A 284,939-nucleotide genomic window follows, 5' to 3' on the forward strand; every position below is an offset into this window, starting at 1 on the left:
ATTTTCCCTATGACAGCCTGAGTTTGCTTCCTAAATCAAGACCTTTGTGTTTTGATACTTGTTACCTCTGAAATATCAACAATCTGTCCTAGCTAAAATGTGGTAATGATGTCAGAGGTGTTTAAACCAGAGCAACTCCATCTAAAATGGGGGATGGGTAAAATACGACTGAGACCTACTGGGCTGAATTCCCAGGAGGTTAGGCATTCTAAGTCACAGGATGATCTAGTAGGTCAGCACAAGATACAGGTTATAAAGTCTTCCTTTGCTGATAAAACAGGTTGCAGCAAAAAAAGCCGGCCAAAACCCACCAAAGCCAATTTGGGGATGAAAGTGACCTCTGGTTGTCCTCACTGCTCATTATATGCTAATTATAATACATTAGCATGCTAAAAGCCACGCCCAACAGCACCATGACAGTTTACCAATGTCATGACAATGTCAGGAAGTCACTCTATATGGTCTAAAAAGGGGAGGAACCCTCAGTTCCTAGAAGCACACATCCCTTTCCCAGAAAGCTCATGAATAATCCAGCCCACGTTTAACATATAATTGAGAAATAACTAGAAGTATCCTTAATGGAGCAGTGCAAGCCACTGCTCTGCCTATGGAGTAGCCATTCTTTTATTCCCTCACTTTCTTAATACATTTGTGTTTACTTTATGGACTTGCCTTGATTTCTTTCTTGTGTGAGATCCAAGAACCCTCCCTTGGGGTCTGGATTCAGACTCCTTTCTGGTAACATCTTTCTGGCAAACCACTAAGGGATTATACTGAAATGACCCCCGACCCAAAGGAAAATCTTCTGTGTGCAGCACCACTTGGCCAACTTTGGGTAAGTGAGGCGCATTTAACTCGGTAAAGAATGGAATTGGGTTAGAGACCCAACTTAGAAAAGTTAGAGTCTGCCCTAAGATAGAGAGGGTTAAAGACCCCCTCTTAATAAAAGGCAAGGGTGCTTGACTGAACCTGTTTGGGGCCCAACTTAGGAAGGTTAGAGCCCTTCCTAAGATTTATGGGGTTGGAGGCCCCTCTCAGTAAAGTTCCTCTCGGCTAAAAGTGGGTTTGGCACTACTGGATGTTAACTGCTATTTTCTTTGGACTTATCTGCCTTGCACTCTTTGCTGATGGCTACGGGAGACAGAATTAAACATATTCAGGATCAAAGGACATGGCGAGCTATTTTTCCCCAAAAGGGAGACACTCGAGAGCTGATGGGACTTCTGGGTAAGATCCGTTTGTGACTGAAAAGCAGCTGCTTGAACTTTTGATTAAGTCTAACTGCAGTGGGTGGGTCTTTCTCTGGCCTCCCTGAGTTCCTCACCTTCCCCACTCTGCTTCAGGCAATGCTTTTCTCTCTTTCTCTTCTTTCCCTGTCCTATCTTTTCTGTCATTCAGGGGAACCTTCTTGCCCAGAGATCGCATGTTGAAAAATGTCCTTGGGAGCTTTGTCTTGGTCTCTGCCATATCTTGTATACATGTGGTGGTACTTTCTCTTGGTCTCTGCCATCCAGGGAAGAGGAATTTGGGGGTACATGTCATAGTTATCTCTGAAAATTAAATTGAGCAGTTAAAAGCCAATGCAATCTCAAAATTGACTGCTCTAGTCTCCTGGGAAGAGCAATAAAATATTTCCAATTCTGCAGCTTAGCAGCTAAGGCTTTGTGTTTTTCCAGTGGTGGCACAGGTTCAGGGTTCAATTCCTGGCTTAGGGAATAAGCCCTTTCTGGTTTGATATCTGCATGACATTTACCATTTGTTGATTATCTTCCCCTCCACAAACCATGTTGAATTTTTCTTTCTTTGAGGACAGAAATATTGGCCATTTGGCCTGGCTAAATTTGGGTAATAAGAAATTTAAAAGGATCTTTTTAAAAAGAGTATTACATTTAAAAGTCAGCCTAATTAAAAGAGGATATTCAAGCTCTAAAAGCCTGGGACTCCTTGTGAACAACAAGTAGTGCCACAGACCTTGTTTTGGGAAAAAACTCTTTTTTTTTTTTTTTCTCATGAAACCCCAGGAACCAGAAGTGGAGAGATCCCTTCACAATCTAAGGCTCTTTTCTCTTTTGCATTGCATTATCAGGTGTTTTTAACCCTTGGGGGGATCAGAAATTGCTCCACATTATAATAGAACTTTGGTGTGTAATAACTGGGTAGGAAATATGCTTTGGGGAATAGCTAATGACAGTTAAAGGTGAATACTTGGCTTTTCACATGTTTGGATCAGAGGAGCATGCTCTTGGCCACCTAGAAGGTATGGCAATGTGCTCATCCCTGCCCCACACTGAGACCTAAGACTCCCATGGAAGATGGGGTAATCACAGAGTAGGTTGAGTGGCTTTGAATTGCTTTGCAGTGAAATGCACAGTAAAATCATTGCACTGTCTTGTTCTGTAGCATTTGTCTTTTTTGGGATTTAAGATATGATATAAAATGGGACCCTTAAATTTTGGGGGATCTTTTTTGCTTTCCAGCTCTGCCTATTTATTAAGCCATAGAAACTGCATGTTTTCCTGGCCCTGTTCCTCCAAGGGCTCCACCCTGAAGCAGTAATCTGATTAAGAACCTGGCAAATAAAAAATCTTAAAACTACTGGAACATTTCTGTCTATGTATTTATATGTGTTGTGTGTGTGTGATATGAAAGAGCTTTGATTGTTTTCAAAAATCATAAGAGCTTAAATCTAACATTCTATCAGAAAATAAAAACGAATGAATGCCTTTTAGTCCATGTGACTTTAGTAAAGTTTCAGAAATAAAAACAGTTTTGAAGATCATTGGTAAAATTCAAATGTCTTCAAAATTCAGACATTTGGTCTGAAGTAGGTTAAATATTAAGTTTGCTAGATGTGTTAGGGTCATAAACGGCTTCTTTGATTTTTGAAAATTGTTCAACCTACTTACTTTGAAGCAGATTCTAGGTAAAGCCTGGGGATATGTGGTGTTAGCCATGCCTCCTAGTTATGCTGGATAGTCAAACCTTATCTGCACTTCTTTCTGTGTCCTAGGCTCCAAAGGTAGTACATAGTTAAAATCACCTACAATCCAGGTTTTTCCACCAATGGTTCCTAAGAGTTCTTTCTTTAGGCTGTATTTGTGAATATATGTTTTTGGTAGGTGTTCCAAAATTATTAGAAACTTCTGTAACTCTGATATAACTTAGTGTATGCTATTAATAGTTATAATAATTGTTATGTAAAATTGTTGTATGCCACAGAAGTCACCAAAATTCTTAGTCAATTGTGGCTTTAATAGAGACTGCCCTAAAGTGTTTTGTCATCCAGGGACAATTGTTGCCTTGTTTTTTTTTTTTTTTTTTTTTTTTTTTCTTTAGAGGTGGTTTCATAATCAGCTACAGAACTCTAATAGGTGTTCTTAAATGCAGGTTTCTGATAAATTTGGAGATTTTGATGTTAGAATAGAAGAAAAAACTTTCAGGATCTCCTGGAGTGCTGAAATGTTCACGAATATCAGGCAGAACAGGAGTTAACAACATGGACTGGACTAATAGAAGACTAAAGTAATCTTTTTGACTTTTTGCTTAAAAGGATCCTCTGTTTTGTTTTTCAGAGCCAATAAAACTTTTCTTTTGAGTGATTTGCAGCTTTTAACAAGTAAGTAAAATATACTCCTGTGAACAAAATTTGGAGCATATTTGTTTCTCTCTACCTGATTTCTCCAGAATTTGGAAACTATTTGTGAGTATTCTTAACTTATGACAATATAGTTATTTGCATAAGTGCAATAAGAATGTTTTCTTTTGTAACAGGACAAAATAAAAGAAACCAGTTATTTTACCAAGGCTTTGACTGGAATGGCATGCTTTCCTTTAAGGAATCGAATTTGGCTTACAGGGCCAATAAAAGCCCCTTGGGAAAACTGGCCTCATACCCTGTCTACACTGTCCCGTACAGGGTTCCTGACCTGTAGTAAATAAAGAATGTCACTTTCTAACAGGCCCAGGAGCCCTAGGTTATCTTGGGACCTCGAAAAAAGAGGAATTTACCTAACTGATAAATATTTGATAGTACAAACCTATGGCTAGGCTTGGCTTTGGAAAAAAACCTTATCTGAGATTCCTTTTGTGGAACAAAGTCCAATCAAAGCCAATTTAAAAAGCCTATGTGAAAAATGATTATTTTTGCTGTACTTTACACAAATAATCAGGCTAAGTGTAAGACTATGGCGTATTTTTGCAAACAAATCAGCCCTGTTAGGATTTGTCTTTAGTAAAAATGGGAGAATGGAGAGATAGAAAAAACATATTTTAAAAACAATGGTACACTTGTTATAAAATTGTGATCTCATCAGTTATTTTTGAGTTTTCTTTCTACGATTTAGACTGAACCTGCTTATTTCTGTGAACCAACCAGTGATCTCTTATGGCTGTTCAAAAGTAACAAGAGAGGTGGGTAATGTAAAAAATCTGGATCAATATTCTAATTCTGAGCACATATTGGAATGTATAGCATGTATAGCAACTCCATATCACTTTGGTTCCAAAGTCTCCCAGTTCATGAAAAGCCTTCTTATTTAGTTTACTTGGGATAATTTTACTTATTTTGTTTTACTGTTGTGAAATATAGTGCTGTCGTACTCTTTGCGTAGGAATGCAGGATAAGCTTACTGAATGTATTCTTAAATTGAACACTTATTAATCTTCCAGATATCACCTTTTGTCATAACTCAAGTCTTATGAATGGCCCTCACCATAATGATGCTTTTTGACTGAGCTCTTCTCTAACCTGAATGCAAGAGGTTAGGCATGAATATCATCCCCCCTGTTCAGCCTGAAGAAGTTACAGAAGATGAATCTTCCACTCTCTACAGCCCTTAGGATTAAGGGTTCTCTTACTGAATGTATTCTTAAACTGAACACTTATTAATCTTCCAGATATCACCTTTTGTCATAACTCAAGACTTATGAATGGCCCTCACCATAATGATGCTTTTTGACTGAGCTCTTCTCTAACCTGAATGCAAGAGGTTAGGCATGAATATCATCCCCCCTGTTCAGCCTGAAGAAGTTACAGAAGATGAATCTTCCTCTCTCTACAGCCCTTAGGATTAAGGGTTCTCTTACTGAATGTATTCTTAAACTGAACACTTATTAATCTTCCAGATATCACCTTTTGTCATAACTCAAGACTTATGAATGGCCCTCACCATAATGATGCTTTTTGACTGAGCTCTTCTCTAACCTGAATGCAAGAGGTTAGGCATGAATATCATCCCCCCTGTTCAGCCTGAAGAAGTTACAGAAGATGAATCTTCCTCTCTCTACAGCCCTTAGGATTAAGGGTTCTCTTATAAAAGGGAGGGGGTAAATATGTCAGAGGCATTTGAACCAGAGAAACTCCATCTTGAATAGTCCCTGTGTAAAATAAGACTGAGACCTACTGGGATGCATTCCCAGGAGGTTAGGCATTCTAATTCACAGGATGAGATAAGAAGTCTCCACAAGATACAGATTATAAAGATTTGGCTGATAAAACTGTTTGTGATAAAGAAGCTGGCCAAAACACACCAAAACCAAGATGCCAACAAAAGTGTCCTCTGGTTGTCCTCACTGCTCATTATATGCTAATTATAATGCATTAGCATGTTAAAAGACACTCCCACCAGTGCAATGACAATGTACAAATGCCTTGGCAACATCAAGAAGTTACCCTATATGGTTTAAAAATGGTAGGAACCCTCAGTTCTGGGAATTGCCCACCCCTTTTCTGGAAAACTCATGAATAATCCACCCCTTATTTAGCATATAATCAAGAAATAACTGGAAGTATCCTTAGTGAAGCAGGCCAAGCCACTACTCTTCCTATGGAGTAGACATTCTTTCATTAGTTAACTTTATTAATAAACTTGCTTTCACTTTATGGATTCACCTCAAATTATTTCTTGCATGAGATCCAAGAACCCTTTCTTGGGGTCTGGATCTGGACTCCTTTACAGTAACAATGAGATTTAAAAATATTATTTTAAGGAGCTCAATGGTTAAAAGTCAGCTTAATTAAAAGCTAACATCCAAGATGTGTGCATGTGTGTGTGTGTGTGTACATGTGCACGTGTGTGTATGTTTGCATTAAAAGACTTTATGGTTTTTTTTCTCTCCTAAGACCTTGTCTCCTCTGAGCAGAAGTTTATTATTTTTTTCTCAGTTTATTGAATTTCATTGTCTTCATTTAGTTCTGCTGTCTCTGCTTTCTCTTGCCTCCGTCTGCTGCATGAGGGGCCTAAAACAGCTTATAATAGCCCAGGATTCACTGAAGAAAACAGACAAAGCACCAGACTCTTTTCTGGGGAGAAACTTGTTTTTCTTTATGGAACCCCGAGAGTGGGTAAAGAGAAAAGTTTGTCTCAGATCATAAAGTACTTGCTTTTGCATTGTGTTACCAGATTTTTTGACTAAAATAGTTATTGTAACGGAGGCTATTCTTGGGTACTTAAGAAAGAGGATAGTTTAGACATTTAGAACGGTCTTTGTTAATGTTTTTAAAAGTGCACTGTAAAAGCATCATGTGGTCTAGCCTCATAATAATTCTCCCTGTCTGGAGACCCAGGATTCAGTATGGGCCCTATCCAGAGCTCAGAGATACAGTTAAAAGATAGGTAGTCTCTATCTAAATACAACCGGTCTCCCCTTACAGTCCTATGACGGATTTCTATAATTTTTATTTGGCATCCATTTTTAATCTCCCTCTAGCACCAGACTACTTCTCTCTGTACTATGAGATGTAAATGTCATTACCATATTTTTTTTAACGTAAGATTTCCTTTAATATGCAAGCTTAGGACTATCTAGCAGACAATTGCCTAGGGTAATAAAATAGTTTATTAAGACTGTGTAACAGCTCCCCAGTTCCAGGCAGTGCAGCTCAGGGATAAAATTTTTCCACTTTAGAAAATGAGAGGGAAGAGTACAGAGAAATTCATCTTGCAACTCGGGTACCAGTTTAGTCACACTGAAATAAAGCACCAAGCAGATTACTGAAGCTCTAGATTCCAGGCCTTAGCTACTGGACAGCATTTCTAGACCCACTCTGGACCAAAAGAAAATCCACCGTTCTGAAAGAAATTAAAAAAAAAATAAAACTTAGTTCTGACAGAGTTCACCACATTCAGACATAAGAGCTTCTGGGCCTTGAATAACCATAAGCAGTAGCCAGGCAGTCATTGCCATGAGCCTTGGGTGCAATCCAACAGTGTACTGGCTTCAAGTGTCATCCAGTGCAGTGCTACCTGCGGTGGCCATGGGATGGCTTGTGGCACTCCTCCAAAAACTTCAGGCAGCCCAGCATGTAGAGAGAGAGAGAGAGAGAGAGAGAGAGAGGGAGAGGGAGAGAGAGAGAGAGAGAGAGAGAGAGAGGGAGAGAGAGAGAGAGAGAGAGAGAGAGAGAGACTCCTTTTGATTAGGACAAAGAGAGGGAAGAGAGTGAGATAATTTTTCTGGTAACCCGGGAAATTTTCCCTTAACTTAACCAACACCACCAACATGGTGCTTCAAGGAGTCAGCAAGAGCTGCGCTGTTACTGAATTTAGAACTTAGTGTGCCTTACAATCCTGATATGGCTGCAGTGACCACAAAGTTAAATTACCACTCTAAATACCCTTTGAATATGTAAACAGCCTTCTCGAGAAGTATGGGTAAAAATAAGTGCAGAATACTAAGATTAGAGTACATACCTAACTCTTCAATGAGCAGACACTGAAAAATATCCACAAGCATCAAGAACATACAGAAAAACATGACCTCACCAAATGAACTAAGTAAGGCACCAGTGACCAACTATGAAGTGTCAGATATATGTGACCATTCAGACAGAGAGTTCAAAATACCTGCCTTGATGAAGCTCAACAAACTTTAAGATAATACAGACAATAGAGTCACAATTTTATTAGATGAATTGTAAAAAGAGACTGAGAAACTATGAAAAATCTAGCAGAAATGCTGGAGCTGAAAAGTACAATTAACATACTGAAAAAAATGCATTAGACCCTAGCAACAGCAGAATTGATAAAGCAGAAAAAAAATAGTAAGCTTAGAGACAGGCTATATGAAAATACACAGAAGAGAAAAAATAATTTAAAAATTAAAGCATGACTATGAGATATAGAAAATACCTGCAAAGGGGCAAATCTAAGAGTTCTTAGCCTTGAACAAGACGTAGGGAGAAAGGGGATAAAGTTTATTCAAAGATATAGTAACAGACAATTATCCAAACCTAAAGAATCATAGGAATACCGAGGTACGAGAAGGTCCTAGAACACCAAGTGGATTAAAGCCAAATGAAACATCTCCAGGCATTTAATAAATTCTCAAAAGTCAAAGATAAAGAGAGGATACTAGAAGCACCAAGAGAAAAATAAACAAATAGCACATAAAGGAGCTCCAATATGTATGGCAGCAGACTTCTCAGCAGAATTCTTATAGACCAGGGGAGAGTGAGATAGCATATCCAAAATGCTGAAGAAAAACAAATCCCAACATGGAATATCGTATTCAGCAAAATTATCCTTCAACTATGAAGAAGAAATAAACACTTTCCCAGACAAACAAAAGCTGAGAGATCATGTCTACATCAGACCTGTCCTACAAGAAATGGTAAAGAGAGTGCTTCAATCAGAAAGAAAAGGCAGTTACAAAATGACAAAGAAATTATCTGAAGATATAAAACCTGTCAGTAATAGCAAGTACACAGAAAAGTACACAATACTATAACACTGCAATTGCAGTGTCTTAGCCACTCATATCTTTAGCAGGAAGACAAATAAACTGCCAAAACTGATAGTGACAAACATCTTTCAATAGATAGACAATATAAAAAGATACAGAGACAGACAAAGTCATAAATCAGAGGAAATGAAGTTAAAGTGTAGAATGTTTTCATAGTTTTCTCTTTGCTTATTTGTTTTGCTCTTTTTGGCAATCAGAGTTGTCATCAGTTTAAAAATGGGTTATAAGATGTTATTCATCAGCTTCATGGCAACCACAAACAAACCCCTATAACATAGATTTAAATATTGAAAATCAAGAAATCAAAACAAGCTACTAGATAAAATCCTTTTTTACACAAAGGAAGACAAGAAAAAAGAGAGCACCACCGACAACGGAAAAAAAAAAAAAAAGTAAAAAAGTGGCAGTACTACTCTTTACCAATGAATAATCAGGTTAAATTTACACTAAATTATTCAGTAAAAGTTAAGAACAGCTGAATGGATAAAAAACAAGATTCAGCTATATGCGGCCCACAAGAAAGTGGCTATACCTGTGAAGATATGCATAGATTAAAAATAAAGGAATAGAAATGGTTATTCCATGGAAATCAGAATCAAATAACACTAGGAGTAGTGCACTTATATCAGGTAAAATAGATTTCAAGACAAAAACTACACAAAGAGACAAAGAAGATCATTACATGATGATAAAGTGGTCAAATCAGGAAGAGAATATAACCGTTGTATGGAACCCCGATATATAAAGAAAATACTATTAAAAAAGAGAGAGACAATGGTAGCAGGTGACCTAAACACCTCATTTTAATCATTGCACAGATCAACCAGACAGAAACTCAACAAAGAAAGGTTCAACTTAATCGTCACTCTAGATCAGGTGAACCTAATATACATTTATAGAACATTTCATGCAACAGCTGCAGAATACACATACTTCTCATCAGCACATGGAATATTCTCCAGGATAGACCAAATATTACTCCACAAAGCAAGTCTCAAAAAATTCAAAAAAATTCTGAGCAAGCAGCCTGACTAGATGCAGCTGAGAAGTCCTGCTCCCACGGAAAGAAAATATGATTTCAACTACACCAACATAAATTGAACAGATCTTTGGACAGAAAATGCCAAATGTGGACGGAGAAGAGAAGCAGATGCTGAGGCTGTAAAGGGAGGAAACTGGGAACACGGCACGGAGTACCTGAACACCAAGTCTGGTTCCCAGCCCCGGACAGTGCCTGGGAAAGGGGACTTCCCCTTAAAGGAGCCCCCCCCCCATGGCCCAAAAGACCCGACAACAACATCAATAACAACAAAATTGTGGGCACAGTGCCAGTGATTGTAGGTGGCTCCTGAAAGGCCCAGGAGCAGGTCTGGCGAGAGGGTTAACTATCTTCCCCTCGCACCTCACAACAGAACTGCAAGCACAAGGATGCACAAAGAAACCACGCAACTAACAGCCTACCTACCGCCCATTGCTCTCAAGCGCCATCTACTGGAACACAGACAAAACTACAAGAGCAAAAAACTACTCGCTGTGAAACCGAAGGGGCAAGAATTCAACAACGAACACCCCGTGCAGAGACTTGGTCCTCTGAAAACTTCCAGAAACAAAGCCAACTAGCCATACTCAATTTACATCACAGTTAAAAATATGAGCCTCCCAAGATGAGGAAGAATAAATGCAAGAACTCTGAGAATGCAAAAAGCCAGAGTGTCGAGCATTCTTATACACGAATAACAGACAAACAGAGAGCCAAATCATGAGTGAACTCCCATTCACAATTGCTACAAAGAGAATAAAATACCTAGGAATCCAACTTACAAGGGATGTGAAGGACCTCTTCAAGGAGAACTACAAACCACTGCTCAATGAAATAAAAGAGGATAGAAACAAATGGAAGAACATTCCATGCTCATGGGTAGGAAGAATCAATATCGTGAAAATGGCCATACTGCCCAAGGTAATTTAATAGATTCAATACCGTCCCCATCAAGCTACCAATGACTTTCTTCACAAAATTGGAAAAAACTACTTTAAAGCTCATGTGGAACCAAACAAGAGCCCGCGTCGCCAAGTCAATCCTAAGCCAAAAGAACAAAGCTGGAGGCATCACGCTACCTGACTTCAAACTATACTACAAGGCTGCAGTAACCAAAACAGCATGGTACTGGTACCAAAACAGAGATACAGAACATATGGAACAGAACAGAGCCCTCAGAAATAAAGCCGCATATCTACAACCATCTGACCTTTGACAAACCTGACAAAAACAAGCAATGGGGAAAGGAGTCCCTATTTAGTAAATGGTGCTAGGAAAACTGGCTAGCCATATGTAGGAAGCTGAAACTGGATCCCTTCCTTACACGTTACACAAAAATTAATTCAAGATGAATTAAAGACATAAATGTTAGACCTGAAACCATAAAAACCCTAGAAGTAAACCTAGGCAACACCATTCAGGACATAGGCATGGGCAAGGACTTCATGTCTAAAACAGCAAAAGCAAAGGCAACGAAAGCCAAAATTGACAAATGGGATCTAATTAAACTAAAGAGCTTCTGCACAGCAAAAGAAACTACCATCAGAGTGAACAGGCAACCTACAGAACGGGAGAAAATGTTCGCAACCCACTCATCTGACAAAGGTCTAATATCCAGAATCTACAATGAACTCAAACAAATTTACAAGAAAAAAACAAACAACCCCATCAAAAAGTGGGCAAAGGATATGAACAGACACTTCTCCGAAGAAGACATTTATGCAGCCAAAAAACACATGAAAAAATGCTCATCATCACTGGCCATCAGAGAAATGCAAATCAAAACCACAATGAGATACCATCTCACACCAGTTAGAATGGCGATCATTAAAAAGTCAGGAAACAACAGGTGGTGGAGAGGATGTGGAGAAATAGGAACACTTTTACACTGTTGGTGGGACTGTAAACTAGTTCAACCATTGTGGAAGTCAGTGTGGCGATTCCTCAGGGATCTAGAACTAGAAATACCATTTGACCCAGCAATGCCATTACTGGGTATATAACCAAAGGATTATAAATCATGCTGCCATAAAGACACATGCACATGTATGTTTATTGCGGCACTATTCACAATAGCAAAGACTTGGAACCAACCCAAATGTCCAACAATGATAGACTGGATTAAGAATATGTGGCACATATACACCATGGAATACTATGCAGCCATAAAAAATGAAGAGTTCATGTCCTTTGTAGGGACATGGATGAAACTGGAAACCATCATTCTCAGCAAACTATCGCAAGGACAAAAAACCAAACACTGCATGTTCTCACTCATAGGAGGGAATTGAACAATGAGAACACATGGACACAGGAAGGGGAACATCACACTCCGGGGACTGTTGTGGGGTGGGGGCAGGGTGGAGGGATAGCATTAGGAGATATACCTAATGCTAAATGACGAGTTGATGGGTGCAGCACACCAACATGGCACATGTATACATATGTAACAAACCTGCACATTGTGCACATGTACCCTAAAACTTAAAGTATAATAATAATAAAATTAAAATGAGACCAGTAATGGCTCTTAACCAGTCTGAAATAAATGAAATGACAGACATGGAATTATCTGGATGGCAAGGCCGCTCTTCAAGATTCAGTATAAAGCTGAAACCCAATCTAAGAAAACCAAGTAATCCAGTGAAATGATTCAAGAGCTGAAAGACAAAATAGCCATTTTAAGCCAATCCCAGGCTAGACTTCTTGAGTTGAAAGGATTCACTGCAAGAATTTTATAACACAATCAGAAGTATTAATACCAGAATAAACCAAGCTGAGAAAGAAATCTCAGAGCTTGAAAACCAGTTCTTCAAATCAACTTAGTCAAAAACAAATAAATAATTAAAGAGAAAAAAACTAACAAAAATGAACAAAACCTCTGAGAAATATGGAATTATGTGAAGAGACTCAATCGATGATTAATCAGCATCCCTGAGATAGGAGAGAGAATAAACATCTTGGAAAATATATTTGAAGTTATAGTCTATGAAAATTATCTTCCTCTCACTAGAGAGGTTTACATGCAAATCCAAGAAATACAGAGAACTCCAGGCAGATACTATACAAGACAACCATCCCCAAGGCACATGGTAATCAGGTTCACCAAGGTCAATGCCAAAGAAAAAAATTAAAGGCAGCTAGAGAGAAGGGGCTGGTCACCTACAGAGGGAACCCCATCAGGCTAGCAGTAGACCTCTCAGTAGAAACCTTGCAATACAGAAGAGATTGGGCGCATATTTTGAACATCTCCAAGGAAAAAAAAAATCAACCAATGATTTTATATTTTGTCAAACTACACTTCCTAAGTGAAGGAGAAATAAAATCCTTTTCATTCAAGCAAATGTTGGGGGAATACATTTCAACCAGATCAGCATTACAAGAGGCCCTTAAGGGAGTGCAAAACGTGGATTCGAAAGAACAATACCTGTTACCACAAAAGCACACTTCAGCACATAGCACACAGACACTGTAAAGCAACTACGTCATCAAGTCTACATAACGGCCAGCTAAGAAAATGACGAGATGATCAAAATCACATATATCAACAGTAACCTTGAATGTAAAAGGGCCAGATATCCCACTTAAAAGACACAGCATGGAAGGCTGGATTAAAAAAAAAAAACAAAACTCAATCATTTGTTGTCCTCGTGAGACCTATCTCACATGTAGAAACACGTAAAGGCTCAATGTAAAAAGGGAGAGTAATATCTGCCATGCAAATGCAAAATTAAAAGAGCAGGAGTCGCTGTTCTTATATCAGATAAAACAGACTTTAAACCAATAAAAGATAAGAAGAGTAAAGAAGGACATTACATAATGATAAAGACTACAATCCAACAAGAAGCTTCAACTATCATCCTAAATATATACATACCCAACATTAGAGCACGCAGTTTCATATAACAAGTTCTTCTTGGCCTACAAAAAGACTTATACAACCACACAATAGTAGTGAAGGACTTCAACATCCCACTGACAGCAGTAGGCATATCATCAAGGTAGGAAATGGTAAACTCTGGACTTGAACCAGTCACCTGACTAATTGACCTAATAGACATCTGCAGAACATTCATCCAACAATAAAAAAAAAAATACATTCTTCCCATCTGCACATAAAATACTTTCTAAGATTGACCACATGTTCAGTCATAAAGAAAGCCTCAATAAATTCAAAAATTTTGAAATCATACCAAGCATACTTTCAGACCACAGTGCAATAAAAATAGAAATCAAAGTCAAGAAGACCTCTCAAAACTACATGCACACCTGAAAATAAAACAACTTACTCTTGAACAGCATCAAAATTATGGCAGAAATTTAACAAAAATTAAATTAATAAAAACAGGAACACAACTTATTGAAATCTCTGGGATGCAGCCAAATCAGTGTTTGTTAAGAGCAAAATGTATAGATCTAAACGTCTTCATCAAAATGTTAGAAATGTTTCAAGTTATCAATCTAACTTTTCACATAAAGGAACTAGAAAGGAAAGAACAAACCAACCCAAAATCCAGCAGAAAATTAAAAGAAAAAACTAAAATTAGAGAATAACAGAGCCAACGACAAAAACCACATGATTATCTCAATAGATGCAGAAAAGGCCTTTGACAAAATTCAACAACCTTCATGCTAAAAACTCTCAATAAATTAGGTATTGATGGGACTTATCTCAAAATAATAAGAGCTATCTATGACAAACGCACAGCCAATATCATACTGAATGGTCAAAAACTGGAAGCATTCCCTTTGAAAACTGGAACAAGACCGGGATGCCCTCTCTCACCACTCCTATTCAACACTGTGTTGGAATTTCTGGCCAGGGCAATCAGGCAGGAGAAGGAAATAAAGGGTATTCAATTAGGAAAAGAAGAAGTCAAATTGTCCCTGTTTGCAGATGACATGATTGTATATCTAGAAAACCCCATCATCTCAGCCCAAAATCTCCTTAAGCTGATAGGCAACTTCAGCAAACTCTCAGGATACAAAATCAATGTGCAAAAATCACAAGCATTCTTATACACAAATAACAGACAAACAGAGAGCCAAAACATGAGTGAACTCCCATTCACAATCGCTTCAAAGAGAATAAAATACCTAGGAATCCAACTTACAAGGGATGTGAAGGACCCCTTCAAGGAGAACTACAAACCACTGCTCAGTGAAATAAAAGAGGATACAAACAAATGGAAGAACATTCCATGCTCACGGGTAGGAAAAATCAATATCGTGAAAATGGCCATACTGCCCAAGGTAATTTATAGATTCAATGCCTTCCCCATCAAGCTACCAATGACTTTCTTCACAGAATTGGAAAAAAAAAAACTACTTTAAAGTTCATATGGAACCAAAAAAGAGCCCGCATCGCCAAGTCAATCCTAAGCCAAAAGAACAAAGCTGGAGGCATCACGCTACCTGACTTCAAACTCTACTGCAAGGCTACAGTAACCAAAACAGCATGGTACTGGTACCAAAACAGAGATATAGACGAATGGAACAGAACAGAGCCCTCATAAATAATGCCACATATCTGCAACCATCTGATCTTTGACAAACCTGACAAAAACAAGCAATGGGGAAAGGAGTCCCTATTTAATAAATGGTGCTGGGAAAACTGGCTAGCCATATGTAGAAAGCTGAAACTGGATCCCTTCCTTACACATTATGCAAAAATTAATTCAAGATGGATTAAAGACATAAATGTTAGACCTGAAACCATAAAAACCCTAGAAGTAAACCTAGGCAACACCATTCAGGACATAGGCATGGGCAAGGACTTCATGTCTAAAACAGCAAAAGCAATGGCAACGAAAGCCAAAATTGACAAATGGGATCTAATGAAACTAAAGAGCTTCTGCACAGCAAAAGAAACCACCATCAGAGTGAACAGGCAACCCACAGAATGGGAGAAAAGTTTTGCAATCTACTCATCTGACAAAGGGCTGATATCCAGAATCTACAATGAACTCAAACAAATTTACAAGAAAAAAACAAACAACCCCATCAAAAAGTGGGCGAAGGATATGAACAGACACTTCTCAAAAGAAGACATTTATGCAGCCAAAAGACACATGAAAAAATGCTCATCATCACTGGCCATCAGAGAAATGCAAATCAAAACCACAATGAGATACCATCTCACACCAGTTAGAATGGCGATCATTAAAAAGTCAGGAAACAACAGGTGCTGGAGAGGATGTGGAGAAATAGGAACACTTTTACACTGTTGGTGGGACTGTAAACTAGTTCAACCATGGTGGAAGACAGTGTGGCGATTCCTCAGGGATCTAGAACTAGAAATACCATTTGACCCAGCAATGCCATTACTGGGTATATACCCAAAGGATTATAAATCATGCTGCCATAAAGACACATGCACACGTATGTTTATTGCGGCCCTATTCACAACAGCAAAGACTTGGAACCAACCCAAATGTCCAACAATGATAGACTGGATTAAGAAAATGTGGCACATATACACCACACCGTGGAACACTATGCAGCCATAAAAAATGATGAGTTCCTTTCCTTTGTAGGGACATGGATGAAGCTGGAAACCATCATTCTCAGCAAACTATTGCAAGGACAAACTGCCACATGTTCTCACTCATAGGTGGGAATTGAACAGTGAGAACACATGGACACCCGAAGGGGAACATCACACACCAGAGCCTGTTGTGGGGAGGGGGGAGGGTGGAGGGACAGCATTAGGAGATATGCCTAATGTTAAATGACGAGTTAATGGGTGCAGCACACCAACATGGCACATGTATACGTATGTAACTAACCTGCACGTTGTGCACATGTACCCTAAAACTTAAAGTATAATAAAAAAAATAAAAAAGAATAACTTAATAAATTTGAATTGCAAAAATCTATACAAACTATCAGTGAAACCAAGAATTGGATCTTCAGAAAAATAGATACGATTGATAGACCCTTTCTTAGGTTAACAAAGAAAAAGAGGGATACCAGACATGCGAAGAAGAACTGGTACTAACCCTGCTGAAACTATCTCAAAAATTTGAGAAAGAAGGGCTCCTTTTTAACTTATTCTATGAAATGAGCATCAGACCTGTATCATAATCTGACAGAGACACGCACACACACAAAAGAAATCTCAGACCAATATTCATTGTGAACATAGATGTAAAAATGCTCAACAAAATAATACCAAACCAAATCCAGCAGCAGAGCAACACCTCAAAAAGTTAGTACACCATAATCAAGTAAGCATTATTCCTGGGATGAAAGGATGATTCAACTTATGCAAATTATAAATGTGCTTTAGCACATAAACAGAATTTAAAGCAAAGACAATGTGATCATTGAAATAGATGCAGTAAAAGCTTTCAATAAAATTCAATATCTGTTCATGATAAAAAAAAAAAACCTCAACAGACTAGGCATCAAGGGAATATACCTCAAAATAATAAAAGCTGTCTCTGACAAACCCATAGCCAACATTATATGAGTGAGAAAAGGCTGGAACAATTCTCCTTGAGAAGTGGAACAAGACAAAGATATCTACTCACACTACTCCTATTCAGTACTGGAAGCCCTAGCCAGAGCAATCAGAAAAGAGAAAGAAATAAAAGGCATCCAAATAGGAAAAGAAAAAGTCCAACCATCTCTCTTCCCTGACAATATGATTCCATACGTAGAAAATCCTAAAGGCTATGCCAAAAGGTTCCTAGAACTGATCAGCTACTTCTGTAAAGATTCAGGATACAAAACCAATGTACAAAAATATCAGTAGCATTTTTACCAACAACACGTAGGCTGAGAGTGAAATCAAAAACGGAAGTTCCCTTATAGTAGGCTCAGAGAAAACAGAGTACCTAGGAATACAGTTAACCAAGAAGGTGAAAGATTACCATAAGAATAACTACAAAACACTATTTTAAAAAATCAGAGATGACAGAAACAAAACAAAACAAAAATATATGCTCATGGACTGGAAGAATCAATATCATTAAAATGTCAACATGACACAGAGTAATTTACAAATTCAATGCTATTTCTATCAAATGACCAATGTCATTCTCCACAGAATTAGAAAAACTTTTTCTAACATTCAGACAGAACCAAAAAAGACCTTAAATAGCCAAAGACATCTTAAGCAAAAGAACAAAGCCGGATGCATCACACTACCTGACCTCAAATGATACTACAAAGTTACAGTAATGTAAACAGCATGGTTCTGGTACAAAATCAGACACATAGACTAATGGAAAGAAAAGAACAGAAAATTTAGAAATAAAATGAAACACCTACTGCCGTGTGATCTTCAAGAAGGATGATAAAAACAAGCAATGGGAAAACGACTCTTTATTCAGGAAATGGTGCTGAGATAACTGACTAGCCACAGGCAGGTAAAGCTGGACCCTTGCTTTTCACCATATACAAAAGTTAACTCAAGATGAGTTAAAGATTTAAATGTAGGACCTCAAACTACAGAAGTCCTAGGAGACAACCCAGGCAATACTCTTCTTGACATTGGCTTTGGCAAAGAATTTTTGGCCAAGTCCCCAAAAGCAGTTGCAACAATAACAGAAACAGATATATGAGACCTAATTAAAATAAAGAGCTTATACACAGCAAAAGAAACTATCAACACAGTAAACAGACAACATACAGAATGGGAGAAAACATCCACAAACTATGCATTCTACGATGGCCTAATATCTAGAATCTATAGAGAACTTTAAAAAAATCATTAAGAAGAAACAAATAACTCCATTAAAAATTGGCAATGACAGCGACACTATTCACAATAGCAAAGACTTGGAACCAACCCAAATGTCCATCAATGATAGACTGGATTAAGAAAATGTGGCACATATACACCATGGAATTCTATGCAGCCATAAAAAAGGATGAGTTCATGTCCTTTGTAGGGACATGGATGAAGCTGGAAACCATCATTCTCAGCAAACTATCACAAGGACAGAAAACTAAACACCACATGTTCTCACTCATAGGTGGGAATTGAACAATGAGAACACTTGGACACAGGAAGGGGAACATCACACACCGGGGCCTGTTGTGGGGTGGGGGGAGGGGAGAGGGATAGCATTAGGAGATATACCTAATGTAAATAACGAGTTAATGGGTGCAGCACACCAACATGGCATATGTATACATATGTAACAAACCTCCACGTTGTGCACGTGTACCCTAGAACTTAAAGTATAATAAAAAAAAATTGGCAATGACATTGAACAGACACTTCTCAGAAGAAGACATATAAGCAACAAAAACTCATGGAAAATGCTCAGCATCACTAATCATCAGAGAAATGCAAATGAAAACCAAATTGAGACAACATCTCACACGAGTCTGAATGGGTATTAAAAAGTCAAAAAACAATAGATGCTGGTGAGGCTGCAGAGAAAAGGGAACACTTATGCATTCCTGGTGGAAATGTAAGTTAGTAGAGCCACTGTGGAAAACACTCTGGAGATTTCTCAAACATCTCAATACGGAGTTACCCTTTGATGCAGCAGTTCAATTACTGGCTATGTACCCAAAGGAAAATAAATCATTCTACCAGAAAGGCATATGCACTCTTATGTTCATTGCTGTGCTATTCACAGTAGCAAAGACATGGAATCAACCCAGATGACAATCAACGGTAGATTGGATAAGGAAAATGTGGTACATATATATACCATGGAATACTATGCAGCCATAAAAATGTAATAAAATCTTTTTTCTTTTTCTTTTTAGCAGCAACATGGATGCAGGGGGAGGCCATAATCATAAGGGAGTTAACACAAGAAGAAACAACAAAATTCCACATGTTTTCATGGATAAGTGGGAGCTTAACACTGAGCATGGGAACATGAACATGAACACGAGAAATATAGACACTGTGGACTCCTAGAGGTAGGTGGTAGGGAATGGAATGTTGGTTGAAAAACTACTTATTGAACGTTAGGCTCACTACCTGGGTCCAAAATTGCCATGTAACAATCCTACACATGTAACCCCTGTATCTCCCTGTATCTTAAACAAAAGTTGAAATTCGGAAAAGAAACTGCCTTCACGGTATCCCTTATGTGTTGCTATATCGTGTTTTCAGTTTCATTTGTCTCAAGATATTTCATGATTTCCCTTTTTTGATCCATTGCTTATTCATGTGTGTGTTGTTTTGTTTCCACATATTTGTGTATTTTCCAATTGTCCTGTTGTTATTAATTTCTAGATCCATCTTATTCTGATTGAAAAAGAGGTTTGCTATTATTTCAATCTTCTTAAATTTGTTAAGACTTGGTTTGTGGTGTAACATGTAACTTGTCCTGGAGAATGTTCCAGGTGTGCTTGAAAAGGATGTCTATTCTGCAAAATGGATATGCAAAAATGGCTAGCATTCCTATACACCAACAATAGGCAAGCAGGGAGCCAAATCATGATTGAACTCCCATTCACAATTTCTACACAAAGACGGAAATACCTAGAAACACAGCTAACAAGGGAAATGAAGGACCTCTTTAAGGAGAACCACAAACCACTTCTCAAAGGAATCAGAGAGAACACAAAAAAAATAGAAAAGCATTCCATGCTCATGGCCAGGAAGAATCAATATCATAAAAACGGCCATACTGCCCAAAGTAATTTCTAGATTCAATGCTATTTCCATTAAACTACCATTGACAGACTTCACAGAAATAGAGAAAAAAAAAAAAAAAACGACTTTAAAATTCATAGGGAACCAAAAAAGAGCCCGAATAGCCAAGACAATCCTAAGCAAAAAGACCAAAGCTGCTACCTGACTTTAAACTATACTACAAGACTGCAGTAAACAAAACCACATGGTACTGGTACAAGGACAGACACACAGACCAATGGAACAGAATAGAGAATGCAGAAATAAGACCACACACCTACAACCAACTGATCTTCGACAAACCTGACAAAAATTAGCAATGGGGAAAGAATTCCTTATTTAATAAATGATGCTGAAAGAACTGGCTAGCCATAGGCAGAAAACTGAAACTGGACCCCTTCCCCACACCATATGCAAAAATTAACTCAAGACGGATTAAAGACTTAAACGTAAAACCCAGAACTATAAAAACCCTAGAAGAAAATCTAGATAATACCATCCAGGACATAGGCATGGGCAAAGATTTAATGATGAAAACACCCAAAGCAATTGCAACAAAAGCAAAAACTGACAAATGGGATCTAAATAAACTAAAGAGCTTCTGCACAGCAAAAGAAACTATCATCAGAGTGAACAGACAACCTACAGGATGGGAGAAATGCTTTTTCAATCTATCCATCTAGCAACGGTCTAACATCCAGAGTCTGCAAGGAACGTAAGCAAATTTACAAGAAAAGATATAACCATTAAAACGTGGGCAAAGGACATGAACAGACACTTCTCAAAAGAAGACATACATGCAGCCAACAAACATATGAAAAAATGCTGAACATCACTGATCATCAGAGAAATGCAAATAAAAACCACAATGAGATAGCACGTCACACCAGTCAGAATGGCTATTATTAAAAAGTCAAGAAACAACAGATGCTGTCAAGGTTGCAGAGAAAAAGGAACGCTTTTACACTGTTGGTAGGAGCGTAAAGTAGTTCAACCATCGTGGAAGACAGCATGGCGATTCCTCAAAAGACCTCCAGGGAGAAATACCATTTGACCCAGCAATCCCATTACTGAGTATATACCCAAAGGAATATAAATAATTTTATTATAAAGATACATGCAATGTGTGAGTTCATTACAGCTCTATTCAAAATAGCAAAGATATGGAATCTACCTAAATGCCCATCCGTGGTAGACTGGAGAAAGAAAATGTGGTACATATACACCATGGGATACTATGCAGCCATAAAAAGGAACAAGATCATGTCCTTTGCAAGGACATGGGTGGAGCTGGAAGCAATTAGGCTCAGCAAACTAATGCAGAAACAGAAAACCAAACAACGCATGTTCTCACTTACAAGGGGGAGCTGAATGATGAGAACACATTTACACATGGAGGGAACAACACACACTGTGGCCTGTCAGGACGGTGGGGTCAGGGAGAGCATCAGGAAGAATAGCTAATGGACACTGGGCTTAATACCTAGGTTATGAGGTGATCGGTGCAGCAAACCACCACGGCACACGTTTACCTACGTAACAAACCTGCACATCCTGCACACGTGAACTTAAAATAAAAGTTGAAGACAAAAACAAAAAAAAAGAAGAAGAAGAAGAAAAGAGTGTGTATTCTGGGACTGTTGGTTGCAGTGTTCTGCGTATATCTAAGTTCATCTGTTTATAATGTTGTTCAAGTTTGTTATTTCCTCATCAATTTTCTGTATGCATGTCCTATGCATTGTTAAAAGTGCAGTATTAAAATCTCCTATGATTATTAAATTGCTGTATATTTTTACCTCTCAGTTATTCACTGTATGCTTTATATATTTATGTTCTCTGATGTTTGGTATGTATGTGTTTATAATTATTATATCTCGTTGGTGAGTAGGTTCTTTAATTTTATACCATATACATAAATCAACTTAAAATAGATTAAAGATTTAAGTATAAGACCTGAAACTGTTCAACTCTTAAACAAGAGTATAGATAAAAACTCGCTGACATTAACCTGGGCAATGATTTTTTTGATATGTCACTAAAATCAAAGGCAACAAAAGCAAAAAGATACAAGTGGTATTACATCAAACTGGAGAGCCTCTACACAGCAGAGAAAACAATCAACAAAATAAAATACAGCCTATTGAAAGGGAGAAATGTTTATAAATGCTATATCTGTTACTGCGTTAGTATAAAAATATATAACAAATTCCTGCAACTCAATAGCACAAATCAAACAACACAATTTAAAAAATCATCAAAGGACTTGAATAGACACTTCTCCAATGAATACATACAAGCAGCCAACAAGTATATGAAAAGGTGTTCCACATCACTAACCTGAGAAATGCAAATCAAACCATGGTGAGATGTCACTTCACACTAGTTAGGATGGCTACTATGAAAAAGACGGGAGATAACAAGTTACGAAGAAAATGTTAAATAATGGGACCCCTTGTACTCTGTTGGTGGGAATGTAAAATGGTGCAGCTGCTATGGAAAATAGTATGGAGGTTCTGCAAAAGATTAAAAATAGGACTACTATATGACCCAGCAATTCCACTGCTGTGCATATACCCCGCAAAATAGAAATCAAAATCCTGAAGAGAAATTTGTACTCCCATGTTCATTACAACATCATTCACGGTAGCCAACATATAGAAACAATCCAAGTAGCCATTGACTGATGAATAGTGAAACAAATGTGGTATATACAAAATAGAATGTTATTCAGACTTCACAAAGGAGAGTATCATGCCGTAAACAACAACATAGATAATCATAAAGGATATTATGCTAAGGGAAATAAGCCAGTTAGAGAAAGATAAACACTGCATGACTGTCCTTGTATATCTGAAATATTAAAAATTAAAGAAGCAGAGAATAGAATGGTGATTTCAAGGGGCTAGTGGCATTAAAAATGGGAGGTTGTTGTTTACCAGGTTTAAAATTTTTGTTATGCAGGATAAATAACTCCTAGAGATTTGCTGTACAACCCAGTAACAGTAGTTACCAGTATTGTATTGTACAATTAAAAATTTGTTAAATGGAACTTCTTATGTTAAGTGGACTTACCACAATAAGAATATATGGTACAAATATTGAGCTCCGTGTAATAGATTTGTTCTGTATAGATTTATGGGTTAGAAATTTCAAAATTATTTAATGTGTATTGAAATTGTATTTTGTTGATAATTGAAACCAAATTTTCTATTCTTAGAGAAGTGAATTACAAATGTGGTAAAGGAAATGCGAAAATGAGCCCGGTGGTGTTGGACTAGAATTATAGATGTTAGTATGAACAAACAAACATGTAGCTTATGTTCTATCTCTATCTCTATCTATCATCTATCTATCTATATCTATCTATCTATCTATCTATCTATCTATCTATCTATCTATCTATCAATCTATCATCTATAGATATTATGCACACGCTTCTATGTGTTTTTGTGTGTATGTGTGTAAAAATTATCTAATTTTTATTTCTGTATCTATATTTCTCTATCTATACATTATTATATATAATCTTCTATGTTTGCATTCTTGCCCCCTGAGAGGAGTAAGTAGAAGCATGGACACCTCAACAGCAATAAGCACATCTAGCACAAAGATCTTGGCTTCCATTTACTGTTATCTACTCAATGGAACCAGAGCTCCTTGGAGAAATGGCTAACTCTATGTTTAGTACAGAGAAAATACAAGATGAACCAGACATATATTTTTGTGCCATTAATTAAGGAAGTTTCAAAGACTGATAAGTACACACAAAGAACACGGAAGACAGTTTGAACAGGATTTCCCTTACCAAATCAGGGACATATCCGTGTATTCATACTTAGATAGATAAATGAATAAATAAGTACTGGAAACATCAAAGGTCATTTTTACAATATAATTGCAAGTAAATGTAGAAGAAAATGTTGATATGAAAAAAAATCACAAGTTGGCCACCACCATAAAGCTATTTATTTCTGATGAAAATCATCAATAAATACTAGAATTATTGGGTGAAAGTATGGTGAGACTAGAGATATTTACATATTCTCACATTATATCTCCCTAAAAGTATTTATTAATTACAAAGGAAAACACAGTAACTTGGCAGTGGACAAATCTAGCAGATATCACCTTAGCCAAGCGATCAAATTTAATATCAAGATTTAATGGTGCAAATAGTTATTCTTTGCTTCCTGTTATGACGTACTGAGAATAACATAGTAACAATGGTGTGCTAATCCTTCCTAAACTGTACAATATCGAGTGAATTAATAGGAAAAAAACCAGCAAAAAGCACAAATTGAAGGACAGTCTACAAAATACTGGCCTTTATATTTTAAGTATTAAAGTAATAAAAAACAAATGTTAAACAACCAATCCACATCAAGAGAGACTAAAGAGACATTACAACTAAATGTGGTACCTGATAATGTATCAGATCCTGGACCAGAAAAAGGAATATATTTATTTGGCTTTAAATGACATTAGTGGGATAGATGGTGAAATTCAAATGAGGATTTTAGATTATCAGGGTAGGAGTACTTCTTCTTAAATTGCCAGAGAGTAAATATTTTAGACTTTCTGGGTCATGGGATCACTGTTGAAACCACTGAACTCTGTCCTTGTAAAACAAAAACAGCTGTAGACAAGAGGTAAGCCAGTAGGCTTGGCATTGCTCCAACACAATTTTATTTACAAAAACAGGCAGTTGTCCCACGGGTTTTAGTTTACTAACACCTAAATTAGATAACAGGACTACATTAATGTTAGCATACTCATTTTCAAAATTCTTATCCTGAGAGTGTGCATATCTTGCTTTTAAGATTATATATTAATGGTAAGAATATATGCACATATATATGTGTGAGTGTATTTCTGAAATATACATATATACATAACAAAACAGATGTACTATGTTATGTTTTAAAATGTAATGTATTAATAGAAAATTTCAGGTATAGTGAGTAAGTCGAACATACAAGGAGATGATTGCCATTAATAAGATAGTTTACTAGCTACAGTTCCCACAAGGAAGGGGCACACCGTGCCACGGGAGGCCAAATAAAAAAGCACTAGGGTCTGCCAGAAGGTAGAGGAAGAGGAGAGAATTGTGGTCAAGAACCTCTGTTGTTGTTCTTATGGGAAGAAATTGGTGAGCCTATTTAAGCTGGTTTACAAGTGTCTGGTTTTAATAATTTCAAGAATACCTTGCATTGGCAGTGATTAAGGCAGAGGGATAGTGGCCCAGAGATAAAAGACCAAAAAAGGAAGTGGTTAACCGTGTATCCTCTGTATTGATTGACTTGTATTTGAAAAGCACACTGTCAGATTAGTTATTTTCTTGCTCTAGGAAATGGCTAACCCTGGGATGAGCAGTCCCTCCAGGGTCAGCAGGGCCCCAGATCTCAATACATCAGAAAAGAGAAAATTAAAAAATATATATATTTTATATATATATGTATATATATATGTATATGTGTATATATATACATATATATACATATATATACATATATATGTATATACATATATATATACATATATATACATATATATGTATATACATATATATACATATATATACATATATATGTATATACATATATATACATATATATGTATATACATATATATACATAGATATGCATATATATACCCACATATATATGCATATATATATATACACACACACACACACATATATATATATATATATATATATATGCTTAATACAAGTAGCCCTATGTTGCTTTGACATAATATTATGGAACATTTGAAATGACAACAGGGGAGAAATTTAGTGAATAGTGCATACGTTTCTCTAAACAACGCAGAAAACATTTTATTATGAGAGTAAAAATGAGAAACTCAAGACAAAGTATAAAGAGTCTTAGGCTAGCTCATAGATAAGATTATTGTTTATATGGCATTAGCCAAGAAAATTGATCTAAATTTTTTGAAACAAAAGGGGGTTTCAAGATGACTGACTAGAAATATTTTATGCCTACCTCTTTCACTTGGATGAACCAGAGTAGTGCATAGACAGTAACACTTCCTAGAGAAAATGCTGGAATTCAACATAGAAGTGACAGGGGGCACTAAAAACAGGAAAGGAGAAGGAGGAGAGGCAGCCTCCCTGGCCAGGATTGGCCAAGAGCCAGTACTGACTCCCCAGTGCAGGGGAGGGATGAGTAAGAGACTGCCAGTGTCCCATGACCCCACCATAGAAGTGTGCAATCCTGGCCACTTGAAAAATGCTTAACCTTCTCGAACCTGGAAACTAACAGAGAAAGTTGCCAGGAGACTGTGGGGACAGAACTGCTCCAGGGAGGGAGTTCATGCTGACACCCTTTCTGAGATCTAAGTTGATAGAAAGGTGCCATTTTCAAAACTAGCCTCCAGCAAACTGCATGCTTTTCTGAGACCCAGAGGCACCAGGACTAGACGTTCCGGAAACTCAGGCTGCCACAGCTGGGACTGGGCAGGGAGCTAGCACTACCCCTTTAGCTGGGGCTAAGAAGTGCATGAGGCCTGGATGGTAGCAGCCAGTGCCATAAAATGAGTATTGCACTGCCAGGACCTAAAATGAAGTCATGAAGAGGGCATGAGTTGCCACTGGGACTTGATCATGAGCTGAGTGTGGGCTCCTGCAGTCTGGGCAAGAAGTTGAGTCTCACTGGGACTGAGCTGTGAAGGGGAGAACATGCATTCTCCACACCATGGCCCAGGCTGTGACTACCGAGGGTAGCCCATCATCTCTGGGCATTATCCCCAACACAGAGGCCACCACCCTCACCCAATGACTCTCCCTGGGGCATGAGAAATACCCTTACCCCCTGCCCACCGTGGCTGGTGAGTACTCTCAAAATAGGGGGCCTGAGCACAAGACTGTCCAGCCGAGTTTGCTCCCCATTCCAAGACAGATCACATAATCTAGAGACCTGAGTATTGCACAAGCCAAACCACCACCTTGGGCACGTGAGCATTCCTCCAAGGGTCCTGAGATTGGGCGTAAACTTCACGCTGCTACCACCTCACCTGGAAACTATCTGTAAGAACCACCCGCGGGCCTGGAGACTTGCCCACCCAGAACATTGCAGCCAGTGCCAACATCAATGCACACCACGTGAGACCCAGAGAATCTTCCTGCCATTGCTACTCCCATTCCCCATGCAACACCAGTTGCCCATAGGACGGAGAACTCACCCAACAATCTCGTCCACCACTGCCACGACAGGAATCCTAGCAAGCCATCTGGAGCTCCAAAAATCAACCCATTAGTAACTGCCAGCACAGGTGCCAGTGTGCACCACCCTGGGGCACAAGATAGGCATGCTAAGCCCACCACTGTCTACACTGGGGCCGGAAGACTGGCCCAACTGGCATTCAAGTCCCCAGCACAATACCATCACAGCCTCCATAAACAAACGTGCCCTAACCCACTGAGGAAATCACAGATACCACTAATGCTGTTTACGGCCAAATTGATCATAAAGAGACTACACTACTGTATGCCCCCAGGAGCAAAGCCAAAGTAGCCAATCCAGCCAAAAACCATAGATGCATCTTCAAAAATTCCTCCTCATCAAAAGTAAATTAAAAAAATAGAAAGGAGTGACTGTTACACCAGATGTACAGATGTCAATGGAAGGCCACAGAAAACATGAAAAAGCAAGAAAACATGGCATATTTAATAAACACAATAATGCTCCAGGGAAGGATTTTGATTAAAAAAGAATTTTTTGAACCCCAAAGTCAAGAAGTCAAAATATTAATTTTGAAGAAGTTCGGTGAGAGTCAAGAGAATTCTGAAAATAATATGAAGAAATCAAAAAAACCAATTTAGTATATGAATGAGAAACTTATAAAGAGAAAGGTATTTTTTAAGACCCTAATAAAAATTCTGAAACTGAATAACTCATTGAAGAAAAGACAAAATACATTTAAAAGCTTCAAGAGGCCGGGCGCGGTGGCTCACGCCTGTAATCCCAGCACTTTGGGAGGCCGAGGCTGGCAGATCACCTGAGGTCGGGAGTTCGAGACCAGCCTGAACAACATGGAGAAACCCCATCCCTACTAAAAATACAAAATTAGCCAGGCGTGGTGGCACATGCCTCTAATCCCAGCTACTCGGGAGGCTGAGGCAGGAGAATCGCTTGAACCCGGGAGGCGGAGGTTGCAGTGAGCCGGGATCGCACCATTGCACTCCAGCCTGGGCAACAGGAGCGAAACTCTGTCTCGAAAAATGAATGAATGAATGAATGAATGAATAAATAAATAAATAAAAAAGCTTCAAGAATAGACTAGATCAAGTAGAAAGAAGAATCACACAACTTGAAGACAGGTATTATAAAATATTCCAGTCAGGCAAACATTTTAAAAAGAATTAAAATGAATGGTCAAACCCTTGGTGACATTTAGGAAAACATACAGTGACCGAGTTTATAAAGTATTGGTATCCCTGAAGGTAAAAATCAAAGAAAGGATTAGAAAATCTACTAACAAAACAATAGATGAAAACTTTTCAAGTCTAGCAAGAGATTAGAGATTCAGATACAGGAGTCTTAATGATCCTTAGGTGGATACAATGCAAAACTATACACAGCCCATTATAATCAGACTGTCTCAAGTCATAGTTAAAGAGGAAATTCTAGTCTCCTATAAAGCAAGAGAATGACTCATTGAAGAAAATATAGAGATGTACAGACATCAATGGAAGGACACAGGAAACATGAAAAAGCAAGGGAAAAGCATCTAGTCCTCTATAAAGAAAATTTCAAAAAAATAAAGAGAAGAAAAATAAGCAGAAAATTTCTAAGCAGAAACCTCATAGACCAAGACAGAATAGGATAATATATCCAAAGTGCTGAAATAAAAAATAATCTCCCACTAAAGAATATGACACCCAAGAAAATTATCCTTCACAGATGAAGGATAAAGTCACTCCCACACAAAGAAATGCTGAGGGAATTAAGTACCATTAGACCAGCCCTAGAAAAAAGTGCTCAAGGGAGTCCTAAGCCTGGAGGTGAAAGCACAACATTTACCATTATAAAAACACAGGAAAGTACAAAACTCATTGGTAAAACTATCACACAAAAGAGAAAAGGCCCAAATCATACCACTGCCAAACTTCACCAATTCACAATGACAAACTATAAGAGAAAAAAGAAACAAATAATAGATAAGACAACCAGAAAGCAATGAATAATATAACAGAAATAAAGACTAACATATCAATAATAACCTTGAACGCAAATGGCTTAAATTATTTTCTTAAAAGATATAGCTTGGATAAATGGATAAAAACAAACATAATCTAACTACATGTTGGTTACGAGAAACTTACCTTACCAGTAAAGACACATCTAGGATGAAAGTAAAGAAATGGAAAAAAGATTCCACATAAAAGAAAACCAAAAGTAAGCAGTAGTGGCTATACTCATATCAGATAAAACACACTTTAAGTCAAGAACAATAAGAAACAGATGGTCATTATATAATAATAAAGAAATCAATCCAGCAAGAGTATACAAAAATTCTAAATATACATGTACCCAACACTGTAGCACCCAGATTTATAAAGCAATTATTACTAGACCCAAGGAGAGAGATGACTAAATTATAATAACAGCAGGGGACTTTGACACCCCATTCTCGGCATTAGACGGATCATCTAGACAGAAAATCAAAAAAGAAACATTAGATTTAAAGGGAATGTTAGACCAAGTAGACCTGAAAGACATTTACACAACATTCTATCCAACAACTGCAGAGCATACATTCTGTTTTTTTTTTTTTTCCTTTTTCTTTTTTCTTTTTTTTTTTTTCTTTTTTTTACCAAGTTTTCGCTCTTGTCCCCCAGGCTGGAGTACAATGGCGTGATCTTGGCTCACTGCAATCTCTGCCTTCAGGTCCAAGCGATTCTCTTGCCTCAGCCTCCCACGTAGCTGAGATTACAAGCACCCACCACCACGCCCGGCTAATTCTTGTATTTTTAGTAGAGACGGAGTTTCACCATGTTGGCGAGGCTGGTCTCAGACTCCTGACCTCGGGTGATCCACCTGGCTCGGCCTCCCAAAGCGCTGGGATTACAGGCATGAGCGACCGTGCCCGGCCCATACATTCTTTTTATCAGCACACAGAACATTCTTTATGATAGACCACATGTGAGGCCACCAAAAGAGTATGAACAATGTTTTAAATCATAGCAAGTGTATTTTAAGGTAACCATGAAACAAAACTAGAAATCAATACCCAGAGAAACCCTGGAGACTATACAAATACGTGAAAATTAAACAAGATGCTCCTAAATGACTGTTGGGTAGATAAAAACATTAAGATGGAAACAAGGAAGTTTAAGATGGCTGACTAGAGATGACAGATGCAAGTTCTCCCTAGAAAGAAGAACCTAAATTATGAATAGATAATCATACCTCTAATAGAATATCAAAGAGAGAATACTAGAATTCAAAATATAATTTATGAAAAACAAAACCCTAAGCCACAGAAGAAAAAAAAAAAGAAAGAAAAGGAAAGAAAAGAAAAGAAAAGAAAGCTAGAGGCCAATGCAGCTGACATTGGTTAGGAGTCCAGAGGAACTCAGTGTTCAGGGAAAGGGTAAGTTGAAGTATTTTGATAGTCCTCATTCTTGCTGTGAACTGCCAAGATCCTTACAGTGGGAAAGCTCCTCTGTCCTCCCAAATCCTGAAAATAGCATGGACCGCAATTTGGAGACCCCTGAGGGCAGTGCACTGGACTGTGGATTCACACTGGGTTATTATTTACCATTTCCCCAGACCCAAGCAGGTGCTATGCTGTGCTACTGTTGAAGGTGCATCCGTAAGGGAACTGTATCCTCTTCTGGGAACCACAGTCCTTGTGTATCCAAAACCCAGGAGCTCCTGCTCACATTCTCCAGTCCTGCTCAAAGGGCTGCAGTGGCAGAGTGCTGGCTGGACCCAAAGGAGCTGCAGGGTCCCCAGTAACCTAACCTTCAGGGAATGCTACTCCTAGGAGAAATAAGAGTGCAGTACACCAAAAAGGCAACCCCTGAGAGAAAGGAAACCAAAGTGCATGCTTTCCAGGGCCCAAAAGCTTCCTGACTGGGGCTGTGAAAAGTGACTTCATTTTTAGCAGTGGCACAAAATTTGTGCTTGGCTCTCCAAGCAAACAGTGAAATCCCCTTTCATCAGATGAGCAGCCTTAGTGTCATAACCAGGCCTAGAGGAGACCCTTCTTCCCCATGCACACTGTTGAAACCACAAGCACTGCTGCTGTCCCAGGAGGCTGGGGCAGATGTACTGTATGGCATTCCATCTGGGGCTGTGAGGGGCAACTGTGACCCCAATGGCCAGGCTTGTGTAAACAGTGGGTTCCCGCCCTCTCTCTGTGCAGAGATGCAGTACTGCTGCTACAGAGAGCAGGAGAGCCCAAGAGCTGTGTTTGGAGCCATGGAGGGAGACTTCACACTACATCCACTTCCAGCCACCACAGGGGTTTAGTGTGGAGCGGCTGGGCTGATTTCTCCTGTGTTCGCGGGCTACATTGGTGCTTAAAAGCAAACTGTAGTTCCTAACCTATATGAGTACCCCAAATTCTAAGACGGGCGTGAGGGGAAGGCTGATCCCTTTCCTTCCTGCCATGACTATGGCACTGGCACCTCTCCTACCTCCCCATACAGACACCTCAGTGATTGCTCATTGCTCAAGCATTTTACCAGGAGGCCGAAGACTCCCTTGCCACCCCTGTCAAAGCTGTTGCTTGTGCCTGTCATTGGAAAGACTTAGTGCAGGCTTTCTCATTCTGGCATCACTCAGCTTTGCCAATCCCCTCCATGACAGCGGGTGAAACCCAGGCTCTTGTTTGCTCCAGGGCCCAACTGACCAACTGGGACATGGGTGCACTTCTCAGGGCTTACAAAGGTCAAGCATAAAGCATACCACCTCCACTGAAGTTGGCTTTTACCTGCAAGTGACACCTGCTGGTCTGAAGGTCAACTTGCACATCCCATCACCACATCAGCTGACACCTGCGCACAGCACTTAGGAACAAGACGAGCTTCTCGCAACCTCTGCTACCATGATTGCTCATGCAATCCAAGCTACCCAAGAGGGCATGAGCCTGCTCACCATCCTGGTACACCACTATTACAACTGGCATTTGAGAAAACTCCACACTAAAACTATTTATAACCATGGAAAACATAGTGTCTTTGCCACTGAATGCACACAGAAACAAAGCCAAACAGACTTGTTCAGCATACATCATAGTCGCATCCTCAAAAGAAAACAACAACAACAACCACAACAACAACAAAAAACAGGTCCTACCACAACAAAAGTAAATTAAAAAATAAGATGTAACTGTTTATTCAGATGTGAATAAATCAGTGTAATAACAGGGGAGGGTGGATTTTCAAGATGGCTGACTGGGAACATTGAATGCCAGTTTTCCCCAGTAAGAAGACTACAGGTGCTGGAAAATGGACATGATCTGTATGAAAAACTGATGGAAGAGAGCCAGGACCTGTTGGAGCGCACATGGGCAGAAGCTGGAATACAGAAAAATAGAGCAGCAAGAGTTTGGCAGGGAATGACCCTTGAGGAACTTGGAGCCCCACGGAAAGAACGGGTGGGAGTGCTTGTCTAATCTCATCACCCCTTCAGCAACCTGCTGAATGCCAAACTGTTGGGAAGCCCCTCTGCCCTTGTGACCAAGGACAATTCTGTTTTGGGTGACTTGAGAACTTCCCAGGGACAGAAAACTGGATGGCCAGCTGGCACAGGTGTGCTTGCTCTTCCTTCAGGCCTTAAACGAGATGAAGGGCACCATATTGGTTGTGCACCCATGGTAGGCCACTTCCCTTCCTGGGAAATCTCTGCTCTTGATTCACCACACCACCAGATTTCCCACAAACACACCCCACAACCTTCTCTGGCTGGCCAGTCCCCAGGAAGCTGTGTGACCCCTGACAATCTATCCTGTGGAGTGAGCAGCCCCTGAGAGAAGGGGGACAGGGTCCATCATAGCCCACCTTGGGACAAAGGAAGTATGGGCATGGTGTCAATTACTGAAGGGGCATCACCAGCTGCCAGGAACCGTCATAGAGAGAAGGTCATCTTCCAATTCCCTGTCTACTGTTGTGGGTGCAGCACAGGTTCTCCCCACTAGGGGCCAGCATGTATGCACCAGGAGAAAGCACTTCTCATACTTTTAATAGCAGCTTCATTCTTGTTGGAAGGGAGCCTCTGCTGCTTGCACTTGCAAGAAGGTGGGGCCCAACTGCCCCTCACTACACAGAACTACAGCTTCCCAGCAACAGAGGCCAGACAAGCTGCAGAGCTGCCTGCTCAGGACTGGTGAGAGAGGCTCTGCCCTGAGCCCATTTTGGTGGCAGCTGCCACAGAAGCATGTCCTTCAGTCCACAGCCACACTGAGGCCAAGAATCAAAGGACAAAGTTTATACAAGTTGAAGGTCATGAGCCCTGTGACCGGGGTGTGATAGGAAAGCAGATAGCATTCCTTCCTTCTATTGATGAGAAGCTGGTGCACATCCCTTCCCCTAAGACTTCTGTACACCCCCACATGATCTCCCCCCACCACCACACTATCAGGACAGAAGCTTCCAGTCATCATCAGCCTACCTGAGGGTGAGTTAGCTTTTACTTTTAAGTGCCACCTAGCGGACTAGAGCCTAAACTGCACCACCAAATTAAAAGCTTGCTGTCAGAAGGGCTTAGTGCTAGTGCACGAGGCTTCCTGGGACCTCTGCACTCTCAGCCCTGCAAGAGATAATGTGTTGGCCCATATGTCTGATCTATCACGATAAGAAGTGACATCTAAGAAAACCATCCTGCAGAAGCTATACATAACCAAGAAACACACACAGACCGTTGGCCCCCTGAAAGCGCTCAGAATAAAGCCAAACTATTATACACAACATACACCAGTCATACACTCGAGGGAAAAAAGAATTAAGAAAAAAAAACAAAATTACCATCTAAATAATAGCAAATTCAAAAACAAGAAGTGGCAGTTCCCTCAGAAGAGAAGAAATTGGAACAAGAATGCTGGCAGTACCAAAAGACCGTGTCTTGACAAGTTCCAAAGGTCACGCTAGTTGTCTAATAATGAATCCTAACCAAAATGAAAAGTCTGAAATGACAGATAAAGTATTTAAAATATAGACTGCAAGAAAACTCAACAAGATCCAATAGAAAATTTAAATCCAACACAAAGAAATCAGAAAAACAACACAAAGTAAGAAAGACAAAATAGTTATATTTTTAAAAATAAAATGGAAATCCTAGAATTAAACATCTCACTATAGAAATTTCAAAATATATTCAGAATACATTTGGAAGCTTTAATAATAGACTACACACAGCAGAAAAAAATTATTTGACTTTGAAAAACGCCCTTTTGAATTAACTCAGTCAGATAAAAAAATAAAGAAAACATGTTTAAAACAATGAACAAAGTCTTCAAGTTTCAAATATGAAACTATGTAAAACGACCAAACCTATGACTTATTGGCATTACTGAGAGCAAAGGAGAAAAAGTAAGTAACTTGGAAAACACAGCTGAGGGAATAATTTAGGAAATTTTCTCTAATCTTGTTAAACAGGTTGACATCCAGATAGAAGGAACTGAAAGAACACCTGCAAGATACAATGCCAAGATGACTATCACCAAGGCATATAGTCATCAGACTTTACAAGGTCAATGTGGAAGAAAAAATCTTAAAGCAGCTAGAGAAAAAGGGTCAAATTACCTGTAAAGGGAATTCCATCGGATAAATAGTAGACTTCTCAGAGAAACCTTACAAGTAAGAAGAGATAGGGAGCCCAATTCTAGCCTTCTTAAAGGAAAAAAAAAAAGCCAGCCAATAATTTTATAACTTGACAAACTAAGCTTCATAAATGAAGGAGAAATAAAGTCTATCCTAGACAGGCAAATGCTAAGAACATTATTCAGCACCAGACTGGGATTACAAAAATGCTCCGAGGAGTTCTAAACATGGAAAGGACATTACTTGCTACCAGACAACAACACATAAGTACAAATTCACAGATCTCATAAAGCAATTACACAATTGAGAATACAAAGTGAATACTACTATGACAGGAACAGAACCTCGAATGTCAATATTAACCTTAAATGTAAATGAACTTAATGCTCTACATAAAATACATAGATTGACAAATATAATTTAAAAAAGAACACCCAACCATCTGCTTCCTTCAAGGGACCCATCTCTCATGTAACGACACCTACAGGCTCAAAGGAAAGAGATGGAGTAAGATTTACCTGCAAATGAAAAACAAGAAAGAGCAGGGGTCACTATTCTTGTGTCAGATAGAACAGAATTTAGGCCAGCAACATTAAAAAGGACAAAGAAAATCATTACTTAATAATAACGGGTTTGTTTAATACTACAAGAATAAATAACTAACTTAAATATATACGTATTCAATATTGGAGTACACAGATTTATAGAACAATTACGAATAGACCTATGAAATGATGTAGACAACCAAACAATGATAACCCCACTGACAGCAATAGATACGTCAGGGCAGAAAAGAAGCCAACAGTATTTCTAAACTTAAATTTGACATTTGACCAACTAGACCTAAAACATCTATAGAATACTCCACTCTACAATAATAGAATACACGTTTTTCTCATCTGCACAAGAAGGGTACTCATGCCTTCACCACATGCTTGGCCATAAGGCAAGTCTCAGTGAATCAAGAAAAATTGAAATCATACCAAGCATCTTATTAACCACAGTGAAATAAAAATAGAAATCAATTCCAAGAGGAACTCAAAACCATGCAAATACTTGGAAACTAAACAACTTGCTTCTGAAAGACTTTGGGGTAAATAAGGAAAGTAAACAAAAATCTAAAAATTATTTGAAATAAATGAAAATGGAGACACAACATACCATTTGCATTAGTCAGAAAAAAATAAAATACCTAGGAATACACCTAACCAAGGAGGTGAAAAATCTCTGCAAGGAGAACTAAAAAAACACTGTTGAAAGAAACCAGAGACAGCAAAAACAAATGGAAAAACCTTAAATGCACATGGATCGGAAGAATCAATATTGCTAAAATGTCCATTTTGCCCAATGCAACCTACAGAGTCGATGCTATTATTATCAAAGTTACCAAGGTCATTTTTTACAGAATTAGACAAGAACTATTCTAAAATTTATATGGAACAAAAAATGAGCATGATTACATAAGGTGAGGCTAAGCAACAAAACAAAACAAAACAAAGCCAGAGGCATCACACTGCCCAACTTTACACTGTACTACAAGGCTACACTAATCAAAGTAGCATGACACCGGTACAAAAACAGACACGTACACAAATGGAACAGAATAGAGAACCCAAAAATGAAGCTGCAAATGTACAACCAACTGATCTTTGAAAAAGTCAACAAAAATTAACAACGGAGAAAAGACACACTATTCCATGAATGATGCTGGAAAAACTGGCTAACCATATGCAGAAGAAAGAAACTGGATGCCTACCTCTCACTATATATAGAAATTAACTCAAGATGGATTAAAGACCTAAATGTAAGATATCAAATTATATATGAAAAAAAAAAAAAACCTAGGAAACACTGCTCTGGGCAGTGGTTTAGGCCAAGAATTTATAATTATGTTCTAAAAAGCCAAGGTAACAAAAGCAAAAAATGACAATTTGGACCTAATTAAACTAAAGAGCATATTCAGAGCAAAACAAACTATGACTAGATTTTTAAAATAACCTGCAGAATACAAGAAAATATTAAAAGACTATGGATCCCACAAAGGACTAATATCTAGAATCTATAAGGAAATTAATCAAACCAGTAAGAAAATAACACATGATCTCATAAAATGTGGGCAGCAGACATGAGCAGACACTTCTCAAAAAAGACATAAAAGCAGTCAACAGACATGAAAAAATGCTCAGCATCACTAATCATCAGAGAAATGAAAATCAAAACCATACTGAGACATCCTTTCAAACCAGTGAAAATGGCTATTACTGAAAAGTGAAAAAATAGCAGATGTTGGTGAGCCTATGAAGAAAAGGGAATGCTCATACACTGTTGGTGGGAATGTGAATTAGTTCAGTCACTGTGGAAAGCAGTTTTCATATTTCTCCAAGGGCTAAAAGTGGAACAACCCTTCAACCCAGCAATCCCACTACAGCATACATACTCAAAGGAAAATAAATCGTTCTACCAAACAGACACATGCACTCATATGTTTATTGCCAGACTACTCATATAGTGTTGACATAGCGAAGACATGAAATCAACTTATGTGTTCATCAGTGGTAGATTGGATAAAGAAAATGTGGTGTATATACACTGTGGAATACTACACAGCCATTGAAAAAATAAAATCATGTCCTTTGCTGCAACATGCCTGCAGCTGGAGGCCACTATCCTAAGTGAACTAATGCAGAAACAAAAAACCAAATACCACATATTCCCACTTATAAGGAGCATGTAAACACTGGGTACACATGGGCATAAAGATGGGAACAACAGACACTGGGGACTCCAAATGGGGGAAAGGAGAGAAGCGAGCAAGGGTTTAAAAACTACCTAGTGGGTATTATGGTCACTACTTGGGTGACGGGAGCAATAAAAACCCAAATCTCAGTATCATACAATATACCCATGTAGCAAACCTGCACATGACCCCCTGAACTTATTTTAAAAAATAAAAAGGTAGAAAGATCACAAGTAAACATAGCATTATAAATCAAGTGACTAAAACAAAACAAGGACAAACCCAAATCATAGTTAACAGAGGAAAAGAAATAACAAAGATCAAAGCACAACTGAATGAAATAGAGATCAGAAAACAATACAAAAGATTAATAAAACGAAAAGTCAAATCTTCAAAAAGATGAACCAAATGTGCCAACCACTAGCTAGACAAACCAAAATAGAAGATCCACATAAACCAAATCAGAAATAAAAAAGGAGACATTACAACTGATACCACAGAAATACAAAAGATCCTCAAAGACTACTGTGAACAACTATGTACTCATAAACTGGTGTTGTAGTCTCGCCAGTTCACCAAGATGTAACAGTCTCTCATTGTCTGAGATAATACCTGGAGTTCTTTGTCTCATGTCCAAGGTGACTAAGAAGCGGGGACACAAGGGTGAGGTTGGAATGAAAGTTTAATAAGTGAAAGAAGAAAGCTCTCTGCAGCAGAGAGGGGAGCCCGAATGGGTTGCCCACTATGAGGCTGGGGTCTGGGGATTTTATGGACTGGAAAGGGGAAAGAAATGTGCTTAGTCTGTGGGCTGTCTTGGAGAAAGCATGATTCAGCTTGGCCCAGGACCTTGGCCCGGGACCAATCAGGAGTTGATGATTCATAGAGGCTAGTCAGCTTGGCCTGGGACCTATCAGGAGCTGAAGTGAAAGTTTGGCCCGGGACCAATCAGGGGCTGAAGTGATGATTCATAGAGGCTGGGATCACAGTCCAAAAATGAAAGGAAAGTGCCCACTTGAACCCAACGAAGCACACCATGTTCATGCCCACAAAAGGAGAGGAAACTTTTTCCTTGGAGCCTGTTGATTATACATAGGACAAAGGCATTTCTATGTTGGGCCTTGTTCCCTTATCTGAGTGAGCCAGGGGTTTGTGCAAGTTTTTGTCTGAATGGGCTGGAGGTTCTCCTATCCATGCAGCCACGGGCATGTCTCCAGGCACAACCCCCTGTGCTAGTTCCCTTATCAGTGCCAGCAGCTTATTTTTTTTTCCCCCAGGCAGCTTTTTGTGTTATATGGGGATGAGGCACTGACCCGTGGGTCAGGGGCTCTCCAGGGACCCTTCCCTTGCTGTCTACCTAAGGCAAGCTAGTTAACTCCTCTCACTAGAAAACAGAGAAGAAATGTATAAATTCCTGGGGGAAAAAAATTGAACCTCTCAAGATTGAACCAAGGAGAACAAGAAATCCTGAACAGCCCAATATTGCGTAGTGAGACTGAACCAGTAATAATAATCTCCCAACAATAGCAACAAAAATGCCCAGAATCAGAATGATTCACAGCTCAATTCTAGCAAATGCACAAAGAACAGATACCAATCATTCTGTAACATGTCAAAAATAGAGAAGCATGGAATTCTTCCTAACTCATTCTGTGAAGCCGGTACTACCCTGATACTAAAGCCAGATAAGAACACTACCAAAATAAATGAGAAGTGCATACCATAATTCCTGATGAGCACTGATGCAAAAATCACCAGCAAAATACTAGCAAATAAAATGTAACAGCACATCAAAAAGATAAGACACCATGACCAAGTGAATTTTATTACTGGGATACAAGGATGTTTCAACATATGCAAGTCAATAAATGTGATACAGTACATAAATATATATCAAGGGCACAAACCATGTGATTATCTCAATAGATGGAGAAAAATTATTTGACAAATTTCAACATTTCTTCATGATAAAAACTCTCAGCAATCTAGGCATTGAAGAAACATACCTCAAAATAATAACGGACGTATATGACAAATCAACAGTTGACATCACCTTGAATAGGAAAATGTTGAAGGCATTTTCATTAGAAACTGGAACAATATAAGGATGTCCACTTTCACTACTCCTATTCAACATACTGGTGGAAGTCTTAGCCAGATCGGTCAGGCAAAATGAGGAAATAAAGGAGTTCCAAGTTGGAAAAGTGGAAGTCAAATTCTTTCTGTTTACTGATGATATGATTTTATACCAAAACACCCTAAAGATTCCCCAAAAAGACTCTAGATTTGTTAAATGAATTCTTCAGGGTCTCAGGACACAAATCAAAATACAAAAATCAGTAGCATTTCTAAGCACCAATAACAAGGAAGCTGAGGACGAAATCAATAAGGCAATCCCATTTACATCGATTACAAAATAAGTAAAGTAGCTAGAAATACATTTAACAAGGGAGGTGAAAGATCTCTACATAAAGAATCACAAGACACCCATGGAAAAACATCTCATGGTCATGGATTGGAAGAATCGATATAATTAAAAAGACCATACTTTTTTTTTTTTTTAACATGGTGGATTAGAGGCATTGCTAGCATATCTCTCCCTCTTGGAAGGACAAAATAGTGTGCAGAGGTTCACACTGTGAACTATTTTTCATGAAGCAATGCAGGAACTGAACAGGAAAATGGAAGGAATCCACAGACCCTTTGAAGGAAGTGGCAGGTTGCAGCCTACACCACGAGTCAAGTGTGGGTCCTCAGTGTGTGAGAGGGGAAGAAACTGCCTCTGGGATACACACCCCTCCCAGGGAGCCTGAAAATCCAGGCCGCAGTGGGAAGCCTTAACCCTACTCAGTGCAGGAACCAAATTGGAGAAGGTCATGGAATATAAAAGTAGGAGCAGCAGCAGGAAGACCCTGGCGTGCACTCCCAATCTCCAGAGCAGACTGAAAGAAGCCAGTCTTTATTGTTTCTCACAGGGGACCCTGCAAAGGTCAGCCAAATAGTTCAGGCAGTGGTTGTAGGCTGAAAGAAGCCCCTGACCGTGTTTCATGGTATATCCTTGGATGGAGACAAACTCCTTTGGCCAGCGCCAGGATGGGGGTAAGTGAAAAGTGAGCTGCAGCCAGAAGTGCAGGAATGAGGTGCCTGGCTTTGTGAGCAGACAGGGAGGGGCATGGCCTAAAAGCCATGGTTGTTATCCCCATGGGGAAAGCTTACAACCTGGGGCAGTTGTTAGTTCTGAGTGCAGGCTTCCTGGAACTTAGCTCACTGCTACCAGTGGAACACTGCAGGGGTGGATCTGCCTCACCAAGTGCGTGGGATCTGTGTGGGGCTTACTGCCACCTGCTACTCCCCACTTCCTGCATGAGCCCTTCTATGCGGCAGAGGCAACAACAATCCCCTCTGTAAAAACCAGGGGCTTGAGAATCACCCCCATTCCCTGACACCGACAGAGGTGCCTCCTTGCCCTGAACACGGTGAGTCAGAGAAAAGATCTGACTGACCAAGCTCCCACCTGCCCTTGCCCCACCACCTGCCCTGGTGGCTTAACACAAAGGACAGAAACATAGTCCAATAAGTGCTATATGAAAATTAATAAATACTATATGGTCCCGCCCATTGCCTGAGAAACCAGAGCACACCCTTTGGGCAACATAAGGCAAGCAGAAACCCCCACGGTTACTACCAGAGCTGATACTCCTTTGAAAGTGCCACTTTCTTGCTGGAGGCCAAGAAACACAGTCCATTAAGCATCTCCTGGTAGAATAACACTGCACCTAAGAAGAAGAAAATGGCTGCACAACCTCAACTATCACCACTGCCTGCACCACTATGCCTAAGCAGAAGGTCCTGAGTTTGTCCACATGACCAGTTCATTACTACTGTAAATGGCATTTGAGAAAGCCAACACACTAAGGGTATCGTTAACTAAAAAATCTCACATAGTCTACATCAGTCACCTGCCACTCCCATTAGAGCTGGTGCTGCTACCCACCGCTGGGAAACTTGAGGACAGATCACATCACCGAACCCCTCGCACACATGGCCCAGTAGCAGGCTGAAGTGTGGCAACTTCACTGGGTGGCTAGACCCAGAAGAGCAACAACACTCACAATAGTCTGGCTTTCAGTGACTCCCACTCCTACGGGAAGGGAAGGGAGAGTGCACCACATCAAGGGAACACCCCATGAGACAAAAGAATCTGGAGAGCAGGCCTTGAGTGGCAGGTCCTTCCACTGGTGGGAAGTTTCTTTCAGCAGAGGCGCAGTTTTAGTGCTGGGCTCAGAGAGGAAAGTCTGCAGCTACAACCCAACAGTCAAACAGCCCTGGTGCATATGAAGGTCTTGAAGAAGAGGACATGACATTCAGGGTGACTCCATTCCTGAAGAAGGAACACTTTACAGGTTCAGGCTTGCATGACAGACAGAGCCACAATTCCTCTCTACTTGAAATATCAACATTCCTGCATATGAAAAAAAATGGTGCCTCTCTAATTTGAATAACTTGAGCACTGGGACAGGAGAGTGACTGAGAGGTGGATAGCTTTTCTGCTGTCCTGGCAGGAGACTCAGGTGGCTCCAACTCCTCCCCATGTTAAGACCTCAGTGGAACTCTCTGAGAGCTTCTCTAGCCACTTCTGTCAAGGCTGAGACAACTGCCCAACATTGGGTGTTGCAAAATTACCCAACTGCTTTAGCCACAACCGGTTTCTACACAGGGACACTTTCCCTACTGTCCTGAAGCCTGAAACATCACACAATTCGCAAGTGCAAAAATATTGAACCAGCCCAAATGCCCATCAATAAATGAGTGGATAAAGAAAATATTACATATCTATATATGCGTATGCCATGGAATACTACTCAGCCATAAAAAGGAATGAAATAATTTCATTCACAGCAACCTGGATGGATTTGGAGATCATTATTCTAAGTGAAGTAACTCTGTGATGAAAAACTAAACATCTTATGTTCTCACTCATAAGTTGGAGCTAAGCTATGAGGACTCAAAGGCATAAACGTAATACTGTGAACTTTTGGGACTTGGGGAAAAGGGTGGGAGGGGGTGAATGATAAAAGACTACCCACTGGATACAGTGTACTCTGCTTAGGTGATGGTTGCACCAAAATCTCAGAAATCATCACTAAAGAGCTTATAGATGTACCCAAACACCACCTATTCCCCCAAAACCTATTGAAATAAAGAAAAAGATTCTTTCTCGTATAAAATTATTTTCTTTTAACCTTTCTTTTCAAAAATACCTTTTTGTATTTATTAATATACATATATAAATATATATATTCTTTACATTGCTCTTATTTACTGATTACCTTTACCTTGTTTTATAAATACCTTTTAAAATGACCTTTAGACAACATTTATTTTCTTTTAAATAAGAACACATTTATTTTTTTAATGTTTTTCTATAATATAACTTGTAAAATGGAAAGTAACCCAGACATTTAATAAACATGTATTATTTAAGTTAATATAACTTTAGATTTTAAATCATATGGCAAGATTATTTACAAGCATTTATTCCATTAAATTTACCCAGTTGATTAATTTTTTAATAGTTTACCTAGATTACTTATGAAAACTCTGATAGTTATTATTTTAAGTTATTTTTTTGTTTACACATTTTATAACTTGTGAATTTCAGGTTTTTCCAAGTATAAACCTTGAGGTTACATTAATAGGGTTGTTTTTTTGCCAATCACTCAGGATTTAGCTGTTTTCATTAAACAAAAAATATTAAATGCCTTATTTATCAAATTCTATATAAGCAACGATAATTCTTTTTTGAACTGCATTTACAGCTGTATAACCCTCATGACATATTTTGACATCAAGCAGAGATAAACATAAAACCACTTGAAAAGTAAATTTAAACGATTATGTATGTTGGCAATTCTAAAGCCATTTCTAATTCTATTTCACCAACATTGTACAAACCAGCTTATTTGTTAGAGATTTACTTAACTCACATGAACTTGAAAAAACATTTGTCTTAAAGTCTCTGTTTATCTGATAAAGCATTTGATTTTAGTGCTTTTTAAAGCCAATCAATCAGAGTTCTTTTAGTATTCTTAGTAGTGAAACATCATATACATGACACATAAATACACAGAAGTATTAGACACATTGATAGAAGTAGATCTTATAAATTCATAAGACCTCTTTTTTTTTCTCTTCCTTTAGACTTCCAATTTCTTGATAACCGATTTCATTACCCTAGGCAATTGTCAGCTAGATAGTCCTAAATTTGCGTATTAGAGGAACAACTCTTAGGAGAAAAACCAGATAGCAAAATGACGTACAACTCAAAGTACAGAGAGAAAGAGTTTGGTGGTACTAGAGAGAGATTAAAAATGAATGGCAAATCAAACACAAATTCATAGAAATCTATGATAAAATTGTATGAGAAGATCAATTTTATTCAGATACATCGTGTAAATTTGTTCTGTACCTTTTAACTGGATCTCTGATCATGAATCCTGGGTCTTCAAAAAGAGAAAATTATTATGAGGTTATACCACGTGACACTTTCACAGTGCACCTTTTCTTAAACAAAGACATTTCTGTAAGTGTCTAAACTGCATGCTTCCGTAATTTAAACCTCAAAATAGCCTCTGTTGTAGTAACTATTTTAGTCAAAGGTTAAAAAAAGTCAGGTAACAAAATACAAAATACAAAAGCAAGCAGTTTAAGATCTGACACAAACTTGTGTGTTTGCACTCTTGGAGTTTCATAAGGAAAAATAGAATTTTTTTTTTTTTTTTTTTTTTTTTTCCAAAAGGGAGTCTGGCACCTCCTCTGTTTTACTTAAGGATTCCCAGGGTGTTAGAAACTGTCAGAGGCTTTTGAACCAAAGGGACTCCAACTTGAGTAGGGGCTGAGTAAAATAAGTCTGAGACCTACTGGGCTGCATTGTCAGGAGATTAAGGCATTCTTAGTCACAGAATGAAATAGGAGGTCAGTACAAGATACGGGTCATAAAGACCCTGCTGATAAAACAGCATGCAATAAAGAAGCTGGCCAAAACCCGCCCAAACCAAGATGGTGATAAAAGTGACCTCTGGTCATCCTCACTGTTCATTATATGCAAATTATAATGCATTAGCATGCTAAAAGACACTCCCACCAGCACCATGGCAGTTTACAAATGCCATGGCAACATCAGGAAATTACCCTATATAGTCTAATAAGGGAAGGAACCCTCAGTTCCAGGAATTGCCCACCCCTTTCCTGGAAAACTCATGAATAATCCACCCCTTGTTTAGCATATAATCAAGAAATAACTAGAAGTATCCTTAGTGAAGCAGCCCAAGCCACTGCTCTGCCTTGGAGTAGTCACTCATTTACTCCTTTACTTTCTTAATAAACTTGGTTTCACTTTACTCTATGGATTCACCTCAAATTCTTTCTTGGGTGAGACCCAAGAACTGTCTCTTGGAGTCTGGATCAAGGCACCTTTTCAGTAACATCTTCCTGGCTACCATGAAGGGGTGATACTGAGGAGACCCCCCCGCCGACCCAAAAGAAATACACTGCAGTGCTGATTGGATGACGTTGAGTAAGTGGTGGGGTACCCAGGTAGAGGATGGAACTGGGTTAGAGGCCCAACTTAGGGGAGTTAGAGTCTCTTCTATGACTGAAGGGGTTAAAGGCTCCTCTCAATTACAGGCAAGGATGCTTGACCAAACTTGGGTTTGAGGCCCAATTTAAGAAAGTTAGAGTCCTTCCTAAGATTTAGGGCATTAGAGGCCCCCTCTTGGTAAAGTCCTTCTCGGCTAAGAATGGGTTTGGCACCATGGGCTGTTAACTGCCATTCTCTTTGGATTAATCTGCCTTACACTCTTTGCTGACAGCTATAGATGACAGGATTAGGCATGCACAGGATTATAAGTCATGGGTAGCTTTTTCCTCCCCAAAGGGGTAAAACTGAGAGCTGCTGGGACTGCTGGAAAAGATACCTTTGAGATTGACAAGCGGCTGCCTGAACTTTTGATTCAGTGTTACAGGGATGGATGGGTCTTTCTCTGGCCTCCTTGAGCACCTCACCTTCCCCACCCTACTGAAGACAACGATTTTCTCCCTTGTCTTTCCCCTCTCTGTGCAAACCAGTTGAAGGAATGGTAAAAATCACTGCTTATCGCCTCTGTAAAGTTGTTATTAGTTGGAAAAAGAATTAGTGAGGCTAGTCTTAAGCCGTAGCAAATCGGTTGTACTTTGTGCTATGAATTTCTCTTTCTGCATCTTTCTGTTAGAAAAAGGGGTATCTTAGGATAGAACACAGGCTTAAGATGGCTTGTGCCTTGAGCAAGATGGCCCAGCAAACTCGTCAGTTAGGCCCTTGGGAGCTTGACCTTGTAACCAAGTGCCAGTACTTTCTCTTGGTCTCTGCCATCCAAAAAACAGGAAATTGGGGGTTCATGTCATAGCCCTAAAAATTATCTCAAGCAGCTAAAAGCCATTACAAGCTCAAAATTGACTGCTCTAGGCTCCTTCAGGGAAGGGCAATGGAAACTGCCCAATGCTGTGGCTGAGCAATTTTACAATGACAGTCCGGGTTTAATCCTGGCTTAGGGTATGAGTCCTTTCTGGTTTGATATCTGTGTGACCTTTACCATTTGTTGACTCTCTTCCGCTCCATGTACGTCTTCTGGCTCACCTTCTTGAACCTTCCTTTCTCTGAGCCACCACTGGAAATTCTAGATCTTGTAAAAACTGCTTACCACCCCTTTGAAAATACCTTGTACACTCGTGGTTACATCATAACCTTTATTTAAGGCTTATTGGTTTCACCTGGGAAGTTACCTTTGGTGAAGTGCAAAAGCCAGAAATATTGGGGGTTTGGCATGGCTAAAGTTGGGTAATAAGAGATTTAAAGGTACTTTTAGAGAACTATGGTTAAAAGTCAGCTTAACTAAAAGCAGATATTCAAGTTCTAACAGCTTGGGACTCCTTGGGAAAAACAGGAGGTGCCATAGACCCCCGTTTTGGGAAAAACCTCTGTTTTCCTCATGAAACCTCAGGAATTGAAAGTGGATAGATTCATCTCAAAATCTAAGGCTCTGTTCTGTTTCACATTGCATTATCTGATGTTTTTAACTTTTGGGAGTATCAGAAATTGCTTGGCTTTATGAGAGAACTTTGGTGTGTGCTAACTATGTAGGAAATATACTTTTGGGGACAGACAACCAATGGCAGTTATGGGGGGCGGTATATTCGGTTCTTTGCGCACTTGGAGTTTGGATCAGAGAAGCATGCTGTTGGTCACCTGGAAGGTATGGCGATGTTCCCACTCTCCACCTCCACCGTGAGCTGACACCCCCATGGGGGATGGGCTAATCACAGAATGGGCTGATTGGCTTTGGGTTGCTTTGCAATTAAATGCACAGTAAATTTATTGCACTGTCTTGTTCCATAGCATTTCTTTTTTTGGGAATCCAAGACCTGGTATAGGATAGGATTCCTAATATGGGGGATCTGTCTTAGCCTTCCAGCTATGCCTGCTTATTAAGTCATAGAAACTGCATACTTTCCTGGCCCTGCTCCTCCAAGGGCTTCACCCTGAAACCAGTAATCCAATTTAAAAACTGGCAAATGGAAAACTTTACAACTACAGGATCTTGTGTCTGTGTATTTACATGTGTTGTGAGTGTGATGTCTATATATGCAAAAGTTTTATTAATTTGTTTAAAATAATAAGCACTTAAATATTTTGTCAGAAAAGTAAAAAGTGCAATGCCTTTTAGTTCACATGACTTAAGCAATCTTTGGGAAATAAAAACAGTTTTACATGCAAGGTTTATAAGGAAAGTAAAATGTGCTTCATGGGAATGTGAATTTTTGTTTGCCTAGTGTGGAGGGTTAAAGGATTATTTTAAGTTATATAGGAAAAAACTGGAGGTTTCTGCAAGTTGTGGAAAGTTTGTGAAAAATTAATCTGGTAAAAGAAATTGTGTGTGTGAACATTAACAAAATTAAAAGGGTATTATCTCATTGAAATTGAACATTAAAATAAAAGCACAACAAGTTTCTCAAAGAGCACTGACATGCTCTTTAACAAAAATTTGTAAAGGGTTACCAAATGTTAATGAAAATCTTACCTTATAGTCAGGCATTAAAACTGAATAAGGTTATATTAAGAATTGGAGTTGACATTAATAGTACACTAATGTAAAGAGTAAAAAAGCATATAGATGGGATGCATCTCAAAATAATGAGAGCTACTTATGACAAACCCACAGCCAATATCATACTGAATGGGCAAAAACTGGAAGCATTCCGTTTGAAAACTGGCACAAGACAGGGATGCCCTCTCTCACCACTCCTATTCAACATAGTGTTGGAAGTTCTGGCCAGGGCAATCACTCAGGAGAAAGAAATAAAGGGTATTCAATTAGGAAAAGAGAAAGTCAAATTGTCACTGTTTGCAGATGAGAAGGAGAACTACAAACCACTGCTCAACAAAATAAAAGAGGACAAAAACAGATGGAAGAACATTCCATGCTCATGGATAGGAAGAATCAATATCGTGAAAATGGCCATACTGCCCAAGGTAATTTATAGATTCAATGCCATCCCCATCAAGCTACCAATGACTTTCTTCACAGAACTGGAAAAAAACTACTTTAAACTTCATATGGAACCAAAAAAGAGCCCACATTGCCAAGACAATCCTAAGCCAAAAGAACAAAGCTGGAGGCATCACACTACCTGACTTCAAACTATACTACAAGGCTACAGTAACCAAAACAGCATGGTACTGGTACCAAAACAGAGATATAGACCAATGGAACAGAACAGAGCCCTCAGAAATAGTACCACACATCTACAACCATCTGATCTTTGACAAACCTGACAAAAACAAGCAATGGGGAAAGGAGTCCCTATTTAATAAATGGTGCTGGGAAAACTGGCTAGCCATATGTAGAAAGCAGAAACTGGATCCCTTCCTTACACCTTATACAAAAATTAATTCAAGATGGATTAAAGACTTAAATGTTAGACCTGAAACCATAAAAACCCTAGAAGAAAACCTAGGCAATACCATTCAGGACATAGGCATGGGCAAGGACTTCATGACTAAAACACCAAAGGCAATGGCAACAAAAGCCAAAATTGACAAATGGGATCTAATTAAACTAAAGAGCTTCTGCACGGCAAAAGAAGCCACCATCAGAGTGAGCAGGCAACCTACAGAATGGGAGAAAATTTTTGCAATCTACTCATCTGACAAAGGGCTAATATCCAGAATCTACAATGAACTCAAACAAATTTACAAGAAAAAAACAAACAACCCCATCAAAAAGTGGGCGAAGGATATGAACAGACACTTCTCAAAAGAAGACATTTATGCAGCCAAAAGACACATGAAAAAATGCTCATCATCACTGGCCATCAGAGAAATGCAAACCAAAACCACAATGAGATACCATCTCACACCAGTTAGAATGGCGATCATTGAAAAGTCAGGAAACAACAGGTGCTGGAGAGGATGTGGAGAAATAGGAACACTTTTACACTGTTGGTGGGACTGTAAACTAATTCAACCATTGTGAAAGACAGTGTTTTGATTCCTCAGCGATATAGAACTAGAAATACCATTTGACCCAGCCATCCCATTACTGGATATATACCCAAAGGATTATAAATCATGCTGCCATAAAGACACATGCACACGTATGTTTATTGAGGCACTATTCACAATAGCAAAGACTTGGAACCAACCCAAATGTCCATCAATAGTAGACTGGATTAAGAAATTGTGGCACATGTGCACCATGGAATACTATGCAGACATAAAAAAGGATGAGTTCATGTCCTTTGTAGGGACATGGATGAAGCTGGAAACCATCATTCTCAGCAAACTATCACAAGAACAAAAAACCAAACACCACATGTTCTCACTCACAGGTGGGAATTGAACAATGAGAACACTTGGACACAGGAAGGGGAGCATCACACACTGGGGCCTGTTGTGGGGTGGGGGGAGGGGGGAGGGAAAGCATTAGGAGATATACCCAATGTAAATGATGAGTTAATGGGTGCAGCACACCAACATGGCACATGTAGACACATGTAACTAACCTGCACGTTGTGCGCATGTACCTTTGAACGTAACGTGTAATAATGAAAATCTATTCTCTTAGCAATTTCCAAAAATATATTTATTAACCATAGTCAGTATGTTGTACAATAAACCACTTGAACAAAAAAAAAAAGAATAAGAATCAAGAAGAATTGTTATTTTAAAAATCTGAATCAATATTCTAATTTTTGGCACCTATTGGAATCTGCTAGTAATCCCACATCAGCTTGGTTCCAGCAATTTTCCAGTTCACAGAAAGCTTTCTAATTTAGTTTGCTTGTGATAATTTTACTTATTTTGCTTTGCTGTTGTAGAAGACTTTACTATTTTACTCTTTGTGTAAAAATATCAGATAAACTTACTGAATGTTCTCTTAAATTGAACACTTATTGATCTTCCACATATCACCTTTTGTCAGAACTCAGAGTTATGAATGACTCTCAGCATACTGATCCTTTTTGAGTGAGCTCCTTTCTACCCTTAATGCAAAAGATCCAATAGTTAGGCAAAAATATTATCACCCCTATTCAGCCTGAATAAGTTACAGAAGATGGATCTTTGTTCCTCAACAAAGCTTAAGATTATTGATTCTCTTTTAAATAGAAAGGGAGAAATATTTCAGAGGTGTTTGAAACAGAGTGACTCCATCTTGATTAGGGGCTGGGTAAAATAAGGCTTAGACCTATGGGGCTGCATTCCCAGGAGGTTAAGTCATTCTCAGTCACAGGATGAGATAGGAAGTTGGCACAAGATACAGGTCATAAAGACCTTGCTGATAAAGGTTGCAGTAAAGGAGCTGGCCAACAGGTTGCAGTAAAACATATTTGTGGTAAAGAAACCAGCCAAAACACACCAAAACCATTATGGCAATAAAAGTGACCTCTGGTTGTCTTCATTGCTCATTACACGCTAATTATAATGCACTAGCATAAGAAAACACACTCCTGCCAGCACCAGGACAGTTTACAAATGCCATGACAATGTTAAGAACTTAACCTCGATGGTTTAAAAATGGGAGGAACCCTCAGTTCCGGGAATTGCTCTTTCCTGAAAACTCATCCCGACCCTTTCCTGAAGAACTCATCAATAACCCAGTCCTTGTTTAGCATATAATCAAGTAATAACTAGAAGTATCCTTAGTGAAACAATCTAAGCTGCTGCTCTGTCTATGGAGTCAACAATTTTTAATTTCTTTACTTTCTTAATAAATTTTCTTTCACTTTACTCTGGACTTGTCTCAAATTCTTTCTTGGGTGAGATCCAAGAATGCTCTCTTGAGGTCTGAATCAGGACCGCTTTCAGGTAACAAAACTATTTTAGGTCTCTCATGCAGCAGAGGTTGACAAAAGAAAAGAGAGACAGCAGAAGTAAAAGAAGAAAACAGAATTTTGTCAATTGAGAAGAAAAAAATATATTTCTCAAAAAAAAAAAAAAAAGAAAACAAGAACCTAGGAGATGAAGGAAAAAATGTAAAAGCCTTTTAAATACGCACACACACACACACACACACACACATATCACATATCTTGGATATCAGCTTTTAATTAAGCTGACTTTTAATCATTAAGCTCCTTTAAAAAATCAATTTAAATAACATTACCATATTTTTGTTAGAAAAAATTGCCAACGTTTTAAAAGTAACACAATTATCTAACCAGAAAGGGGCTTGATTTAGTAATCAAACCCAGTCTGTCGGGGTGAAAAAAAAAATGGCAGAACTTTAGTTACTAAATGGCAGCATGGGGTGATGGCCACTGCTCTTTCAGTTTGACTTCGCTAGAAGAAAAAGTGGCGTTATCATGTAATAAGGTCCCTCAGGTAGTCAAAATAAAAATATATATATACATTTATTGGCTGGCCATTATTTTTGTTTTTCTGCTGTGGGAATTTAGAAAATTTATAGTCCTTGTTCCCCATAATTTGGAAATTTCCTTCGGATTTGATCAAGTCATATAGAGTTGGTCAAACTCAGTGGGGAATAAACCAAAACAATAATAAAAGCAGAACCAAACAAACAAATTAAGCAAAACAAACAATCACACAATTTATATGGTTACTGAATGATAGAAATTAAGACCAGCTCGTTGTCAATCTCAACTTTAGCCAAGCCAAAACCTCAATTCTGCTATTTACGTAGGCATGAGTCTCAGGCTGAAGATTGCTCTCTGCCATCCTAAAAGCAGGAAAAACTCAAACTCACTTTCCCTGTTGGAAGCTAGCTGAAACTCCATAAAGAAGTTATGTGCTTTCAATTGTCATGGAAGCAGGAAAACTTGCCTTTCTTTTTGGAAAAAGGTAAAACTCCAAAAAAGGAGTGGTACAGCAAAATAAACTTTAGACCTCAACCAAATTTTGTGAGATCAGGGATTCTCTGGAAGGGGGAGCTCCCAGGTCATAGCAAATTGTTCTGTTGGTTTGAGCCATAAAGATAGCTCAGGCTCTTACCAAGCACTGACAGAAGATGTTTCAAAGATTGGGCACACCTCCACTCAGAATACCTTTGTGTTTGCTAAATTGTGAATCCAAAATATCTGGGAAAGATCTCAACCAACGAATTTAGAAAGTTTATTTTGCCAAGATTAAGGATGCACCATGACACAGCCTCAGGATGGTCTGGTGACATGTGCTCAAGGTGGTCAGCACACAGCTTGGTTTCATACATTTTAGAGAGATGCAAGACATCAATCAATATGTGTAATATGTATTTTGGTTCAGTCCAAAAAGGAGGGATAGCTCGAGGTGGGGGAGGGGACTTCCAGGTCATAGATAAGAAACAAATGGTTGCATTTCTTTGAGTCTCTGATTAGCCTTTTATTGAATACACAATTTATATGTGAGAGAAGGGTAGAGGAATGGTCACTTATGCTATAGCCTGGCTTAGTAAAACAATAGGGGAGAGGAAGCAATCAGGCATGCATTTATGTCACGTGAGCCTCAGAGGGATGACTTTGAGTTCTGCCTGTCCTTTCTCCACAAGAAAATTTCTTGTGGACAAAGGACAAATTGTGACGGAGGTATATAGCTTTTTATTTTTTATTTTTTTTATTTATTTTTTCAATTTATTTTTTTATTGATAATTCTTGGGTGTTTCTCACAGAGGGGGATTTGGCAGGGTCATGGGACAATAGTGGAGGGAAGGTCAGCAGATAAACAAGTGAACAAAGGTCTCTGGTTTTCCTAGGCAGAGGACCCTGCGGCCTTCCGCAGTGTTTGTGTCCCTGATTACTTGAGATTAGGGATTGGTGATGACTCTTAACGAGCATGCTGCCTTCAAGCATCTGTTTAACAAAGCACATCTTGCACCGCCCTTAATCCATTTAACCCTGAGTGGACACAGCACATGTTTCAGAGAGCACAGGGTTGGGGGTAAGGTCACAGATCAACAGGATCCCAAGGCAGAGGAATTTTTCTTAGTGCAGAACAAAATGAAAAGTCTCCCATGTCTACTTCTTTCTACACAGACACGGCAACCATCCGATTTCTCAATCTTTTCCCCACCTTTCCCGCCTTTCTATTCCACAAAGCCGCCATTGTCATCCTGGCCCGTTCTCAATGAGCTGTTGGGCTCACCTCCCAGACGGGGTGGTGGCCGGGCAGAGGGGCTCCTCACTTCCCAGTAGGGGCGGCCGGGCAGAGGTGCCCCTCACCTCCCGGACGGGGCGGCTGGCCGGGCAGGGGGGCTGACCCCCCCCACCTCCCTCCCGGACGGGGCGGCTGGCCGGGCGGGGGACTGACACCCCCACCTCCCTCCCGGATGGGGCGGCTGGCCGGGCAGAGGGGCTCCTCACTTCCCAGTAGGGGCGGCCGGGCAGAGGCGCCCCTCACCTCCCGGACGGGGCGGCTGGCCGGGCGGGGGGGCTGACCCCCCCCACCTCCCTCCCGGACGGGGCGGCTGGCCGGGCAGGGGGGCTGACCCCCCCACCTCCCTCCCGGACGGGGGGGCTGGCCGGGCGGGGGGCTGACACCCCCACCTCCCTCCCGGACGGGGCGGCTGGCCGGGCAGAGGGGCTCCTCACTTCCCAGTAGGGGCGGCCGGGCAGAGGCGCCCCTCACCTCCCGGACGGGGCGGCTGGCCGGGCGGGGGGCTGTCCCCCCCACCTCCCTCCCGGACGGCACGGCTGGCCAGGCGGGGGGCTGACCCCCCCACCTCCCTCCCGGACGGCACGGCTGGCCAGGCGGGGGGCTGACCCCCCCACCTCCCTCCCGGATGGGGCGGCTGGCCGGGCGGGGGCTGACCACCCCCACCTCCCTCCCGGACGGGGTGGCTGCCGGGCGGAGACGCTCCTCACTTCCCAGATGGGGTGGCTGCCGGGCAGAGGGGCTCCTCACTTCTCAGACGGGGTGGTTGCCAGGCAGAGGGTCTCCTCACTTCTCAGACGGGGCGGCCGGGCAGAGACGCTCCTCACCTCCCAGACGGGGTCTCGGCCGGGCAGAGACGCTCCTCACATCCCAGATGGGGCGGCGGGGCAGAGGCGCTCCCCACATCTCAGACGATGGGCGGCCGGGCAGAGACGCTCCTCACTTCCTAGATGTGATGGCGGCTGGGAAGAGGCGCTCCTCACTTCCTAGATGGGATGGCGGCCGGGCGGAGACGCTCCTCACTTTCCAGACTGGGCAGCCAGGCAGAGGGGCTCCTCACATTCCAGACGATGGGCGGCCAGGCAGAGACACTCCTCACTTCCCAGACGGGGTGGCGGCCGGGCAGAGGCTGCAATCTCGGCACTTTGGGAGGCCAAGGCAGGCGGCTGCTCCTTGCCCTCGGGCCCCGCGGGGCCCGTCCGCTCCTCCAGCCGCTGCCTCCCGGGCGGCGCTCGCCGGCGCGGCGGCAAAGACTGAGACAGCTCCGCTGCCCGCTGAACTCCATCCTCCCGGCGGTCGGGCGGCGGCGGCTGCCGCCAAAATTTGAAATTGAATCTAATCAAGCCTCCAGATCTACCATTATCTTTCTATACAGGGGACAGAAGAATCCTGACTCTTAAAAAGAAATCAAATTCAAGAGAAGGAAAAGACAAGCCACACACTAGGAGAAAATATTTGCAAAAGATGTATCTGGCAAAGACTGTTATCTAAAACATAAAAAGATCTGTTAAAACTCAATAAGAAGAAAACAAACACCTCATTTAAAAATAGGCCGAAGACCTTAACACACACCTCATCAATGGAGGTTTACAGATGACAAATCTAGCTTTTTAAAATCTCTGTAGCTATCTTATTTAGGAATAAAATGGGAGGCAGGTTTGCCTGACATAGTTACCAGCTTGATATTTTTATTGGCTTAGTGATTTGGGGGTCCTGAAGTTTATTTTTCTTTCACAAAAGGAACCCCCATCCAGGAGTTTACAACTTTGGGAGAGGGGTTAATTAATGCATGGGTAATTACCCACTTGATCATTAAAATTGGCCTAATTTTGCTAAAAAGTGCCTCTTTCCTGGTAGTGCCCCTAGGGACTACCTTATTTTCCCATTATTAAAGTGGACCTCTTCAGCCAACAAGTAACTTATGGAACAAGCCTTAGGCTTTTATGCTATTGGTTGGTGCTTCCCAGTGGTAACTAGTTAACCTTTCTCTAACAGTATGTGTGGTAAATATGCCACATACTAACTAATGCAAGACACTGAAGGATTATGACCTGTCACAACATGCAGTTGAAAAAGAGATATTCTACCATCTCAAATTTCAATTTCCCAGTATGACATATGCTTAAAGCCACTTTTAATAACTGGAGGCTAACTATAGTTTACAGAGTGTTAAAAAAGACTACTTCCTTTATTAGAACCCCTCTGCCAAATATCATCACCTTAATGGTTGATATTAACAATAACATGAATTAGTTATTTAAAGTTATAGGTTTGGCTAACACAGAACAATGTTCTTTTGTAAAAGTTTCACAGGAGTGAGAGGCATCCTATCTGCTGCTCACATACTTTGCTCAACTAAAGCACTGGACAACAAACTGAGACATACTTCCAATGCCGAGGTGGAACAGTGTCCGGAATTGGTAGGTTCTTGGTCTCACTGACTTCAAGAATGAAGCCGCGGACCCTCGCAGTGAGTGTTACAGTTCTTAAAGGTGGCATGTCTGGAGTTTTTTCCTTCTGATGTTCAGATGTGTTCAGAGTTTCTTCCTTCTGGTGGGTTCGTGGTCTCGCTGGCACAGGAGTGAAGCTGCACACCTTCACGGTGAGTGTTACAACACTTAAGGCGGCACATCTGGAGTTGTTCGTTCCTCCCGGTGGGCTCGTGGTCTTGCTGGCTTCAGGAGTGAAGCTGCAGACCTTCCCAGTGAGTGTTACAGCTCATAAAGGCAGTGTGGACCCAAAGAGTGAGCAGTAGCAAGATTTATTGCAAAGAGCGAAAGAACAAAGCTTCCACAGTGTGGAAGGGGACCTAAGCGGGTTGCCACTGCTGGCTCGGGCAGCCTGCTTTTATTCTTTTATCTGGCCCCACCCACATCCTGCTGACTGGTAGAGCCCAGTGGTCTGTTTTGACAGGGCACTGATTGGTGCATTTACAATCCCTGAGCTAGACATAAAGGTTCTCCAAGTCCCCACCAGATTAGCTAGATACAGAGTGTTGACACAAAGGTTCTCCAAGGCCCCACCAGAGTAGCTAGATACAGAGTGTCCATTGGTGCATTCACAAACCCTGAGCTAAACACGGGGTGCTGATTGGTGTGTTTACAAACCTCGAGCTAGATACAGAGTGCCGATTGGTGTATTTACAATCCCTGAGCTAGACATAAAGGTTCTCCAAGTCCCCACCAGAGTAGCTAGATACAGAGTGTGGACTGGTGCATTCACAAACTGTGAGCTAGACACAGGGTGCTGATTGGTGTGTTTACAAACCTTGAGCTAGACACAGAGTGCCGATTGGTGTATTTACAATCCCTTAGCTAGACATAAAAGTTCTCCACGTCCCCACCAGACTCAGGAGCCTACCTGGCTTCACCCAGTGGATCCCGCATCGGGGCTGCAAGTGGAGCTGCCTGCCAGTCCCGTGCTGTGCGCCCACACTCCTCAGCCCTTGGGTGGTGATGGGACTGGGTGCCATGGAGCAGGAGGTTGTGCTCATTGGGGAGGCTCGGGCTGCACAGCAGCCCACGGAGAGGGTGGGAGGCTCAGACATGGCGGGCTGCAGGTCCCGAACCCTGCCCTGCAGGAAGGCAGCTAAGGCCTGGCGAGAAATCAAGCACAGCGCCCGTGGGCCGGCACTGCTGGGGGACCCAGTACACCCTCCGCAGCCGCTGGCCCAGGTACTAAGCCCCTCATTGGCCGGGGACAGCAGGGCCGGCCGGCTGCTCCGAGTGTGGGGCTCCAAGCCCACGCCCATCCGGAACTCCAGGTGGCCCACAAGCGGTGCGCACAGCCCAGGTTCCCGCTCCTGCCTCTCACTCCACACCTCCCTGCAAGCTGAGGGAGCCGGCTCCGGCCGTGGCCAGCCCAGAAAGGGGCTCCCACAGTACAGCGGTGGGCTGAAGGGCTCCTCAAGTGCTGCCAAAGTGGGAGCCCAGGCAGAGGAGGTGCCAAGAGCGAGCGAGGGCTGTGAGGACTGCCAGCATGCTGTCACCTCTCAGAACTAATCACCCTCAGAATGAATACTCCATTTAGGCAGTGCTCAGGAGATGATTAAATACCCTCCTGCTGCCACAGAGTTCAACTTTTAAAAAAATAACGTATTTTACTTAACCCAGTACATCCAAAATATTATCTTGAAACATAATTAGTATAAAAAGCATTAAGGAGATATTTTAGACTCTCTTTTGTACTAATTTTTCTTTTTTTTTATACGTTAAGTTCTAGGGGTACATGAGCACAACGTGCAGGTTAGTTACATGTGTCTACATGTGCCATGTTGGTGTGCTGCACCCATTAACTCATCATTTACATTGGGTATATCTCCTAATGCTTTCCCTCCCCCCTCCCCCCACCCCACAACAGGCCCCAGTGTGTGATGCTCCCCTTCCTGTGTCCAAGTGTTCTCATTGTTCAATTCCCACCTGTGAGTGAGAACATGTGGTGTTTGGTTTTTTGTTCTTGTGATAGTTTGCTGAGAATGATGGTTTCCAGCTTCATCCATGTCCCTACAAAGGACATGAACTCATCCTTTTTTATGTCTGCATAGTATTCCATGGTGCACATGTGCCACAATTTCTTAATCCAGTCTACTATTGATGGACATTTGGGTTGGTTCCAAGTCTTTGCTATTGTGAATAGTGCCTCAATAAACATACGTGTGCATGTGTCTTTATGGCAGCATGATTTATAATCCTTTGGGTATATATCCAGTAATGGGATGGCTGGGTCAAATGGTATTTCTAGTTCTATATCGCTGAGGAATCAAAACACTGTCTTTCACAATGGTTGAATTAGTTTACAGTCCCACCAACAGTGTAAAAGTGTTCCTATTTCTCCACATCCTCTCCAGCACCTGTTGTTTCCTGACTTTTCAATGATCGCCATTCTAACTGGTGTGAGATGGTATCTCATTGTGGTTTTGGTTTGCATTTCTCTGATGGCCAGTGATGATGAGCATTTTTTCATGTGTCTTTTGGCTGCATAAATGTCTTCTTTTGAGAAGTGTCTGTTCATATCCTTCGCCCACTTTTTGATGGGGTTGTTTGTTTTTTTCTTGTAAATTTGTTTGAGTTCATTGTAGATTCTGGATATTAGCCCTTTGTCAGATGAGTAGATTGCAAAAATTTTCTCCCATTCTGTAGGTTGCCTGCTCACTCTGATGGTGGCTTCTTTTGCCGTGCAGAAGCTCTTTAGTTTAATTAGATCCCATTTGTCAATTTTGGCTTTTGTTGCCATTGCCTTTGGTGTTTTAGTCATGAAGTCCTTGCCCATGCCTATGTCCTGAATGGTATTGCCTAGGTTTTCTTCTAGGGTTTTTATGGTTTCAGGTCTAACATTTAAGTCTTTAATCCATCTTGAATTAATTTTTGTATAAGGTGTAAGGAAGGGATCCAGTTTCTGCTTTCTACATATGGCTAGCCAGTTTTCCCAGCACCATTTATTAAATAGGGACTCCTTTCCCCATTGCTTGTTTTTGTCAGGTTTGTCAAAGATCAGATGGTTGTAGATGTGTGGTACTATTTCTGAGGGCTCTGTTCTGTTCCATTGGTCTATATCTCTGTTTTGGTACCAGTACCATGCTGTTTTGGTTACTGTAGCCTTGTAGTATAGTTTGAAGTCAGGTAGTGTGATGCCTCCAGCTTTGTTCTTTTGGCTTAGGATTGTCTTGGCAATGTGGGCTCTTTTTTGGTTCCATATGAAGTTTAAAGTAGTTTTTTTCCAGTTCTGTGAAGAAAGTCATTGGTAGCTTGATGGGGATGGCATTGAATCTATAAATTACCTTGGGCAGTATGGCCATTTTCACGATATTGATTCTTCCTATCCATGAGCATGGAATGTTCTTCCATCTGTTTTTGTCCTCTTTTATTTTGTTGAGCAGTGGTTTGTAGTTCTCCTTCTCATCTGCAAACAGTGACAATTTGACTTTCTCTTTTCCTAATTGAATACCCTTTATTTCTTTCTCCTGAGTGATTGCCCTGGCCAGAACTTCCAACACTATGTTGAATAGGAGTGGTGAGAGAGGGCATCCCTGTCTTGTGCCAGTTTTCAAACGGAATGCTTCCAGTTTTTGCCCATTCAGTATGATATTGGCTGTGGGTTTGTCATAAGTAGCTCTCATTATTTTGAGATGCATCCCATCTATATGCTTTTTTACTCTTTACATTAGTGTACTATTAATGTCAACTCCAATTCTTAATATAACCTTATTCAGTTTTAATGCCTGACTATAAGGTAAGATTTTCATTAACATTTGGTAACCCTTTACAAATTTTTGTTAAAGAGCATGTCAGTGCTCTTTGAGAAACTTGTTGTGCTTTTATTTTAATGTTCAATTTCAATGAGATAATACCCTTTTAATTTTGTTAATGTTCACACACACAATTTCTTTTACCAGATTAATTTTTCACAAACTTTCCACAACTTGCAGAAACCTCCAGTTTTTTCCTATATAACTTAAAATAATCCTTTAACCCTCCACACTAGGCAAACAAAAATTCACATTCCCATGAAGCACATTTTACTTTCCTTATAAACCTTGCATGTAAAACTGTTTTTATTTCCCAAAGATTGCTTAAGTCATGTGAACTAAAAGGCATTGCACTTTTTACTTTTCTGACAAAATATTTAAGTGCTTATTATTTTAAACAAATTAATAAAACTTTTGCATATATAGACATCACACTCACAACACATGTAAATACACAGACACAAGATCCTGTAGTTGTAAAGTTTTCCATTTGCCAGTTTTTAAATTGGATTACTGGTTTCAGGGTGAAGCCCTTGGAGGAGCAGGGCCAGGAAAGTATGCAGTTTCTATGACTTAATAAGCAGGCATAGCTGGAAGGCTAAGACAGATCCCCCATATTAGGAATCCTATCCTATACCAGGTCTTGGATTCCCAAAAAAAGAAATGCTATGGAACAAGACAGTGCAATAAATTTACTGTGCATTTAATTGCAAAGCAACCCAAAGCCAATCAGCCCATTCTGTGATTAGCCCATCCCCCATGGGGGTGTCAGCTCACGGTGGAGGTGGAGAGTGGGAACATCGCCATACCTTCCAGGTGACCAACAGCATGCTTCTCTGATCCAAACTCCAAGTGCGCAAAGAACCGAATATACCGCCCCCCATAACTGCCATTGGTTGTCTGTCCCCAAAAGTATATTTCCTACATAGTTAGCACACACCAAAGTTCTCTCATAAAGCCAAGCAATTTCTGATACTCCCAAAAGTTAAAAACATCAGATAATGCAATGTGAAACAGAACAGAGCCTTAGATTTTGAGATGAATCTATCCACTTTCAATTCCTGAGGTTTCATGAGGAAAACAGAGGTTTTTCCCAAAACGGGGGTCTATGGCACCTCCTGTTTTTCCCAAGGAGTCCCAAGCTGTTAGAACTTGAATATCTGCTTTTAGTTAAGCTGACTTTTAACCATAGTTCTCTAAAAGTACCTTTAAATCTCTTATTACCCAACTTTAGCCATGCCAAACCCCCAATATTTCTGGCTTTTGCACTTCACCAAAGGTAACTTCCCAGGTGAAACCAATAAGCCTTAAATAAAGGTTATGATGTAACCACGAGTGTACAAGGTATTTTCAAAGGGGTGGTAAGCAGTTTTTACAAGATCTAGAATTTCCAGTGGTGGCTCAGAGAAAGGAAGGTTCAAGAAGGTGAGCCAGAAGACGTACATGGAGCGGAAGAGAGTCAACAAATGGTAAAGGTCACACAGATATCAAACCAGAAAGGACTCATACCCTAAGCCAGGATTAAACCCGGACTGTCATTGTAAAATTGCTCAGCCACAGCATTGGGCAGTTTCCATTGCCCTTCCCTGAAGGAGCCTAGAGCAGTCAATTTTGAGCTTGTAATGGCTTTTAGCTGCTTGAGATAATTTTTAGGGCTATGACATGAACCCCCAATTTCCTGTTTTTTGGATGGCAGAGACCAAGAGAAAGTACTGGCACTTGGTTACAAGGTCAAGCTCCCAAGGGCCTAACTGACGAGTTTGCTGGGCCATCTTGCTCAAGGCACAAGCCATCTTAAGCCTGTGTTCTATCCTAAGATACCCCTTTTTCTAACAGAAAGATGCAGAAAGAGAAATTCATAGCACAAAGTACAACCGATTTGCTACGGCTTAAGACTAGCCTCACTAATTCTTTTTCCAACTAATAACAACTTTACAGAGGCGATAAGCAGTGATTTTTACCATTCCTTCAACTGGTTTGCACAGAGAGGGGAAAGACAAGGGAGAAAATCGTTGTCTTCAGTAGGGTGGGGAAGGTGAGGTGCTCAAGGAGGCCAGAGAAAGACCCATCCATCCCTGTAACACTGAATCAAAAGTTCAGGCAGCCGCTTGTCAATCTCAAAGGTATCTTTTCCAGCAGTCCCAGCAGCTCTCAGTTTTACCCCTTTGGGGAAGAAAAAGCTACCCATGACTTATAATCCTGTGCATGCCTAATCCTGTCATCTATAGCTGTCAGCAAAGAGTGTAAGGCAGATTAATCCAAAGAGAATGGCAGTTAACAGCCCATGGTGCCAAACCCATTCTTAGCCGAGAAGGACTTTACCAAGAGGGGGCCTCTAATGCCCTAAATCTTAGGAAGGACTCTAACTTTCTTAAATTGGGCCTCAAACCCAAGTTTGGTCAAGCATCCTTGCCTGTAATTGAGAGGAGCCTTTAACCCCTTCAGTCATAGAAGAGACTCTAACTCCCCTAAGTTGGGCCTCTAACCCAGTTCCATCCTCTACCTGGGTACCCCACCACTTACTCAACGTCATCCAATCAGCACTGCAGTGTATTTCTTTTGGGTCGGCGGGGGGGTCTCCTCAGTATCACCCCTTCATGGTAGCCAGGAAGATGTTACTGAAAAGGTGCCTTGATCCAGACTCCAAGAGACAGTTCTTGGGTCTCACCCAAGAAAGAATTTGAGGTGAATCCATAGAGTAAAGTGAAACCAAGTTTATTAAGAAAGTAAAGGAGTAAATGAGTGACTACTCCAAGGCAGAGCAGTGGCTTGGGCTGCTTCACTAAGGATACTTCTAGTTATTTCTTGATTATATGCTAAACAAGGGGTGGATTATTCATGAGTTTTCCAGGAAAGGGGTGGGCAATTCCTGGAACTGAGGGTTCCTTCCCTTATTAGACTATATAGGGTAATTTCCTGATGTTGCCATGGCATTTGTAAACTGCCATGGTGCTGGTGGGAGTGTCTTTTAGCATGCTAATGCATTATAATTTGCATATAATGAACAGTGAGGATGACCAGAGGTCACTTTTATCACCATCTTGGTTTGGGCGGGTTTTGGCCAGCTTCTTTATTGCATGCTGTTTTATCAGCAGGGTCTTTATGACCCGTATCTTGTACTGACCTCCTATTTCATTCTGTGACTAAGAATGCCTTAATCTCCTGACAATGCAGCCCAGTAGGTCTCAGACTTATTTTACTCAGCCCCTACTCAAGTTGGAGTCCCTTTGGTTCAAAAGCCTCTGACAGTTTCTAACACCCTGGGAATCCTTAAGTAAAACAGAGGAGGTGCCAGACTCCCTTTTGGAAAAAAAAAAAAAAAAAAAAAAAAAATTCTATTTTTCCTTATGAAACTCCAAGAGTGCAAACACACAAGTTTGTGTCAGATCTTAAACTGCTTGCTTTTGTATTTTGTATTTTGTTACCTGACTTTTTTTAACCTTTGACTAAAATAGTTACTACAACAGAGGCTATTTTGAGGTTTAAATTACGGAAGCATGCAGTTTAGACACTTACAGAAATGTCTTTGTTTAAGAAAAGGTGCACTGTGAAAGTGTCACGTGGTATAACCTCATAATAATTTTCTCTTTTTGAAGACCCAGGATTCATGATCAGAGATCCAGTTAAAAGGTACAGAACAAATTTACACGATGTATCTGAATAAAATTGATCTTCTCATACAATTTTATCATAGATTTCTATGAATTTGTGTTTGATTTGCCATTCATTTTTAATCTCTCTCTAGTACCACCAAACTCTTTCTCTCTGTACTTTGAGTTGTACGTCATTTTGCTATCTGGTTTTTCTCCTAAGAGTTGTTCCTCTAATACGCAAATTTAGGACTATCTAGCTGACAATTGCCTAGGGTAATGAAATCGGTTATCAAGAAATTGGAAGTCTAAAGGAAGAGAAAAAAAAAGAGGTCTTATGAATTTATAAGATCTACTTCTATCAATGTGTCTAATACTTCTGTGTATTTATGTGTCATGTATATGATGTTTCACTACTAAGAATACTAAAAGAACTCTGATTGATTGGCTTTAAAAAGCACTAAAATCAAATGCTTTATCAGATAAACAGAGACTTTAAGACAAATGTTTTTTCAAGTTCATGTGAGTTAAGTAAATCTCTAACAAATAAGCTGGTTTGTACAATGTTGGTGAAATAGAATTAGAAATGGCTTTAGAATTGCCAACATACATAATCGTTTAAATTTACTTTTCAAGTGGTTTTATGTTTATCTCTGCTTGATGTCAAAATATGTCATGAGGGTTATACAGCTGTAAATGCAGTTCAAAAAAGAATTATCGTTGCTTATATAGAATTTGATAAATAAGGCATTTAATATTTTTTGTTTAATGAAAACAGCTAAATCCTGAGTGATTGGCAAAAAAACAACCCTATTAATGTAACCTCAAGGTTTATACTTGGAAAAACCTGAAATTCACAAGTTATAAAATGTGTAAACAAAAAAATAACTTAAAATAATAACTATCAGAGTTTTCATAAGTAATCTAGGTAAACTATTAAAAAATTAATCAACTGGGTAAATTTAATGGAATAAATGCTTGTAAATAATCTTGCCATATGATTTAAAATCTAAAGTTATATTAACTTAAATAATACATGTTTATTAAATGTCTGGGTTACTTTCCATTTTACAAGTTATATTATAGAAAAACATTAAAAAAATAAATGTGTTCTTATTTAAAAGAAAATAAATGTTGTCTAAAGGTCATTTTAAAAGGTATTTATAAAACAAGGTAAAGGTAATCAGTAAATAAGAGCAATGTAAAGAATATATATATTTATATATGTATATTAATAAATACAAAAAGGTATTTTTGAAAAGAAAGGTTAAAAGAAAATAATTTTATACGAGAAAGAATCTTTTTCTTTATTTCAATAGGTTTTGGGGGAATAGGTGGTGTTTGGGTACATCTATAAGCTCTTTAGTGATGATTTCTGAGATTTTGGTGCAACCATCACCTAAGCAGAGTACACTGTATCCAGTGGGTAGTCTTTTATCATTCACCCCCTCCCACCCTTTTCCCCAAGTCCCAAAAGTTCACAGTATTACGTTTATGCCTTTGAGTCCTCATAGCTTAGCTCCAACTTATGAGTGAGAACATAAGATGTTTAGTTTTTCATCACAGAGTTACTTCACTTAGAATAATGATCTCCAAATCCATCCAGGTTGCTGTGAATGAAATTATTTCATTCCTTTTTATGGCTGAGTAGTATTCCATGGCATACGCATATATAGATATGTAATATTTTCTTTATCCACTCATTTATTGATGGGCATTTGGGCTGGTTCAATATTTTTGCACTTGCGAATTGTGTGATGTTTCAGGCTTCAGGACAGTAGGGAAAGTGTCCCTGTGTAGAAACCGGTTGTGGCTAAAGCAGTTGGGTAATTTTGCAACACCCAATGTTGGGCAGTTGTCTCAGCCTTGACAGAAGTGGCTAGAGAAGCTCTCAGAGAGTTCCACTGAGGTCTTAACATGGGGAGGAGTTGGAGCCACCTGAGTCTCCTGCCAGGACAGCAGAAAAGCTATCCACCTCTCAGTCACTCTCCTGTCCCAGTGCTCAAGTTATTCAAATTAGAGAGGCACCATTTTTTTTCATATGCAGGAATGTTGATATTTCAAGTAGAGAGGAATTGTGGCTCTGTCTGTCATGCAAGCCTGAACCTGTAAAGTGTTCCTTCTTCAGGAATGGAGTCACCCTGAATGTCATGTCCTCTTCTTCAAGACCTTCATATGCACCAGGGCTGTTTGACTGTTGGGTTGTAGCTGCAGACTTTCCTCTCTGAGCCCAGCACTAAAACTGCGCCTCTGCTGAAAGAAACTTCCCACCAGTGGAAGGACCTGCCACTCAAGGCCTGCTCTCCAGATTCTTTTGTCTCATGGGGTGTTCCCTTGATGTGGTGCACTCTCCCTTCCCTTCCCGTAGGAGTGGGAGTCACTGAAAGCCAGACTATTGTGAGTGTTGTTGCTCTTCTGGGTCTAGCCACCCAGTGAAGTTGCCACACTTCAGCCTGCTACTGGGCCATGTGTGCGAGGGGTTCGGTGATGTGATCTGTCCTCAAGTTTCCCAGCGGTGGGTAGCAGCACCAGCTCTAATGGGAGTGGCAGGTGACTGATGTAGACTATGTGAGATTTTTTAGTTAACGATACCCTTAGTGTGTTGGCTTTCTCAAATGCCATTTACAGTAGTAATGAACTGGTCATGTGGACAAACTCAGGACCTTCTGCTTAGGCATAGTGGTGCAGGCAGTGGTGATAGTTGAGGTTGTGCAGCCATTTTCTTCTTCTTAGGTGCAGTGTTATTCTACCAGGAGATGCTTAATGGACTGTGTTTCTTGGCCTCCAGCAAGAAAGTGGCACTTTCAAAGGAGTATCAGCTCTGGTAGTAACCGTGGGGGTTTCTGCTTGCCTTATGTTGCCCAAAGGGTGTGCTCTGGTTTCTCAGGCAATGGGCGGGACCATATAGTATTTATTAATTTTCATATAGCACTTATTGGACTATGTTTCTGTCCTTTGTGTTAAGCCACCAGGGCAGGTGGTGGGGCAAGGGCAGGTGGGAGCTTGGTCAGTCAGATCTTTTCTCTGACTCACCGTGTTCAGGGCAAGGAGGCACCTCTGTCGGTGTCAGGGAATGGGGGTGATTCTCAAGCCCCTGGTTTTTACAGAGGGGATTGTTGTTGCCTCTGCCGCATAGAAGGGCTCATGCAGGAAGTGGGGAGTAGCAGGTGGCAGTAAGCCCCACACAGATCCCACGCACTTGGTGAGGCAGATCCACCCCTGCAGTGTTCCACTGGTAGCAGTGAGCTAAGTTCCAGGAAGCCTGCACTCAGAACTAACAACTGCCCCAGGTTGTAAGCTTTCCCCATGGGGATAACAACCATGGCTTTTAGGCCATGCCCCTCCCTGTCTGCTCACAAAGCCAGGCACCTCATTCCTGCACTTCTGGCTGCAGCTCACTTTTCACTTACCCCCATCCTGGCGCTGGCCAAAGGAGTTTGTCTCCATCCAAGGATATACCATGAAACACGGTCAGGGGCTTCTTTCAGCCTACAACCACTGCCTGAACTATTTGGCTGACCTTTGCAGGGTCCCCTGTGAGAAACAATAAAGACTGGCTTCTTTCAGTCTGCTCTGGAGATTGGGAGTGCACGCCAGGGTCTTCCTGCTGCTGCTCCTACTTTTATATTCCATGACCTTCTCCAATTTGGTTCCTGCACTGAGTAGGGTTAAGGCTTCCCACTGCGGCCTGGATTTTCAGGCTCCCTGGGAGGGGTGTGTATCCCAGAGGCAGTTTCTTCCCCTCTCACACACTGAGGACCCACACTTGACTCGTGGTGTAGGCTGCAACCTGCCACTTCCTTCAAAGGGTCTGTGGATTCCTTCCATTTTCCTGTTCAGTTCCTGCATTGCTTCATGAAAAATAGTTCACAGTGTGAACCTCTGCACACTATTTTGTCCTTCCAAGAGGGAGAGATATGCTAGCAATGCCTCTAATCCACCATGTTAAAAAAAAAAAAAAGTATGGTCTTTTTAATTATATCGATTCTTCCAATCCATGACCATGAGATGTTTTTCCATGGGTGTCTTGTGATTCTTTATGTAGAGATCTTTCACCTCCCTTGTTAAATGTATTTCTAGCTACTTTACTTATTTTGTAATCGATGTAAATGGGATTGCCTTATTGATTTCGTCCTCAGCTTCCTTGTTATTGGTGCTTAGAAATGCTACTGATTTTTGTATTTTGATTTGTGTCCTGAGACCCTGAAGAATTCATTTAACAAATCTAGAGTCTTTTTGGGGAATCTTTAGGGTGTTTTGGTATAAAATCATATCATCAGTAAACAGAAAGAATTTGACTTCCACTTTTCCAACTTGGAACTCCTTTATTTCCTCATTTTGCCTGACCGATCTGGCTAAGACTTCCACCAGTATGTTGAATAGGAGTAGTGAAAGTGGACATCCTTATATTGTTCCAGTTTCTAATGAAAATGCCTTCAACATTTTCCTATTCAAGGTGATGTCAACTGTTGATTTGTCATATACGTCCGTTATTATTTTGAGGTATGTTTCTTCAATGCCTAGATTGCTGAGAGTTTTTATCATGAAGAAATGTTGAAATTTGTCAAATAATTTTTCTCCATCTATTGAGATAATCACATGGTTTGTGCCCTTGATATATATTTATGTACTGTATCACATTTATTGACTTGCATATGTTGAAACATCCTTGTATCCCAGTAATAAAATTCACTTGGTCATGGTGTCTTATCTTTTTGATGTGCTGTTACATTTTATTTGCTAGTATTTTGCTGGTGATTTTTGCATCAGTGCTCATCAGGAATTATGGTATGCACTTCTCATTTATTTTGGTAGTGTTCTTATCTGGCTTTAGTATCAGGGTAGTACCGGCTTCACAGAATGAGTTAGGAAGAATTCCATGCTTCTCTATTTTTGACATGTTACAGAATGATTGGTATCTGTTCTTTGTGCATTTGCTAGAATTGAGCTGTGAATCATTCTGATTCTGGGCATTTTTGTTGCTATTGTTGGGAGATTATTATTACTGGTTCAGTCTCACTACGCAATATTGGGCTGTTCAGGATTTCTTGTTCTCCTTGGTTCAATCTTGAGAGGTTCAATTTTTTTCCCCCAGGAATTTATACATTTCTTCTCTGTTTTCTAGTGAGAGGAGTTAACTAGCTTGCCTTAGGTAGACAGCAAGGGAAGGGTCCCTGGAGAGCCCCTGACCCACGGGTCAGTGCCTCATCCCCATATAACACAAAAAGCTGCCTGGGGGAAAAAAAAATAAGCTGCTGGCACTGATAAGGGAACTAGCACAGGGGGTTGTGCCTGGAGACATGCCCGTGGCTGCATGGATAGGAGAACCTCCAGCCCATTCAGACAAAAACTTGCACAAACCCCTGGCTCACTCAGATAAGGGAACAAGGCCCAACATAGAAATGCCTTTGTCCTATGTATAATCAACAGGCTCCAAGGAAAAAGTTTCCTCTCCTTTTGTGGGCATGAACATGGTGTGCTTCGTTGGGTTCAAGTGGGCACTTTCCTTTCATTTTTGGACTGTGATCCCAGCCTCTATGAATCATCACTTCAGCCCCTGATTGGTCCCGGGCCAAACTTTCACTTCAGCTCCTGATAGGTCCCAGGCCAAGCTGACTAGCCTCTATGAATCATCAACTCCTGATTGGTCCCGGGCCAAGGTCCTGGGCCAAGCTGAATCATGCTTTCTCCAAGACAGCCCACAGACTAAGCACATTTCTTTCCCCTTTCCAGTCCATAAAATCCCCAGACCCCAGCCTCATAGTGGGCAACCCATTCGGGCTCCCCTCTCTGCTGCAGAGAGCTTTCTTCTTTCACTTATTAAACTTTCATTCCAACCTCACCCTTGTGTCCCCGCTTCTTAGTCACCTTGGACATGAGACAAAGAACTCCAGGTATTATCTCAGACAATGAGAGACTGTTACATCTTGGTGAACTGGCGAGACTACAACACCAGTTTATGAGTACATAGTTGTTCACAGTAGTCTTTGAGGATCTTTTGTATTTCTGTGGTATCAGTTGTAATGTCTCCTTTTTTATTTCTGATTTGGTTTATGTGGATCTTCTATTTTGGTTTGTCTAGCTAGTGGTTGGCACATTTGGTTCATCTTTTTGAAGATTTGACTTTTCGTTTTATTAATCTTTTGTATTGTTTTCTGATCTCTATTTCATTCAGTTGTGCTTTGATCTTTGTTATTTCTTTTCCTCTGTTAACTATGATTTGGGTTTGTCCTTGTTTTGTTTTAGTCACTTGATTTATAATGCTATGTTTACTTGTGATCTTTCTACCTTTTTATTTTTTAAAATAAGTTCAGGGGGTCATGTGCAGGTTTGCTACATGGGTATATTGTATGATACTGAGATTTGGGTTTTTATTGCTCCCGTCACCCAAGTAGTGACCATAATACCCACTAGGTAGTTTTTAAACCCTTGCTCGCTTCTCTCCTTTCCCCCATTTGGAGTCCCCAGTGTCTGTTGTTCCCATCTTTATGCCCATGTGTACCCAGTGTTTACATGCTCCTTATAAGTGGGAATATGTGGTATTTGGTTTTTTGTTTCTGCATTAGTTCACTTAGGATAGTGGCCTCCAGCTGCAGGCATGTTGCAGCAAAGGACATGATTTTATTTTTTCAATGGCTGTGTAGTATTCCACAGTGTATATACACCACATTTTCTTTATCCAATCTACCACTGATGAACACATAAGTTGATTTCATGTCTTCGCTATGTCAACACTATATGAGTAGTCTGGCAATAAACATATGAGTGCATGTGTCTGTTTGGTAGAACGATTTATTTTCCTTTGAGTATGTATGCTGTAGTGGGATTGCTGGGTTGAAGGGTTGTTCCACTTTTAGCCCTTGGAGAAATATGAAAACTGCTTTCCACAGTGACTGAACTAATTCACATTCCCACCAACAGTGTATGAGCATTCCCTTTTCTTCATAGGCTCACCAACATCTGCTATTTTTTCACTTTTCAGTAATAGCCATTTTCACTGGTTTGAAAGGATGTCTCAGTATGGTTTTGATTTTCATTTCTCTGATGATTAGTGATGCTGAGCATTTTTTCATGTCTGTTGACTGCTTTTATGTCTTTTTTGAGAAGTGTCTGCTCATGTCTGCTGCCCACATTTTATGAGATCATGTGTTATTTTCTTACTGGTTTGATTAATTTCCTTATAGATTCTAGATATTAGTCCTTTGTGGGATCCATAGTCTTTTAATATTTTCTTGTATTCTGCAGGTTATTTTAAAAATCTAGTCATAGTTTGTTTTGCTCTGAATATGCTCTTTAGTTTAATTAGGTCCAAATTGTCATTTTTTGCTTTTGTTACCTTGGCTTTTTAGAACATAATTATAAATTCTTGGCCTAAACCACTGCCCAGAGCAGTGTTTCCTAGGTTTTTTTTTTTTTTCATATATAATTTGATATCTTACATTTAGGTCTTTAATCCATCTTGAGTTAATTTCTATATATAGTGAGAGGTAGGCATCCAGTTTCTTTCTTCTGCATATGGTTAGCCAGTTTTTCCAGCATCATTCATGGAATAGTGTGTCTTTTCTCCGTTGTTAATTTTTGTTGACTTTTTCAAAGATCAGTTGGTTGTACATTTGCAGCTTCATTTTTGGGTTCTCTATTCTGTTCCATTTGTGTACGTGTCTGTTTTTGTACCGGTGTCATGCTACTTTGATTAGTGTAGCCTTGTAGTACAGTGTAAAGTTGGGCAGTGTGATGCCTCTGGCTTTGTTTTGTTTTGTTTTGTTGCTTAGCCTCACCTTATGTAATCATGCTCATTTTTTGTTCCATATAAATTTTAGAATAGTTCTTGTCTAATTCTGTAAAAAATGACCTTGGTAACTTTGATAATAATAGCATCGACTCTGTAGGTTGCATTGGGCAAAATGGACATTTTAGCAATATTGATTCTTCCGATCCATGTGCATTTAAGGTTTTTCCATTTGTTTTTGCTGTCTCTGGTTTCTTTCAACAGTGTTTTTTTAGTTCTCCTTGCAGAGATTTTTCACCTCCTTGGTTAGGTGTATTCCTAGGTATTTTATTTTTTTCTGACTAATGCAAATGGTATGTTGTGTCTCCATTTTCATTTATTTCAAATAATTTTTAGATTTTTGTTTACTTTCCTTATTTACCCCAAAGTCTTTCAGAAGCAAGTTGTTTAGTTTCCAAGTATTTGCATGGTTTTGAGTTCCTCTTGGAATTGATTTCTATTTTTATTTCACTGTGGTTAATAAGATGCTTGGTATGATTTCAATTTTTCTTGATTCACTGAGACTTGCCTTATGGCCAAGCATGTGGTGAAGGCATGAGTACCCTTCTTGTGCAGATGAGAAAAACGTGTATTCTATTATTGTAGAGTGGAGTATTCTATAGATGTTTTAGGTCTAGTTGGTCAAATGTCAAATTTAAGTTTAGAAATACTGTTGGCTTCTTTTCTGCCCTGACGTATCTATTGCTGTCAGTGGGGTTATCATTGTTTGGTTGTCTACATCATTTCATAGGTCTATTCGTAATTGTTCTATAAATCTGTGTACTCCAATATTGAATACGTATATATTTAAGTTAGTTATTTATTCTTGTAGTATTAAACAAACCCGTTATTATTAAGTAATGATTTTCTTTGTCCTTTTTAATGTTGCTGGCCTAAATTCTGTTCTATCTGACACAAGAATAGTGACCCCTGCTCTTTCTTGTTTTTCATTTGCAGGTAAATCTTACTCCATCTCTTTCCTTTGAGCCTGTAGGTGTCGTTACATGAGAGATGGGTCCCTTGAAGGAAGCAGATGGTTGGGTGTTCTTTTTTAAATTATATTTGTCAATCTATGTATTTTATGTAGAGCATTAAGTTCATTTACATTTAAGGTTAATATTGACATTCGAGGTTCTGTTCCTGTCATAGTAGTATTCACTTTGTATTCTCAATTGTGTAATTGCTTTATGAGATCTGTGAATTTGTACTTATGTGTTGTTGTCTGGTAGCAAGTAATGTCCTTTCCATGTTTAGAACTCCTCGGAGCATTTTTGTAATCCCAGTCTGGTGCTGAATAATGTTCTTAGCATTTGCCTGTCTAGGATAGACTTTATTTCTCCTTCATTTATGAAGCTTAGTTTGTCAAGTTATAAAATTATTGGCTGGCTTTTTTTTTTTCCTTTAAGAAGGCTAGAATTGGGCTCCCTATCTCTTCTTACTTGTAAGGTTTCTCTGAGAAGTCTACTATTTATCCGATGGAATTCCCTTTACAGGTAATTTGACCCTTTTTCTCTAGCTGCTTTAAGATTTTTTCTTCCACATTGACCTTGTAAAGTCTGATGACTATATGCCTTGGTGATAGTCATCTTGGCATTGTATCTTGCAGGTGTTCTTTCAGTTCCTTCTATCTGGATGTCAACCTGTTTAACAAGATTAGAGAAAATTTCCTAAATTATTCCCTCAGCTGTGTTTTCCAAGTTACTTACTTTTTCTCCTTTGCTCTCAGTAATGCCAATAAGTCATAGGTTTGGTCGTTTTACATAGTTTCATATTTGAAACTTGAAGACTTTGTTCATTGTTTTAAACATGTTTTCTTTATTTTTTTATCTGACTGAGTTAATTCAAAAGGGCGTTTTTCAAAGTCAAATAATTTTTTTCTGCTGTGTGTAGTCTATTATTAAAGCTTCCAAATGTATTCTGAATATATTTTGAAATTTCTATAGTGAGATGTTTAATTCTAGGATTTCCATTTTATTTTTAAAAATATAACTATTTTGTCTTTCTTACCTTGTGTTGTTTTTCTGATTTCTTTGTGTTGGATTTAAATTTTCTATTGGATCTTGTTGAGTTTTCTTGCAGTCTATATTTTAAATACTTTATCTGTCATTTCAGACTTTTCATTTTGGTTAGGATTCATTATTAGACAACTAGCGTGACCTTTGGAACTTGTCAAGACACGGTCTTTTGGTACTGCCAGCATTCTTGTTCCAATTTCTTCTCTTCTGAGGGAACTGCCACTTCTTGTTTTTGAATTTGCTATTATTTAGATGGTAATTTTGTTTTTTTTTCTTAATTCTTTTTTCCCTCGAGTGTATGACTGGTGTATGTTGTGTATAATAGTTTGGCTTTATTCTGAGCGCTTTCAGGGGGCCAACGGTCTGTGTGTGTTTCTTGGTTATGTATAGCTTCTGCAGGATGGTTTTCTTAGATGTCACTTCTTATCGTGATAGATCAGACATATGGGCCAACACATTATCTCTTGCAGGGCTGAGAGTGCAGAGGTCCCAGGAAGCCTCGTGCACTAGCACTAAGCCCTTCTGACAGCAAGCTTTTAATTTGGTGGTGCAGTTTAGGCTCTAGTCCGCTAGGTGGCACTTAAAAGTAAAAGCTAACTCACCCTCAGGTAGGCTGATGATGACTGGAAGCTTCTGTCCTGATAGTGTGGTGGTGGGGGGAGATCATGTGGGGGTGTACAGAAGTCTTAGGGGAAGGGATGTGCACCAGCTTCTCATCAATAGAAGGAAGGAATGCTATCTGCTTTCCTATCACACCCCGGTCACAGGGCTCATGACCTTCAACTTGTATAAACTTTGTCCTTTGATTCTTGGCCTCAGTGTGGCTGTGGACTGAAGGACATGCTTCTGTGGCAGCTGCCACCAAAATGGGCTCAGGGCAGAGCCTCTCTCACCAGTCCTGAGCAGGCAGCTCTGCAGCTTGTCTGGCCTCTGTTGCTGGGAAGCTGTAGTTCTGTGTAGTGAGGGGCAGTTGGGCCCCACCTTCTTGCAAGTGCAAGCAGCAGAGGCTCCCTTCCAACAAGAATGAAGCTGCTATTAAAAGTATGAGAAGTGCTTTCTCCTGGTGCATACATGCTGGCCCCTAGTGGGGAGAACCTGTGCTGCACCCACAACAGTAGACAGGGAATTGGAAGATGACCTTCTCTCTATGACGGTTCCTGGCAGCTGGTGATGCCCCTTCAGTAATTGACACCATGCCCATACTTCCTTTGTCCCAAGGTGGGCTATGATGGACCCTGTCCCCCTTCTCTCAGGGGCTGCTCACTCCACAGGATAGATTGTCAGGGGTCACACAGCTTCCTGGGGACTGGCCAGCCAGAGAAGGTTGTGGGGTGTGTTTGTGGGAAATCTGGTGGTGTGGTGAATCAAGAGCAGAGATTTCCCAGGAAGGGAAGTGGCCTACCATGGGTGCACAACCAATATGGTGCCCTTCATCTCGTTTAAGGCCTGAAGGAAGAGCAAGCACACCTGTGCCAGCTGGCCATCCAGTTTTCTGTCCCTGGGAAGTTCTCAAGTCACCCAAAACAGAATTGTCCTTGGTCACAAGGGCAGAGGGGCTTCCCAACAGTTTGGCATTCAGCAGGTTGCTGAAGGGGTGATGAGATTAGACAAGCACTCCCACCCGTTCTTTCCGTGGGGCTCCAAGTTCCTCAAGGGTCATTCCCTGCCAAACTCTTGCTGCTCTATTTTTCTGTATTCCAGCTTCTGCCCATGTGCGCTCCAACAGGTCCTGGCTCTCTTCCATCAGTTTTTCATACAGATCATGTCCATTTTCCAGCACCTGTAGTCTTCTTACTGGGGAAAACTGGCATTCAATGTTCCCAGTCAGCCATCTTGAAAATCCACCCTCCCCTGTTATTACACTGATTTATTCACATCTGAATAAACAGTTACATCTTATTTTTTAATTTACTTTTGTTGTGGTAGGACCTGTTTTTTGTTGTTGTTGTGGTTGTTGTTGTTGTTTTCTTTTGAGGATGCGACTATGATGTATGCTGAACAAGTCTGTTTGGCTTTGTTTCTGTGTGCATTCAGTGGCAAAGACACTATGTTTTCCATGGTTATAAATAGTTTTAGTGTGGAGTTTTCTCAAATGCCAGTTGTAATAGTGGTGTACCAGGATGGTGAGCAGGCTCATGCCCTCTTGGGTAGCTTGGATTGCATGAGCAATCATGGTAGCAGAGGTTGCGAGAAGCTCGTCTTGTTCCTAAGTGCTGTGCGCAGGTGTCAGCTGATGTGGTGATGGGATGTGCAAGTTGACCTTCAGACCAGCAGGTGTCACTTGCAGGTAAAAGCCAACTTCAGTGGAGGTGGTATGCTTTATGCTTGACCTTTGTAAGCCCTGAGAAGTGCACCCATGTCCCAGTTGGTCAGTTGGGCCCTGGAGCAAACAAGAGCCTGGGTTTCACCCGCTGTCATGGAGGGGATTGGCAAAGCTGAGTGATGCCAGAATGAGAAAGCCTGCACTAAGTCTTTCCAATGACAGGCACAAGCAACAGCTTTGACAGGGGTGGCAAGGGAGTCTTCGGCCTCCTGGTAAAATGCTTGAGCAATGAGCAATCACTGAGGTGTCTGTATGGGGAGGTAGGAGAGGTGCCAGTGCCATAGTCATGGCAGGAAGGAAAGGGATCAGCCTTCCCCTCACGCCCGTCTTAGAATTTGGGGTACTCATATAGGTTAGGAACTACAGTTTGCTTTTAAGCACCAATGTAGCCCGCGAACACAGGAGAAATCAGCCCAGCCGCTCCACACTAAACCCCTGTGGTGGCTGGAAGTGGATGTAGTGTGAAGTCTCCCTCCATGGCTCCAAACACAGCTCTTGGGCTCTCCTGCTCTCTGTAGCAGCAGTACTGCATCTCTGCACAGAGAGAGGGCGGGAACCCACTGTTTACACAAGCCTGGCCATTGGGGTCACAGTTGCCCCTCACAGCCCCAGATGGAATGCCATACAGTACATCTGCCCCAGCCTCCTGGGACAGCAGCAGTGCTTGTGGTTTCAACAGTGTGCATGGGGAAGAAGGGTCTCCTCTAGGCCTGGTTATGACACTAAGGCTGCTCATCTGATGAAAGGGGATTTCACTGTTTGCTTGGAGAGCCAAGCACAAATTTTGTGCCACTGCTAAAAATGAAGTCACTTTTCACAGCCCCAGTCAGGAAGCTTTTGGGCCCTGGAAAGCATGCACTTTGGTTTCCTTTCTCTCAGGGGTTGCCTTTTTGGTGTACTGCACTCTTATTTCTCCTAGGAGTAGCATTCCCTGAAGGTTAGGTTACTGGGGACCCTGCAGCTCCTTTGGGTCCAGCCAGCACTCTGCCACTGCAGCCCTTTGAGCAGGACTGGAGAATGTGAGCAGGAGCTCCTGGGTTTTGGATACACAAGGACTGTGGTTCCCAGAAGAGGATACAGTTCCCTTACGGATGCACCTTCAACAGTAGCACAGCATAGCACCTGCTTGGGTCTGGGGAAATGGTAAATAATAACCCAGTGTGAATCCACAGTCCAGTGCACTGCCCTCAGGGGTCTCCAAATTGCGGTCCATGCTATTTTCAGGATTTGGGAGGACAGAGGAGCTTTCCCACTGTAAGGATCTTGGCAGTTCACAGCAAGAATGAGGACTATCAAAATACTTCAACTTACCCTTTCCCTGAACACTGAGTTCCTCTGGACTCCTAACCAATGTCAGCTGCATTGGCCTCTAGCTTTCTTTTCTTTTCTTTTCTTTCCTTTTCTTTCTTTTTTTTTTTCTTCTGTGGCTTAGGGTTTTGTTTTTCATAAATTATATTTTGAATTCTAGTATTCTCTCTTTGATATTCTATTAGAGGTATGATTATCTATTCATAATTTAGGTTCTTCTTTCTAGGGAGAACTTGCATCTGTCATCTCTAGTCAGCCATCTTAAACTTCCTTGTTTCCATCTTAATGTTTTTATCTACCCAACAGTCATTTAGGAGCATCTTGTTTAATTTTCACGTATTTGTATAGTCTCCAGGGTTTCTCTGGGTATTGATTTCTAGTTTTGTTTCATGGTTACCTTAAAATACACTTGCTATGATTTAAAACATTGTTCATACTCTTTTGGTGGCCTCACATGTGGTCTATCATAAAGAATGTTCTGTGTGCTGATAAAAAGAATGTATGGGCCGGGCACGGTCGCTCATGCCTGTAATCCCAGCGCTTTGGGAGGCCGAGCCAGGTGGATCACCCGAGGTCAGGAGTCTGAGACCAGCCTCGCCAACATGGTGAAACTCCGTCTCTACTAAAAATACAAGAATTAGCCGGGCGTGGTGGTGGGTGCTTGTAATCTCAGCTACGTGGGAGGCTGAGGCAAGAGAATCGCTTGGACCTGAAGGCAGAGATTGCAGTGAGCCAAGATCACGCCATTGTACTCCAGCCTGGGGGACAAGAGCGAAAACTTGGTAAAAAAAAGAAAAAAAAAAAAAGAAAAAAGAAAAAGGAAAAAAAAAAAAAACAGAATGTATGCTCTGCAGTTGTTGGATAGAATGTTGTGTAAATGTCTTTCAGGTCTACTTGGTCTAACATTCCCTTTAAATCTAATGTTTCTTTTTTGATTTTCTGTCTAGATGATCCGTCTAATGCCGAGAATGGGGTGTCAAAGTCCCCTGCTGTTATTATAATTTAGTCATCTCTCTCCTTGGGTCTAGTAATAATTGCTTTATAAATCTGGGTGCTACAGTGTTGGGTACATGTATATTTAGAATTTTTGTATACTCTTGCTGGATTGATTTCTTTATTATTATATAATGACCATCTGTTTCTTATTGTTCTTGACTTAAAGTGTGTTTTATCTGATATGAGTATAGCCACTACTGCTTACTTTTGGTTTTCTTTTATGTGGAATCTTTTTTCCATTTCTTTACTTTCATCCTAGATGTGTCTTTACTGGTAAGGTAAGTTTCTCGTAACCAACATGTAGTTAGATTATGTTTGTTTTTATCCATTTATCCAAGCTATATCTTTTAAGAAAATAATTTAAGCCATTTGCGTTCAAGGTTATTATTGATATGTTAGTCTTTATTTCTGTTATATTATTCATTGCTTTCTGGTTGTCTTATCTATTATTTGTTTCTTTTTTCTCTTATAGTTTGTCATTGTGAATTGGTGAAGTTTGGCAGTGGTATGATTTGGGCCTTTTCTCTTTTGTGTGATAGTTTTACCAATGAGTTTTGTACTTTCCTGTGTTTTTATAATGGTAAATGTTGTGCTTTCACCTCCAGGCTTAGGACTCCCTTGAGCACTTTTTTCTAGGGCTGGTCTAATGGTACTTAATTCCCTCAGCATTTCTTTGTGTGGGAGTGACTTTATCCTTCATCTGTGAAGGATAATTTTCTTGGGTGTCATATTCTTTAGTGGGAGATTATTTTTTATTTCAGCACTTTGGATATATTATCCTATTCTGTCTTGGTCTATGAGGTTTCTGCTTAGAAATTTTCTGCTTATTTTTCTTCTCTTTATTTTTTTGAAATTTTCTTTATAGAGGACTAGATGCTTTTCCCTTGCTTTTTCATGTTTCCTGTGTCCTTCCATTGATGTCTGTACATCTCTATATTTTCTTCAATGAGTCATTCTCTTGCTTTATAGGAGACTAGAATTTCCTCTTTAACTATGACTTGAGACAGTCTGATTATAATGGGCTGTGTATAGTTTTGCATTGTATCCACCTAAGGATCATTAAGACTCCTGTATCTGAATCTCTAATCTCTTGCTAGACTTGAAAAGTTTTCATCTATTGTTTTGTTAGTAGATTTTCTAATCCTTTCTTTGATTTTTACCTTCAGGGATACCAATACTTTATAAACTCGGTCACTGTATGTTTTCCTAAATGTCACCAAGGGTTTGACCATTCATTTTAATTCTTTTTAAAATGTTTGCCTGACTGGAATATTTTATAATACCTGTCTTCAAGTTGTGTGATTCTTCTTTCTACTTGATCTAGTCTATTCTTGAAGCTTTTTTATTTATTTATTTATTCATTCATTCATTCATTCATTCATTTTTCGAGACAGAGTTTCGCTCCTGTTGCCCAGGCTGGAGTGCAATGGTGCGATCCCGGCTCACTGCAACCTCCGCCTCCCGGGTTCAAGCGATTCTCCTGCCTCAGCCTCCCGAGTAGCTGGGATTAGAGGCATGTGCCACCACGCCTGGCTAATTTTGTATTTTTAGTAGGGATGGGGTTTCTCCATGTTGTTCAGGCTGGTCTCGAACTCCCGACCTCAGGTGATCTGCCAGCCTCGGCCTCCCAAAGTGCTGGGATTACAGGCGTGAGCCACCGCGCCCGGCCTCTTGAAGCTTTTAAATGTATTTTGTCTTTTCTTCAATGAGTTATTCAGTTTCAGAATTTTTATTAGGGTCTTAAAAAATACCTTTCTCTTTATAAGTTTCTCATTCATATACTAAATTGGTTTTTTTGATTTCTTCATATTATTTTCAGAATTCTCTTGACTCTCACCGAACTTCTTCAAAATTAATATTTTGACTTCTTGACTTTGGGGTTCAAAAAATTCTTTTTTAATCAAAATCCTTCCCTGGAGCATTATTGTGTTTATTAAATATGCCATGTTTTCTTGCTTTTTCATGTTTTCTGTGGCCTTCCATTGACATCTGTACATCTGGTGTAACAGTCACTCCTTTCTATTTTTTTAATTTACTTTTGATGAGGAGGAATTTTTGAAGATGCATCTATGGTTTTTGGCTGGATTGGCTACTTTGGCTTTGCTCCTGGGGGCATACAGTAGTGTAGTCTCTTTATGATCAATTTGGCCGTAAACAGCATTAGTGGTATCTGTGATTTCCTCAGTGGGTTAGGGCACGTTTGTTTATGGAGGCTGTGATGGTATTGTGCTGGGGACTTGAATGCCAGTTGGGCCAGTCTTCCGGCCCCAGTGTAGACAGTGGTGGGCTTAGCATGCCTATCTTGTGCCCCAGGGTGGTGCACACTGGCACCTGTGCTGGCAGTTACTAATGGGTTGATTTTTGGAGCTCCAGATGGCTTGCTAGGATTCCTGTCGTGGCAGTGGTGGACGAGATTGTTGGGTGAGTTCTCCGTCCTATGGGCAACTGGTGTTGCATGGGGAATGGGAGTAGCAATGGCAGGAAGATTCTCTGGGTCTCACGTGGTGTGCATTGATGTTGGCACTGGCTGCAATGTTCTGGGTGGGCAAGTCTCCAGGCCCGCGGGTGGTTCTTACAGATAGTTTCCAGGTGAGGTGGTAGCAGCGTGAAGTTTACGCCCAATCTCAGGACCCTTGGAGGAATGCTCACGTGCCCAAGGTGGTGGTTTGGCTTGTGCAATACTCAGGTCTCTAGATTATGTGATCTGTCTTGGAATGGGGAGCAAACTCGGCTGGACAGTCTTGTGCTCAGGCCCCCTATTTTGAGAGTACTCACCAGCCACGGTGGGCAGGGGGTAAGGGTATTTCTCATGCCCCAGGGAGAGTCATTGGGTGAGGGTGGTGGCCTCTGTGTTGGGGATAATGCCCAGAGATGATGGGCTACCCTCGGTAGTCACAGCCTGGGCCATGGTGTGGAGAATGCATGTTCTCCCCTTCACAGCTCAGTCCCAGTGAGACTCAACTTCTTGCCCAGACTGCAGGAGCCCACACTCAGCTCATGATCAAGTCCCAGTGGCAACTCATGCCCTCTTCATGACTTCATTTTAGGTCCTGGCAGTGCAATACTCATTTTATGGCACTGGCTGCTACCATCCAGGCCTCATGCACTTCTTAGCCCCAGCTAAAGGGGTAGTGCTAGCTCCCTGCCCAGTCCCAGCTGTGGCAGCCTGAGTTTCCGGAACGTCTAGTCCTGGTGCCTCTGGGTCTCAGAAAAGCATGCAGTTTGCTGGAGGCTAGTTTTGAAAATGGCACCTTTCTATCAACTTAGATCTCAGAAAGGGTGTCAGCATGAACTCCCTCCCTGGAGCAGTTCTGTCCCCACAGTCTCCTGGCAACTTTCTCTGTTAGTTTCCAGGTTCGAGAAGGTTAAGCATTTTTCAAGTGGCCAGGATTGCACACTTCTATGGTGGGGTCATGGGACACTGGCAGTCTCTTACTCATCCCTCCCCTGCACTGGGGAGTCAGTACTGGCTCTTGGCCAATCCTGGCCAGGGAGGCTGCCTCTCCTCCTTCTCCTTTCCTGTTTTTAGTGCCCCCTGTCACTTCTATGTTGAATTCCAGCATTTTCTCTAGGAAGTGTTACTGTCTATGCACTACTCTGGTTCATCCAAGTGAAAGAGGTAGGCATAAAATATTTCTAGTCAGTCATCTTGAAACCCCCTTTTGTTTCAAAAAATTTAGATCAATTTTCTTGGCTAATGCCATATAAACAATAATCTTATCTATGAGCTAGCCTAAGACTCTTTATACTTTGTCTTGAGTTTCTCATTTTTACTCTCATAATAAAATGTTTTCTGCGTTGTTTAGAGAAACGTATGCACTATTCACTAAATTTCTCCCCTGTTGTCATTTCAAATGTTCCATAATATTATGTCAAAGCAACATAGGGCTACTTGTATTAAGCATATATATATATATATATATATATATGTGTGTGTGTGTGTGTATATATATATATGCATATATATGTGTGTATATATATGCATATATATGTATATATATGTATATACATATATATGTATATATATGTATATACATATATATGTATATATATGTATATATATGTATATACATATATATGTATATATATGTATATATATATGTATATACATATATATGTATATATATGTATATATATGTATATATATACACATATACATATATATATACATATATATATAAAATATATATATTTTTTAATTTTCTCTTTTCTGATGTATTGAGATCTGGGGCCCTGCTGACCCTGGAGGGACTGCTCATCCCAGGGTTAGCCATTTCCTAGAGCAAGAAAATAACTAATCTGACAGTGTGCTTTTCAAATACAAGTCAATCAATACAGAGGATACACGGTTAACCACTTCCTTTTTTGGTCTTTTATCTCTGGGCCACTATCCCTCTGCCTTAATCACTGCCAATGCAAGGTATTCTTGAAATTATTAAAACCAGACACTTGTAAACCAGCTTAAATAGGCTCACCAATTTCTTCCCATAAGAACAACAACAGAGGTTCTTGACCACAATTCTCTCCTCTTCCTCTACCTTCTGGCAGACCCTAGTGCTTTTTTATTTGGCCTCCCGTGGCACGGTGTGCCCCTTCCTTGTGGGAACTGTAGCTAGTAAACTATCTTATTAATGGCAATCATCTCCTTGTATGTTCGACTTACTCACTATACCTGAAATTTTCTATTAATACATTACATTTTAAAACATAACATAGTACATCTGTTTTGTTATGTATATATGTATATTTCAGAAATACACTCACACATATATATGTGCATATATTCTTACCATTAATATATAATCTTAAAAGCAAGATATGCACACTCTCAGGATAAGAATTTTGAAAATGAGTATGCTAACATTAATGTAGTCCTGTTATCTAATTTAGGTGTTAGTAAACTAAAACCCGTGGGACAACTGCCTGTTTTTGTAAATAAAATTGTGTTGGAGCAATGCCAAGCCTACTGGCTTACCTCTTGTCTACAGCTGTTTTTGTTTTACAAGGACAGAGTTCAGTGGTTTCAACAGTGATCCCATGACCCAGAAAGTCTAAAATATTTACTCTCTGGCAATTTAAGAAGAAGTACTCCTACCCTGATAATCTAAAATCCTCATTTGAATTTCACCATCTATCCCACTAATGTCATTTAAAGCCAAATAAATATATTCCTTTTTCTGGTCCAGGATCTGATACATTATCAGGTACCACATTTAGTTGTAATGTCTCTTTAGTCTCTCTTGATGTGGATTGGTTGTTTAACATTTGTTTTTTATTACTTTAATACTTAAAATATAAAGGCCAGTATTTTGTAGACTGTCCTTCAATTTGTGCTTTTTGCTGGTTTTTTTCCTATTAATTCACTCGATATTGTACAGTTTAGGAAGGATTAGCACACCATTGTTACTATGTTATTCTCAGTACGTCATAACAGGAAGCAAAGAATAACTATTTGCACCATTAAATCTTGATATTAAATTTGATCGCTTGGCTAAGGTGATATCTGCTAGATTTGTCCACTGCCAAGTTACTGTGTTTTCCTTTGTAATTAATAAATACTTTTAGGGAGATATAATGTGAGAATATGTAAATATCTCTAGTCTCACCATACTTTCACCCAATAATTCTAGTATTTATTGATGATTTTCATCAGAAATAAATAGCTTTATGGTGGTGGCCAACTTGTGATTTTTTTTCATATCAACATTTTCTTCTACATTTACTTGCAATTATATTGTAAAAATGACCTTTGATGTTTCCAGTACTTATTTATTCATTTATCTATCTAAGTATGAATACACGGATATGTCCCTGATTTGGTAAGGGAAATCCTGTTCAAACTGTCTTCCGTGTTCTTTGTGTGTACTTATCAGTCTTTGAAACTTCCTTAATTAATGGCACAAAAATATATGTCTGGTTCATCTTGTATTTTCTCTGTACTAAACATAGAGTTAGCCATTTCTCCAAGGAGCTCTGGTTCCATTGAGTAGATAACAGTAAATGGAAGCCAAGATCTTTGTGCTAGATGTGCTTATTGCTGTTGAGGTGTCCATGCTTCTACTTACTCCTCTCAGGGGGCAAGAATGCAAACATAGAAGATTATATATAATAATGTATAGATAGAGAAATATAGATACAGAAATAAAAATTAGATAATTTTTACACACATACACACAAAAACACATAGAAGCGTGTGCATAATATCTATAGATGATAGATTGATAGATAGATAGATAGATAGATAGATAGATAGATAGATAGATAGATAGATATAGATAGATAGATGATAGATAGAGATAGAGATAGAACATAAGCTACATGTTTGTTTGTTCATACTAACATCTATAATTCTAGTCCAACACCACCGGGCTCATTTTCGCATTTCCTTTACCACATTTGTAATTCACTTCTCTAAGAATAGAAAATTTGGTTTCAATTATCAACAAAATACAATTTCAATACACATTAAATAATTTTGAAATTTCTAACCCATAAATCTATACAGAACAAATCTATTACACGGAGCTCAATATTTGTACCATATATTCTTATTGTGGTAAGTCCACTTAACATAAGAAGTTCCATTTAACAAATTTTTAATTGTACAATACAATACTGGTAACTACTGTTACTGGGTTGTACAGCAAATCTCTAGGAGTTATTTATCCTGCATAACAAAAATTTTAAACCTGGTAAACAACAACCTCCCATTTTTAATGCCACTAGCCCCTTGAAATCACCATTCTATTCTCTGCTTCTTTAATTTTTAATATTTCAGATATACAAGGACAGTCATGCAGTGTTTATCTTTCTCTAACTGGCTTATTTCCCTTAGCATAATATCCTTTATGATTATCTATGTTGTTGTTTACGGCATGATACTCTCCTTTGTGAAGTCTGAATAACATTCTATTTTGTATATACCACATTTGTTTCACTATTCATCAGTCAATGGCTACTTGGATTGTTTCTATATGTTGGCTACCGTGAATGATGTTGTAATGAACATGGGAGTACAAATTTCTCTTCAGGATTTTGATTTCTATTTTGCGGGGTATATGCACAGCAGTGGAATTGCTGGGTCATATAGTAGTCCTATTTTTAATCTTTTGCAGAACCTCCATACTATTTTCCATAGCAGCTGCACCATTTTACATTCCCACCAACAGAGTACAAGGGGTCCCATTATTTAACATTTTCTTCGTAACTTGTTATCTCCCGTCTTTTTCATAGTAGCCATCCTAACTAGTGTGAAGTGACATCTCACCATGGTTTGATTTGCATTTCTCAGGTTAGTGATGTGGAACACCTTTTCATATACTTGTTGGCTGCTTGTATGTATTCATTGGAGAAGTGTCTATTCAAGTCCTTTGATGATTTTTTAAATTGTGTTGTTTGATTTGTGCTATTGAGTTGCAGGAATTTGTTATATATTTTTATACTAACGCAGTAACAGATATAGCATTTATAAACATTTCTCCCTTTCAATAGGCTGTATTTTATTTTGTTGATTGTTTTCTCTGCTGTGTAGAGGCTCTCCAGTTTGATGTAATACCACTTGTATCTTTTTGCTTTTGTTGCCTTTGATTTTAGTGACATATCAAAAAAATCATTGCCCAGGTTAATGTCAGCGAGTTTTTATCTATACTCTTGTTTAAGAGTTGAACAGTTTCAGGTCTTATACTTAAATCTTTAATCTATTTTAAGTTGATTTATGTATATGGTATAAAATTAAAGAACCTACTCACCAACGAGATATAATAATTATAAACACATACATACCAAACATCAGAGAACATAAATATATAAAGCATACAGTGAATAACTGAGAGGTAAAAATATACAGCAATTTAATAATCATAGGAGATTTTAATACTGCACTTTTAACAATGCATAGGACATGCATACAGAAAATTGATGAGGAAATAACAAACTTGAACAACATTATAAACAGATGAACTTAGATATACGCAGAACACTGCAACCAACAGTCCCAGAATACACACTCTTTTCTTCTTCTTCTTCTTTTTTTTTGTTTTTGTCTTCAACTTTTATTTTAAGTTCACGTGTGCAGGATGTGCAGGTTTGTTACGTAGGTAAACGTGTGCCGTGGTGGTTTGCTGCACCGATCACCTCATAACCTAGGTATTAAGCCCAGTGTCCATTAGCTATTCTTCCTGATGCTCTCCCTGACCCCACCGTCCTGACAGGCCACAGTGTGTGTTGTTCCCTCCATGTGTAAATGTGTTCTCATCATTCAGCTCCCCCTTGTAAGTGAGAACATGCGTTGTTTGGTTTTCTGTTTCTGCATTAGTTTGCTGAGCCTAATTGCTTCCAGCTCCACCCATGTCCTTGCAAAGGACATGATCTTGTTCCTTTTTATGGCTGCATAGTATCCCATGGTGTATATGTACCACATTTTCTTTCTCCAGTCTACCACGGATGGGCATTTAGGTAGATTCCATATCTTTGCTATTTTGAATAGAGCTGTAATGAACTCACACATTGCATGTATCTTTATAATAAAATTATTTATATTCCTTTGGGTATATACTCAGTAATGGGATTGCTGGGTCAAATGGTATTTCTCCCTGGAGGTCTTTTGAGGAATCGCCATGCTGTCTTCCACGATGGTTGAACTACTTTACGCTCCTACCAACAGTGTAAAAGCGTTCCTTTTTCTCTGCAACCTTGACAGCATCTGTTGTTTCTTGACTTTTTAATAATAGCCATTCTGACTGGTGTGACGTGCTATCTCATTGTGGTTTTTATTTGCATTTCTCTGATGATCAGTGATGTTCAGCATTTTTTCATATGTTTGTTGGCTGCATGTATGTCTTCTTTTGAGAAGTGTCTGTTCATGTCCTTTGCCCACGTTTTAATGGTTATATCTTTTCTTGTAAATTTGCTTACGTTCCTTGCAGACTCTGGATGTTAGACCGTTGCTAGATGGATAGATTGAAAAAGCATTTCTCCCATCCTGTAGGTTGTCTGTTCACTCTGATGATAGTTTCTTTTGCTGTGCAGAAGCTCTTTAGTTTATTTAGATCCCATTTGTCAGTTTTTGCTTTTGTTGCAATTGCTTTGGGTGTTTTCATCATTAAATCTTTGCCCATGCCTATGTCCTGGATGGTATTATCTAGATTTTCTTCTAGGGTTTTTATAGTTCTGGGTTTTACGTTTAAGTCTTTAATCCGTCTTGAGTTAATTTTTGCATATGGTGTGGGGAAGGGGTCCAGTTTCAGTTTTCTGCCTATGGCTAGCCAGTTCTTTCAGCATCATTTATTAAATAAGGAATTCTTTCCCCATTGCTAATTTTTGTCAGGTTTGTCGAAGATCAGTTGGTTGTAGGTGTGTGGTCTTATTTCTGCATTCTCTATTCTGTTCCATTGGTCTGTGTGTCTGTCCTTGTACCAGTACCATGTGGTTTTGTTTACTGCAGTCTTGTAGTATAGTTTAAAGTCAGGTAGCAGCTTTGGTCTTTTTGCTTAGGATTGTCTTGGCTATTCGGGCTCTTTTTTGGTTCCCTATGAATTTTAAAGTCGTTTTTTTTTTTTTTTCTCTATTTCTGTGAAGTCTGTCAATGGTAGTTTAATGGAAATAGCATTGAATCTAGAAATTACTTTGGGCAGTATGGCCGTTTTTATGATATTGATTCTTCCTGGCCATGAGCATGGAATGCTTTTCTATTTTTTTTGTGTTCTCTCTGATTCCTTTGAGAAGTGGTTTGTGGTTCTCCTTAAAGAGGTCCTTCATTTCCCTTGTTAGCTGTGTTTCTAGGTATTTCCGTCTTTGTGTAGAAATTGTGAATGGGAGTTCAATCATGATTTGGCTCCCTGCTTGCCTATTGTTGGTGTATAGGAATGCTAGCCATTTTTGCATATCCATTTTGCAGAATAGACATCCTTTTCAAGCACACCTGGAACATTCTCCAGGACAAGTTACATGTTACACCACAAACCAAGTCTTAACAAATTTAAGAAGATTGAAATAATAGCAAACCTCTTTTTCAATCAGAATAAGATGGATCTAGAAATTAATAACAACAGGACAATTGGAAAATACACAAATATGTGGAAACAAAACAACACACACATGAATAAGCAATGGATCAAAAAAGGGAAATCATGAAATATCTTGAGACAAATGAAACTGAAAACACGATATAGCAACACATAAGGGATACCGTGAAGGCAGTTTCTTTTCCGAATTTCAACTTTTGTTTAAGATACAGGGAGATACAGGGGTTACATGTGTAGGATTGTTACATGGCAATTTTGGACCCAGGTAGTGAGCCTAACGTTCAATAAGTAGTTTTTCAACCAACATTCCATTCCCTACCACCTACCTCTAGGAGTCCACAGTGTCTATATTTCTCGTGTTCATGTTCATGTTCCCATGCTCAGTGTTAAGCTCCCACTTATCCATGAAAACATGTGGAATTTTGTTGTTTCTTCTTGTGTTAACTCCCTTATGATTATGGCCTCCCCCTGCATCCATGTTGCTGCTAAAAAGAAAAAGAAAAAAGATTTTATTACATTTTTATGGCTGCATAGTATTCCATGGTATATATATGTACCACATTTTCCTTATCCAATCTACCGTTGATTGTCATCTGGGTTGATTCCATGTCTTTGCTACTGTGAATAGCACAGCAATGAACATAAGAGTGCATATGCCTTTCTGGTAGAATGATTTATTTTCCTTTGGGTACATAGCCAGTAATTGAACTGCTGCATCAAAGGGTAACTCCGTATTGAGATGTTTGAGAAATCTCCAGAGTGTTTTCCACAGTGGCTCTACTAACTTACATTTCCACCAGGAATGCATAAGTGTTCCCTTTTCTCTGCAGCCTCACCAGCATCTATTGTTTTTTGACTTTTTAATACCCATTCAGACTCGTGTGAGATGTTGTCTCAATTTGGTTTTCATTTGCATTTCTCTGATGATTAGTGATGCTGAGCATTTTCCATGAGTTTTTGTTGCTTATATGTCTTCTTCTGAGAAGTGTCTGTTCAATGTCATTGCCAATTTTTTTTTATTATACTTTAAGTTCTAGGGTACACGTGCACAACGTGGAGGTTTGTTACATATGTATACATATGCCATGTTGGTGTGCTGCACCCATTAACTCGTTATTTACATTAGGTATATCTCCTAATGCTATCCCTCTCCCCTCCCCCCACCCCACAACAGGCCCCGGTGTGTGATGTTCCCCTTCCTGTGTCCAAGTGTTCTCATTGTTCAATTCCCACCTATGAGTGAGAACATGTGGTGTTTAGTTTTCTGTCCTTGTGATAGTTTGCTGAGAATGATGGTTTCCAGCTTCATCCATGTCCCTACAAAGGACATGAACTCATCCTTTTTTATGGCTGCATAGAATTCCATGGTGTATATGTGCCACATTTTCTTAATCCAGTCTATCATTGATGGACATTTGGGTTGGTTCCAAGTCTTTGCTATTGTGAATAGTGTCGCTGTCATTGCCAATTTTTAATGGAGTTATTTGTTTCTTCTTAATGATTTTTTTAAAGTTCTCTATAGATTCTAGATATTAGGCCATCGTAGAATGCATAGTTTGTGGATGTTTTCTCCCATTCTGTATGTTGTCTGTTTACTGTGTTGATAGTTTCTTTTGCTGTGTATAAGCTCTTTATTTTAATTAGGTCTCATATATCTGTTTCTGTTATTGTTGCAACTGCTTTTGGGGACTTGGCCAAAAATTCTTTGCCAAAGCCAATGTCAAGAAGAGTATTGCCTGGGTTGTCTCCTAGGACTTCTGTAGTTTGAGGTCCTACATTTAAATCTTTAACTCATCTTGAGTTAACTTTTGTATATGGTGAAAAGCAAGGGTCCAGCTTTACCTGCCTGTGGCTAGTCAGTTATCTCAGCACCATTTCCTGAATAAAGAGTCGTTTTCCCATTGCTTGTTTTTATCATCCTTCTTGAAGATCACACGGCAGTAGGTGTTTCATTTTATTTCTAAATTTTCTGTTCTTTTCTTTCCATTAGTCTATGTGTCTGATTTTGTACCAGAACCATGCTGTTTACATTACTGTAACTTTGTAGTATCATTTGAGGTCAGGTAGTGTGATGCATCCGGCTTTGTTCTTTTGCTTAAGATGTCTTTGGCTATTTAAGGTCTTTTTTGGTTCTGTCTGAATGTTAGAAAAAGTTTTTCTAATTCTGTGGAGAATGACATTGGTCATTTGATAGAAATAGCATTGAATTTGTAAATTACTCTGTGTCATGTTGACATTTTAATGATATTGATTCTTCCAGTCCATGAGCATATATTTTTGTTTTGTTTTGTTTCTGTCATCTCTGATTTTTTAAAATAGTGTTTTGTAGTTATTCTTATGGTAATCTTTCACCTTCTTGGTTAACTGTATTCCTAGGTACTCTGTTTTCTCTGAGCCTACTATAAGGGAACTTCCGTTTTTGATTTCACTCTCAGCCTACGTGTTGTTGGTAAAAATGCTACTGATATTTTTGTACATTGGTTTTGTATCCTGAATCTTTACAGAAGTAGCTGATCAGTTCTAGGAACCTTTTGGCATAGCCTTTAGGATTTTCTACGTATGGAATCATATTGTCAGGGAAGAGAGATGGTTGGACTTTTTCTTTTCCTATTTGGATGCCTTTTATTTCTTTCTCTTTTCTGATTGCTCTGGCTAGGGCTTCCAGTACTGAATAGGAGTAGTGTGAGTAGATATCTTTGTCTTGTTCCACTTCTCAAGGAGAATTGTTCCAGCCTTTTCTCACTCATATAATGTTGGCTATGGGTTTGTCAGAGACAGCTTTTATTATTTTGAGGTATATTCCCTTGATGCCTAGTCTGTTGAGGTTTTTTTTTTTTTATCATGAACAGATATTGAATTTTATTGAAAGCTTTTACTGCATCTATTTCAATGATCACATTGTCTTTGCTTTAAATTCTGTTTATGTGCTAAAGCACATTTATAATTTGCATAAGTTGAATCATCCTTTCATCCCAGGAATAATGCTTACTTGATTATGGTGTACTAACTTTTTGAGGTGTTGCTCTGCTGCTGGATTTGGTTTGGTATTATTTTGTTGAGCATTTTTACATCTATGTTCACAATGAATATTGGTCTGAGATTTCTTTTGTGTGTGTGCGTGTCTCTGTCAGATTATGATACAGGTCTGATGCTCATTTCATAGAATAAGTTAAAAAGGAGCCCTTCTTTCTCAAATTTTTGAGATAGTTTCAGCAGGGTTAGTACCAGTTCTTCTTCGCATGTCTGGTATCCCTCTTTTTCTTTGTTAACCTAAGAAAGGGTCTATCAATCGTATCTATTTTTCTGAAGATCCAATTCTTGGTTTCACTGATAGTTTGTATAGATTTTTGCAATTCAAATTTATTAAGTTATTCTTTTTTATTTTTTTTATTATACTTTAAGTTTTAGGGTACATGTGCACAACGTGCAGGTTAGTTACATACGTATACATGTGCCATGTTGGTGTGCTGCACCCATTAACTCGTCATTTAACATTAGGCATATCTCCTAATGCTGTCCCTCCACCCTCCCCCCTCCCCACAACAGGCTCTGGTGTGTGATGTTCCCCTTCGGGTGTCCATGTGTTCTCACTGTTCAATTCCCACCTATGAGTGAGAACATGTGGCAGTTTGTCCTTGCAATAGTTTGCTGAGAATGATGGTTTCCAGCTTCATCCATGTCCCTACAAAGGAAAGGAACTCATCATTTTTTATGGCTGCATAGTGTTCCACGGTGTGGTGTATATGTGCCACATTTTCTTAATCCAGTCTATCATTGTTGGACATTTGGGTTGGTTCCAAGTCTTTGCTGTTGTGAATAGGGCCGCAATAAACATACGTGTGCATGTGTCTTTATGGCAGCATGATTTATAATCCTTTGGGTATATACCCAGTAATGGCATTGCTGGGTCAAATGGTATTTCTAGTTCTAGATCCCTGAGGAATCGCCACACTGTCTTCCACCATGGTTGAACTAGTTTACAGTCCCACCAACAGTGTAAAAGTGTTCCTATTTCTCCACATCCTCTCCAGCACCTGTTGTTTCCTGACTTTTTAATGATCGCCATTCTAACTGGTGTGAGATGGTATCTCATTGTGGTTTTGATTTGCATTTCTCTGATGGCCAGTGATGATGAGCATTTTTTCATGTGTCTTTTGGCTGCATAAATGTCTTCTTTTGAGAAGTGTCTGTTCATATCCTTCGCCCACTTTTTGATGGGGTTGTTTGTTTTTTTCTTGTAAATTTGTTTGAGTTCATTGTAGATTCTGGATATCAGCCCTTTGTCAGATGAGTAGATTGCAAAACTTTTCTCCCATTCTGTGGGTTGCCTGTTCACTCTGATGGTGGTTTCTTTTGCTGTGCAGAAGCTCTTTAGTTTCATTAGATCCCATTTGTCAATTTTGGCTTTCGTTGCCATTGCTTTTGCTGTTTTAGACATGAAGTCCTTGCCCATGCCTATGTCCTGAATGGTGTTGCCTAGGTTTACTTCTAGGGTTTTTATGGTTTCAGGTCTAACATTTATGTCTTTAATCCATCTTGAATTAATTTTTGCATAATGTGTAAGGAAGGGATCCAGTTTCAGCTTTCTACATATGGCTAGCCAGTTTTCCCAGCACCATTTATTAAATAGGGACTCCTTTCCCCATTGCTTGTTTTTGTCAGGTTTGTCAAAGATCAGATGGTTGCAGATATGTGGCATTATTTATGAGGGCTCTGTTCTGTTCCATTCGTCTATATCTCTGTTTTGGTACCAGTACCATGCTGTTTTGGTTACTGTAGCCTTGCAGTAGAGTTTGAAGTCAGGTAGCGTGATGCCTCCAGCTTTGTTCTTTTGGCTTAGGATTGACTTGGCGATGCGGGCTCTTTTTTGGTTCCATATGAACTTTAAAGTAGTTTTTTTTTTTCCAATTCTGTGAAGAAAGTCATTGGTAGCTTGATGGGGAAGGCATTGAATCTATAAATTACCTTGGGCAGTATGGCCATTTTCACGATATTGATTTTTCCTACCCGTGAGCATGGAATGTTCTTCCATTTGTTTGTATCCTCTTTTATTTCACTGAGCAGTGGTTTGTAGTTCTCCTTGAAGGGGTCCTTCACATCCCTTGTAAGTTGGATTCCTAGGTATTTTATTCTCTTTGAAGCGATTGTGAATGGGAGTTCACTCATGTTTTGGCTCTCTGTTTGTCTGTTATTTGTGTATAAGAATGCTTGTGATTTTTGCACATTGATTTTGTATCCTGAGAGTTTGCTGAAGTTGCCTATCAGCTTAAGGAGATTTTGGGCTGAGATGATGGGGTTTTCTAGATATACAATCATGTCATCTGCAAACAGGGACAATTTGACTTCTTCTTTTCCTAATTGAATACCCTTTATTTCCTTCTCCTGCCTGATTGCCCTGGCCAGAAATTCCAACACAGTGTTGAATAGGAGTGGTGAGAGAGGGCATCCCGGTCTTGTTCCAGTTTTCAAAGGGAATGCTTCCAGTTTTTGACCATTCAGTATGATATTGGCTGTGCGTTTGTCATAGATAGCTCTTATTATTTTGAGATAAGTCCCATCAATACCTAATTTATTGAGAGTTTTTAGCATGAAGGTTGTTGAATTTTGTCAAAGGCCTTTTCTGCATCTATTGAGATAATCATGTGGTTTTTGTCGTTGGCTCTGTTATTCTCTAATTTTAGTTTTTTCTTTTAATTTTCTGCTGGATTTTGGGTTGGTTTGTTCTTTCCTTTCTAGTTCCTTTATGTGAAAAGTTAGATTGATAACTTGAAACATTTCTAACATTTTGATGAAGACGTTTAGATCTATACATTTTGCTCTTAACAAACACTGATTTGGCTGCATCCCAGAGATTTCAATAAGTTGTGTTCCTGTTTTTATTAATTTAATTTTTGTTAAATTTCTGCCATAATTTTGATGCTGTTCAAGAGTAAGTTGTTTTATTTTCAGGTGTGCATGTAGTTTTGAGAGGTCTTCTTGACTTTGATTTCTATTTTTATTGCACTGTGGTCTGAAAGTATGCTTGGTATGATTTCAAAATTTTTGAATTTATTGAGGCTTTCTTTATGACTGAACATGTGGTCAATCTTAGAAAGTATTTTATGTGCAGATGGGAAGAATGTATTTTTTTTTTTATTGTTGGATGAATGTTCTGCAGATGTCTATTAGGTCAATTAGTCAGGTGACTGGTTCAAGTCCAGAGTTTACCATTTCCTACCTTGATGATATGCCTACTGCTGTCAGTGGGATGTTGAAGTCCTTCACTACTATTGTGTGGTTGTATAAGTCTTTTTGTAGGCCAAGAAGAACTTGTTATATGAAACTGCGTGCTCTAATGTTGGGTATGTATATATTTAGGATGATAGTTGAAGCTTCTTGTTGGATTGTAGTCTTTATCATTATGTAATGTCCTTCTTTACTCTTCTTATCTTTTATTGGTTTAAAGTCTGTTTTATCTGATATAAGAACAGCGACTCCTGCTCTTTTAATTTTGCATTTGCATGGCAGATATTACTCTCCCTTTTTACATTGAGCCTTTACGTGTTTCTACATGTGAGATAGGTCTCACGAGGACAACAAATGATTGAGTTTTGTTTTTTTTTTTTAATCCAGCCTTCCATGCTGTGTCTTTTAAGTGGGATATCTGGCCCTTTTACATTCAAGGTTACTGTTGATATATGTGATTTTGATCATCTCGTCATTTTCTTAGCTGGCCGTTATGTAGACTTGATGACGTAGTTGCTTTACAGTGTCTGTGTGCTATGTGCTGAAGTGTGCTTTTGTGGTAACAGGTATTGTTCTTTCGAATCCACGTTTTGCACTCCCTTAAGGGCCTCTTGTAATGCTGATCTGGTTGAAATGTATTCCCCCAACATTTGCTTGAATGAAAAGGATTTTATTTCTCCTTCACTTAGGAAGTGTAGTTTGACAAAATATAAAATCATTGGTTGATTTTTTTTTTCCTTGGAGATGTTCAAAATATGCGCCCAATCTCTTCTGTATTGCAAGGTTTCTACTGAGAGGTCTACTGCTAGCCTGATGGGGTTCCCTCTGTAGGTGACCAGCCCCTTCTCTCTAGCTGCCTTTAATTTTTTTCTTTGGCATTGACCTTGGTGAACCTGATTACCATGTGCCTTGGGGATGGTTGTCTTGTATAGTATCTGCCTGGAGTTCTCTGTATTTCTTGGATTTGCATGTAAACCTCTCTAGTGAGAGGAAGATAATTTTCATAGACTATAACTTCAAATATATTTTCCAAGATGTTTATTCTCTCTCCTATCTCAGGGATGCTGATTAATCATCGATTGAGTCTCTTCACATAATTCCATATTTCTCAGAGGTTTTGTTCATTTTTGTTAGTTTTTTTCTCTTTAATTATTTATTTGTTTTTGACTAAGTTGATTTGAAGAACTGGTTTTCAAGCTCTGAGATTTCTTTCTCAGCTTGGTTTATTCTGGTATTAATACTTCTGATTGTGTTATAAAATTCTTGCAGTGAATCCTTTCAACTCAAGAAGTCTAGCCTGGGATTGGCTTAAAATGGCTATTTTGTCTTTCAGCTCTTGAATCATTTCACTGGATTACTTGGTTTTCTTAGATTGGGTTTCAGCTTTATACTGAATCTTGAAGAGCGGCCTTGCCATCCAGATAATTCCATGTCTGTCATTTCATTTATTTCAGACTGGTTAAGAGCCATTACTGGTCTCATTTTAATTTTATTATTATTATACTTTAAGTTTTAGGGTACATGTGCACAATGTGCAGGTTTGTTACATATGTATACATGTGCCATGTTGGTGTGCTGCACCCATCAACTCGTCATTTAGCATTAGGTATATCTCCTAATGCTATCCCTCCACCCTGCCCCCACCCCACAACAGTCCCCGGAGTGTGATGTTCCCCTTCCTGTGTCCATGTGTTCTCATTGTTCAATTCCCTCCTATGAGTGAGAACATGCAGTGTTTGGTTTTTTGTCCTTGCGATAGTTTGCTGAGAATGATGGTTTCCAGTTTCATCCATGTCCCTACAAAGGACATGAACTCTTCATTTTTTATGGCTGCATAGTATTCCATGGTGTATATGTGCCACATATTCTTAATCCAGTCTATCATTGTTGGACATTTGGGTTGGTTCCAAGTCTTTGCTATTGTGAATAGTGCCGCAATAAACATACATGTGCATGTGTCTTTATGGCAGCATGATTTATAATCCTTTGGTTATATACCCAGTAATGGCATTGCTGGGTCAAATGGTATTTCTAGTTCTAGATCCCTGAGGAATCGCCACACTGACTTCCACAATGGTTGAACTAGTTTACAGTCCCACCAACAGTGTAAAAGTGTTCCTATTTCTCCACATCCTCTCCACCACCTGTTGTTTCCTGACTTTTTAATGATCGCCATTCTAACTGGTGTGAGATGGTATCTCATTGTGGTTTTGATTTGCATTTCTCTGATGGCCAGTGATGATGAGCATTTTTTCATGTGTTTTTTGGCTGCATAAATGTCTTCTTCGGAGAAGTGTCTGTTCATATCCTTTGCCCACTTTTTGATGGGGTTGTTTGTTTTTTTCTTGTAAATTTGTTTGAGTTCATTGTAGATTCTGGATATTAGACCTTTGTCAGATGAGTGGGTTGCGAACATTTTCTCCCGTTCTGTAGGTTGCCTGTTCACTCTGATGGTAGTTTCTTTTGCTGTGCAGAAGCTCTTTAGTTTAATTAGATCCCATTTGTCAATTTTGGCTTTCGTTGCCTTTGCTTTTGCTGTTTTAGACATGAAGTCCTTGCCCATGCCTATGTCCTGAATGGTGTTGCCTAGGTTTACTTCTAGGGTTTTTATGGTTTCAGGTCTAACATTTATGTCTTTAATTCATCTTGAATTAATTTTTGTGTAACGTGTAAGGAAGGGATCCAGTTTCAGCTTCCTACATATGGCTAGCCAGTTTTCCTAGCACCATTTACTAAATAGGGACTCCTTTCCCCATTGCTTGTTTTTGTCAGGTTTGTCAAAGGTCAGATGGTTGTAGATATGCGGCTTTATTTCTGAGGGCTCTGTTCTGTTCCATATGTTCTGTATCTCTGTTTTGGTACCAGTACCATGCTGTTTTGGTTACTGCAGCCTTGTAGTATAGTTTGAAGTCAGGTAGCGTGATGCCTCCAGCTTTGTTCTTTTGGCTTAGGATTGACTTGGCGACGCGGGCTCTTGTTTGGTTCCACATGAGCTTTAAAGTAGTTTTTTCCAATTTTGTGAAGAAAGTCATTGGTAGCTTGATGGGGACGGTATTGAATCTATTAAATTACCTTGGGCAGTATGGCCATTTTCACGATATTGATTCTTCCTACCCATGAGCATGGAATGTTCTTCCATTTGTTTCTATCCTCTTTTATTTCATTGAGCAGTGGTTTGTAGTTCTCCTTGAAGAGGTCCTTCACATCCCTTGTAAGTTGGATTCCTAGGTATTTTATTCTCTTTGTAGCAATTGTGAATGGGAGTTCACTCATGATTTGGCTCTCTGTTTGTCTGTTATTCGTGTATAAGAATGCTCGACACTCTGGCTTTTTGCATTCTCAGAGTTCTTGCATTTATTCTTCCTCATCTTGGGAGGCTCATATTTTTAACTGTGATGTAAATTGAGTATGGCTAGTTGGCTTTGTTTCTGGAAGTTTTCAGAGGACCAAGTCTCTGCACGGGGTGTTCGTTGTTGAATTCTTGCCCCTTCGGTTTCACAGCGAGTAGTTTTTTGCTCTTGTAGTTTTGTCTGTGTTCCAGTAGATGGCGCTTGAGAGCAATGGGCGGTAGGTAGGCTGTTAGTTGCGTGGTTTCTTTGTGCATCCTTGTGCTTGCAGTTCTGTTGTGAGGTGCGAGGGGAAGATAGTTAACCCTCTCGCCAGACCTGCTCCTGGGCCTTTCAGGAGCCACCTACAATCACTGGCACTGTGCCCACAATTTTGTTGTTATTGATGTTGTTGTCGGGTCTTTTGGGCCATGGGGGGGGGGCTCCTTTAAGGGGAAGTCCCCTTTCCCAGGCACTGTCCGGGGCTGGGAACCAGACTTGGTGTTCAGGTACTCCGTGCCGTGTTCCCAGTTTCCTCCCTTTACAGCCTCAGCATCTGCTTCTCTTCTCCGTCCACATTTGGCATTTTCTGTCCAAAGATCTGTTCAATTTATGTTGGTGTAGTTGAAATCATATTTTCTTTCCGTGGGAGCAGGACTTCTCAGCTGCATCTAGTCAGGCTGCTTGCTCAGAATTTTTTTGGATTTTTTGAGACTTGCTTTGTGGAGTAATATTTGGTCTATCCTGGAGAATATTCCATGTGCTGATGAGAAGTATGTGTATTCTGCAGCTGTTGCATGAAATGTTCTATAAATGTATATTAGGTTCACCTGATCTAGAGTGACGATTAAGTTGAACCTTTCTTTGTTGAGTTTCTGTCTGGTTGATCTGTGCAATGATTAAAATGAGGTGTTTAGGTCACCTGCTACCATTGTCTCTCTCTTTTTTAATAGTATTTTCTTTATATATCGGGGTTCCATACAACGGTTATATTCTCTTCCTGATTTGACCACTTTATCATCATGTAATGATCTTCTTTGTCTCTTTGTGTAGTTTTTGTCTTGAAATCTATTTTACCTGATATAAGTGCACTACTCCTAGTGTTATTTGATTCTGATTTCCATGGAATAACCATTTCTATTCCTTTATTTTTAATCTATGCATATCTTCACAGGTATAGCCACTTTCTTGTGGGCCGCATATAGCTGAATCTTGTTTTTTATCCATTCAGCTGTTCTTAACTTTTACTGAATAATTTAGTGTAAATTTAACCTGATTATTCATTGGTAAAGAGTAGTACTGCCACTTTTTTACTTTTTTTTTTTTTTTCCGTTGTCGGTGGTGCTCTCTTTTTTCTTGTCTTCCTTTGTGTAAAAAAGGATTTTATCTAGTAGCTTGTTTTGATTTCTTGATTTTCAATATTTAAATCTATGTTATAGGGGTTTGTTTGTGGTTGCCATGAAGCTGATGAATAACATCTTATAACCCATTTTTAAACTGATGACAACTCTGATTGCCAAAAAGAGCAAAACAAATAAGCAAAGAGAAAACTATGAAAACATTCTACACTTTAACTTCATTTCCTCTGATTTATGACTTTGTCTGTCTCTGTATCTTTTTATATTGTCTATCTATTGAAAGATGTTTGTCACTATCAGTTTTGGCAGTTTATTTGTCTTCCTGCTAAAGATATGAGTGGCTAAGACACTGCAATTGCAGTGTTATAGTATTGTGTACTTTTCTGTGTACTTGCTATTACTGACAGGTTTTATATCTTCAGATAATTTCTTTGTCATTTTGTAACTGCCTTTTCTTTCTGATTGAAGCACTCTCTTTACCATTTCTTGTAGGACAGGTCTGATGTAGACATGATCTCTCAGCTTTTGTTTGTCTGGGAAAGTGTTTATTTCTTCTTCATAGTTGAAGGATAATTTTGCTGAATACGATATTCCATGTTGGGATTTGTTTTTCTTCAGCATTTTGGATATGCTATCTCACTCTCCCCTGGTCTATAAGAATTCTGCTGAGAAGTCTGCTGCCATACATATTGGAGCTCCTTTATGTGCTATTTGTTTATTTTTCTCTTGGTGCTTCTAGTATCCTCTCTTTATCTTTGACTTTTGAGAATTTATTAAATGCCTGGAGATGTTTCATTTGGCTTTAATCCACTTGGTGTTCTAGGACCTTCTCGTACCTCGGTATTCCTATGATTCTTTAGGTTTGGATAATTGTCTGTTACTATATCTTTGAATAAACTTTATCCCCTTTCTCCCTACGTCTTGTTCAAGGCTAAGAACTCTTAGATTTGCCCCTTTGCAGGTATTTTCTATATCTCATAGTCATGCTTTAATTTTTAAATTATTTTTTCTCTTCTGTGTATTTTCATATAGCCTGTCTCTAAGCTTACTATTTTTTTTCTGCTTTATCAATTCTGCTGTTGCTAGGGTCTAATGCATTTTTTTCAGTATGTTAATTGTACTTTTCAGCTCCAGCATTTCTGCTAGATTTTTCATAGTTTCTCAGTCTCTTTTTACAATTCATCTAATAAAATTGTGACTCTATTGTCTGTATTATCTTAAAGTTTGTTGAGCTTCATCAAGGCAGGTATTTTGAACTCTCTGTCTGAATGGTCACATATATCTGACACTTCATAGTTGGTCACTGGTGCCTTACTTAGTTCATTTGGTGAGGTCATGTTTTTCTGTATGTTCTTGATGCTTGTGGATATTTTTCAGTGTCTGCTCATTGAAGAGTTAGGTATGTACTCTAATCTTAGTATTCTGCACTTATTTTTACCCATACTTCTCGAGAAGGCTGTTTACATATTCAAAGGGTATTTAGAGTGGTAATTTAACTTTGTGGTCACTGCAGCCATATCAGGATTGTAAGGCACACTAAGTTCTAAATTCAGTAACAGCGCAGCTCTTGCTGACTCCTTGAAGCACCATGTTGGTGGTGTTGGTTAAGTTAAGGGAAAATTTCCCGGGTTACCAGAAAAATTATCTCACTCTCTTCCCTCTCTTTGTCCTAATCAAAAGGAGTCTCTCTCTCTCTCTCTCTCTCTCTCTCTCTCCCTCTCTCTCTCTCTCTCTCTCTCTCTCTCCCTCTCCCTCTCTCTCTCTCTCTCTCTCTCTCTCTCTACATGCTGGGCTGCCTGAAGTTTTTGGAGGAGTGCCACAAGCCATCCCATGGCCACCGCAGGTAGCACTGCACTGGATGACACTTGAAGCCAGTACACTGTTGGATTGCACCCAAGGCTCATGGCAATGACTGCCTGGCTACTGCTTATGGTTATTCAAGGCCCAGAAGCTCTTATGTCTGAATGTGGTGAACTCTGTCAGAACTAAGTTTTATTTTTTTTTTAATTTCTTTCAGAACGGTGGATTTTCTTTTGGTCCAGAGTGGGTCTAGAAATGCTGTCCAGTAGCTAAGGCCTGGAATCTAGAGCTTCAGTAATCTGCTTGGTGCTTTATTTCAGTGTGACTAAACTGGTACCCGAGTTGCAAGATGAATTTCTCTGTACTCTTCCCTCTCATTTTCTAAAGTGGAAAAATTTTATCCCTGAGCTGCACTGCCTGGAACTGGGGAGCTGTTACACAGTCTTAATAAACTATTTTATTACCCTAGGCAATTGTCTGCTAGATAGTCCTAAGCTTGCATATTAAAGGAAATCTTACGTTAAAAAAAATATGGTAATGACATTTACATCTCATAGTACAGAGAGAAGTAGTCTGGTGCTAGAGGGAGATTAAAAATGGATGCCAAATAAAAATTATAGAAATCCGTCATAGGACTGTAAGGGGAGACCGGTTGTATTTAGATAGAGACTACCTATCTTTTAACTGTATCTCTGAGCTCTGGATAGGGCCCATACTGAATCCTGGGTCTCCAGACAGGGAGAATTATTATGAGGCTAGACCACATGATGCTTTTACAGTGCACTTTTAAAAACATTAACAAAGACCGTTCTAAATGTCTAAACTATCCTCTTTCTTAAGTACCCAAGAATAGCCTCCGTTACAATAACTATTTTAGTCAAAAAATCTGGTAACACAATGCAAAAGCAAGTACTTTATGATCTGAGACAAACTTTTCTCTTTACCCACTCTCGGGGTTCCATAAAGAAAAACAAGTTTCTCCCCAGAAAAGAGTCTGGTGCTTTGTCTGTTTTCTTCAGTGAATCCTGGGCTATTATAAGCTGTTTTAGGCCCCTCATGCAGCAGACGGAGGCAAGAGAAAGCAGAGACAGCAGAACTAAATGAAGACAATGAAATTCAATAAACTGAGAAAAAAATAATAAACTTCTGCTCAGAGGAGACAAGGTCTTAGGAGAGAAAAAAAACCATAAAGTCTTTTAATGCAAACATACACACACGTGCACATGTACACACACACACACACATGCACACATCTTGGATGTTAGCTTTTAATTAAGCTGACTTTTAACCATTGAGCTCCTTAAAATAATATTTTTAAATCTCATTGTTACTGTAAAGGAGTCCAGATCCAGACCCCAAGAAAGGGTTCTTGGATCTCATGCAAGAAATAATTTGAGGTGAATCCATAAAGTGAAAGCAAGTTTATTAATAAAGTTAACTAATGAAAGAATGTCTACTCCATAGGAAGAGTAGTGGCTTGGCCTGCTTCACTAAGGATACTTCCAGTTATTTCTTGATTATATGCTAAATAAGGGGTGGATTATTCATGAGTTTTCCAGAAAAGGGGTGGGCAATTCCCAGAACTGAGGGTTCCTACCATTTTTAAACCATATAGGGTAACTTCTTGATGTTGCCAAGGCATTTGTACATTGTCATTGCACTGGTGGGAGTGTCTTTTAACATGCTAATGCATTATAATTAGCATATAATGAGCAGTGAGGACAACCAGAGGACACTTTTGTTGGCATCTTGGTTTTGGTGTGTTTTGGCCAGCTTCTTTATCACAAACAGTTTTATCAGCCAAATCTTTATAATCTGTATCTTGTGGAGACTTCTTATCTCATCCTGTGAATTAGAATGCCTAACCTCCTGGGAATGCATCCCAGTAGGTCTCAGTCTTATTTTACACAGGGACTATTCAAGATGGAGTTTCTCTGGTTCAAATGCCTCTGACATATTTACCCCCTCCCTTTTATAAGAGAACCCTTAATCCTAAGGGCTGTAGAGAGAGGAAGATTCATCTTCTGTAACTTCTTCAGGCTGAACAGGGGGGATGATATTCATGCCTAACCTCTTGCATTCAGGTTAGAGAAGAGCTCAGTCAAAAAGCATCATTATGGTGAGGGCCATTCATAAGTCTTGAGTTATGACAAAAGGTGATATCTGGAAGATTAATAAGTGTTCAGTTTAAGAATACATTCAGTAAGAGAACCCTTAATCCTAAGGGCTGTAGAGAGAGGAAGATTCATCTTCTGTAACTTCTTCAGGCTGAACAGGGGGGATGATATTCATGCCTAACCTCTTGCATTCAGGTTAGAGAAGAGCTCAGTCAAAAAGCATCATTATGGTGAGGGCCATTCATAAGTCTTGAGTTATGACAAAAGGTGATATCTGGAAGATTAATAAGTGTTCAGTTTAAGAATACATTCAGTAAGAGAACCCTTAATCCTAAGGGCTGTAGAGAGTGGAAGATTCATCTTCTGTAACTTCTTCAGGCTGAACAGGGGGGATGATATTCATGCCTAACCTCTTGCATTCAGGTTAGAGAAGAGCTCAGTCAAAAAGCATCATTATGGTGAGGGCCATTCATAAGACTTGAGTTATGACAAAAGGTGATATCTGGAAGATTAATAAGTGTTCAATTTAAGAATACATTCAGTAAGCTTATCCTGCATTCCTACGCAAAGAGTACGACAGCACTATATTTCACAACAGTAAAACAAAATAAGTAAAATTATCCCAAGTAAACTAAATAAGAAGGCTTTTCATGAACTGGGAGACTTTGGAACCAAAGTGATATGGAGTTGCTATACATGCTATACATTCCAATATGTGCTCAGAATTAGAATATTGATCCAGATTTTTTACATTACCCACCTCTCTTGTTACTTTTGAACAGCCATAAGAGATCACTGGTTGGTTCACAGAAATAAGCAGGTTCAGTCTAAATCGTAGAAAGAAAACTCAAAAATAACTGATGAGATCACAATTTTATAACAAGTGTACCATTGTTTTTAAAATATGTTTTTTCTATCTCTCCATTCTCCCATTTTTACTAAAGACAAATCCTAACAGGGCTGATTTGTTTGCAAAAATACGCCATAGTCTTACACTTAGCCTGATTATTTGTGTAAAGTACAGCAAAAATAATCATTTTTCACATAGGCTTTTTAAATTGGCTTTGATTGGACTTTGTTCCACAAAAGGAATCTCAGATAAGGTTTTTTTCCAAAGCCAAGCCTAGCCATAGGTTTGTACTATCAAATATTTATCAGTTAGGTAAATTCCTCTTTTTTCGAGGTCCCAAGATAACCTAGGGCTCCTGGGCCTGTTAGAAAGTGACATTCTTTATTTACTACAGGTCAGGAACCCTGTACGGGACAGTGTAGACAGGGTATGAGGCCAGTTTTCCCAAGGGGCTTTTATTGGCCCTGTAAGCCAAATTCGATTCCTTAAAGGAAAGCATGCCATTCCAGTCAAAGCCTTGGTAAAATAACTGGTTTCTTTTATTTTGTCCTGTTACAAAAGAAAACATTCTTATTGCACTTATGCAAATAACTATATTGTCATAAGTTAAGAATACTCACAAATAGTTTCCAAATTCTGGAGAAATCAGGTAGAGAGAAACAAATATGCTCCAAATTTTGTTCACAGGAGTATATTTTACTTACTTGTTAAAAGCTGCAAATCACTCAAAAGAAAAGTTTTATTGGCTCTGAAAAACAAAACAGAGGATCCTTTTAAGCAAAAAGTCAAAAAGATTACTTTAGTCTTCTATTAGTCCAGTCCATGTTGTTAACTCCTGTTCTGCCTGATATTCGTGAACATTTCAGCACTCCAGGAGATCCTGAAAGTTTTTTCTTCTATTCTAACATCAAAATCTCCAAATTTATCAGAAACCTGCATTTAAGAACACCTATTAGAGTTCTGTAGCTGATTATGAAACCACCTCTAAAGAAAAAAAAAAAAAAAAAAAAAAAAAACAAGGCAACAATTGTCCCTGGATGACAAAACACTTTAGGGCAGTCTCTATTAAAGCCACAATTGACTAAGAATTTTGGTGACTTCTGTGGCATACAACAATTTTACATAACAATTATTATAACTATTAATAGCATACACTAAGTTATATCAGAGTTACAGAAGTTTCTAATAATTTTGGAACACCTACCAAAAACATATATTCACAAATACAGCCTAAAGAAAGAACTCTTAGGAACCATTGGTGGAAAAACCTGGATTGTAGGTGATTTTAACTATGTACTACCTTTGGAGCCTAGGACACAGAAAGAAGTGCAGATAAGGTTTGACTATCCAGCATAACTAGGAGGCATGGCTAACACCACATATCCCCAGGCTTTACCTAGAATCTGCTTCAAAGTAAGTAGGTTGAACAATTTTCAAAAATCAAAGAAGCCGTTTATGACCCTAACACATCTAGCAAACTTAATATTTAACCTACTTCAGACCAAATGTCTGAATTTTGAAGACATTTGAATTTTACCAATGATCTTCAAAACTGTTTTTATTTCTGAAACTTTACTAAAGTCACATGGACTAAAAGGCATTCATTCGTTTTTATTTTCTGATAGAATGTTAGATTTAAGCTCTTATGATTTTTGAAAACAATCAAAGCTCTTTCATATCACACACACACAACACATATAAATACATAGACAGAAATGTTCCAGTAGTTTTAAGATTTTTTATTTGCCAGGTTCTTAATCAGATTACTGCTTCAGGGTGGAGCCCTTGGAGGAACAGGGCCAGGAAAACATGCAGTTTCTATGGCTTAATAAATAGGCAGAGCTGGAAAGCAAAAAAGATCCCCCAAAATTTAAGGGTCCCATTTTATATCATATCTTAAATCCCAAAAAAGACAAATGCTACAGAACAAGACAGTGCAATGATTTTACTGTGCATTTCACTGCAAAGCAATTCAAAGCCACTCAACCTACTCTGTGATTACCCCATCTTCCATGGGAGTCTTAGGTCTCAGTGTGGGGCAGGGATGAGCACATTGCCATACCTTCTAGGTGGCCAAGAGCATGCTCCTCTGATCCAAACATGTGAAAAGCCAAGTATTCACCTTTAACTGTCATTAGCTATTCCCCAAAGCATATTTCCTACCCAGTTATTACACACCAAAGTTCTATTATAATGTGGAGCAATTTCTGATCCCCCCAAGGGTTAAAAACACCTGATAATGCAATGCAAAAGAGAAAAGAGCCTTAGATTGTGAAGGGATCTCTCCACTTCTGGTTCCTGGGGTTTCATGAGAAAAAAAAAAAAAAAGAGTTTTTTCCCAAAACAAGGTCTGTGGCACTACTTGTTGTTCACAAGGAGTCCCAGGCTTTTAGAGCTTGAATATCCTCTTTTAATTAGGCTGACTTTTAAATGTAATACTCTTTTTAAAAAGATCCTTTTAAATTTCTTATTACCCAAATTTAGCCAGGCCAAATGGCCAATATTTCTGTCCTCAAAGAAAGAAAAATTCAACATGGTTTGTGGAGGGGAAGATAATCAACAAATGGTAAATGTCATGCAGATATCAAACCAGAAAGGGCTTATTCCCTAAGCCAGGAATTGAACCCTGAACCTGTGCCACCACTGGAAAAACACAAAGCCTTAGCTGCTAAGCTGCAGAATTGGAAATATTTTATTGCTCTTCCCAGGAGACTAGAGCAGTCAATTTTGAGATTGCATTGGCTTTTAACTGCTCAATTTAATTTTCAGAGATAACTATGACATGTACCCCCAAATTCCTCTTCCCTGGATGGCAGAGACCAAGAGAAAGTACCACCACATGTATACAAGATATGGCAGAGACCAAGACAAAGCTCCCAAGGACATTTTTCAACATGCGATCTCTGGGCAAGAAGGTTCCCCTGAATGACAGAAAAGATAGGACAGGGAAAGAAGAGAAAGAGAGAAAAGCATTGCCTGAAGCAGAGTGGGGAAGGTGAGGAACTCAGGGAGGCCAGAGAAAGACCCACCCACTGCAGTTAGACTTAATCAAAAGTTCAAGCAGCTGCTTTTCAGTCACAAACGGATCTTACCCAGAAGTCCCATCAGCTCTCGAGTGTCTCCCTTTTGGGGAAAAATAGCTCGCCATGTCCTTTGATCCTGAATATGTTTAATTCTGTCTCCCGTAGCCATCAGCAAAGAGTGCAAGGCAGATAAGTCCAAAGAAAATAGCAGTTAACATCCAGTAGTGCCAAACCCACTTTTAGCCGAGAGGAACTTTACTGAGAGGGGCCTCCAACCCCATAAATCTTAGGAAGGGCTCTAACCTTCCTAAGTTGGGCCCCAAACAGGTTCAGTCAAGCACCCTTGCCTTTTATTAAGAGGGGGTCTTTAACCCTCTCTATCTTAGGGCAGACTCTAACTTTTCTAAGTTGGGTCTCTAACCCAATTCCATTCTTTACCGAGTTAAATGCGCCTCACTTACCCAAAGTTGGCCAAGTGGTGCTGCACACAGAAGATTTTCCTTTGGGTCGGGGGTCATTTCAGTATAATCCCTTAGTGGTTTGCCAGAAAGATGTTACCAGAAAGGAGTCTGAATCCAGACCCCAAGGGAGGGTTCTTGGATCTCACACAAGAAAGAAATCAAGGCAAGTCCATAAAGTAAACACAAATGTATTAAGAAAGTGAGGGAATAAAAGAATGGCTACTCCATAGGCAGAGCAGTGGCTTGCACTGCTCCATTAAGGATACTTCTAGTTATTTCTCAATTATATGTTAAACGTGGGCTGGATTATTCATGAGCTTTCTGGGAAAGGGATGTGTGCTTCTAGGAACTGAGGGTTCCTCCCCTTTTTAGACCATATAGAGTGACTTCCTGACATTGTCATGACATTGGTAAACTGTCATGGTGCTGTTGGGCGTGGCTTTTAGCATGCTAATGTATTATAATTAGCATATAATGAGCAGTGAGGACAACCAGAGGTCACTTTCATCCCCAAATTGGCTTTGGTGGGTTTTGGCCGGCTTTTTTTGCTGCAACCTGTTTTATCAGCAAAGGAAGACTTTATAACCTGTATCTTGTGCTGACCTACTAGATCATCCTGTGACTTAGAATGCCTAACCTCCTGGGAATTCAGCCCAGTAGGTCTCAGTCGTATTTTACCCATCCCCCATTTTAGATGGAGTTGCTCTGGTTTAAACACCTCTGACATCATTACCACATTTTAGCTAGGACAGATTGTTGATATTTCAGAGGTAACAAGTATCAAAACACAAAGGTCTTGATTTAGGAAGCAAACTCAGGCTGTCATAGGGAAAATAAGAAAGAAAGGAGAACCTCAGCTATGAAACTGCAGCATGGGGTGACAGCCCTTGCTCTTTCAGTTTGGTTTGTCTAGCAAAAAGATGGGCTTATTATGTAAATAAAGCCAGTTAAGTAGTCAAAATAAAAAATCGTTTTTGTTGTTTGCTGTTTTTCTCCCAACCCATTCCCCATCTTTTTTATTTTTATTTTTTGTGTGTGGAAATTTAGCCACTTCAGAGGCCTTGTTCTCCATAATTTGGAACTTTCCTTTGGATTTGATCAAGTCGGATAGAGTTGGTCAAACCCAATGGGAAAAAGACCAAATCAACAACAAATACAGAAACAAACAAAGAACAACAAGAAACCATTAAGCAAAACAAATGATCTCCCAATTTATCTGATTACTGAGTGCTCTAATGTTAAGGAGAAATTAAGACCAGCTTGTTGTTAGTCTTAACTTTAGCCAAGAAAAATACCCCAATTCAGCTACATACCTAGGGATGGATCTCAGGCTGAAGACTGTTCTCTACCATCCTAGAAGCAGGAAAAAACTTAAACTTTTCTCCCGTTGGAAACAAGCTCAAACTCCAGAAAGGAGTTACCTGCCTTTCATCATCATGGAAACAGGAAAACTTGCCTTCCTTATTGGAAGCAAGTAAAACTCCAAAAAAAAGGAGCTGTACAGCAAAATACACTTTAGACTTTAACCAAATTATTGAAGATCAGGGATTCTCTGGAAGCACGGGGGAAGTTGGCGGGGAGGGGGAAGGTGGCTTCCAGACCTCAGCAAAATGTTCTATTAGTTTGAGCCTTAAGGATAGCTCAAGCTGGTACCGGACACCAATAGGAGTTTTGTCAATGTCAGGGCACCTCCACTAAGAATCCCTTAATGGTTACCAAACTGTGAACCCCAAATATCTGAGACTGATCTCAGCAAATTTAGAAAGTTTATTTTGCCAAGTGAGAACATGTGCCGTAACACAGCCTCAGGAGGTCCTGAAGACATGTGCCCAGGTAGTCAGGGAACGGTTTGGTTTTATACATTTTAGGGAGACATGAGAATTAAATCAATATATGAAAGATGAACATTGGTTAGGTCCAAAAAAGGTGGGATGACTAGAATTGAGGAGTGGGCTTCCAGGTCATAGGTAGATAAGAGACAAAGGTTGAATTCTTTTGAGTTTCTCATAAGCTTTTCCAACAGAGGCAATCAGATATGCATTTACCTCAGTGAGCAGAAGGATGACTGAATAGAATGGGAGGCAGGTTTGCCCTAAGCAGTTTCTAGCTTGACTTTCCCTTTAGCTCAGTGATTTGGGGGTCCCACGATTTATTTTTCTTTTGCACTACAGTACACCTGTTGTTAGATTCTAGTCTTGCCTCATGTTTTTGAATTTTTATTATTTTCTACAGCATGGACTGAATTCTAAAATTTTTCCTGGCTACAAGTCTTCAAAATAATACTTACAATTTTATTTTCTTTCCTTCCCCCTCCCAACTTTTCCTGATTTGAAATCACCAAAAATTAACCTGTGCTTTCTTTAAGCCCTGCAAACTGAAGCGAGAAAAGGTAAACTTCAGAAGAAAATGAAATGGCAGCAACCTACTTACATATATAAACCACTTGCATACCTGCCTACTGATGTATGAACTTCAGAGTAAGATGGCCTATATTGATTTTTCAGGATTGCTCTTCATATTTTTTTTGCTGTTGTTTTTCTCCCTTCTTCCTCCTGTTTTTTCTTTGTAGAACGTAAGAATTCACAACCTACTAAAAATGACCTTTCCTGATAACGTGAGACCTACCTGTCTAGGAAAAAACCATCCTAGCCATGAGGCAAATCTGGAACAAAAAAAACCTCTTTTTCTTCTAAAATGCTTTCTCCAAAAGATTTTAAAAAGGGGTTAAATGTCAAAGGAAAATAAATCTTGGGACCCCCCCCACCCCCGGCAAATCACTAAGCCAATAAAAACATCAAGCTGGGGACTATGTCAGGCAAATCTGTCTCCCATTTTATTCCTAAACAAGATAGCTACAAAGATTAAAAACAAAAAAAAAAAGCTACATATCTCCCTCATTATTTGCCCACAAAGAAATTATTTGTGGACAAAGGACAGACAGACCTCAAAGTCATCCCTCTTAGGCCAAGGGCATGTCTGATTTCTTCCTCTACCCTATTGTTTTACTAAGGTCAGACTAAGGGATAAGTGACTATTACTATACCTCCTCTCACATGTAAATTGCGTATTTGGTAAAAGGCTAATCAGAGACTCAAAGGAATGCAACCTTTTGTTTCTTATTTATCTATGACCTGGAAGTCACCTCCCCCTCCTCCAGTTTTCCTGCCTTTCTGGACAGAACCAGTGTACATCTTACAAATACAGATTGATGTCTCCTGTCTCCCTAAAATGTGTGAAACCAAGCTGTGCCCAGACAACCTTGGGCACAAGTCATTAGGACCTCTTGAGGCTGTTTCATGGGCATGTCCTTAACCTTGGCAAAGTAAACTCTCTAAATTGGTTGAGACCTGTCTCAGGTATTTTGGGTTCACACTTTAAACCGCGAGTGGTTTATGGGTTAAATCCTTAAGAAGTTACTGGGCCTTAGGACAATAGATGGAACAAGTCTCTTCCTCCAGCTGATAACTAGTTCCTCCTTGTTGGTCTTTTCCTTTTGGCTTTTCTATTTTATTATTTTGCATGTAGTTACTGGCAATGTAGTGGGTACATTATCCCAGTTATCCCAGTTCCTATTATGGTGACACAGTTCTACTTCTTAAAAAAGGGTGCTGGTTGTTTTCCCATGATTTTCCTTGCCAGCTCAGCTTAACTTATTTCCCCTGGGGAGTTTGAGCTTTTAAATCCCTTCTGAGTGGCACCCTGGTGAGAAATTGTCAAAGACAGGGCCCAACATATGTCTCACGGTTTGCAACATTTTTTCTTTTTTTTTTTTTTTTTTTTTTTTTTTTTTTTTTTTTTTTGAGACGGAGTCTCGCTCTGTCGCCCAGGCTGGAGTGCAGTGGCGCGATCTCGGCTCACTGCAAGCTCCGCCTCCCGGGTTCACGCCATTCTCCTGCCTCAGCCTCCCGAGTAGCTGGGACTACAGGCGCCCGCTACCACGCCCGGCTAATTTTTTGTATTTTTAGTAGAGACAGGGTTTCACCGTGTTAGCCAGGATGGTCTCGATCTCCTGACCTCGTGATCCACCCGCCTCGGCCTCCCAAAGTGCTGGGATTACAGGCGTGAGCCACCGCGCCCGGCCATGCAACATTTTTTCATGAGTAGCCACCTCCTTTGGAGTCTTTAGAGAATCAGGAATATAGATTTCCATGTATTTACTCGTTTTAAGTAATGATTTAGCTGGCTCAGTCCAAAGGTTTGGTGTGGCCATATCCCGCTGGGGAGAGACTAGAATTTACATCACTTTTAGCAGCAGATCAGATGGGACAACAGCAGAGGCATGATATTTACAAAGCTGCTGCCCCTAACTTCACTTAGCTGACTGGCCTAGTCCTGCATCTCAGCTTCACTGGCTCCTTAACCTGCCATAGTAGTCCCTAAGGATGAAGATGCCTTCTCATTAAAGAATTCCCCAAACCACCAGTCCCACTGCAGGAATCTCCATTATGGGATCAAAGAAAATCCATTTTTTTTCTCTAGAGGCCTGCATTTCTTCTCTTTCTTATTAAGGCCCACAGGTATTACAATATTCAGAGCCTGCCTAGTGAGGGGTCCCAGTAAATGGTTTAGCCTCCTTCCCTGAGTATCTCAACACCTGTAACACAGAAATTCAGTTTTCATGATGTAGGTTCAAAGACATTTTGGTGCTTCCTCGGTCAGACTAATGAGACACAGGAGAAAACCATGAAAACTATAGAGTATAATACAGCATGAAGCAATGCCATGTCAAACTAAAGCAGAGGTGTTTTACATTTTAAGCCCCAACCACTTAAAGCTATCCAGGATCATTATGTCAATGGATGGTCTCACTGGCTAGGCAGTCTTCATGCCCATACTCTAATCGCCAAAATCCCATCTTTGTCATCACCTGTTTGAGTCCAGGGATTTGGGGCTAATCAAGGAAGAAGCTATGATGATGAGAGGCAGTAACACTCAAGAAGCTTTATTAGGCAGTGCTTTCACATGACAGGATAAAACTTTCACAGCCTGAAACTGTCCCGAAGCATATGGCCAGGGGTCCATGACACAGAAGGGGAAAAGACAAGGGAACTCTCTGAAGAGAGCACAGATGTATCAGAGAGGGGCCTATATGTCTAGGCGATGTCACTCAGTATTATAGAAAGAAGTCTCTGGATCAGATGTTCAAAAGGAAAAAAGCAATTTTGATGTGCAAAAATTCATTTGGCACCAGCAGGTTTTTGAGCTAACAGTTATCATATTGCAGTGAAGAAGTAAACAGCAACTTAAACAAATTTACGAGAAAAAAACAGCCCCATCAAAAAGTGGGCAGAGGATATGAACAGACACTTCTCAAGAGTAGACATTAACGTGGCCAACAAATATATTTTAAAAAGTTCAACATCACTGATCATCAGAGAATTGCAAATCAAAGCCACAATGAGATACCATGTCACGCCAGTCAGAATGGCGATTATTAAAAAGTCAAGAAACATTAGATGCTGGCGAGGCTGTGGAGAAATAGGAACGCTTTTACACTGTTGGTGGAAATGTAAATTAATTCAACTATTGTGGAAAACAGTATGGTGACTCATCAAGGATCTAGAACCAGAAATACCATTTGACCCAGCAATCGCATTACTGGGTATATACCCAAAGGAATATGAATCATTCTACTATAAAGACACATGCACACATGTGTTTATTGCAGCACTATTTACAATAGCAAAGACATAAAACCAGCCCAAAGGCCCATCAATGAGAGACTGGATAAAGAGAATGTGGTACATATACACCATGGAATTCTATGCAGGATTGGGGGACGAGGGGAGAAAACTTAGAGGATGGGTCACTGGGTACAGCAAACCACCATGGCACATGTATACCTATGTAACAAACCTGCACATTCTGCACATGTATCCTGTTTTTTTTTTTTTAGAAGAAATAAAGAAAAATGAAAATTAAAAAAAAAACACACACACAGGAGAAAAGAATTAAACAACCTAGGGTTCAATACACATAGGTCATCTTTGGCTCATTATACTACACTGTTATCATTGCCATGATTCAAAAAGGTATTTTATATTGGAATGTGTATATGTGTATTAGCAATTCCCCATGCTGCCATACACCCCACCTTTAGGTAGTGACTCTGCTGCATATTTCCTACATATTATCTTATTTCATTCTCAAAATAACTCTTTGAGGTGTATATCACTGATATTGCTAATTTGACAATTTAAGTGTGCGAATATTATTCTAAACCAGAATTCTGGAGGACCACAATAGGCTAATATTTACTAGTAAGCACTGGAATTGATTTTAATTTTAGTCCTAATAGCCCTTTTCATTTACCCTTGTAATGTTATAGGATATTCTGTAACACTATGTGGAGTCCTTTGCTACCTTAGAGCATCCTGCCCAATGATTTGTTCCTCCCTTTACAAGCAGCTACCTTCTCAATGTGGCTAATATTACTTCTAGATCTCTCATGTCAATGCTGGGGTCATTCTTCCTGTCCCACTTATGTGACCTTTGATAAGAAATGTATACATCAAATATACCTCACTCTCATTGACATGAACCTTTCAACAAACAAACCAAAAATATTTCATGATTTTGATGACTCATTTCCATGAGTTCTTCATCTGAGCCTTAAAGTTATCAGTGCCAACTGGAAAAATTGGGAATTTCTGATAAATGATTGTCACATTTCTGCAAATGAAGATTCATAAAGGCTCATCTGCATTTTTCAGAACATATGCACATCCATTCCTAATGAGCTTGCCTTCTACTAATGCCTTAAAATTTAAATAAGTGGATTTAATTCACCTTACCATCAAATAGAAACAGTGAAATCCTGAAAATATTACTTTGCTGTATATACCCAGCAGCCACTTAATGGAATCTTCAGGATAAAGCAAGATAATAAAATCACAAAGGGGAAGTAATTCAATTTAAAAGTGCTTGAGATTTCATGACTTTTCCCTGGACATGTTTTATTTATATGGTTTTGAAGCATATCTTTAATTATTTATCAGGTATCTGGAATTGGCCTTCTCTGGTTAGCAGACCCATAGAAACCATAAGGAATCTATCCAGATTATCAACACTTCATGGCCATTGGATGCTTTACATGGAAATTTAGATGTAGTGGCCTCATGAAAAATTTTTGTTTATTCAAAAATAAATAATATTTTTTAAGATCTCTATTACAACTTTCAGTCAGATTGACCATTCTGAAACACTGCATGATGTAAGCAGTAACTTCAGCAGGGTGGCAGAATATTAAAGCCCCATATGCTTCTTCACCCAAGGAAACAAGAATTGAACTAAAACATATGAGTCAGTAGCCTTTGTGACAAATCCAAAAACCAGTTAAAAGGTTCCTGCACCAAGGTGAGCTGAAGCCAGGAAAAAAAAAAATATCTATATATATATATGTGTGTGTGTGTGTATATATATTATATATATATTATATATATTTTTATGTATATTATATATAAAATATATATTATATATATAATATATATAATATAATATATATTATATATATATAATATATATATAATATATAATATATATATATATATAATATAATGTGTATATATATATATATATGTGTGGCATTTACTCAACAGAGCACCCCCTTCCCCAGCACAGTACAATGTGATTGGGAGGAAATCCCTAATTTCTAACTTCTCCTTTGAAATGGAAAGGAGTGGAATCCACAGCTAACATTCTGACTTCTCATGGTGCTGTCCAAGCAACTATTTTCTAACTTGCCTGCATCTAAGTGATGACAGGAGTAAGTGGCCAAATTGCAGACCACTGAAAACGAGAACATGACTAATTCTACAACTAGAGTCAGCAGTACCACAGAGAGACACTAGGTAGGGCTTCAGTTCTATAGCTTACTGCCCCACTTAGAGGCTGCAATATCGCAGAGAGACACTAGAGGGATTTCCTAAGCAGAAACATGCATGTTGTTTCAATTAAGAAACATGCACACTCAAAGAACCAGAAGAGGAAAAAAAACTGAACCCAATATTAGCAGATGAGGAATAATTAATAAAGATAAAGAAGAGATAAATTAGTGAACAGAAAAACAACAGAAAAAATAAAACCAAAAGATAGTTTTTTGACAAGATCAATAAAATTGACAAATCTTTAGTTAGAATATTACAAAAAGTAGAAGACTGAAATAACTGAATTTAGAAATGAAAGAGGGGATATAACAACTGATGTGACAGACAAAAAGGAGTATAAAAATTATATAGCAAAAATTATAACAACAAATTGAATATAGAAAAAAACGATAAACTTAACAGACATACAACCTACTGTATATGAATCATAAAGAAATGAAAAAAATTCTGAAAGGACTATAACTAGTAAGGAGATACAAGCAATAATCAAAAACTTCCCATACCAAAACAAGCCCACAATCAGCTGTCTTCACTGATGAATTCTACCAAATGTTCAAAAATTAGCACCAATTTTCAAACTCTTCCAAAAAATTGAAGAAGAGGGAACACTTTCAAACTCATTTTATGAGGCCAGTATTATTCTAATACCAGAACCAGAGACAAGAAGAAAATAAAACCACAGAACATTATCCGTGATGATTATTGATGCAAAAAATACTCAGGAAAATAGCAAATCAAATGCAGTAGCACCTTAAAAGTATTATACATGCTGATAAAGTGGGATTTATACCTGGAATGCAGAAATGGTTCAAAACAAAAAATCAATCAATATAATACACTATATTAACAAAATAAAGAGCAAAAATTGTGTCCTGGCCTCATTTAATGAAAATTCAACATACCTTTTTTTATAATATAAAGCACTCAACAACTGGAAATAAAAGAAAAATACCTTATCGTAATAAAAGCCATATATAAAAAACCATCAGATAACATTATACTTCATGGTGAAAGATTGAAATAGCTCTCTCTAATATCCAGAAGAAGGCAAGGAGGCCATTATTTCCACTACTGTTCAACATAGCACTGGTAGTCTTAGACAGAAATATCGGATAATAAAAAGTAATGAAAGACATCCAAATTGACAGAATCGTTTGGCAGAAAACACTAAAGATTACATGCACAAAAAAAAACTGTTGAAACTGATACATGCTTTCAAAAAAATTTCAGTAACCAACACAAGCATACAAAAATCAGTTGTTTCTATGCACTATAAATTACCAATGGGAAAAGGAAATAAAGAAAACAATTCCACTTACTATAACATCAAAAGGATAAAATACTTGGCAATAAACAAAGAGGTAAATGATGTACGGCGAAAAAAACAAAACATTACTAAAAGACTCAAATAAGAAACAAAAATATTAAAAACAATCTGTGCTTATGTATTGGACCACTTAATATTGTGAAAATGTCCAGAATATGTAAAGCAATCTACAGATTCAATTGAATCGCTACCAAAATCTCAATTTTTTATTATTTTACAGAAATACAAGAAAAAAATCCTAAAATTTATAAGGAATGTCAGGAAATCCAAATAGCCGGAACAGTCTTGTAAAAAAAATAATAAAATGAGAGAACTCACACTTCCTGATTTCAAAAAAGTAATCAAGATAGTAAATAATTTTTACAAAGTTAGAGAATTAATCAGTAATACAAAACAGAGAGCCAAGAAATGAACCTTGCATATATAACCAAATTATTCTTGAGAAGGGTACCAAACTACACAATGAGAAAGGAACAGACTCTTCAATAAATGGTGTTGAGAAAACTGGATATCTACACACAAAAGAATAAATGTGGACCCTTAAATTACACCATACAGAAAAGTTAACTGTAAAAGAATTAAAGATCTAAATGCAAGGCCTGATAATATAAAGTCATAGAAGAAAACATAGGGATAACTCTCAAGGCATTAGATTTGGCAATTATTTAATAAAGATGACATGAGAAGCGTAGGTAACAGAAGTTAAAATAGACAAATCAAACTATATCGAACTTAAAAACTTGCACACGTCAAAGAAAAAACAACATAGTGAAAAAGACAACATGGAAGAAAATATTTGCATATTATATATCTGATAAGGAGTTAAAAAGAATATATAAAAAACTTCAATTCACCACCAACGACCAAAATAAATTACCCAATTAAGATATAGGTAAAATAACACGAATAGACAAATAGGTATACAAATAGTCAACAAACATATGAAATGATGCCCAACATCACTATCATAAGTTGAATGCAAATCAAAACCACATTGATATATCACCTCCATACCCCTTAAGATGGCCACTATTAAAATTACATACAATAACAAATGTTGGAATGGATGTGGAGAAACTGGAATCTTTTTGCACTGTTGGCGGGTATATAAAATCATGCAGCCATTATGTAAAACATTATGGAGGTTCCTAAAAAATTAAAAAATTTAATTTCCAAGTGATCTGGCAATTCCACTCCTGGGTATATATCCAAAAGAACCCAAAGTGGGACCTCAAAGAGATAGTTGCATGCCCATGTTCACTGCAGCACTGTTCTCAGTAGCCAAGAGGTATAAATAACCTAAATGTCCATCAACAGATAAAATGATAATGAGAAAGTATATAAACAACAGTCTGATATTAAAGCCTTCAAAAAAAAAAGGGAAAATACCGTTATGTGCTACAACATGGGTGAGCCTTGAGGACATTATGTTAAGCAAAATAAACCAGTAACAAAAGGACAAATATTCTGTAATTCCACCCATATGAAGTATCTAATGTGGTCAAAATTATAAAAACAGAGAATAGGAAGGTGGTTATCAAGAGCTGGGGGAAGGAGTCAGGGACTTCATGCTTAGCGTATAGTTTCAGTTTTGAAACATAAAAAACCCAAAATCTCTGTTGCACAACACTGTAAATATACTTAACATGAAAAGACCTGAAAAACGTACTTCAGTAAGTGGGACTTCTCCAGGATGCGCACATAGATGTTCAATGATGTGGTCTCTGAGCCTTAAAATTACATGTCTTATTAAATTACCCCTTCAAGAAAGATAATAAAAGTATTATTCAAAGGGTATCTCTCATTGATGTGGACAAATTATTTCCATGAAGATCTTTTCTGATTATAAAGTATACATCATGCCCTCAAATTTATCTCTGCAGATGTAGAAAACTAACTTTGTCTTAAAAGATTTCCTGTTGTTTTAAATATTGCATGAATCACAGGTCCAGGAATTTGATGATGTACTCAAATTCCATAAAGAAGCTTCTCTAAATGAACTAAGAAAAAATCCTCCCTAATAGACCTGCTTTCTTCTAGGGAACCACAATTTTTTACATCCATATATTACTTTAAAGAGACCCTTACATTTTATAGATACAACAAATTCTTGATAAGATTTTCTAAATATGAACACATACTCATTTAATGGAGGCATCCAGCAAATTACAAAAGTATACTTCATTTAGTTTTGACTTATTTTAGGCCCATTTTGCCTTTTCCACTGGAATTTTGAATATTCTTAACTCTTTAGAATTTTATTACACTTCAAAAACAGTAGACTCTTGAGTGGACCTTTTCTAGCACACAAACATAAAAACTAATAAATACACAATTCACAGGAGTATTCTTGTACAAATCACTCCTCTTTCTAGATTCTACTATGCAATTTCTAGGCGCAGAGGCCCTTCTGCAGTGTTTCTGTTCACTCCAAACATACAAGCCCCACAAAAAGGTTCATTACTCTTTTCACATGAAAATCCTATAAAGTTGATTGGTAAATCTAAAAGAAAATAGCACTTCTATGAATGTGGATATAGGCAACCTTGGAGATCCTTTATATATTCAAGTCTTAGCTGCTCTATAAAATGTGATTCCTATGATTCACAGATACCTCCACAACAATTATGGGGGCTATTCTATCTTGCATATTTATCTTACCTATGATTTGATCTTGATGCTTTAAGAATACATCAGTTACATTAAAAATTCAATAAAAAATTATTCATTTCAAAGGGCATTTTCAAGTTTTTATTTAAATTACTCCAAGCAGGTGATAAAAATTATGGAACTAAATAGTAATGATTGCTGTACATATTTGTAAATATATTCAAAACCATTAACTGTATACTTTAAATGGGTGGATTTCATGGTTTGTAAGTTATACCTCAATAAAGCTGTTACAAGAAATTACTCACAAGTAAATGTATCTTATTAATTAATGACCTAGTTTCCTTTTAAGTTTACTCTGTGTAGCTGGGACTTAAGCATTGTGAAAAATACACTAATGTTTTATGAAAACACAAAATTAATAAATGGGAACCCAGTCTTTAGCAGTACCTTCCTGCCTAAAAATAAGCAATTTTTTTCCACAAAATGTCTAATATGGTTTACCATATTATATTTTCCATAAATTTTATTTACACTATATTTTAATAATGAAATGGCAAGGTTTTGTAAAATTTTACAGTAACAACTAATTCACTAAAACATCATCTGCCATTATGCACATACCACTATTATTATAAACTCAACTTTCCATTAAAGAAGGGTAAATTCACAGTGGGAAATTCCTCCCATGTAACTACACTTCAGACTCATATGGTATTCCCTGAAGATTCTTGGCGTACCTGACCAGTCATGATTTCTTGCCTCTTTAAAATAACACAAAAAATTTGAGTGAGCTCTCTGTGCATTAGAAGCCTACAGACACCCAATTGATGTCTGTTATGTAGACTTAAACACACTGTTATAAAATTTAAGACCTAATATTCTAAGAGTGTCAACAAAAAGAGTCAAATTCTGTAAAATATTTTAAGAGATTTATTCTGAGCCAAGTATGGGTGAACATGGTCCATGATACAGCCCTCAGGAGGTCCTGAGAACATGTGCCCAAGGTGGTTTGGGTACAGCTGGGTTTCATATATTTTAGATAGGCATGAGACATCAATCAAATAAATCTAAGAAATACATTGGTTTTGTTCAGAAAGGCAGGACAACTCAAAGCTGGGGGGGTTTCCAGGATATAGGTAAATTTAAACAACTTCTGACTGACAATTGGTTGAGTTTGTCTAAAGACCTGGAATTGAAGAAGGAAAATGTTCAGATAAGACAATAAATGTGGAAAAGGCGTTTGACAAAGTTCAACACCCCTTCATGCTAAAAACTCTCAATAAACTAGGTATGATGGAACGTATCTCAAAATAATAAGAGCTATTTATGACAAACCCACAGCCAATATCATACTGAATGGACAAAAACTGGAAGCATTCCCTTGGAAAACTGGCACAAGGCAAGGATTCCCTCTCTCACCACTCCTATTCAACATAGTATTGGAAGTCCTGGCCAGGGCAATCAGGCAAGAGAAAGAAATAAAGCATAGTCAAATAGGAAGAGAGGAAGTAAAATTGTCTCTGTTTGCAGATGAAATGATTGTACATTTAGAAAACCCCATTGTCTCAGCCACAAAACTCCTTAAGCTAATAAGCAACTTCAGCAAATTCTCAGGATACAAAATCAACGTACAAAAATCACAAGCACTCCTATGCACCAATAATAGACAAACATAGAGCCAAATCATGAGTGAACTCCCATTCACAATCACTTCAAAGAGAGTAAAATACCTAGGAATCCAACTTACAAGGGATCTGAAGGACCTCTTCAAGGAGAACTACAAACCACTGCTCAAGGAAATAAAAGAGGACACAAACAAATGGAAAAACAGTCCATACTCATGTATAGGAAGAATCAATATCGTGAAAATGGCCATATGGCCCAAAGTAATTTATAGATTCAATGCCATCCCCATCAAGCTATCATTGACTTTCTTCACAGAATTAGGAAAAACTACTTTAAATTTAATATGGAACCAAAGAAGAGCCTGCATACCCAAGACAATCCTAAGCAAAAAGAACAAAGCTGGAGGCATCACACTACCTGACTTCAAACTATACTACAAGGCTACAGTAACCAAAACAGCAAGATACTGGTACCAAAACAGAGATATAGACCAATGGAACAGAACAGACACCTCAGAAATAATGCCACACATCTACAACCATCTGATCTTTGACAAACCTGACAAAAACAAGCAATATGGAAAGGATTCCCTATTTAGTAAATGGTGTTGGGAAAACTGGCTAGCCATATGCAGAAAACTGAAACTGGACCCTTTCCTTACACCTTATACAAAAATTAACTCAAGATGGATTAAAGACTTAAATGTAAGGCCTAAAACCATAAAAATGCTAGAAGAAAACCTAGGCAATACCACTCAGGACATAGGCATGGGCAAAGACTTCCTGACTAAAACACCAAAAGCAATGGCAACAGAAGCCAAAATTGACAAATGGGATTTAATTAAACTAAAGAGCTTCTGCACAACAGAAGAAACTATCATCAGAGTGAGCAGGCAACCTACAGAATGGGAGAAAATTTTTGCTATCTATCCATCTCACAAAGGGCTAATATCCAGAATCTACAAAGAACTTAAACAAATTTACAAGAAAAAAACAAACAACCCATCAAAAAGTGGGCAAAGGATATGAACAGACACTTCTCAGAAGAAGACATTTATGCAGCCAACAAACAAGAAAAAAAGCTCATCATCACTGGTCATTAGAGAAATGCAAATCATAACAACAATGAGATACCATCTCACACCAGTTAGAATGGTGATAATTAAAAAGTCAGGAAACAACAGATGCTGGAGAGGATGTGGAGAAATAGGAATGCTTTTACTCTGTTGGTGGGAGTGTAAATTAGTTCAACCACTGTGGAAGACAGTGTGGAGATTCCTCAATGATCTAGAACCAGAAATACCATTTGACCCAGCCATCCCATTACTGGGTATATACCCAAAGGATTATAAATCATTCTACTATAAAGACACATGCACACATTTATTGCGGCACTGTTCACAATAGCAAAGACTTGAAACAAACCCAAATGTCCATCAATGATAGACTGGATGAAGAAAACGTGGCACATATACACCATACTATGCAGCCATAGAAAATGATGAGTTCATGTCCTTTGCAGGGACATGGATGAAGCTGGAAACCATTATTCTCAGCAAACTAACACAAGAGCAGAAAACCAAACACCATGTGTTCTCACTCATAAGTGGGAGCTGAACAATGAGAACACATGGATGCAGAGAGGGGAACATCACACACCAGGGCCTGTCAGGGGGTTGAGGGGTAAGGGAGGGATAGCCTTAGGAGAAATGCTTAATGTAGATGATGGCTTGATGGGTGCAGCAAACCACAATGTCACATATGTACCTATGTAACAAACCTGCACGTTCTGCCCATGTATCCCAGAACATTAAGTATAATTTAAAAAAAAATTAAAAAAAGATTGTGGAGACCAAAGTTCTTTTGAAGTCTTATAGTGGCTGTCCTTAGAGACAATAGGTGAAAAATATTCCCTATTCAGATCTTTAAAAGGTGCTACTTTCAGTTAATCTATTCAGGATTGGAAGGGCCTGGAAGAAAAAGATCTAACTATGTTAATAGAGATTCTTCACAGATGGAGATTTTCAGGGCCATTAGAGAAACATGTTTTGGGGTAAAATACTTTTATTTTCTTCCTTGTCTCAGAATGTTATGCCAGAGTCAGATTGGAAAGTAAGTCATGATATATAGGGTTAAATAAAACCCATCTGATGAGAATTTATGGTTTGTAGGGCATGACTCCCCAGACTCCTTAGATAGGAATTTGGGCAAGGTAAAAAAATCAGAGCTTATTCTTCAGTGCCACCTCTTGGCCAAAAAGCATTCCATGGAATGCATATGCAGGCCAAAAAACTCCCACAGCACTAGGGAGGCTCATTCCTAAAGTTGTCTGATTTGGCCATTTGGCAGGGTCCCATGGTGCTAGGAAGACTTGTTCCTAGAGTTCTCTGACTTGATGGTAATAATTTTAAATATTAACGATTTGGACAATGTGGGGAGGACATGGTCTGACCTGATGTAATAGCCAATTGTTTAAGGGGTGAGATGGAGTCAGGCCAAGGGTTTAGTCTAAAAAAATTCCAGATCAGATCTATTTTCTGAGCTATCATGATCCAGGTCTTTAACTGTGCCTTTTCCTTCTGCTGTATCTGGCATAACATTTACAAGAAATGTCTAATGTTAATATAGTAACAAACATCATAAAGATAGTGAATATTTGGGTGTCCAAGGTTATAGGTAGAATCAGAGGGCAGTAAACAACCCAACCAAACAGAAAAAAAAACTCTGCATGCATCATTATATTATTTGATCAGACTCACAATGTGTTTACCCTCCTTATCAAGGGTTACTTGACCTTTATGGTAAATCTTATTTGAGAATTGTAGGACCAACATTAAGTTTGAATTTAATAAATTTAATTTCTCTTCCAGCCAATTTATCTCCATAGATATAGCATCCTGAGAAGGGTATATATTACATGCAAGAAACACCTCATCCTCATTGTGTAAATTGTTATAGACTTGTTAACAGTAGACAAATCTATTTTTCCCAATACTTTTGTATTGCACCATATACTGGTATTCGGGAGAGAAAAGGTTCTGTCACAGGAGAAGTCATGTAATTCTACAGTGTCATTTTTTCCTCAGCAGGACTCCCTATGGCCGAGGACCTTCAGAGTCAAAAGACTTATACCCAATTATTTTAGGCCATATAGGAATGGATGTGGAAAGGCATTCATTACTTCTTAAAATTATTATTTTAAGTTTAAAAAGCTGACAATAAAACCAAAAGGCAAAGTTACAAGACTGACTTATTTTTAACTTTTATGTGTTGAGCTACAGTAAGCTTGGTTTCTGTTACAGACTTACAGCAATTAGCTATACAAAACATAAGCATTATTTTAAAATATAATAAAAAATATGTATAAATATATTTTTATCTTTACAACTTATACTTGGAGTATGATACTCAGGAGGCTTTGTTTCAAGTTATTTTATCCTGTTAGTAAATATTTTTCTTTAATTTTATCGTAAGCAGAAAATTTTTATGGTTGGTGTGGATGCAAAAGTGACATATTATAATTTAGAAGGCAACTAAAGTTGTTTTACTAATTGTTTAGGCATTTTTTTGTACCCCCTTCTTGATTTGGAGGGTTTGATCTTGACCTAATTTATTACTGAAAACCGGCCCTTACAATCTTATGCACCCACCTCTTCTGTGATAGTCCCTGGGCCTAGGGGTGAGGCAGCTTGTATAGTTTTGGCAGCAGAACATTAGCAGTGAAACAGATCGGGGCCGGTGGGATGCCAAATGAAGGAGATTCATATCTCTGGTCTTCAGAATACCATGATTTTGGTTTCCTTGGAAGTAAAACAAGGAGAGATAAATAACATTTATAGTTTGACAATTATAGAATAATTTGTATGTTAGAACAGAAAAAGGAAATAGAAAGGTGCCCTATTCTATTAGGGCACCAACTAAAAATATGAAGAAAAATTACAATCTGGTACTTTCTAGAGGATTATTGTAGCCAAGAACAATAATTTAATCTGCACTTAAAAAGTTAGGACTGAAATCTAGTATTAAGTGTCACACTTTTCCCTTAAAACAATTATTTTTTAATTATCATTAAACTAATGCAGACAATTATAATGTTATAAAATCACAATCTGAATTTTGGAGAACTCAGAAAGGTAAATTTGCTTACAAAAACATACTTTTTCCAAATAACTTAAAAAAAAATGTCTTGACCCTCTTTTAACCAGAGCAGCAGCTTTTAAGACAAGATGTTTGTTTACCTTGGAAATGTCATTTACAAACCAAACAGCTCATGAGAGCTATTTGGCACTATAGAATTTAGCAGCTTCTTACAATTAGTCCTAGAAAAAGGCTCTCTGCTTATTATATAGCAAGATTTTATGTAAACCATTTTTATTTTACCATGGAACTTTTTGGAAAACATTATTCCCATTAGTATAGGGGTAGCTCCAGTTAATATTCCACAGCAAGGCAGTAAATGCCCCACGAAGTAGAAATTCTCTAGCTCAGTCGTTGTTACTGAAAAGTACACACGGTTTTTACCATAAGCCCCATAAATGCTCCAAACAAAAGACTATGCAGTGGAGGATTTACATGAGCAGATTTACATGTCTTCAGCTTTACAGTACTAGAAAGAGGAAAACATTCCACAGTTAGATATACTATCCATTTTCATAAGACATTTAGGTAAAAGGGGTTACAACTACCTCACAGAGAGCTTGTTTAAACATCTTACATTTTATAATTCTATTAATCTGTATGTTTTATGTTCTGGTCCCCAGAAGTCTTTTTTAACCCCAGACCACTTTAATTTTTCTGGTGAAAAAGACTTGGGTTCCCAGCAGGGAGTTGCATCTTTAAGGCATATGAGGGACAGATTTGATAAGCCTTCTTAAAAAGACCCATAATTCTGTGAGAGGGGCACCCATATAAAAGGGCCCCCCTTAACCATCAAATATACCATGACCCAGACGATAGACAAATTTGGTGGGAGGATATCACAGTTATTATAAAGCTAGTCTCTCACAGCTTGCATATGAAATATATTAACGGCTTCATCTGGGGTACTTCACTTGCTATTTTTTTTTATTATTATTACATTTTAAGATTTAGGGTACATGTGCACAATGAGCAGGTTTCTTACATATGTATACAGGTGCCATGTTGGTGTGCTGTACCCATTAACTCAACATTTAGCATTAGGTATATCTCCTAATGCTATACCTCCACCCTCCCCCCACCCCACAACAGTCCCCGGTGTGTGATGTTCCCCTTCCTGTGTCCATGTATTCTCATTGTTCAATTCCCACCTATGAGTGAGAACATGTGGCGTTTGGTTTTTTGTCCTTGCGATAGTTTGCTGAGAATGATGGTTTCCAGTTTCATCCATGTCCCTACAAAGGACATGAACTCTTCATTTTTTATGGCTGCATAGTATTCCATGGTGTATATGTGCCACATATTCTTAATCCAATCTAGCATTGTTGGACATTTGGGTTGGTTCCAAGTCTTTGCTATTGTGAATAGTGCCACAATAAACATATTTGTGCATGTGTCTTTGTAGCAGCATGATTTATAATCCTTTGGGTATATACCCAGTAATGGGATGGCTGGGTCAAATGGGATTTCTAGTTCTAGATCGCTGAGGAATCGCCACACTGACTTCCACAATGGTTGAACTAGTTTACAGCCCCACAAACAGTGTAAAATGTTCCTATTTCTCCACATCCTCTCCACCACCTGTTGTTTCCTGATTTTTTAATGATCACCATTCTAACTGGTGTGAGATGGTATCTCATTGTGGTTTTGATTTGCATTTCTCTGATGGTCAGTGATGATGAGCATTTTTTCTTGTGTTTTTTGGCTGCATAAATGTCTTCTTTTGAGAAGTGTCTGTTCATATCCTTTGCCCACTTTTTGATGGGGTTGTTTGTTTTTCTCTTGTAAATTTGTTTGAGTTCATTGTAGATTCTGGATATTAGCCCTTTGTCAGATGAGTAGGTTGCAAAAATTTTCTCCCATTCTGTAGGTTGCCTGTTCACTCTGATGGTGGTTTCTTTTGCTGTGCAGAAGCTCTTTAGTTTCATTAGATCCCATTTGTCAATTTTGGCTTTTGTTGGATTGCTTTTGGTGTTTTAGTCATGAAGTCCTTGCCCATGCCTATGTCCTGAATGGTATTGCCTAGGTTTTCTTCTAGGGTTTTTATGGTTTTAGGTCTAACATGTAAGTCTTTAATCCATCTTGAATTAATTTTTGTATAGGGTGTAAGGAAGGGATCCAGTTTCAGCTTTCTACATATGGCTAGCCAGTTTTCCCAGCACCATTTATTAAATAGGGAATCCTTTCCATATTGCTTGTTTTTGTCAGGTTTGTCAAAGATCAGATGGTTGTAGATATGTGGCATTATTTCTGAGGGCTCTCTTCTGTTCCGTTGTTCTATATCTCTGTTTCGGTACCAGTACCATGCTGTTTTGGTTACTGTAGCCTTGTAGTATAGTTTGAAGTCAGGTAGCGTGATGCCTCCAGCTTTGTTCTTTTGGCTTAGGATTGACTTGGCAATGCGAACTCTTTTTTGGTTCCATATGAACTTTAAAGTAGCTTTTTCCACTTTTGTGAAGAAAGTCATTGGTAGCTTGATGGGGATGGCATTGAATCTATAAATTACCTTGGGACACATGGCCATTTTCACGATATTGATTCTTCCTGCCCATGAGCATGGAATGTTCTTCCATTTGTTTGTATCCTCTTTTATTTCATTGAGCAGTGGTTTGTAGTTCTCCTTGAAGAGGTCCTTCACATCCTTTGTAAGCTGGATTCCTAGGTATTTTATTCTCTTTGAAGCAATTGTGAATGGGAGTTCACTCATGATTTGGCTCTCTGTTTTTCTGCTATTGGCTTATAAGAATGCTTGTGATTTTTGCACATTGATTTTGTATCCTGAGACTTTGCTTACTTTGCTTATCAGCTTAAGGAGATTTTGGGCTGAGACGGTGGGGTTTTATATATATACCATCATGTCATCTGCAAACAGGGACAATTTGACTTCCTCTTTTCCTAATTGAATGCCCTTTATTTCCTTCTCCTGCCTGATTGCCCTGGCCAGAATTTCCAACACTATGTTGAATAGGAGTGGTGAGAGAGGGCATCCCTGTCTTGTGCCAGTTTTCAAAGGGAATCCTTCCAGTTTTTGTCCATTCAGTATGATATTGGCTTTGGGTTTTCATAGATAGCTATTACTATTTTCAGATAAGTCCCACCAATACCTAATATTGAGAATTTTTAGAATGAAGGGTTGTTGAATTTCGTCAGAGGCTTTTATGCATCTATATAGATAATCATGTGGTTTTTGTCTTTGTTTCTGTTTATATGCTGCATTACATTTATAGATTTTCGTATGTTGAACCAGCCTTGCATCCCAGGGATGAAGCCCACTTGATCATGGTGGATAAGCTTTTTGATGTGCTGCTGGATTCAGTTTGCCAGTATTTTATTGAGGATTTTTGCATCAGTGTTCATCAGGGATACTGGCCTAAAATTCTCTTTTTTTGTTGTGTCTCTGCCAAGCTTTGGTATCAGGATGATGCTGGCCTCATAAAATGAGTTAGGGAGGATTCCCTCTTTTTCTATTGATTGGAATAGTTTCAGAAAGAATGGTACCAGCTCCTCCTTGTACCTCTGGTAGAATTTGGCTGTGAATCCATCTGGTCCTGGACTTTTTTTGGCTCGTAAGCTACTCATTATTGCCTCAAATTCAGAGCCTCTTATTGGTCTAATTCAGAGATTCGACTTCTTTATACTTTAGTCTTGGGAGAGTGTATGTGTTGAGGAATTTATCCATTTCTTCTAGATTTTCTAGTTTATTTCTGTAGAGGTGTTTATAGTATTCTCTGATGGTAGTTTGTATTTCTGTGGAATCAGTGGTGATATACCCTTTATCATTTATTATAGTGTCTATTTGATTCTTCTCTCTTTTCTTCTTTGTTAACCTTGCTAACAGTCTATCAATTTTGTTGATCTTTTCAAAAAATCAGCTCCTGGATTCACTGATTTCTTGAAAGGTTTTTTGTGTCTCTATTTCCTTCAGTTATGCTCTGATCTTAGTTATTTCTTGCCTTCTGCTAGCTTTTGAATGTGTTTGCTCTTGCTTCTCTAGTTCTTCTAATTGTGATGTTAGAGTGTCAATTTTAGATCTTTCCTGCTTTCTCTTGTGGACATTTAGTGCTATAAATTTCCCTCTACACACTGCTTTGAATGTGTCCCAGAGATTCTGGTATGTTGTGTCTTTTTTCTTGTTGGTTTCAAGGAACATCTTTATTTCTGCCTTCATTTCGTTATGTACCCAGTTGTCGTTCAGGAGCAGGTTGTTCAGTTTCCATGTAGTTGAGCGGTTTTGAGTGAGTTTCTTTATCCGGAGTTCTAGTTTGATTGCACTGTGGTCTGAGAGACAGTTTGTTATAATTTCTGTTCTTGTACATTTGCTGTGGAGTGCTTTACTTCCATCTGTGTGGTCAATTTTGGAATAGGTGTGGTGTGGTGCTGAAAAGAATGTATATTCTGTTGATTTGGGGTGGAGAGTTCTTTAGATGTCTATTAGGTCTGCTTGGTGCAGAGCTGAGTTCAATTCCTGGATATCCTTGTTAACTTTCTGTCTCATTGATCTGTCTAATGTTGACAGTGAGGTGTTAAAATCTCCCATTATTATTGTGTGGGAGTCTAAGTTTCTTTGTATGTCACTAAGGACTTGCTTTATGAATCTGGGTGCTCCTGTATTGGATGCACATATATTTTGGAGAGTTACCTCTTCTTGTTGAATTGATCCCTTTATCATTATGTAATGGCCTTCTTTGTCTCTTTTGATCTTTGTTGGATTAAAGTCTGTTTTATCCAAGACTAGGATTGCAACCCCTGCCTTTTTTTGTTTTCCATTTGCTTGGTAGATCTTCCTCCATCCCTTTATTTTGAGCCTATGTGTGTCTCTGCATGTGAGATGGGTTTCCTGAATACAGCACACTGATGGGTCTTGACTCTTTATCCAATGTGCCAGTCTGTGTCTTTTAGTTGGAGCATTTAGCCCATTTACTTTTAAGGTTAGTATTGTTATGTGTGAATTTGATCCTGTCATTATCATCTTAGCTGGTTATTTTGCTCGTTAGTTGATGCAGTTTCTTCCTAGCCTTGGTGGACTTTACAATTTGGCATGTTTTTGCAGTGGCTGGTACCGGTTGTTCCTTTCCATGTTTAGTGCTTCCTTCAGGAGGTCTTTTAGGGCAGGCCTGGTGGTGACAAAATCTCTCAGCATTTGCTTGTCTGTTAAGTATTTTATTTCTCCTTCACTTATGGAGCTTAGTTTGGCTGGATATGAAATTCTGGGTTGAAAATTCTTTTCTTTAAGAATGTTGAATATTAGCCCCATCTCTCTTCTGGCTTGTAGAGTTTCTGCCAAGACGTCAGCTGTTAGTCTGATGGGCTTCCCTTTGTGGGTAACCTGACCTTTCTCTCTGGCTGCCTTTAGCATTTTTTCCTTCATTTCAACTTTGGTGAATCTGACAATTATGTTTCTTGGAGTTGCTCTTCTCGAGGAGTATCTTTGTGGCATTCTCTGTATTTCCTGAATTTGAATGTTGCCCTGCCTTGCTAGATTGGGGAAGTTATCCTGGATAATATCCTGCAGAGTGTTTTCCAACTTGGTTCCATTCTCCCCATCACTTTCAGGTACACCAATCAGATGTAGATTTGGTCTTTTCACATAGTCCCAGATTTCTTGGAGGCTTTGTTCATTTCTCTTTATTCTTTTTTCTCTAAACTTCTCTTCTCACTTCATTTCATTCATTTCATCTTCCATCACTAATACACTTTCTTCCAGGTGATCGCATCGGCTACTGAGTCTTGTGCATTCGTCATTTAGTTCTCGTGCCATGGTTTTCAGCTCCATCAGGTCCTTTAAGGACTTCTCTGCATTGGTTATTCTAGTTAGCCATTCGTCTATTTTTTTTCAAGGTTTTTAACTTCTTTGCCTTGGGTTCGAACTTCCTCCTTTAGCTCGGAGAAGTTTGATCTTCTGAAGCCTTCTTCTCACAACACGTCAAAGTCATTCTCTGTCCAGCTTTGTTCCATTGCTGGTGAGGAGCTGCGCTCCTTTGGAGGAGGAGAGGTGCTCTGATTTTTAGAGCTTCCAGTTTTTCTGCTCTGTTTTTTCCCCATCTTTGTGGTTTTATCTACCTTTGGTCTTTGATGATGGTGACAAACAGGTGGGGTTTTGGTGTGGATGTCCTTTCTGTTTGTTAATTTTCCTTCTAACAGTCAGCACCCTCAGCTGCAAGTGTGTTGGAGTTTGCCAGAGGTCCACTCCAGACCCTGTTTGCCTGGGTATCAGCAGTGGAGGCTGCAGAACAGCGGATATGGTGAACTGCAAATGCTGCTGCCTGATCGTTCCTCTGGAAGTTTTGTCTCAGAGGAGTACCCGGCCCTGTGAGGTGTCAGTCCGCCCCTACTGGGATGTGCCTCCCAGTTAGGCTACTCGGGGGTCAGGGACCCACTTGAGGAGGCAGTCTGCCCATTCTCAGATCTCAAGCTGGGTGCTGGGAGAACCACTACTCTCTTCAAATCTGTCAGACAGGGACATTTAAGTCTGCAGAGGTTACTGCTGCCTTTTGTTTGTCTGTGCCCTGCCCCCAGAGGTGGAGCCTACAGAGGCAGGCTGGCCTCCTTGAACTGTGGTGGTCTCCACCCAGTTCAAGCTTCCCAGCTGCTTTGTTTACCTACTCAATCCTTGGCAATGGTGGGTGCCCCTCCCCCCACCTAACTGCCCCCTTGCAGTTTGATCTCAGACTGCTGTGCTAGCAATGAGTGAGGCTCCATGGGTGTAGGACCCTCTGAACCATGCGCAGGATATAATCTCCTGGTGGGCCATTTGTTAAGCCTCAGTTAGAAAGGCAGAAATCTCCCATCTTCTGTGTCGCTCACGCTGGGAGCTGTAGACTGGAGCTGTTCCTATTCAGCCATCTTGGCTCTCTCCCACTTGCTATTTTATAGAGAGAGTTGGACAGTCCCCTTCGCGGAGCAAACAGACCTTATAATGGCATTATCTGGCCCACTAGGCTGATTGCTTTCTCAGGAATAACCCTCTATGCATGTGGATTGCAGATACTCAGTGATTGTTCAGTAATGAGCTGTGGGCCCTGCATTAATCCAAATAAGCCCTTAAATTCTGTAGCATTTAAAATTAATAATTTGGCCTTAAAGTGGTTATTTTTACAATCTACTACTTTTAAAGTAACTGAATGATACCAGTCTACAAAATTGAACAGTTCCTTTGCATTACACCATCTGGTTTTTAGTGGTTACTTGGTTGTACCCTTCCCCTATATCAACTATTTTTCTTGATAACCACAGGACTTAGAGTTAGTTTTTGTTGCCCTAGCTTATTTTTCTATCCATTTCATTTTATCTGTATAATTTCCTTCATTATAAAGCAACTCTTAAATAGTTCTTAACCAAAAAAACCTTGCTTTTTTGAAAATTGACATCCTTGTGTTTAATAAAATTTTTAATAGCATATTTTATGCTCCTACTATTTTAACTTTTAGTACCCCAAATTTCCAGTGGAGAAAAAAAACTGAAGTTTTAACATAATTTTAAGATATTAAATTACTACAGAGAGTTTTGAGATTTAATTTTCAAAATTTATTTTACCAAAGATTACCAAGGTCATGTGAACTAAAAGACATCTCAGCTAGGTTGTACAAATTTGGTAAGCATTCACATTTTTTAAGTTACTTGATTAGAGCTTTTTCATGTAGTTTGATAGTGAAATATCACTTCTACATGACACATAAAGATAGAGATATAACAGGCATGCACAATAAAAAGGCAGGCCCAAAAGATATTGTATTTGCCTATTTTCAAAAAACTTCCTCACTTACTTTAGATAATTAATAAAAGTTACAGTAGTCAACAAAAGGTGAAGGAGAGAGCTATTAAGGCCTTTCCAAAGGAGAAAGAATTGAACTTCTGAGATATCAGTCTGAAGAATGTTACAGAGACTGATCATAGAATCTTAAAATTTAAAAATTTTGCATTAAAAGTAAGTTAAATATTTATAATAATCTTGTTTTTTAACTAATTTTTCAGTTTTGTATTAGTGTATTTTTAATATCAAAACCCATCTCCAGAAAAACTATTATAATTTCTTCTTAATCACAGCCAATTGAATTATACAAACCCCTTTAAAAATTCCTTCTTACTAACCTTATTATTACTTACATAATTCATTCACAATTTGTTTAGACTCTTTTGTCTTAAATGTCCCTCTTTCTTGAGCAACCCCATCATTTTATTTTAGGATAAATATTTACTACACAAGATTCTTTCTTATATAACATTACTTTTTTAACCTTTTTTTTTTTTAACAAAAATACCTCTTTATATCCTTAACTCTTTTTACATCTCTTATTTCCTGATTCCTTTACCTTGTTTCATACATAACCCTTAAATAAGCTTTGAATTAGACAAAGATATTTTACCTTTAAATAAGAACATTTAAAAAATGTTTTCCTTTCAATGCCATCCCCATCAAACTACCAATGACTTTCTTCACAGAATTGGAAAAGACTACTTTAAAGTTCATATGGAACCAAAAAGGAGCCCGCATTGCCAAGACAATCCTAAGCCAAAAGAACGAAGCTGGAGGCATCACGATACCTGATTTCAAACTATACTACAGGGCTACAGTAACCAAAACACTGCTACCAAAACAGAGATATACAACAATGGAACAGAACAGAGCCCTCAGAAATAATACCACACATCTACAACCATCTGATCTTTGACAAACCTGGCAAAAACAAGCAATGGGGAAAGGATTCCCTATTTAATAAATGGTGCTGGGAAAAATGGCTAGCCATATGTAGAAAGCTGAAACTGGAATTCAAGATGGATTAAAGACTTAAATGTTAGACCTAAAACCATAAAAAACCTAGAAGAAAACCTAGTCAATGCCACTCAGGACATAGGCATGGGCAAGGACTTCATGTTTAAAACACCAAAACCAACGGCAACAGAAGCCAAAATTGACAAATGGGATCTAATTAAACTAAAGAGCTTCTGCACAGCAAAAGAAACTACCATCAGAGTGAACAGGCAACCTACAGAATAGGAGAAAATTTTTGCAATCTACTCATCTGACAAAGGGCTAATATCCAGAATCTACAAAGAACTTAAACAAATTTACAAGAAAAAGTCAAACAACCCCAACGAAAAGCGGGCAAAGGATATGAACAGACACTTCTCGAAAGAAGACATTTATGCAGCCAAAAGACACATGAAAAAATGCTCATCATCACTGGCCATCAGAGAATTGCAAATCAAAACCACAATGAGATACCATCTCACACCAGTTAGAATGACGATCATTAAAAAGTCAGGAAACAACAGGTGCTGGAGAGGATATGGAGAAATAGGAACACTTTTACACTGTTGGTGGGACTGTAAACTAGTTCAACCATTGTGCAAGTCAGTGTGGTGATTCCTCAGGGATCTAGAACTAGAAATCCCATTTGACCCAGTCATCCCGTTACTGGGTATATACCCAAAGGATTATAAATCATGCTACTATAAAAACACATGCACATGTATGTTTATTGCGGCACTATTCACAATAGCAAAGACTTGGAACCAACCCAAATGTCCATCAGTGATAGACTGGATTAAGAAAATGTGGCACATATACACTGTGGAATACTATGCAGCCAAAAAAAGGATGAGTTCATGTCCTTTGTAGGGACATGGATGAAGCTGGAAACCATCATTCTCAGCAAACTATCACAAGGACAGAAAACCAAACACCACGTGTTCTCACTCATAGGTGGGTATTGAACAATGAGAACACATGGATACAGGGTGGGGAACATCACACACCAGGGCCTGTTGTGAGGTGGGGGGAGGAGAGGAGATAGCATTAGGAGAAATACCTAATGTAAATGTTGAGTTAATGGGTGCAGAACACCAACATGGCACATGTATACATATGTAACAAACCTCCACGTTGTGCCCTAGAACTTAAAGTGTAATAAAAAAAAAGTTTTCCTATAATTTTTCAATTGGAATTTATCCAGATATTTAATACCAAATAATAACCTTAGATCCTAAATTATGTCAAGTTTGTTTACAAGCATTTATTCAATTACATTTACCTGATTAATTTAATAGTTTACCTAGATTATTTTAAAAAACTGTGATAAACAATATTTAAAGTTATTTTCCTGTTTACCATTTTTATAGCTCTGAATTTCAGGTATTTACTTATGTAATAAAACTTATGGTTAAATTTAAGGATATTTATACCAATAACTCAGGGTTTAGCTGTTTTCATTTAAGCCAACAATATTTCATAAGCATATACAAGCAATGATCATTCTGTCTTGGGCTGAGTTTTATAGTTTATAACCTTTATGGCAAATCTTATAGTACTCTGTGGGAATAAACATAAAACTACAATAAAGCAAACAAAAAATGCTAACATTGATGATATTATTTTACCAATAATTTTAAAGCTGGCTTATTTAAAGATTTTACTTAAGTCACGTGAACTTGAAAAAGCATTTGACTAGTCATTTAAGTATTTGATTTAAGCGCTTTTATATATTTTAAGCCCATTAATCAGAGCTCTTTATTTTTTTAGTAGTGAAAATACTGTATACACAACATATACATATATAGACGTGTTAGGCATGCTGATAGAAATACATCTTATAGATTCATAAAGACCTTTTTTTCCATGTTTCTATCTTAACTTAGTCAGTTGTCATTTAAATAGCCTCAGATTTGCATATTACAGGCAACTCAGGTGAAAATCAGATGATAGCAAAATTTACATTGTAAGGTAAGAAGAAAAAGTCTGGTGTGCTAGAGAGAAATTTTAAATGGATTCAGTTGCCAATTGAACATAAAAGTAAATAAGCCTATTATAAAGGCCTTCAAATATATACACACACATATACATACACACATTCACACACACAAAGTTCCCATTGCTATTGCTTCAGTACTTTAGTTATGAAATAAATATAATTTTGCCAGCTTGCAAAAAAAAGAAAAAAAGCAAAACAAACAAACAAACAAAAAACACTATTAGGTCGGGCACGGTGGCTCACGCCTGTAATCCCAACACATTGGGAGGCCAAGGCGGGCGGATCATCTGAGGTTTGGAGTTCGAGACTATCCTGACCAACACGGAGAAACTCCGTCTCTACTAAAAATACAAAACTTAGCTGGGTGTGGTGGCACATGCCTGTAATCCCAGCTACTCAGGGGACGGAGACTGGAGAATCTCTTGAACCCGGGAGGCGGGGGTTGCGGTGAGCCGAGATCACGTCATTGCACTCCAGCCTGGGCAACAAGAGCGAAACTCCATCTCAAAAAAAAAAAAAGAAAAAGAAAAAGAAAGTCACTGTTAGATCCAAACAGTGGTTTTTATCTCTGCAGAAAAGTAACAATAGACTTCAGGCAGAAAAGAAAATAGAACCTAGGAACTCTATAGCATGCAGGTCGACCTCAGGCCTATTTTTCCTCAATGTCAATGTGCACAAAGACCATATTACTTCCATTTTATGTAAACTCTGGCAAGCAGAGGTGCCATAAAACCTATGGATTGCCAAAAAGAGGGGTCATTCTCCTTGTTTTCTCCTCATTTAACCCCCCACCCTTTTTTTTTTTCTGAAAAGGAGGAACTGAGCTGTAGCCTAGGGTGTTTTTGTGATGGTTCAATGCGTGCTGCCTGTGGGCAGGACTCCACAGTGTGTTACCACTGACTTTCCACCCTCTTATGTGTCTCAGTTTCTCTCTCCAGAGGTCTATGACCTCTGAGAGGGCTCAAAACATCAGGTGTTCTGAAATATTTTCAAATAAATATTTGAAGAGATTTATTCTAAGCCAAATATGAGTGACCCTGGCCTGTGACACAGCCCTCAGGAGGTCCTAAGAACAGGAGCCCTAGGTGGGAGGGGTACAGTTTGGTTTTATATATTTTAGGGAGGCCTGAGACATCAATCAAATACATTTAAGAAATACATTGGTTTTGTTCAGAAAGGCGGGACAACTCACACATGTCCCGAAAGCAGAGTACCCAATACATAAAACTATAATTGAAGGAATTGAAGGAAGAAGTAGAGAATTCAACAATAATAGGGACTAAAGCAATCTAGTAATTGAACGATACAGAAATTCAGCCAAGACAGAGAAACTTTAAACAACATTTCTAACTAACTTTACCTAACAGACATCTATAAAACATTCCACACAACAACAGCAAAATATACATTTGTTTCTTTGCAACAGGGAATATTCTGCAAGACAAACCATATTCTAGTCCATGGAACAAGTATTATAAATTTTAAAGGTTTGAAATCATAAAAGATATGTTCTTCCACCACAGTAAAGTTAGAAAACAAAAATATATCTTTAATCATAAAATAATTAAAAATTAAAAAATACATTTATAAATTATTGGTGAAAGAAAAAATATGCACAATATTATAAAAGTATTTTTATCTGAACAAATATAAATACACAATATATTGTGGAGTCCTAATTTGGAAAAAGGAGTCAGGCTGGCAGGACCAGCGGAAAGCAAAGATATGAGGCAAATAAACTATGCCTTTTGCCTTTCTTCATGGTTCAGGACATATAAACAAAAAGAGGAAGCTGATAAATTATAGTTTTATGGCCCAGGACATATAGCCCTCCTGAACCAATAAGATACATAACTCACAAACTTCCTGCTTACCATCAAATTCCTCAATTTATCAAATATCCCAGCTGACAGAAGAATGCAAGTTCCCAAGTTCCATTCTATAGAATCCTGAGCAAGCCTTTTTGCTCCTGGCTGTCAGCTTCTCTTCTACTGATACTGTCTGTTGCCTTTTCACAATGTATTTTCATACTTTCTCTAATAAATCTGCCTTTTTTCTACCTACAACTGTCTTGGTAAATTCTTTCAGTCCTGCACCACCAGCCCAGATAGTCATTGCTCACCGGCAACATTCTGGTGGCCCATAAGGGGACTCTCTCTTCATGGGGAACTCTCTCCCCTCTCTTTTTTCGAACTTTGGACAGTGTCTAAGCACAGAGGCAATTGCACTGTAGCTGGAGCTACTCTCTAGTAGGACTGGAAGGTGTCTTTGCGAAAGCGTCTGACCACCATCGCCCGTTAGGGTGAGGGACCTGAGTCTACTTATTCTTTTCAGTCTTTTGTCTGCCAGCTTCTATTAGCTCTCTGGCAATTAAAAGTAACAGGCAGGGCCAGTCTATGGTGCCGCCTGAAGGCCAAAGAGTGAACAGGACTGGCTGCCCTGCCCAGAAAAAAGAAAGGCTCTTTCTTATTTTTTCTGATCAAAAGCCCCTGATGCCAAAATGTGAAGCAATTGACAGCAGAAGCTTGTTCAGGGTGAATTCGCACATGTTTTAGGTGACTCAGACCCTCTGTCACTCTAAATTCTCCTGTGGAGACAGCCAATCATCCTTTTCTGGATGTGCTAAATCAGGTGATCTCAGACAGCCTCAGAACAGTGAGTCTTCCCTTAACTACCCACTCTCCTGGGTCAACACCAGACAGAGATCTTCCTTTACCCTTTTTCTTCAAACCTGAGCTGATCACCCAGCATAAATGAGTACCTCAACTGGCCATCCAGCATGAGGCCTCCGATCAGCCAAGAGGACTTTTCTAATGACTGAGACACTCCTTTAGAAAGTGCACCCAGAGTCCCTCAGTGGACATAAATGGAACCTTCTTTTCATTTCGGCGAGATGTCTTGACAGAAAGTGTCGTTCATGCCCCAAGTGGAACTGCCCCAAAGTGGCATGTTTTTTCATTCCACAAACCCCATCTATTCCTGTAGACTCACCTCTAGACTGTATTTTGAAGAATCGGGACAAATTTGACCCTCAACCCCTCAAAAAGAAACACCTAATCTTTCTTTGCAACATAGCATGGCCTCCTTACCACCTCCCACAGAAATTGAAGTGGACCCAGAATGGGAGCCTAGACTCCAGTATTCTTTTAAATCTTGATCTCTTTTGCCATAACTCTTCCAAATGGTCTGAGGTGCCCTATGTTCAAGTTTATGTTTCTATAAAAAAAAAAAACCTAGACTTTAGAGACAATTGTAGAATGAGACTGGCAAAATTCTTAAGTCCCTTAGATTCCTCAGACATTTTGGATGACCCTTCTTTTACACTCTCATGTTCCAGACCTCTCCCACTTTGGTCTCTCCATTCATTTTCCCTGACTACACATCTTTCCCTTCAATACCTCCTTCCTCAGCTACACCTTCTGTCTCTCCCTCTTTACCTCCTCCATACCCAGAACCACTTCTCCTCCACATACCAGATCAGGAGTCACCTCTGATTCTCTCCCATCATCAGATAAAGGTTTGCAGCTCTGAGAAGTGGCCAAATGGGGGTGTAGGAATCATCAGGGCCCATGTCTCATTCCCTATGTCTGATTTGTCTGAAATAGAGGCAAATCTTGGCTCTTTTAGTTAGTACCCCTCCCATTTTATGAAGAAATTCAAGGGGCTTGCAGTTTCCTTTGATCTCAATTGGCAAAACATTTAGGTTATTTTTACCACCTGTTGCACTCATAAGGAAAAGACCCACATTTGGTCTCTAGCCCACTGATGGGCAGAAGAATTCCATGCCTGGAACATTTGGAACCCTGAACCAGGAAGAACAGTTGTTTATGATAGTGATCCTAGATGGGGCTGTCAAGAAGGAGACCCTGATAGAGTCCACCACAATTATATGATCACTTGCCTGATTGAGGGGATGAAAAAGGCTGTCATTAAACCTGCAAATTATGCTACATTAAGAGAAGTTACACAGGGGCCAAATGAAAACCCAGCCCTATTCCACTCTAGGGTAGCTGAAGCTATGAGAAAATGCACTAATATGGATCTCTAGAGCCAAGAGGGCCTCACTATTGTGGCTGTGTATTTTATTAGGCCTCTCCAGACGTTAGGCATAAGCTTGAAAAACTAGTTCAAAGGCCACAGACCCCTTTCCTTACTTTGCTATAAATGGCCTTTACATTCTTTAATAACTGGGAGGAAGCCTCAAGAACTGACAGGATAGGAAGGAAAGAGAAAGAGACAGGCAGCAAGCTCATTATATGGCTGCTGCCTTTGCTACCTGCCTGCCCAAACCAGGGACCACAGACCAAGCATCAGGATGTCACCCACTGACCAATAAAAGGCCCATTCTCTGTTATAGCTATAACCAGCCTTGGCATATTAACAGAAACTGCCAAAACCCTCCACGAGTGTCACCTGATTTTCTACTGCCACCACCTGGCCTTTGCCAATACTGCAAGCAACTGGGACACTGGAAACTGGAATGCTCCTCGCTCCCTCATGATAGGTAGTCATCCTCAAACAAGTCCCAATTATGGGCCAACTTGGGAGGAAAGCAAAGGCAAATGCCCTTAACTTTGTTCCTCAATTATGAAAAAGCTGAGGAGACCTTAAAAGAGAAGAAAAAGCCCCAAGAGGGGCCATTTCCTCACTGTCCCAGAGGCCATCCAGGCTCCTGTATTTTCCATCACTACTGCTGAATCTCAGGTAATCTTGTGTGTAGCAGAATATAAAATTGAGTTTTTTTATTGACACAGGATCTAGTTACACTGCCCTAATTAAATTCTCTGGACCTAACTTTTGGTCCTCAATCCTCACAAGCAAGGAGGGCCAACTGAAACAGAGCTATTTTACCCCATCTTTGGTATGCATTGGTATGCAACTAGGGAAAAAAATATTTTCACTCACTTATTTCTGGTCTTGCCCACTTGTTCCATCCCTTTGCTTGGGAGGCATATAATGGCAAAACTTCAAACTAGCTTTCAGTTTTCCAACCAGGCCTGTTCAATACTGGCATTATTACCTTTTAATACTGACTCCAATACATACAGCCTTTCATTGTACAACAAGTTCCCCCTGAAGTATGAAACTCATCCACTCCAGGATGTTCTTTGCGTGCAGACCCCAAAAAGGTCATCCTTAAGGTCTTCACCTCTTTCCCTAGGAAATCTCCATAGCCTCTAAATCTTGAAACCCAATTAGGCTTACAGCCCTTAATTTCACTCTTGTAATTCACCATGTAACACACCCACCTTAGCTGTCAAAAGCCAGAAGGCACCTATAGAATGATACAAGACCCAAGAGCCATCAATGATCCAGTAGTTCCTACACACCCCATTGTTTCGAACCCTTACATCCTGTTAGGACAAATTCCTTCTGGCAGTTTTGGTTCACAGTATTAGACTTAAAGGATGCTTTCTTTTGCATTCCAGTACATTCAGATTCACAATTTTTATTTGCCTTTGAATGGCGAGATCCTTCCACTCATACCTCCCAACAATTAACCTGGACAGGCCTCCCCTGAGGATTTAGAGATAGCTCACAACCATTTGGACAGGCTCTTGCCAAAGATCTGTTCACCATTCAGCTATCCCTTAATAGCACCCTGCTCCAATATGTTGACCACCTGCTTATCTGCAGTCCAACTGAAGGTATTAAATACTATTAATCTTAGAATATCTAAATGCTATTAAAACTCTTTAGAGGTTATCTTCCTGTGGTTATGAGGTTTCTCCTTCTAAAACTCAAATTTCCTCTCTGGAAGTGCAATTTCTGAGACTCACACTAACCCCAGGGTTTAAAAGTCTCTCTGATCACTGTGAAAGCCTCATCTTAAACATGGGCACACTAGCAACTAAACAACAGTTGCACTCCTTCTTGGGAATGCCAAGTTTCTGTCATATTTGGACTCCCCAATTTGGACTCATAGCAAAACCCTCTTTATGAGACACTATGGGGACCAGAGGAAGACCCCTTTACTGGAACTCTGAAATGAACAAAACCCTAAAACCCATTAAACAAGTTTTACAACTGCCCCACCTTTGACCTTACCATACCTTAGAAAAACTTTCTATTTATTTGTACCTGAAAGAAGGGGTATCGCCCTTGGAGACTTAATCCAGCCATTGGGGCCCTCCAAATGACCAGTAGCTTACTTATCAAAGAACCTCAATTTGGTGACACAGGGCTGGCCTCCATTCCCCCGGCACTAGCCTCTGTGGCCCGATTGATTGAGGAGGCCTCCAAGCTGAGGCCAAGGAATAACAGTGTATACCCCACACCAAATGGTGGATACTTTAAACTCAAAGGGCTCTCACTGAGTCTCAAATCAAATAAGAAGATATCAAACCCTCTTTCTACAAACACCACAATTAAACATTAAGCAGTGTGAAGTTCTTAATCATGCCATCCTGTTACCAGATCCAAATGTGGAAGGATCACTTAAACACTCTTGCTTAGAAACTCTTGATTTAAGGCTGGTCGCAGTGGCTCACACCTGTAATCCCAGCACTTAGGAAGGCCTAGGCAGGTGGATTACCTGAGGTCAAGAGTTGGAGGCCAGCGTGGCCAACATGGTGAAACCCCATCTCTACTAAAAATATAAAAATTAGCTTGGCATGGTGACACATCTGTAGTCCCAGCTACTTGGGAGGCTGAGGCATTAGAATAGCTTGAATCCAGGAAGCAGAGGTTGCGGTGAGCTGAAATTGCACCACTGCACTCCAGCTTGGGCGACAGAGCAAGACCCTGTCTCAGAAAAAAAAAAAAAAAAAAGAAAGAAAGAAAGAAAATATTGAATTAATTTGTAGCTCCTGATTTGACCTCCAAGATATTCCCCTTACCAATTGGGAGGCCACTTGGTTCATAGACAGCAATAGTTTCATGTTAGAAGGTACCCAGTTACCACGGTATGCTATTGTTAGCCTTACTGAAGTTACAGAATTTGGGCCCCTACCCTGTGACACCACCTCAGCCCAGAAGGCAGAACTTATTGCCCTTACCTGAGCCTTGCAATTAGGAGCATGCATGAAACTTAATACTTACACAGACTGACCTACGTCTTTCATGTAGTACATACCCATGCAGCCATTTGGCAAGAAAAGGGACTCTTAACAGCCCAAAATATTCCAGTTAGACATGCTCCTGAAATCATGGCCCCGTTAGAGGTAATTTTGCTTCCTGCACAGGTAGCTATCATTCACTGCAAAGCCCATCAGAGAAGCAATGATAAAATCTCTATTGTGAACAATCAGGCTGATAAACAAGCAAGAGTGACTACTAAGCTACCTCTTTAGGCAGTTTTAGTTGCTAACCTAACTCAACTGTCTCCACTGTATATGCAGGAATAAACCCAAAGGGCTCTAGAGAAAGGCTTCTCCCATACTTCGGAGGGCTGGCTAAAAAGCCCTAATGGCAAACTTTTGCTCCAAGGAGCCTCACAATGAAAATTTTTAAACAGTTTACACCAATCAACTCATTTAGGGGCTAAAGCCCTCCAAGACTTAATATGGTCACTGTTTATCGGTAAAGGAATAGCATAAACTTTAAGATCCATCTCACAGCCTTGCCCCACCTGCTGCCAAACCAGTCCTGAAGGGGCCCACAAACTTCCCCCTCTCCTCCAACTCATTCAAAGATTAGGGATCCTACCAGGAGAAGTCTGGCAGCTAGATTTTACACACATGCCTCCATGCAAGGGACTTAAATATTTGATAATCTTTGTAGATACCTTCGCCAGGTGGATAGAAGCCTTTCGCATCAAAACTGAACAGGCATGGCATCAGAAGTCACCACGGCCCTTTTGAACCACATTCTTCCCCATTGTTGGCTCCCTCACTCACTGCAGTCAGACAATAGCGCTGCTTTCATTTCTCAAATAACCCAAGAAGTTGCTAAGACCCTTCAAATCAAATACTAGTTTCAAGCAGCCTGACATCCACAATCCTCTGGAAAGGTAAAAGAGCCAATCAAAGCATAAAAAGGCATCTTACAAAACTGATAAACCCAACAGTCATGGCCAGCTCTGCTCCCTATTGCCCTCTTAAGGTCCCTTATACCCCCAAAATCAGAAACCCATCTCAGCCCATTTGAAGTTCTTTATGGAAGACCCTTCTTACAAACAGACCTCTTGTTAGAGCCAGAAAATCATTATCCCACACAATATGTTATAATTCTTGGACAGACCATTAAAGCCATTGGCCATTACCAAAATCTCCACAGCCCCAAACCCGATCCCTCCTTTTCAGGAAAGATACACTCTAAATTCACACCTGGAGACTGGGTATGTCTTTAAACTCTCCTGCAGGTCAAAAGGCTGTTAGAACCTGTCTGAACTGGGTGATATCAAGTTATTCTTACTATCCCAACATCTGTAAAGCTCCAAGGTCCCCATGGATCCACCACTCCAGGGGTCAAAGCTGCTCAGGCACCAAATGAAGAGCCCTCCACTACACACAGCTGTGAGCCAATCAGAGCCCTCCATCTGTTTAGACAAAACTCAGAGGCTAAGTTGGACTCAGGTTATATTAACCCTAATTCTCAACTCCACCTTAAAGGAGTTTCTTTCTTTCTCTTTTTTACTTGAGACGGAGAGTCTTGCTCTTGTCGCCCAGGCTGGAGTGCAATGGCACGATCTCAGTTCACTGCAACCTCTGCCTCCCTGGTTCAAGTGATTCTCCTGCCTCAGCCTCCTGAGTAGCTGGGATTACAGGTGCACGCCACCATGCCCAGCTAATGTTTGTATTTTTAGTAGAGACGAGGTTTCACCATGTTGGCCAGGCTGGTCTTGAACTCCTGACCTCAGATGACCCGCCCGCCTCAGCCTCCCAAAGTGCTAGGATTACAGGCATGAACCACCGTGGAAGACCAGGAGTTTCTTTTCCTTACTCCCTTTATTTTCCTTAAAATCAATGAACCTAATTTTTCCTGGCTTCTTAATTGAATCTGTGGGCTGCATCATGGTCATCGTTTTCATTGTTCTGCGCGTTATCTGTCTTCTTCCGTCTGGATGGAATAGCATTCTCCTTTGCCATTAAACTTCATTTTTAAGAATAAGTATTCTAATAACCCCACCATCATACCCTTGCCTGGCCACTGCAGCAACCTCGAGTTTTTGACCTTCCCTTAAGGTTGATGGAAATTAGCCCAATGTCTCTTTTAAATCTTATTGTTAGAGATTACTCTTTTTATTCAATTCTACTACAGGCTCTAAGCAATTATTCAACTGCCTAACTTAGGCAGCTTTACCCTCTTAATATTAATGCTTTCACAAGGGAGGTAGTATATGATTGCTATTTGCAGGAGGACTTCTAGATTACCACCCAGATGAAATTTCTTTATATTTGTTCTAGTAATCTGATATACACCACACCACAATGATGATGTGCTGTGGTACTAAAGTGGTTTTCTAACTATTTTTCTTATACAATTTATAGCCCTTCTCCTTTCCTGTGTCCCTGACTTCACTATATTTTGTCGCTTTTAACTTGTCAGGCTTCATCCTCATTACTTGGATATCTCTACACTTAGTGTTAACACTTACAATGAACTTTACTTTGCCAATCTTCCTGGATTACACCCTACTTACAGGGGCCCATAAGCTATTAAAGAAACAACATTCTCTGTGTACAAAAGATTGTTGGCTTTGCTTACCCTTAGCCCTCAAATGGTATGCTTCTTCACTTTTTTATACTCAGTATTAGATCCATTTTAATACCATCCTGCTCTCCAAATTCCTGTTCCCCCAACTTCCATGGAACCCCAAAAACACATGTGGAATGGTAGCTGCATTCTCTGCCTATTTAAGCCAATACACGACCAAGCTAAAAATAACAACCCCCTCAAAGGACTGGTCCTCTAACCCAAGAGACAACCGTAGACTCAAACACCCTGTTGTAGCCCCCCTTTTTAAATAAGTACAACTTAAACATCAAGCTATTTGCCTTAAAGCAACAGACAACAAACATTACTCCAACCCCATGGGTGATGTTTCTAAGCCCCTTTGCAACTACACCATATGTATAAATCACACCAACAGAAAATACATACCAAGGGAAAAACATAATATGGTACCAGTTAGAATATCAGGCCCAGCCGATCCCAATGTCCCAAATCTCCAAAATATAAACTCTCACTTCTGTACAGATCACTCCTCTCCAGACACTTGTTCTCACCTAACTCCGTGGCAAAATTTAAAGGTTGAAAATTCCCCTAATAATTACCTACAAATTCTCACACTTAGCAACCCCAAATCTCAGATGTCTCCAGGCATACAACACATCCATTTGTTTAGGGAAAACAAAACCCACCCAAATGCAAATTGTAACATCTACACCTCACAACCTCTTACAATTACTATGCTAGCTACTCAATACTTCTTCAGGTCAGAAGGCCGAAACACACTCCATTTCTTCACTGTAACTCTATTCTCTTGCCTTATATCTGAGAGAGCATTCTTCCTTTGCCGAACCAATGCCTATGTTTGTCTTCCAGCCAACTGGGCTGGAACACATACGCTAGTTTACTTGGCCCCAGACACCCAAATTGCTCCTTCCAATTAGTCCTTCCCAATCATGCTTTACAGTCCTAGCAGGGCAAAATGGCCAATCTATCTAATTCCCTTACTGCCTGGCACAGGCATTGTCACTGGATTGGGTATGAGAATAAAAGGTATGAGCCTCGCAGTGCATACTTATCATATCCTCTCAATCGAACTTGCCACTGAGCTCAAATGCGTCTCTGAGACCTTGGAAGTCCTCCAAAATCAGGTCGACTCCTTAGCAACAATTGTTCTCCAAAACTGCTGTGGCCTAAATCCGCTTATGGCAGCCCAAGAGGACATATGTTTAGCGTTTGAAAAAGAATGTTGCATTTATGTTAATCAGTCAGAAATACTGTGGGCTCATGTCAAACACCTCAGGGAGCTAGAGGCTGAAATTGAGAAAAAAGTGTCACAAGGATGGTATTAATGGGCATCTACTTGGAGATCGTTGTCCTGGTTGCTCTTATTCCTGGGGCCAAAAACAGGCATTTTATTATTCCTTCTTTTCATCCCTTGCATCCTAAATTTACTACTCAAATTTGTGTCTTATAGAATACAACAAATTCAAACCAACATATTACTGTAGTGAGGATATTGGCCACTAAAAGAACTCCATAACTCTCCTTTGGATGCAGCAGGTTAAAATTTTAGGCTGCAAATGCTGTTCCCCATTGGTCTCACAACAACTCTGCCAAATTTAACTCCCAACCCAAGGATTTAGGCCCATGTAATGTCCTAACTGAGTTACAATACTTGATAGAGACAACTCTACACCCCTGGTCAGCAGGAAGCAGTTGGAAGATAAGACCTATATCCACATGCCAAAGGTTTGTCATTGTTACTCTGTGAGGAAGGAAATGTGGCGTCCTAATTAGGAAAAACGAGTCAGGCTGGCAGGAGCAGGTGAAAGCAAAGAGATAAAGCAAATAAGCTATAACTATGCCTTTCTTCCTGCTTCCAGATATATAAACAAAAAGAGGAAGCAGATGAATTGTAGGTCTGTTTTTCTTTATGACCCAGGACATATAGCCCCCCTGAGCAAATAACATACATAACTCACAAACTTCCTGATTACCATCAAATAACTCAATTTATTAAACATCCCAGCTGACAGAAGAATGCAAGTTTCCAAGTTCCATTCTACAAAATCCTCAGCAAGCCTCTGTCTCCTGGCAGTCAGCTCCCTCCTACTGATACGGCCCATTGCCTTCTTGCAACATATTTTCATACTTTCTCTAATAAATCTGCCTTTCACTGCCTACAACTGTCTTGGTAAATTCTGTTTCCCTCATGCCACTGGCCTAGATAGTCATCGCGCACATATAAAAATTAATGGAATACAACTAAAGCAATTTAAATGCCTATATTAGAAGAGAAAAAACAGAAGCACCAAGGTGACTGATTAGAAGCAGCTAATGTGCACTGCTCTCAGGGAGATGAGACAAAGTTGCAAGTAAACACTAGCTGTTCAAGTAGATTGTCCAGAAGGCCAAGGTGGGATTCATGATAGAAGCACTGGTTGCCCTCAGAGAGCAGAGAAGAGCAAGGCAAGACAGCTGCCCACCCAAGTTTGGCACAGAGCCAGGGGAGGCTACTTACCATGGGGAAAGGGTGAGTGACTAAGAGCCCCTGAAGACCCACACTTCTGCCATGGACCTTTGCAATCCTGGGCACAGGAGAACTCTCAAACCTTGCCCATCCCCCTACACCCCATGCCCTCATGCCCACCTCCAGAATGGCACAGTCAACTGTCTGAAGTCTGGGCAGAGCCACCACTCAAGAACACATTGAGCTTCACAGTCTTTGGATCCCTGAGAAGCCTGGTACCAGCTGTCATAGCCAGCCAAAAAGGGAGGCCAGAGTCTCTCACACGCCCCAGAATAAGGGCTGCAACCATAGTGCTGAGGAGCAGACAGGCTTAGGGCCCTACCTCTGCTGCACCAGGAGGCAAAGCCCAGTGGCCTGTGGTACCAGTGAAGCCATCCCATCCCCACTTCACTACTTTAGCCAGTTGTAGTTCTGCATTTCTCTGAGAGGGAACTCCAAGAGGTAACAGACAAGCCCTCGGCCATTGCAGTTGCTGCGGTAACCACCCTTGCTTCCCCCAGGCTACAGAAGGAACAAACATCTTAATTGCTTTCATGTGCTTACTGCATGCTACAGTTACCCTATGCAGAGGAGGCCAGACTATCTTCTGTGGAAACTCCTGACTCTCCTGCTCTTCTCCCGGCAGGGATCTCTGGCTTGCGTTTGCAGCACAGCCACCCCACCTTCAGCTGATCATCCCAGATCCAGCAGCAGGTTCTGTAGTTCTCTGAGGTGGAGTTCCCAGAGTCAACTGACAGCTCCTCTGCCATGACACCTTGCCCTTGCTGCCCTTGGGCTGGGGACATAACGAAGAGTCTGATTGTTTTGGTTGCACCATCAGTACACGGCTCTAAGGAGAGGAGGTGAGACTGTCTTTCCCAGGAGCCCCTTTCCCCCTCTGCTCTTTGACAGGCAGGGCCCCCCAGTTTGGGACCAGAACACAGCTTTCCCCTCCCTGGGTAATTACTCCAATCAGCTGTGGCTCTGGATTTCTCTGGGATGGAGCCACACCCACTCAAGTCAACCTGACAGGCCCTCTGCCACTGCCACCACCATAGACCCCACCAGAGTTGCCCCAAGCTGGGGAGGGAACAAAAACACCTGAGCTCACCCCAGGGCTGTGGTTCCCAGCTTGGGAGTGTGGAGCTGAAATATGTCGTTGGTACTCAAGTGAAAAGAGGAGCCTACAATGTCAGATCATGGATAGGAGTGAGTTTCATGGACTCATGGGCTGCCATAGGAGTGGGGCCTGCCTTCTTCCACAAGGGCAGCCCAGAAGAGGTGGGGCCTATAACCATGCTGTGGACTCTGCTTGAGGGAACCCCACATCCTGGAATACCTAACAAAATAAATATGGTCTCAGTGCCAGTGATTGGAGGGTGCACCCTCAAAGCCCAGTAGTGTACCCAGAGAGGAGGTTACCTCTCTCACCACTGCACCAAATACCAGAGCTGAAAACACTATGAACTACAAAGGAGCCATGCACTAAGAGCCTATCTGTTACCAAAAAGGGATCTCAATCCAGACCCCAAGAGAGGGATCTTGGATCTCAGGCAAGAAAGAATTCAAGGTGAATAGATAAAGTGAAAGCAAATTTATTAAGAAAGTGAAGGAATAAAGAATGGCTATTCCATAGGCAGAGCAGCAGCATGGGCTGATCAACTAAGTATACTTAAAGTTATTTCTTGATTATATGCTAAACAGGGGGTGGATTACTCATGAGTTTTCTGGGAAAGAGGTGGACAATTCCTGGAACTGAGTGTTTCTCCTCTTTTTAGAGAATATAGGGTAACTCCCTAACATTGTCATGGCATTTGTAAATTGTCACGGCACTGGTGGGAGTGTCTTTTAGGATGCTACTGCATTATAATCAGCATATAATGAGCAGTGAGGATGATCAGAGTCGCTGAAGGAGTGTTAAACATGGAATCAAAGGAATGACATCTGCTACCACAAAAACACACTTAAGCACATAAAGCAAGCACTATAAAGCAACCACACAATCAAGTCTACATAACAACCAGCTAACACAATGATAGGATCAAAATCTCACATATCAGTACTAACCCAGAATAATAAATGGGCTAAACACCCCTCTTAAAAGATGTAGAGTGGCGAGCTGGATAAAAGACAGGATGCAACCATTTCTTAGTTTCAAGAGCCCAATCTCACATATAATGACACAACCAGACTCAGAGAAAAAGGGTGAAGAAAGATGGACTGTGAAAAAAAAAAGAGTTACTATTATTGTATCAGATAAAACATATTTTAAACCAATAAAAAACAAAGACAAAGAAGGAAATGCATAACATTAAGGGGTACAATCCAACAAGAAAACTTACCTGTCTTAAATGTATATTCACCCAACATTTGAGAACCGAGATTTAAAAAGCAAGTTCTTTTTGGTCTACAGAAAGACTTAGACAACCATATAGCAACAGTGGAAGAAATCAACACCCCACTGACAGCATAAGACAGAGGTCATCAAGGTATAAAACTAACAAAGAACTCTAGATTTAATCTTGACACATGACTCATTGGACCTAACAGACATCTGCAGAACACTCCACCCAACAACCACAGAATATACATCCTTTTCATCTGCACACAGTACATATTCTAAGATCAATCACATGCTTGGTCATAAAGCAAGTCTCAATGAATTCAAAAAAGCTGAAATCATACCAAGCACAATCTCAAACAAGGTGCAATAAAAATAGAAATCAGTATCAAGAAGGTCTCTCAAAACTACACAAACACATAGAAATTAAGCAACTTCTACATAGCTCCTGGGTAAATATCAAAATTAAGGCAGAAATTAAAAAATTCTTTGAAACTAATGAAAATATGGAAACAATTTACAAAAATCTCTGAGACACAGCTAAAGCAGCATTAAGAGGAATGTTTATAGTGCTAAGCACATTCATCAAGAAGTTAGAAATATGCAAATTAACAGTCTAACTTTGCACCTATAGGAATTTTTTTTTATTATACTTTAAGTTTTAGGGCACACGTGCACAACATGCAGGTTTGTTACACATGTATACATGCGCCATGTTGGTGTGCTGCACCCATTCACTCATCATTTAACATTAGGTATATCCCCTAATGCTATCCCTCCCCCCTCCCCCCACCCCACAACAGTCCCCGGTGTGTGATGTTCCCCTTCCTGTGTCCATGTGTTCTCATTGTTCAATTCCCACCTATGAGTGAGAACATGCGGTGTTTGTTTTTTTGTCCTTGCGATAGTTTGCTGAGAATGATGGTTTCCAGCTTCATCCATGTCCCTACAAAGGACATGAACACATCATTTTTTATGGCTGCATAGTATTCCATGGTGTATATGTGCCACATTTTCTTAATCCACCCTATCATTGATGGATATTTGGGTTTGTTCCAAGTCTTTGCTATTGTGAATAGTGCCGCAATAAACATACGTGTGCGTGTGTCTTTATACCAGCATGATTTATAATCCTTTTGGAATACACCCAGTAATGGGATGGCTGGGTCAAAGGATATTTCTAGTTCTAGATCCCTGAGGAATCGCCACACTGACTTCCACAATGGTTGAACGAGTTTACAGTCCCACCAACAGTGTAAAAGTGTTCCTATTTCTCCACCTCCTCTCCAGCACCTGTTGTTTCCTGACTTTTCAATGATCGCCATTCTAACTGGAGTGAGATGGTATCCCATGGTGGTTTTGATTTGCGTTTCTCTGATGGCCAGTGATGATGAGCATTTTTTCATGTGTCTTTTGGCTAAATAAATATCTTCTTTTGAGAAGTGTCTGTTCATATCCTTTGCCCACTTATTGATGGGGTTGTTTGACGTTTTCTTGTAAATTTGTTTGAGTTCATTGTAGATTCTGGATATTAGCCCTTTGTCAGATGAGTACATTGCAAAAATTTTCTCCCATTCCGTAGGTTGCCTGTTCACTCTGATGGTAGTTTCTTTTGCTGTGCAGAAGCTCTTGAGTTTAATTAGATCCCATTTGTCAATTTTGGCTTTTGTCGCCATTGCTTTTGGTGTTTTAGACTTGAAGTCCTTCCCCATGCCTATGTCCTGAATGGTATTGCCTAGGTTTTCTTCCAGGGTTTTTATGGTTTTAGGTCTAACACTTAAGTCTTTAATCCATCTTGAATTAATTTTTGTATAAGGTGTAAGGAAGGGATCCAGTTTCAGCTTTCTACATATGGCTAGCCAGTTTTCCCAGCACCACTTATGAAATAGGGAATCCTTTCCCCATTTCTTGTTTTTTTCAGATTTGTCAAAGATTAGATAGTTGTAGATATGTGGAATTATTTCTGAGGGCTCTGTTCTGTTCCATTGGTCTATCACTCTGTTTTGGTACCAGTACTGTGCTATTTTGGTTACTGTACCCTTGTAGTATAGTTTGAAGTCAGGTAGCGTGATGCCTCCAGCTTTGTTCTTTTGGCTTAAGATTGACATGGCAATGCAGGCTCTTGTTTGATTCCATATGAACTTTAAAGTAGTTTTTTCCAATTCTGTGAAGAAAGTCATTGGTAGCTTGATGGGGATGGCATTGAATATATAAATTATCTTGGGCAGTATGGCCATTTTCATGATATTGATTCTTCCTACCCATGAGCATGGAATGTTCTTCCATTTGTTTGTAGCCTCTTTTATTTCATTGAGCAGTGGTTTGTAGTTGTCCTTGAAGAAGTGCTTCACGTCCCTTGTAAGTTGGATTCCTAGGTATTTTATTCTCTTTGAAGCAATTGTGAATGGGAGTTCACTCATGATTTGGCTCTCTGTCTGTTATTGGTGTATAAGAATGCTTGTGATTTTTGCACATTGATTTTATATCCTGAGACTTTGCTGAAGTTGCCTATCAGCTTAAGGAGATTTTGGGCTGAGATGATGGGGTTTTCTAGATACACAATCATGTCGTCTGCAAACGGACAATTTGACTTCTTCTTTTCCTAACTGAATACGCTTTATTTCCTTCTCCTGCCTGATTGCCCTGGCCAGAACTTCCAACACTACGCTGAATAGGAGTGGTGAGAGAGGGCATCCCTGTCTTGTGCCAGTATTCAAAGGGAATGCTTCCAGTTTTTGCCCATTCAGTATGATATTGGCTGTGCGTTTGGCATAGATAGCTCTTATTATTTTCAGATATGTCCCATCAATACCTAATTTATCGAGAGTTTTTAGCATGAAGCGTTGTTGAATTTTGTCAAAGGCCTTTTCTGCATCTACTGAGATAATCATGTGGTTTTTGTCATTGGTTCTGTTTATATGCTGGATTACGTTTATTGATTTGTGTATGTTGAACCAGCCTTGCATCCCAGGGATGAAGCCCACTTGATCATGGTGGATAAGCTTTTTGATGTGCTGCTGGATTCAGTTTGCTAGTATTTTATTGAGGACTTTTGTATCAATGTTCATCAGGGACATTGATCTAAAATTCTCTTTTTTTGTTGTGTCTCTGCCAGGCTTTTGTATCAGGATGATGCTGGCCTCATAAAACGAGTTAGGGAGGATTCCCTCTTTTTCTATTGATTGGAATAGTTTCAGAAGGAATGGTACCAGTTCCTCCTTGTACCTCTGGTAGAATTTGGCTGTGAATCCATCTGGTCCTGGACTTTTTTTGGTTGGTAAGCTATTAATTATTGCCTTAATTTCAGAGCCTGTTATTGGCCTATTCAGGGATTCAACTAATTCCTGGTTTAGTCTTGGGAGGGTGTATGTGTCGAGGAATTTATCCATTTCTTCTAGATTTTCTAGTTTATTTGCGTAGAGGTGTTTATAGTATTCTCTGATGATTCTGATTCTTCTCTCTTTTCTTCTTTATTAGTCTTGCTAGCGGTCTATCAATTTTGTTGATCTTTTCAAAAACCCAGCTCCTGGATTCATTGATTTCTAGAAGGGTTTTTTGTGTCTTTATTTCCTTCAGTTATGCTCTGATCTTAGTTATTTCTTTCCTTCTGCTGGCTTTTGAATGTGTTTGCTCTTGCTTCTCTAGTTCTTTTAATTGTGATGTTAGGGTGTCAATTTTAGATCTTTCCTGCTTTCTCTTGTGGGCATTTAGTGCTATAAATTTCCCTCTACACACTGCTTTGAATGTGTCCCAGAGATTCTGGTATGTTGTGTCTTTGTTCTCCTTGGTTTCAAAGAACATCTTTATTTCTGCCTTCATTTCGTTATGTACCCAGTAGTCATTCAGGAGCAGGTTGTTCAGTTTCCATGTAGTTGAGCGGTTTTGAGTGAGTTTCTTTATCCTGAGTTCTAGTTTGATTGCACTGTGGTCTGAGAGATAGTTTGTTATAATTTCTGTTCTTTTACATTTGCTGAGGAGTGCTTTACTCCCAACTATGTGGTCAATTTTGGAATAAGTGTGGTGTGGTGCTGAAAAGAATGCATATTCTGTTGATTTGGGGTGGAGAGTTCTGTAGATGTCTACTAGGTCTGCTTGGTGCAGAGCTGAGTTCAATTCCTGGATATCCTTGTTAACTTTCTGTCTCGTTGACCTGTCTAATGTTGACAGTGGGGTGTTAAAGTCTCCCATTATTATTTTGTGGGAGTCTGTCTCTTTGTAGGTCCCTGAGGACTTGCTTTATGAATCTGGGTGCTCCTGTATTGGGTGCATATATATTTAGGAGAGTCAGCCCTTCTTGTTGAATTGATCCCTTTACCATTATGTAATGGCCTTCTTTGTCTCTTTTGATCTTTGTTGGTTTAAAGTCTGTTTTATCTGAGACTAGGATTGCAACCCCTGCCTTTTTTTGTTTTCCATTTCTTGGTAGATCTTCCTCCATCCTTTTATTTTGAGCCTATGTGTGTCTCTGCACGTGAGATGGGTTTCCTGAATACAGCACACTGATGGGTCTTGACTCTTTATCCAATTTGCCAGTCTGTGTCTTTTAATTGGAGCATTTAGCCCATTTACATTTAAGGTTAATATTGCTATGTGTGAATCTGATCCTGTCATTATGATGTTAGCTGGTTATTTTGCTCAATAGTTGATGCAGTTTCTTCCTAGTCTTGATGATCTTTACAATTTGGGATGTTTTTGTAGGGGCTGGTACCAGTTGTTCCTTTCCATGTTTAGTGCTTCCTTCAGGAGCTCTTTTAGGGCAGGCCTGGTGGTGACAAAATCTCTCAGCATTTGCTTGTCTGTAAAGGATTTTATTTCTCCTTCACTTATGAAGCTTAGTTTGGCTGGATATGAAATTCTGGGTTGAAAATTCTTTTCTTTAAAAATGTTGAATATTGGCCCCAACTCTCTTCTGGCTTGTAGAGTTTCTGCCAAGAGATCATCTGTTAGTCTGATGGGCTTCCCTTTGTGGGTAACCTTACCTTTCTCTCTGGCTGCCCTTAACATTTTTTCCTTCATTTCAACTTTGGTGAATCTGACAATTTTTTGTCTTGGAATTGCTCTTCTCAAGGAGTATCTTTGTAGCATTGTCTGTATTTCCTGAATTTGAATGTTGGCCTGCCTTGCTAGATTGGGGAAGTTATCCTGGATAATATCCTGCAGAGTGTTTTCCAACTTGGTTCCATTCTCCCTGTCACTTTCAGGTACACCAATCAGACATAGATTTGGTCTTTTCACGTAATCCCAGATTTCATGGAGGCTTTCTTCATTTCTTTTTTTCTTTTTTCTCTAAACTTCTCACTTCATTTCATTCATTCCATCTTCCATCACTGATACCCTTTCTTCCAGTTGATTGAATCAACACTCAGGCTTGTGCATTCATCATGTAGTTCTCATGCTGTGGTTTTCAGCTCCATCAGGTCCTTTAACGACTTCTCTGCATTGGTTATTCTAATTAGCTGTTCGTCTAATCTTTTTTCAAGTTTTTTAACTTCTTTGCCATGGGTTTGAACTTCCTCCTTTAGCTTGGAGTAGTTTGATCATCTGAAGCATTCTTCTCTCCACTTGCCAAAGTCATTCTCCATCTAGCTTTGTTCCGTTGCTGGTGAGGAGCTGCATTCCTTTGGAGTAGGAGAGGGGCTCTGATTTTTAGAATTTCCAGTTTTTCTGCTCTGTTTTTTCCCCATCTTTGTGGTTTTATCTACCTTTGGTCTTTGATGATGGTGACATACAGATGGGGTTTTGGTGTGGATTTCCTTTCTGTTTGTTAGTTTTCCTTCTAACAGTCAGGACCCTCAGCTGCAGGTCTGTTGGAGTTTGCTGGAGGTCCACTCCAGACCCTGTTTGCCTGGATATCAGCAGCGGAGGCTGCAGAACAGCAGATATTGGTGAACAGCAAATGTTGCTGCTTGATCGTTCCTCTGGAAGTTTTGTCTCAGAGGAATACCCAGCCATGTGAGTTGTCAGTCTGCCCCTTACTGGGAGGTGCCTCCCAGTTAGGCTACTCAGGGGTCAGGGACCCACTTGAGGAGGCAGTCTGTCTGTTCTCAGATCTCAAGCTGCATGCTGGGAGAACCACTACTCTCTTCAATGCTGTCAGACAGGGACATTTAAGTCTGCAGAGGTTTCTGCTGCCTTTTGTTTGGCTATGCCCTGTCCCCAGAGGTGGAATCTACGGAGGCAGTCAGGCCTCCTTGAGCTGCGGTGACCTCCACCCAGTTTGAGCTTCCTGGCTGCTTTGTTTACCTACTCAAGCCTCAGCAATGGTGGGCACCCCTCACCCTGCTTTGCTGCTGCCTTGCAGTTTGATCTCAGACTGCTGTGCTAGCAATGAGTGAGGCTCCATGGGCATAGGGCCCTCTGAGCCATGCACGGGATATAATCTCCTGGTGTGCCATTTGGTACGAACATTTGAAAAGTGCAGTATTAGGGTGGGAGTGACCCAATTTTCCAGATGCCATCTGTCACCCCTTTCTTTGACTAGGAAAGGGAATTCCCTGACCTCTTGGGCTTCCTGGTTGAGGCAATGCCTCTTCCTGCTTCAGTAATGCTTCGTGCGCTGCACGCACTGTCCTGCACCCACTGTCTGACACTCCCCAGTGAGATGAACCTGGCACTTCAGTTGGAAATGCAGAAACTACTCGTCTTCTGTGTCACTCATGTTGGGAGCTGTAGACTGGAGTTGTTCCTATTTGGCCATCTTGGCTCCAGCACCTATAGGAATTTTTAAAAACCAAAAGCTAAAAGTAAAAAATAACCAAAATTAGAGAACTGAATGCAACTGAGATGCAAAAACAAATACAAAAATCAAAGAAATCAAGAGTTGGTTCTTATAAAAAGAAAAAAAAGATCATATACCACTGCCTAGAGCAACAGAGAAAAAGAAGATTCACATAAGTACAATCAGAAATGACAAAGATGACATTACAACCTGTCACAGAGAAGTACAAAAGATTTTCAGAGAATATTATGAAGAACTCTGTGCACACAAATTAAGCAATGTGGAGGAAATGCACAAATTTCTGACAGCACACAATCTTCCAATATTGAATCAGGAAGTTGTAGAGAGTCTTAATAGACCAATATAGAGCTCTGAAATAGAATCAGGACCAAAAAAACCTACCAATCAAATAAAACCCTGGACCAGATGGATTCACAGCTGAATTCTAAGAGAAGTACAAACAAATGATGCTAATTGTACTGAAACTATTCCAAAATCTTGAGGAGGAGGGACTCCTCCTTAACTCATTCTATGAAGCCAGCATCAACTTAATATCAAGATCAGGGGAAAACACAGTGGAAAAAGAAATCTTCAGGTTAACATCATTGATAAATATAGACATGAAATTTCTAAAAAAAAAAAAAAAAAGAGTGACAAACTGAATTTAGGAGCACATTAAAGTTAATTCACCATAATCAAGTAGGCCTTATTTTGGGATGGAAGGCTGGTTCAACACATGCAAACCAATAAATTCAGTTCACTACATAAATGGAATTAAAACAAAAACCAAATGATTGTCTCAGAAGATGGAGGAGAAGCTTTTGATAAAGTCTAACTTCACCCAATAATAAAAAGCCTCAGTAGACTAGGCATTGAAAGAAGATACCTCAAAATAATAAGATTCACCTATGAAAAACCCACAGCGAAAATCATACTTAATGGTCAAAAGCTGGAACCATTCATTTCCCTTGAAAACTGGAACAAGACACGGATGGCCCCACTCATGATTTCTATTCAACACAGTACTGAAATCCTAGCCAAAGCAATCAGGCAAGAGGAGAGAAAAGACATCCAAGTAGTAAAAGAAGAAGTCAAAGTATCTCTCTTGCTTGACAATATAATTCTGTATCTGAAAAAGCCCCAAGGCTCTGTCAAAAGGCTAGTAGAACTGATAAGTGATTTTAGTGAGGTTTTGGGATTTAAAAAATCAGTGTAGAAAAATCAGTAGCACTTCTATACACCAATAATGTCTAGGCTGAGAGCTAAATAAAAAACACCATTTTATTTACAATAGCTACAAAGAATAATTAAATACTTACGTATATAGCTAACCAAGAAGGTGAAAGTTCTCTACGAAGAGAACTACAAAACACTGCTGAAACAAATCAGAGATGACACAAATACATTGAAAAAAATTCCATGTCAATGGATTGGAAGAATAAATATTAATAAAATGGCAATACTGACCAAAGCAATTTACAGATTCTGTGCTATTCTTATCAAACTATCAACATCATTCTTTATAGAAGTAGGAAAAAAAAGATTCTAAAAGTTACAAGGGACAAAAAAGGGCTTGAACAGCCAAAGCCATCCCAAGTAAAAAGAACAAAGTTGGAGGAACCAAACTACCCAACTTCAAACTACACTGCAAAGCTATTATAACCCAAACAGCATGGTATTAGTACAAAATCAGACACATAGACCAATGGAAGGCAATAGAAACCTCAGAAATAAAACCACACACTAGCAACCATCTGTTCATTGACAACCTCATAACAACTAGCAGTGAGGAAAAAAAATTGTCAGTAAATAGTTCTGGGATAACTGGTTAGCCACAGGTGGGAGATAGAAATTGGGCCCTACTTTTTATCATATACAAAAAATTAATTCAAAATGGTTCAAAAATCTAAATGTAAGACCTCAAACTACAAAATTGCTAGAAAACAACCTAGGAAATACCCTTCTTAACACTGGCTTTAAAAAAGCACAAAGCTGAGGGTATCACACTACCTGACTTCAAACTATACTACAAGGCTACAGTAACCAAAACAGCATGGTACTGGTACTAGAACAGACACATAGACCAATGGAACGAAACAGAGAACTCAGAAATAAGACTGCACACCTACAACCATCTGATCTTGTACAAACCTGACAAAAACAACCAATGAGGAAACCATTCTCTATTTAATAAATTGTGCTTGAAGAACTAGTCATTGGCAGAAAATTGAAACTGGACCCCTTTTTTACACCATATACAAAAATTAACTCAAGATAGATTAAAGCCTTAATTGTAAAACCAAAAACAATAAAAATTCCAGAATAAAATCTAGGTAATACCATTCAAGTTTTCATGAAAAAAACACCAAAAGCAATTGCAACAAAAGAAAAATTTGACAAATGGGATCTAAATAAATGAAAGAGCTTCTGCACAGCAAAAGAAACTATCATCAGCATGAACAGACAACCTACAAAATGGAGAGAATTTTTGCAATCTATGCATCTGACAAAGGTCTAATATCCAGAGTCTAAGAGGAACATAAACAAATTTACAAGAAAAAAACAACCCCGTTAAATAGTGGGCTAAGGATATGAGCAGACGCTTCTCAAAGGAAGATGTTCATGTGGCCAACAAACATGAAAAAAAAGTTCAACATCACAGATCATTAGAGAAATGCCATTCAAAACCACAATGAGATACTACCTCCTGCCAGTCAGAATGGTAGTTATTAAAAAGTCAAGAAACCACAGATGCTGGTGAGGCTGCAGGGAAAAAGTAATGCTTTTACACTGCTGGTGACAGTATGAATTATTTCAACCATTATTGAAGACAGATAAGGAAGCAGAAATACCATTTGACCCAGCAATCCATTACTGAGTATATACCTAAAGGAATATAAATCATTCTATTATAAAGATACATGCACGTGTATGTTCATTGCAGCACTATTCCCAATAGCAAAGACATGGACTCAACCCAAATGTCCATCAATGATAGACTGGATAAAGAACATGTGGTACATATACACCATGGAATACTATGTAGCCATAAAAAGTAATGAAATCATGTCCTTTGCAGGGACATGGATGGAGCTGGAAGTTGTTATCCTCAGCAAACTAATCCAGGAACAGAAAACCACACACCACATGTTCTCACTTTTAAGTGGGAGCTGAATGATGAGAACACATGAACATATGGGGGGAACAACACACACTGGGGCCTGTTGGGTGTTGGGGAGATGAATTGCATCATGAAGAATAGCTAGTGGGTGCTGGGCTTAATACCTAGGTGATGAGTTGATCTGTGCAGCAGACCACCATGGTCATGTATCCTGGAACTTAAAATAAAAGTTGATGAAAAAAACTAGAAAAATTTGCAGATTCTATAAAACTGACTAAAAAATAGATGCTATTACACAATATACCCATGTAACAACCTGCACCTGTACTCCCTATATTTAAAATAAAAGTTAAAATTAAAAAATAAAATTGGCTTTGACAAAAAATTTTTGCCCAAGCCCCCAAAAGCAATTGCATCAGAAACAGAAAATAGACAAGTGAGAACTAATTAAAATAAAGAGCTACACAGCAAAGGAAACTATCCACAGAGTAAATAGACAACATAGAGAATGAAAGAAAATATTCACAAACTATGCATTCCTACAAAGTCCTATTGTCCAGAATCTATAGATGACAAATCAACAAGAAAAAACAAACAACCCCATTAAAAATTGAAATTGACATGAACAGACACTTCTCAAAAGAAGACATACAAGCAGCCAAAAACTTATCAAAAAATTCTCAATATCACTAATCATCAGAGAAATGCAAATGAAAACCAAAATGAGACACCGTCTCACACCAGTCAAAATGGCCATTAGAAAAAGTTAAAAAGCAACAAGATGTTCATGAAGCTGGATATGAAATGAAATGCTTATACACTGTTTGTGATAATGTAAATTAGTTCAGCCACTTTGGATAGCAGTTTGGAGATTCCTCAAGAAAATTAAAACAGAATTACCATTTGATCCAGAAATTCCATTACTAAGTACATACCCAAAGAAAAATAGATCATTATACCAAAAGGACACGTGTACTTGTACCTTCATTGCTACACTATTCACAATAGCAGAGACATGGGATGAACCTAGGTGTCCATCAGTGGTCAATTGAATAAAGCAAATGTGGTACATATGCACCATGGAATATTATGCATCAGTAACAACAAATGAAATCATGTCATTAGCAGCAACATGGATGGAGGTGGAAGGCATAAGCAAACTAACACAGGTGCAGGAAACTAAACACTACATGTTCTCATTTATAAGTGAAAGTTACAGATAAAGCACACATGTACATAAACATGGGAAAAATAGACATTGTATTCTACTAGAAGTGGGATAGAGGAAAGGGGATGTGGGTTGAAAAACTACCTATTGTGTACTATGCTCACTACCTGAGTACAATATACCCTATGTCACAAACCTTTATGTGTAGCCCCTGTATCCTACATAAAAGTTAAAATTATTTTTTAAAATGAAATAAAAAAATCTAAGCATTAACATAAAAATTATGGAAAAAAGAGGAAACCAACAAAAAACAAGCAAAAAAAAAGAAAATTACATAAATTACTCCAAAAAAATATTAAATAGAGATCATAGAAACATTGAAATTGATTGAACTTAAAGTAGGCTCTTTGAAAATATCTACAAAATTGACAATACTTTAGCTAGACTAAGAAGAAAAATAAAGAAATTATAAAAGTTAGAAATCAAAGGAGATATTACCATGGGCCCTTTGGAAATTAAAAGTGTGAGGGAATAAATACTATGGGCAACTTTATGCCAATAAACTAAACAACTTTGAAAATAGGCTAACTTCTACAAAATTACTACTGTACCCCAAATGACTCAGGAATTAATATAAAATAATATTATAAATAATAATAATATTATTATTATTATAAATAACAGAGATAAAAAAGACATTTTCCTAGATATTAAAAATCTCAGCCCAAAGAAAAGTCAAAGACTATATGTTTTCACTGGTGACTTTTATGAAATATGTAAAGAAACAATTCCATTACTCAACAAACTTTTTTCAAAAATACATGAGTACAGAATATTTCTCAACTCTTTTTATGAGGCCAATATCATCCTGACACCAAAGCCAGACTAAGGCATGTCAAAGGAGAACTACACTTCAATATCCTTCATTAATAGAGATGACAATCTTTAACAAAATACAACAGTGTGTAAAGAAAATAACACATCAGTATATAAAGGGATTTAAATAGTATATACAGAAAATAATACATCATTGTCAAGTTATATTAATTATAGTAATGCATGGTTGCATTAATTGCCTCAAATTTAATTAATAAAACATGACACCTTAATACTACACAGCAAAAATATTAAATGAGCATCTTAATAGATGCAGAGAAGACATAAGACAAAATACAGTACCCATTCATTATAAAATCTCTTAGCAAGCTTGGAATATCAGGAAAGACTCTCTACTTGATAAAAGACATTAGTAAACAACACATGAAGTATTATATTAAATGGTTGTCTTAGTCCATTTTCTTTTTTTTTCAGGGATTATAAATCTATAGTTTTATTAAGACAAAAACTGACAGTGTAGTATGAAGTTTACATTTAAACAAAGTTTACACAGAAATCTAACACATGCCTAAAAGAATTTTACAATGTAGCTCTAGATGCAAGTCTAGACAATATCAAGAACTGATGGATCTCACGACTCAAGACAGAGCATTTTGGGTATGTTACTTCTTAGGATTTCTTAAAAAATTGTTTTGTGTGTGTCTGTGTGTGTGTGTGTGTGTGTGTGTGTGTGTGTGTTTTAAAGGGAACCACTGCCCAATATGAAAGTTTAATCTTCTGAGACCAAGGCTTTTGAAATCACTAAACTCTTGGATCAATTCGGTGAAACTTGTGCTGTCAGTGACTGAACCCTGCCAACAATGGTTTCAGTGTTCAAAGCTCAAAAAAGAGAATGGCTCCAAGAGTTCTCCCCACTAAAAATGGCTCCAAGAGTTTTCCCCACTAAAAGCATGGGCCCTTGTCTTTCCCTACTGTCTTATCTCCTCTACCACCCTCTTCCTCTTCCCTAACACCTCAGCCAGTGTCTTGGATGAACAAGCTGATATTTATAACTTCGTTACTGGAAAAGAAAGGGTCTTCTAATTTCAGGAATTAGCACCTCTAAGACAGAATGATCTGCTTGTACTGTATACTCTCCAATAAAAGACCTTCCCTCCTTGTCAATTTCCATCTCCAAAATGGCAACTTTGGTAACTTATGAACAGGCTTAGTCCTTTGTGGGAACAGCAATAAGTTTAGGCAGGGAACACCTTGGCTTATAGGTTTCAGACATTCACAGCTTTTAAACAGTCTCTCACAGTCCTTATTTATGGTGCCAATGACATTTTTTTTAAAGGTAAAATATTCTGGACATAGAAGCAAATCATTAGTTGTCTGTTCTTTTCCATTGCTTCACCATTTCCCCTATCAGGCCCCAAATGTTAATCTAAATGATACTACCCATCTCCCTTTCTCCCCTCCCCATCCCTCCCTCCCCCAAATAATACACCAGTAATAGCCAAAAACTACACACATGCTACACTGTAAAAATGCAGAGTTAACGCTATTGGGAAGAAGGCTGTGTGTTGTGGAGATGCTCTTTGAAGATCTACAGTATTTTTTTGCTCTCCCACACACCCAATTCTGCAAGTTTTGTCCTTCATAGAAGGCCCTTTGCTTTTTACAGCAAAGTGCAGGAAAGGTTGCCTTGAAACATCCCCTTTCCCCTCCACTGGGATGGGTGTGCAAACTATACAGCTTGAAACGGCTTTAAAGCACTTGGGCTGCTCCAGGGCACAGAAACTATACTGGCTCTTCAAAGGACATCTTCTCAAGCCACCTCTATGGTGTCAAGACAAGTCGAACTCCTTCCCTTCCCACTTGAAACCCACAGTCAGATGTGACAGGGGCTGGTACTCAAGAGCGTTAATTCTTGTCATTTTTTTTGTCATCATCCTCCGAGGGTTAGGAATGCCATGTCAGCCTTTCCTCATAGAAGGATATGACAACCTGTGGGCACTTGACACTGGCTTCCTTGGCAGGGACCAGGTCAGCCTCATGAGTTTTTCCATTTCATCAGGAACATGACCTCTCCACTGGAGTCTGTAGCTCCAATAATCCGCTCTGGCTCCAAACCTCGAGCAAAGCCTCGTGGCTTTTCTGACTCTTCTTTCTTCCCCTTTGGTTTGCTCTCCTCTCCCTTATCTTCAGAATCAGAATCAGCTTTGTGCTTGCCTCCCTCTGATTTATCTGTCTCATGTGCTGTTTTCTGTGACTGCAGAAACTCAGCAATGAGGTCGAGGCAATCCAGGTTCTCTTCTGGCTCCCATGTGTTATCCTCATCTGAGAATCCCTTCCACTTTAGGAGGTACTCCACTTTGTCCTTTACCACTCCACGGTCGAGAAATTTTTCCACCACATATTCCTTTTCCTCCTCTTCTAGCACTTCCTCCACTTTCTTCTTGTTTAGTTTTTTTCCCCATAGTGCCCGCCAGGTTTCTGGTGTAAAGGGTGACGCTGCTCAGAGCAGCGCCCAAGAGCCCGAGAGGAATCAGTGCTGTGCTACTGGCGTGTCACGTCGAGTCACCTGGGGGAGTGGCGCCCCGGAAGGCAGCAAGCCGGGTGGCCACAGTGGAGTCCCTCACTGAAGCGGCATACCGCAGGCCCCAGCCAATGGCCCTCCCCTCAGCCGAACCTGTCTTAGTCCATTTTCTATGCTATAACTGAATACCTATGACTTGGTAATTTATAAAGAAAATAAGTTCATTTAGCTTATGGTTCTGGAGGCTGGGAACTCCAAGAGCCATGGTGTTGATATCTGGTGAGGGCCTTCCAGCTGTGTTGTGATATGGTGAAAGGCACCACATGGAAAGAGAGCAAGAATGTCCATGTCAGTTCAGTTTCTCTTTCTGTTCTCACAAAGGCACCAGTTCCATCATGAAGGCCTCACCCTGACAACTGTATTTAATACTAATTACTTCCCAAAGGATCTACCTCCAATCAATATATGAATTTGAGGGTTAAGTTTCCATCACAGGATATTTGTGACATATTTCAGCCATTGCGTTCTAACCCACCCCTCAATATTTATGTCCTTCTCACATGCAAAATACACTCATTCTACATCAATAGCCCCAAAGTCTTAACTCTTTCTAGCACCAACTCAAAAGTCCTAAGCTCAGAGTCTCATCTGAATCAGATATGAATGAGACTCAATTCACAATTCATCTTGAGGCAAATTTCTTCCAGCTGTTAGCCTGTGAAATTAAACAAGTTATCTATTTCAAAAATAAAATGGTTGGACAGACATATGACAGATATTCCTATTCCAAAAAGGAAAATGGGCAAAGTGAAAATAATTACGAGTCTCAAGTAAGTCCAAACCCCAACAGGAAAAAACACATTCAGTCTTAAAGCCAAAGAATAATCTCCTTTGACTGCACACATACATCCTGTGCACACTGGTGTGGGTGTTGTGACCTCAAGGCCTTAAGGAAGCCCCACACACACCACATTGCTGGACTCACCCCACAATTAAGCCTTCCTGAGTTGGCTTTGCACATTAATAGCTCCGTAATTCTGGGATCTTTGTGGTGGTGCTGCTCCCAAGACTCCATTAGGCATTATGCTAGTGGGGACTCCCTGCAATGGCCTTGCTCCCATGGATCCCCTAGGCATTGCCTTGGTGAAGGCTCTCTTTGGTGTCTTTTCTTTTGTGACATCTCTTCCTTGCTCCTCAGGCTGTCTGTGACATCCTTTGAAATCAAAATGAAGAAATCCATCCTCCGACAGTTTTTGCATTCTGCATATCTTCAGTATTAGCACCACATAGATGCTGCCAAAGTTTATGACTTGCACCTTTCAGAGTAGCAGGCCAAACCACCTGAGGCCATTTGAGCCATAGCTGGGGTGGCTGAACACTGCTGCATTTCTGAAATGCTGGGAGCAGACACCTGAGACAATTAAAGCAGGGACCCATCCCCTAAATAAATTCTGCCCTCCTAGAGCTCTGGGCCTGTGATGGGAGGGGCCACATCAAATATCTCTGAAATATCTTAGGGTTTTCTCCCACTATTCTGATGAATAGCCCCTGGCTTTTTTCTATCCATACTAATCTTATCAATAGTTCACTTGGTCACACTCTTGGTTTCCTCTACTAAAAATGCTCTTTCATTCTCCACCATATGACTAGGCTGCAAATTTTCTAATTCTTTCTACTATGCTTTCTTTTAAAATTATAAATTCTGTTTTTATATTATCTTTTTCCTCTCTTATTTTATATAAGCAGTTAAAAGTAGCCATACAGCAGACTGAATGCTTTGCTACTTAGATATTTCTTTCACCAGATATGCTAGCTTCACTCTTTTTTCTGCCTTCTATAAAGAAATCAGAGATGACACAAGCAAATGGAAAAATTTCATGCTCATGGATAGGAAGAATCAATATTAAAATGGCCAAACTGCCCAATGCTATTTACAGATTCAATGCTATCCCTAACAAACTATAAGTGACATTCTTCACAGAACTAGAAAAAAACTATTTTAAAATTCATATGGAACCCAAAATGCTCAAGTAGCCAAGGCAATCTTAAGCAAATAGAACAAAGCTGGAAGTATCACATTACCTAACTTCAAACTATACTAGGGGGCTACACTAGCCAAAACAGCATGGTACTGGAACAGAAACAGACACATAGACCAATGAAACAGAACAGAGAGCCAAAAAATAAGACCACACCTGCAACCACCTGATCTTTGACAAAGGTGACAAAAAGAAGCAATGGGGAAATGACTCTCTATTCAATAAATGGTGCTGGGATGACTGGTTAGCCATATGCAGAAAATTGAAACTTGGCCCCTTCCTTACACCATATACAAAATTAAACTCAAGATGGATAAAAGACTTACATGTAAAATCCAAAAGGATAAAAACTTTGGGATGCAACCTAGGCAATACTATTCTGGACATAGGCGCTAGCAAATATTTCATGACTAAGACACCAATTGCACCAAAAGCAGAAAAATGGGATCTATTTTAAGTAAAGGGCTTCTTCAGAGAAGAGTATCAGTAGAGTAAAGAGACAACATACAGAATCAGATAAAACATTTGCAAACTATGCATCTGACAAAGTTCTAATATTCAGCATCCATAAGAAACAAATATGTTTACAAGAAAAAAAACACAGAACCCCATTAAAAAATGGTCAAAAGCCATGAACAGTTTTCAAAAAGGACATACATGTGACCAACAAGCATGTGAAAAAAAAGTTCAATATCACTAATCATTAAAGAAACAAATATCAAAACCACAATGAGATGCCATCTCACACTAGTCAGAATGGCTATTTTTTGTGTGTACCACTGGAAGGCCAGTTAATGTAATTTTACTTATTTATTTTTAATCTCAATAGTTTTGGGGAAACAGGTGGTGTTTGGATACAAGAATAACTTATTTACTGGCGATTTCTGAGATTTTGGTGCACCCATCACCCGAGTAGTGAACATTGTACCCAATGTGTAGTCTTTTATCCTTCACCCCCTCCCACCCTTTTCCCTGAGTCCCCAAAGACCATTGTATCATTCTTATGGCTTTGTGTCCTCATAGCTTAACTCCCACTTATGAATGAGAACAATGTTTGGTTCTCCATTCCTGAGCTACTTCACTGAGAATAATGGTCTCCAAATTGCTGCTAATGCCATTATTTCATTCTTTTTATGGCTGAGTAGTATTCCACGGCATATATATATATGCACACACACACACATATATACATATATATACACACACATATATACATATATATACCACATTTTCTTTATTTACTCATTGATTGATGGGCATTTGGATTGGTTCCATATTTTTACAATTTAGAAATGTGCTGCAATAAACATGCATGTGAAAATATCTTTTTTGAAAAGTGACTTCTTTTCCTCTGGATAGATACCCAGGAGTGGGATTGCTGGATCAAATGGTACATCTACTTTTAATTCTTTAAGGAAACTTCACACTGTTTTCCACAGCGGTTTTACTAGTTTACATTCCCACCAGCAGTGTAAAAGTGTTCCCTTTACATGACATCCATGTCAACATCTAATTTTTTTTTAATATGCCCATTCTTGTAGGAATTAGGTGGTATGGCATTATGGTTTTGATTTGCATTTCCCTGATAATCAGTGATGTTGAGCATTTTTTGAATATGTTTGTTGGCCATTTGTATATCCTCTTTTGAGAATTGTCTATTTATGTCCTTAGCACACTTTTTGATGAAATAATTTTTTTTCTTGCTGATTTGTTTGAATTCCTTATAGATTCTGGATGTTCATCCTTTGTCAGATGCATAGTTTGCAAAGATTTTCTCCACTCTGGGGGTTGTCTGTGTACTTTACTGATTATTTCTTTAGCTGTGCAGAAGATTTTTAGTTTAATTAAGTCCCATATATTTATGTTTGCGTTGCAATTGCTTTGGTGTACTTGGTCATGAAGTCTTTGCCTAACCCAATGTCTAGAAGAGTTTTTTCAATGTTATCTTCTAGAATTTTTATGGTTTTAGGTCTTACATTTAAGTCTTTGATCCATCTTGAGTTGATTTTTTTTATAAGGTGACAGAGGAGGATCCAGTTTTATTTTTCTACATGAGGGTTGCCAATTATACCGCACCATTTGTCGAATAGGGTGTCCTTTCTCACTTTATGTTTTTGTTTTTGTTTGCTTTGTCAAAGATCTGTTGGCTGTATATATTTGTATATATTTGGCTATATTTCTGGGTTTTCTATTTTAGTCCATTGGTGCATCTGCCTTTTTTTTTTTTTTTTTTTTGAGACGGAGTCTTGCTCTGTCGCCCAGGTTGGAGTGCAGTGGCGTGATCTCAGCTCACTGCAAGCTCCGCCTCCCGGGTTCACGCCATTCTCCTGCCTCAGCCTCCGGGGTAGCTTGGGACTACAGGCGCCTGCCACGACGCCCCGCTAATTTTTTGTATTTTTCAGTAGAGACGGGATTTCACCGTGTTAGCCAGGATGGTCTTGATCTCCTGACCTTGTGATCCTCCCGCCTCAGCCTCCCAAAGTGCTGGGATTACAGGCACGAGCCACCACGCCCGGCCGCATCTGCCTATTTTTCTAGCAGTACCATGCTGTTTTGGTGACTACAGACTTGTACTATAATTTGAATCATAATGTGATGCCTCCAGATTTTTTTTTCTTTGTCTTGCTTTGGCTAGTTTTGGTTCCATATGAATTTTAGGACTGAGTTTTCTAGTTCTGTGAAGAATGATGGTCGTATTTTGATGGGAGTTGAATTGAAATTGTAGACTGCTTTTGGAAGTATGGTTATTTTCACAATATTGATTCCTCCCATCCATGAGCATGGGATGTGTTTTCATTTGTTTGCATTCTCTATGATTTCTTTCAGCAGGGTTTTAGAGTTTTCCTTGTAGAGATCTTTCACTTCCTGGGTTAGGTATATTTCTAAGTATTTTCTTTTCTTTTCTTTTCTTTTTTTTTTTGCAGCTATTGTAAAATGGATTGAGTTCTTGATTTTATTCTCAGCTTGGTAGCTGTTGCTGTATAGCAGTACTACTGATTTGTGTACATTAATTTTGCATCCAGAAATTTTGCTAAATTCATTTATCAGTTCTTGGAGTTTTTTGGATGAGTCTTCGGGTTTTCTAGGTATATGATCATATCATCAGCAAACAGTGACAGGTTGACTTCCTCTTTACTGATTTGGATGCCCTTTATTTCTTTCTCTTGTCTGACTGCTCTGGCTAGGATTTCCAGTACTCTGTTGAATAGAAGTGGTGAAAGTGGGTATCCTTGTCTTGATCCAATTCTCAGGGGGAATGCTTTCAACTTTTCCTTGTTCAGTATAATGTTGGCTGTGGGTTTGTCATAGATGGGTTATATTACCTTTAAGTATGTCCCTTCTATGCTGATTTTGCCGAGCGTTTTAATTATAAACAGATGCTGAATTTTGTCAAATTTTTTTTAATCTATTGAGATGATCATGTGATTTTTGTTTGTAATTCTGTTTATATGGTTTATCACATTTATTGACTTGTGTATGTTAAACCATCCCTGCATCCCTGTTATGAAACCAACTTGATCATGGTGGATTATCTTTTTGATATGCTGTTGGATTTGGTTAGCTATATTTTGTTGAGAATGTTTGCATCTATGTTCATCATGGATATTGATCTGTAGTTTTCTTTTTCTGTTATGTCTTTTCCTGGTTTTGGTATTAGGGTGACACTGGCTTCATAGAATGATTTAGGAAGAAATTCCTCTTTATCTTTTGGAATAGTGTCAATAGAATTGGTACCAATTCTTCTTTGAATGTCTGATAGAATTCAGCTGTGAATCTGTCTGGTCCTGGACTTTTTTGTTGGCATTTTTTTTTATTACCATTTCAATCCCACTGCTTGTTGTTGGTCTGTTCAGAGATTCTATTTCTTCCTGGTTTAATCTAGGAGGGTTGTGTATTACCAGGATTTATCCATATCTTCTATATTTTCTAGTTTGTATGCATAAAGGTGTTCATGTGGTATCAGTTGTAATATTTCCATTTTCACTTCTAATTGAGCTTATTTGGGTCTTTTCTCTTCTTTTCTTGGTTAATCTCACTAATGATCTATCAATTTCATTTATCTTTCCAAGGAACCAGCTTTTTTAAATTTATTTTTTGTATTTTTTAAATTCCAGTTTCATTTAGTTCTGCTCTGATCTTTGTTATTTCTTTCCTTCTGCTGGGTTTGGGTTTGATTTGTTCCTGTTTATCTAGTTCCTTGAGTGGTATCTTAGATTGCCTATGTGTGCTCTTTCATAATTTTTAATGTAGGCATTTAAGGCTATGAACTTTCCTCTTTGCATAACCTTTGCTGTATCCCAGAGCTTTTGATTGGTTGTGTCACTATTATCATTCAGTTCTAAGAATTTTTTAAATTTCCATCTTGATTTCATTATTAACCCAATGATCATTCAGGAGCAGGTTATTTAATTTTCATGTTTTTGCATGGTTTTGAGTGTTCCTTTGGAGTTGATTTCCAGTTTTATTCCACTGATGTCTGAAAGAGTACTTGGTATAGTTTTAATTTTAATTTTCTTAAATGTATTGAGACTTATTTTGTGGCCCACAATATGGTCTATCTTAGAGAATGTTCCATGTGCTGCTGAATAGAATGTATATTCTACAGTTGTTGAGTGTAATGTTCTGTAAATATCTGTTAAGTCTATTTGTTCTAGGGTATAGTTTAAATCCATTGTTTCTTTGTTGATTTTCTGTCTTGATGAGCTATCTAGTGCTGTCAGTGGCCATACCACCCTGAACACACTCGATCTCATCAGAATGGCTATTAATAAAAAGTCAAAAAAAAAAAAAACAGATTCTAGTGAGTTTGCAGAGAAACAGAAATGTGTATACACTCTTAGTGGGAGTGTAAATTAGTTCAGCCATTGTAGAAGCAGCATGGCACGTATACACCATGGAATACTATGCAGCCATAAAAAAGGATGAGTTCATGTCCTTTGTAGGGACATGGATGAAGCTGGAAACCATCATTCTCAGCAAACTATCACAGGGACAGAAAACCAAACACTGCATGCTCTCACTCATAGGTGGGAATTGAACAATGAGAACACTTGGACACAGGAAGGGGAACATCACACACTTGGGCCTGTCATGGGGTGGTGGGAGGGGGGAGGGATAGCATTAGGAGATATACCTAATGTAAATGACGAGTTAATGGGTGCAGTACACCAACATGGCACATGTATACATATGTAACAAACCTGCACGTTGTGCACATGTACCCTAGAACTTAAAGTATAATTTAAAAATGCATAAGATAAAAAAATTGAAAAAGAAATAAAATAAAATAAAAAGAAAGTAGCATGGCAATTTCTCAAAGAGCTAAAACCAGAACTATTATTTGTCATTGCAGCACTATTCACAATAGTAAAGACATGGAATCAACTTAAATGCCCATCTATTGTAGACCAGATAAAGAAAACGCGTTACATATACACCATGAAATACTATGCAGCCATAAAAAGAATGAAATAATTTCCTTTGCAGGAAGAGGAATGGAACTGGAGGCCATGATTTTTAGCAAAGTAATCCAGAAACAGAAAAGCAAATACCATGTGATCCCAATTATAAGTGGGAGGCAAATAATGAGAATGCAATAACCCAAAGAGGGGAGCAACAGATACTAGGGTCTCCTTGAAGGAGGAGGGAGAGAATTAGGAAAAATAAACATTGAGTACTAGACTTGGTACTTGGGTGATAATCCTTATAAGAAACACCCATGACATGAACTTACCTATATAGGAAACCAGTTCATGTACTTCTAAACCTAAAATTAAAAATTAAAAAATAAGAAAGTAAACTCCACAACACATAAAAAGATCATCACTATAATCAAGTAAGATTTATTCCAGGAATGCAAGTATGTCCAACATGTGTGAATCAATAAATGATACATCATATTAAAATAATAAAGGACAAAAATTATATGATCATGTCAATAGATGCAGAAAAAGCATTTGACAACATTCATCCTTCTTCATGATAAAAAATTACTCAACATATTATGTGTAGAAGAAATGTACATGAACATAATGTGAAGGCCATATACTACAAATTGACAGTTAATTTCATATTGAATGGGGAAAAGTTGAAATCCTTTCCTCTAAGAACTGGAACAAGGCAAGGATTTCCACTTTCAATACTTCTATTTAATATAATAATAGAAGTCCTAAGCAGAGTAATTAGGCAAGCATAAAAAGGCATTCAAATTGCAAAGAAGAATTAAATTATCATTGTTTGCTTATGATATGCCCTTACGCATACAAAATCCTAAACACTTCACTGAAAAGCTGTTAGACCAACAAATAAATTCAGTAAATTTGCAGATTATAAAATCAACATACAAAAATTAGTAGAATTTCTATATGCTGATAGCAAATTATCTGAAAAGAAATCAATAAATTCTTCCAATTTACAAATACAATAAAGCAAAATGCCTAGGAATAAATTTAACCAAGTAGGTTAAATATTGATGCAGTTAAAACTCTACAACACTAATGAAAAAATTGAAAAATGTACAAATAAATGTCTACCTTATGTTCATGCATTGGAAGAACTAATATTGTTAAAATGTTCACACTACCTAAAAAGATTTACAGATTTAATGAATCCCTATCTAAACACCAATGCCATTCTTCATAGAAATAGAAAACAATCTTCTGAAATTAATATGAAACCACAAAAGTCCTTAAATAGCCAAATCAATTTTAATAACAACCAAAAAAGTTAATGGCCTTATACTACAGCCTGACTTCATAGTATACTGCAAAAATACAGCAAAGCAAAGAGCATTGCATTGACATAAAATAAGGCATATGGACAAGTGGAAAAGAATAGAAAGACCAGAAATAAATTCACACAGTTTACACCAACTGATGTTTGACAAAGGTGCCAAGAACATGTTATGGGGAAAGGACAGTCTCTTCAACAAATGGTGTTGAGAAAACTAGATATCTACATAGAGAAGAATAAAATTAAACCATTATATTTCAGAATCTACAAAAATTAACTCAGAATGTATTAAAGACTTAAATGTAAGATCTAAAACTATGAAACTTCCAGAAGAAAACATAGGGGAAATGTTTTATGACTTTTGTATGGGCAAATTTTTTTTGATAAAACCTCAAAAGCACTGGTAACAAATGCAAAAATAGACAAATGGAACCATATCAAAATAAAATCTTCACTGTAACAAAAGAACCAATCAGGAGAGTGAAGAGACAACCTACCAAATAAGAAAAAATGTTTGCAAACAATTTATCCAGCAATATACTAATATCCAGAATATACAAGGAACTCAAATAACTCAATAGGAAAAAACAAACAAGTAAATAACCTGATGTAAAAATGAAAAAAAAATCTGAATAAAAATTTCTCAATAAAAGACATACAAATGAAGAACAGGTATGTCAAAAAAATGTTCAACATCACTGATCATCTGAGAAATTCAAATAAAAACCTCAGTTAAATATCACCTCATCCCAGTTATAGTGATCATTATCAAATAGACAATATAAACCTACTAATGAGAATGTGGAGCAAAGAGGACTCATACAGTATGAACATCTCTCAAATAATTAAAAATAAAACTACCATATTGTCCAGCAATCCCACTACTAGGTATATATTGAAAGGAATTAAAATCAGTGGGTCAAGTAAATAGCTGCCATCTCATGTTTATCCCAGCACTATCACAATAGTCAAAATATAAAATCATTCATTAATCGAATATATTTTGTCATTCTACAATTTACATTTACTTAAAAACTATGTTGTACACGGTAAAAGCATACAACATTATCTGTAAATTTGTAAAATAAAAGTAAGTACACTAAGTAATATTACCAATGTTACTAAAAATTCTCTTTGGTTTTACAAATTTTAATTTACATTATCATGACACATGAGTTAAGCCAGTTTGAGTTTGTTGTAACGACAGAAAAAAGTGATAAATATGATTTGCCTTATTTCTTTAAAAGGCTGGAAACACATGTATTACTCAGGGTTCTCTAGAGGGACAGAACTAATTATATATATATATATATATGTACACACACACACAGTTTTATATATATATAGTTTTATATATATATATATACACATATATATATATATATAGTTTATTAAGCCTTAACTCACATGATCACAAGGTCCCACAATAGGCCATCTGGAAGCTAAGAAGCAAGGAGAGCCAGTCGGAGTCCCAAAACTGAAGAACTTGGAGTCCGATGTTTGAGGGCAGGAAGCATCCAGCATGGGAAAAAAATGTAGGCTGTGAGGTTAGGCTAGTCTAGTCTTTTCACATGTTTCTGCCTGTTTTAACTTCTAGCCACACTGGCAGCTGATTAGATGGTACCCACGAAGATTATGGGTGGGTCTGCCTTTCCCAGCCCACTGATTCAAATTTTAATCTCCTTTGGCAATACCCTCACAGATACACCCAGGGTCAATATTTTGTATCCTTCAATCAAATAAAGTTGAAACTCAGTATAATCATCACAAATCCACCCCTTGTCAACTTGAACCCATACACATCTCCTGAGACCCTCAAATAAAGACAATAATGTCATAATTATGCCTAACATAATACAACTATCCTTTGTACAACTGGAAACTCACCAATCCCCAACACAACTACTATCACATAAAGTTAATAAAACTTAAATGCTTATATGAAGTCAATAAATCTTATGTCACATGATAAAGAAAAAGGAAGTAAAATGATTTTTTTAGTACAAGTGTATACATGCACAAACATGTTTTTAACAAAAGAAGGAGAAAATACTCATGACAATTACAGTCTCGTTTCTGCAGCTGGGTTACGTTGTCGTAGCTGGTATTGATGACTACCTTCTTCTACTACCCATTCTGTATTCCCTTTTCCTTCAGCAAGCATCTCAGCAGGTCATGTTTTTTTCCCCTGGTGGAGTGACCCAAGCCTTTATTCCTGAAGGATATGGGCCATTTGTAGTTCTGTTGGATTGGGCTTGTTGTAGTTTCCCATTGACCTTAGTCACACGGAATGGTAACACTAAAAGACACCCTAATGAATCTCCTGCATTCCATGCGTACTCTTTTTTACCTCTGTTGTGGAATAGTAGACTGGTTTCATCTTGATAATCTCGGTCAATCACCCCAGTCAACACTTTAACTCCCTTCTTGGCCTGTTGACTTAAAGGCAGGAGGAGCCCAAAGTGTCCATGTGGCAATCTTGGCTTCCAGTTTAATGGAATCATTGTGTCTCCTGGTGGCAGCCTTCCTCCCTCTGGAACTAAGACCTCTAGGCCAGCAGAAAGTAATGTCACAGGAATAGGAAGCAAAAATTTTGCTAGTAGATCACTAGGAATGATGGTGAGTGGTGCCACTTCCACTTCCATCCCTTGATTCTTGGACCCGTGAATCCTGGCTATGGGAGAAACAGTACCATATATTGGACGCTTATTCAGAGCATACATAGCCTTCTGGAGAACTTTGCCCCAGCCCTGGAAAGTATTGTCATCTAGTTGGCATTGTAATTGTGACTTCAAAAGGCCATTCCACCATTCCACCAATCCATTCTCATGATGGGGAACATGGTAAGGCCAGTGAATTTCATGAGGAGGAGCCCACTGCTGCACTTCTTTAGCCATAAAGTGAGTGTCTTGGTCAGAGGCAATGCTGTGTGGAGTACCAGGACGATGGATAAGGCATTCCGTGAGTCCACAGATGGTAGTCTTGGCAGAAGCATTTCATGCAGGATAGGCAAACCCATAACTGGAGTAAGTGTCTATTCCAGTGAGGACAAACCTCTGCCCTTTCCACAATGGAAGAGTCCAATATAATCAACCTGCCACCAGGTAGCTGGCTAATCACTCTGAGAGGTGCTGCCATATAGAAGTTTCAGTGTTGGTCTCTGCTGCTGGCAAATTGGGTACTCAGTGGTGGCTGTAGCCAGGTCAGCCTTGGTGAGTGGAAGTGCATGTTGCTGAGCCCATGTGTAACCTCCATCCCTGCCACCATGGCCACTTTTTCCATGGGCCCATTGGGCTATGGCAGGGGTGGCTGGGGAAAGAGACTGAGTCGTGTCCACAGAACGGGTCATCCTATCCACTTTATTACTAAAATCCTCCGCTGCTGAGGTCACCCGTTAGTGAGTAGCCACATGGGATACAAATATCTTCAACGTTTTTGACCATTCAGAGTGGTCCATTTACATGCCTCTTCCTCAAATTTCTTTGTCACCCATTTTCCAATCATTCTCCTTCCAAGTCCCTGACCATCCAGCCAAACCACTGGCTACGGCCCATGAATCAGTCTATAATCGCACATCTGGCCATCGCTCCTTCCATGCAAAGTGCACAACCAGGTGCACTACTCGAAGTTCTGCCCACTGGGAAGATTTCCCTTCACCACTGTCCTTCAGGGATGTCCTAGAAAGGGGCTGTAGTGCTGCAGTTGTCCACTTTAGGGTAGTGCCTGCATATCATGCAGAACAATGTGTGAAACAGGCCCTAGTCTTTTGTCTTCCTCTGTCAACTGATCATAGGGATCTCCCCATGAGGCCATCGGTGCAGGCTGGGGGAGAGAAGGCAGGGTTACAGGAGTGCAGACCATGGGTATTTGAGCCACTTCCTCATGTAACTTACTTGTGCCTTCAGGACCTGCTCGAACCCGATCACGTGTATACCACTTTCATTTGATGATGGAATGCTGCTGTGCATGGCGCACTTTATATGTAGATGGGCCAGAAAGCACCCAGTTCATGACAGACAGTTCAGGTCCCATGGTGACTTGACGACCCATAGTCAAACATTCAGTTTCCACCAAAGCCCAGTAACAGGCCAAGAGCTGTCTCTCAAAAGGAGAGTAGTTATCTGAAGAAGTTGACAGGGCCTTGCTTTAAAATCCCAGAGGCCTCCGCTGTGATTCACTTATTGGAGCCTGCCAAAGGATCCAAATAGCATCCCTGTCCGCCACTGACACCTCAAGCACCATTTGATCTGCTGGGTCATATGGCCCAAGTGGCAGACCAGCTTGCACAGCAGCCTGGACCTGTTGCAGAGCCTTCTCCTGTTCTGGACCCCACTCAAAACTGCAGCCTGTTGGGTCACTCAGTAAATGGGCCAGAGTAACACACCCAAATGAGGAATATGTTGCCTTCAAAATCCAAATAGATCCACTAGGCACTATGACTTTTTCTTGGTTGTAGGAGGGACAAAATGCAGTAATTTATTCTTCACCTTAGAAGGAATATCTTGACAGGCCCCACACCACTGGACCCCTAGAAATTTCACTGAGGTACAATGTCCCTTAATTTTAGTCGGATTTATTTCCCATCCTCTGGCACGCAAATATCTCACCAATAAGTCCAGTGTGTTTGCTACTTCTTGCTCACTGGATCCAATCAGCATAATGTCATAATGTAATGAACCAGTGTGATATCTTGTGGAAGCAAAAAGCAATCAAGTTGTCTCCAAATAAGATTATGACACAAAGCCAGATAGTTGATATACCCCTGAGGTAAGACAGTAAAGGTATACTGCTGGCCTTGCCAGTTGAAGGTAAATTGCTTCTAGTGGGCTTTGTGAACAGGAATGGAGAAAAAGGCATTTGCCAAGTCAATGGCTGCATACCAGGTACCAGGAGATGTGTTAATATGCTCAAGAAATGAAACCACCTGCTGCATCTGGTACAGCAGCTGCAATTGGAGTCACTACTTGGTTAAGCTTACGATAATCCACTGTCATTCTCCAAGATTCATCTGTCTTCTGCACAGGTGTTCTGTGCAGGAAACGCACAAGGGGAGAAAATCACACACACAGTACCTTTAAGAGTAAACAAGCTGTATCTCACGTAAATGGCAATGCAGATATAATACGCAAATAATATAATAAGCAAATGATATAATAAGCAAATTAATATAGGCAAATTGATATGATAAGCAAATTGCAATGGTCGGGGAGAAGGGAAAAGATACATATATATATACATTTACACTCACCAAACTATGGAGGATTCACCACCAGATTGGGAAGCAACAGCCTGGGCTCCAGGGTCAGACACCGCACTCACCAGACTATGGAGGATTCACCACCAGACTGAGAAGCAACAGCCTGGGCTCCAGAGTTGGACACTCCCATATGCACAGACGAGGTCTCATGAAGCTTCAGCATAGTCTAGGACCCTAGCTCTTTTTGTGACAAGTTGTTTGGTATGAGGCCCAGTCACAAGGGCCCTTGATGACTGGGCTCAAGGAACACAAAAAGGTCAACTTTTTTTTTTATTATTGTCTACTGTTTTGCAATAACTAATATAGGTTTCTTTGAAACAGTGCCGAATGAACACCTCAAGGGGCTCACACCACCTGTTCCGGAAGTTGGTGACCATTGTTTGTGTCCATGTTCAATTGAGTTCAAATTTAATATTTAACTTTTCTTCCACAATAGGCCAAATCGGAGAGCTGAACGGGGATGTGGTGGGAATCACATCCCCTGCATCTTTCAAGTCCTTGATGGTGGCACTAATTTCCACAATCCCTCCAGGGATGAAATATAGTTTTTGATTTACCATTTTGCTAGATAGAGGCAGCTCTAATGGCTTCCATTTGGCCTTTCCCACCATAACAACCCTCATCTTACCAGTCATGGAGCTAATGTGGGGGTTCTATCAGCTGCTAAGTATGTCTATGCCAATTATGCATTCTGGCACTGGGGAAATGACCACAGATGAGCCTGGGGACTCACTGGACCCACTGTAAGTCGGACCTGAGCTAAAACCCCATTAATTGACTGACCTCCATAAGCCCCTACTTTAACTGGAGGACCACAATGACATTATGGGTCCCCTGGAATCAACATCAGCTCAGAGCCAGTGTCCAGTAGTCCCTGAAATGTCTGATCCCTTTCCCCAATGCACAGTTACTCTGGTAAATCGGTAGTGTAGTGGAGCCTTTCCTCAAGGGGTCCTGGCCTTCCCTTCATTCAAGGGGTTCTGGGCGTGTAAACTGGTTCAAGTTGGGAAATTGATTGAGGGGCCGTGATTCTGTTTTTACAATTCAAATTAGTCTTTTGTCCATTCTACCTAGAAGTTTTCTGCTTACATAAATTAAGTAGGAATGCAGTAGGCTTCCTATCAGTTTCACTTCTAGGAACACCATGATTAATTAGCCAATCCCAGAGCTCTACATGAGTCAGACTATTCTGATTACTGTTTTTTCTCTAGTGTCCATTATGATAGCTATGCTTACCTTGCCTTTGATGGTTGAGTGCTGCCACTTTTCCCCTGCCACCTCAGGATCCAATTATTCCCATTGTATTTAAATTTTGTAGTTGAGTGACTGTAGTTCCCTCTGTTAGATCTGAAATATAGAGAGGAGCAATTACAGGTCTCTTCAAAGATACAGGTGCTGTCCTCACAAATCTATTTTGCAAGGCATTGGTTGAGGGTATATTCTCCGGACCCTCCCAACTGGGATGAGTAGGTCAAAAGTAACTAATCCACCCTAGCATTCCAATCTCCCTAAGCCTTTTGATCCCTTCCTCTACATTTAACCAAGGGAGATCAGGCATTTCCAGCTCACTCACAGTGGGCCATATTTTAATACATATTTCAACCAACCAAGCAAATAAACTGTTAGAACCTTTTCTAACTCCTCGAGCTGCAACATTAAATGCAGAGTCCCTACTTAGTGGGCCCATCAATAAATTCAGCCTGATCCAACTCTATGTTTCTTCCACCATTATCCCTCACCCTTAATATCCAACCCCATGACTGTTATCCAGATTTCTGTCTTATTTAAACAGAAAAATAAAGCAGTTCTTTTCTAGTGTATTGCACTACCTCATGGGTCACACTCTCAAACTCACCTCTACAGGCCTGCTGGAACTTTAGTCTAGTTATAGGTCTAGAATCAAACAGTGGTGTTGGAGGTGGCTCCTGAGGAGAATCAGCATTATCTTGCCTGGCAACTGCCTTAGGGAGGCCATCACTGTTGCCTCAGGCAGCACAGGTTTCATCTTCGCAGACAACAGTGGAAAGGCTGATGGCAGCATTTGGGTCAAGGAGGGGATGTTCCCACTACTGGGGATGGGAAAGCTGTTCCTTCTGGCAAAAAAGGTTCATCAGAGTTTACAAATTTAGTGTCCACAGCTTCATCAGGGTTCTCCCACATGTTCCCATTCCAAGTTGCAGAGTCTCGTTCTTTTCTGATCAATGCCCTCACTTTAACAGTAGACACCTGGCAAGGCTGTGCATGCATTTTTCATTGCAGGTTAGCCATTTGCATGATAAGAGTTTGTGTCTATTTTCTACAATTTCAGCTCATTCTCTACAGGAGATAAGACTCTCACTTGGCAATCTTAGCAGATTTGAGGCTCAATATTTGCTTCTGAAGCTGGGAGTTAGAATCCCTGAGTTTATCATTTTCTTTCATCCCTTTGTCCACTGAACTTAGGAGCAATGAACCAGCTTCATTATATTCCTTGGTTCTTCACATATGGTCAAAGTTATTATGTACAGAATCACTGAACTCCTTGCCTCTCACAAGCAGTAAATCAAGAATGTTAAATGCATTTATTTTGCATAAATCTCTAAAAAGTATGCCAAGGACTATCAGTGTTTTCCATACTATTAGAAGCACAGTCCTTAGCATTTTTGGGTCTAACAATATTAAGCAGCCAAATCCAGAAACCCCAAAACCAATGAAAGAACTCCACCCTTAATATTCTGTTCCTGTAGAACCACTCCTGGTACCAAAATTTGTATTAGTCAGGGTTCTCTAGAGGGACAGAACTAATAGGATATATATATATATATATATAAACTGGATCCTGATATATATATATATATATATATCTCCTATTAGTTATGGGTATATAATAGAATATATCTATATAATAGAATATATATGGGAGTTTCTTAGGTGTTAAGTCACATGATCACAAGGTCCCACAATAGGCTATCTGCAAGCTGAGGAGCAAGGAGAGCCAGTCTGAGCCCCAAAACTAAAGAATTTGGAGTCCAATGTTTGAGGCCAGGAAGCATCCAGCATGGAAGAAAAGTGTAGGCTGTGAGGCTAAGCCAGTCTAGTCTTTTCACATGTTCCTGCCTGCTCTATCTTCTAGCTGTGCTGGCAGCTGATTAGATGGTTCCCACTGAGATTAAGGGTGCATCTGTTTTTCCAAGCCCACTGACTCAAATGTTAATCTCCTTTGGCAACACCCTCACAGACACACACAGGATCAATACTTTGCATCCTTCAATCCAATCAAGTTGACGCTCAGTATTAACCATCACAGCTCATTAGCATCTCAAGATATTTCCTAGAAAGTATCAATCCCTGTAGTGACTGGTAATCTAGATCCCTTTATATTAACATTATCAAGCTAAGGTAAGGGCTGAAAGTGTTTCTAATGTAGAGAAAGCATTTAAAAATTAATATCCTCTGTGGAATTATATTAAACATGCATTTTAAATTGGATAAAAATTGCAAAACAACATTGCAAGTTTTAACAGTTTTCATCATTCATATCTATGATAATTAATTTTAAGTGTTGACTTGGCTGCATTGATAAATACTTAGAAACCTGGTAAAGCATTATTTCACGGTATGTCTGTGAGGGTGTTTTCAGAGGAGATTAACCTATGAGTTGAGTAGACTAGGTAAGGAACGTCCACACTCAATGTGAGAGGGCACCATCCAATCTGCTGGGGATCCTGAAATAACACAAGCTGAGAAGTGGTAAATATGTCTATCCATCTTCATCTTCTATCCTTGGGACAACTACATGCTTTCTGGCCTTAGGACTCCAGGATTCACACCAGTGGCCTCATGGGTTCCCAGGCTATTAGCATCAGATTGAGAGTGACACCACCAGCTTTCATGGTTCTGAGGCCTTCAGACTTGAACTAAGCCACACTACAGCATTTCAGGAACTCCAACTTGCAGATGGCCTGTCATGGAATTTCTCTGGCTCCATAATCATATGAGCTAATTTCCCTAATAAAACCTCGCATGTATCTGTCTATCTAATATATCTATTTATTTATATCTATCTGTCTATATCCCATTGGCTCTGCCTTTCTGGAAAGCCCTAACACAGATTTAGGTACTAGAAGTGACTCTAGAGAAACAGAATTTTAAAGATTCATTTTCTTTAATTGGTTTTGGGTATCTGGAACTGGCTCTAATCTGATTAAATTTAAAAATACTAAGGCCTCATTTATAATAGTACAGAATGCAATGATAGCCCATGGTATAAACTGTTTATAGAGATACACAAAATAAATCCATTTCGTACTACTAATTCACCATTTATAAGAGGCACAAAATTAGTGACTCTATACATGATACTTTTTAACATTTGCAGAAAAGAAAGAAATATAATGATAGTTGGTTGCTCCTAGTATCACTGGACAAAGTGATAAAGAAAATCATGAGCTCCTACAAAAAGAACTACAAACCACTTCTTAAAAAAATCAGAGATGACACGAACAAATGGAAAAACATGCCATGCTCATGGTTAGGAAGAATCAATATTGTTAAAATGGCCGTATTGCCCAAAGCAATTCATAAATTCAATTTTTTTTTATTATACTTTAAGTTTTAGGGTACATGTGCACATTGTGCAGGTTAGTTACATATGTATACATGTGCCATGCTGGTGCGCTGCACCCACTAACTCGTCATCTAGCATTAGGTATATCTCCCAATGCTATCCCTCCCCCCTGCCCCCACCCCACAACAGTCCCCAGACTGTGATAGTCCCCTTCCTGTGTCCATGTGATCTCATTGTTCAATTCCCACCTATGAGTGAGAATATGCGGTGTTTGGTTTTTTGTTCTTGCGATAGTTTACTGAGAATGATGATTTCCAATTTCATCCATGTCCCGAAACTCTAAAAAGCAGAGCACCTCTCCTCCTCCAAAGGAACGCAGTTCCTCACCAGCAACGGAACAAAGCTGGATGGAGAATGACTCTGACGAGCTGAGAGAAGAAGGCTTCAGACGATCAAATTACTCTGAGCTATGGGAGGACATTCAAACCAAAGGCAAAGAAGTTGAAAACTTTGAAAAAAATTTAGAAGACTGTATAACTAGAATAACCAATACACAGAAGTGCTTAAAGGAGCTGATGGAGCTGAAAACCAAGGCTCGAGAACTACGTGAAGAATGCAGAAGCCTCAGGAGCCAATGCGATCAACTGGAAGAAAGGGTATCAGTGATGGAAGATGAAATGAATGAAATGAAGTGAGAAGGGAAGTTTAGAGAAAAAAGAATAAAAAGAAATGAGCAAAGCCTCCAAGAAATATGGGACTATGTGAAAAGACCAAATCTACATCTGATTGGTGTACCTGAAAGTGATGGGGAGAATGGAACCAAGTTGGAAAACACTCTGCAGGATAGTATCCAGGAGAACTTCCCCAATCTAGCAAGGCAGGCCAACGTTCAGATTCAGGAAATACAGAGAACGCCACAAAGATACTCCTCGAGAAGAGCAACTCCAAGACACATAATTGTCAGATTCACCAAAGTTGAAATGAAGGAAAAAATGTTAAGGGCAGCCAGAGAGAAAGGTCGGGTTACCCTCAAAGGGAAGCCCATCAGACTAACAGAGGATCTCTTGGCAGAAACCCTACAAGCCAGAAGAGAGTGGGGGCCAATATTCAACATTCTTAAAGAAAAAAATTTTCAACCGAGAATTTCATATCCAGCCAAACTAAGCTTCATAAGCGAAAGAGAAATAAAATCCTTTACAGACAAGCAAATGCTGAGAGATTTTGTCACCACCAGGCCTGCCCTAAAAGAGCTCCTGAAGGAAGCACTAAATATGGAAAGGAACAACCGGTACCAGCCGCTGCAAAATCATGCCAAAATGTAAAGACCATCGAGACTAGGAAGAAACTGCATCAACTAACGAGCAAAATAACCAGCTAACATCATAATGACAGGATCAAATTCACACATAACAATATTAACTTTAAATGTAAATGGACTAAATGCTCCAATTAAAAGACACAGACTGGCAAATTGGATAAAGAGTCAAGACCCATCAGTGTGCTGTATTCAGGAAACCCATCTCATGTGCAGAGACACACATAGGCTCAAAATAAAAGGATGGAGGAAGATCTACCAAGCAAATGGAAAACAAAAAAAGGCAAGGGTTGCAATCCTAGTCTCTGATAAAACAGACTTTAATCCAACAAAGATCAAAAGAGACAAAGAAGGCCATTACATAATGGTAAAGGGATCAATTCAACAAGAAGAGCTAACTATCCTAAATATATACACCCAATACAGGAGCACCCAGATTCATAAAGCAAGTCCTGAGTGACCTATAAAGAGACTTAGACTCCCACACATTAATAATGGGAGACTTTAACACCCCACTGTCAACATTAGACAGATCAACGAGACAGAAAGTCAACAAGGATACCCAGGAATTGAACTCAGCTCTGCACCAAGCAGACCTAATAGACATCTACAGAACTCTCCACCCCAAATCAACAGAATATACATTTTTTCAGCACCATACCACACCTATTCCAAAATTGACCACATACTTGGAAGTAAAGCTCTCCTCAGCAAATGTAAAAGAACAGAAATTATAACAAACTATCTCTCAGACCACAGTGCAATCAAACTAGAAGTCAGGATTAAGAATCTCACTCAAAACCACTCAACTACATGGAATTCAATGTTATTCCCATTAAATTACCACTGACATTCTTCACAGAACTAGAGAAAACTATTTTAAAATTCATATGGAACCAAAAAAAAAAAAAAAAAAAGCCCAAATAGCCAAGGCAATCCTAGGAGCCACCAACCAACATCGTAGTATGCCTTTGTTTTCTGCAAAAAGAACAAAGCTGAAGGTGTCACACTACCCAACTTCAAACTATGCTACAGGGCTACAATGAACAAAACAGCATAGTACTTGAACAAGAACAGACACATAGACCAATGGAACAGAACAGAGGACCCAGAAATAAGACTGCAGACCTACAACTATCTGATCTTTCACAAACCCAACAAAAACAAGCAATGGGGAATTTTTTTTCTATTTAATAAATGGTGCTGGAATAACTGGCTAGCCATATAAAGAAAATTGAAACTGGACCCCTTCTTTACACCATGTACAATAATTAACTCAAGAAGGATTAAAGACTTAAATGTAAAACTCAGAACTATAAAAACCCTGGAAGACAACCTAGGCAATATCATTTAGGACACAGGCATGGGCAAAAATTTCATGATTAAAGATGCCAAAAGCAATTGCAACAGAAGCAAAAATTGACAAATTGGATCTAGTGAAACTAAAGAGCTTCTGCACAGCAAAAGAAACTACCATCAGAGTAAACAGACAACCTACAGAATGGGAAAAAATTTTGCACACTATGCATCTGACTAAGGTCTAATAAGGAACTTAAACAAATGTACAAGCTAAAAACAAACAACCCCATTAAAAGGTGGGCAATAATATGAAAAGACAGTTTTCAAAAGAAGACATATATGTGGCCAATAAGCATATGAAAAAAAGCTCAACATCACTGATGATTAGAGAAATGCAAATCAGAACCGCAATGAGATACCATCAGAATGGCTATTACTAAAAGTCAAAAATAACAGATGTTGTCAAAGTTATGGAGAAAAAGGAATGCTTATACACCATTGTGGAAGACAATGTGGTGATTCCTCAGGGACCTAAAATCAGAAATACCAATAGACCCGGCAGTCCCATTACTGGATATATACCCAAAGGAGTATATAAATCGTTCTATTATAAAGACACTTGCATGCGTTTGTTCATTGCAGCACTATTCACAAAAGCAAAGACATGAAATCAATCCAAATGCCCAACAATGACAGACTGGATAAAGAAAACATGATACATATAAACCATGGAATAATATGCAGCCATAAAGGAACAAAATCATGTCCTTTGCATGGATGGAGCTAGAGGTCATTATCCTTAGCAAACTAACACTGGAACAGAAAACTAGATACCGCATGTTCTCACTTATAAGTGGGAGCTAAATGATGAGAATACATGGATGCATAGAGGGGAAAAACACAAACTGGGGCCTATTAGAGGGTGGACGGCGGGAGGAGGGAGAGGATCAGAAAAAATAACTAATGGATACTAGGCTTAATACCTGTGTGATAAAAAAATTGGTACGGCAAATCCCCATGATATACATTTATCTATGTAACAAACCTGCACATCCTTCACATGTACCCTGAACTTAAAAGTAAAAAAGAAAAGAATAAGCTCAAAAAATCTATGTAAATGATCTAAGAGTCTCTAAGTGTGCTCTGGTAAGAATCTTCTCTCCTATAGCCACAGGCTAAAATTGCTGAAAACTGAACACCAGCCCTCATTATCCCATTGGGTGAATTACAAGAAAAGTTGAACCCTCACCCTTGTAGAATATCTACTGTTAAAGTGAGGATATGAATTGGGGAAAAAAAATTCCTGAAAGTTAAGATAGGAATGTGTGGAAACACTTGATAAAGCTAGGGACATTGACCATGTATATTGTGATGAGTCTTGTTTGCCAGAAGTAACCTCCTCATTCCCACCCGCTTGAGCATTCCCACCCACAGTTGTGTATGCCTCTCTACTTTTGTCTCAGGGGATTAATTCTGCATTGCCTAAGAAAATGGTAATGACCTCCGGGGCATTTGCCAAGCAAGATGATGATTCTTCTTGGGACCAATTCCCACCACCCCGCTTTGCTTTTAGACCTATAAACTAGTCTCAAGTCATAACTGGCTCCTAAAGATGATAAAAAAGTGTAACGCATGAGGGGGTATACTACATCCCAAAGAACTACTTGATTTTTTTAATTTTATACAAGCAGAAATCCAGATAACGTGGGGGAATGCATATTAGGAGTGTGGAATTATTGTGGAAGAAACATAAAGTTAGATCAGGCTTATATGGATTCACTAAGCAGATATTCTCCATTTAATGTTACAGCTCAGGGAGTTAGAAAAAGCACTAAAAGTTTCTCTAGTTCATTGGCTGAAACAGGTATCAAAATATGGCCCATGGTAAGCATGTTGGAGATGCCCCATCTCCCTTGACTTACCATAGAGGAAGGAATTCAAAGCCGTAGGGATATTGGAATACTAGAGTAAATTTGTCATGTAAAATCTACTCACCTATGCCAGGAAAGTTCAGAAGATATACCTTTCACCAATACCTTGTGAAATAGATTTGTGAGGGGATCTCCAGTACCCCTGAAGTGCTCCATGGTTGCACTTCCTTGTAAACTGGACCTTACCATGGGATCCTCAGTCAATTATTTAAAAAACTTAAATGTAATAGGAATAATTAGATCTTGGGGTGGTAGAGGCCATGTTGTGGTACTCAGCTCTCAAAGGTAAGGTGTGCATAGTTACCATAATAGACAGCAAAGGCAAAGCAACAAACAGAATCGTCTGATTTTCATGGATCTATGGCATCGGCTAGTTAAACATGGTGTTCCTAGAAGTGGACAGATAGAAAACTGCTGAATTTTTACTTTATATAAGTAGAAAACTTTCAAGTCAAGTAAATAAAAGTTTAACCCAAGTAATAGAAACAGAGAACAATGGGTCCTAAATCAATTCCCAGACTTGAGCCAGTTTACAGACCTAGAAAACCTTGAATGAAAGGGAGACCAGATCTCCTCCAGGAGGAACACCAGTACACTACTAAAAATCTGTACCACTTATTTTTATCCCATTTTTTCTTCAAAGGGACCTATGGTGTTTTACCTGGGTAACTGCAGTGGAGAAAGAGAAATAATAATACTTTTCAGGGACTAGTGAACACTGGCTCTGAAGTGACACTGATTACATGAGATCCAAACATCACTGTGACCCTCCAGTTAGAGTAGGGCTTCACGGAGGTTAGGTGATTAATGCAGTTTTAGCTCAGATTCCACTCACAGTGGGTCCGGTGGGTTTCTGAATTCATTCTGTGATCATTTCCTCAGTTCCAGAATGCATAACTGGAATATACATATTTAGCAGCTGGCAGAATCTCCACGCTGATTTTTTAACCTGTGTAGTGAGGACTATTAAGTGGAAATGGCCAAATGTAAACCACTAGAACTGGTTCTATCTAGGAAAATAGCACAGCAAAAACAATACTGCAGTCCTGGAGGTAATGCAGAGATTGATGCCACCATCAAGGACTTCAATGATGCAGGGGTGGTGATTCCCACCACATCTCCATTCAACTCTCCTTTTTGGCCTGTGTAGAAGAAAGATGAATCCTGGAGAAGGACAGTGTGTTACTGTAAGCTTAACCAAGTGGGGTGACTCCAATTGCAGCTGCTGTACCAGATGTGGTTTCATTTCTTGAGCAAATTAACACATCTTCTGGTACTTGGTATGTAGCTAGTGATCTGGCAAAAACCTTTTTATTGATCCCTGCCCATAAGATCCACCAGAAGTAGTTTGCTTTCAGCTGTCAAGGCCAGCAATATGCCTTAATTGTCCTACCTTATCTCCAGCCCTGTGTCACAGTTTAGTTTGTAGATATCTTGATTGCCTTTTTCCCCTGACAATATATCACACTGGTGTGTTATATTGATGACATTTTGCTGACTGGACCTAGTGAACATGAAGTAGAAGCCACTCTGAATTTATTGCTAAAACATTTGCATGTGAATGGAAAATAAATCTAACTAAAATTCAGGGGGCTTCTACCTTAGTGAAACTTCTAAGGGTCCAATGGTGTGGTAATATCCTTTCTAAAGAGAAGGATAAGTTGTTACATCTGGCCCCTCCTACAACCAAGAAAGAGGCACAACATCTAGTGGGCCTATCTAGATTTTGGACAAATCATATTCCTCATGTGAGTATATTACTCTGTGCCATCTACTGAGACACCTGAAAAGCTGCTAGTTTTGAGTGGGACTTAGAACATAGTGCTCTGCAACAGGTCCAGGCTGCTGTGCAAGCTGTGCTGCCACTCGGGCCTTAGGATTCAACAGATCCAATGGTACTTGAGGTGTCTATGGCAGATATAAATGCTGTTTGGAGTCTTTGGCAAGCCTTTACAGGTGAATCACAGTAAAGGCCCCTGAGATTTTTGAGCAAGACCCTGTCATTATCTGAAGATAAATACTATCATTTTGAGAGACAGCTTTTGGCCTGTTACTTGGCCTTAGTAGACACTGAATGTTTGGCTATGGACCACCAAGTTACCATGAGACCTGAGTTTCCCATCCTGAACTGTGTGTTACTTTACCCACCAAATCATAGAGTTGGTTGGGCACAGCAGTATTCCATCATCAAATGGAAGTCGTATATACGTGATCAGGCCCCAGCAGATCATGAAGACACAATTAAGGTATATGAAGAATTGGCCCCAAAAACCCATGGTTCCTTCTCCTGCTATACCACCTTCTCTCTCTCAGCCTGCACCGATGGCCTCATGGGAAGTACCCTATAATCAACTGACACAGGAAGAAAGGACTAGGGCCTGGTTAGAGATGGTTCTACATGATATGTAGGCACCACCCAAAAGTGGAGAGCTGTAGCAGCATAGTCACTTTCTGCGACAACCTGGAATGGCAATGGTAAAGGGAAATCTTCTCAGTGGGCAGTAATTTAGGTAATGCACCTGAATGTGCACTTTGCTTGAAAGTAGAAATGCCAAATGTGTGGTTATATACTAATTCACGGGCTGTAGCCAATGATTTGGCCAAATGGTCAAAGACTTGGAAAGAACATGATTGAAAAACTGGTGACAAAGAATTTGGAAAAGAGATATGTGAATAAAACTCTGAGCAGGCAAAGTATATGAAGATATTTTTGTCCCATGTGAATGCACACCAAAGAATGACCTCAGCAGAGGAGGACTTTGATAATCAGGTGGATAGAATGACCTACTCTGTAGATACTAGTCAACCCCTTTCCTCAGCCACCCCATCATTGCTCAGTGGGTTCATGAACAAAGTGGCAATGGTGTGATGGTAGAGATTATGCAGGGACTCAGCAACATGGACTTCCACTCACAAAAGCCAGCCTGGCTATGGCCACTGCTGGGTGCCCAATCTGACGGCAGCAGAGATCAACATCTTAGATGATCATTTCCTGGGATAATCAGCAAGCTACCTGGTGGCAGGCTGATTATATTGGACCACTTCAATAATATAAGGAACTGTGTTTGGTCTTTAAAGGAATAGACACTAGATATGGATTTGCTTTCCCTGCACACAATGCTTCTGCCAAAACTACCATATGTGGACTCATAGGATGTCTTATTTACCATCATGGTGTTCCACACAGCATTGCTTCTGACAAAGGAACTCACTCCATAGCCAAAGGAGTATGGCAGTGGAGTCATGCTCATGGAATTCACTGGTATTTCCATACTCCTCATCATCCTGAAAAAGCTGGTTTAATTGAATGGTGGAAGAGTCCTTTGAATTCAAAATTACAGCACCAGCTAAGTGACAATACCTTGCAGAGCTGGGGAAAGGTTCTCCAGAAGGCTGTATATGCTCTAAATCAGTGCCCAATATATGCTACTATTCCTCCCATGGCCAGGATTCATGGATCCAGAAATTAAGAGGTGAAAATGGGAGTGGCATCACTCACTATTTATTATCCCTAGTGACCTGCTAGCAAAACTTTTGCTTCCTGTTCCTGTGACTTTATACTCTTCTGGCTCTAGACATCTTAATTCCAAAGGGAAGAATGCTTCCTCTATGAGACACAACAGTAATTCAATTGAACTGCTCGTTAAAGCTGCTGCTCAGCCTCTTTGGGCTTCTCATGCTTCTGAGATAATAGGATAAGAAGGGAGTTACACAGTTTGCTGGGGTGATTGATCCAGACTACCAAGGGCAAATTGAACTACTACTTCACAATGGAGTTAAGGAGATGTCTGGAATATGGAAGATCCCTTAGGGCATCTCTTAGTACTACTATGGCCTGTAATAAAGGTCAATAGAAAATCACAACAACCCAATTTAGGCAAGATTACTAATGGCCAGACTTCAGGAATAAAGATTTGGGTCACTTCACTAGATAAAGGACCACCACCAGCTAAGGTACTTCCTGAAGGCAAAGCGGGTACTAAATATATAGTAGAAGAAAGTAGTTACAAACACCAGCTAGGGCCATGTAACCAGTTACAGAAATGAAGACTAATTGTTATAAGAATTTATTTCCTAATGTGTTAAGAATATGTCTGTGTATATATATATACACATATTATGTATTATCTTTGTTTTCACTCTTATCTATCATGTAATATAAGATTGACTGAATTTATATCAGTATATAAGTATTGTTAATTGTACATAATAGTATTCAAGTCATAGTGTATAAGGAGAAGAATAAACATCACCAAAAAAACTTTACCTTTTCTTCTGGGAAAAGGACTAATGCATTTTACTTGCATGTAGAATAGGTGTATCATGTTAAGTGGAATTATTACCTTGTTATTGTGTTACTTGGAGATTAAGTATGGTTTAAGGAGATGTATATGGGTGCCAAGTTGACGGTGAGTGGGCTTGTGATAGTTAATTTTAGATGTCAACTTGACTGGACTGAGGAATACCTAATAACCTGATAAAACATTATATTTAGGCGTGTCTTTGAGGGTGTTTCCAGAGATAAGCCTGTGAGTCTGAGAGGACTAGGTGGGGAAGATCCACCATCAATGTGGGAAGGCATCATCCAATGTGTTGGTGGGCCAGAGATAACTACAACAGAGAAAAGGTGAATATGTCAATCTATTTGCTGAAGCTGGGATACTGTTCCTTTCCAGGCTCCCAGGCCTTTGGACTCCAGGACTTATTCCAGTGCCCCTCTGTGATCTCAGGCTTTCGGCCTTGGACTGAGAATTGCACCGTCAGTTTTCCTGGTTCTGAGATCTTCAGACTTGGACTGAGTTACACTACCAGCACCCCAGGGTCTCCAGCTTGCAAATGGCCTTTCATGAAACTTAGTATCCATAACCATGTGAGCCAATTTTCCTAATAAATTATCTCTCAATTTTTATATATATATATATATTTGTGTGTGTATACATATATATGTACACATACACACATACACGTATCATGGATGACATGGCCCATAAATAAGGTCAATGGAAAATTACAACAACCCAATAAAGACAAGACTATGAATGGTCCAGACTCTTCAGGAAGGAATAATACAAGAGACAGAATGAATATTCGATTAGTTCTGTGTCTCTGGAGAACCTTGAATAATATAAGAATATTTTTCTTCTAGAGATGAGTAAGGGCTGCTGGCATTCTCTTAGTAATGACTGGTTATTCACAGAGGACATGATTGTGTACAGAGAAAATTCAAAGAGATCTATAAAAACTACTAGATCTAACAGGCAAATTTAGCAAGGTCCCAGAATACAGTTAACATACAAAAAATCATTTATGTTTCTATAAACTAAAAAACAAATTGGAGAAAGAAATGATAAAAGACAATACCATACAGTTTGGCAGTAACTAATAAATTTTAAAATACATTTACCATATAAGCCAGCAGTCTCATTTTAGGTCATTACCCAAGTGAATTGAAAGCATACATTCACATAAAAACCTGTACATGAATGATTATAGTAGTTTTATTTATAATTGCCAAAAACTCGACAAATTCCAGATGTTTTTCAAGAGATGAATAGATAAGCAAAATTTAGTATATATGTATGATGGGCTAATATTTAGATTGACTCATACAACGTGATAAATCTTAAATGCTTTTGCTATAAAGCTAAATAAAAAGGCTAAACACTGTATGATTTCATTCAAATGACATTCTGAAAAAGACAAACCTATAGTGAAAAAGGAAACAGACCATTGGTAGACAAGGATTGGGCAGGGGTGTCTGAATGTCGAGGAGACAAATGTCAAGGAGAATTATTAGGATGATGGAACTCTACTATATCATATTGTGGTAGAAGATATATAAATCTATTCATCAAAACCCCTAGAACTGAACACAGCAGAAAGCAAAAATTGTAGGTTAAAAACAAATAAACAAAAGCAATCAGGATTTTGAAGGATCTTAGAATGACACACAGACTGTAATAAGTGAATCTAAATGTACTACAAATGTATAACTTTACCACATTTAAGGGAGAATAAGGAAGCTGGCCTAAATACTTTTTAAAGACTTGTTTTACCGATACTGTAAAGCTGAAGATAAAAGAATTATACACAAATGCTGTACTCTCTCACTGGTTAAATTTATTTTTCAGAAGGGTAAGTTTTACCAATTTTGAAAAAGTTAACATACATACAAATATGCAAGTAAATATGTTATAGTTAATGATAACCAGATTTCTTAATGTCAGAAAAAGAAGTTACACATTGATGCGATTTGGCTGTGTCCCCACCCAAATCTCATTTTGAATTGTAGTTGCCACAATCCCCTCATGTCATGGGAGGCACCAGGTGGAGATAATTGAATCATGGATGCAGTTTCCCCAATCCTGTTCTCATGAAAATGAGTTAGTTCTCATGAGATCTGATGGTTTTATAATGGGCATTCCCTTTCACTAGGCAGTCATTCTTCTCCTTCTTGCCGCCATGTGAAGAAGGACATCTTTGCTTCCCCTTCCATCATGACTGTAAGTTTCCTGACCCTGCCTCAGCCCTGTGGAACTTGAGTCAATTAAACCTCTTTCCTTTATAAATTACCAGTATCGAATTTGTCTTTATAGCAGTGTGAGAACTGACTAATACACACATAGGCAAGAGAGAAATGTTAGAATACAACAGGTAGTGTTGAATTAGAGTTGGAAACATTAGTTTGAACTCATGACTATTTTAGTATACCAAAATAAACACAAAACTAAATATAAAGATGGGCGTTATTGAAGGCTCAATAAAGCTCCCTCCTCAAAAAGATGTCCATGTCCTAATCCAGCTCCCTCCTCAAAAAGATGTCCATGTCCTAATCCAGCTCCCTCCTCAAAAAGATGTCCATGTCCTAATCCAAGGACCTTGTGAAAAGGTTATCTTAGATGGCTAAAAGAATGTGATTAAGGATGTTGAGATGGAGAAATCATCCTGGATTAACCACTTGAGTCCAACGTAATCTCAAGGGCCCTTATAAGAGGGAGGCATGTGGGTCATAATTCCAGGAGGCGATGTGAAGAGAGAAGCAAAGATCAGAGAGATGCAGGGCATACTATGAGCTCAGAAATGTGTGCAGACTCTAGCTGCTGGAAAAGGCAAGGAAAAGGATGCTTTCATAGCGTCTCCAAAAGGAACTCACACTATTTTGCATTTCTGACCTCCAAACATGTAAGATAACAAATTTTCATTGATTTAAGGCACAAAGTTTGTGCTGATACAGCAACAATAGGAAACTAATATAGATGTATACATGGATTAGAATGCATGCATGTATGGCTGGGCATGGTGGCTCATGCCTGTAATCCCAGCACTTTGGGAGGCCGAGGCAGGTGGATTGCCTGAGCTCAGGAGTTCAAGAACAGCCTGGGCAACACAGTGAAACCCATCTCTACTAAAATACAAAAAATTAGCCAGGAATGGTGGTGTGCGCCTGCAGTTCCAGCTACTTGGGGGGCTGAGGCAGGAGAACTGCTTGAACACAGGAGGCAGAGGTTGCAGTGAGCCGATATCATGCCACTGCACTCCAGCCTGGGCAACAGAGCAAGACTCTGTCTCAAAAAAAAAAAAAAAAAAAAGAATGCATGCATGTATTCCATAGCTCTTTCCTGTTGGAGAGCAAAAAGTAATCACATCCAGTAGAAACAGGCACATCTAACAACCAGATCAGGCTTCTAGATACCACTTTATAATAAAATGACCCAGGATGACTTGACAAAATTGTTGATTCTAGGGATAGGGCAAGGAAATTACAAGATGGTCCTGAAGCCTCTGTCATGCCACATAATAAGGAAGTACTAGAAAAGAAAGATTACAGAAAGAGTAAAGAAAAGAATTAAAGACTATAAAGATGCAGTTACCAAGGCAGCTGGCAAGATGGCCGAATAAGAACATCTCCAGTCTGCAGGTCTCAGCCAGATCAGTGCAGAAGGCAGGTGATTTCTGCATTTCCAACTGAGTACATGACTCATCTCATTGGGACTGGTTAGACAGTGGGTGCAGCCCACGGAGGGCGAGCCGAGGCAGGGTGGTGCAATGCCTCACCCAGGAAGTGCAAGGGGTCAGGGAACTCCCTCCCCTGGCCAAAGGAAATCATGAGGCACCGTGCCATGAGGAGTGGTGCATTCTGGTCCAGATACTACACTTTTCCCACGGCCTTCGCAACCTGAAGACCAGGAGATTCCCTCGGATGCCTACACCACCAGGGCCCTGGGTTTCAAGCACAAAACTGGGCAGCTGTTTGGGCAGATACCAAGCTAGCTGCAGGAGTTATTTTTCATACCCCAGTGGTGCCTGGAACGCCAGTGAGACAGAACCGTTCACTCTCCTGGAAAGGGGACTGAAGACAGGGAACCAAGTGGTCTAGCTCAGTGGATCCAAACCTCCACGAAGCCCAGCAAGCTAGGACGCACTGGTTTGAAATTCTCGCTGCCAGCACAGCAGTCTGAAGTCAACCTGGGACTCTAGAACTTGGTGGGGGGAGGGGCGTCCACCATTACTGAGGCTTGCGTAGGCAGTTTTTCCCTCTCACTGTAAACAAAGCCTCCAGGAAGTTTGAACTGGGCAGAGCCCACCATAGCTCAGCAAAGCCACTGCGGCCAGACTGCCTCTCTAGATTCCTCCTCTCTGGGCAGGGCATCTCTGAAAAAAAGGCAGGAGCCACAGTCAGGGGCTTCTAGACAAAACTCCCATCTCCCTGGGACAGAGCACCTGGGGGAAGGGGCGGCTGTGTGTGCAGCTTCAGCAGAAATAAACATTCCTGCCTGCTGGCTCTGAAGAGAGCAGATCTCCCACCACAGCGCTCGAGCTCTGCTAAGGGACACACTGCCTCTGCAAGTGGGTCCCTGACCCCTGTGCCTCCAGACTGGGAGACACCTTGCAGCAGGGGTCGACAGACACCTCAAACAAGAGAGCTCCAACTGGCATCTGGCGGGTGCCCCACTGGAAGGAAGCTTCCAGAGGAAGGAACAGGCAGCAATCTTTGCTGTTATGCAGCCTCCACTGGTGATACCCAGGCACACAGGATCTGCAGCGGACCCGGAGAATACTCCATCAGACCTGCAGAAGAGGGGTCTGACTGTTAGAAGAAAAACTAACAAACAGAAAGGAATAGCAATAACATCAAGAAAAAGAACGTCCACATACAAAAAAAAAAAAAAAAAAACAACTGAAGGTCACCAAAATCAAAGACCACAGGTAGATAAATTCACAAAGATGAGGAAAACCAGCGAAAAAAAGGCTGAAACTACCAAACACCAGAATGCCTCTTCTCCTCCAAAGGATCACAACTCCTTGCTAGCAAGACAACAAAACTGAACAGGGAATGAGTTTGACAAATTGACAGAATTTAGGCTTCAGAAGGTGGGTAATAACAAACTCCTCCAAGCTAAAGAAGCATGTTTTAACCCAATGCAAGGAAGCTAAGAACCTTGAAAAAAGGTTAGAGGAGTTGCTAACTAGAATAACCAGTTTAAAGAAGAACATAAATGACCTGATGGAGCTGAAAAACACAGCACAATAACTTCTTTCATACACAAGTATCAATAGCCAAATCAATCAAGTGGAAGAAAGGACATCAGAGATTGAAGATCAGCTTAATACAATAAAGCATGAAGACAAGATTAGAGAAAAACGAATGAAAAGGAACGAACAGAGCCTCCAAGAAATATGGGACTATATGAACAGACCAAACCTACATTCGATAGGTGTACATGAAAGTGATAGGGAGATTGGAACCAAATTGGAAAACACTCTTCAGAATATTATCCAGGAGAACTTCCCCAAACTAGCAAGACAGGCCAACATTCAAATTCAGAAAATACAGAGACCACCACAAAGATATACCATGAGAAGAGTAACCCCAAGCCACATAATTGTCAGATTCACCAAGGTTGAAGTGAAGGAAAAAATGTTAAGGGCAGCCAAAGAGAAAAGTCAGATTACCCACAAAGAGAAGCCCATCAGACTAACAGCGGATATCTCTGCAGAAATCCTACAAGTCAGAAGAGAGTGGGGGCCAATATTCAACATTCTTAAAGAAAATAATGTTCAACCCAGAATTTCATATCCAGCCTAACTAAGCTTCATAAGCGAAAAAGAAATAAAATCCTTTCCAGACAAGCAAATGCTGAGAGATTTTGTCATCACCAGGCCTGCCTTACAAGAGCTCCTGAAGGAAGCACTAGATATGAAAGGATAAACCAGTACCAGCCACTGCAAAAACACACCAAATTGTAAAGACCATCTACACTATGAAGAAACTGCAACAACTAACGGGCAAAATTACCAGCTAGCATCATAATGACAGGATCAAATTCACACATAACAATATTAACTTAAATGTAAACTGGCCAATTAAAAGACACAGGCTGGCAAATTGGATAAAGGGTCAAGACCCATTGGTGTGCTGTATTCAGTAGACCCATCTCACATGCAAAGACGCACATAGGCTCAACATAAAGGAATGGAGGAATATTTCCCAAGAAAATGGAAAGCAAAAAAAAGCAGGGGTTGCAATGATAGTCTCTGATAAAACAGACTTTAAACCAATAAAATTCAAAAAGACAAAGAATGGCAACACATAATGGTAAAGGGATCAATGCAACAAGAAGAGCAAACTATCCTAAATATATATGCACCCAATACGGGAGCACCCAGATTCATAAAGCAACCTTGAAAAAGGTTAGAGGAATTGCTAACTAGAATAACCAGTTTAAAGAAGAACATAAATGACCTGATGGAGCTGAAAAACACAGCACGAGAACTTCGTTCATACACAAATATCAATAGCCAGAATAATAAAGAAGAAAAGAGAGAAGAATCAAATAGACACAATAAAAAAATAATAAAGGGGATATCATCACTGATCCCACAGAAATACAAACTACCATCAGAGAATACTATAAACTTAGAGACTGAGACTCCCACACAGTAATAGTGGGAGGCTTTAACACCCCACTGTCAACATTAGATCAAAGAGACAAAAGGTTAATAAGGATATTCAGGACTTGAACTCAGCTCTGGACCAGGTGGACCTAATAGACATCTACAGAACTCTATGCCCCAAATCAAGAGAATACACATTCTTCTCAGAAACGTATCACACTTATTCTAAAATTGACCACACCATTGGAACTAAAACATTCCTCACCACACACAAAAGAACAGAAATCATAACAGTCTCTCAGACCACAGTACAATCAAATTAGAACTCAGGATTAAGAAACTCACACAAAACCACACAACTACATGGAAACTGAACAATCTGCTCCTGAATGATTACTGGGTAAAATACAAAATTAAAGCACAAATAAATAATTTCTTTGAAACCAATGAGAACAAGACACAACATACCAGAATCTCTGGGACACAGCTAAAGCAGTGTTTACAGGGAAATTTACAGCACTAAATGCCCACAGGTGAAAGTCGGAAAGATTGAAAATCGACACTATAACATCACAATTAAAAAGGCTAGAGAAGTAAGAGCAAACAAATTCAAAAGCTAGCAGAAAACAAGAAATAACTAATATCAGACCGGAACTGAAAGAGATAGAGATACGAAAACCCCTTCAAAAAATCAATGAATCCAAGAGCTGGTGTTTTGAAAAGATTATCAAAAAAGATAGACTGCTAGCCAGACTAATAAAGAAGAAAAGAGAGAAGAATCAAATAGACACCATAAAAAATAATAAAGGGGATATCATCACTGATCCCACAGAAATACAAGCTACCATCAGAGAATACTATAAACACCTCTATGCAAATAAACTAGAAAATCTAGAATAAATGGATAAATACCTGTACATATACACCCTGCCAAGAACAAACCAGGAAGAAGTCGAATCCCTGAACAGAAGAGTAACAATTTCTGAAACTGAGGCAGTAATCAATAGCCTACAAAAAAAAAAAAAAAAAAAAACCCAGGACCAGATGGATTCACAGCCAAATTCTACCAAAGAGGAGCTGGTACCTTTACTTCTGAAACTATTCCAAACAATAGAGAAAGAGGGACTCCTCCTTAACTCATTTTATGAGGCTAGCATCATCCTGATACCGAAACCTGGAAGAGACACAGCAAAAAAAGACAATTTCAGGCCAATATCTCTGATGAACATCAACGCGAAAATCCTCAATGAAATACTGGCAAACCGAATCCAGCAGCACATCAAAAAACTTATCCACCATGATCAAGTCGGCTTCATCCCTGGGATGCAAGGCTGGTTCAACATATGCAAATCAATAAACGTAATCCATCACATAAACAGAACCAATGACAAAAAAACACACAATTATCTCAATAGATGCAGAAAAAACCTTCGATAAAATTCAACACTCCTTCATGCTAAAAACTCTCAATAAACTAGGTATTGATGGAACGTATCTCAAAATAATAAGAGCTATTTATGACAAACCCATAGCCAATATCATACTGAATGAGCAAAAGCTAGAAGCATTCCCTTTGAAAACTGGCACAAGACAAGGATGCCCTCTCTCACCACTCCTATTCAACATAGTATTGGAAGTTCTGGTCAGAGCAATCAGGCAAGAGAAAGAAATAAAGGTCATTCAATTAGGAAAAGAGGAAGTCAAATTGTCCCTGTTTGCAGATGACAGGACTGTATATTCAGAGAACACCAAATACACAACTTCAGCAAAGTCTCAGGATACACAATAAATGTGCATTCCTATACACCAAAAATAGACAAACAGAGACCCAAATCATGAGTGAACTCCCATTCACAATTGCTACAAAGAGAATAAAATACCTAGGATTACAACTTTCAAGGGATTTGAAGGACCTTTTCAAGGAGAACTACAAACCACTGCTCAAGAAAATAAAAGAGAACACAAACAAATGGAAAAACTTTCCATGATCATGGATACGAAGAATTAATATCATGAAAATGGCCATACTACCCAAAGTAATTTATACATTCAATGCTATTCCCATCAAGCTACCATTGACTTTCTTCACAAAATTAGAAAAAAAACTACTTTAAATTTCATATGGAATCAAAAAGGAGCCCATACAGCCAAGACAATACTAAGCAAAAAGAACAAAGCTGGAGGCATCATGTTACCTGACTTCAAACTATACTACAAGACTACAGTAACCAAAACAGCATGGTACTGGTACCGAAACAGATATATAGACCAATAGAACAGAACAGAACAGAACAGAGGTCTCAGAAATAACACCACACATCTACAACAATCTGATCTTTGACAAACCTGACAAAAACAAGCAGTGGGGAAAGGATTCCCTATTCAATAAATGGTGTTTGGAAAACTGGCTAGCCATATGCAGAAAACTGAAGCTGGGCCCCTTCCTTATACCTTATACAAAAATTAACAAAAGATGGATTAAAGGCTAAACGTAAAACCTTAAACCATAAAAACCCTAGAAGAAAACCTAGGCAATACCATTCAGGACATAGGCATGGTCAAAGGCTTCATTACTAAAACACCAAAAGCAATGGCAACAAAAGCCAAAATTGACAAATGGGATCTGACTGAACTAATGAGCTTCTGCACAGCAAAAGAAACTATCATCAAGAGTGAACCAGCAACCTACAGAATGGGAGAAAAGTTTTGAAATCTATCCATCTGACAAATGGCTTATATCCAGAATCTACAAGGAACTTAAACAAATTTACAAGAAAAAAACAAATAACCCCATCAAAAAGTGGGCAAAGGATATGAACAGTCACTTCTCAAAAGAAGACATTTATGCAGCCAACAAATGTATGAAGAAAAGTTCATCATCACTGGTCATTAGAGAAATGCAAATCAAAACCACAATGAGAGACCATCTCATGCCAGTTAGAATGGCGATCATTAAAAAGTCAGGAAACAACAGATGCTGGAGAGGATGTGGAGAAATAGGTACGCTTTTACACGGTAGGTGGGAGTGTAAACTAGTTCAAACATTGCGGAAGACAGTGTGGCGATTCCTCAAGGATCCAGAACCAGCAATACCACTTGACCCAGTAATGCCATTACTGTTTATATACCCAAAGGATTATAAATCATTCTATTATAAAGACACATGCACACGTTATGTTTATTGCAGCACGATTCACAACAGCAAAGGCTTGGAACCAACCCAAATGCCCATCAATGATAGCCTGGATAAAGGAAATGTGGCAAATATACACCATGGAATACTATGCAGCCATACAAAAATGATGAGTTCACGTCCTTTGCAGGGACATGGATGAAGCTGGAAACCATCGTACTCAGCAAACTAACACAGGAACAGAAAACCAAACACCGCATGTTCTCACTCATAAGTGGCAGCTGAACAATGAGAATACATGGACACAGGGAGGAGATGATCACACACCAGGGCCTGTTGGGGGGTGTGGGGCTAGGGCATGGATAGCATTAGGAGAAATACCTAATGTAGATGATGGGTTGATGGGTGCAGCAAACCACCATGGCACGTATATACCTGTGTAACAGACCTGCACTTTCTGCACATGTATCCCAGAACGTAAAGTACGAAAAAAAAAAAAAAGATGCAATAACCTATTTAGGAGCATGAGAGAGGCTGCTAATATGAAAATCTCTATTTTCTTAGTGCTAATGTCCGAAAATGCCAAATTGTACAAACAGTTATAGTTTACTTCACCACACATATTTGCACATTAATATTTTTCTAACATTGACTTCCATAAAAATTGAAACTGTTTTTTTTTTGAGGAGTTGCACTCTTGTTGCCCAGACTGGAATGCAATGATGCGATCTCAGCTCACTGCAATCTCTGCCTCCTGGGTTCAAGCGAATTTCCTGTCTCAGCTTCCTGAGTAGCTGGGATTACAGGCATACACCACCATGCCCAGTTAATTTTGTATTATTAGTACAGATGGGGTCTCACCATGTTGGTCTGGCTGGTCTCGAACTCCTGTCCTCAGGTGATCCACCCACCTCAGCCTCCCAAAGTTCTGGGATTACAGACATGGGATGAGCCACCACGCCCAGCTAAAACATTTTTAATTATTAAAAACCATATGTATTTTTTAAAGTACATTTTACTTCATGTCATTTGTATTTATATTCACCCCAAACTGTAAGCACAGAACATCTACAGTTCTTCATGAAATATCTTTTAACTCTGTTAAAGAATGATGTTTGAGTAAGTGGGATGACGTAAAAGGCAAAGATCTTGTTTTCACTTCACTGAAAAGCTAATGCAGATAACAGAAACCCTATCCTAAAGCTAGTGGATTAAATTTCTACTGTTATTCAGCACTTACTATTCAGACAATAATGACATTTGGGGGCATCTTAATCTAAACAAGTACTTAGCATTACATCTCACCTGGGTCAACAGTCAAGGGTATCAGAGTTAAACTGTGTTACTGTAAATTAATGGAAAATGTAACTGCACTTTGCTGAAAGATAAATGTCCAATAAAGGCTGCATAATAAAAAAAAAAAAAAGACTTAAAAATGTTATAGAAGCCGGTCGGGCACGGTGGCTCATGCCTGTAATCCCAGCACTTTGGGAGGCCAAGGCAGGTGGATCACGAGGTCAGGAGATCGAGACCATCCTAACACAATGAAACCCCATCTCTACTAAACAAAATACAAAAAATTAGCCGGGCGTGGTGGCGGGTGCCTGTAGTCCCAGCACTTTGGGAGGCCAAGGCAGGTGGATCACGAGGTCAGGAAATCGAGACAATCCTAACACGATGAAACCCCGTCTCTACTAAACAAAATACAAAAAATTAGCCAGGCGTGGTGGCAGGCGCCTGTAGTCCCAACTACTCGGGAGGCTGAGGCAGGAGAGTGGCGTGAACCCAGGAGGCAGAGCTTGCAGTGAGCCGAGATCAGGCCACTGCACTCCAGCCTGGGCGACAGACCGAGACTCCGTCTCAAAAAAAAAAAAAAAAAAAAAAGTTACAGAAGCCAAGAAACTACCAATGGTCAAACCTAAAATAATCTAGGAATCAAAAACTACCAATGGTCAAACCTAAAATCATCTAGGAATCAAAAACTACCAATGGTCAAACCTAAAATAATCTAGGAATAAAATAAATACAAATAATATTGTGGTTTTAATTTACATTTCTCTAGTGGATGGAACTGGAGGCCATTATCTTTAGCAAACCAACGCAGGAAAAGAAACAAAATACTCCATGTTCTCACTTATAAGTGGAAGCTAAATAATGAGAACACATGGACAGAAAGAGAGGAACAACAGACACTGGAGCCTACTTGAGGGAGGAGGCTGAGATGAGGAAGAGGTTCAGAAGAAAAAAATGTTGAGGCTATGCTTAGTACCTGAGTGACAAAATAATGTGTACATCAAACCTCCAAATTATGAGTTTCCCTATATAAAAAACCTGCACATGTACTCCTGAATCTAAAATAAAACTTAAAATATGTAAAATACTGCTACTAATGGATTACTTCTTAAATAATAAGTATCCATAAGTCTATACTGATATAAACACATAATTGAATGAATAAACGAATGAATGAGAGAAGAGATTAGCTATTCCTTACAGAAGAGCTTCAGTTAATAAAGAAATAGGAAAATTTTTTTTTTTTTTTTGAGACACAGTCTCACTCTGTCACCCAGGCTGGGTGCAGTGGCGCAATCTCGGCTCACTGCAAGCTCCGCCTCCGGGTTCACGCCATTCTCCTGCCTCAACCTCCCGAGTAGCTGGGACTATAGGCACCCGCCACCACACCCCGCTAATTTTTTTTTTACTTTTAGTAGAGACAGGGTTTCACCGCGTTAGCCAGGATGGTCGTGATCTCCTGACCTCGTGATCCACCCACCTTGGCCTCCCAGAGTGCTGGGATTACAGGCCTGAGCCACCGCATCCAGCTGCCAGGAAATTCTTTTATAGAAAATTAATCATTACAACACCAAAGTAGTGATTGTTGTAGGCAAGATCTTTAGATGAATACTAAATTTAGCAAGTGACTTTAAATCAGCTATTATAAATCTGTCCAAAGAACTAGAGAAAATCCCATCTAAAGAATTAAAGAAATGTATGAGAATAACGTCTCATCAAGTAGTATATCAGTAAACAGATATAAAAAGAAACCAAATAGAAATTCTAAAGTTGAAAAATATAAGAACTGAAATTAAAAATAAACTGAAGAAGTTCAACAGCAGATATAAGCAGGCAGAAGAAAGAATTCGTGAACTGGAAGGTAGGACAATTGTGATTACCCAGTCTAAGGAACAGAAAGATAACAGAGTGAAGAAAAATGTACAAAACTCCAGAGACCTCTGAACACCATCAAGCATACCAAAATATACATAATGGAAGTCTGAGAAAAAGTAGAGAGTGAAAGAAGCATAAAGAATATTTGAAAAAATCATGGCTGAAAACTTCCAAAAATCGATCAACATTAATATATACATCCAAGAATCTCAATGAATTCCAAGTAAGATAAACTCAAAGAAAAGCACACCAAGACATCATAATTAAACTGTCAAAAGACAAACATAAAGAGAGAATCTTGAATGCAGAAAAAGAAAAATGACTGATTGTATATGAAAGATTCTCAGTAAGATTAACAACCGATTTCTCACCCAATACTGTGGATGACAATGGGATACCTACCATATTCAAAATACTGAAAGAAAAAACATGTGAACCAAACATTTTATATCCAGCAAAACTTACAAATGAAAGAGAAATAAAAACATGTCCAGATAAACAAGAACTGATAAAAATTTTTTACTATATCTGCCTGACAAGAAATACTAAAAAGAGACTTTTAGGCTGAAATGAAACAATACTAACTGTAATTTGAAGACCATGATAAAATAAAGAACACTGGTAAAGGTAACTGCATGAGGAAATATAAAAGATGAAAGAAGTATAATTTTTGTTTGTAGCTCTGTGTTTCATCCTACCTGATTTAAAAGACAAATGCATAAAATAATTATAAATCTGCATTGATGAGAAAATAATGCATAAATAAAATATTGGTATGATAAAATCATAGAAGATGGGGAAGAGAATGGAAATATATAGAATCAACAATTTTGTATACTATTGAAATTAAATAGAAATGAAACTGAACTAGACTATAATAATTTAATTGTAAACACCAGAGTGACCCAGAAGAAAATAACTCAGAATAAATAATAAATAAAATGACAAAGGCATTAAAAAGTTATACTAGGGGCCAGGCGTGGTGGCTAATGCTTGTAATCCCAACACTTTGGGAGGCTGAGGTGGACAGATCACTTGAGGTCAGGAGTTAGAGAACAGCCTGGCCAACATGGCAAAACCGCATCTCTACTAAAAAATACAAAAATTAGCCGGGCATGGTGGCATGCCTGCAATCCCAGCTACTCAGAAGGCTGAGGCAGGAGAATTGCTTGAACCAAGGAGGCAGAGGTAGCAGTGAGCCAAGATTGTGCCACTGTACTCCAGCCTGGGCGAAGTATACTAGAAAACATCTATTTAACACAAAAAAAGCAGTGTTGGAAGAATAGATAAAATGAAAAATAAGACATATAGAAATCCAAAGAAAAATAGCAGTAAATACCCACTTGTAAATTACCAAATTAATTGTACCTGGATTAAACACCCTAATTAGAAGGCAATATTGGTGGAATGGAATTTTTAAAAAGATACAACTATATGTGATCTACAGAAGACACAATTTAGATTAAAAGATATAAATAGGTTGGAAGTAATAGGATGGGAAATGATACTAGGCATACAGTACTCAAAAGAGAGCTGTTTTATTTTGTCTGATATTTATAACAGACAAAATAGACTTAAGACAAAAATTGTTAGTACAGATAATGAAGGGCATTGTATAATGATAAAACGGTCAATCAGGAAAATGTAGCAATTATGAAAATATATCACAGTTAACTTTAAAGCCCCCAAATATAATACGTAAAACAAAAAATGATTAAATTGAAGGGAGAAACAGACAAGTCCACAATAATAGTTGGAAATTTAAATTTAGTCACTGGTTAACTTAAGAAATTTGCAGAGCCTCAAAATATTGCCTCCAAATTATTTACTAATTGCTAGAAGTTTTAAAAATTATTTAATACTCCTCACAAGAAGTGGAGCTTAATTCTAGTCTCATTGAGTGTCAGCCAAAGTTAGTCACTGAATTTCAAATAACAGACTATGAAAAGGGAGAAAAAAAAACCTACCAAACTTTAAAGTGGAGAAACCACCTCAACAAAAGTGATCAACATTAATATCACCAATAAGTTATGCTGACATCGTACAATACCGGATATTATGCAATGAGAAAGACACATCACTTCTGTGATACTCTTATAAAAAATCTGTAACTCCCCTCTAGTCATGAGAAAACCACCAAACGACTTGAAATCAAGAGACATTATAAAAAACAACTAATGAATACTCCTTAATAGTGCCAAGGTCATAAAAGACTTTCAAGCTTAAAAAGCTGTCACTGATTGGAGGAGACTAAGGCAACATGAAGAATAAATGAAATGTAGTACTGACTCAAGTCTTGAATCCAAAACATAAAAGGACATTAGTGCAAAAACTGGGAAAAGGTGAATAAGAACAATGTTGAAGTACTTACATTATCAGATTCTAAAATATAGTATGAAGCTACATTAGTCAAGACAGAATGCCATTATCATAAGCATAGAAAGATAGAGCATTAAAACAGAAAAGAGTACAGAAATAAAAACACATATATGGTTCATTGATTTTTGTAAAAAGCACTAATATAATTCAGTGATTAAATGAAAGATTTTTCAAATGGTCCTGGAATAACTAAATATCTCTATTGAAAAACAAACTATGTTGTTATCCATGTATCTATTGACTGATCTACCTATTTATCTGGACACATACCTGACACCATAAACAAAAATTAACTGAAAGTGGATCAAAACATAAACGTGAAAGTTAAAGCCATAATGTTCCTATAACACAAATAGAAGATTATCTTTGCACCTTTGGATTATGAAACAAATCTTAAAATGCCAAAAAAAACCACACTGGACTTGATCACATTTAAAACATTTGCTCATTGAATTACATGATTACAAAAATAAATAGGCAACACACAGACAAGGAGAAAACATTTACTGTCTCTTTCTCTCTATATATATAATCTTTATGTATGTATGTACATATACATATACATATATCTGACAAAGAATGTGATGTCAACAAAATGAAAGAGTAGGCAGCTCTAGGCTCTCATCCCTCATAGAAACATAGAATAAGTGGATACTTTTGGAACCAGTTTTTTCAGAATTCTGAAAATCTGTCAAAATTTACAATAACCAAATGAACTCTGAAGAAAGAAAAAAAACCTCTTCAAAACAGTAGGAAGTAATGTGATGATTTTACTTACTCTTTTCCCACCCTCTTCCTGGCACAATAGTAGTCTTGGTTCAGAAGCAAGGACAGCTTGCATTCCCAGTGTGGCACCCTTTCCCTGGTTCCAAAGTAAGAAGAGTAGAATTATTTCATATGGTTTTTCTAACTTGTCTGGGCACTACGTGGATGACTGACACAAGGCTTTCATCTTTGTTTTACCTAAGTCAAACTCAGGCCAGAAAAAGAACAAGCATTGCTTAAAAACACTGAAAGTCATACAATCCTCACATGTCTGAAGCAAATGACTGTAATAGAAACAAACAGTAGATTGCTAAGGCAAAAATCTGGGAAGAGCTTTTTTACTTCCTACAGTATTAAGCTGACAAATTTATGAAGAATAATTATGATTCTCTATTATTGGATGCACATTGTATAAGTTATAATTTGTGACAACATAAAGGGTGGAAAATGGAGCTGTATAGGAGCAGAGATTTTGTATGTTATTGAAGTTATGTGGGCATCAAATCAACTAAATTATTATAAATTTAGGATGTCACATATAGTCCCCATATTAAACAAAATGTCTAAAAATCTATATACAAAAATATAAGAAGAAAATCAGTTCATAACAAAAAAGCAACTATCAACATTAAAGAAAGCATTAAGGGAGGAAAAGAGGGACAAAAAATTTCTAAGATATACTTAAACAGCAAAATGGCAAAGGTAAATCTTTCCTTATCAGTCATTACTTTAAATATAAATGGAATTAACTCTTCAATCAAAAGACATTGCTTGGCAGAATGCATTAAAATGTGATCCAACTATGTGCTGTCTACAAGGGATTCACTTTAGATATAAAAGACACAAATAGGTTGAAGCAAAAAAAAAGGAAAAAGATTTTCCTTGCAAATCTACAGCCACTGTAACAATATCAGACAAAGTAGGCATTAAATCAAAAAAAGCAAAAAAAAAGACAAGAAATGTCAATACTTATTAGTAAATGGATAATTCATCAAGGAGATATCAAAATTATAAAAATAAATATACTAACAACAGATACCCAAGATATATGAAGCACGGTTTCACAGAATTGAAGTGAGCAATAGACAGTCACACAATAACAGTTGGAGATTTCAATTGAAAACATTCAAAAATGGATAGAGCATGTAGGAATAAGGTCAATAGAAAATAGAGGATTTGAACAACACTACAAACAAACTAGACTTGACAGACTTATAACACCTCACCCAACAACAGGAGAATACATAATCTTTTCAAGTGCACATAGAACATTCTCTAGGATAGTACACGTTAGGCTACTAAACAATTCTCAACAAATTTTGAAAGATTAAAATAATACAAAGTGTTTTTTCTAATTACAATGGAATGATGCCGTAAATAAATGACAGAAGAAAAACTGAAAAGTCAGTGTGTTATATATTCAAGATACTGTGTCTTTTGCTCTATGTAATTATATCTCAATAAAATTATATATATATATATATAATTTGCTATGTTGGTACTATGAAATCATCAACTTAGAAACCCTCTTGCTTGTGTAACATAATGAAGATTAATATCAACTTCTATGAAATGAGCTCTCTCTCTGTCACCTGAATTAACAGTATATATGTACCCCTGTGACCCTTTAAATAACATTTATCACATTCTTTTTACGTTGTTATACAGGGTTTTATACCCATCTTTTGCCTCTGCTATTGCTTTAAAGGCAACTTTTTGTCTCTGCTATTGATTTGAAGGCCATAAAAGAACATATAAAAGACCATGTGTTATTCATCTTGGTTTCCCAGCATGGCACCCAGAAAAACATCTTGCACATTTTGTCAGAGGATCCTGGGTTATTATTTCATAAATAAATGAATGATTAAATAAACAAGTACTAATCAAAGTAATCATACCAGAAACCCTGATTTATGAGAAGCGCTAATGTCACTTCCTTTTGCAGTTATCTAGATGTCTTTAAAAATGAACCTAAATCTTTTATGGTATGAACAGTCAACAAGAGAATGAAGGATGCATGTGGAAAATTTGTGAAGGAGAGAAAACATGGATTCTTTACATTTTCAAAAGTCCTGAATATAGGTCATACAGTTAAAAGTAAAACCAGGGCTAAGCATAGTTGCTCACACCTGTAATACCAACACTTTGGGAGGCTGAGGCAGGTGGATTGCCTTGAGCTCGAGTTCGAGACCAGCCAGGGCAACATGGCGAAACCTCATCTTTATAAAATATCAAAAATTAGCTGGGCATGGTAGCTTGTGCCTGTACTCCCAGCTACTCAAGAGGCTGAGGTGGGAGGATTGCTTGATCTTGGGAGGTCGAGGCTGCCGTGAGCCATGATCGCCCACTGCACTTCAACCTGGATGACAGAGCAGGACACTGTTTAAAAAAAAAAAAAGAAATCCATACTTAGAATTAATTAGTTCAGTGAAATAGCCAATTTACAGATAGCAAACTTTTTTCTATCTTTAAAGAAAATATTTTGTCCAAACAATAGACAATGTAGACATTTCACACTTCATTCACTTTTTTGAGCCTATTTAGATACAGACTAAAATGGAGAAAAAGTATGATCACTGTACACCTATACTTACTTATCTAGCCCTTATTCTTGTGTTTTGTTTTAAACTGACTCTTAAAATCTTGTCCGTTCCCGTACATTAACTCTCTGATTTTTGCAGATAACTCATAATCCTGGAGGCCTTTGATTACTACATAGTCAGTTTCCTTACAAAATTAATCAGCTACAATGTTAACTCTCCCTCACAATGCACCTTAATATGCATTTCTAAAATTATTAACTAAAAATTTCTGTCTGACTTACTCCTGTAATCTTCTAGCCAGCATTCTTTGCTCTAGTCTCTGACATTTTTGCCATATCATTTCAGAATATACAGTGGAATTCTGAAGCTATGTAGGCTTGAATGTTCATTTTGACTTCATCTATCTCACTTTCATATCCTCAATCTATAGGAGTCAGAACTAGGGTCAAATCTTGCTCTGAGTGGCACATTGTGGGATATCCCCAAATTCCTATGAGACAATATAAAGCCTAAGGGCCAGGGATGTAAGAATGGTGATGGCTGTCTTCCTTACTCCTTTAGGATGTATGCTCTAAAGCAGTAGTGATTTTGTCTAGATAGTTCACTGTTCTATCTCCCAGCCCCAACCATCATCAATGGGAACAATATAATGCATGGTTCAGGACTTAGGGCCTAGTGGGAGAACAGGAACTAGGAAGCAATAATATTTATGTATGTTGTTGTTATCATTGTCTAAGAAAGGAAGATTTTTGTTTGATCTGCTATGTCCCAAACACTTGAAACAATGGCAGGATTAGAGCTAGCCTCCCTCTGAGTGTCAGAATGTGGAATAACACCAAAATCATCGTAAGACAACATAGGGCCTATGTCTGGCCTAAACATCAGGGGTGGGTGGCGGGTATATGCCTCCCATTAACAAGAAAGCAAGCTCTGTGAGAACTGAGATTTTTGTCATTTTAATTGAAACCTCAGGGCCTCAGTTAGGGCCACGCCTCTCTGCGTATCAGGAGTGGTAAAAGTGCCTGAAACAGTAACTAGCATTCTAAGGTCAGTCCTATTGGTTGTGTTGTTGCAATCTGTTTTTCCACTGGAGAAACACAGATCCTTACAACAAAACATAAAATAAACTCCACATGGTTTAAAGTTCATCATTCATGGGGAAATTTAAAAAAAAAAAAAACATAAAAATCAATACTATTATCAGTTATGGTGATAATATGTAGTAAAAACATAAAACATGGGCAAGAATCATACCAAATTAATTACAGTGTCTGCCTATTCAAAGAATGGAAGTGGGATGGTACTGGGAAAGATATTTATTATCTGTAATTTTCTGACTGTTTAATAATATATATCTCTATCTATATCAAATAGGCCAAAATGTTGACACTTATTAATTTTGGGTGGAGGTGAGAAAATGTTTGTCATATCTTTCATACTTTCCTATATTTTGATTTAATTTTGATAAATAAAATACAAAGATAATTGAAAATACCATTATAGCTAATTATTTTATTACAATGTTTTCAGAATTAGATCTAGGTGACATAAAATACACAAAAGCATAAAGCCATCTGAATAGTACAGTCAACAAGCAACAACCAGTACAATCAGCAATAATAGAGAACTTTTAACTTTGTATGTCACAGAGAATGTATATACCTTTTTAATAAAAAGCCTGAATAAACCAATAACTATTAAAGAAATCACAAAGCTGATTAAAAATCTACTATTAAAAGTGTCATCAGGATTAGATTGTTTTACACTTTGTCCTAGCTAACTTTTAACAAACAAATAATTCTAATGCTATTTAAATTATTCCAGACCACAGGAAAAAAATTGAAAACTCACATATTCATATTTTTTTAAAGCTAGCACAACTTCAATAACAAAACTTGATAAAGATAGCATCAGAAGGACAAAATACAATTTTACTTTGGAATGAAAATGCAATAATTCTAAATTAAATACTGGTAAATAAAATCCACTCATGTAGCAAATCATTATTTCACAATGACCAAGTAGTATTTGTTCCAGAAATACAAGTTTGGTTCCACATCAAATGCCTACCATTCTAATTCATTACATCAACAAATTAAAGAGAAAAAAAATCATACAATTTTATCAATAGATGCTGAAAAGGCATTTTATAAAATTCAGGAACCACTTCTAGCAATAACACTATAAAACAGGAATAGCGGAAACTCTTAAACATGTTAATGACTACCTACTAATAACCAAAAGTAAATGTCATACTAATAGGGAATACTATTCCCTATTAATATTTTGCATTCTTACTTCCATGAAAATTAAGAACAAGACAGTCACGTCTGTCATCACTCTTCAACATTGTTTTGAAAAATCCAGCTAATGTAACAGTAATCAGTATAAACATTAAGAGGAAATAAAATGATCTATATGTTCAGGTGAAATAATTTCATATCTAGAAAACCCAAAATATTATATTCTTAAAAATCTACTGTAATTTCAATGATTAAATAAGCTCATTAGACAGAAGATAAAAATACAAAAATCTATAGGTTGTCTATATTGTCAAAAATAGCTAATTACAAATGAGAAGAAAAAAACCAATTCACAATGTCAAAATATGAAATAAAACTGTAAAAATACTTAGAAATAAATTCAGTTAGCTATGATATACTTACGTGAAGAATATTCCAATAACAAGACCAAAAGATTTCAATGATGTACGAAGACTCTTGAGTGCTAAGATTTAATATTATTAAAGAGCCCTCTAAACAAAAATGCAGGATTTTAATTGTGATGTCAGCCATCATAATTAGAATTTTATTAAAATTCTGCATTTCATTTTTTCACATGAAAAAATGAATGTCTAGGACATATTATATAAAGAAAAAAAAAACTAATGAAGTGGGACTTGCTTTATCGGATTCTAAAACTTACGATGAAGCCACTATAATTAAATCATGATATTGGCTCAGAAATTTGAAAATGGGTAACATTTTAAATAAATGTCACAATCAGGTATCCAATGTGAACAAAATGTTATAGCTGGATCCCCATCTTACACCATATACAAAAATAAATTTCAGATGGATCAAACATTTAAACATTAAAAATAATAAAGTTATTAGAAGAAAATGTAGGTGAATATTTGTATGACTTTGGGTGGGGGCATCCATGTGATAAAAAAAGGAAACCAAAATCTATAAAAGAGATAAGGGTCTACCTAAAAAGTTTAAAAATTTTAAAGGAAAATATATCATCAATAAAGTCAAGATGAAAACGTCATAACACATTAGAGCTACAAATGATTAATATGCACTATGTAGTAAGAATTTCTACAAATTTATAATGAAAAACATCAATAGATACATGAGCAAAGGGTAAGAACAGGCAAATCAGAGAAAAATCCAAACAGAAACAAGGACAGCAACAACAACAAACCTCTTTGAACTCAGACAAAAGGCAATTAAACTAACAAGCAATACAATGCAATTTTTAGCCTTTCATATTTTCAAGCATTAAAGAGTGCTGGAGAGGACGCTGGAACGGGCGCTTTCATTTTGGATAGTAATCTTGTAATATTTCTGAAACATATGCCTACATAGTATTTCTGGGAATCCAACCTATATAAATAAAAGCACCAGTATGTATTACAGCAGTGTTATTTTGAAAAAAAATAAAAAAAGGAAATAAAAGACGATCAATAACGAAATGGTTGAATGCCTTTTTGGTACATCAACAAGTACTGTGTATTCAGCTGTTAGAGTAAGGGAGGGAGGGGGAGAGCAAGAGTGCAAGAGAGTAAGAGTGAGGGCCAGAGAGAGCCAGAGAGAGCAAGAAAGACTGAAGCTACTGATAAGAAGAGATATCATCTACATGTCAAGTGAGAAAAGCATGTGGCTTGCCATTTTTACAGAAACTACTAGAACATACTTTCTGCATGAAGATGGGGAAAATAGGTGGAAGGATGTACTTCGCATCCTCAACACTTGTTTTCTGGGAAGAAACAAGGTAAGGAAAGGAAGGGGTAAGGACGGGGTGTGGGTTTACACCATTAATTTTTCTTAATCTATTTTTGCATTGTTCCAATGGTTGCAAACACTTTTTAATTTTCTATTAGCACCCAATTTAACTGTTAAGTTACAGAACAAGGCAATATCAAAAGTAGCAAAGTACACTTGAGGCAAAATTGTGAAACTAGTCAAGGTAAGATTTGTTGGCACAATAAAATTTATCCACTTTCCTGAATTTCTGACACCTAAACTCTTCTCTGCGTTCACAACTACGAGAACACAAAATAATTCACATCTAACAGATCCACAACTTCTCTAAAGAGCACAAAGAATTTAAGGAGTTTTCACCAAACCATAGACATAAATGTGAATATCATCATCAAACTTAATGAAGTAAACAGATGGCTTCGCCACCACTTGATGTATAAAAATGCCAGTTCTCTTGGACCCGTCATCTTTGGCATGCTCCACCTGCTTGCCCACGAGACTGTCGACCACCTCTCCAGGCTCCTGTTCTGCTGTAGGGAAATAGTAGTTGGAATCTGGAATAATGCGTAAGTCACCATCTTTGTAGTCATCAAGCAGCGTGTACATATAGAGAACAGGATCTTTCTCGTAGGTGATGTAAAACCAAGTATCCATCACAGGAGCTCGCGCCAGGACCATACCCTTCCATTCATCCTTGGTACCATGTTCACCTTCAAACACATGCTCCACTGCCTTGCCAATCAGGGAATCTGCCAGTCGTGAATCGATACGAGGAGTTGGCACTCTCTCAGGAAGGATCTCTAGCGCTAAAACTCTCTTATCGCGGTGCAGTTCTAGTCCATACACACTATCTTTGCCATCATATTTAATGATGTAAAGAGTGGGCTTCACGGAAACCTGCTCGAGCACAGTACCCTTCCACTGCTCCACTGGCTCGTTGCCTTCCTTCCAGCCGTGTTGAATGCGGCAGCCCACGATGTTCCTACGAGTGAGGAAAGTGGGCTTGCGCCGTTGCTTCCTGTGGGTGTGCCTTTTCTTCATCAGGTATGCGGACACGCCATCTACCCCCATCGGAGGCACGGTTGGAGGAGACATAGCTCAGGGATTAAGAGGGCTTGGGGAAAGCTGCTGCCCTGGTCGATTAAACTGACAAAAAGTCAACACTATGCAATATGATATATATATTTTTTGCGATCTCAAAGACCTGGTCTGTGCTCCCTTCTCCAAGTGCAAGGCTCTCACCAAGGTTTTGGCAGAAACGCTCGAACTCTAACCGTGAGCACTGGGACAGCGTGTGCCTCTCCACAGTGCTTTCCTCTCTCGCCCTAGAAGGGTTACTGCAGCAGTGGCGGCTGACGTAGAGATGGCGGGCTCGCGAGTGCTGTTCGTGCCTTGCGTCCGCCCCAACCCCGACCCCAAGTCCCCGAATCGGCCACTTAGCTGTTGTCGATGCTGGTGCGGCTGCGGCACGGCGGCAGAGGAGACGACGGGGACGAAAGGCAAGGAGTAAGAGGGATGGCTGCAGCGGCAAAGGCGCAGGCGGCGGCAAGTCTCTGGGGAGTCCGCGCGGCCTGGGCTTCGCAGCGCTAGCTGGCTTGGCTTCACTCTGGCGACCGGGTCTTTGCGGCGCAGGGAACCCGCCCCCTCTGAGCCCGCCTGAGCCTTGGCCCCGCCCCCAGCCATCCCGCCTTCCGCTCTGCGGGCGGCAGCCGGGCTGGTCAGCGCGCGTGCCCGTGTTCAGTTTGTATTGACACACGCGCCCTCTCTTTCATTTCCTCCTCCGCCCCTCGACCGTTTCCCTCAAACGCCAGCCAGACAGGCCGACTCCCCTCCTCCTCCTTTCTGGCGGTCTGCTGCCCGCCAGCCTCCTACACAGTGGCTCCATCTGCTTTCTGTCTTCCAGGAATTCCTCACTTAAAAAAAAAAAAAATGTAAAACACACGCACACCCAGAAAGAGTTTGTGCATACAAATTATTTTCTTTCAGTTTAAGATATTTAAGATGAGAATAAAAACCCTGTGTACAATTTACAGACCACCATCTTAATCCAAAATCTGTTTTATATTTTCTACCTGATCATTTCTAGTAATTATTTTTATTTTTTTTTTTTTTGTCAGAATGTAAAGGTCATGTACTGACATTGTGGAGATCTTCTAAAATTCAGTGAAATAAAAGACGAAACTACCATTAATTTTACCATCCAGACTGCACCAAAATGTTAACAATACTGTTTTCTCTCCTATTAATAAACCTGTACTTATATTTTATAAAATTGGGAGCATATTTCATACTTTTATAACTTGTGTTTTTCATGTATATCATGAACATTTTCCAAGATTGTTAAATACTCTGAAAACATGATTTTTAATAGTAATATTAAATATTTGTAATATTCCTTTTGATAGTCCACTATTTATCCTACATGATCTATAACATAAGTATAAATAAAAACATTTTACCTTCATAAATGGATTTATTGTCTAAACCATTTTTTAAAAGAAGATTTAATGACATGGAGAGCTGCACATGAGATGAGTACAATGAAAAAGCAAAATATTGAAACAATATTGTGGTCTTAATTTTGTAGAGAGAGAAAGAAGGGATTTTTTGTGTATATATTTGCTGTTTTTCTGATTATAAAAGTGCTGCATGCTTATATCGAAAACCTGCAAGAAAAGAAAGTGTCCATAATTTCACTTACCTTAAGTCACAGAGCTGCTATGAGGATTAAATGAGAATGTCTGTAAAGCTTTTAACACTATATCCCACTTACAAGATGACATTAAAATCCAGAAGAGTCTAGGGTTCTCATTTTCATTCCTCTACTCTTCACTGGTGAAAAGAGAAAGCGTCATATAATCATGAGTAAAAAAGGCAATTAATTCACCTGGAAACAAAACCGGGGCAAAAGCTGCAAGGTGTCAATACTGGTTGCCTGAACATTTCATTACCTTCCAAGTCAGTGACAGAGAGACCTAGTCCTCATTCTGTTTAATAGCTGGTCACACAGAATGTGTAAGGATCCTCCAGTTCACCATGTTTCCCAGGCAAAGGACTTCAGAGATGGGATAATTCTTTAATGCCATATTACAAGATAGTAATTCCAAGGAAGAAGGTAAACTACATGTATGAACAGTTATTTCCAAACACTTAGAATGACATCGTGGTGTATATATATTCACACATATACACAACCTACACATTCATACTCAAAGTCAGAAGGTGAACGTATGTAAATGTTATGCCATTATGTTCCACAAATAATGTCTTCCAAATAATTCCCCAGACCAAGATACACCAAGCACTTTTTGCTCAGAAGAGCAGTTGACACATGAAAGAAGAAGATGACCCACAGGGCACACAAATGCAGGGAAAACAGTTTCCTCAGGCCTTTGGTTACATCCTTCAAGGGAATTCTTGCTTACAACCCCACAAAGTGGCCTGAAGAGACAAAAAAAAATTCGAATACCCTTTCTTCTCCAAAATTATGATTCTAATATTCAGACCATTCACTAACATATAGATTTAAAAGGCCTTATCATGCTGATATAATGTTCACTTTGTATGACTCCCACTGGACAATAAACTTATTCAAGAAGGGATTTTTATCTTGCATCCCAAATACCCTACACAGAATAGAGACTCAATAAACATTTGTTAAATGAATAAATAATTGCTTTCAGCTGCCCTGCCCCAATGCAAAGACATCTTCCACAGTGAAACAAGTAGCCTTACACAAGCTTTTGACGACTACAGTTCTGGCAACTCAGGCTCTCCCTCAGCAATTTTATCCTTTTAAAACACCTAAATCACTGACCCTGTGAATACATGTGCCCATAAGTCTGAAAATGCTTAGGAGAAAACATTAAAGCAAGTGGGGCGGGGGCAAGCTTTCATCAACCTACATGTGTGGATAACAATAAAACTTACCTCAAAGTGTAAGTGTGAGGATTAAATTAGATAAATACACACAAATCTCTCAGCACATGAACTGGTACATAGTAAGTACTCAGTTGTCTCCTAACTAGTCATCTCCTGAAAGAAGTTATTTTGTCTTATTACATCTTTTTACAAACCACCCAGCTCATACCCCACCTCTAAACCTTTCCTCTGTTTTACACTCAAGACCTCTTGGCCAGGGCTTGTGAATCAAGGAGGGCTATGGCATGATTTGTTCCTTATATCCAATTTCAGAGCAATATTTCAAATACTGGAAGCTTCTGGAAGATTGACTTCTTAATAAATAAACATTAGTGAAAATTAATTTGGAATACTCAGTGTTAATTTATAATTGGAGGGGTGGTGGAGGGAGGTATAACTATTGTTAATTCCAGTGTGCACAAAAGATTATAATGCATGCTATAAAAGAGGTACAACTGAAGCACTAGGGGACCCAAAGGAGGTAGTGATTTTTTATGGCTGGGGAGATCAGCAAAGACTACTTGAATGTCTAAAATAACAACAAAAGAAGATATTCAGAGGGTGGCAGTGTAGTGAGGTATTTTCAAAGAGCTCAAGGAACGACATAGAGGGTGAATGGTTACAGGATATGTGACAAACTAGTCAGGAGTTTGTGACAAGAGCACAGAGTTCGTTGTGATAAGGAAAAGGGGGTATAGTTTGTGGTGTGGAACAAAGTTAGTCAAAAACCTCAAAGTTGAGAACTGATATTTCATCCACTGTTGGTGGAAGTAGCTGACATTCCAGTTCCCCTAACAATGTAGTGTTGGTGTTACCAAGCAGAGAGCTGATCTTCCATGCTTCATCTGACAGAAAACAGGCAGTGTTTTTATTCCCCTGGAAGACAAATACTGGTGATGCTGAACAAAGAGCTGATCTACTACCTCTCTGGCAGAAGCAAATGGTACTCTGATTCCCCTGCCAGGATAGTGTCAGCAAGGTCAAATGGTAAGTTGCTCCACCACATTCATCTGGTAGTGTGAGGTAGTGCTAGTAATTGTTATGATACACTCACACCCCATATAAACCTGACAGCAATGAGATTGAATACAGTAGAGCAAGTCAGGGCTAGTCAGCACTCTGGTTCCCTATACCCCTAATGTCAGTGAAAACCAGTGAGTAGCTGACCTTCCATCCTCATCCACAGTCAGTGAGACAGAACAAAGGGAAACATGATGGGACTAGATGGTACTCAACTTTCCCTAAACCTTTTGTGTCAATGGGTCCCAGAGTTCAGATAAGCCCCCACTCCCACTTTGAGGTCATAAGATGGTATGAACCTGTAACCCATTATCACCACGAAGGTGTCAGCAAATTTGGGATGGGAGCTGAACTTCTGTACTGCCCATGTTCAATGAGGCAGTGTGAGTTAGTGCTGCATTTTTTCAAAGGTTGTGTCAGGGGAACCTAACAGAAGAAGCTGAACATATATACAAAAGCAGCCCTTCAGCCACAAAACAATAGGGGGGCTCTCCAATAAAAAGTTTACAGAGAACACAGAGTCTCATGATATAAAATTAAAAAGTGACTAAGATGCAATTAAAAAAAAATCATACAAGGAACAAGGGAAATCACAACTTAAAAGAGACAAGACAATTAACAGGTGCCCAAAACAGATAAAAAATCGATGTTGGAAATATTTGAAATAGATTTTAAAGCAGCCATCATTAAAAAAAGTGATTCAATAAGCCCAGGCATTGATGAATGTCTTTAAGTATCAAGAGCATTCAGGGAAATATGACCTCACTGAACTAACTAAAGAAGGTGCCAGTAACCAACCCTAGAAAGATGGATTTGTGTGACCTCTCAGAGAATTCAAAATAGCTGTTTCAAAGAAGCTCAGTGAACTTCACTGAGAAGCAATTAAGAAATTTATAAGAGAAATATAACAAAGAGATTGAAATAATAAAAAATCAAACAAATCATAGAGGTGAAAAATATAATGGATGGAATTACAAATGCATTATGGTATTACAACAGTAGATTTGATCAAGCAGAAGAAATAATCAGTGAGCTCAAATACAAACTATTTAAAAATATACAATCAGGCCGGGTGCGGTGGCTCACACCTGTAATCCCAGCACTTTGGGAGGCCGAGGCAGGTGGATCGTGAGGTCAGGAGATTGAGACCATCCTGGCTAACACAGTGAAACCCCATCTCTACTAAAAATACAAAAAATTAGCCGGGCGTGGTGGCGGGTACCTGTAGTCCCAGCTACTTGGGAGGCTGAGGCAGGAGAATGGCATGAACCTGGGAGGCAGAGCTTGCAGTGAGCTGAGATCACACCACTGCACTCCAGTCTGGGTGACAGACCGAGACTCTGTCTCAAAAAAAAAAAAAAAAAAAAAAAAAAAAAAATATATATATATATATATATATATATTTATTTATATATACAATCAGAAGTGACAAAAGAAAAGAAGAATTAAAAGCAATGAAAAATACTTATTAAACCTATGGGATAGCCTCATAAGACCAAATGTAAGAGCCATTGGCTTTAAAGAGGGCATAGAAAAAGAGAAAGGGGTAGAAAGACTATTCAAGAAAATAATAATAATAAACATTCCAAATGTAGGAAAAGACACAAATATCCAGGTATAGGAAGATCAAAGGTCACCAAGCAGATTCAACCTACTACTGCTACTGTAAGGCATATTATAATCAGATACTTAAAAGACAGGACAAAGATAAGATTATAGAAATGGGGAAAAAAAGCAAATAACCTATAAAGGACCTCTGATACATCTAGCTGCAGGTTTCTCAACAGAAACCTTTCAGGCCAGGAGGGAGTGGGATGACATCCAAAGTGCTAAAGGAAAAAAACCTGCCAGCTAAGAATACTGTACTTAGCAAAGAATCCCTTAAAAAGGACGGAGAGATAAAGACTTTCTCACACTAACAAAAGCTGAAGAAATTCATCGCCACCTGACCTGTCCTACAAGATGTGCTGTAGTTCTTTAATCTTTAAAAAGGACATTGATACACAACAACAACAATAAAAAACATTTGAAGGTTAAAAAAAATCATTTGTAAATGTAAGTACACAGACAAATTCAGCATACTCTAATGCTGTAATTGTAGTGTATAAACCACTCATACCTGTAGAATGAAGAAAAAAGACAAATCTATTAAAAATAATAACAACTACAACAATTTGGTTAAAAAATAGGCAAAATTAGAAGATGTAAGGTGAGATGACAAAAAGTAAAAATGAGGGGTGGATGGATTTAAAGTTTAGAGTTTTTTAGTTTATTTTTCCTTATTTTCTTTGTGATCAAAATTAAGTTGTCATCAGTTTAAAATAATTTGTGATAAGATTTTTTGTAAGCCTAATGGTAACCACAAAGCAAAAACCTGTAGTAGATACACAAAAAATAGAAAGCCAGGAATTAAAACGTGCTACCAAAGCAAGTCAACCACAAAGGAGGACAACAAGAAAGGAAGCGAGGAATTACAAAACAACCAGAAAACAAGTAACAAAATGGAAGTAGTGAGTCCACTAGTAGCATGGAATATAAATGGACTAAATTATCTAATTAAAAGACACAGAGTGGTTGAATAAATATTTAAAAACTTAACTATATGCTGCCTACAAGAAACTCCCTTCACCTATAATGACACACATAGACTGAAAGGGAAGGTACGGAAAAAGATATTTCATGCAGATGGAAACCAAAAATGATAGATGTTAAATCAAAACAGTAAGAAAAGATAGAGAAGGCCATTATATAATGATAAAGGGGTCAATAGAGCAGGAGGATATGAAAACTGTAAACATACATGGCCCAACAATGGAACTCCTGGATACATAAAGCAAGCATTAATGGTCCTAGGAGAGATAGAATGTGATGTGATAATATTAGGGTGCCTCAATATACACTTTCAGCAATCAACAGATTATCCAGATAGAGAATCAACAAAGAGATATTGAAGTCAAAGTGCACTCTAGACCAAATGGTCCTAACAGATTTTTTTTTTAAATTTCACCCAACAGCTGCAGAATACACATTCTTCTCAACAGCACAATAGAACATTCTCCGTGAGAAACTATATGTTAGGCCAAAAAACAAGTGTAATTTTTTTATTGAAATCATTTCAAGTATTTTTTTCTGACCATAATAGAATAAAACTATAAATAAATAACAGGAGAAACACTGAAAACCTTATAAATATATAGAATTAAACAAAATGTTTATAAACAACCAATGAGTCAATGAAGAAATGTAAACGGAAATTTGAAAATTCATTGCAAATGAAAATAGAAGCACAACACAGTGAATCATATGGGATACAACAAAAGTGGCTCTAAAATGGAAGTATATACTGTGGGGTCCAACCTGCAGACCCTGACTCAGCAACAGATGAGAGATGTACACTGACACAGATATTTTGCCTGTCAGTGTGGCTAAGGGGCTTCTGCTCCTAAAGCTGCAGCATCAGCCCAATAAGCCTCAAAGTTCGCATTTCTTTAATACAGGTTAAATGACAAAGGTCTCAAGTAAACACCACTAGAGGGTAATTAACATTGCCAACCCCCTGAGTAGAGAGCAATCATGCACCCGTGGGTAATCGAAGGTTGGTCTTAGGACCACATGAGTAAACATGCTATTTAGATAAACTCCCCCACATTCCCTTGTTATTTGCTCTTTTGCTATCAACTCAAGGTAAAGAGGATTAGGCTGCTTTCAGCCACATATTTTACTGAAGCTACGCAAATCTCCAGCCTTCCAAGAAAGTTTGCTTCTCTTTTCTATAATTTCCTCTTACAATTTTTCCCACCACCCTGACTGAACTCCTACATCTCCCCCTTTTCTGTTTTTTGCATTAGGCTTTATTAATTGAAGAGTGCAGATGTGTGCAGCAACAGGTGTGTCAGGCATGGTGGTTACTGCTCTTATTCTGGCTTTGCATCCTAGAATTAGCAAATAACATAAGACAAACATGAGTATAATCAGCAACATTCTTTTCCAATCAAGGAGTGACCCCCAGGACAGGGGTCTATCCAGGAGAGCTTATCTTGCACACCCTTCCATATGGCTGTTTGTTGGATGTGTAGATCTATGGTGTGAAGGGATTCTAAAATTTTAGTTTTAAGTTGCTTTACATCTGCTGTTAAATTGTCATGAAAGTTTCCCCAGAGGTGTTGTTTCACCTCATCTCAACTATTTGTTGATTGATTCCATGGAAGAGAAGTGACACAGATATGTTTATGCCTCTAGTTGCAGTTTAATTGCTGTAGGAATGCTAGCGCATCTTTTCGCTCCCTGACATATTCCAAGGCAGCCTTGAGGGCTTACAGACATGCTGCAAGAGAAGTTCATTCGACACATTTTTGGCCAAATTATCTACAAAAGCAGCTGGTTGTACTGATTCAGTAATAAGTGCTACAGCCACACTAGCAGTTGCTAGGATGGCTATGGCTGAGACTATAAAGGCTATAAGTATGCCTATGAATCTTTTGGGTCTGACCTGGGACAGGGCTTGTTCTAAGGTGGCAAGGGCAGAGGAACCTTGCCAATCGCGTGTCAAATTGACTGGTAGGAATGCCTCAGATTGTCTCCTCAATATCATGACACTGGTAATATTTCAATTAGATATATTGTAATTAGTGATACATGAGGCAAACCAAGCCTGTCTCTGCACCCGGGTCACAAACATGGAACTTGGAGGTGTAATAGAAATATTGGTTCCCATAAGGAAATCATATGGATGGGTAGTGCAAATCAGGCACAGATCAGTGTTATTATGAATAAAGGCTATAGTATAGTTGTTACTGGAATTATGATATATTCCATGCCAGGTGTCAAGGGAGGTGCTAAGATGTCCCAAGTGCCATAAAGTGTCTTGGGGTGGCATGGACTTTACTTGAGGTCTAGGATATACCATGCCCTGATCAGCCCAAATCATAGGGGAATGGGACAAGGCTATGATACTCTTATTGATGCCATGATGGATGAGGATATCAGTAAGGCTGCCCTGCAAATGGCCGTAGGGGTTCCAGTCTAAGATGTTATAATTGCCTAACTTGAGGCTACGGGCCTCTTCCCCATGACAGACCTCCCAGCTAAAGTGGAATCCATTACTTTCCCAGCTTTGTTCTTGAGCACAGGAAGGAATGTTTGGGAAAGTGGCATTGATTGCATTGCCCGGTTTGAGGCTACCTGCAGCTAAGGCTGTTAATGCATTTCTTTTGCCACGATGTAGCCATAATTGTGTTTGGGCAGGTACACAGTTAAGAGTTAGAACTTTTATAACTTACACACAGTGGGAGGATAGCAGAGTGATATGTAGTGTTACCTGGCACCTTAGTCCAATGTGTGTCATTAATGAGGAACCCCACTGGGGGCAAATCTATCCTTCCTGGCCAAGCAGTTACATTATTAAAGGCTGGGAAGGGGTGTCTGCCCAGGTGACAAGGTGAAAGAAAGGCGGATCTAAGATATCATCCCAATAGTGTGTAGCAGGTACAGGTTGCAGACAAAGAGCATAAAAAGGATCAATGCCCTATGCGAGTTGCAATGTACAACAGAGAGCATAGCAAGGAACAAATTATCTGCAGTAAATGTTGTCTTCATCCAGAGCAGGATTCATTAAGCCTCCTGAGTTGTCTTCTTCAGCATCCCCCAGGTAACATCCGGGGCTTGTGTGGTCCGAGGAAGCCACATCATCCAGGGCTGTGGGTCCTGTAGGGTTAAATCCTTCATTTCTGGTATCAGGTTGGGTCCTAGCCAAGCAATGATATGGCTTGATGTGTCATGCTGGAATCCAAAGAGGACCTGAGGGGGTGTGAACATGAGCATATCCTCTTCCCCATGTTAACAATTCATTCGGAACACACCATACATTACTGTTTACATATTTCCATAAAAGTGCAGGTTTTATGTCTTGAGAGGTTTTAGCAAAGTGCTTGTCTACAGCTGGTTGAAATTTGTCATCTAAACTTTAAAAATTAAGGGTAATAAGGCTTGTGGTATTAGTGTTGCAGGGTCCTTACTCATACTCCCCCTTTTTTGTTTTTTGAGCATATTTTTAAGAGTGGAATGGGCACATTTTACTATGGCCTGTCCTTGGGGTTATATGGGTTGCCTGTGGAGTGTTGGATGTTCCATGTGTGACAAAATTGTTGAAACTGTGAGCTGGCATAAGCTGGACCATTATCAGTTTTAATTTTTGTGGGCCACCCCATAAATGCAAAAGTTAAAAGAAGATGTTTAATGACATATCGAGTGGACTCTCTAGGAACAGCATGTGCACTATCAACAGATACATGTACATATCTTAGTTTTCCAAATCAGGGATGTGTGTAACATCTGTTTGCCATAACTGATTAGGTTCCAGTCCTCTAGCATTAACACCTGTTGAAGGAGGGGACATGCCTGTGAGCTAGCAATCTCAGATTGTAGAATAATTTGCATTGTAGAATAATTTGTTTAGCTAGACTCTGGGTAAGTTGAAATTGTTTAGATAAGTTTCTCCAATTTTGGTGGAAAAGTTGATGCATTTGAGTGGCTTGGTCAAGCAATGATGTCATAACCTGAAGTTCTGCTTGATCATTGCTGTAAGCCAATGGGCCAGGCAGTGAGCTGTGGGCTCGAATGTGTGTAATAAAAATAGGATGTGTACATTGATCTAGCAATTGCTGAAGTTGGAGAAAAAGAGCACACAGGGTGGGATCCAGTGTGGACTTAATTAGGGCTGCTTCAAGGTTCTGCAGTAAATAAACAGGGTAAGCCGAGTCACTAACAATATTGAAGGGCTGAGCGAAAAAAGTTTCCAAAGCCAATATTAAGGCCCCAACCTCAGCTCTCTGAGTGCTAGTAAACCCAGATCAAGTGAGGGAATTACATGGTCTCCACCAAACGGCTGCTTTTCCATGTTTACCCAAACCATCAGTAAACAGTGTTTAAGCATTAGGTATGGGGGAATGAACTATTTTTGTAGGCAACACCATTGAAGTACGAGATAAGAACTGAAGCAGTTTGTCAGCAGGGAGGGTATGCTCTAAATGGCCTGTGTAATCAGAGAGTGCTATCTGAAGATCTAAAGAGAGGGGCAATACTGCTTCAAATTGCTTTTTACTCAAAGGAATCCTGATGATATCAGGGTCACAATCTTGCAACTGATTCCATTGTTTGTGGCCTGAATATATGACTTTACTAAGTAGCTGGATATAGGGAGATTGTGTTTTAGTCCCAGTATGTGAGCAATAAACCCATTCTAGAAAGTGTAGCCCTGGGGTCATCTGTCCTATTAATCCTGTAGGGGAGTGTTTAGTGGGAAAGATAAACAACTGGATCGAATAGCCTGGGTTTATGTGATGTAGCTGCCTCTGAGAGATGGCTTGTTCTATTTCTTCAATCTCTCTTTTGGCTATAGGAGTTAAACACCTGGGAGAATCCAGGGCTGAATTGCCCTTTAAGATGGAAAACAGATTTTGCAATTTATCCGTAGTAATGCGCAAGGCACAGCAAAGCCAGTTAATATTGCCTAGTAATTTCTGATAATCATTTAAGCTATGTAAGTTGCTAGTATTTAATTTAACCTTTTGAGGTTTTACTGACTGAGAAGTCAGCATGTACCCAAGATATTTCCAAGGAGAGGACATTTGTACTTTTTTAGATGCTATGATTAAACCTCTTAACTGTGTATTCTTTATGACAGAGATATATACATTTAAAAGCATTGGCTCCATTGGGGCTGCTAGTAAAATATTATCCATAAAAGGAATAACCTTGCAGTCAGGAAACTTTGTCCTACTAGGGAGCAAAGCTTGATTTACATGATACTGACACATGGTAGGTGTGTTTAGCATTCCTTGAGGAAGCACTTTCCAATGAAATCAGCAATTTCAAAAGCTGGCCTTTTATTATTGATAGTTGCTATTGTAAACACAAATTTTTCTCTGTCCTTCTCTGCTAGATGAATGGTATAAAAACAATCTTTAAGTCAACAACGATTATAGGCCAATCTTCAGGAATTGCCACAGGGGAGGGGAGGACCTGTTGAAGAGACCCCATAGGTTGCAAATTAGCATTAATAGCAGTTAAGTAGTGCAAAAGTCTCCATTTACCAGACTTTTTGGGAATGACGAAAATGGGCGAATTCCAAAGGCTGTTTGATGGTTCTATATGGCCAGCTTTCAATTGCTCCTCAACTAATTCATGGGCTCTCTGTAATTTCTCTCCCTTCAGAGGTTACTGTTTTACTTAAATTGGATTTGGAAAGAGTCACGTTAGGGGTAAGTTTGGAGTAACAACAGTGGTCATTATCAGAAAAAGGTCTTTCAAATTCTTAATTTTTACTTTAATCTTAGCAGAGAATTATAATCTGGGATGTCGCTTGTATACAAGGAACACATGAAATTTTGCCATGGGCTGCGACTGGAGCCAGAGGGCAACGATCCCGGGGTGGCACCACATTGCACTCACCTAGGCACCACTTTTGGTCTGCACCACTTTTTGTTTGTGCCACTCCCTTCCCCCGTCCCCTGTGGCTGCTAACGGCCAGGTAGTCTGTCCCTCACACTCCTCCTGCCTGTCCTTAGCAGGCTAGCTCCCTCTCTCTAGCGTGCGCCTCCTCTCCTCCCTTAGCAGGCTAGCTGGGCCTGGCTCCCCAGTACACTGCAGGCCAAGTTCTCAGGAGCTCTTGCCAGCTCCAGGTCTGCGAGCTTCCCTGCTGCCGAGCCTTTCTATCTACCGCCTGCTTGGCCATACAGCTCCAGCCTCTAATGCCTTTTCTTATCTTTTTATAAGCATTAAAAGAAATGTGTTTATATACCTGATTGCCTTGTTGATCTTGCATTACCAGGCAGGCTAAGAGCTCCCCTTCTAATACAGCTTGCTTAAGACAGGTTCCCACAGCTGTAATGTATCCCTTGTTTTTTTCCTATTCATTGGAGGAGGGGGCTCAGGAAAAACCTCCGTTTTCTCTTTGTTGTTTTTACCCCAGTGATAGCGGGGCTGAGGGACAGGGAGGTAGGTGGTAAGGTAGGTGATGGTTCTTCCTCCTTCCCCTTTTTTGGCTCTTCTGTGCATAATGGGACCAAAGTCACCCTTACTGGAGCTCACAATGTTAGAGATGATACTGGGATCCATTGCCCTTGCACATGATGTTGTTTAAGATTTCTCCCCACTTTTTCTCAAAGCTCTACATCTAGTGGACCTTCTTCTGGGAATCATGGGTTATGGGATACCACAGTTTGCATGGGTCCCTTAATTGAGCCTGTGAAACCAAGGCTCCACTAGCTTTAAGCAGCTGTGTCAATACTTTTATATACTGTTTCTATTGAGCTGATAACTGTTGACTCATGATGAAACCTTAGCCTGAACAATTCCCCCCGGAACTTGGAAATCCCAAGTGTGCACCAATGACTTACTGACTCACTAACTACTCAGTCCTTTTCACCTTCATTTTCGAGGGGTCTGTCACAATCCTTCACAGCATTCCTCATGCAGGGTACCACCTGTGGGGGCCGGCCTGCAGACCCTGACCCAGCGGATGGATGAGAGACATACAGTGATACAGATATTTTCCCTGTCAATGCAGCTAAGGGGCTTCTGTTCCTGAATCTGCAGCATCAGCCAGATAACCCAGCAAAGTTTGCACTTATTTAGTACAGATTAAATGACAAAGGTCTCTAGGAAACACCACTAGAAGTTAATTAACATTGCAGACCCCCCAAGTAGACAGCAATCATGCACCTGTGGATAATCAAAGGTTGGTCTTAGGACCGCAAGAGTAAACAAGCTATTTAAGATAAAAACTCCCCCACATTCCCTTATTATTTGATCTTTTGCTATTAACTCAAGGTAAAGACGATTAGGCTGCTTTCAGCCAAATATTTTACTGAAGCTATGCAACCTCCCAGCCTTCCAGGAAGGTTTGCTTCTCTTTTCTATAATTTTCTCTTACAATTTTTCCCACCACTCTGACTGAACTCCTACAATATTCAAACAAATGCCTACAGAAAATGAGCAAAAAGATGTCAAACAATCCAATGTTATACCTCAAGGAAATAGAAAAACAAGAAAAATCTAAACCAAAAACAAGTAGAACAAAATAAACAACAAATATCACCACAGAAATAAATAAAATAGAGACAAAAATATACAAAAGATGAACAAAACAAAGAGCTGACTTTTTAAGACAAACAGAATCAACAAACCTTTCAATAGACTAAGAAAAAAAGAAAGAAATCCCAGTCAGAAATGTAAAGGAAGACATTATAACTGATAGCACAGAAATAGGATAAGTCACAACTATGAACTATGACAAAAAATTGAAAAACATAGAAGAAATAGATACATTCCAGGACACAGGCACCTTACCAAGATTGAATCTTGAAGAAATAAAAGTTCTGAGAGGAACAATAATGAATAAGACAATAGCAGCAGCAATAAAAAGTTTCCCATCAAGGAAAAGCCCAGGACATGATGGCTTCATTGCTGAATTCTACCAAACATTTAAAGAAGAACTACCAGCAATCCTACTCAAAGAATTTTCTTTTAATGAAGAGAAGGGAATACTTCTAAATTAATTCTATGAGGCCAGCATTACCCTGATTCCTAAACCATACAAGTACAATAAAGAAAGGAAACTTTAGGCCAGTATTCCTGATGAAGACAGATGCAAAAATCTTCAAGAAAACACTAGCAAACCAAACACAACTACACATTAAAAAAATATTCAACATAATCAAATAGAATTTCATCTAAGGCATGCAAGGATGGTTCAACATATGCAAATCAATAAACATAATATATATTAACAGAATAGAGGACAAAACCATATGCTCTTTCAGGAAATGCTGAAAAAGCATTTGGTAAAAAAGCATTTTATCTACTTCCATTTATGATAAAAACTCAAGAAATTGTGTATAGAAGGAAGGCACTTCAACAAAATAAAGAACATATATGAAAAACCTACAGGTAACATTACACTGAATGAGAACAAGTTGAATGGGAACAAGTCTCTCTAAGAACTGGAACAAGGATGTCTACTTTCACTAATTTTATTCAACATAGTACTAGAAGTTCTAGCTAAAGCAATTAGACAAGTGAAATAAATTAAGGGCACTGAAATTTGGGAAAAGGATGTGTTTTTTTTCAGCTTCCAGAAGACATGTTCATATGTGTGTGTATATGTATATATATATATATATATATATATATATTATATATACAGAGAGAGAGAGAGAGAGAGAGAATACCTTGTATATGCCATCAAAAATTGTTAGAATAAATGATTTAGTAAACTTGCAGGATACAAGGTCAACATTTAAAAATCAGTAGTGTCTCTATATGTCTATAGCAAACTGTCTGAAAAAGGAATCAAAAAAGCAATTCTCTTGACAAAAGTTACAAAAAATATACCTAGGAATAAATTTAACCAAGGAGATAAAAGTTATCTACAATGAAAAATATAAAATATTGATGGAAAATTTTGAAGAGAATGTAAATAAATGGAAAGATATTTCCTATTTATGAATTGGAAAAATTCATGTTAAAGTCTTTGTGTTACCCATAAGAATCTACAGATTTGATGGAATCCCGATCAAAATACCAATGGCATTTTTTATAGAAATAGACAAAACAGACACAGATACTTCAAAATAGATATAGATAAAATAAAAATAGATACTTCAGATACTTTGGCTATCGAGGGTCTCTTGGAAATGCAAAAAAAAAAAAAAAAAAAAAAAAACCCTAGATAGCTGAAGCTATCTTGATAAAAAAATAACTAACCTAGAGGCAACACACTATTAGACTTTAAAATATACCACAAAGTGCCAGGCACGGTGGCTCACACCTGTAATCCCAGCACTTTGGAAGGCTGAGGCAGGTGGATCACGAGGTCAGGAGTTCAAGACCAGCCCGGCAAGATGGCAAAACCCCGTCTCTACTAAAAATACAAAAATTAGCTGAGTGCAGTCACAGGTGCCTGTAATCCCAGCTACTCAGGAGGCTGAGGCAGGAGAATTGCTTGAACCTGAGGGGTGGAGGTTGCAGTGAGCCGAGATCATGCCACTGCACTCCAGCCTGGGCAACAGAGTGAGATTCTGTCTCAAAATAAATAAATACATAAATTAAATTAAATTAAACAAAATAAAATAAAATATACCACAAAGCTATAGTAACTATAACAATATGTAACTGGCATAAAAACACATAGACAAATTGAACAGAATGTAGAACCCAGAAATAAATTGATGCATTTACAAACAATTTATAACCAAGCCACCAAGAAAGCACATTGAGGAAAATAAACTTTTTAATAAGTCATGCTGTAACAATTATACATCCACATGCAAAAGGACGAGACTATACACTGTTTCTCACAACATCAAATTATCAACTCTAAATAAATTAAAGACTTAAATATAAGTCCTTCAGCTATGAAACTACTGGAAGAAAGCATAGGGGAAGTGCTTCATGAAATTGCACTGGGCAAAGAGTTTTTGAATAAGACCTAAAAAGTGTGGGTAAGAAAAACAAAAATAGGGAAATGGTATTTCAGTAAACCAGAAAGCATCTGAACTGCAAAGGAAATGGGGTAAAGAGACAACCTACATAATGGTAGCAGGTATTTGCAAACTATGCATCTGACAAGGGGTTAATATCCAGAATATATAAGAAACTAAAACAACTCAATAGCAGTTTAAAAAAGAAAACACAAACACATACACACACACACACACACACATGCACACACACAGAGACACAACAAAACAATCCAATTAATAAATGTGCAGGTTGGAGCCAAGATGGCCGAATAGGAACAGCTCCAGTCTACAGCTCCCAGCATGAGCCACACAGAAGACGGGTGATTTCTGCATTTGCAACTGAGGTACAGGGTTCATCTCACTGGGGAGTGTCGGAAAGTGGGTGCAGGACAGTGGGAACAGTGCACCGTGCATGAGCCGAAGCAGGGCGAGGCATCATCTCACCGAGGAAGCACAAGGAGTCAGGGAATTCCCTTTCCTAGTCAAAGAAAGGGGTGACAGATGGCACCTGGAAAATCGGGTCACTCCCACCCTAATACTGTGCTTTTCCAATGGTCTTAGCAAATGGCACACCAGGAGATTACATCCCGTGCCTGGCTCAGAGGGTCCTATGTCCACAGAGCCTCTCTCATTGCTAGCACAGCAGTCTGAGATCAAACTGCAAGGCAGCAGCGAGGCTGGGGGAGGGGCACCCGCCATAACCAAGGCTTCAGTAGGTAAACAAAGCGTCCAGGAAGCTCAAACTGGGTGGAGCCCACCACAGCTCAAGGAGGCCTGCCTGCATCTGTAGACTCCACCTCTGGGGGCAGGGCATTGCCAAACAAAAGGCAGCAGAAACCTCTGCAGACTTAAATGCCCCTGTCTGACAGTTTTGAAGAGAGTAGTGGTTCTCCCAGAATGCAGCTGGAGATCTGAGAACAGACAGATTGCCTCCTCAAGTGGGTTTCTGACCCCTGAGTAGCCTAACTGGGAGGCACCCCCCAGTAGGGGCAGACTGACACCTCACAGAGCCGGGTACTCCTCTGAGACAAAACTTCCAGAAGAACGATCAGGAAGCAACATTTGCTGTTCAACAAAATCTGCTGTTCTGCAGCCTCCGCTGCTGATAACCAGGCAAACAGGTTCTGGAGTGGAACTCCAGCAAACTCCAACAGACCTGCAGCTGAGGGTACTGACTCTTAGAAGGAAAACTAACAAACAGAAAGGACATCCACACCAAAACCCCATGTTTGTCACCATCATCAAAGACCAAAGGTAGATAAAACCACAAAGATGGGGAAAAAACAGAGCAGAAAAACTGGAAACTAAAAATCAGAGCACCTCTCCTCCTCCAAAGGAACACAACTCCTCACCAGCAATGGAATAAAGCTGGATGGAGAATGACTTTGAAGAGGTGGAGAAGGCTTCAGATGATCAAACTACTCCAAGCTAAAGGAGAAAGTTCAAAACCATGGCAAAGAAGTTAAAAAACTTGAAAAAAAGTTAGGCGAATGGCTAATCAGAGTAACCAATGCAGAGAAGTCCTTAAAGGATATGACAGAGCTGAAAAACATGGCACGAGAACTACGTGACAAATGCACAAGCCTCAGAAGCTGATTCAATCAACTGGAAGAAAGGGTATCAGTGATGGAAGATCAAATAAAGGAAATGAAGCAAGAAGAGAAGTTTACAGAAAAAAGAATGAAAAGAAATGAACAAAGCCTCCAAGAAATCTAGGACTATGTGAAAAGACCAAATCTATGTCTGCTTGGTGTACCTGAAAATGACGGGGAGAATGGAACAAAGTTGGAAAACACTCTGCAGGATATAATCCAGGAGAAATTCCCCAATCTAGCAAGGCAGGCCAACATTCAAATTCAGGAAACACAGAGAACACCACAAAGATACTCCTCGAGAAGAGCAACTCCAAGACACATAATTGTCAGATTCACCAAAGTTGAAATGAGGAAAAAATGTTAAGGGCAGCCAGAGACAAAGGTAGGGTTACCCACAAAGGGAAGCGCATCAGACTAGTGGCTGATCTCTCAGCAGAAATTCTATAAGCAAGAAGAGAGTGGGGACCAATACTTAACATTCTTAAAGAAAAGAATTTTCAACCCAGAATTTCATATCCAGCCAAACTAAGCTTCATAAGTGAAGGAGAAATAAAATGCTTCACAGATAAGCAAATGCTGAGAGATTTTGTCACCACCAGGCCTGCCCTAAAAGACCTCCTGAAGGAAGCACGAAACATGGAAAGGAACAACCAGTACCAGCCACTGCAAAATCATGCCAAATTGTAAAGACCATCAAGGCTAGAAAGAAACTGCATCAACTAACGAGCAAAATAACCAGCTAACATCATAATGACAGGATCAAATTCACACATAACAATACTAACCTTAAAAGTAAATGGGCTAAAAACTCCAATTAAAGGACACAGACTGGAAAATTGGATAAAGAGTCAAGACCCATCAGTGTGCTGTATTCAGGAAACCCATCTCATGTGCAGAGACACACATAGTCTCAAAATAAAGGGACGGAGGAAGATCTACCAAGCAAATGGAAAACAAAAAATGGCAGGGATTGCAATCCTAGTCTCTGATAAAACAGACTTTAAATCAACAAAGATCAAAAGAGACAATAAAGGCCATTACACAATGGTAAAAGGATCAATTCAGCAAGAAGAGCTAACCATCCTAAATATATACGCACCCAATACAGGAGCACCCAGATTCGTAAAGCAAGTCCTTAGAGACCTACAAAGAGGCTTAGACTCCCACACAATAATAATGGGAGATTTTTACACCCCACTATCAACACTGGACAGATCAACGAGACAGAAAGTAAACAAGGATATCCAGGAATTGCACTCAGCTCTGCACCAAGCAGACCGAATAGACATCTACAGAACTCTCCACCCCAAATCAACAGAATATACATTCTTCTCAGCACCACACCACATCTATTCCAAAATTGACCACATAGTTGGAAGTAAAGCACTCCTCAGCAAATGTAAAAGAACAGAAATTATAACAAACTGTCTCTCAGACCACAGTGCAATCAAACTAGAACTCAGGATTAAGAAACTCACTCAAAACCACTCAACTACATGGAAACTGAACAACCTGCTCCTGAATGACTACTGGGTACACAACAAAATGAAGGCAGAAATAAAGATGTTCTTTGAAACCAATGAGAACAAAGACACAACATACCAGAATCTCTGGGACACATTCAAAGCAGTGTGTAGAGGGAAATTTAGAGCACTAAATGCCCACAAGAGAAAGCAGGAAAGATCTTAAATTGACACCCTAACATCACAATTAAAAGAACTAGAGAAGCAAGAGCAAACACATTCAAAAGCTAGCAGAAGGCAAGAAATAACTAAGATCAGAGCATAACTGAAGGAGACAGAAGCACAAAAAACCCTTCAAAATATCAATGAATCCAGGAGCTGGTTTTTTGAAAAGATCAACAAAATTGATAGACTCCTAGCAAGACTAATAAAGAAGAAAAGAGAGAAGAATCAAATAGATGCAATAAAAAATGATAAAGGGGATATCACCAGTGATCCCACAGAAATACAAACTACCATCAGAGAATACTATAAGCACCCCTATGCACATAAACTAGAAAATCTAGAAGAAATGGATAAATTCCTTGACACATACACTCTCCCAAGACTAAACAAGGAAGAAGGTGAATCTCGGAATAGACCAATAACAGGCTCTGAAATTGAGGCAATAATTAATAGCTTACCAACCAAAAAAAGTCCAGGACTAGACGGATTCACAGCCGAATTCCACTAGAGGTACAAAATTCAACAGCCCTTCATGCTAAAAACTCTCAATAAATTAGGTATTGATGGGACGTATCTCAAAATAATAAGAGCTATCTATGACAAACCCACAGCCAATATCATACTCAATGGGCAAAAACTGGAAGCATTCCCTTTGAAAACTGGCACAAGACAGGAATGCCCTCTCTCACCACTCTTATTCAACATAGTGTTGGAAGTTCTGGCCAGGGCAATCAGGCAGGAGAAGGAAATAAAGTGTATTCAATTAGGAAAATAGGAAATCAAATTGTCCCTGTTTGCAGATGACATGTCTAGAAAACCCCATCATCTCAGCCGAAAATCTCCTTAAGCTGATAGGCAACTTCAGCAAATCTCAGGATACAAAATCAGTGTGCAAAAATCACAAGCATTCTTATACACCAATAACAGACAAACAGAGAGCCAAATCATGAGTGAACTCCCATTCACAATTGCTTTAAAGAGAATAAAATACCTAGGAATCCAACTTACAAGGGATTTGAAGGACCTCTTCAAGGAGAACTACAAACCACTGCTCAATGAAATAAAAGAGGATACAAACAAATGGAAGAACATTCCATGCTCATGGGGAGGAAGAATCAATATCCTGAAAATGGCCATACTGCCCAAGATAATTTATAGATTCAATGCCATCCCCGTCAAACTACCAATGACTTTCTTCACGGAATTGGAAAAAACTATTTTAAAGTTCATATGGAGCTGAAAAGGAGCCCGCATTGTCAAGTCAATCCTAAGCCAAAAGAACAAAGCTGGAGGCATCACACTACCTGACTTCAAACTATACTACGAGGCTACAGTAACCAAAACAGCATGGTACTGGTACCAAAACAGTGATATAGACCAATTGAACAGAACAGAGCCCTCAGAAATAATGCTGCATATCTACAAGTATCTGATCTTTGACTAACCTGACCAAAAAAAGAAATGAGGGAAGGATTCCCTATTTAATAAATGGTGCTGGGAAAACTAGCTAGGCCTATGTAGAAAGCTGAAAGTGGATCCCTTCCTTACACCTTGTACAAAAATTAATTCAAGATGGATTAAAGACTTAAATGTTAGACCTAAAACCATAAAAACCCTAGAAGAAAACCTAGGCAACACCATTCAGGACATAGGCATGGAGATGGACTTCATGTCTAAAACACCGAAAGCAATGGCAACAAAAGCCAAAATTGACAAATGGGATCTGATTAAACTATAGAGCATCTGCACAGCAAAAGAAACTACTATCAGAACGAACAGGAAACCTACAGAATGGGAGAAAATTTTTGCAATCTACTCATCTCACAAAGGGCTAATATCCAGAATCTACAATGAACTCAAACAAATTGACAAGAAAAAAACAAACAACCCCATCAAAAATTGGGCGAAGTATATGAACAGACACTTCTCAAAAGAAGACATTTATGCAGCCAAAAGACACATGAAAATATGCTCATCATCACCGGCCATCAGAGAAATGCAAATCAAAACCACAATGAGATACCATCTCACACCAGTTAGAATGGCGATCATTAAAAAGTCAGGAAACAACAGGTGCTGGAGAGGATGTGGAGAAACAGCAACACTTTTATACTGTTGGTGGGACTGTAAACTAGTTCAACCATTGTGGAAGTCAGTGTGGCGATTCCTCAGGGATCTAGAACTAGAAATACCATTTGTCCCAGCCATCCCATTACTGGGTATATACCCAAAGGATTATAAAACATGCTGCTATAAAGACACATGCACACTTATGTTTATTGCAGCACTATTCACAATAGCAAAGACTTGGAACCAACCCAAATATCCAACAATGATAGACTGGATTAAAAAAATGTGGCATATATACACCATGGAATACTATGCAGCCATAAAAAAATGATGAGTTCATGTCCTTTGTAGGGACATGGATGAAACCGGAAACCATCACTCTCAGCATACTATCGCAAGGACCAAAAACCAAACACCGCATGTACTCACTCATAGGTGGGAATTGAACAATGAGAACACATGGACACAGGAAGAGGAACATCACACATCGGGGCCTGTTGTGGGGTGGGGGGAGGGGGGAAGGATAGCATTAGGAGATATACCTAATGTTAAATGAAGAGTTAATGGGTGCAGAACACCAACATGGCACATGTATACATATGTAACTAAGCTGCACGTTGTGCTCATGTACCCTAAAACTTAAAGTATAATAAATAAATAAATAAATAAATAAATAAATAAATAAAACAGCCCAATTTTATGTGGATCAGTGCTCCTAATGGCTTAGGGTAAAATGACAGCTACAGTGTATCTAGAATGTTAAAGTGGCATGTCTTAGACAACGTGGATGTACATAAGGTATTTGAGAGAATACTCCATAATAGCAAAAAACTTTGTAAAGACTAAAATATTAAATAAGACCTTTTTTTCCTGAGCAATAATTTGCCCAGGCTGGTCTCAATCTCTTGGCCTCAAACGATCCTCCTGCCTTGGCCTCCTAAAGCATTGGGATTATAGGCGTGAGCCACTGCTCCTGGCCAGAATTCTTGATTAAACAATAGGGTCTAAATAAATTTAAAACCCTTTTATTCTTTTTATTCTTACAGGGTAGACTCAAATATTCTATTTCTTTCCAACTTTGTAGTCTTGTCATAACAACCCAATATTCTCTGGGGCAAGTGGATGCTTATGACCAACTGGCCTGAAATGGGGGAATATAGGGTTAGTGGTGAGTCACGTCTAAGAAAATGCAAGAGAATAGCACCGTATCACATTTCAAAATAAAATACAATCTACATATAAAACTGAAATAAATAAATAAATAAATGTGCAAAAGACCTGAATAGATATTTCTCAAAAGAAGACACACGGCTGGGCACAGTGGCTCAGACCTGTAATCCCAGCACTTTGGGAGACCAAGGTGGGTGGTTCACAAGGTCAGGAGATCGAGACCATCCTGGCCAACATGGTGAAACCCTGTCTCTTCTAAAAATACAAAAAAAAAAAAAAATTAGCTGGGCATGGTGACATGCACCTGTAGTCCCAGCTATTCAGGAGGCTGAGGCAGAAGAATCACTTGAACCTGGGAGGTGGAGGTTGCAGTGAGCTGAGATCACATCACTGCACTTCAGCCTGGGGGACAGAGCGAGACTATCTCAAAAAAAAAAGAAAAAAAAAAAAAGAAGACACACAAATGGCCAACAGATATATGGAAAAAGCCTCAACACCACTAATCATCAGGGAAATGCAAATCAAAACCAAATGATATATCTTCACACCCTAATTAGAACAGCTATTATCAAAAAGACAAAAAGATATAATAAATGCTGGTGAGGATGTGGAGAAAGGGGAATTCTTATGCACTGTTGGCAGGAATGTGAATTATTACAGCCATTATGGAAAACAGCATGGAGTTTCCTCAAATAATTAAAAATAGAGTTACTATATTCTCCAGCAATTCCACTATTGGATATATATCTACAAAAAGTAAAATTAGTATGTCAATTAGGAATCTAAAAACGTTGATTTCATAGAAGTAGAGAATAGAATAATGGTTACTAGAAACTGGGATGTGGAGAGCAGGCAGTGTCACTAGGTGTGAGACAAGAGGAATATCTATTACATGGTAGGGTGAGTATAGCAAATAAGAATGTAATGTATATTTCAGGATAACTAGAAATGAATAATAGTTAAAGTGATGGATATGGTAGTTATCAACATTTGATCATTATACAATGCATACCTACATTGGAAAACCACACTGTATCCCATAAATATATACAATTATTTTGTTCCAATTATACATTTTAAAATTACTTCACAGAAAGGAAAAAAGCTTCAATACATAGTTAATTATTTTGCATCAAATGGAAAAAATAGAAAATACTTGTAAAGAAATAGAACGCATAAAGAAAAGAACCATATGGAAAGTCTTAGAACTGAAAAATCAAATAAAAATAAAAATCACCTGTGGAAATGGTCAATGTAAGAATAGACATGACAGAAGATAGAATCAGCAAACTTGAGGACAGAAAAATAGAATTTACATCGTATGAACAACAGAGAAAATAGACTGAAAAATAATGAAAGTCTCAGAAACTTGTGAAACAATAATAAAAGAGTTAACATTTATAATTGCTTCAAATAAAGTAAAAATCTTAAGTAAAATCTGTCAAAACATGTAAAGGAACTGTGTCCTAAAGATTTCAAATATTAATGGCAGAAATTAAAGAAGAGTTAAATAAAAGTAAATACATACCGTATGCATAGATTGGAAGACCTAACATAGTAAAGATGTCAACTCTCCTATTTGATCTATAGGTTTAATGTAACATTTATGAAAGTTTGAGCTAAGCTTTATAGACATACACAATGTTCATTTTAGTTTTCTTTTTTTTTTTTTTTTTTTTTGAGATGGAGTCTTGCACTGTTGCCCAGGCTGGCGTGCGGTGGCATGATCTCGACTCACTGCAACCTCCACCTCCCAGATTCAAGCTATTCTCCTGCCTCAGCCTCCTGAGTAGCTGGGATTACAGGCGCCCACCACCACGCCTGGCTAATTTTTTGTATTTTTAGTAGAGACGGGGTTTCACTATGTTGGCCAGGCTGGTCTCGAACGCCTGACCTCATGATCCACCCACCTACGCCTCCCAAAGTGCTGCATCTTAGATTACATGCAAATGCACAATATCTAGAATAGCTAGAATAATTTTAAAAGGGAAGTATATGGCTGAAAAAAGTATTCTACTCAATGTTAAGGCTTACTGCATAGCTACTGTAATCAAGAAAGTACATTGTTTGGAGAACGAAAGAGATAACCCAGAAATACACTCACAGAAATATGTCCATCTGATTTTGACAGAGGTGCAAAAGCAATTCAGTGGAGAAAAGACAGTAATAAACTGTCTTTTATTCAACAAATCTCAACAAATGGAGGAATTGAACATACGTAGAAAAAAATGGAAGTCCCACAAACTATCACAGTGTACCCCATAAATATGTACAATTATTATGCTTCAATTTGAAAATAAAACATTAAAACTATTAGACGTAAACCTCATATAAATATTAACTCAAAATGGAAAACTGGCTAAAATGTGTATATATATTTATATATATGTATGTATATATGTATATAAGTATATATGTGTATATACATATACACATGTATAGATGCATATACATATATACACATGTATATATGTGTATACATATATGTATATATGTATATATGTTATATGTATATATATACACACACATATATATAAGTGTATATATATATATATATATATATATATATTTTTTTTTTTTTTTTTTTTCCAGACGGAGTTTCACTCTTGTTGCTCAGACTGGAGTGCAGTGGTGCAATCTTGTCTCACCACAACCTCTGCCTTCTGGGTTCAAGCAATTATTCTGCCTCAGCCTCCCAAGTAGCTGGGAATACAGGCATGTGCCACGAGGAACTTAAAAATTTACAAGAAGAAAACAATAACATTAAAAAGTGGGCAAAGGACAGCCAGGTGCAGTGTCTCACGCCTGTAATCCCAGCACTTTGGGAGGCTGAGGCGGATGGATCATGAGGTCAGGAGATCGAGACCATCCTGGCTAACGCGGTGAAACCACGTCTCTACTAAAAATACAAAAAATTAGCTGGGCCTGGTGGTGTGCGCCTGTAGTCCCAGCTACTCGGGAGGCTGAGGCAGGAGAATTGCATGAACTCGGGAGGCAGAGCTTGCAGTGAGCCAAGATTGCACCACTGCACTCCAGCCTGGGCGACAGAGCGAGACTCTGCCTCAAAAAAAAAAAAAAAAAAAAAAAAAAAGTGGGCAAAGGACATGAAGAAAGACTTCTCAAAAGAAGACATTCAAAACTCTACAAGCCAGAAGAGAGTGGGGGCCAATATTTAACATTCTTAAAGGAAAGAATTTTCAACCCATAATTATATATCCAGCCTAACTAAGCTTCATAAGCGAAGGAGAAATAAAATCCTTTACAGACAAGCAAATGCTGAGCAATTTTGTCACCACCAGGCCTGCCTTACAGGAGCTCCAGAAGGAAGTACTAAACGTGGAAAGGAAAAACCTGACCAGCCACTGCAAACACATATCAAATTGTGAAGACCATTGACACTATGCAGAAACTGCATCAACTAATGGGCAAAATAACCAGCTAGCATCATAATGACAGGTTCACATTCACACATAACAATATTAACCGTAAATGTAAACTGGCTAAATGCCCCTGTTAAAAGACACAGAGTGGCAAATTGGATAAAGAGTCAAGACCCATCGGTGTCCTGTATTCAGGAGACCCATCTCATGTACAAAGACACATATGGGCTCAAATAAAGGGATGAAGGAATATTTCCCAAGCAAATGGAAAGCAGAAAAAAGCAGGGGTTGCAATCCTAGTCTCTGACAAAACAGACTTTAAACCAACAAAGATCAAAAAAGACAAAGAAGGGGATTACATGATAATAAAGGGATCAACTTTACTTTTGCAGAAGTTCACCAATCCTTTCAGCAAATTGGTCAGCAATATAGTAGGCAAAAGTCATAAGTGAATATTGAGCACTTGAAATGTTGCCAGTTTGATAGGGAAATTGAATTCTTATTTTTATTTAGGTTTAATTAACTTAAATTTAAATAGCCACATGTGACTAGGGCCTAGCTAGAAAATGCAGAGCTAGAGGCAGAGCTCTGCATTTGCCTAGAAAGAGCAAAGCTAGTAAATGAAAACATTGTTTTATTGTAAAATAAGGAAGAAATGAATTAAGGGGCATGGAATAAAACTAAGGAAATGTAGGCATGATTTGTAATCTAGAAAATCAACGGGAAATGAAAACTTACTAGTGATAGCATACTATTTTATAAAAATGTATCCTTATCTTTATAGTTTGCTTTAATGTCTTTCTGAATTGAGAAAATAGGTTCCTGAAACTTATGAATGGTTTTGTGTGGCTGATAGCTCTTGCTAGTGAGTTTTTTGAAACTCAAAAATGTGTTAAGCAGATCCCTGTTTAAGATCATGCTAATTATAGAAAACAATAGAAAGCTTGAAAAGTTCTCAAGAACTACTAATGCTGATTGAATACTTTAAAAGAGGAGAGAGGAAGACCAAGAGCAGGATCGCTGGGAGGACAACACATCTTTAAGCTATACTTACCTTCTGGTCCTCTTTAAAAAGTGGCAAAGAAGCCCAAAAATTAAAGAAAGAAAATAAAGAAAAATGAAAGACCAGCCCTAGAAAGTTATTTTTATACAACCAGAGAGACCTCTTAAATACATTGTTGCTTACATCCAGTGGTGTGCTGGTAAACCTGCTCTTTAGGGGGGAAAAAAACTTAATTTGCAGTGTTTGCCAGTTTCCATTGTGTAAATACTTCCACCTTAGCCAATTTCAAGATACAGACAGTTTAACATCCAAATTTCGGAATATTTAACAATCAGCTCTTGTCATGCTGCCAATCATTAGACTAGTTCAGATCTCGAGATACAGGTGTGCGTGCGTGTGTGTGTGTGTGTGTGTGTGTGTGTGACAGAGAGAGAGAGAGAGGAGGTACTTGCCTTCCATAACTAAAGTGCTTCATTGCTTCATTTCTCTAGGTCTCTGTTTATGCTCATGCATGTATATTTGAACTCAGAAAGCAAGAAAATATAAGAAACAAAATTATAGTAAGGCATATTTAACATGTAGTGAATTTTCTCCCCTTTTAGCTTCAAAAATTAGGATGACCTTTTGTCTCCTTAAAGTATTGGCAGAATTGAGGCAAAGACTAAACTTTAGACAGGTTCCTCTTAGTCATATTTTTTACTAGGCGTCATCCTTGGTCCTTGTCTTCAGCCTATTTGTCCAGTTTAACAATAATTCTATTAATTTTGTTTACAGAGAGTTCCCCACCCTTGATATTTGATCATCCTCATTTCTGATCAAATTCCTCATTCCTCGCCTTGATATCTGATCACCTTGGCCATCAGCAAGAATCCTGTTACATTGGTTTAGCAAGAATTGCCTCCAATGTGAAGTCTCCTCTTAGTAATTCCATCTAGTGAACCTGCCATTCTGCTCATTGACTATATATTCCCTGGGTTCTTTGCTGTATTCAGAGTTGAACCCAATCTCTCACCTCTATTGTGACAGTCCTGATACCTACTTTAATAATCCTGAATCAAGTTTTCCTTACATTTTAACAAGTGTCAGAATAATTTTCCACAGTTATGGGGCTACAACTTAGCATCAAATGTGTCATTGGACCCCCAGACTTCTCACCCAAGACCCTAAGTGTACGCCATTGAAGCCTTTGTCTTCACTCCTTAGTTATTGATCAGAGATCCATTGGTGAGTCCAACTCTTGAGCCAGTGCTCTGGATGACAGTCCACTGAAGCATGTTAAGGACAGATTTTAATTCCTAGGATTCTGAGTACATTCTCCGAAGCTCAATTAGATATCTTGAAAGGTACTTCCTAAGCTGGAAGTTCCTCCTGGAACTTTTGAGTGGATATTCACTTACCCGTGGCTCGGAATTTTTTTTTTTCTTGGCTGCTTGTGAGGCCTCTTTGTTCTATTTGATCCTGCTTTTCCCATAGGAAATTTTCTGTCAACTGAACCTCCCTTTGTTGAACCCTTGGTAACTATATGTTCTACCACTATGGTGCTAACTGCCCACTTTCTACCTTGTTGGCATGATTTTACTGAGAAAATTGGAACTCCATTGGCTTCTTCAGAAAACTTAAATCTATCCAAACTTGCTCATCTATGACCTCTCCCTTCCGATAACTTCTGCTCCTCCCTCCTTCTTTTACCACCTTCCATCTTCCCTTCAGTTTCCTTGGATTCTTTGAAATGTCTTCCTTCACAACAGTCTACCTCCTCCACACATCCATCCATCCCTGCCAGACTTTTCCCTTCCCATTCCAGCTCCTAAATTCCCTACAGTCACTTGAACTTTAGGCCCCTCCTCCCCCATTAGGGCTCTCAAGGTATTTGGGGAACTTAAAACCAAGTACATATTGGAACAAAAGAAAATCTTAAAAGTCTCCTCCATGAATATTGTTAAAAAGAAATATTGAGAAGGTAACATTTTTTTATCACCAGCAATACAATTCAGATAAAAATATGAAGCAGAGAGAAGATGAGAACCAGCTATTTTAAATAAACTGTTGAGTTTTATATTACTGTATTTATCAGACTCATGACAAATTTCAGAATAAAAGCTATAGTGTCTATTTGCATCTGTCTGTGTATGTTTGGGTATGTATGTATGTTATGTATATGCAATATTTTTTATTTCCAAATAACATTACCAAATTAATTCCTAAAATCATATAGTCTTTTCTGATAGGCTTAGGGATAATCACATATGTAAATAAAACATTCCTTAAACTTCCAGAAATATAGAAACTAATCAAAATGTTTTTCAAGTATATGTAATTACATAAATTTGGTAAATAAGACTAGTTTGATATTATTGGTTTAACAAATATGGGTATGCCTTCTGAGTTATCAGCATTAAGTACATAGGGGAAGAAAAATACTTTCCACCCTTTCAAGTTCTCAGATAGGGCTCTAACAAGAGAAATATTGACAGATAAAAGCATACAAATGCATTTATTATTAGTTTTTTGTGACATGAAAGCCTTCATGATGAAATGAAGACCTGAAGAAATAATTAAACCTGAGTTTTTTTATGATAGGTTTGATGAAGAGTGGAAAGTTTTGGAAGAATGTCATAAGACAAAGGGTATGAGCTAAGTGTAGTAAACTGAAAGGATCTTAACATAGCTCGTTCATTCAAATTCCTCTCACTGTCCCTCCATCTTCAGAGATAAGGATGCTCCTTTCCTCTGGGTATTGGGAGGGAACCTGTTATATAAATCTGTTATTATCTACATTAGTGGAGAAGGACAGAGGAATGTCAGAGTCCTTCCTGACATTTCTCAAGTTCTTTTAGCTTAAAATAGTTAACATGCCAAGGTGCCATATTTTGTGATAGTGTCTTCTAAACCTATCGAGTATAATATGAACATACGTTTTTACTCTACTTGGTTTTACTAGTGAAATAAGGTAATATTGTAACAGTGAAAAGGAAGTTTAGCACAACTAACCGCATTTCGCTCCTAGCCTCTGCATGGTGATATCTTTTAAATTACTTTTGCTTATCTCTGCATGCAGGGCAAACTAACTATGGAAGGAATTTAATTTATAGTTCTACTTTAAATCAAGGACAATAATGATATCTTTTCCAATGCTAACCCCCCGAGGAAATAAGAAAGTATGTACATACTAATGATGTTATGCTAAAGATTGACAGGAACATTTGTGACCTGAATATTACACCATTCAAAGTCAACGGAAAAAGAATAAAGAAGTTTCACAGTCCTCTTAGACCCTTGCTGCTGCCCAGATGTCTGTGGTCATTGGTCACCTCTTGACCTCACCCCCCACTTTTTCCTCCCTCCTCAGAGGAGGAGCCTAAAATTTATATTACCTTAAGATAGTTCTTTAGGATACTAATTCTGCTATCTTTTCTGTTTGCTGGCTCTGAATAAAGTTGTTTTCCTTGTCCAAATACCTTCTACCAACTTATTGGCTGTCATGCAGTGAGTGCTACAAGCACTGGACTTGGTTACTAGATGTTCAAGATTATAAAAATTATAGATTCAACCTAAGAACAGAAGTCCAAGTAAACAGCAGTAAAAATAAAACAAAAAAATAGCTGGGCATGTGGCTCATGCCTGTAATTCCAGCACTTTGGGAGGCCAAGGCAGGAAGATCACCTGAGGTCAAGAGTTCGAGACCTGCCTGACCAACATGGAGAAACCCCATCTCTACTAAAAATACAAAATTAGCTGGGCGTGGTGGCACATGCCTGTAATGCCAGCTACTCGGGAGGCTGAGGCAGGAGAATCACTTGAACTTGGGAGGAGAAGGTTGCGGTGAGCCAAGACTACATCTCAAAAAAAAAAAGAAAAAAATAATAAGTTTTTTTGGTTTTAACTTTTTGATACATTTCTAACATGCATGTGCTGTAAAAATAATTAACAGGAAAATAATTTGAGATGATGACTAGCTAGTTTAATGTAATAATACATTTGCTTAAAAATACTTTTCAAAATCTTTTTGGTAACTTGCAAATTTAATGTTATGCTAAGTTAAGTAACATTAATTAAATATTTAGATCAATTCTAAGTAACATAAAATACAAATGTATTTATAAGTTTAAGTTTGTATACTCTTGGCCTCTTATTTTTATATAATACAAAAAAATTAAATATATTCAAGTCTGCTATTAAAATGTTCTTATTGTTGGCCAGGCGCAGTGGCTCACGCCTGTAATCCCAGCACTTTGGGAGGCCAAGGCGGGCAGATCACAATGTCAGGAGTTAGTTTGAGACCATCCTGGCCAACATGGTGAAACCTTGTCTCTACTAAAATACAAGGGAAAAAAAATTAGCTGGGCATGGTGGTGCGCGCCTGTAGTCCCAACTACTCGGGAGGCTGAGGCAGGGGAATTGCTTGAATCAGGGAGACAGAGGTTGCAGTGAGCCGAGATCACACCACTGCACTCCAGCCTGGTGACAGAGTGAGACCCCATCTAAAGAAAAAAAAAAAGGACAGAAAGGACTTCGACAAAGAGGGAGTATCTAAGAGACTCATAGAAAGGACTATGACTAGTATTACAGGGTACAGGCTTCTGAAGGCATTGCTTAAATAACTTGGAAATCATATCACTTGACTGCATGAGGATTTCCAGAATTTTAGTAGAGAAGATGATGGGTTCATCAAACTGTGAACCCAAGATTTAGAAGAATAGGAAGTAATTACACAGGATTGGATAAATTTATAAAGAATGCTTATAATTTATTATGACTTTTTGAGTGGAAACTGGCTAGTTCTTTAATATCAATGTTCTGGATGTAAGGAAACTGTTTCCCTTTTCTCTTAAATTATTTCTAATAATTAACAATTAGTAAATTATATATTTGTAAACAGAAATGCAACATTTAATTTTCTCCCTGTCTGTTCTCTCCAGAATCTGGAAATTCTTACTGAGTGATCTCATTTTTATTGTAATATAATTATTTGCATAAAGTAAATAAGAATATGTTCCACTTTTGAAGAGACATAATTGGAATCATTCATTGCATAACCAAGACTTTGACTGGAATGTCGTATTTGATAAAGATGTGCATAGTGTCAGATATGACCAGACAGTTTTAATAAACTAAGGTTGATTGAGTGGAGCCAGTTCTTACAAAGCTTTCTTGGGGAAACCAGCCTGGTATCCGGCTTACAGAGTTTCCAGCCTTACAATGAGTGAGAAAGGTCTTCTTGGCAGGCCTTTGAACCTTGAAATCTTTGAGGGATCTCAAAAAGAGAGGACTCCACCTAGATCTAAGGGTTAAATTTGGCAGGTAAAATCTGGTGGTGTGTTCTCGGCTTGTCTTTCTAGCCTGGAGAGGATTTTCAAAGTCTAATCTGAGATTTCACGTGAGAAGTTCCAGCAAAGCAGACTCAAAAAGACTTACGTGGTCAATTATCATTCTTGCCACCATTATGTAAATAATCAAGCCAAATCTAATAATTTGAGACTTATTAACTAAAGAAGAATAAAAAAGACTGGGGGAAACATAAAGAGGGAAACTTTATGATTCAATGGAAAACTGTAACACACCCTTGTAGGTTATTAGATTTGAGTCTTATTAATTGTCTTTGAGGTTTTTTTACTTAACGTATAACTGTACTGGATCTTTCAACCTTCCATATTTAATCAGTCCTTATCAACTTGTCAATTCTTCTAATTTTCTCTAATATCTGGCTACAACCTCCAAAACTAATGTTTTCAATTTTTCTTCCACTTTCCTGACTTGGAGTCACTAAGAACCGAAATCTTACTGCTCAGATTGAGACTATCTGAAAAAGCCCTGTTAGAAAAAGCTGGATGTTTCTATACTCTGCTCTTGGGAAATAACCATGACTGTGACACTGATGTTTATACCATCACCAGAGACATCCAAACTGCAGACCAGGAAATCCATCAGATGGTTCCTGCTGTCCTCACTTTATCATCTAAAGGTCTAAAGATGCTTTAATCCCAATATCTAGAAATGTTTAACCAACATCAAGAAATCTTCTCAACTGGCTGCTCTCTGGACTCAGAAACTGGGTTAATAGTCTGCTCCAACTATTAATCATTGTTATTTTATTTTATTTTCATATAAAATTTTCTCTTTAAATGCCAGGGGTGGGCAATTCTCAGAACTGAGGGTTCCTCCTCCTTTTATACCATATAGGGTAACTTCCTGGCATTGCCCCCTACAACTGGGGAACACACAGCAGTCATGAAAGTCCCAGTTGCTCCAGCCTTGGGACCAGGGGACCTTGCAGCCTGTCACTCAGAGAGCTGTTATGGAGCATCTGCTCTGTGCCAGCTCTGTACCAGGCAGTCAGCAGGGCAGGTGCAGTGGCTGCCCTCATGGATTGCCATGGCATCTGTAAACTGTTGTGGGAGCACTGATGGGAGTGCCTTTTAGCATGCTAATGCATTATAATTAGCATATAATGAACAGTGAGGATGACCAGAGGTCACTTTTATTGTCATCTTGTTTTTGGTGGGTTTGGGCTTGCTTCTTTACCACAACCTGTTTTATCAGCAAGGTCTTTGTGACCTGTACCTTGTGCCCACCTCCTATCCCATCCTGTGACTTAGAATGCCTAACCCCTGGGAATGCAGCCCAGTAGGTCTCAGCCTTATTATACCCAGCTCCTATTCAAGATGGAGTTACTCTGGTTCAAATACCTCTAACATAATATTATGTGTGAATATTCATTAACAAGAATGGTTTTTGAGAATATGTACCTATATCAATACAATTCCCTCTATATATTAAACAAGTCATTAAACACGATTGCTGGCCTAGCCTTTGCCTGTCATATGTGTCTTAGATATTTTTCCACTTTATTATTTGTTTTTTGACTCTTCTATCTTGCCCTTGCAAAAATATTAAATTTCCCAATTTAAAAGAAAAAAAAAAACACTTCTCTGAGAAAGAGAAGGGGAACAACAAACCTGGTCTCAAGGCCAGCAACTGTGATGTGGAAGGAAAAGATAACAGAGAAATAAAATTTACCCAAACCTTATAAAATAGAAGATTGTGGGGGTCAGATAAATACTAGTGAAAAAAAGAAAGGAGAGGGGTAAGGGAGTAAAACTCCAAAGCAAACCCATGATAATACTACCTAATTTTCAAAACAATGTAGCATTCACTATGTTCTACTATTTTTCTCATCACTATGTTCTACTATTTTTCGCATCATAAAATCTCCATTTTATAATGGAGAATAGAAGAAATTTTAAATTGGGTATATCAAGTTCTCTGATTGTCTACCAGGTTAAAACAGTTATTTTCTTTTGGCCTTATCTCTTTAGATATATATGCAGTTCTATTCAAAACTTCAAATCCCACTCTGAATCTTTGCACTGTATGATGTCAGCCACCTAATCTTTCAGACTCTGCTCTTTCTCTTAAGTGATGCTGTAAGTTCTATAAATATTTGGTGCATTGAAACCAAAAACGTGTCCAAAATCAGACCCTACTAACTTGGGAATTTTCATTCTCACAACTCCTTCTCTTAACTCAAATCAATCCCTTTCATATTCCAATTTCTTATTTTTTGTCAGGAAGGAGCTATTGATATTAACTCCTATCTGTACTTTCCTATACCCAGAGGGAGAAGAGAAAAAAAAAAAAAAAAGCAAGTGAGGCGATAACTCCAATAACAAACATTCCCGTGTCAACAACACTTTTTTTCACTTTTCCACTAGTTGTGCTTCTTTGGCTACAAGGTCCGCTCTATGTATTAATTCTGGAAGTATATCTGATAATATTAAGAACATTTATATTCCCCTTGAAAAAGCCTCCAAAGAAAAGACCCTAATAACTTCTGAACTTAATAACAAAAATTATATTTGAAAATGATACATTACAACAACTTTTGAATAAATATACTTCCTCTACATTTTTTGCCAACCTAGTATAACAAATATAAAAATTTAGTCTTACACATAGACTTTTTAAAAATGTTCTCTAGTAACTAAAATAGCTGACATTTGTCTGGGGCCAAGATTACTTTCTGCCAGTTTACTCTCACCCTTTGGGATACTAGTATAAAAGGTCTTCCTATTTATCATGGTGGCTGATCCAGGCTGTTTCATCTCAGGAAACATCACAGTGGCTGCTCTACTTAACAGTCTGCAGTTGCTGAGGAATTTTGCATTAATTACTTCAAAGGAGAGTTTCTATTGTTTCTACAGAGAAGACACTAGAACAAGGAAGAGAAGAAAAAGACCTCAAAGCTTTACCCTGACATTTATCAAATATCACCTCTCCCCTCACCCTTCATTCCTATTCAGAAATAATTCACTTTTTAGTTGATCTTTGCCAGTATCCTCAAAATATATGCTATTTAGAAAAATTTGAATGCAAGGCTTAACTGATTTATTAGCTATCAGCTAAAACTTCGGTTGTTCTAACAACAGTTACCAATTTGCACCCGTAACAACTCAATTAGATTGCCAAGAAAGCCCTTTTAAACAAATAGTTTGTTTCTCTGAGGAAACATAAATTAGCCAGGCAGAAATTTTAGAGATGAACTTTCATTGAGTCCTAACTCTAAACTTCATGGAAGATATATGATGGTATTTGAAATGTTGACAAATTTTAGTATTTCACATATATTAAAATTAAAATATAATTTAAAAAAATTATTCAAACTCCAAATAGATTTTACTTTTCAATTATTCGCTCCTTTACTTTTGTTTAATGTGAATCCTCTTCTACTAAAGTGAAAAGTTGAGAGCCACCTAGATATCTCATGACTGGCTTTTCTATCTTATCTATACTGTGGAATTTTTGTTTTTCACAAGAGATTATTTTTCTAAAGATCTTTTCAAAAATTATTGTGTGTAGAGTTATTTGATATATATTTAAAATATTTCATATGTACAGTTTCAAAGATTTTTACAATTTGAGAAATCATCACTACTATCAGAAGAGTGAACATATACACCACCTCCAAAAGTTTCCTCATAGCCCTTTGTAATCCCTCTCCAGCCTTGCACACATACACTCCCCAAGCAACAATGAATGTACTTTATGTTATTTTAGATTAGTTTGAGTTTTCTAGATGTTTATGTTAATGGAATTAAATAATATGTACTCCTTATTTTCAGGCTTCATTCATTCAGGATAGTTATTTTTATATTCATCCACATTATTGGCAATTTATTTCTCTTTATGGCTGAGTATTATTCCAACCTATGAATAAACAAATTGACCACAATTTGTTTATCTATTCATCCCTTGAGAGACAATTAAATTATTTCTAGTTTTTGGCTTTTACATACAAAAGTGCTATGAATATTCATGTACATGTATTTGTATGGACAATATTTCATTTTTCCTTAGATAAATATCTAGGAGTAGAATAGCTGGATCAGATGTTAGCTATGTGTTTAAATTTATAAGAAATTGTGAAACTGTCAGAGGTGTTTGAACCAGAATGACTCCATCTTGAATAGGCGCTGGGTGAAATAAGGCTGAGACCTACTGGGCTGCATTCTCAAGAGGTTAGGCATTCTAATCACAGGATGACACAGGAGGTCAGCACAAGATACAGGTCACGAAGTCCCTGTTGATAAAACAGGTTGCCATGAAGAAGCTGGCCAAAACCCATGAATATCAAGAAAGGTACGAAAGTCTGGTCATCCTCACTGCTCATTATATGCTAATTATAATGCATTAGCATGCCAAAAGACTTCCACTAGCACCACGACAGTTCACAGAAGTCATGGGAACACCAGGAAGTTATCCTATATGGTCTAAAAGGGGGAGGAACCCTCAGTTCTGGGAATTGTTCACACCTTTCTTGGATAACTCATGAATAATCCATCCTTTATTTAGTATATAATCAAGAAATAACTATAAGTATACTCAGTTGAGCAGCCCATGCTGCTGCTCAGCCTATGCAGTAACCATTCGTTCATTCCTTTGCTTCCTTAATAAACTTTTTTTTTATTTACTCTATAGACTCACCCCAAATTCTTTCTTGAGCAAGGTCCAAGAGGCTTCTTTTGGATCAGGATCAGGACCTGTTTCTGGTAACAAAACTATTTTCCAAAAAGGTTGTCCCATTTTACATTCTGACTAGCAGTATTTTAGAGTTCCAGTTTCTGCACACATCTTTAACAATACTTGGTATGGTCAGTCTTTTTCAATGTTAGCTATTCTAGTAAGTTTGCAGTGTTGTCATTGCAGTTGAATTTGTATTTTCACTATGCCTAATGATGTTGAATACCTTTTTAGGTGCTTGTTTGCCATTTATGTATTTTTCTTGTTTCAAATATTTTCTGACTTTTACTAGGTTGTTTGTTTTCTTATTGATAAGTTTTTTACTTTTCTCTGTATAATCTGGATACAAGTCCTTCATCAATTATATAATTTTCAAAGATCTTTTCTTAGTCTGTGGCTTTTGCTTTAATTTTCTTGTGTCTTTCAAAAAGCAACAATTTTAAATTCTGATAAAGTCAAGCATATTAATTTTTGTTTTATATATTGTATTTTTTCTGTTGAATCAAAAATATTTTTCTAACACAATGTTACAAAGATTTTTTTTTCTTCTAAAGTTTTCTAGTTTTGGCCAGGTGCAGTGGCTCACGCCTGTAATCCCAGCACTTTGGGAGGCTGAGACTAGCGGATCACGAGGTCAGGAGATCGAGACCATCCTGGCTAACACGGTGAAACCCCGTCTCTAATAAAAAAAAATACAAAAAAATTAGCCGGGCTTAGTGGCAGGCTCCTGTAGTCCCAGCTACTCAGGAGGCTGAGGCGGGAGAATGGCGTGAACACGGGAGGCAGAGCTTGTAGCGAGCCGAGATCGCGCCACTGCACTCCAGCCTGGGCGACAGACCAAGACTCCGTCTCAAAAAAAAAAAAAAAAAAGTTTTCTAGTTTTAGGATTTACATTTAGGTCTGTAATCTGTTTTAGAAGAATTTTTGTATATGGTATGAGGGTGGATCAAAGTTTATAATATTTGCCAATGACAGGATCTCATTCTTTTTTATGGCTGAATAGTACTTTATAAGACCTAATATCTATAAGACCTACTATATGATAGCACAACAGGGTGACTATAGTCAATGAAAATTTAATTGTACATTTTTAAACAACTAAAATAATATAATTGGATTGTTTGTAACACAAAGAATGAATGCTTGAGGGGATTGATACCTCATTTTCCATGATGTGAATACCATACATTGCTTGCATGTATCAAAATACCTCATGTACACCATAAATATATATACCTACTATGTACCCACAAAAACTAAATTTTTTTAAAAAGTTTATAATATTTACATAGATATATCCAATTACTCCATCCTTATTTGTTTACAAAACTGTTTCCTCCATTTAATGGTTAATTGCCATTAAATCTTTGTAAAAATCAGTTGTCTCTGTAGGTGTGGGTTCATTTCTAGACTTTTTTTTATTCCATGGATCTATTTCTCTGTCATTAGGTTAATCCCATACACTTTTGCTAACTGTAGCTTTATAATAATTATTGAAATTAAGTAGATTTAGCTCTCCAACTTTGTTCTTTTTCAAAATTTATTTAATTATTGTAGGGGCTTTACATTTCCATGTAAATTGTATAATCAGTTTGTTGATTTCTATAAAAACACTTCAGAAATTTAACTTGGATTGCATTGAAGTTATACATAAATTTAAAAAGAAATGACACCTTAACAGTATTAAAACATCTGATTAGTTAACAAAGTATATTTCTCAAATTATTTAGGTCTTATTTCATTTCTTTATCATGGTTTGGTAGTTTTTTTTGTTTTGTTTTGTTTTGAGACGGAGTCTTGCTCTGTTGCCCCAGGCGGAGTGCAGTGGCTTGATCTCAGCTCACTGCAAGCTCCGCCTCCCGGGTTCACGCCATTCTCCTGCCTCAGCCTCCCAAGTAGCTGGGACTACAGGTGCCCACCACCATGCCTGGCTAATTTTTTTTGAATTTTTAGTAGAGATGGGGTTTCACCATGTTAGCCAGGATGGTCTGGATCTCCTGATCTCATGATCCACCCACCTTAGCCTCCCAAAGTGCTGGGATTACAGGCGTGAGCCACCACGCCCGGCCCATAGTTTGGTAGTTTTAAAAGTATATGTCTCTCACATATTTCATCAGATTTACTTTTAAGTATTTTTATTTTTGATTCCATTATGAATAGTAATTTTTAAAATTTCAATATCCCATTTTCATTGTTAGTATACTCAAATACAATTTAATGTATACCAAATTTGCACCCTGCAACCTTGCTAAACACACAAATTAGTATATTCCTTTAGATTTGTAAAATATATGATCATGTTGTCTGAGAAAAAAAGAGTTTTACTTCTTCCTTCCAAATATAGGTGTCTTTTATTTCCGTGTCTTGTTATATGCCACTGGCCAAATCTCTAATTTAATGCTGAATTGAAGTGCAAAGAGCAAATCTTTCTGTATTTTTTTCTAATCTTAAGGAGAACCATTGAGTCTTTCATGGTCAAATATGATATTAGTTGCATGTTTTTCTTAGATGCCCATCATTAGGTTAAGGAAGTTTCCTTTCTTGAACATTAGTTCAAGTTTCCTTGAACATTAGTTCAAGAAGTTTCCTTCTGTTCCTAGTTTGCTGAGAGAATTTTCATGAAGAATGGATGATGAATTTTGCCACAATTTATTCAGTAACTATTCAGATGGTTATATGTTTGTCTTTGTGTTATTAATATGGAGAATTACTCTGATCGATTTTAAATGTGGATATAAACACAGATTACTAAGATAAATACCAACTGATTTTCTTTATACTTTTAAAATATTATTGCATTCAATTTGCTAATTTTTTATAATTTTATGTCAGTAAAATGGGATATTTATCTGTATTTTTTTCTTTTTATTTTCCTTTCTTATAATGCCTTTGGCTGATTTTGGTATCAGGGTTGAGGAAAGAAAATAACTTCCATCTGAGGAATACAAATTCTTTTAGTTAACAGGTCCAGAGAGACATTAATATGAAACAGAAATCATGTTTCACTTTCCCCTTGAAGCTACGTATTTATTTCTTGAAAGTGCATGCTATTGTTACAAGTAGCTATAAAATTCACCTAATTCATGCAGGACATTGTAACCCACACCCTATAGTTTAGTAATACATAACTAATCATTAATCAATGTTATTTTTGTAAACCACTGAGAATTCCTGAAAAACAATACTGTATTAGCCCATTCCCTGTCACCCATTTTTTGTCTTTAAACAGACAAGTCTAACTGCTGTTAATCAGAGTGCACATTCGGCAACTTTAATATATGTGCCTGGGTTGCAATGCTCAAGTTTGGCCCAAATATACTCTCTCCTTATATTAATTTTGCTTCAGCTTCTTCCCTTTAGGTTGACAGGGTGGTGCTTTTCTCATAAAATGGTTGGAGAAGTACTTCTTCTGATTCATTATTTGGACAAGTTAAAGTAGAATTGGTATTAAATATTTGGTAAAATCCATCAGTGAGCAATTTGACTCAGTGTTTTCTTGGTAAGATTTCTCACTAGAATTTTAATTTATTAAATAGCTATAAGTTTATTCATATTATGTATTTTTTTTAGTGAGTTTACCAGTTTCTGTATTTCAAGTAATTTATCCATTTCATCTAAGTTGTCAAATTAGTTGGCATAAGGTTGTTTATAGTATTCCCTTAATATCCTTAAAAAGATACCATAGAGTATACATAACTTGTACTATTTTAACTGTTTCTAAATGAACAGTATAGTGGCATTAAGTACTTGCACGTCATTGTGCAACCATCACAACCATTCATCTCAAGAAGAGTTTTATATTCCCAAACTGCAACCCTGAACCATTAATCAAAAACTTCCCATGTATCCCTCCTTTTAGACCTTGGAAACCACCTTTACACATTTTTATTCTGTGAATTTGGCTACACTAGAAACCATATATGTGTAAAATAAAACACAAATTATTCTTTTGTGTCTGGCTTTTTTCACTTGGCATAATGTTTTCAAGTTTAATCCATGTTGTAACATGTATCAAAACTCCCTTTTCTTTTGAAGCCTGAATAATATTCATTGTATGTATATAGCACATTTTGTTTATCCATTCACCTGTCCTTGGGTATTTGGATTGTTTCCACTTTTGGGCTTTTATGAGTAATGCTGCTATGAACAGTGCTGTGCAAATATCTGTTTGAGTCTCTGTTTTTAATTCTTTGAGATATGTATACACCCAGAAGTGGAATTTCTGGGCCATATGGTAACTCTATGTTTATTTTTTTTTAAGAACCACCATATGACTCTCCCTCTACCTCTCCCTCTCCCTCTCCCCACAGTCTCCCTCTCCCTCTCCCCACGGTCTCCCTCTCCCTCTCTTTCCACGGTCTCCCTCTGATGCCGAGCCGAAGCTGGACTGTACTGCTGCCATCTCTGCTCACTGCAACCTCCCTGCCTGATTCTCCTGCCTCAGCCTGCCGAGTGCCTGCGATTGCTTGTGCGCGCCGCCACGCCTGACTGGTTTTCGTAATTTTTTGGTGGAGATGGGGTTTCGCTGTGTTGGCTGGGCTGGTCTCCAGCTCCTAACCGCGAGTGATCCGCCAGCCTCGGCCTCCCGAGGTGCCGGGATTGCAGACGGAGTCTGGTTCACTCAGTGTTCAATGGTGCCCAGCCTGGAGTGCAGCGGCGTGATCTCAGCTCCCTACAACCTCCACCTCCCAGCCGCCTGCCTTGGCCTCCCAAAGTGCCAAGAGTGCAGCCTCTGCCCGGCCGCCACCCCGTCTGGGAAGTGAGGAGCGTCTCTGCCTGGCCGCCCATCGTCTGGGACATGAGGAGCCCCTCTGCCTGGCTGCCCAGTCTGGAAAGTGAGGAGCGTCTCTACCCGGCCGCCATCCCATCTAGGAAGTGAGGAGCGCCTCTTCCCGGCCGCCATCCCATCTAGGAAGTGAGGAGCGGGGTCTCTGCCCAGCCGCCCATCGTCTGAGATGTGGGGAGTGCCTCTGCCCCGCCACCCCGTCTGGGATGTGAGGAGCACCTCTGCCCAGCCGCGACCGCATCTGGGAGGTGAGGAGCGTCTCTGCCCAGCCGCCCCGTCTGGGAAGTGAGGAGACCCTCTGCCTGGCAACTGCCCCATCTGAGAAGTGAGGAGCCCCTCCGCCCGGCAGCTGCCCTGTCTGGGAAGTGAGGAGCATCTCCGCCCGGCAGCCACCCCGTCCGGGAGGGAGGTGGGGGTCAGCCCCCACCAGGCCAGCCACCCCGTCCGGGAGGGAGGTGAGGGGGTCAGCCCCCCGCCTGGCCAGCCGCCCCCTCCAGGAGGGAGGTTGGGGGGTCAGCCCCCGGCCCGGCCAGCCGCCTTGTCCGGGAGGTGAGGGGCGCCTCTGCCCGGCCGCCCCTACTGGGAAGTGAAGAGCCCCTCTGCCCGGCCAGCCGCCCCGTCCGGGAGGGAGGTGGGGGGGTCAGCCCCCCGCCCGGCCAGCCGCCCCGTCCGGGAGGTGAGGGGCGCCTCTGCCTGGCCACCCCTACTGGGAAGTGAGGAGCCCCTCTGCCCGGCCACCACCCCGTCTGGGAGGTGTACTCAACAGCTCATTGAGAAGGGGCCATGATGACAATGGCGGTTTTGTGGAATAGAAAGCGGGGAAAGGTGGGGAAAAGATTGAGAAATCGGATGGTTGCCGTGTCTGTGTAGAAAGAAGTAGACATGGGAGACTTTTCATTTTGTTCTGTACTAAGAAAAATTCTTCTGCCTTGGGATCCTGTTGATCTGTGACCTTACCCCCAACCCTGTGCTCTCTGAAACATGTGCTGTGTCCACTCAGGGTTAAATGGATTAAGGGCGGTGCAAGATGTGCTTTGTTAAACAGATGCTTGAAGGCAGCATGCTCGTTAAGAGTCATCACCACTCCCTAATCTCAAGTACCCAGGGACACAAACACTGCGGAAGGCCGCAGGGTCCTCTGCCTAGAAAAACCAGAGACCTTTGTTCACTTGTTTATCTGCTGACCTTCCCTCCACTATTGTCCTATGACCCTGCCAAATCCCCCTCTGCGAGAAACACCCAAGAATGATCAATTAAAAAATAAAAAAAAAAAAAAAAAAACAAAAAAAACAGTTGCTGAATCTAGATAGAAAAAAAAAAAAATGTTTTCCAAAAACCAACTGGGAAATATTCAGGGCACATATATAACATGACTGTGTTTAAACAAATTATTTATGTGCTAGGAAAATGTACCATAATGTGGGTAGCGAGATAATTTTGAGCTGTTGGTTTTGTTTTGTTTTGGGGGGGGCAGGGTGAGGGTGTGTCTTTGATACTTCTGTGTAACTTCAAAGTTTCCTGAGAATTGATACATAGTATTTCATCAGTTCTAAGAGGTACTTTCCCCACATGTCAACAACTTTTAAAACAAGATGTATCTTACAAAAAAAAAAAAATCTAGTGTAGTCCCTGGAGGGCATGGTTTTCCTTTTGGAAACCCCTTTCTCTGGCAAGGGAGAGAGCTGTTCTCCTTTCTCTCTCTCTCTTTTTTTTTTTTTTCTATTAAAGCTTCCCTCCTAAACGCCCCCCCCAAAAAAAAAGAACCACCATATGGTTTTCCATAGTGGATGCACCATTTTACATTTGCATCGGCAAAGTACAAGGGTTCCAATTTCTACACATCATCACCAACAATTATTTTCTGCTTTTGTATTATAGCTGTAGAGGCCAAGGGAAAACTTCCACTTTGTCCTCCAAGGGTTCACGAAAAGTCAACTAACAAAAGGAAGGTTAATGGAATAAAAGGTGTACAAAATTTATTAATGTGCACACATGTCCATGGGAGTCATACAAAATATGAACCACCCAGAATAAGGGCCAGATTGTTGATGTTTTTATACCCACTTCTGGTTTACAGAAAGAAGACAGGCTTGAAGGATGGCAAGACAGCTTATAGGAGGAAGGGAATAGGAAAAGTATGGCTAGCAAAGGTGGTATTGTCATGCAGATGAAACTTCACAGGTAAGAACTCTCTCTCTGAAAGAATAGATAGTAGCCCACAGTGAAGTTCGTCTTTCTTAGATCCAGACGAGGGAGGGAGTCCTCACAGAAAGCCTAGCTGTTTATTTTACCAATGTAGATTTTATCTACAGATGCAAATATCCCCCACAAAAGGCAGCTTTTCAGGCTATTTCTATCTGAAGGCTCTCTAAATAGCTACCTCAAAACATGTCAAAAACCTATATTTTGGATTAAAATAAAATATTTTTGGTTTACAGCCATCCAAATGACTAATTTGTGTAAAACGTTATTCTGCTGTGGTTTTGACTTGCATTTACATAACGTTTAATGATATATTTTTATGTATTTATTAGCCATCTGTATATATTATCTGGAGAAATGTCTATTTAAGTCGCTCACCTATTTCTAAACTGAATTATTTCTTTGTTGCTGCTGTTGAGTTTTAAGTGTTCTTTAAATATTTTGCATATAATCTCTTATATGATTTCCAAACATTTTCTCCCATTATGTGGTTGGCTTTTTCACTTTATTAATATGGTCATTGGTGCACAAAAGTTTTGAATTTTGATGAAATCTAATATATTGATTATTTTTTTTGTTGCCTGTGTTTTTTGGTGTTAAATCCAGGAAAGCACTGCCGATTCCAATGGCATGAAGCTTTTCCCGGTTTTTTTTTTTTTATAAGATATGTATACTTTTATCTCTGCTGCTTAGGCTTTTGATCAAAATTGAGTGAACTGTAATATACTGTATAAAATGAGGATCCACCATTATTCTTTTGTATGTATATATCTAGTATTCCCAGCACCATTTTTAAAAAAGATGGTCATTTTCCAATTGAATAATCTTGGCATCCATGTTGAAAATCTTTTCAGAACATATAAAAGGATTTATTTCTGGGCTCTCTATTCTGTTCCATTTGTCTGTATTTTTTGTATTTGTGCCAGTACCACATTGTTTTGATTATTGTAGCTTTGTAGTAATTTTTGAAATTAGGAAGTGTGAGACCTAAAATTTTATATTTATTTTATGTTATTTTTGGAGATGGTGTCTCATTCTATTACCTAGCCTGGAGTGCAGTGGCATGTACGTGACATACTGCAGCCTTAACCTAGTGGGCTCATGCAATCCTACAGCCTCAGCCTTCTGAGTAGCTGGGACCACAGGCACATGCTACCATGATAGCTTAATTTCTTTATTTTTTTGTAGAAATGGAATCTTGCCATCTCTGCATCTTGAACTCCTAGGCTCAAGAGATCATCCTGCCTCAGCCTCCCAAAATGCTGGGATTACATGTGAGAGCCACTGTGCCCAGCAAATTTTGTTTTTGTTTTTCAAGACAGTTTGGCAATTGGAATCCCTGATGATTCCATATGAATTATTGAATGTATTTTTGTATTTTTCAAAAAAAAGCAGGCATTTTGATAGAAATTGCATTGGATCTGTAGATCACTTTAGGTAGTATTGGCTTCTTAACAATATTCAGTCCTCCAATCCATGAACTCTGGATGACATTTCATTTATTTCCTGTTTTTTGATTTTTTTAAAAAAGCAATTATATATGGTTTTTAGTGTATAAGATTTTTACCACCTTGATTAAGTTTATAGTCTTAGTTCATTTTATGTTGCAATAACAGAACACTTGAGGCTGAGCAATTTATGAAGAAAATAAGTTTATTTGCTTCACAATTCTAGTGGGTGAAAAGTTCAAGATTGGACAGCTGCATCTGATGAGGGTTTCAGACTTGAAGCATGGCAAGACAGGTTATAGGAGGAAAGGAATAGGAAAGGTATGGCTAGCACTCATGGTGGAAAGAGGAACAGGAGAGTGTGTGTGCAAAGGAGCACATGGCAACAGAGGAAGCAAGATATAGAAACTAAAGGAGCCAGAATATTTTGCCATCACAATATCTTAGAAACTAGTCCATTCCCATGAGAGGGAGAACTCATTCATCCCCATGAAAAGGTATTAGTGTATTAATGAGGGATTCACCCCCATAGCTCAAATGCCTCCCACTGGAATCCTCCTCCCAACAGTGCAACATTGGAAATCAAATTCCAACACGAGTTTCAACAGAACAAACTATACCCAAACCATAGCATTCTGTTCCTGGCCCCCTAAAAGTCATGTTCTTCTCGAATACAAAATACAATAATTCCATCAGTCTCTAAAGTCTTAACTTGTTTCAGCACCAACTTAAAAGACCAAAGTCCAGTTATGAGCCTATAAAAAAAGTTATTTAGTTCTGAGATAAAATGGTGGAATGCACATAGTTTAGACATTTCCATTCCAAAAGGGAGAAATGAATCAAAGAAAGAAAGAAGTAAGAGGTTCTAAGCAAGTATAAAACCCAGCAGAGAGGCATTGAATCTTAAAGCTCCAGAATAATTTCATTTTTTAGAATTTCAACTTTTATTTTAGATTCAGGAGGTACATGTGTAGGTTTGTTACATGGGTATATTGTGCAGTGTCAAGGTTTGGAGTATGATTGATCCCATCAATTTAGGATAAACTTGATTTAACAATTCCCCCGTTTTGGTCATTCTCTAAATTGTGGGAGATTGACCAAAATGTTAGTCATTGATTTCACCATCACCACTGTAAAAGTACTTATTTCCTCTTGAAACCCACTAGGAAACAGCAGAGCAGTGGGTTTTGTAAGGTTTCACCTTACAAGGACTCCAGGTTATTATTCTTATTATTTTTGTAAGTGTTAGAGTAGAGGGTACCTCCTTATGTTGGAAGGTACTGTTTACAGGAGGAAAAAAAATACAAAAACCTGGTCTTTTCTAGGATTTGCTTGTTTCCTTAAAGTCTTAGTTTGATTATGTTACATTTAGCAAGAGTGACTGTATTTTAGTTTGGTCTAGGTGTACAGTTCCAAGAGTGTGGAGGGTCCCTTCTCAGTTGTGAAATTATGAACCCAGCATTTAAGGTCCTGAAGTTTTGCTGCAGTGTGGATGGCAAGGGAAGTCTTTTTCTGATGTTCTCAGAAGATCTGATCTTCAGGTTCTCGATTAAGAAGAGGTTTATTGTTCTCAGTCAGTGAACCATGCAAAGCTTTCTTTACTTGGTGAAAATACACTGTGGCACAACATGATCCTATTGTAAAATTAGCTATCTTGCATGGGAAAGCTTTTATAAAACCAGAAAACATGCATTGGAAATAATAATTGAATGAAATCCCTCTGTAAATGTTTCAGTGGGCCATCAGGTAACAGAATGTACCTGAAGCATTGTCTTCCCAGCAATATGGGTTTGACAAACCAAACATTGGTCAGAAACTATTTTAGCAATTGAGAAGTCACTATACCAATATATATTTAATTTGGATCATTTTATTTTTTCCACGATGTGTCGTGGAATGCATAACTTTTAATAACAAAAGGTTTAAGAACTCAGGAAGTACAAGGTGGCTGTCCTGGATCTCCAAGAGTCCGTGCTTAACATTGGACTTATGTTCTCTTGAATACCAGTTGTTTCTTCAATTTAGGTGCATAGCACTGAAAACTGATAGGTTATCACAGGTAATTTGACTTACACCATGGTGTTCAATTTCAGTATTGGCTGATTTAGCATGAAAATCTGGCAAGGTATTTTCATGGTATTCAATTAATTTTTGTACTACTTGGGTTGGCAGTTTTATAAACCAGTCTTTTTATCCAAGTTCCAGGAATTCTTACCCAGTCCAAATGATATGATTCTAAAGTTATCAGAAACATGTATTCAAGAGTGCTTTTCAGGGTCCCTTCCATCCTTTCATAAACCTCCTAAAACACACCATATTCTAGGGTTCTGTATGCTTGTGAAGTTTTCAGAAACTGCATCAGCATTAAGCAATGAACTGTGAAAATGACTTTAAATAATTATAGTTAAAGACACAAATGACAAGGAAATTTGGTTATTTCTGTGGCCTACAATAACAACATAATAACCATAATCATGATTGATAGCATATACTCAAACATATTATAATTTGATGAATGTAATATAATTTTACAACATATATTAATAACATTTACTGAAATATAACCTTCAAAACGTTAAACATTATTTCTTATTTTGACAATGCTTCTCTTGTAAGTTAGCATGTCAAATAATTCTGTTTACCTCTCTTTTTGATGCTTCATGGGCCCTCTGCAGCATCCCACAGTTAGAGGTTAAAAAATACTTAATTTTGAAGGTGAAATTTGATTTTGGGAAGCCTGTCAACTATGTTAAAGATTTAAAACACTTAATATTGTAGAATAGGATTCCAGGTCACCATAAGTTATTTATCTAGCCAGAATGATAATTTGAAAATTTTGAAAAGGCAAAAACCTTTATTCATTAATAGAGGGAAGACTTAGCTTTCCAAACAATCTTTTGTTGTATCTTTCTTTTTTTTTCCTGTAGTTTATTCAAAGTTGAAAAAAAACATTCATTATTCTTTAATATTACATGAAAATCTTGTTCAAGAGTGAAAGCCAAATTTTATCCTTGCATTATTGCCATTTACTACTGGTTTTCTTCTGACCCAGTCAGATGTAAGAGGCCTCTAACTGGATCCAAGCCACTTAATTACCAGATCTAATTTGATTCTGGACCCAGTTCAGTTTTTGGCATGACTTCCAAACGCAGTTTGGATTAGAAATGGGCTCATAGAAACTTGGAGAGCTCAAAACACAAATATGCGGAGCTTCTGAATCTGAGAGAGAACTTACCATGATGACCAGCTGCTCCAAGAGAACAATGGACATAATCGGCCTGGTGGGTACCTTGCTTGGTCACTCAGCACTCCTAGGTGTCATTATAAGCTCTACTTTGGATCCCACTTCTGACATCATCTGTTAAAACAGAAACAAACAAACAAACAAAAACTTCAGCTGAATTAAATGTAAAAGAGTTTAATTGAGCAATGAATGATTTGTGAATCAGGCAGCCTCCTGAGCCAGAGTAGGTTAAGAGACTGCAGCACAGCTCCATGGTAAAAGAAGATTTATGGAGAGATAAAGAATCATGATGTATAGAAAATGGAAGTGAGGTACAGAAACAGCTGGATTGGTTATAGCTAGGCTTTTGCCTTATTTGAACAAATTTCAAACTTCTGGCCACGTTTGACTGACCAAAACTTGATGATTGACACAAGAGTAGGCTACAGTTTGCTTACACTTACATGTAGGCTATAGTTCATGATATACAGAGAAACATTTAGCCCAAACTTAAAATATGTAAGGAGGCAGCTTTAGGCAAAACATAATCTAACAGGCCTCACATTTTTGCTTGGTATTGTCCTAGTAGAAGCTCTCTGTTGGGGCTTCACACTGTGAAAAGTGTCCCTGGGCCCACATGCTTTTTTATACATTCTTTTTAATCTCAGGGGAGAACACCAAGCCTCTGATAGATGCAGGAGGCATATAAGGGGAAGTGTACCCAGAGAATCTCTGACCTCCCTGCACACTGGGAGAATGGGGTGGAGCTATGGGAATTTTGTGCTGTGTGCAGTGTGGGGAGGATCCTGGCCTCTTCAGTTCCTGTGTGTTGCCTAGAATTAATCTGCAAGGTAGAGGGCCTGTTAGCAGGAGTCCCTCTTGCTTTACTGGGAGTTTTTTTTTTCCTTCTTTTCCTTTTTTGCCCAATAAATTCTGTCACCCTCACCCTTCAATGTGTCTGCATTCCTAATTCTTCCTGGTGATGTGTCAAGAACCCAGTTTTAGCTGAACTAAAGAGCAAAGTTCTACATCACCTCCACACCTTCATAGCTCTTGTATTCTTCTATCCAGCAGAATTAACACCACATATACATGAATGCTGCCAAGAATTAGACCTTGCATCCTTTGGCGAAATGACCCAAGTTGTTCCTGGAGTCATGTAAGTGAGGACTAAGCTCTGATTTTTTTTTTTTAATCTTGCCCAAACTCCTTTCTAAGGGGTCTGGGGAGTCATGCCCTACAAACCATAAATTCTCATCAGATGGGTTTTATTTAACCCTGTATATCATGATTTGCTTTCCAATCTATCTCTGGCATACAAGAGAAAAAAATCAATATGTTTTATCCCCAAATATATTTTCTTGCCATACCTTGGAATTTCCCTGCAAAGTCTCTTGTGGGAAAAATTTACATTCTATAGAGAATCCCCTTCCCCTTTATTTTCCTTCCTTCCTTTCCAGATCCAGGAGATAATCAACTAAGAGCCAGGCACCCCTTCAAGTCCGAAAAGAAACATTTTACAACCTGCTCTCTCTGAAGTCTGCTATCTGACAGCTTCCTCTGCACAATAAAACTTGGTCTCCACAATTCTTTATCCTAACCTGAACATTTCCTTTCATCCCAGGTCTTCAGAAAAACTCAACCAATTGTCAACCAGAAAATGTTTTAATTTACCTGTACCCTGGAAGCCCCCGCTTTGAGTTGTCCCACCTTTCTGAACCAAACCAATGATGTACTACTTAAATGTATTTGATTGATGTCTCATGCCTCCCTACAATATATAAAACCAAGCTGTAACCCAACCACCATGGACATATGTTCTCAGGGCCTCCTGAGGGCTGTGTCATGGGCCATGGTCACTCATATTTGGCTCATAATAAATTTCTTCAAATATTTTACAGTTTGACTCTTTTGTCAACATAAACCACAGTTGTTCCAGTTAGTGTGGCCAAAATGTGGGGAGCAGAGTTTCAAGGCAGCACAGGGCACTAGCATCTCAATTTGTTCTTGAAACAGTTTTGTCCTACTAGGCCTCTGGGCCTTCGATGGCAGATGCAACCTCAAAGATTTCTGAAATGACTCCAGGGCCTTTCCTTCATTGTTTTGAGCATTAACACTTAGGTTCCTTTTATCTTTGTTAATCTCTTTAGCACGTAGTTGCACTGTCACAACCTTGGATTGCTCTCCTGAAAATTCTTTTTCATTTTCTACCACATGTCCAGGCTTGGAATACTCCAAATCCTTATAAATTATAACTTTAGGTCATGCCTTTGCTCCCAAATCTTAACTATTTGAAGTTAAAAGTAAAAAAGCAGCTGTCTGAATGCTTTTCTGCTTAGAAATTTGTTCTGCCAAATATTCATCACTCTTAAATTGGCCTTCCACCAAGTCCTAGGCCATGGATAATGCAGCCAAGTTCTTTGGTAAGGTATAATAAGTGTGACTTTTGCTTCGGTTTCCAATAATTTTCTCCTTATTTCCATTTGAGTCCTTGTCAAAATGGCTTTCACTGTCTATACTCCTAACAGCATTTTGGTCACAATCACTTAATAATTATCTAAGAAGTCCCAGCTCATCTTCTAGGCCCCTTTCAGAATCTCCATTAGTGCTCTATTCACTGCAATATAGGCTTTTTCCACCCTGTTCTTCCAAATTCATTCAGCCACTACATGTCACTCAGTCCAAAGCCACTTCCACATTTCCAGATGTCTGCGTAGGTATACTCCACTCCTCAGTACTAACTTTCGTAGTCCACTTTGTGTTGCTGTCACAGAGTAGTTAGGGTGGCATATTTTATAAGAAAAAAAGGTTTATTTGGCTCACAATTCTGGTAGCTGAAAAGTCCAAGATTGTGCAGCTGTGCATCTTCGTCAGGGCCTCAGACTGCTTTCCCTCATGACAGAAAACGGAACAGGAGATGTATGCAAAGGGATCACATGGTGAAAGAGCAAAGAATAGAATTAGGGAGCCGTATTCTTTTAAACAACCCATTCTTTTGGGAATTAAACCATTTCTGAGAGAGGGAGAACTTAACCCCACAGAAGGATATGGATCTATTCATGAGGAATCTGCCTCCATGACCCAAACTCCTCTCACTAGGTCTCACTTCCCAACACTGCCATACTGGTGTTCGAAATCCAGAATAATTTTTGGTGAGGGGAAACCATATCTAAACCATATCAATTCCTAAGTAAGTTTTTTTTTTCTTTTCCAATTGAGAATGGAATTGCTCTGGTAGCCTTTTTTGGATTCTTTATTGTTAATGTAAAGAAATGCCACTGACATTTGTTTAATGATTTTTTTTCTTGAGTTTTTTTCTCTTGTAGTATTTTTATCTTACTTTGTTTTGAGAGCAATCCTGGCTTCCTAGAATGAGTTAGAAAATGTTCCCTCCTCTTCACATTGTTGAAAGAGTTTGAGAAAGATTGATGTTATTTCTTTAAACATCAAATAGAATTGACCAGTAAAGACATCTGGTTCAAGAATTTTCCTTGGTGGAATTTTTTTTTTTTTTTTTTGAGGCAGAGTCTTGCTCTGTGGCCCATCCTGGAGTGCAGTGGCACCATCTCGGCTCAGTGCAAGCTCCACCTCCCGGGTTCATGCCATTCTCCTGTCTCAGCCTCCCAAATAGCTGGGACTACAGGCGCCTGCCACCACACCTGGCTAATTTTTTTGTATTTATAATAGAGACAGGGTTTCACTATGTTAGCCAGGATGGTCTCGATCTCATGACCTCGTGATCCACCTGTCTCAGCCTCCCAAAGTGCTGGGATTACAGGTGTGAGCCACTGCACCTGGTCCCTTGGTGGAGTTTTAAATAAATAATTCAATCTCTGTTGGTTATAGGTCTATTAAGATTTCCTATTTTTTCTAAGTTAGCTAATGTAATTTGTGTGCTTCTAGGAATTTGTCCATTTCATTTAGATTATCCAGTTTATTGGTGCATAATTCTTCATAGTGATACCTTATAATCCTTTTTATTCCTGTAAAATTGGTTGTAAAGTCTCCCCCTTCATTTATGATTCTAGCAGTTTTATTCCTCTCTACATTTTCTTAGTCTCTCTAAAGATCTGTCAATTTTGTTATCTTTTGGAAGAATGAACTTTTGGTTTCACTGATTTTTCTCTATTGCTTTTTCATTCTTAATTTTAATTTCCTCTGCTTTAGTATTTATTATTTCCATCTTACTAGCTTTCAATTTAGTTTGTTTTATTTCTTATTTTCTTAACATGTACATTTGGATTATATATTTGAGACCTTTTTTCTTTTTAAATATGTTTACAGCTAAAAATTTTCTTCTGATACAGTTTTGCCAATGCACCATAATGTAGTAGTCTCTTGTTCTGAGATATCACCTGAAGTTTTTTGTTTCAGGACCGAGAGAGTTAAGGATTGTGGACACAAAGTGTGAGGTTGGAGCAAAAGTTTAATAAGCTAAAGAAAAAAGCTCTCTGCTGCAGAGAGGACCCAGAAGAGGGTTGCCATTTTTACAGTTGAATGCAAAGGCTTTTATAAGAAATCAGTGAGGGCTGGGCATCTCATTTGCATAAGGTGCAAATTTCTGGTAGCTCCAGCCCATCCTCCCAGTGCATATGCAGGCCCTTCGCTTGAGTTACTCCATGCTGCTTTTTTACCCTTTCCTGAGCATGTGTTAGGGGACAAAATTTTCCACTGTGGGCATGTCTGACCAAGTCACCTGTGTAGCCTTTCTTATCTGTGCAGCTGTGAACATGTCTTAGACAAGCCTCCCTGTGCAAGTTCTCTCATCTGTGCCTGCAGGCTGTTCTTTTGTTTGAAAGAATTCAACCAAAGACCCACCCTAACTGCCTTCCAAACAGGTTTCTTCCTCTCTCCTCTCTCATTAACACTTTTGCCTCTTTACCTTATATTTGTGGTGTTTTTTTAGTTTTATTCATTTCAAGGTATTTTAAAATTTCCCTTGAAATTTCTTCTTTGGCACATTGCTAGTTTAAAAGTGTATTGTTTATTACCCTCATATTTGTGACTTTTCCAGTTTTTCTTCTGCTATTGATTTCTAGTTTCATTACATTGTCATCAGGAAAGATAATTTTCATTTTTTCAATATTTTAAAATAAATATATTAAGACTTTTCATATGGCCTAACATAATTTATCCCAAAGAATGTTTTATGTGCACTTGAGAAAAATATGTTTTCTGTAGTAAAGAGGAACATTTTCTGTATGTCCTTTAAGTTTAATTGGTTCATAATGTTATTTAAGTCCTGCATTTTCTCGTGGTTCTTCTTTCAGGTTTTTCCATCCATTATTGCAAGTGAGATGTTGGAGAGTCTTACTACTATTTCAGAGCTCTCTACTTTGTCCTTTGATTCTGTCACTTTTTGCTTCATGTATTTTTGGAGCTTTGATGTTTTGTGCATGTATATTTCTATTATTTTACTTTCTTGGTGAATTTGCCCATGTATCAATATATAATGCCCTTATTTGTGTCCTATAACATATGCTGACTAAGATTCTATTTTGTCTGACATTAGTATAATCAACCCTGCTCTCCTTAGGTAACTATTTGCATGGAATATTGTTGTTCATTCTTTCACTTTTAACCTATGTATGTCCTTAGTACTAAAGTGAGTCTCATGTAGACAACAGATAGCTAGATTGAGTGTTTTTAAAAGTCCATTTATAATCTCTGAAACTTTTAAATATTTAATTGTTACATATTTGTACATATTTATGGGGCACATGTAATATTTTGGTACACAGATAAAGTGAGCAATGATCAAGTCATGGTACTTAGAATATTACTTCACCTCAACTGTCATTTCTATGTTTTGGAAGCATTTCAAGTTTTTTTCTTACAGCTATTTTAAGATATACAATACATTGCTGTTAATTATAGTTGTGCTAATCTGCTATCAAACATTAAGATTTATTCCACCTATCCAACTGTATTTACCCATTAACCAAACTCTCTACATATCCCCCTCAAACACAGCAATCCCAGCCTCTGGTAATAATCATTTCCTCTAACTCCATGAGGTCAACTTTTGTGGTTCCCACATACGAGTGAGTACATGTGATTTTTTTTTTTTCTCTGCCTGGCTTATTTCACTTCACATAATGACTTCCAATTCAATCCATGTTGCTGCGAATGACAGAATTTTATTCTTTGTTATGTACAAATAGTATTCCATAGTGTATACATAGTATATTTTCTGTATCCATTTATCTGTGAATGGACACAGATTGATTTCTTATCTTTGTTGTTGTACGTAGTGCTACAATAATCATAGAAGTGATAATATCTCTTTGATATACTGGTTTATTTTCCTTTGGAAAACTACCTAGTAGGATTGCTAGATCATATGGTAGCTCTATTTTTACTTGTTTGAGAAATATCCATACTCTTTACCATATTGGCTGTACTAATTTACATTCCTACCAACAGTGTATAAGAATTCCCTTTTCTTGGGCTGGGTGCAGTGGCTCACGCCTGTAATCCCAGCACTTTGGGAGGCCGAGGTGGGTGGATCACGAGGTCAGGAGAGCGAGACCATCCTGGCTAACACGGTGAAACCCCATCTCTACTAAAAATACCAAAAATTAACCAGGCTTTGTGGTGTGCACCTGTGGTCCCAGCTACTCAGGAGCCTGAGGCAGCAGAATCGCTTGAACCCGGGAGGCGGAGGTTGCAGTGAGCCGAGATTGAGCACTGCATTCCAGCATGGGTGACAGAGTGAGACTCTGTCTCAAAAAGAAAGAAAGAAAAAAAAAAAGAATTCCTCTTTGTCTGCATCTACAGCAGCATCTGTTATTTTTATTTTTATAGTAGCCGTTATAATTGGGATAAGATGATATCTCGTTGTGGTTTTGCTATGCATTTTTCTGTTGATTAGTGATGTTGAGCATTTTTCCAATATCTGACAGATATTTGCATATCTTCTTTTGAGAATTGTCTATTTATTTTTTTGGCCACTTTCTAATGCGTTTATTTGATTTCTTGCTGTTGAGTTGTTTAAGTTCCTTGTGTATTCTGGATATTAGTCCCTTGTCAGATAAATAGATTGCAAATATTTTCTTCCACTTATCGGGTTGTCTGTTCACTCTCTTGATTGTTTTATTAGTTGTACAAAAGCTTTTCAGTTTAGTTCAATTTTCTATTTGTATTTTTTTTGTTGCTGGTGCTTTTGCAGTCTAAGCTATAAAATCTTTGTGTGGATTCATGTTCTAGTGTGTTTTCTCTATGTTCTTTTTAGTAGTTTTACAATTATAAGCTTTATGTTGAAGTCTTTAATCCATTTTGAATAGCTTTTTTTTAATATAATGACAGATGGGGTCTAGTTTCATTCTTCTGCATATGGACATCCAGTTTCTTCAGCACAGTTTATTGAAAAGGGTGTTCTTTCCTTAGTTTTGGTTCTTGGCACCTTCTTCAAAAGTTAGTTAGCTATATATACATAGATGTATTTCTGTGTCATCTATTCTGGTCCACTGGTCAATGTGTCTGTTTTTATACCAATACCATGATGTTTGTTTGAGTATTATAGCTGTTTTAGGTTGTGCTGCTATAAAGGAGTATCTGAGGCTGGATAGTTTTTAAAGCAAATAGGTTTATTTAGCACAGAGTTCTGTGGGTTACACACTAAACATGGAGCCAGTATTTGTTTCTGTTAAGGGCCTCAGGCTGCTTCCACTCAAGGCAGAAAGCAAAAAAGAGCCAGTGTGTGGAGATCCAATGATGAGAAAGAAGGAAAGACAGAGTGGGGGGAGTTGCCATGCTCTTTTTAACAAACAGTTCTTGGGAGAACTCTTAATAAAGCAAGAACATTCTCATTACTGTGAGTATAAAACCAAATCCTTCATGAGGCATATACCCCCATTATCCAAACACCTTCAATTAGGCTTCATCTCCAACGTTTGGGATTAATTTTCAACCTGATATATGGATGGATCAAATATCCAAACCATAGAAATAGCCTTGTCATGTATTTGAAGTCAGGAAGTGTGACGTCTTCAGCTTTTTTCCTTTTGCTCAAGATTGCTTTGGCTATTCTAGCTCTTTTTTATTACATATACATTTAAAAATTTTTCTTTCTTTTTCTGTGACAAACGTCATCGGTATTTTGATAAGAATTGCATTGAATCTGAAGACTGCTTTAAGAAATATGGCTATTTAACAATATTACTTATTCTGATCCATGAGGATGTGATGGCGTTCTAATCTTTTGTGTTCTCTTTCATTTTTTAAATCACTGTTCCATAGTTTTTGCTGTAGAGGCATTTTACCTCCTTGAATACAATTATTCCTGTGCACTATAAACAAACAAAAAAGTATTCAAAGCTCCCCATCCAACTGAATGGACCCCTCCTCTCAGCCAGAGTCTTTCTCAGGTAAACCTGAAACACTAGCCATAATATGAATGGGTGGTCAGACATGCCTTATACTTTCCTCTCTTTTTGAATTTAGGCACACCTGACCAGCATTAACATTAAAACAGAGATCTTAAGACTGCCATAACAGACTCTTTAAGTCTGAAAGGAAACATTTACAATCTATTGTCTCTGAAGCCTGCTACCTGGAGGCTTCATTTGCATAATAAGCTATTTGGACTCCACCACTTCTTAACCAAGACATTACCTTCTACGGATTCTATGTCTTTAGATAAACTCTTTCAACCAATTGCCAATCAGAAAATATTTGAATACCCCTGTTACTTGGAAAACCCAACTTTGAGTAGTCCCACATTTGGGGACCAAACCAAAGTATATCTTTATGTATTGATTGATATCTTATGTCTCCATAAAATGTATAAAACCTAGCCGTAGCTTGACCACCTTGGGCACATATTGTCCTGAGACTGTGTCATAAGCATGTCCTTAACCTTAGCAAAATAAATGTCTAAATTGATTCTTGGATACTTTTTATTTTACAGTATGTATTTTGTAGCTATTGAAAATGGTATCTTCTTGATTTCCTTTTTATAGCTAGTTCATTATTGGTGTATAAAAACACTACTGTTTTTTTATATGGTGATTTTTATTCTGAAACTTTACTAAATTTATTAATCAGATCAAAGTGTTTTTTATGAAATCTTTAGGTTTTTCTAAATATAACATTTTGTCATCTACAGAGAGGGACAGTTTAACCTCATCTTTTACAATTGGGAAGGCTTTTATTTCTCTTGCCTGACTGCTTGGGTATAATTGTAGTACTATGTTGAATAGACCTGGTAAAGTGGGCCTCCTTGTTATTTTCAAGTTCTTAGAAAGAAAAAAATATTTCCACTAAGGGAGGAGACCACCCCTCATATTGTCTTATGCCCAATTTCTGCCTCCAAAGGAAGAAAAAAGTAAGAACTGAAAGGCATAAATGAAATCCACAAGCAGAAAGCCCGGCGCCACACCCTGGGCCTGGTGGTTAAAGATCAGCCCCTAACCTAATCAGTTATGTTATCTATAGATTACAGATGTTGTATAGAAAAGCACTGTGAAAATCCCTATCCTGTTTTGTTCCGATCTAATTACCAGTGGCTGCAGCCCCCACTCACGTACCCCCTGCTTGCTCAATTGATCACAACCCTCTCATGCACACCCAAGGGTGTTGTGCATGAGTTGTGAGCCCTTAAAAGGGACAGGAATTGCTCTCTCGGGGAGCTTGGCTCTTGAGACAGGAGTCTTGCCGATGCCACCGGCCGAATAAACCCCTTCTTTCTTTAACTCAGTGTCTGAGGAGTTTTGTCTATGCTCATCCTGCTACATTTCTTTTCTCTGACTGGGAAGTGAGGTGAATGGCGGATGGTTGAGGCAGTTCCTTAGGCAGCTTAAGCCTGCCCTGTGGAACATCCCTGCGGGGGACTCTGACCAGCCCGAGTGACACGGATCTTGAGAGCACTCCCGGGTAGGCATTTGCCCTGGTGGGAGGCCTCACCAGAGCAGTGTGTGGCAGGCTCCCATGGAGGATAAATGCGGTGGCTGAACACCGGGAAAGAATGAGCACTTAGAGTCCGGACATCTAAAACTTGGTAAGACTAGTCTCTGAAACTTGCCCTCTCCGTTTGAGTGGAAGTGTGGCCTGATCACCCATGGTGTGCCTTTATCAGCACTTTGGTTTTGGTTTTGGTTTTGACTTGGTTTGAATTGATTGACAGGACCAGTCTTGGGAACTTGCCCACTCCATTTGAGTGGAAGCGTGGCCTGATCACCCACGGTGTGCCTTTATTGGCACTTTGGTTTTGGTTTTGACTTGGTTTGAATTGCTTGACAGGATTGTCTTGGGAACTTGCCTACTCCATTTGAGTGAAAGCGTGGCCTGATCATCCACAGTGTGCCTGTACCAGCACTTTGGTTTTTGTTTTTGACTTGACTTGGATTGCTTGATACTTTGGTTTTGGTTTTGACCTGGCTTGGATTTATGGATACTCTGATTTTGGTTTTGATTTTGGTTTGGTTCAAACTGCAAAAGTGTGTGTGTGCTCTTTTTACCCGTTCTTTGTTTTGTGGTGTGCGTGTGGTGTGAGCATGGTGTTTTGTCTCGAAGAAGCATAGGTCAGGCACAAATAAGCCCACTCTACTCGGAACTATGTTAAAAAATTTAAAAAAAGAATTTAAGGCAGACTATGGAGTACTATGACACCAGGAAAACTTAAAACTTTGTGTAAGATAGACTGGCCAGCATTAGAAGTAGGTTGGCCATTAGAAGGAAGCCTGGACAGGTCCCTTGTTTCAAAGGTATGGCACCAGGTAACCTATAAGCCAAGGAACCCAGACCAGTTCCTGTACATAGACACTTGGTTACAGCTGGTTTTAGACCCCCTTCCCCCAACACACAGTGGTTGAGAGAAGAGCAGCATAAGCAGCTGGCAGAGGAAAGGAAAGACCAGCAGAGAGAGAGAAAGGAAAGAGACAGAGAGGAAAAGAGGCAAAGAGAGAGAGGAAGAGTCGGAGAGGAAGAGACGACAAAGAGGGAGTCAAGGAGAGAGAGAGAGAGAAAGAAAGAGATGGGCAGAGAGAGAGAGGAAGAGACAGAGGCAAAAGGAAAGTCAAAGAGAGAGACAAAGTCAAAGAGAGAGACAAAGTCAAAGAGAGAAAGAGAGAGATATACAAGTACTTAAGAAAAAAAAGTGTACCCTATTCCTTTAAAAGCCAAGGTAAATTTAAAACCTATAATTGGTAATTGAAGGTATTCTCCATAACCCTATAACACTCCAATACCACTTTGTCGTCAGTGTAAACAAGCGCGTATTTCAAAAGCACTGAGTCCTTCCTATCGAAAATCCTTACCCCAGTAACCTGCGGATGGCCCAAACACACTTAATCTGTAGCGGCAATTGCTTTGCTAACAAAAAAGTAAAAAAATAACTTTTAGAGGAAACCTCATTGTGAGCACACCTCACCAGTTCAGAAGTATCCTAAGAAATAAAAAAAAAAAGAAAAAAAAAGGGGAGACAGAATTTATATAAAAAGAGTATTATATGGTAAATTCTTGTCCTGAAATAACTGGTTGTTTAAAGACAGAAATATTTGTAATAAGTCAGAAAGTTGAGGCATGTTGAAGAATTGTCTGCGAAAGCCATGAAACAGAAAAATGTTATAAAAAAAGAATTTATGCAAGAAATGTTGTATAATTTAAAAGTAACTAGGCCTCCTGAATGTAAAACTATTGAAAAAAAAAACAGTTTATGTGCAAGGTGTTAAGAAAAGTAAAATGTATCTTTGGTAAAAGGGTTATAAGGAAGCATAAGCATGTACATTTTTACCTACATTAAAAAGTTAAAAAATATTGTTTTGAAGGTTTAAGCAAGTTTTAAAATGTTAATTGTAAAGAAAATTCTGTGTGTAAACAGATTAGCTAAAGTTAAAGAAGTATCATCCAGTTTTTCTGTGAACTGGACATTAAAGTAAAAGCATAACAAGTTTTTCTTAAAGCACCAACCTGCTCTTTCACAAAAATTATAAAATGTTAAAAAGAGTCTATGAAATCTTACCTTTTGGTCAAACATTAAAAATTAGATAAATATGTCTACAAGGTTTTATTAAAATTAGGTTTAACATTAATAACACACTAATATAAACATAAAATTTAGCTTATCTTGTATTAAAATCGTACAAGAAGCATCGTTAAATGTAAAATGGTATTTGGCTTTCTTTGGTTTAAAAACTAATAAAAATAGGTGCTAAAGGATATTTCTCAGTAAAAAGGCACTATAAAGTCCACTGCCAAGGTCCCCACAATTAAAACAAAAGGTCAATTTCTTAAAAATTGTACACTTGGTTTATCTTCCACTTTCCTTTATCTCAAAAACTAAAAGTCTTTTAGCACATGTACCACTCCTAGAATTTCCAGTAAACCAGCACCAGCCTGAAGATCACGTTCTCAACAAAGGGTGGAAAGAAGAAAAACTCGAGCCAGCCTGGGAAGGACCCTACCTTGTGCTGCTAACCACCAAGACTGCTGTTCATACAGCAAAAAAAAAAAAAAAAAGGAAAGAAAAAAAAAAAGTGGATGGACTCATCACACCTGAGTCAAGAAAGCGCCACCCCCTCCAGAGTTGTGGGCCATAGTCCCAGGGGAAAACCCTACCAAACTAAAGCTAAGAAAAATTTAACTCTTTTCTTCTATTCTATTACTCTTTTTTCTTTCCTCGTTCTATTGCTGACCATCTAGTTATTAACATAACCAAGTCAATTTCATCTGAAACTGTTGCATTTAATGCTTGCCTTGTTATACCTTGTGGGGACTTGCCAAGTCAAAGACAGCTCTCTGCTTCAGAAAAGTACTTCCGTCCCTCCTGACTCTCCTCAGACTGGGCATTAGTAAACTAGGACCATTTAATCCAGGGAGATTTTAATAAAGACCCCAGTGCCAACCAGGAGTCTTACTCCCCGATGTAGAGCTTTCATGCCGTAGTTGGTCCAATGTTCTGTGGACCACTAAAGAGCAAGGATGGACTGCCCAACTGGTTTTTGTAATTTCCTAAAACCATATATTCATTTTACTAGAGGATCATAGAAGTTAAAGACTTAAACTTTAGCAATTAAGACAGGATACCAAGATGCAAATGCCTGGTTAAAATGGATCAAATATTCCATCTGCATGCTAAATAAAAGCAATTGCTATGCTTGTGCACATGGCAGGCCAGAGGCCTAGATTGTCCCCTTTCCACTAAGGTGGTCCTCCAGTTGACCAGGTGTGGGCTGTATGGCAGCTCTTTTCCAGGATTCTACAGCCTGGAATAATAAGTCATGCCAAGATCTCTCTGCTATATCCCAAAGTCCGGCACCCTGCAGGTCAGCCCCCGAGGGCCATCCAGCTTCCGTCTCCCAACACTAAGTTCACTTTGTGTCTCTCATGACAGGGAGGAAACTTAGTGTTCCTTGGATATCTGAAAAGATGCAGTGAGCTTAAGAATTTTCAAGAGCTTATCAATCAGTCAGCCCTTGTTCATCCCCAAGCAGATGTGTGGTGGTATTGTGGTGGACCTTTACTGGGCACTCTGCCAAATAACTGGAGTGGCACTTATACTTTAGTCCAATTGGCTATCCCTTTCACCTTGGAATTTCATCAACCAGAAGGAAAAGAAATAAGACATCATAAAGCCAGAGAAGCTCCTTATGGGTCTTTCGACTCTCATGTCTATTTAGACGCAATTGGAGTCCCATGAGGAAGACCAGATCAATTTAAAGCTTGAAATCAAATAGCTGCAGGATTTGAGTCAATATTTTGGTAGGTGACAGTTAATAAAAATGTAGATTAGATAAACTGCATCTATTACAACCAACAACAATGAGCTTTTCATGAGTTAAAGGAAAAACTCATGTCGGCCCCAGCCCTGAGACTACCTGACCTGAAAAAACTCTTTACACTCTATGTGTCAGAAAGAGAAAAATGGCAGTTGGAGTTTTAACCCAGACTGTGGGGCCCTGGCCAAGGCCAGTGGCCTATCTCTCAAAAAACTATACAGGGTTTCCAAAGGCTGGCCCTCAGGTCTAAGTGCCCTAGCAGCAATGGCCCTGTTAGCACAAGAAGCAGATAAACTAACCCTTAGGCAAAACCTGAATATAAAGGCCCCCCATGCTGTGGTAACTTTAATGACTACCAAAAGACATCATTAGTTAACAAATGCTAGATTAACCAAGTACCAAAGCTTGCTATGTGAAAATCCCAGCATAACCGTTGAAGTTTGCAACACCTTAAACCCCACCACCTTGCTCCCGGTACCAGAGAGCCCAGTTGAACATAACTGTGTAGAGGTGTTGGACTTGGTTTATTCTAGTAGGCCCAACCTCCGATACCATCCTTAAACATCAGTAGACTGTCAGCGGTATGTGGACAGGAGCAGCTTCGTCAACCCCTGCAAAGTGACTCTGAAGAAGACGACAAGCCCTGCTCCAGTCACACTCAGAAGCTAACTGGTCCACGCATGGCTGAAGAATGAGAAAACTCATTGCAGGACTCATTTTCCTTAAAATTTGGACTTTTACAGTAAGGACTTCAACTGACCTTTCTCAGACTGAGGACTGTTCCCACTGTATACATCAAGTCACTGAGGTAGGACAAAAGGTTGCTATGGTCCTACTATTTTATGGTTATTATAAGTGTACTGGAACTCTAAAAAGAACTTCTTTGTATAATGTTATTCTATACAAGGTATGTAGCCCAGGAAATGACCAACCTGATGTGTGTTATGACCCATCTGAGCCTCCTATGACCACAGTTTTTAAAATAAGATTAAGGACTGAGGACTGCTGGGGGCTCATAAAGGATATGAGTAAAGCGCTAGCCAAAACAGAAGAAAAAGGGGTGCCCAAACAAGTCACCTTAAAATTTGATGCCTGTGCTGTCATTAGCAGTAATAAGTTAGGAATAAGGTATGCTTCTCTGAATTAGAAAAGAGGCTATATAGCAGAAAATAAGTACATCTGTCATAAATCAGGACTTTGTGGAAATAAATATAAATACTGGCCTTGTGTCATTTAGGCCACTTGAATTAAAAAAAAAAAAAAAGAAAAGGATCCAGTCCACCTTTAGAAAGGAAAAAATGGCCCTTCCTGTACTAAAGGACAATGTAACCCCTTAGAGCTAGTAATAACCAATCCCCTTGATCCTCACTGGAAAAAAGATGAGTGTGTGACCTTAGGAATCGATGGGGCCAGAGTGGATCCTCGAGTAACTATCTTGGTTCAAGGAGAAGTTTACAAATGCTTTCCTGAGCCAGTGTTTCAAACTTTCTATGATGAACTAAATGTGCCAGTACCAGAAATTCCAGGAAAAACAAGAAATTTGTTTTTGCAATTAGCCGAGCATGTAGCCCAGTCTCTCAATGTCACTTCATGTTATGTATGTGGAGAAACTGTAATAGGAGATCAATGGCCATGGGAAGCCCGAGAATTAGTACCTACAGACCCAGTTCCTGATGAATTCCCGGATCAAAAGAATCACCCTGATAACTTCTGGGTCCCAAAAGCCTCAATTATTGGACAATATTGCATAGCTAGAGAAGCAAAAGAATTCACTCACCCCATAGGATGACTTAATTGTCTGAGACAGAAACTGTATAATGGTACCACAAAATCAGTCACTTGGTGGGGTTCAAATCACACAGAGAGAAATCAATTTAGTGAATTCCCAAAGTTGCAAACCGTGTGGACCCACCCAGAGTCCCACCAGGACTGGACAGCCCCCACTGGATTATACTGGATATGTAGGCATAGAGCTTATGCCAAATTTCCTGACAAGTAGGCAGGTAGTTGTGTTATTGGCATTATTAAACCATCGTTCTTCCTACTGCCTATAGAAACAGGCAAACTCCTGGGCTTCCCTGTCTATGCTTCCTGCAAAAATAGAAGCATAGCTATAGGAAATTGAAAAAAATGATAAATGGCCCTCTGAGAGAATCACACAATATTATCGGCCTGCTACTTAGGCACAAGATGGCTCGTGGGGATACCAGACCCCCATTTACATGATCAACTGAATCATATGGTTACAAGCTGTCTTAAAAATAATCACTAATAAAACCGGCAGAGTCTTGACTATTCTGGCCCGGCAAGAAGCTGAAATGAAAAATGGTATCTATCAAAATAGATTAGCTCTCGACTGCTTGCCAGCAGCTGAAGAAGTCTGTAGGAAATTTAACCTTACTAATTGCTGCCTACACTTAGATAATCAAGGGCAAGTAGTTGAAGACATAGTTAGAGATATGACAAAACTGGCACATGTGCCTGTGCACATGGTTCCCAGCACTAGGAGGATTTAAAACTCTTATAATAAGAGTTATAATAGTAACAGGAACCTGCTTACTGCTCCCTTGTTTGCTACCTGTACTTCTTTAAATGATAAAAAGCTTCATCGCTACGTTAGTTCACCAAAATGCTTCAGCACAAGTGTACTATATGAATCACTATCAATCTGTCTTGCAAGAAGACATGGTTAGTAAAAATGAAAGTGAGAACTCCCATTATTAAGTGAGAGTCCCAAAGGGGGGGAATAAGAGAGGAGACCACCCCTCATATTGTCTTATGCCCAATTTCTGCCTCCAAAGAAAGAAAAAAGTAAGAACTAAAAGGCAGAAATGAAATCCACAAGCAGAAAGCCTGGCACCACACCCTGGGCCCGGTAGTTAAAGATAGACCCTTGACCTAATCGGTTATGTTATCTATAGATTACAGACACTGTATAGAAAAGCACTGTGAAAATCCCTATCCTGTTTTGTTCCAATCTAATTACCAGTGCATGCAGCCCCCAGTCACATACTCGCTGCTTGCTCAATCGATTATGACTCTCATGCGCACCCCCTTAGAGTCGTGAGCCCTTAAAAGGGACAGGAATTGCTCACTCAAGCTCGGCTCTTTAGAGAGGAGTCTTGCCGATGCCCCCGGCCGAATAAACCCCTTCCTTTTTTAACTCAGTGTCTGAGGAATTTTGTCTGTGGCTCATCCTGCTACACCACTTTTCCCCATTCAGTGTGATGTTAGCTGTACATTTGCCATATATGGCCATTATTATGTCACAATATGTTCCTTCTATACCGAGTTTGTTCAGAGTTTTTAATCATGAAGGGATGGTTAATTCATTCAAATATTTTTTGTACCTATTGAGATGATTATGTTTTTTGTCATTCATTCTGTTGAGGTAATTTACCACATTTATTGATTTGTATGATAAACCATCCTTGCCCACCTGGAATAAATTTTATTTGATCATGACGTGTTATCTTTCTAATGTGCTGTTGAATTCCCTTTGCTTGTATTTTGTTGAGGATTTTTTTTCTATATTTATCAGAGTTATTGGTCTATAATTTTTTTTGTTTATATCTAGTTTTAGTATAAAAGTAATTCAGGCATCATATAATCAGTTATGGAGAAATTGCTAATATTTAACTTTTTTTTTTTTTTTTGAGACAGAGTCTTGTTCTATCCCGAGGCTGGAGTGCAGTGGCGTGATCTCTGCTCACTGCAAGCTCTGCCTCCCAGGTTCATGCCATTCTCCTGCCTCAGCCTCCCTAGTAGCTGGGACTACAAGCGTCCGCCACCACACCTAGCTAATTTTTTGTATTTTCAGTAGAGATGGGGTTTCACCGTATTAGCCAGGATGGTCTTGATCTCCTGACCTGGTGATCTGCCTGCCTTGGCCTCCCAAAGTGCTGGGATTTCAGGCATGAGCCACCAAGCCTGGCCAATATTTAACATTTTTTAATAATTTGAGGAAAATTGGTAAAATTGGTGTTTTTTTTTTTTTTTTTTTTTTTTTTTTTTTTGATGGAATGTCCCTCTTGTGCTCTTGTTGCCCAGGCTGGAGTGCAGTGGCATGATCTTGGCTCACTGCAACCTCCGCCTCCCGGGTTCAAGTGAGCCTCCTGAGTAGCTGGGAATACAGGTGCCCGCCACCACACCAGGCTAATTTTTGTACTTTTTTTTTTTTTTTTCAGTAGAGATCAGGTTTTGCCGCGTTGGCCAGGATGATCTTGAACTCCTGACCTCAGGTGATCTGCTCGCCTCGGCCTCTCAAAGTGTTGGTTTTACAGGTGTGAGCCACCATGCCTGGCCATTTATTTTTTATGAGTGTGGTAGAATTTGGCATCAAAGCCATACAGTCCAGGGCTTTTCTTTGTTGAAAGTCTTTCTAATACTGATTCAAACTTGTGACTCACTATTTGTCTGTTCACATTTTCTATTTATTTTTTCCTCACTCAGTCTTGTGGATTGTATCTCTCCAGGAATTTATACATTTTCTGTTTTTCAGTTTGTTATTATATAGTTGTTCATAATAGTCTCCAATGCTGATGAAAAGAGTCAAACTCTGTAAAATATTTAAACAGATTTATTCTGTTTTAAATGGACCATGATACAGCCTTTAGGAGCTCCTGAGAACGTGTGCCTAAGGCCGTTGGGGTGCAGCTTGATTTTACACGTTAGGAAGACATGAAACGTCAATCAAATACATTTAAGAAGTACATTGGTTAGGTCCAGAAAGGCAGGACAACTAAAAGTGGGGACTTCCATGTTATAGGTGGATTTAAACTTTTTCTAATTAGCCATTTGTTGAAGGAGTTATCAATAGAAAGGAATGTCTGGGTTGCAATAAGACATTGTAGAGACCAAAGGTTTAGCGTGCAGATAAAGCCTTTGGCTAGCAGGCTTCGGAGAGAATAGATTGTAAATGTTACTTATCAGACTTAAGATCTGTGTTGATGTTAATGCTGGAGAGGTATAATGAGGCTTGTCTGACCCCCACTTCCTGTCATGGCCTGAACCAGTGTTTCAGGGTAGAGTGCCCTTGACAAGGAAGAAGACCATTTAGATGGTTGGGAGGGGGAGTTCAGAAATTTATTTTTGGTTTACACGGATGACATTTCGTATGTTGTGACATCAATTGTGATTTCTGGTTTTGTTTGGGTATTTTCTCTTTCTTGGTTGGTGTAGGTAGTGATTTGCCAATTTGATTTTTTATTATTTTTTCCAAAAAAGCAGCTGTTCATTTCATTGAATCTTTATATTGTATTTTTAGTCTCTACCTTCAATTAGTCTGCTCTGATTCTATTTCTTTCCTTCTACTAATTTGATGTTGGGTTTGTTCTTCCTTTTCTAGCTCCTCGAGTTGCATGATTAAATTGTTTATTTGAAATTATTCAACTTTTATGAAGTAGGCATTTCTTGCTATAAGCTTTCCTCTTAGCACTGGTTTTTCTGTATCCCTTAGGTTTGGAATGTTGTATTTGCATTGTTATTTGTTTCAAGCATCTTTTTGATTTCTGTCAGTTTGTTCATTGACCCAATAGTCATTCAGGAGTATAGTGTTTAATTTCCAAAGTTCTTGTTGTAATTGATTTCTAGTTTTAATTCATTGTCATCTGTAAAGATACCTTTTATGACTGAATTTAAAAATTTGTTGAGACGTGTTTTTTGGCCTAATGTATGCTCTATCTTGGAGAATGTTCCACGTGTCAAAATAAACAGCAGCAGGTGCCGCTGTTGAATAAAATATTCTCTAAATGTCAGTTAGGTCTATTTGGCCTAAAGTGTACTTTGAATGCAAAGCATTTTGTTAATTTTCTATCTAATATGTCTAATGCTGAGAGTGGGGTGGTGAAGTCTCTGACTACTATTTGAGTCTCTATCTCCACTTAGATATGGTAATATTTGCTTTATGTATCTTGCTGCTCTAGTGTTAGGTGCATATATATATAATTGTTATATACTCTGGCAAAATTGTATAAAAACCTTCTTTGTCTCTTTTTACTATTTTGACTTAAAGTCTGCTTTATTTAACATGAAGATAGCTACTACTGCTTCCTTTTGGTTTCCATTTGTGTGGAATTTATTTTTCAATTCCTATACTTTCAGTCCATATGTGTTTTTACAGGTGAAGTGAGTTTCCTATGGGTACCATAGGTACCATAAAGAAGTTGGGTAATACATATATATATATATACACATATATATACACATATATATATATGTGTGTGTGTGTGTGTGTATATATATGTATGTGTATATATATGTATGTATATATATGTATATGTATATATATTCAGCCAATATATATCTTTAAATTAAAATTAAATCAATGTAAATTCAAGGTTATTATTGATATAGCAGAACTTATTCTTGTCATTTTGTTAATTGTTTTCTGGTTGTTTTGAATATTCTTTTTCTCTTAATTCCTCTCCTGTTGTTTATGATTTTGGTTTGGTGGTTTTTGGTAAGTGGTAACATTTGAGTCCTTCCTCTTTATTTGCATGTGCTCTACCAGTGTGTTGTATACTTCAGTGTGTTTTCAGGATGATAGATATCCTTTTGCTGCCAGGTGTGGGATTTCATTAAGCATTTCATGTAGGGCCAGTGTAGTGGTAATGAATTCCCTTAATTTTTGCTTGTCTTGGAAGTAATTTATTTCTTCTGAATTTATGAAGGCTTACTTTGATGAGCATACTATTCTTGAATAGCAGGGTTTTTTTTTTTCTTTTTCTTTCAGCAGTTTAAATATGTCATCTCATTTGCTCTTGACCTGCATGGGTTTCTCCTGAAAAATTCACAGTGTGTCTGACGAGGATTCCTTTATATGTGAGTAGATGCATTTATCTTGCTGTTTTTAGAAATCTCTGTCTTTGACTTTTGACAGTTTGACTTGGAAAAAAACTTTTTGAGGTGTATCTATTTGGGGATCTCTGAGCTTCCTATATATGGCTGTATAAATTTCTAGACTTCAAAAGTTTTTAGGTATTATTTTGTTAAACAGAC

General features: G+C 38.9%; 1 protein-coding gene, 3 long non-coding RNA genes and 2 pseudogenes across 14 annotated transcripts, besides 6 other annotated features; 3 read left to right on the forward strand and 3 right to left on the reverse strand.

Annotated features, from left to right (window-relative positions):
- Nucleotides 1-358: 358 nt before the first annotated feature.
- On the forward strand, nt 359-25,796 carry LOC105377211 (uncharacterized). 5 transcript variants are annotated; one of them, XR_938414.2, is made up of 4 exons: nt 359-1,227; nt 3,573-3,616; nt 4,344-4,410; nt 4,669-5,881. It is a non-coding gene; the product is annotated as an uncharacterized LOC105377211 (long non-coding RNA). The 5 variants fall into 5 exon arrangements; XR_007068250.1 differs by lacking the exon at nt 359-1,227 and adding exons at nt 19,511-19,669; nt 19,989-25,796 and having other exon boundaries at nt 3,335-4,410; nt 4,669-5,690; XR_001755863.2 differs by lacking the exon at nt 359-1,227 and having other exon boundaries at nt 3,315-3,700.
- A 61,741-nt stretch (nt 25,797-87,537) lies between these two features.
- Nucleotides 87,538-142,100, reverse strand: LOC105377212 (uncharacterized). Of its 7 annotated transcripts, XR_001755867.2 has the most exons (5): nt 141,892-142,100; nt 124,122-124,271; nt 104,241-104,284; nt 103,447-103,513; nt 101,976-103,188 (listed from the first exon to the last, which is right to left on the reverse strand). It is a non-coding gene; the product is annotated as an uncharacterized LOC105377212 (long non-coding RNA). The 7 variants fall into 7 exon arrangements; XR_007068252.1 differs by lacking the exons at nt 101,976-103,188; nt 141,892-142,100 and adding an exon at nt 87,538-88,345 and having other exon boundaries at nt 124,122-125,555; XR_007068254.1 differs by lacking the exon at nt 141,892-142,100 and adding an exon at nt 117,903-117,993 and having other exon boundaries at nt 103,447-104,284; nt 124,122-125,561.
- LOC100533730 (endogenous retrovirus group FRD member 1, envelope pseudogene) lies at nt 144,872-146,464 on the forward strand (annotated as a pseudogene).
- Nucleotides 148,141-216,642, forward strand: SPIN4-AS1 (SPIN4 antisense RNA 1). Its single transcript, NR_046739.1, has 3 exons — nt 148,141-148,343; nt 214,094-214,188; nt 216,296-216,642. It is a non-coding gene; the product is annotated as an SPIN4 antisense RNA 1 (long non-coding RNA).
- CBX1P1 (chromobox 1 pseudogene 1) lies at nt 162,143-164,339 on the reverse strand (annotated as a pseudogene).
- Nucleotides 195,561-196,061: an enhancer, noted in NCBI's record as "H3K4me1 hESC enhancer chrX:62550986-62551486 (GRCh37/hg19 assembly coordinates)". NCBI's record gives its function as "activates a minimal SCP1, AML or CMV promoter by ChIP-STARR-seq in primed H9 embryonic stem cells {active_cell/tissue: H9 hESC(primed)}" and the evidence as "EXISTENCE:reporter gene assay evidence [ECO:0000049][PMID:30033119]".
- Nucleotides 211,682-215,786, reverse strand: SPIN4 (spindlin family member 4). Its single transcript, NM_001012968.3, has one exon. The coding sequence runs from the start codon at nt 215,271-215,273 to the stop codon at nt 214,524-214,526; it is 750 nt and encodes a 249-aa protein (NP_001012986.2). The 5' UTR covers nt 215,274-215,786; the 3' UTR covers nt 211,682-214,523.
- Nucleotides 214,975-215,104: an enhancer, noted in NCBI's record as "active region_29705". NCBI's record gives its function as "activates an Ori minimal core promoter by ATAC-STARR-seq in GM12878 lymphoblastoid cells {active_cell/tissue: GM12878}" and the evidence as "EXISTENCE:reporter gene assay evidence [ECO:0000049][PMID:35858748]".
- Nucleotides 215,205-215,254: an enhancer, noted in NCBI's record as "active region_29706". NCBI's record gives its function as "activates an Ori minimal core promoter by ATAC-STARR-seq in GM12878 lymphoblastoid cells {active_cell/tissue: GM12878}" and the evidence as "EXISTENCE:reporter gene assay evidence [ECO:0000049][PMID:35858748]".
- Nucleotides 215,525-215,574: an enhancer, noted in NCBI's record as "active region_29707". NCBI's record gives its function as "activates an Ori minimal core promoter by ATAC-STARR-seq in GM12878 lymphoblastoid cells {active_cell/tissue: GM12878}" and the evidence as "EXISTENCE:reporter gene assay evidence [ECO:0000049][PMID:35858748]".
- Nucleotides 215,775-216,004: a silencer, noted in NCBI's record as "silent region_20874". NCBI's record gives its function as "represses an Ori minimal core promoter by ATAC-STARR-seq in GM12878 lymphoblastoid cells {active_cell/tissue: GM12878}" and the evidence as "EXISTENCE:reporter gene assay evidence [ECO:0000049][PMID:35858748]".
- Nucleotides 272,271-273,085: an enhancer, noted in NCBI's record as "OCT4-NANOG hESC enhancer chrX:62627697-62628511 (GRCh37/hg19 assembly coordinates)". NCBI's record gives its function as "activates a minimal SCP1, AML or CMV promoter by ChIP-STARR-seq in naive and primed H9 embryonic stem cells {active_cell/tissue: H9 hESC(naive and primed)}" and the evidence as "EXISTENCE:reporter gene assay evidence [ECO:0000049][PMID:30033119]".

This window comes from Homo sapiens, chromosome X, assembly GCF_000001405.40.
Source record: "Homo sapiens chromosome X, GRCh38.p14 Primary Assembly".
NCBI classification, from domain to species: Eukaryota; Metazoa; Chordata; class Mammalia; order Primates; family Hominidae; genus Homo; species Homo sapiens.

What these genes read in the sequence shown, in the direction of transcription:
- SPIN4 (NM_001012968.3), bottom strand. Translation starts at nt 215,273, where the DNA reads ATGTCTCCTCCAACCGTGCCTCCGATGGGGGTAGATGGCGTGTCCGCA.